This window comes from Scyliorhinus torazame, chromosome 4 (genome assembly GCF_047496885.1).
Source record: "Scyliorhinus torazame isolate Kashiwa2021f chromosome 4, sScyTor2.1, whole genome shotgun sequence".
In the NCBI taxonomy this organism is placed as follows: domain Eukaryota; kingdom Metazoa; phylum Chordata; class Chondrichthyes; order Carcharhiniformes; family Scyliorhinidae; genus Scyliorhinus; species Scyliorhinus torazame.
Window position 1 is genome coordinate 194171454 of NC_092710.1, and position 246609 is coordinate 194418062.

The following is a 246609-nucleotide window of genomic DNA, read 5'->3' on the forward strand; positions in this document are numbered from 1 at the left end:
GCCCCAGGGGGTTGAGCTCCCGAGGGCAATGGCGGTACGAGTGCATTGGTTCCTGGACAAGGAATGCATTATGAGGTGGGCCAGGCAGACAAGACGATGTACGTGGGAGGATGCTGAGATCCGGGGGTACCAGGACCTGGAGCAGAATTCGCAAAGAGGAGGGTGAGTTTTAACAAGATCAAGGCAGTACTGTATGAAAAGGGAATAAAGTTTGGACTGCTGTACCCGGCCCGCCGGTGGGTGACCTATGAGGGTCGGGAACTGTATTTTGCCTCGGCGGAGAACACGGTGGACTTTATGAAAGATAATAAACTGATGAGAGAAGGAAGACCTTGAATCTTGACTGTGGGGAGCTGAGCCATGTTTTGTAAAACTTTTAACCTTTGACTTGCCACGTTAGGACTGATTTTGGAGGTTCTGTATATATTTTTTCCGTTTTTCTTTCGGTTCTGTTTGGGATTAGGTTAACAGATAGTACTTTGTTAAGGGAGGAGGAGTGGCCTTTGTGCTCGGACCGTGGGAGGGACTGTTTGTTTGTTTTTGCTTCTTGCTATTGTTTTGATTGTTTGCACTAAGAGCTGGGGGGGGGGGGTAAGATGCTAGGCGCCGGGGTGGGGGCTGCCAGGCTAGCTGGGAGGGCTAGTTCATGGAAGCAAAGTGGGGAGTGAGCTGAAGACCAATGTGGGGGGGAGGGGGGGGGGCTGGGTGGGGGAGGGGTTAGACTTCTGACAGGGAGGGAACTTTTAAGTTGGTGGAGGAGGAAAGTTGATGGCAGTAGCTGCCTGGGGGCGGGCCAGGTGAGGTGCGGGGCATGGGCCAAGGACTGGCCTAGGAGAGGTTATGGCTGACCAGCAGGGGAGGGGAGTGATGTGCCCTGACGAGGCTAGTCACGTGGAACGTTCGCGGGCTTAATGGGCCGGTCAAAAGGACCCGCGTGTTCACACATTTGAGGCAACTGAAGGCGGATGTGGTCATGTTGCAGGAGACACATTTGAGGTTAGGTTGAGGAAGGGATGGGTCGGACAGGTGTTCCATTCGGGATTGGACTTTAAAATGAGGGGGGTGGCAATCCTGGTCAATAAAAGGGTGGCATTCGAGGTGGGGAAGGTAGAGGCAGACCCGGGGGGGCGGGGGGGGGGGGGGGGGGTGGGTAGATTCATCATGGTTAGTGGGAAGCTGGAGGGAATGGCCGTGGTATTGGAGAATATATATGCCCCAAACTGGGACGATGTTGAGTTTGTTAGGAGGGTGCTAGGGAAGCTAGGGATGCTAGGACCTGGATTCACATCGACTGATTATGGGGGGAGACTTTAACACATTCCTGGATCTGAGACTGGACCGGTCGAGTCCCAGGTCCGGAAAGGTGTCAGCTATGGTGGGTTATGGATTACATGCGAGGGGTGGACCCGTGGAGATTTGAGAGTCCAAGGAGTACAGAGTTTTCATTCTACTGTGCATAAGGTGTACTCCCGGATAGATTTTGTTGAGCAGTATTCCAAGATGGCGCCGGAGCATGGTGACTTTCTGCGAGCTCTCTCCCTCTGTCCCTTTTCTTTTATTTCCTATCAGCGTTCTGACCTACTAAAACTATTTTCCTCTTATATAATTACTAACAATGTTCTTCTATGTTTTCTTACAGATCTGAGGATCCTTTGAACCTCGAGGCTGCTCTTGCTCATGTATTTGCTTGGTTTGGCCCCTTGTTCCACACTGTAACCAATCACTGTTTGTCGATGTACCATTTGTCAATGTACTCTGTTGATTATTCTTTTGTCTACTATGTACGTACTGTGTGCGTTCCCTCGGCTACAGAAAAATACTTTTCACTATACTTCGGTAATGTGACAATAAATCAAATCAAATCAAATGACCAAAACGCTGCTGGATGAGGTGGTGGATACTGAATATTTGGCAATTGTGGTGTCAGACCACGCCCCACACTGGGTAGACCTGCAAGTGAGCAAAGGAAAGGCCTGGCGGCCGCAATGGAGGTTAGATGTAGGGCTGCTAGCGGAGGACGAGGTGTGTGAGTGGGTGAGGGAGGCCATTCGGGGATACGTAAGGATCAATGATACGGGTGGGATCTCGGCAGGGGTGGTGTGGGAGGCACTGAAGGAGGTTATCGGGGGGAACTCATTTCGATTTGGGCCCATAAGGAGAAAGCTGAACGGGTGGAGTTGTACAGGCTGGTAGGCAAACTTTTACAGGTGGACAGAAGGTATGTAGAGTCTCCGGATGAGGGGCTTCTGAAGACCATAAGACATAGGAGCAGAATTAGGCCACTTGGCCCATCGAGTCTGCTCCGCAGGCGAGTCAGAAACTGCAAATGGAATGTGGGCTCCTGTCCACAGTGAATGATGTGTTTCGGGAAGTTTATAGTAGACTATACAAATCGGAACCCCCCAGACGGAGAGGAGGGTATGAAGCGATTTTTGTGGGGGGCTGGAGTTCCTGAGGGTAGATGAGGAGTTGGTGGAAGGCTTGGGAGGCCTAATCGGGCTTGGGGAGATTGTAGACAAATAGGGGACGATGCAATCGGGTAAGGCTCCGGGACCTGATGGATACCCGGTCGCATTTCACAAAACGTTTTCCGGGCTGTTGGGGCCGCTCCTGGTAAAGGCTTTTAATGAGTCCAAGGAGCTGGGAGTGCCCCCCCCCCCCAAAATAAAAAGTTATTGCAGGCATCGATTTCCCTTATTCTGAAGCGGAATAAGGATCCAGAGAACTGTGGATCGTGTAGGCCGATCTCTCTTTTAAATGCGGCTGCAAAATTGCTGGCAATGATCTTGGCCACGCGCATAGAGGATTGTGTCCCGGAGGTGATAGGGAAGGACCAGACGGGGTTTGGGAAGGGACATCACCTGACGTCCAACATTAGACGGCTCTTAAATGTGATAATGATGCCAGCGGAGGAGCGCGAGGTTGAGGTGGTGGTGGCCATGGATGCAGAAAAGGCCTTTGATCGGGTAGCATGGAAGTACCTGTGGGATGTCCTGGGAAGGTTTGGGTTCGGGCAGGTAATCATTGACTGGGTCTGGCTCCGGTTACACCAGGCCCCAGTGGCGAATATAAGGACCAACCGGGTCCAGTCAGAATATTTTAGTTTGTGTAGGGGAACGAGACAGGGGTGTCCACTCTCCCCACTACTGTTTGCCCTGGCCATAGAGCCCTTGACAATGGCGCTTAGGTTATCGAATATTTGGCGGGGGATAGTGAGAGGGGGGGTGGAGCACAGGGTTTCACTCTATGCTGATGACTTGCTCCTTAACAGTTGCGTTGGGGGGGATGGCAGGGATCATGGAGATACTGGAGGAATTTGGTCAGTTCTCGGGCTACAAATTAAACATGGGTAAGAGTGAGGTGTTCACGATCCAGGCACGGGGCAGGAGAGGAGACTGAGGGAGTTACCGTTTAAAGTGGTGGGAAGGAGTTTTAGGTACCTGGGGATTCAGGTGGCAAGGAACTGGGGTCAGCTCCATAGTTAAATTTGGGCAGGGCGGTGGAGCAAATGAAAGGGGATTTCCGCAGGTGGGACATGCTCCCGCTGTCATTGGCGGGGGGGGGGTACAGACTGTGAAGGTGACAGTTTTCCTGTTTTGCTATTCGTGTTTCAATGTCTTCCAATTTTTATCCCTAAGGCATATTCAGGAAGATGAACGCGGTGATCTCGAGTTTTGTATGGGCTGGTAAGGCCCCGAGGGTGAGGAAGGTCCTTCTTTAACGGGGGTGCAGAATGGGGGCTTGGCCCTTCCGAATTTTGTTAATTATTACTGGGTGGCGAATATATCGATGGTTAGGAAATGGATAGTGGGGGAGGGGTCAGTGTGGGAGCGAGTGGAGGCGACGCCCTGTAAGGGTACGACTTTGGAGGCTTTATTAACGGCTCCTCTGCCATTTTTGCTGGCTCGGAACGCCACAAGCCCAGTGGTGGCAGCGGGCAGGGATTGAGAGATTTAGTGATCTATTCATTGAGGAGGATTTTCTGAGCTGGGAGAGATTAGAGGAGGTGTTTGAGTTACTGGATGGGAACGGATTTCGGTAGCTACAGGTATGGGACTTTGTCCAGAGGCAGGTTCCAAGCTTCCCTCGCCTCCCTCTAAGGGGACTGCAGGATAAGGTGATGTCAAAACGGATTGGGGAGGGGAGGGTCTCGGAAATATATAAGGAATTGATGGAGTGGGAAGGGGTCTCAATCGGGGAGATGAAGAGGAAGTGGGAGGAAGAGTTGGGAGGGGAGTTGGAAATTGGACTATGGGAAAAGGCCTTGAGGAGAGTCAATTCATCCTCGTTGTGTGCCAGGCTGAACCTGATCCAGTTCAAGGTGGCTGTGTGGATGATCCATTTCAGATGCCAGGGCATCTGAGCAGCCAATGGCAGTAGATGCATGGGACCACCGCCACCTGCAAGTTCCCCTCCAAACCACACACCATCCTAACTTGGAAATAAATCACCGTTCCTTCCCTGTCACCGGATCAAAATCCCTTTCAAACGGCCCTCTGGGTGTACCTTCGGCACATGGACTGCACTGTTGAATATGTTCAAGGCAGAAATTGTCTGATTTTTTGAGTACTAAGAGAAGATGGAGTTGAGGTAGAAGGTGAATCATAGGTTTATTAAATTGCAGAGCAGGCTTGAGGGGCATTGTTATCTGCTCTTACTTTTATTTCTTAAATCCTTACCTTTAATACCCTTAGCGAACTTAACCTGCCCACATCTCTTTGTGACTTCCTGTTTTAATCTATATAGTTACTGTGTCTCCTAACAGAGGTGTCATGATATGCAGACATGCAGATAATCATATACAGACAGGCACAGACAGGAAGCTAATGTACACAGAGAACAGGACATGACCAATGAGCCGGCAGGATACTCAGGGATGGTATCTCACTGTAAAAGGCACGAGGCACTCACACTCCGCCTCTTTCCACTGATGAACATCTACAGAGTGAGTCACGGTGTATGTACAGTATCACACCTCCAGCACATGGCTAAGAACTAGTCTGGTTCAGTCAGACAGAGTAACCACACTTAGGTTAGCAGAGAGTCAAACTCACAGAGAACTGTGCTAACTGTGCCACTGGTTCAATAAATCAGATTGAATAAACTTCAAGGTCTGGAGTTTCATTTGGTTAAAGCTGCATCCAGTTGCAACCTGTGTTATCCCAGAGTACATAACACGACAAGAGGATCTTCTTCAAACTTGCATGGACAACTCAGCTATTCCGTCGTCTAATTTATTGATGTATATATAGTGAAACACTAAGGTACAGATTGCTGAGGTACACCACTGAACAAATCCCAAGCAATTTCAGTTTTATTGAAATCCAAAGTGATTAACTTTTTAAATGTTCAACTATTGCTGAGTTATTGGGCGTGGTCATATTACTTGCACTTTAGATTTAAAAAACATCTAATTAAAGGTAGACGGGGTCGTAACATGGATGCTGGGATGATGTGGGTACAAAAGGGATCATGGGTGGGATTCTCCGACCCCCTGCCGGGTTGGAGAATCGCTGGGGGGGTGGCGTGAATCCAGCCCCCGCTGGCTGCAGTATTCTCCGGCGCCGGGGTTTTGGCGGGGGCCGGAATCGCGCCGCGCTGGTCAGCGGCCGCTGACAGTGGTCCCCTCGGCGATTCTCTGGCCCGTGATAGGCTGGGTGGCTGCCCGTTTTCGGCAGGTCCCGCCGGCGTAAATCACAACAGGTCCTTACCAACGGGACCTGGCTCCACGGGCGGCCTGCAGAGTCCTCGGGGGGGGGGGGGGGGGGGCATGGGGGGATCTGGCCAAGGGGGTGCCCCCACGGTGGCCTGGCCCACGATCAGGGCCAACTGATCCGCGGGCGGGCCTGTGCCGTGGCGGCACTCTTTCCCTCCACACCGGCTGCTGTCAACCTCCGCCATGCGCGGAGAAGAACCCCCCTGCGCATGCGCTGGAATGACGCCAGCACACGCTGGCACTGCCGCGCATGCGCCAACTTGCGCTGGCCGGCGGAGGCCCTTCGGCGCCCATTGGCATGGCGCCAAGCCAAACACTCCAGCGCCGGCCTAGCCCCTGAAGGTGCGGAGGATTCCACACCTTCGGGGTGGCCCGACCCGGAGTGGTTCACGCCACTCCTCGGTCCTGGAGTGGCCCGCCTCGTCGGTTCGCGGAGAATCCCGCCCCATGTGTCAGGAGCACGGGGGTTCTCCCCCATGTGCGAGCAGGCACACAGCATGTAAGAGCTGCTCAATATTATCAATAAACCTCTATTGTTATTAGTTCCTGGTCGGGTTCCAGTGGGTATATAGGTGACCACTAAGGCCAATCTGTGCCAGAAAAGTTCTGCTCCAATAGGGCAGGATACTGCTGGCAATTGAGTTTTGGGTGAGTTGCTAGCTCAGAGTTTCCCCTCCTTGCATTTTCTCTCTGGCTGTGATATGTCCTTGCTTTCAAAGGAGGTCATACCATTTTTTTTGATTGCATCAGGTGCAATGATCTTGGGGTTGCTTCTCCCAGGACTTGGGGTCAATATCTTCTTTAAAATAAATTTAGAGTACCCAATTAATTTTTTCCAATTAAGGGGCAATTTAGCATGCCGTGGTGGCGTGTACTTTGAGAAATGTACCCCTAATGATGAAGCAGAAGGTAGTCTAGCTGGACCGGTTGATAACACTGGGTGTTATAGCCCCCATAGACGAGACCATAGAGTGGGTTTCAGCAATGTGGCAGCAGTAAAGAAAGATGGCATGGTCAGGATGTGCGTTGACCCAGTTTACCTAAACAAGGCATTGCTCAGACCTCATCACCCCATTGAATGATTGAACAGGCTATAACTATCATGCCCAAAACCAAGATTTTCAACATCTTGGATGCAAAATACAGGGTCTGGCAAATCCTGTTGGATGAAGAATCCTCGAAATTCACTACTTTCATATCTCTGGTAGGCAGATACCATTTTCTCTGCATGCCCTATGGGGTGTACACGACAATTAGGCCTTGAAATGGTGGTGCATGGAGCAACTCTTTGCAGGACAACCCTGCAAAATTATCGTTGGTGACATCCTGGTCTTGGGTCGTGCAAGAAGATGTTGCACGTCTTTGTTAGTTCTCGACAAAATTAGGACCATACAATTAAAGTTCTACAATCCTAAATGCAGATTCAGGGTCAACCAGCTTCCTTACATGGGTCACTTGCTCACAGTTGATGTTGTGAAGTCCGATCCAGACGAGACAATGGCTATATGACATACGTCCATTCTCGAGGACCAGCATGGTAGCCTTGTGGATAGCACAATTGTTTCACAGCTCCAGGGTCCCAGGTTCGATTCCAGCTTGGGTCACTGTCTGTGCAGAGTCTGCACATCCTCCCCGTGTGTGCGTGGGTTTCCTCCGGGTGCTCCGGTTTCCTCCCACAGTCCAAAGATGTGCAGGTTAGGTGGATTGGCCATGATAAATTGTCCTTAGTGTCCAAAATTGCCCTTAGTGTTGGGTGGGGTTACTGGGTTATGGGGATAGGGTGGCGGTGTTGACCTTGGGTAGGGTGCTCTTTCCAAGAGCCGGTGCAGACTCGATGGGCCGAATGGCCTCCTTCTGCACTGTAAATTCTATGATAATCTATGACACCTTGCAGCCCTTTCTTGCCATGATGAATTATCTTTCCAAGTACATTTCTTGCTACAGTTTCTCTTTATTAAGGGGCAATTTAGTGTGGCCAATCCACCTTCCCTGCACATCTTTGTGTTGTGGGGGTGGTGACCCATACAGACACGGGGACAATATGCAAACTCCACACGGACAGTGACGCGGGGCTGGGATCAAACCCGGGTCCATTCCTTGCTACAGTGAGGTCACCAGACCCCTCTGTCAGCTCCTCCATCAAGATGTCGAATGGTTTTGGCAGGCGCACCATACTGTTGTGTTCAGCAAGCTCAAGCATTCACTCTCAGCCCCTCCAGGGCTACAATATCTTTATGTTAAACACCTGTACTCCTATCAGCAGATGGCTCCCAGCATAGACTTGGCACAGTCTGCATCCAGAATGGCAGACCAGTAGCAACTCCTTGGTGGAGTTGTTGAGTATAATACCACTGCACAGAGATAGGGATAACAAATCGCTAGCCACTCAGTGTCTGTCTGTCTTGTACAGTTAGCTCCTCTCTCATAGAGAAGAATGTGTGGAGCTCGTGGGGAAGCTCCCTTGAGGATGTAAGCCAACCTTTTAGAATGATTTTGTGGAGATGCCTGCAAGTGAGATCCACCTGTAGGTCATCTTTAAGTTCCTTGATTTGGCAAGATGATAGTACCTGTATGATCATGTCAATGTCCTCCATTAAAGGGCTAGCACCGGCGTCACATGGAACACAATTGATTCCAATGAGAAACCGTGCAGAATTCGCCGGATTCGAGATTGACACTAAGGAAGCTGACAAGCTGCAGCTCTTCACTCTTCACTCCTCACATACCATCCCAGCCAACAAGATGGCAGCGAAGAGAAAGGTACCCCCTTTCACAGCCGCCAGGCCCGAGACGCTGATAGACATCTTGGAGGAGAGGCGGGCAACCCTGTACCCTGGACGTTCGTCATGAGCAGCACTGCCTGGACCAGCCAACAGTGTCGGAAGAAACTGCGCAACCTCCTCAGGACGGCCAGGGTGAATAGACAACTCTGTGTCCTGCACCATGCCCTTCCCACACACCTGTCACCTTACCCTCCCCACACCCGGAAGGCGGCTGAACCCTCACCCTGCACCATATGCCGGCACTCATACCGGTTGCCATGGCTGGGTGCCCTGGTCACTGAAGCCACCAACTACCCATCTCCTGGGCTGCATATGTCAGACTGTCCAACACTGTGCGTTTTCTGTCCCCCCCAGCTTCTCCCCCCCCCACCAAGGAGAAGGCTGCCCAGAACCGCCAGGAGCGGGAGAAGACTGGAGGGAGACCGCCGGACCTACGGCCCCTCACAGCAGCAGAGCAGAGGGCCCTGGACGTGGTCGGCAGGCCTGAGGAAAGGGCAGTCGCTGGGGTGGAGGTCGGCTTCGGGTGAGGAAGTGAAACCCCGTTATGTTGCCCGTGACGTGTGAGTCACCCCACACGCCCCAACCCCAACCTCACATCCACCCCACCCCCACCCCCAACCCCACTACCACTCTGTGGTAGGCTATATTAGGGGTATCGCGGTACCTAGGTGGGATGTATCTTATACTGTAGTCTGAGTGGTGGAACCTGCCTGCTGGTTCCGCCCAGCAGGCGGAGCATAAGAGTCTGTGTTTCACCCACAGCAGTCATTCTGTACCGGAGCTGCTGGGGTAACTACTTGTTCATTAAAGCCTTCAATTGGACTACAATCTCGCTTCAGCCTCCCGTACCAGCCTCCCGAACAGGCGCCGGAATGTGGCGACTAGGGGCTTTTCACAGTAACTTCATTTGAAGCCTACTGGTGACAATAAGCGATTTTCATTTCATTTTCATTTCATTTTCAGTAGTGATTGATCGTGTATCAATTTAATTAACAAGAATTGAAGAATAGCTGCTCTCCGCATCAAGCCAGAGTGTCTACAAATCAACCCCCACGCTGCAAATGCAGCAGCAACTTTTAAACATTGGCTGGCATGTTTCAACGGGTACATCAGGACGGCCCCGACTATCCCCACGGAGGAACAGAAAATGCAAGTCCTCCGCTCAAGGATGAGCCCAGAAATCTACACGCTTATCGAAGACGCGGACGGTTTCAAGGACGCAATGACTTTGTTAAAAGAGCACTCCGTCCGCACTGTGAATCAGGTATACGCTCGGCATCTTTTAGCTACCAGATGGCAGATCCCAGGGGAATCACTGGACGATTTTTACCGCGCATTGTTAGTGTTAGGTAGAAACAGTAACTGTCCACAAGTCTCAGCCAATGACCACACCAAACTCTTAATACGGGATGTTTTTGTTGCGGGCATGCTGTCCTCTAAAATCCGCCAACGACTGCTGGAAAATGACACGATGGACTTAAAGAGGCACGGAAACTTGCGCACTCCTTAGATGTAGCCTCCCGCAACGCCCAGTCCTACGTTCCCGACCGCGCGGTACCCGCATGGACCCCAGCCGCGGCTGATTCCAAAGCACCCCTAAATTTCCCACAAGCTTGTGCAATGCGGCAGCCAGGAAACCCCCGGGGGGGGGGGATGATATTTTTGCGGGCAAAACAAACACCCCCGGCAATGCTGCCCGGTTCGGTCCGCTATCTGCAAGGGCTGCGGGAAGAAGGGGCACCTCGTGGCAGCATGCCAGGCTCAGTCGGCCGCCGTTGTCTCCACAGGCGAACCGCCCGCTGCCATTCCTCTCCTCACAGGCCATGTGCCATTCATGGGGGCAGCCATCTTGGATGACATCTCAGGACCCGGACTTAGCTGGCCATGTATCGCCTGATGAGACCTCCCAGCCGGCCATGTGCGATTCATGAGGGTAGCCATTTTGAATGACGTCTCAGGACCCCGACTTGGGTGGCCGTGTATCACCAGACGAGATCTCTCAGCTTCTGCCACAACTTGCCTCAGTGACACTGGACCAGTCTCGGCCCCGAACGCTTTCAACCACTACGACGTCGGTACTCATCAACGGGCACAAGACACCCTGCTTGATCGACTCTGGGAGCTGCTCTCTGGGAGCACGTAAAGCTTCATCCATCCCAATACGGTAAGACACTGCTACGACACTGTACACCCGATTAAACAAAAGATCTCCCTGGCCTCTGGGTCCCACTCTGTGGAGATCCGGGGGTACTGCATAGCCAACCTCACGGTCCAGGGCATGGAGTTCAATAACCTCCACCACTATGTCCTCCCCCATCTCTGCGCTGCCACACTCCTGGGACTGGACTTCCAGTGTAACCTGCAAAGTTTAACGTTCAAATTCGGCGGCCCCATACCCCTCCCGCCCCCTCACTGTCTGCAGCCTCGCAACCCTCAAGGTCGACCCGCCTTCCCTGTTTGCAAAACTTACCCCCGATTGCAAACCCATCGCCACCAGGAGCAGACGGTACAGTGCCCAGGACCGGACCTTCATTAGGTCGGAAGTCCAACGGTTACTAAAGGAAGGTATTATTGAGGCCAGGAACAGCCCCTGGAGAGCTCAAGTGGTGGTTGTAAAGACCGGGGAGAAACATAGGATGGTCATAGACTACAGTCAGACCATCAACAGATATACGCAGCTCGACGCGTACCCTCGCCCTCGCATATCTGAAATGCGCAATACAAGGTTTCCTCCATAGTAGACCTTAAATCAGCCTACCACCAGCTCCCCATTCACCCGGATGACCGCAAGTACTCTGCATTCGAAGCAGATGGGCGGCACTACCACTTTCTAAGGGTTCCCTTTGGTGTCACAAATGGGGTCTCGGTCTTCCAACAGGAGATGGACCGAATGGTTGACGGGTACGGCCTGCGGGCCACGTTCCCGTACCTCGACAATGTCACCATCTGCGGCCACGACCAGCAGGATCACGACACCAACCTCCGCAAATTTCTCCATACCACAAAAATCTTTAACTTAACCAATAACAAGGACAAATGCGCCTTTAGCACCGATCGCCTCGCCATCCTCGGCTATATAGTGCATGATGGAGTCATAGGCCCTGATCCCGAACGCATGCGCCCCCCTCATGGAGTTTCCCCTCCATTGCCCCAAGGCCCTGAAACGTTGCCTGGGCTTCTTGTCTTATTACGCCCAGTGGGTCCCCAATTATGCAGACAAGACCCGCCCACTAATCCAGTCCACGGTTTTTCCCCTATCGGCAGAGGCCCGCCAGGCTTTCAGTCGCATCAAAGCAGACATCGCCAGGGCGACGATGCACACAATCGATGAGTCCCTCCCCTTCCAGGTCGAGAGCGACGCATCAGATGTAGCTCTGGCTGCCACCCTCATTCAGGCAGGCAGACCCGTGGCCTTCTTTTCACGCACCCTCCATGCCTCAGAAATCCGCCATTCCTCTGTCGAGAAGGAGGTCCAAGCCATCGTTTAAGTTGTGCGGCATTGGAGGCATTACCTGGCCGGCAGGAGATTCACTCTCCTCACTGACCAACGGTCGGTAGCCTTCATGTCTGACAATGCACAGCGGGGCAAAATTAAGAATGATAAGATCGTACGGTGGAGGATCGAGCTCTCCACCTGTAATTACGAGATCTTGTATCGTCCCGGGAAGCTCAACGAACCTCCTGATGCCCTGTCCCGGGGCACTTGTGCCAGTGTACAAGTGGACCGACTCCGGACCCTCCATGACAACCTCTGCCACCCGGGGGTCACCCAGTTCTTACACTTTGTTTAAACTCGCAATCTGCCCTACTCCATCGAGGAGGTCAGGGCCGTAACCAGTAACTGCCAAATCTGCGCGGAGTGCCAGCCGCACTTCTACAAACCAGAGAATGCGAACCTGGTGAAGGCTTCCCGCCCCTTTGAACGCCTCAGTGTGGATTTCAAAGGGCCCTTCCCTCCACCGACAGCAAAACGTATTTCTTAAACGTGATTGATGAGTACTCCAGGTTCCCTTTCGCCATCCCCTGTCCTGACATGACGGCTCCCACCGTCATTAAAGCCTTCCACAGCATCTTTACCCTGTTTGGTTTCCTCGCCTACATCCATAGCGATAGGGGGTCCTCCTTTATGAGTGACGAGCTGCGTCAATTCCTGCTCAGCAAGTGCATTGCCTTGAGCAGGACGACCAGTTACAACCCCCGGGGAAACGGGCAGATAGAGAGGGAGAACGGGACGGTCTGGAAGGCCGTCCTACTGGCCCTACAGTCCAAGAATCTCCCAGTGTCCCGATGGCAGGAGGTCCTCCCTGATGCACTTCACTCCATCCTATCACTACTGTGCACTACTACCAACGAAACACCTCATGAACGTCTCCTTGCCTTCCCTAGGAAGTCCTCCTCGGGGACCTTAATCCTAACATGGCTGGCAGCCCCCGGACTCGTCCTACTCTGCAAACACGTACGGGCCCACACGTTGGACCCACTGGTCGAGAGGGTACATCTCCTCCATGCTAAGCCCCAGTACGCCTGTGTGGCGCACCCCGACGGCCAACAAGACACGGTCTCCCTCCGGGATCTGGCCCCCGCTGGATCCCCACCCTCACCTTCCCCATCAACCCCAACCATTTCTTCACCGGCGCACACCACCGCAGCCCCCTTCCCAGGAAGATCCGTCCTCCCACTGGCCCCATCCGGATGCGATGAAGCTGAAGACAACACGCTCCCAGAGCCACGGATGCCCGAGCCGATGCCAGTATCACCGCCTGGACTGCGACGATCGCAGAGGACGACCAGGGCTCCCGACCGGCTGATAGTTTCATTGTAAAATGAACTTGTAAATAATTGTCTGTAAATATGTGTATTTTATGTAAAGGCACCGAAGGGTACCGCTATAACCTCTACCCCTGTAAAAGCAAGGTCACCACCCCCGCCGGACATTTTTAAACAGGGGGTGAATGTGGTAGGCTATATTAGGGGTATCGCGGTACCTAGGTGGGATGTACCTTATACTGTAGTCTGAGTGGTGGAACCTGCCTGCTGGTTCCGCCCAGCAGGCGGAGCATAAGAGTCTGTGTTTCACCCACAGCAGTCATTCTGTACCGGAGCTGCTGGGTAACTACTTGTTCATTAAAGCCTTCAATTATACTACAATCTCGCTTCAGTAGTGATTGAGCCTGCATCATACCCCACCACCCACCCCAGCCTCACACTGTCCTCACACCAATACCACCCCCACACCACTGCTTCACCATCACCAGCACCCGTACTCCCCCTCTCAAACACAGCCCCCTCCCCTTCCCCAACACACTATCACCAAACCCCCTCCCCCACCTCCCGCCCCCGCCAGCCCACCACAGCCAGAGCCCCAGGTGCCGACCAGCAACAAGGAGCACACCAACATGACGGGAGCCATCGACCCGGATTCCCAGAGCTGGAGTCTGAGGACCACACAGACTCCCCATCACAGCTGTATCTTAAACTCTCCACCAGCCCAGACACACACCTCGGTTGGCATTTTAGTAAAGGTGCTCCTATAGGGCACTATCTGGTGCACACCACACACATGATCTGGTACAGCATGTGGAGGTAGAAACTCTCGAGGGGGCGGAGAGTCGGAGGGTATGGTAACCACAGGGACTAGCTGCCATCCAGTTGGGTTTCAGACCTCTGGAACGGATAGTCCCATTGATCGTAGAGATGCAGTCGCAGAGCCAGGGACTGTATGAGGGGTTGTCGGCGAGCATTAGCAGGTGCAGTTGGAGGAGTCCAACCGCGTACAGGAGCAGGAGGTAGTGCTTGCCATGCGTGCCACCCAGGCACGGGTGGCATCTACGGTAGAGCTCTTGGGGGCGAGTCTTTCAGCCATGGATCAGCAGGATGTGGCCGAGGCCCAGGACAGGGGTGCCTTATTACAGACGGCCATGTGCCAGGGCCACCTGGACATTGCAGCGGTGCTCCTGAGCTTGGCCCAGTCACAGCGGGCCATGGCTGAGAACATCGGCGACATTGCCCAGGCACTAGCTGACGTAGCACAGACCCAGAGGGAGGTGGCCCAGTCCTAGAAGGCGAAGGCGCCATCACTGGCTGATGTGGCACAGGCCCAGAAGGTGGTGACACAGTCGCAGCGTGGTGTGGTGCAGTCCCAGACGGAGCTGGTCCACACGCTGTGCTTTGTGGCCACGAGCATGCAGATCCAGGCCGAGACCAGAGTGGGCCTCCAGGTGGTGGCGGAGCCTCAGGGAATAGCACCGTTCACAACCCCATCCCATGGAGTAGCCCAGGGGCCATTGGGCACCCCGAGGGAAGAGGAAATGATGGGGCCTGTGCCAGTGATTCCCGCAGGTGACGTGTCGGAACACTGCAGCACCCCAGACTCCCCCCGTCCTATCCCTGGCACATCACATGGGCAGCGGGCAGAACAGGGCGGCACAATGCCACCCTGGGCTACCCATGCAGCAGCCAGGGCCTGTCATCCAAGAAGACAGCTGCCAAAGGGGTCCCAGGTTGCAGGGCAGAAAGCACAGCAGGCAGCCTCCACTCCTGATGGACCATCTGGGGATCCATCTAGACACAGTGCTCGGGCCTGTAAGAACAGAAAAGTAGACATCAGTTAAGTTGGCACAGGTGCTGGGCTCAGTTTAGTGATAGGGGCTAGGGCACGAATCTGTATATATGATTTCACATTAATCAGCTGTACACAATGTTACAACCTGTCTCGGTGCTCTGTCAGAAGGGTGTGAGGGGTGGGCTGGTCTGGCCTGGCCGCAGAGGAGGTGCGGGTGAGGGGGGAAATGAGCAGACGTTGGGGGTGGTTGGTGTGATGGAATGGCTCACATGCAGGATCACCCAGGTGGACAGTGTAAATTGCTACCATGGGCAGGAGTAGGAAGTTGTCAAACGATGCGGGGCACCAGAGCTCATTGCAGGGCGGGTTTTCATCATCTTCCATCCCCTGGGCCGTTGTTACTGCAACCCAGGGCCCGCACCCCGTACTGCACCAGGGTATGTATCATGGAGGGGGTTTCAGGCAGGGCTGGGGGGTGAGCGTGGGGGTGGGGAGGGGTGGAATGTGCTGTTTGGCCAGCACCCCATCAACCCCAAGCTGGTGAACCTGGAAGCGATCAGAGTCCCCTGCGGTGCCCCTGGTGCGCACTTTGTGCAGCCTCCAGAACATGCCCGGGGCCCATGTCCTGTCCATCCTCGCACCCCTGCATCCTCTTCGAGGACTGATGTTCATTCTCCTCCTCTAGCATGTCCCTCCAGCAGGCCACCACGATGCAGGCGACCCTCCCAGCGCTATACTAGAGGGCCCCTCCAGAGGAGTCCGGGCACCTGAACCGCATCTTCAGGATGCCGAAGCACCGCTCTATCATGGCCCTGGGCGTGGCAGGACTTCCGAATAGGCGTTATCAGCCACAAACTCAGCGGATAACCCTTATCGCCCAGGAGCCAACACCTCAGCTGAGGGTGCGCCTCAAGAGGCCGGAAACCAGCGCCTGTGCCAGGATGAAGGCATCATGCACACTGTCCGGGTATTAGACAGGTTCCACTTGGCGCCTTGTGTTGCTCTGTTTCTCTGGTTCTAAATATGGCGGTCAATAAGGTCGCCTTCCTTAATCCTAATTACGTTTGCTTTAGAGTCGCCAGGTATCTTTCAATACCGCCACACGGTTCAAACCCGAATACTGATCAAAGAGCCGATACACCAGTTAGTTAGTTCAAATTCAATACTATTTATTTACACACACAGTAATAGCTACTCATGCACCAAATACTACAAACTAAACTATCTCTAACGCTAACGCCTATACTTAGCTTCGGGTGCCCACTCAGTCAGAGGACCAATGGCCGTTGTTCGGATCTGAGGCTGTTGGGTTTGGAGTGGTACAGGAGAACAGCTAAGGTCATCCGTCTGGTAGCGAGTGTTAACCTTGGACTTACTTGCTTCTGGAGTAGCTGGTGGAAGGGTCTCTCCGCTTTGAGAGCCAATTCCAAGAGAGTGATTCTCTCTCGGGGCCTTCTTCTTATACCCGAAGGGGTTTCGCGCACTTTTGGGCGGGTCTTGAACTTGGCCCCAATTAATTGGGCAGTATCTTGATCACTTGTATTGATCTTGGCCAATAAAGGGGTGGGTGCCCTGATGGCTGGGCGGGTCCTATGTGGCCGTTGGCCTTGCTTTCAACAAAGAACAAAGAAATGCACAGCACAGGAACAGGCCCTTCGGCCCTCCAAGCCCATGCCGACCATGCTGCCCGACTAAACTACAATCTTCTACACTTCCTGGGTCCGTATCCCTCTATTCCCATCCTATTCATGTATTTGTCAAGATGCCTCTTAAATGTCACTATCGTCCCTGCTTCCACCACCTCCTCCGGTAGCGGGTTCCAGGCACCCACTAACCTCTGTGTAAAAAATTGCCTCGTACATCTACTCTAAACCTTGCCCCTCTCACCTTAAACCTATGCCCCCTAGTAATTGACCCCTCTATCCCGGGCAATGCCCTCCATACCAGGCAAATTCTAGTAAATCTCTTCTGCACCCTCTCTAAAGCCTCCACATCCTTCTGGTAGTGTGGCGACCAGAATTGAACACTATACTCCAAGTGTGGCCTAACTAAGGTTCTATACAGCTGCAACATGACTTGCCAATTCTTATACTCAATGCCCCAGCCAATGAAGGCAAGCATGCCGTATGCATTCTTGACTACCTTCTCCACCTGTGTTGCCCCTTTCAGTGACCTGTGGACCTGTACTCCTAGATCTCTCTGACTTTCATTACTCTTGAGGGTTCTACCATTCACTGTATATTCCCTACCTGCATTAGACCTTCCAAAATGCATTACCTCACATTTGTCCGGATTAAACTCCATCTGCCATCTCTCCACCCAAGTCTCCAAACAATCTAAATCCTGCTGTATCCTCTGACAGTCCTCATCGCTATCCGAAATTCCACCAGCCTTTGTGTCGTCTGCAAACGTACTAATCAGACCAGTTACATTTTCCTCCAAATCATTTATATATACTACAAACAGCAAATGTCCCAGCACTGATCCCTGTGGAACACCACTGGTCATAGCCCTCCAATTAGAAAAGCATCCTTCCATTGCTACTCTCTGCCTTCTATGACCTAGCCAGTTCTGTATCCACCTTGCCAGCTCACCCCTGATCCCGTGTGACTTCACCTTTTGTACTAGTCTACCATGAGGGACCTTGTCAAAGGCCTTACTGAAGTCCATATCGACAACATCCACTGCCCTACCTGCATCAATCATCTTTGTGACCTCCTCGAAAAACTCTATCAAGTTAGTGAGACACGGCCTCCCCTTCACAAAACCATGCTGCCTCTCACTAATACGTCCATTTACTTCCAAATGGGAGTAGATCCTGTCTCGAAGAATTCTCTCCAGTAATTTCCCTACCACTGAAGTAAGGCTCACCGGCCTGTAGTTCCCTGGATTATCCTTGCTACCCTTCTTAAACAGAGGAACAACATTGGCTATTCTCCAGTCCTCCGGGACATCACCTGAAGACAGGGAGGATCCAAAGATTTCTGTCAAGACCTCAGCAATTTCCTCTCCAGCCTCCTTCAGTATTCTGGGGTAGATCCCATCAGGCCCTGGGGACTTATCTACCTTAATATTTTTTAAGACACCCAACACCTCGTCTTTTTGGATCTCAATGTGACCCAGGCTATTTACACACCCTACTCCAGACTCAACATCTACCAATTTCTTCTCTTTGGTGAATACTGATGCAAAGTATTCATTTAGTACCTCGCCCATTTCCTCTGGCTCCACACATAGATTCCCTTGCCTATCCTTCAGTGGGCCAACCCTTTCCCTGGCTACCCTCTTGCTTTTTATGTACGTGTAAAAAGCCTTGGGATTTTCCTTAACCCTATTTGCCAATGACTAAACCCTATTTGCCAATTTCTTTATGCTTTCGGTTTGGGGCACTGGCGCTGCGATGTCTGGAGCTAGATCGGTAGCTTGAGTGTCTTTCCTTTGTTCCCGGAGATGGGCCATCAATATGTTAATTGTCTTACAGTTTTAATCCCGTCTGGGAGCTGTTTCTTCAATATGCATACAGGCTCTGTGCCTGCTTGCTTTCTTAACATTGTCCACAGTTCCCTACATTCTTTGTGACCGTCCATTTTGTATTCTGGAAGTGGCCGTCCCAGATGGCTACACACCCTCCTTGTGATCCTCAACGCGAAGTGTGAAGGATCAAATTACTGCATCTTCTTCGTTCTCCTCCTAAGCTGGGCACCCATATGCAAGGACAGGCACTACAGTACTATGTCCTATGAACTGAAACTTTTACCTAATTTACTTTATGTACACACATCATTATAAAATTCTATGGGGCGCTATGACATTCAGGCCTGCATTACAAAATAAAAAAACTGGAACCTCTAACTGTCCTTAATCTAAACTATCCTTAATCAACCAAAATAATTTACAACATTTTAAACTGTACAATAGCTGTAACACAGGTTTCTCTGGCTTGGCAGTCAAGCACAGAGTTTTACATTTCTTTTATTAGAACAACAAACACACAAGAAAACGGATGTACTTTAATTCACTTAAAGGGGTTGGGGGGTTTGTTGAAGTCCGAAAATAGGGGATCTGAATGTGTATACCGGAGTGCGGGAGACTTTCCTCCACCATTTCCTGAGTCTTAGTGTCTGAACGACACTGCAGAGTATCGCAATTACTAGCAGTGCTTCCACAACGTAGGACAGGGAATACCAGGTTATGAACTTGTCACACCAGGTCGGTGCATCGGTAACTATCTCGGGGTACAGTGTATGGCAGATATGGGAAACATTCACGGCCTGTGTGGTAGGGGTCAGGGGGTAGCGTCCGCGCGCAACTGGAGGGATCCCGCTAAGATCCAACTGTAGAGCATGATGGTTGTCTTCATCTTTTCTCCTTCCTTTTGTCTTCTTGATGCTTCTGTGGTTCCGAGGTTCTATGGACACAAGCATAATTTCTGTTATTATCTTGTTTAAGATCTCGTATGTCTGTCTGTCCTTTATTGCCAATTACCCGTTATAATTGGTCACCATCTGTGACTCCCTCTTTTTTTTTTAACCAAATATTTGGGACAAGACATCCGAGAAAAATACTGACACAGCGCGCGCCATCTCGCAGCCTGTGCGATCTACCATCGCAGTGTTTGAGGATGTAAATAGCATTTGGAAGCAACCTAAGGGTCGCCGTAAACAAACAGAAGAGTTTTGAACTAAAAGTGCCAAATGGGGTGCGTATGGGCCGCGGCGGGTAAGAATGGGTGGAATCCCCGAGTAGGACGGTGACCAGTGCCGTATGTGCTCCACCCGAGCTGACCAAATGGGGGCCCTCAGGCAGGGCGGGGACCAGTGTCGTTTCTCCACCGCCTGAGCGACCGGCAAGAACGGTAAGAATTTGTGGTCGTCGTGGGGGTTGCATTTGTTGCTAACTTCTACCTTCAAAGCAGAAGAGTAGCTATGATCGCTTGTCTATGGACAAACTTGTTTCTCTAAAAGCCATTTGGTGTCAGAAGGGTAGTTCTGACTGCATCAAGATGTGGCGTGGGGCCATTAAAACCTGAAGTGGACCAACAACATTTAACATTCACAGTAACAAACAAACATACAGAACAAACATGGTGCAGGTTCCATCAGAAAGGACAACGTAAATCTCCATCGGTTCCTTTTTACCATCATCTGGACACCTCATTGCTCTAAAGCGAACAGAGTCGCAAAGGGATTCGTTTGGTGGGAGTCAGACTCTATGTCATCATCTTCTCCCGGCTGCCATACTCTTGACTGGAGTAGTCGTGCTAAAGCTGCTTGGGGCGAATTGGGGTCCATCTCATCATTCCGGATGAGCCTGAATGAATTGTCTCGGTGCCAGTATTTTGGTATCGAGGTTGAGCTGCTAGGGGTTAATCCATAATCGCCTGGCGGTGGGTCTGGATCAGGGGCTTTAAATTACGATATCTGGAAGGGGTCGCTGGAATCATGTTCGGTGTCGCTGGGAGTGGGACCTGGTGCAGGGGTGTAATCGTAGCGTGGTGTGCTGGGGCTGTCGCTATCGCCGTCGCTGTCGGTTGGAGGAAGGGAGAGGCGGAGTTGTTCCTCTGGGGGTGGAGTCGAAGTTGTGTCTGAGGACGGGCTGGACAGGTTGGGGGAGGGTATGAATACGTCGTTCATGGGTGGGGTGTGCTCATCTGCTGCTGCAAGCGAGATGCGGTGTGAATGGTTGTTCTGCGAGCCATAAGACTTAAACTGGTTTATGTGGAACCACGCATTCGGATAGGTGATTTTGTATACAGAGGGGCTGACTTTATCAGAACTGGAGTACGGTCCGGCAAATTTGAGAGAAAGGAAGGAACTGGGGTTGTATAGGGATAACATAACTTGCTGTCCTACTACAAACTCGGTGGCGTGTACTGTCTTATCAAAACAAGCTTTGCTTTGTTTCTTGCGGGTTCCAAGACTAACGGCTGCTGCAAGCTGGGCTGTTTTTACATTCTCTAAAATCTGTTGTACTGCTTTCTCATGCGTGAGGGCGGTGACTGTGGGGCTGGCCAAATCCAGTCCTAATAAATACTCTGTCCCATTCATGGGGCGTCCGGTCATGAGGGTGTGGGGGGTGTATCCTGTGGACGCGGATACTGTGTTTCGAATGAACATTAATGCAAATGGGAGAACTGTGTCCCAGGTGCTGTTGTGTTGTTGCACCATTTTCCTGAGGGTCGCTTTTAATGTTCTGTTCATTCTTTCTACTATGCCGCTTGATTGGGGGTGGGATGCAATATGGAATTTTTGTTTGATGCCGAAAATTGTAAGGAAGTTTTTCATCACTCGTCCTGTAAAATGGGGCCTTGGTCGGACTCAATACTGTGTGGGAGTCCCCATCTTATAAAGATGTGCCTGAGTGAGGATTTTAACTGTCGTTTTGGCAGTGTTTGTTCTGGACGGAAACGCTTCCACCCATTTTGTGAAGGTGTCGATGAGCACCAACACATTCTTAAAACCATTTCTGCAGGGGGGAAGAGGTCCTCTATAGGCGATTTGCAAATTCGTCCAGGGGCTGAGCTGACCTTTCTTTGCATAACTGTTCAGATTGTTCTGGGCACAGATTAAGCAATTCTCAATGCAATGTGTAACATTAGTCTTTAAATCAGGCCACCAGCAGAGAGGTCTGAGGTGGGCTAGGTAGCTTTGATGCCTTGATGTCCATGGTTGTCATGGAAGTGACAAATAATTTGATTCCTGTACTGGCTGGAGACTACATAAATTCCATCTTTGGTAGCATTGTGGATAGCACAATTGCTTCACAACTCCAGGGTCCCAGGTTCGATTCCGGCTTGGGTCACTGTCTGTGCGGAGTCTGCACATCCTCCCCTTGTGTGCGTGGGTTTCCTGCGGGTCCTCTGGTTTCCTCCCACAGTCCAAAGATGTGCAGGTTAGGTAGATTGGCCATGATAAATTGCCCTTAGTGTCCAAAATTGCCCTGAGTGTTGGGTGAGGTTACTGGTTTATGGGGATAGGGTAGAGGCATTGACCTTGGGTAGGGTGCTCTTTCCAAGAGCCGATGCAGACTTTATGGGCCGAATGGCCTCCTTCTGCACTGTAGATTCTATGATATATTTGATCTCCATGATATACTTAAAATCACACCGTCATTGGTTAATGCGTTTTTGTACTTATCATCAGGGGCTGGGAAGTTGCCTTTTAAAACTTCCCTGAGCTGTGTGTCTTCTTTTTGGGCCTTTGCTAAATCCTGAATGTTGGTCTGTGAGACCTGAACCACGTGTACTGAGGCGCTTTCGGGGGGTTCCAAAAGTGACCATGTCTGGAACCTGCCTTTGCGAGGGCATCTGCCTTAACGTTACGGGAGGGGGAAGAATGATGGTGGCTACGGACTTTGATGATTCCATATTTACGGTCTTTGGCCATCTTCAGAATATGCTGGAGCAATTGGGCTGAGGGTAGGGGCTTTCCGTCTGCGGAAACAAATCCTCTAGATTCCCACAGGCGTAGGAATTCTGTCAAACTGTTGCAGGCATATAAACTGTCCGAATATATGTCAGCTGTGGTCGGAAACAAGTCGGGGTGGTCTACTATGTACGCTATGGCTGCCAGTTCTGCTGCCTGCGAGCCTAGATGTCCTGGCAATTTTAACAAAATCTCTTCTAGGGCACGTCCCTGCGCGTCCTCTACATAAATACCGCAACCGGTGTTCCTTTTGCCGTTTAAAACTGTGGAGGAGCCATCAACAGCCTCCCCGAACAGGTGCCGGAATTTGGCGACTAGGGGCTTTTCACAGTAACTTCATTTGAAGCCTACTTGTGACAATAAGCAATTTTCATTTTTCACATTGATTCTAATGGGTGCACATGTGTCTGTGGGCTGGGGTCTCTGGGGTGTAGTACCTGCTTTCAGGGGAGCTGACTTAGGTATAAAGGGTCTTGTATTGTGTTTAGTGGAGATGATTTCACACTCATGTGGGGTGCCTGCATATTGTAAATTGTCGGCTAGGAAAGTGTGGGTCTTTGTCCTCGAAACTGTGATGTCCCGTCCCTGTAAGAGAAGGGTCCAACGGGCTGCGCGGATCTGGCTGACTGTGCCATCCTTAAGTCTACCATCAAGTAGGAGCTGTGTTGGGGTGTGTTCAGTGAGAATGGCGATAGGGTTGAGTCCTGTAATGTAGGCGAAGTATTGTACTGCCCAAAAGACTGCGAGCAGGTGCCGTTCGCAGGCAGAAAATCCTTGCTCGACTGGATCTAATACGCGTGAGGCCTAATCGGACATGTTGTTCCTGGAGGAGCACGGCCGAAAGGGTTCGGTCGGTAGTTGGAACCTTAATTGCGTACGGGGAGAGTGGATCTGGGACCTGTAATGCGGGGGCTGTGCTGAGGGCTCGTTTTAAAGCATCCACGACATCCGTGTGCTGTGGAAGCCATTCCCAAGGCGCCTGCTTCTTGAGAAGTTCGGATAAGGGTGCTGCTTTTGTGGCAAAACCGTCGATATGGTTTCTACAGTAGCCAACCAGTCCTAGAAATGACCAGAGGGCTGTGACGTTATGGGACAGGGGTAATTTGATGATCGAGTCGATTCTTTTCTGCTCGATCTCGCGTTTGTCATGTGTGATTACTGTTCCGAAGTAAATCACTTTTTCCTGTAAAATCTGGGCCTTCTTGGGGTTTACTTTACAGCCAATTTGTCTTAAGAGTCCTAAAAGTTCGGTGAGAAGCGAAATGTGCTCTCCCTTTGTGTCCGTCTGTAGTAGCAGATCGTCTACATATTGGACCAGACAATTGGGTCGGGAAAATTTGCTAATCCATTTGCCAGCTGTCGGTGGAAAATGGAGGGGGAGTTGTGGAAGCCTTGTGGCAGGCACGTCCACATATATTGCAGTCCCTGGAAGGTGAAAGCAAATTTATATTGGCACGCTTTATCCAATGGAACCGATGAAAAGTCGTTGCTAATGTCCAAAATCGAAAAACATTTTGACTGTAGTCCCTGTTTGAGCATGGTCTCTGGACTCGTGGCTATGGTGGGGCTGCTACGAGGGTTACTTTGTTCAGTTCCAGGTAATCAATGGTCAGTCGCCATGATCCATCGGGTTTCCTACGATGTGGTGGCCATCACGGAAACTTGGATAGAAGAGGGGCAGAAATGGTTGTTGGAGGTCCCTGGTTATAGATGTTTCAATAAGATTAGGGAGGGTGGTAAATGAGGTGGGTGGTGGCATTGTTAATTAGAGATAGTATAACAGCTGCAGAAAGGCAGTTCGAGGAGTATCTGCCTACTGAGGTAGTATGGGTTGAAGTCAGAAATAGGAAAGGAGCAGTCACCTTGTTAGGAGTTTTCTATAGGCCCCCCAATAGTAACAGAGATGTGGAGGAACAGATTGGGAAACAGATTTTGGAAAGGTGCAGAAGTCACATGGTAGGAGTCATGGGTGACTTCAATTTCCCAAACATTGAGTGGAAACTCTTTAGATCAAATAGTTTGGATGGGGTGGTGTTTGTGCAGTGTGTCCAGGAAGCTTTTCGAACACAGTATGTTGATTGTCCGACCAGAGGGGAGGCCATATTGGATTTGGTACTTGGTAGATTTGTTAGTGGGGGAGCATTTTGGAGATAGTGACCACAATTCTGTGACTTTCACTTTAGTAATGGAGAGGGATAGGTGCGTGCAACAGTCAAGGTTTACAATTGGGGGAAGGGTAAATACGATGTTGTCAAACAAGAATTGAAGTGCATAAGTTGGGAACATAGGCTGTCAGGGAAGGACACAAGTGAAATGTGGAACTTGTTCAAGGAACAGGTACTACGTGTTCTTGATATGTATGTCCCTGTCAGGCAGGGAAGAGATGGTCGAGTTTAGGAACCATGGTTGACAAAAGAGGTTGAATGTCTTGTTAAGATGAAAAAGGAGACTTATGTAAGGCTGAGGAAACAAGGTTAAGACAGGGCGCTGGAGAGGTACAAGATAGCCAGGATGGAACTGAAGAAAGGGATTAGGAGAGCTAAGAGAGGGCATGAACAATCTTTGGCGGGTAGGATCAAGGAAAACCCCAAGGCCTTTTACACATATGTGAGAAATATGAGAATGACTAGAGCGAGGGTAGGCCCGATCAAGGACAGTAGCGGGAGATTGTGTATTGAGTCTGAAGAGATAGGAGAGGTCTTGAACGAGTACTTTTCTTCTGTATTTACAAATGAGAGGTGCCATATTGTTGGAGAGGACAGTGTGTAACAGATTGGTAAGCTTGAGGAAATACTTGTTAGGAAGGAAGATGTGTTGGGCATTTTGAAAAACTTGAGGATAGACACGTCCCCCGGGCCTGACGGGATATATCCAAGGATTCTATGGGAAGCAAGAGATGAAATTGCAGAGCCGTTGGCAATGATCTTTTCGTCCTCATTGTCAACAGGGGTGGTACCAGGGGATTGGAGAGTGGCGAATGTCGTGCCCCTGTTCAAAAAAGGGACTAGGGATAACCCTGGGAATTACAGGCCAGTTAGTCTTACTTCGGTGGTAGGCAAAGTTATGGAAAGGCTACTGAAGGATAGGATTTCTGAGCATCTGGAAAGACACTGCTTGATTAGGGATAGTCAGCACGGATTTGTGAGGGGTAGGTCTTGCCTTACAAGTCTTATTGAATTCTTTGAGGAGGTGACCAAGCATGTGGATGAAGGTAAAGTAGTGGATGTAGTGTACATGGATTTTAGTAAGGCATTTGATAAGGTCCCCCATGGTAGGCTTATGCAGAAAGTAAGGAGGCATGGGATAGTGGGAAATTTGGCCAGTTGGATAACGAACTGGCTAACCGATAGAAGTCAGAGAGTGGTGGTGGATGGCAAACATTCAGCCTGGATGCCAGTTACCAGTGGCGTACCGCAGGGATCAGTTCTGAGTCCTCTGCTGTTTGTGATTTTCATTGATGACTTGGATGAGGGAGTTGAAGGGTGGGTCAGTAAATTTGCAGACGATACGAAGATTGGTGGAGTTGTGGATAGTGAGGAGGGCTGTTGTCGGCTGCAAAGAGACATAGATAGGATGCAGAGCTGGGCTGAGAAGTGGCAGATGGAGTTTAACCCTGAAAAGTGTGAGGTTGTCCATTTTGGAAGGACAAATATGAATGCGGAATACAGGGTTAATGGTAGAGTTCTTGGCAATGTGGAGGAGCAGAGAGATCTTGGGGTCTATGTTCATACACTTTGAAAGTTGCCACTCAAGTGGATGAGCTGTGAAGAAGGCCTATGGTGTGCTAGCGTTCATTAACAGAGGGATTGAATTTAAGAGCTGTGAGGTGACGATGCAGCTGTACAAAACTTTGGTAAGGCCACATTTGGAGTACTGTGTACAGTTCTGGTCGCCTCATTTTAGGAAGGATGTGGAAGCTTTGGAAAAGGTGCAAAGGAGATTTACCAGGATGTTGCCTGGAATGTATAGTAGGTCTTACGAGGAAAAGTTGAGGGTGCTAGGCAGAGAAGGATGAGAGGCGACTTAATAGAGGTTTATAAGATGATCAGGGGAATAGATAGAGTAGACAGTCAGAGACTTTTTCCCTGGGTGGAACAAACCATTACAAGGGGACATAAATTTAAGGTGAATGGTGGAAGATATAGGGGGGATGTCAGAGGTAGGTTCTTTACCCAGAGAGTAGTGGGGGCATGGAATGCACTGTCTGTGGAAGTAGTTGAGTTGGAAACATTCGGGACCTTCAAGCAGCTATTGGATAGGTACATGGATTACGGTAGAATGATATAGTGTAGATTAATTTGTTCTTAAGGGCAGCGCGGTAGCATTGTGGATAACACAATTGCTTCACAGCTCCAGGGTCCCAGGTTCGATTCCGGCTTGGGTCACTGTCTGTGCGGAGTCTGCACATCCTCCCCGTGTGTGCATGGGTTTCCTCCGACTGCTCCGGTTTCCTCCCACAGTCCAAAAATGTGCAGGTTAGGTGGATTGGCCATGATAAATTGCCCTTAGTGTCCATAATTGCCCTCAATGTTGGGTGGAGGTGTTGACCTTGGGTAGGGTGCTCTTTCTAAGAGCCGGTGCAGACTCGGTGGGCCGAATGGCCTCCTTCTGCACTGTAAATTCTATGATTAATCTAGGACAAAGGTTCGGCACAACATCGTGGGCCGAAGGGCCTGTTCTGTGCTGTATTTTTCTATGTTCTATTTTCGGACGGGCCAAATTGGTGCATTATTCGTGGAGGCTACTGATCGGAGTAGGCCTTGATCAAGCAAACTGTATCACTTTTAAGATTTCTCCCTCTACTTCTTGGATAAAACCGTACTGCTTTTGGGGTCTGGGGTCGGGAGCTGTAATATTCACCAAGCCCGCTATCTTGCCACAGTTGTGTTTGTGCTGTGCAAATGCTGCTTTGTGTCGCTGCAGGACTTCACTAACTTGTTTGTCCTGACTAATGGCTCGAGGGTCGAACCAGAAGTCCCCTACTGCGCTGATCCTATTTTCATACTCTCCAAATGTGAGCGTGGCAGGGCTCGTGCTGCCTTTGCCATTCTCCACACACATTTATTCACTGGATCGAATGAGAGGTTGTGGGAGCTCATAAAGTCAATGCCTAAAATGTGTTCGGCTGTCTGGGGTAGATCGACCAGAACTACGGGGTGTTTTGTTTTAGTGTTCCCCATCTGGATTACGACAGGGGCTGTGATGTGTCCCTGCTGTAAATGCTCTGTGAAACCGCTGAGTGTACAAAGAACAAAGAACAAAGAAATGTACAGCACAGGAACAGGCCCTTCGGCCCTCCAAGCCCGTGCCGACCATGCTGCCCGACTAAACTACAATCTTCTACACTTCCTGGGTCCGTATCCCTCTATTCCCTATTTATGTATTTGTCAAGATGCCCCTTAAATGTTACTATCGTCCCTGCTTCCACCACATCCTCCGGTAGTGAGTTCCAGGCACCCACTACCCTCTGTGTAAAAAACTTGCCTCGTACATCTACTCTAAACCTTGCCCCTCTCACCTTAAACCTATGCCCCCTAGTAATTGACCCCTCTACCCCGGGGAAAAGCCTCTGACTATCCACTCTGTCTATGCCCCTCATAATTTTGTAGACCTCTATCAGGTCACCCCTCAACCTCCTTTGTTCCAGTGAGAACAAACCGAGTTTATTCAACCGCTCCTCATAGCTAATGCCCTCCATACTAGGCAACATTCTGGTAAATCTCTTCCGCACCCTCTCTAAAGCCTCCACATCCTTCTGGTAGTGTGGTGACCAGAATTGAACACTATACTCCGAGTGTGGCCTAACTAAGGTTCTATACAGCTGCAACATGACTTGCCAATTCTTATACTCAATGCCCCAGCGAATGAAGGCAAGCATGCGTATGCCTTCTTGACTACCCTCTCCACCTGTGTTGCCCCTTTCGGTGATCTGTGGACCTGTACTCGTAGATCTCTCTGACTTTCAATACTCTTGAGTGTTCTACCATTCACTGTATATTCCCTACCTGCATTAGACCTTCCAAAATGCATTACCTCACATTTGTCCAGATTAAACTCCATCTGCCATCTCGCCACCCAAGTCTCCAAACAATCTAAATCCTGCTGTATCCTCTGACAGTCCTCATCGCTATCCGCAATTCCACCAACCTTTGTGTTGTCTGCAAACTTACTAATCAGACCAGTTACATTTTCCTCCAAATCATTTATATATACTACTAACAGCAAAGGTCCCAGCACTGATCCCTGTGGAACACCACTGGTCGCAGCCCTCCAATTAGAAAAGCATCCTTCCATTGCTACTCTCTGCCTTCTATGACCTAGCCAGTTCTGTATCCACCTTGCCAGCTCACCCCTGAGCCCGTGTGACTTCACCTTTTGTACTAATCTACCATGAGGGACCTTGTCAAAGGCCTTACTGAAGTCCATATCGACAACATCCACTGCCCTACCTGCATCAATCATCTTTGTGACCTCCTCGAAAAACTCTATCAAGTTAGTGAGGCACGACCTCCCCTTCACAAAACCATGCTGCCTCTCACTAATACGTCCATTTGCTTCCAAATGGGAGTAGATCCTGTCTCGAAGAATTCTCTCCAGTAATTTCCCTACCACTGAAGTAAGGCTCACCGGCCTGTAGTTCCCTGGATTATCCTTGCTACCCTTCTTAAACAGAGGAACAACATTGGCTATTCTCCAGTCCTCCGGGACATCACCTGAAGACAGGGAGGATCCAAAGATTTTTGTCAAGGCCTCAGCAATTTCCTCTCCAGTCTCCTTCAGTATTCTGGGGTAGATCCCATCAGGCCCTGGGGTTTTATCTACCTTAATATTTTTAAAGACGCCCAACACCTCGTCTTTTTGGATCTCAATGTGACCCAGGCTATCTACACACCCTTCTCCAGACTCAACATCTACCAATTCCTTCTCTTTGGTGAATGCTGATGTAAAGTATTCATTTAGTACCTCGCCCATTTTCTCTGGCTCCACACATAGATTCCCTTGCCTATCCTTCAGTGGGCCAACCCTTTCCCTGGCTACCCTCTTGCTTGGTGTCTGTCGTGGGCCACGTGTCTTGCTGAAACATCGTGGAGGAATTGAGCGTGGTGCGGAACCCTCCTGTGTCCCAAAGGAATTCTACGGGGTGTCCCCGAACTGTGCCTCCCACTGCTGGTCAACCGGACTTGTCTTAAAGGGTGTCGCAGACCCAAGTTGGGGAGCCCGAACACCGTCAGTCGGTGCCGTTCATATCTGTGCTGTCCGCACGGATGCTAATACTGTGGATTGGCTTTGCCCTATTGTCATTTCGGGTGCCTGTCTGCAGGTTTCTCTGCTGCTTCTGGGGCGCATTGCATTCTCGTGCATAGTGTCCTAATTGGCCGCAATTATAACACTCCTGGGATTTGGTTTGCTGTGGGCTGTTGCTTCCCTCATTTACCCATGCGGGGTTCTGGTGCGACATAACTGGATGCATGTCTGCCTATTTTGCCTTGGATGGACTGTTCCCAAGCGCGGGCCAATCTCTTTAAAACCCATTTTTTGTTGTGGGCCTCGTCTGAGGGGTCATAATTTGTGCAAGCTCTCTGTCCTGCCTCTGTTGCATGTGAGACTAGAATGCGGGTCCATTTAGCCATATTATCTGGGGACAAATGGGCGTTGGCTAACTCTCCAAACACTGCAGTAAAATGTATCCACAAGCGTCCAACAAACGCTGTGGGGTTGGAGTGGATTGGATTGGATTTGTTTATTGTCACGTGTACCGAGGTACAGTGAGAAGTATTTTTCTGCGAGCAGCTCAACAGATCATTAAGCACATGAGAAGAAAAGGGAATAAAATAAAATACATAATAGGGTGCTCTGTCTTCTTTTGCCTACACTTGTTTAGGCCTTCTATGGGGTCTCCTTTGTTGTAGCCGATCGCATCTAGGATCGCTGCATGCATTTCTTGGAGGGTGCCTCCTCCTACATTTTGTGGGTCGGGAAGGGCTGCCACAATTGAAGGGTCGAGGCTGAAAACTGTGAGCTTCAGTTGCTTTTTTTCATCCAGGCCGTACCTGGTCGCCTGCTGTTTTACTCTTACAAAGAACTGGTGCGGGTCCGATGTGGGTAGGAACGGTGTAATCTTATCGCACGCGTCCCGTAATTGAGTGATGGTTAATGGGTGGTGTATAGGAAATCTTGGTCTCCTTCTGTTGTAGCCCTGCGCTGTGTGGTGACAGGGTTCATAGGATTGTGTTCTGCCTGTGCAGTCGGGGGTGGGGGTGCTTTTCGATTTTGTGGTTTATATATGTACCATGTACATATCTGTGGGCAGTCTCATTTAACTCCTGCCAATCGGGGCCATTTTCTTGGTCTAACTGGGATCCAAACGTGCTCTGGAACCCATTCTGAACAGAAGGCAGAGATTGCAATTCTGCAATTTGCTTCTGGCACTTTGCGTGATCTACCGAGCTCTGCCTTTGTTCCGTTGTGGAAGTGTGGAGTGCTCGTAGGGCTGCTTTTAAGTTGTTACACTGTTTCTGTAACTGCTCAACCTGTTGTTCGGTTTCCTGTCTTACCAACACCGCGAGTTGCGTGTCTTGGCAGGCTTTGTCATATTGGGACTGAAAGCTGTTCAAATGGGTGAGACAAGATTGGTGTGCCCGCTTGGCAACAGCCATCTCCTTGTCCCTCGTCGCTAACTGCTCTCCGAGTTCCCTGTTCTCCCTCTCATATCCACTCACATCTCCTTCGCTACTCTTGTCTCTCTCCTCAATCTCTCTACGGAGTGTCCTAACAACCTCCTCTGTGCCTCGCAATTGTGCCAAGCAGGACATGATTGCCATCGGCTTGCCAGCTTTCCCTAAGCTCTCCCTATAGATCTCTGTCAGGTTCTCCCACCAAGTATGCCCTATACTTCCAGGACCTGTTTCATCGTTCGCGCAGAATTCACTCCAAAGGGGCCATCCTTTCCCTTTGAAATATTTCCTGATCTCCGCTTCACATATGGGACACTGTCCTACTCTACTGGTCGCTGCGACTTCGAATTCTTGGGGATTCATAAGGCGTTCCATTGCCTTCATTGCCATTTTTCTCGCTATCTCTGGGGTCTCTACCGAATTTGGAACAGGGGGTGATAAAGTGCTGATGTAAACACGGGTACGGCTTACGCTAATTTCCGGCCTACAAAACTCCCAACAGTTTTCCGCAACAAAATCTCTAAGGTTTACCTTATATCCCTGTTAGTACGCATGCAAATAACACACTTCCGAATCTTGGAGGTTTGATCAGTATTGTTCTTACACGTGTGGTTTTTCTGTTTCCAATTGGACTCTAATTTAAATTTGGGTTCTCTCGGAGTGACTAGGCCACTTCTAGGTCGAGTCCCACCAGAATCACCAGTAATGTTGCTCTGTTTCTCTGGTTATAAGTATGGCGGTCAATATGGTCACCATCCTTAATCCTAATTACGTTTGCTTTAGAGTCGCCAGGTACCTTTCGATACCGTCACAAGGTTCAATCCCGAATACTGATCAAAGAGCCGATACACCAGTTAGTTAGTTCAAAGTCAATACTATTTATTTTCACACACAGTAATATCTACTCATGCACCAAATACTACAAACTAAACTATCTCTAACGCTAATGCCTATATTCCCTACATCCCTACATTCTTTGCGAGCGTCCATTTTGTATTCTGGAAGTGGCCATCCCAGATGGCTATACTTGAAGGACGCAGTTGCGTAGAGGTCACGTTGACAGCCACTGGTAGCGGATGTCCACCCCCATTCCCCCGTGGTGCCAGGTGCACCATGATCTGGCAGATATGCCGTAAGGTCCCCGTGATCAGCCGGAGTCTTCGGCAGCATGCCTGGTCCTCGAATGACAGGCGCTGCCTGTAAACATGAGGCCTCATGCGGCGCCTCCTTTGCACCTCCTCATCCTCGGCCTGTTGCGTACCCGATTCTCCATCCTAAGTAGCTGCCTCCTGTTCCTCTGGGGCAGGTTCTGCTGCTGCACGCTTCGCTGCTGCAACTTCCTCCTCCTCGAGCAACTCCAGCTCGTACAGCCTCATTGCCTCCCCCAGGGCTGTGGCGTCTAGCAGGAAGGCCACCATTGCTGTTGAATTCCAATATCCATTGTCTGCCGGGGGTGAAAAGCCGACTTGTTAGCACGGGTTACTCAGTGGCTCCAGTTGGCACTGTGGCCCTGCCCCCATATTGCCCCCTTCCACTCCCCCATTCCCGCATCCCTGGCCTCGTCAGTACCCAGCACCATTGGGGCCTCTGACCATAAATTTAAAGAGAGATGATTGGAATAGGATGTTGTTGAAGTGAAGTAAAAATACAGTTAAATAGGAATTGACAGGGAAATAGAGATAATGGAGGGATGGGGGTAGATAGGCGAGCAGGAGTTTAAAAAAAACTATTTTCACTTTCATTTAAAGTTGTTATATCAATGGAACTCAAATTTGATTAGATTTATCACTGGTAGAATAATTATGCCAGCATTGCCCTTGAAACTGAAAACCATGTCGCCATCCAATAGAACCAGGGATTTTCCATGGAAGTGCTGTTAGTCTAGGGATTCAACTTGTACTTTTGTTCAGAAAAATGGAGCCTGGTTATTTTGGTAAACACAGGAGTATCTTCATTCTGGCAATGTTCCCAGTTCAGGAATGGAAAATAGACAAGGTGAAAAAAAAATTCTGTGCTGCCACAGGTCATCTTCCAGGTCAGATGAAAGGGTTCTATTTTACAGCTAACATCAGCCCACAAATAAACCCCGAGCATCTTTCCTCCAGCCAGTCAGCAGTTGTGAGGCAATGGGAGAGGTTAGGTTAGATCTCGAGAACTTCACAGAATTGTCCCAGCTGGAGATGGAGGTCTGCACTGGCTCCTCAAATGAGCCATTTACTCAGTGACACTCTCCTGCCCGATCCCCTAACCCTGCACATTCTTCCTTCTCAGATAAGTTCCTTTTTGAATGCATCTATCACATTCTCAGGCAGTGCATTCCACACTAAAACTTGCTGCAACCCCCAGTGTGTGCTGGCAACAGCGACGTGCGGGGGAGATGGCGACCAATTGGTGAGCAGCTGGGACAATCCAAGGAGACCAAAGCCTGTGATCAAAGGGGAAGGTCCTGTAGGTGTGGATCAGTATGTGAACATCCTGCGCACTCAGCGCTGCCTGTTCATCTGTGATGTTAGCACAGCCAGAAGGGAAAATAGGGTCGCTGTTGAGGAAACTGTAAGCTGTCGGTGCCGCCTGCCTGACCAGCACTGAACTCACATCATCATGTGTCAGTCTCTCACTTAACCGCCAGCATCCTCCCGTGCCAATGTCACCATGAGTGAAGGCTTTTACTCTCGGTGATATTTCCCAAGGAAAACCGGACGGTAAGTTGTGGCGATTTTATTGGGCGTTTGGTTCCGAGCGTTTCCGATCATTCTCAATATTCAATCCAAATACACAGCCAGGAAATAGGAAGCTTTCACCTCACACTCCAGTCAGAGTTCCCGCGCTCTCAAGCTCCTCTTGTGCAGGTTCGGTGGAAATTTAGAGAAACCGGCTCCCTTCAAATCGATTGACGCATTATGTAAAATGTTGAAACCAAGTCAACTGCCACCTCTGGTCTAGTTATACCCGGCAGCACTTTAACTCCAACCTTCGAATAAAGATGCACGATTGAAAAAACGTCCCCCCCCCCACCATAGCCAATGGAGAGAGACGCCGAGTTCCTGTAAAATAAAAACTGCATCTTTGTATCTTAACTATATTAACACAGAATTGCGGAGTTTGGAATTGGATGGAAACTTAGCCACTGTACAACTCTCCCAAATGTCTGCACTCCCCTCCGGCCTCGAGTTTCCTCGATTTTCGTTGCTTCATCACTGGTCTGTGATTCCTTCGCTTCTCTATTCGGTTGTCCTTCATAATATTCGGTTGTCCTTCATTATCGGTAATATATGGTCAGATTTTGCTGTGAAAATAAGAGCGAGGCTAGCGGCGCTTGCCGTTATTTATACACAAATTGAACAGCAACTTCGGGAAATTGCAGATGGGCAGTTAACCGTGAATATCTGGAGGTGGTTGTTTGAGATGCCCTGCCTCTCTAAGCTGCCTGAAAAAAAGCACCTTGTTGTCTGGCATTCTGGCAAATGCGTTGAACAGTGTAAAGTTCCTGTACTAAATATATACTATGCAAAAAAGATCGAGCCAAGTCATTCCAGTCTAAGTACATTTAATAAGCCCAAACTCCTGTCAAACAATCCCTCTACCATTGAAAAATTAACTTTCACAATTGTGCAGTCTCATTCCTTCAGATGTTAATTATTTTTGAAAATCTAAGAAAAGCATTTCTTTTTAACTTTTTCCTTTCCACCCCTTTTGATCTCCCTCCCTCTCTCTCGAATCAAATCTTTCATTTCCTCACTTTATTCTACTTTCTGTTCCTAAATTGTCATTGAATTCAATATTCCAACTTATAATTCTTTATTAAGACTGTGCTGTTTATTAATTAATCTTCAATTTGATAGTTAAGAGACACCGAGTTGCTTGGCCTGTTTACACTGGTCCCATGTCCCCTCTGGAGGGGGCTGCACTGTTTGGATATTTGATTGACAGCAACACACCTTGCAAAATCCTATAGAAAGTCTATGGACATGTTCAAGTCTAACAAACATCCATTTGACGCTCACAGCAAAATCTGGCCTGTGTGTTTTTAGCTGTTATTATAACAGGAAAAGTGAGTAACCTAGATATTTAAACAACAGAAAAACATTTTAGAAACATAGAAAATAGGACCAGGAGTCGACCATTTGGCCCTTTGAGCCTGCTCCGCCATTCACTATGATCATGACTGACCATCCACCTCAGTAACCTGTTCCTATCTACCTCCCTTATCCTTTGATCCCTTTAGTCCCAAGAGCTATATCTCACTCCTTCATCAAAACATACAGTGTTTTGGCCTCAACTGCTTGCTGTGGTAGCGAATTCTTCAGGCTCAGTCTCAGTCCTAAATAGTGTACCGCTTTTCCTCAGACTGTGACTCCTGGTTCTGGATACCGCACGATTGCAACATCCTTATTGCATCTACCTTGTCTAGTGCTGTTAGAATTTTATAGGTTTCAATGAGATCCCTCCGCAATCTTCTAAATGCCAGTGAATACATTACTAACCATCTCAATCTCTCCCGCCAACCCAGGAATCAGCCTGGTAAACCTTCGCTGCACTCCCTCTATAGCAAGAACATCTTTCCTTAGATAAGGAGACCAAAACTGCACACAATATTTCAGGTGTGGTGTCATCAGGCCCCACTATGATTGTAGCAATACATCCCTACTCCTGTACTCAAATCCTCTTGCTATGAAGACCAAAATACCATTTGCCTTCTTTACTGCCTGCTGCACCTGCATGTTTACTTTCAGCGACTGGTGTACAAAGACACTCCAGTCTCATTGCATATTTCTCTCTCTTAATCTATAACTGTTCAGATAATAATCTGCCTTCCTGTTTTTGCTACCAAAATGGATAACCTCATATTTATCCACATAACACTGCATCTGCCATGCATTTGCCCGCTCACTTAACTTGTTCAAATCATTTTGAAGCATCTCAGCATCCCTTCCACAGCTCACCCTCCCACCCAGCTTTGTGTCATCTGCTAATTGGGAGGGATTACATTTAGTTCCCTCATCTGAATCATTGATATATATTGTGAATAGTTGGGGTCCCAGCACTGATCCCTGCGGTACCCCACTTCCTGCCATTTGGAAAAAGACCTGTTGATTCTACTCTTTGTTTCCTGACTGCCAAACACATTTTCTATCCATCTCAATACACTATCCCCAATCCCATACGTTTTAATTTTTAATCTCTTATTGTGGGATTTTGTTGAAAGCCTTCCAAAAGTCCGACTGCACCACATCCACTGGCTTCCCTTCATCAACCCTATTAGTTACATCCTTGAAGAATTCCAGTAGATTTGTTAAGCATGATTTCCTTTTCATTGATCCATGCTGATTCTGTCCGATCCAACCAATGTTTTCCAAGTGTTCTGCTATTAAAACTTTTAGAAATGGACCCTAACATTTTCCCTACTTCCGATGTCAGGCTCACTGGTCTATAATTCCCTGTTTTTTCCTCTACCTCTCTTTTTAAATAGTGGGTTACATGAGCAGCTTGTAGGAATTGATTCAAGATGACCACCAATGCTTCCACTATTTCTAGGACCACTTCCTTCAGTATTTTAAATGATCATTAGAATTTTAATTCCAGATTTTTATTGAATTCATATTTCACCATCCGCCATGGGATTCGAACCATGATCCCCAGAGTATTACCCTGGGTTGCTGGATTACTAGTCCTGTGGCAACAGCACTCTGCCACTTCTTCCCCTAATTTATTTTATTAATATCAAAAACAAAATATATGGAATATGCAATTTGGCAGCATATGTAACTTGCACTGTACCCACATCAAACTGTGATCCTATTTTTCTCTACTGTCACATACCCCAAGAAGGAAATGGATAACTACTTGAAGGCAGAAAATTGGTAAAGTCACCATAGTCCCAGATGACCTTAGGCTACTTTCCCCTTTGACAGGGAGACCTGACTGGTGGCGATTTAACCTCAGGATCGCCACATCTCGGGCGAGAGGAAAGGTTGAGAAGGCAGGCCCTCCATGAATAACCTCAGTTGGTACGGGAATTAAACCCGCCTGTTGGCCTTGCTCTGCAGCACAAACTAGCTGTCCAGCCAACTGAGCTAAATCAGTCCCCAGAAAATTGGTAGCAATATGGGGAAAGGATACGGGGATCGACTGAATTGGATTACTCTTTCAAAGAACCGGTAGTCACATTGGACTGAATAGCTTTCTGATGTTTTGTATTATTCTGTGACTCTACAATATGAGTGCCTCTTTTGGTAGCTTACTTGCACGCAGCTTTCCTCATTACTTAAACCTGCTGTCGAACCAATGTCAGGAGTCTCTCGCATTCAAAGTTATATCCTCAGATAGAACCAGAAACAAAATGCAGGTGATTGTTATACAAACAAAAGCACTGATTGAAGTCTTTTGAGGCTTTTTAAAAAGGAAAGAAATCCAGGCAATTGTTGTATTCATATAGTTTTATGTCCTAACCTCCCTAATGCCTGTAGTTGCATATTGGTTCTAAGAAACTAAGATGTAGAAGTTTGCATAAAGACAGGAAATAACTTAGGTGCCTAATTGTTTAAAACTGTTAAAGTGATGGTCACTTCATAATTTGAAAATTGTCAAGGTAGCCTTCTTAATGGCTTTTTAAAAATACATTTGTAAATGGTAGTTTAACAAAAATTATAGTCATCTGAGATTTCTGGAGGTTAAGATATAATCTAGAAACATGAAGTATAAATGACGAATATAGCAGTATTCCAAGGTGAAAAGAAACCCCCATTAGAAAACGCAGAATTCAAAAGAATTGAATGTGTACGGCTGTTACAATTGGATTATAAGACCTGGCCTCTTTATCAATGTTTTAGAATATTTGCTCTAAATCAATAATGTGTATTATTAATCATTCTAATTTTATTGCTATAAAACCTTGTTAAAGTTACTAAATGAAATTCTTTTTGTGGCGTCTGGTTTGGACAATATTTTTTATATAAAAAGGCTGTAATTACACATCCAAGCTCAGAGAGTTCCTGTATAATGATTGTGGTCCTGGACTAAAAACCTTAGATGTTGTGTACTCAAATCCTACCACAACAGTAAGTTTTGAAATTGACTTCAGTAAATCGGGTAACTTGTGAGCTGATTTTTGCAACAGAAATAACCATGAAAGTTGTTGTATTGCAAAGACCCAAAGTCCTTTCAGGGAAGGAATCTGTCCACTTTTCCCAATCTCACCGAAAAGAGAATCCAGTTCCACATTACAGGTTGACTCTTACTGGCCTCAGGGCAACTAGAGGTGTGACCCACAAGACAAGCACAAACAAAAATCAATACCCATTAATATAAATTCACTCAAACACTAATTTGCTAACCATTTTCTGATATAAAATATTCCCGTTGCTCTTTAACATCCAGTGTAATAAAAGGGAGCCTAATAGGGAGCTCATAAAGACTTGCCAATTGGTCAATCAATTTGCAGGCTGAGTGACAGCTTAGTGGTTAAAATAATAGTCATTTAAGAAGTAGCTTTCTGTTAGCCCCCAGTCTTGAACTATTGTAGGTAAAACTTGTGGTTCATTTTTACGTGTAACCCTCTATCATCTCCCCCATTTAATTAATAGCCATGCTGATAATTTTGCTAAAAAAAATTATAATGTACACAACTTTTGCTAATCCCATACTTCTAGATAATTGCACAATTGCAATATATTTTTATTTAAAGGAAAACACGCTTTCATATGGACATAAAGTTAAAGTCCAAAATATTGAAAAACTCAAATAAAAACAGAAAACGTTGGAAATATACATCAGATTTAACAGCGGTTTAAAGAAAAATAGAATCCTAAAAAGGAGTAATTTATGACTGTGTGTGAAATAAGCAGAGTCAAATTTCTTCAGTGCTTACTTCTGAAAGCTAACCACTTAACATGTAACTTACAGATTTAATGAGAACTCCAAAATTAATCATGCCTTTTATATTGAATGCCAAGGTCATTTTTTCCAACCCTGAATGAGACAAGGATAACATTATGAAACAAAAACAGAAAATGCAGGAAAAATTCAGCAGGTCTGGCAGCATCTGGGGAGAGAGGAACAGAGTTAACTGTATGACTTCTTCAGAGCAAAGCTACTGCTAGTGGTTTGATGAAGAAAAAAACATATTTGCTTGGCCGCTGCTGCATGTTTAACGATTGTGGTTTATGAAAAACTAGAACATTCTCCAAAAGTGCAGGCATCTATTTTAAACATTGAATGCAGCCTGGCACAAGAGTACCAAGCAAGTAACTATTATAAGCAGGTAGTTGAGAACTAATGGTATTTTAGGCTATGAAAAGGTGCACAGAATTATTAAACGGCCAAAAATATAGCTTAAAGGATAAGAAAAATACTCATGACTAAATTCAATGAAAGCTTCTGATTGGCTATAGTCATTGCACAATGAAACATTTGTTCAGAATTTTGTCCATATCCTTGCATAACTAATAAAAATAATACTGGAATGTCTGAAATCATCTACAATACATTCTTGATGGGCTTGTTCATATTTCAATTTCAAAATTACAAGGGACGTTGGCATCGCTGGCTTGGCCAGCATTTATTGCCCATCCCTAACTGCTCTTGAGACAGTGTTGTTAAGCTGTCTCTTGAACCACTGCAGTCCATGAGGTGTAGGTACACCCACAGTGCTGTCAGGAAGGGAGTTCTAGGATTTTGACTGAGCAACAGTGAAGGAACGGCGATATATTTCCAAATCAGGATGGTGAATGGTTTGGAGGAGAACTTTCAGGTGATGGTGTACCCATGTGTCTGCTGCCCTCGTCTTTCTAGATGATAATGGTCGTGGGTTTGGAAGGTGCTGTCTATGGAGCCTTGGTGAGTTCCTGCTGTGCATCGTGTAGATGGTACACACTGCTGTCACTGTGTGTTAGTAGTGAAGGGAGTGAATATTTGTGGCAGGGTTAGCAATCAAGCGGGTTGTTTTGTACTCAATGATGTCAATCTTCTTGAGTGCTGTTGGAATTGCAATCACCCAGGCAAGTGGAGAGTATTCCATCACACTCCTAACTTGAGCCGTGTAGATTTTGGACAGGCTTTAGGGAGTCAGAAGATGAGTTGCTTTCAGCAGGACTCCGAGCCTCTGACTTGATCTTGTGGTCACAGTATTTATATGGCTAGTCCAGTTTAGTTTCTGATCAAAGGTAACCCTCAGGATGTTGATAGTGGGAGAATTCCATGATAGTAATATCATTGAATGTCAAATGGTTAACTTCTCTCATGCTGTACATTTGAACAAAATAATTATGAGCCCAATAATTTCTATTGTTGACACTGGGTACATTTGCATGGCAAGTTAATCCCTTCAATAAAAGTGCAGATAACGGAATGTCATGTGAGTGCATTAACCAGCCATATGATAATATCAGTAACGACAATTTTTAGGTCATAGAATACCAGAAACTGTGGAGTATATGATGAAGAGCTGTATATCATAAGGGTAGTGTACACTGCAGACATTTTCACAGTTACTTCATTGCAGTGTTAATGTAAGCCTACTTGTGACACTGGAGGCTGGACTTGCCTCCGTGTTCGTAGATCCCCCCCCCCCCCCCCTCCCCCCATGCCTGGCAGAGCTGGTGGACTGCCCTCCTTGTGGAGAGCAGATCTACTACCTAGAAGGATGAGGACAGCAGGCGAATGGGACTACCTCAAAGAACACCATCCTGATTTGGATCTATATTGTTGTTCTTCCACTTCTGCTGGGTCAAAATCATGGAACGTCCTCCCTAAACGCTATGTGGGAGTAATAACATCACAGGGATTGCAGGGGTTAAGAAGGCGGCTCCATGCCACCTTCTCAAAGGAAATTAGGGATGGGCAATAAATGCTGACCTTGCCAGCACACTTATCCCAAGAAAAATGTTTTTAAAAGTTCTGTAAAGACATGGGGCGTGATTCAGCAGACTTCAAACTGAGTCCAGTTTTGACCACAGTTGGCGGAGTGTATCTTAACGGCGGCAGCACTGAGATTCACTCAGCTATTCACTGGCACTTGCATGGTTTTTTGGGGTCTCGGGGAGTTACTCCCCACCGAGGCCACACGTTTGTCATTTTCAGAATGGCTCCTCACAGATCGGGGCACCATTTTGACTGGCAGCCCTGATCTTTGCACCCCCCTCTTTCAGGCCCCCCTCTCTGCTTTCTGACCCCTCTTTCACCCCACTAACCTTGAACCCCCTGGATCCTACCTCAACCCCACTTATAATGGGGAAACTACTCCTAACCCAGTGCCAATCTGGCAGCCAGGCACTTTGGCACCCTGTCAGTGCCGCTGGCACCCTGAAAGTGCCAACTGGGCCCCTTGGCAGTGCTAACCTGGCACCTGGGCAGTGCCCCTGGCATTCTGGCAGTGCCACCTGGGCACCTGGCCGTCGCAGGCCATCAGGCAGGTGGGTACTGTCAGGATGCCTGAGTGGCACTGTTAGGGTGCCAGGCTGGCAGTGCCAAGGTACCCAGGTGCCAGGGGGCATGTCAGAGTACTATCCTGCCCTGCCTCATCCACCTGGGGGTCTCTACTGGCCTAAGAGATGGCCCTAAAGTGCCATCACGCTTGGTCCACATTTGTGGAAACTGATGCTAAACGGCGCCCAGTTGAGGTCTCTTGGGCACGGCCGTTGACTCTCGGGTGCCGGGTGAAAGTGGCGACTTCGCATGTAAATGGCCTAATGGCTCATTTAAAAATCAGTACCTGGATCACGGCCAGTGAGGGCACGTTCCAGATCGTACTGGGCGGAGCGAGTTGAGTTACTTGCACAAGGTTTACCGCCAGGTTGGGGCTCTCGCGCTATGTGATGGCTGAATCGTGTCCCCGGTCATCCAAAACTCTGCTACTTACATCAGTGTTTGCAACAAAGTCTCTTCACTCATCATCCGTGTGCCTACTGACCTACAATTGCTTCTCAGTCAAACAATGTCCTACTGTAAAAATTTTCATCCTTGTTTTCAAATCCCTGCCTGTCCTTGCCCCTCCCTATTGCTGTAATCTCCTCCAGCCCCAGAACTTTCTGAAATAACTGAGTTGAGCCTCTTGAACAATCCCGATTTTAGTTGCTTCACCATTGGTAGCTGTGCTTTCAGTTGCCTAGGCCCCAAACTCTGGAATTTCCACCCTAAACCTTTCCATCTCTTTCACTCTTTCTTTCTTTAAGACACTTTATATCACCTACCTATTTGACGAAGCTTTTGACCATCGATCCTCATGTTGCCTAATTGGGCTTTGTCTAATTTTGCTATAAAACTTTCCCCTGCCTTGAGATGTTTCATTATGGTAAAGGTGCAATACAAATATAAATTGTTGTTGTATTGCTGGTTTAGGAGAGGTATTTGGTGGCATAGTGGTAATGGGCGAAATTCTCCGGTATCGGCACAAATCAGTCAGGCATAGCACCGCCCCAAAGGTGCGGAATCCTCCGCATCTTGGGGGGCCGAGCCCCAACCTTGAGGGGCTAGGCCCGCGCCGGACTGATTTCCGCCCCGCCAGCTGGTGGAATAGACCTTTGGTGCCCCGCCAGCTGGCGCGGAAATGACATCTCCGGGCGGCGCATGTGCGGGAGCGTTAGCGGCCGCTGACGGCATTCCCGCGCATGTGCAGTGGAGGGGGTCTCTTCCGCCTCCGCCATGGTGCAGACCGTGGCGAAGGCGGAAGGAAAAGAGTGCCTCCACGGCACAGGCCCGCCCGCGGGTCGGTGGGCCCCGATCGCGGGCCAGGCCACCGTGGGGGCACCCCCCCGGGGCCAGATCGCTCCGCACCCCCCCCCCCCCCCCCAGGACCCCGGAGCCCGCCCGCGCCGCCTTGTCCTGCCGGTAAGGTAGGTGGTTTAATCTATGCCGGTGGGACAGGGATTCTAGCAGCGGGACTTCGGCCCGCCCCCGCCGAATCTCCGGTGCCGGAGAATTCGGCAACCGGCGGGGGCGTGATTCACGCCAGCCCCCGGCGATTCTCCGACCCGGCGGGGGGTCGGAGAATCTCGCCCAATATCACTAGACTAGTAATCCAGAAACCCAGGCTGATGCTCTGGGAACATAGATTCAAATCCCAACATGGCAGCAGGTGGAATTTGAATTCAGTAAATAAATCTGGAATATAAAGCTGGTTTCTATAATGGTGGTGATGGAACTATAATCGATTCATGTGAAAACCTATTTGGTTCACTAATGCCCTTTAGGGAAGGAAACCAGTTGTCCTTACCTATCTGGACTGCATGTGACTCCAGACCCACAGCAATGTGGTTGACTCTTAACTGCCTTCTGAAGTGTCCTGTTCAAGGACAATTACGGACGGGCAACAAATTCAGGCCTTCCCAGTGGTGCCCACATCCCATGAATAAAGTAAATAAGGTTTTTGCGAGAAGGCTACTGGACCTGCACACAACCTTAATATTTTGGGTTTTTGAATAGTTCACTGTGATTATGATCACCAGGCTTTAAACAGCTGAGCGGCTCATGGACAATTTGTGGAGATGGAGCAGTAAACTGTTAAAAATGTCAAAGTGCTGCTTGCCTGTGCATTTTATTTTCCCTCAAGGAATAAAATATCTTCTGGTTTGCTTCTTCAAATAACTTGTGTATAAAATGAAGAATAAAATTACCTTAAAAAGTAGTTTTATTTCATTTTAACATAGACCGCACCAGCACCTCATGGACACAAGTTTGAACATTCAAATCGGAATTCTAAATTTAATTCTGGTTCCAAAACTCAGAGGTTGATTCCAGATGCAATGGAAAAAGTTACGTTCTATTGCCTCTAAATATAAAAGTCAATCTCCAGAAGTGGTACTTATGTCAGTCATATGTGGCTGTTATAGATTTGTTTCTCTGCTTTATTCAAGCTCACTCTTGGAAAACTGAAGCATTTCTACTGGGGAGATGGTGCAGTGGTAATGTCACTGGACAAATAATCTGGAGGCCCAGGCTAACACTCTGGGGACAAGGAATCAAATCCCACCTTGACAGCTGGTGGAATTTGATTTCAATTAATACACCTAAAATATAAAAAGCTAGTTTCAGTAATGGTGGCCTTGCAGCTATCATCAATTGTTGTAAAAACCCACTTGGTTCACTAATATGCTTTAGGGAAGGAAACCTATCATCCTTGCATGGTCTGGCCTACATGTGACTCCAGTCCCACAGTAATATTGTTGACTTTAACTGCCCTCTGAAGTGTTCATTTCAAGGGCAATTTGGGATGGGAGAGTAAAGGAAATTTGGAATTTCTATAAGTTATAAAATTAGAAAATGTGGTACATGGTGGACTTGTGTCATGCAGCATGAAGTAGGGGATTGAGATTTGGTCCCATAATTGTCTACAATAAGTTTAACATTTTTGTTAGCCATTTTTTAATGAAGGTTACGTTCACACAAGTTAACTATTGGTGCAGAGTGATTTTGGCTACACACCCATGCTCATTTTATATAAGACATGTTTAAGGTCTGACCTACATATGGAGGTGAAGGAAATGAAAATTCCTCCGTCAGGAAATTTTGCCCTGTTTCAATTTGTTAGGTCTGACCTTAAAAGGGAAATATCTTCAGCAACTTAGACCATGTCCATCAATGGTTGGAAATGTGAAATGCACAATTAGTCAGTCAGCATCTTGTAAGGAAATACAGGTTCATGAGTGGGAAGGACCATGCCTCTAAATGGTGATTATGACACAAATTTTCCTTTCAATTCTCGAGTAATTTTATTAAAAATATTGTCAAATTATCCTGCGAATTATGTAATTAGTATATAATTATTTTAAAATACCCTTGCAGTCTTAAATCTAATAGTTTAAAATAAATAATGAATGTATTGATGTTAGCAATAAACGATTAATTGTCACCTATTAAAATTTTACACTTCTGATGTGTCTCATCTTAGCTCTAGAATTTAGCCTGAAATGCCTCACAGGTTAAACAGAAAATTATTTCATTCACAAGAGCAAACTTATTTTCTTATGAAACAAGGAAGCCTTCAATGCTTGATAATGTGTATTGTCCATATTGTGGATGAGTAATATGCCGAGGCTTCCAGTTACAATGAATCACGGTGCAGATTAATGCTTTGAATATTTATGTCTATTTAAGTTGTGGCAGTTCGAATATTAACTGCTGTCCTTCTAAGTCCAGTGTCATATAACCTATGTGAAGATTTAATGCATGTTTTGAAAAATAGAATTAAATGTTTCTTTTCATTTTGCAACCCATGCCCAACACCATAGTTCAGGACGTGGCGGAAATCAAAAAGAGTAGGCCGTGAATAGGTGACACCAAAGATCTGATGATTGTAAGTCAAGGAGAAGACAGGGAGAGGGAAGTTTGGGATACTGAAATCAATAATGTACATTATAGTCTGATTAGATTGTTAAAAATTATCTTCGGAGATGTGGCTAGGCCGGCATTTATTGCCTGGGTTGTCCTTCAGAAGATGGTGGTTAGCTGGATTTCAATGCAGGGAGAACACAGAGAGGAGGAAGAGGGTGTAGATTGTTCCACACTTAACTATCTACTTAAGTAAAATGATATTCAACATAACATAGGTGGGTAGTTTTTTATTTTCTATTTAGGAAAAATGTCAACTGCTGTGGATTCATCAATCTATTTGAGATGTTTGAAGATAATAAAAACCTGACTACATTCCATGACTGGAATTTTAGTGCGTGATGTTTCATTAGAGGGCAATTGATAATTAATTGATATTATTAATATTGAACTGACCTGACTGATCTTCCAAATTTGATGAGTTTTGACATTCACGTTAAATGTGCGGCACCTTTTTTGTTGCAAAATATCTAACAGAGAACACATTTTTTTTTGTTTCCTCCAAATTCTCCTTTCCCTGAAGGCAGTAACGTTTGGGTACAGAACCTACCACAGGCTTTAAGCACTTTTGGTCCCTCATTCAATTGGCTATTCTTTATGCATGAACCTAGACATAGTGTGGGCAAGCTATTTAACTGTGGGGGCATCACAGCTGACTCTCATGTGACGTCTTCAGTTGCATACTTCCAACAGATAGCGAAGGAAAATTTTGGCTTGTTTATCCCACACTAGTTCATGGTCCTGAGATTAAATTTAATGCCACTGCTTGGCTGAAATCAATGCAGCACAAACAGATGAATTATTGAAATTGATATCGGGGATCATTTCCAGTTTTAGTGTAGGAGTCATCTGGCAAATTACTGGTGATGTTATTGTTAGAAATGCTTATAAAACTTGAATCAAATTCCCATCTCTGTTGCTATAAATAGATCAATGGATGAGCAATTTCATTAAAATGAGAGAAAGAGGAACTTGATAGGAAAACATGATCCAGATGTGCATAGCATTACTGATAGTTATTTAGTCCGTGTATCTTGTTTGATAATGGATTTAGTTGATGAACCCAAAACACTAGTACTTTTTGTTCGCATGAATATTTATATGTTAAATAAGCCAGTCTAACATACTGACAGATTTTAATTATTTTCTCATTTGTGGTTGTCTTCCACATACATTTTAGCTGTGGAAATGTAAATAAATTTGATAAAGGAAGAAACAATTTCATGAGTAGCTCACAGTAGTCCTGTAAGCTGTGATAACCAAATAACTTTCTTCATTATATGAATAAAGAGATTGGACAATGTTTTCCTGTCAAGTTCTTCTTTCTCTCATCTTAATGGGATTGTTCATCCATTGAGCTATTTAAAATAACAAAGATATGAAACAGAATAAGCATTCATAACAATAACATCATCAGAGATAACTATGGTCAGAAATGGTTAGCATTGCTGCCTCACAGCTCCAGGGATCCTGGTTCAATCCCAGCCTCGGGTGACTGTGTGGAGTTTGCACTTTCTCCCCGTGTCTGCGTAGGTTTCCTCCGGGTGCTCCGGTTTCCCCCCACAGTCCAAAGATGTACAGGTTAGGTGGATTGGCCATGCTAAATTGCCCCTTAGTATCCAAAAAGGATAGGTGGGGTTACTGGGTTATGGGGAAAGGGTGGAGGCTTGGGTTTAAGTTTAAGTAGGGTGCTCTTTCCAAGGGCTGGTACAGACCCAATGGGCCGAATAGCCTCCTTCTGCACTGTAGCGATTCTATGACTCTATAATCAAGTATATTGGAGGATCACCAGTTAGACTTTGTGCTGCTTTGCCATTCAGGCATGTGGCATAATCTCTTCACATTCTGTGCAAAGAAGATACTTTAAATAATTATCAGAAATAAAAACCTGAAGGAGCTAAGGAATGTGATTTAATTGTCTATCTGATTTCTTGGATCTCAGTAATTAGTTGCAGAGGAATCTTAATCGAAGCGAGCAATAATTATAGCTCAGATTTATAAATAATCAGGAAGTGCCAGAACTATACAGCGGGTCAGTCCATCTTTGGGAGAAAGACGGATTAATGTTTGGATGAGTCCCTTCATTAGAACCATCAGTTTTCAACAAACACCAACAACATTACGAAGTAAATTATGACACCGAGATACATAAGGCAATATTAGGGTGGATGACCAAAACCTGGTCAAAGAGGTAGGTTTTGAAGAATGTCTGAAAGGAAGGATGTTGAGGCAGAGTGGCGAAGAGGCATAGGGAGCGTATTCAAGAGCTTGGCCACTGAGTGAAAAAGCAAATTATTGCAGATGCTGGAATCTGAAACGAAAGAGAAAATGCTGGGAAATCTCAGCAGGTCTGGCAGCATCTGTAGGGAGAGAAAAGAGCTAATGTTTCGAGTCCGATGACTCGTTGTCAAAGCTAACAGACAGAGAAAGTGGCCACTGAGAGTATGGCCACCAATGGTGGAGCAATTAAAATCGGGGGGGGGGATGCATAAGAGGCCACAATTAGAGGAGCTCAGATGTCCCAGAGGGTTGTGGAGCTGGGTGAGAAAACATGGGTGAGAACTTTAAAATGAAGACGTTGCCTGACAGGGAACCGATGTTGGTTAATGAGCACAGGGGTGATCGGGGGATGGAACTTGCTGTGAGTTAGGACATGGGCAGCAGAGTTTTGGATGACCTCTAATTTACGGAGGAATGAATGTGGGAAACCAGCCAGTAGTGCACGGGAATAGTTGAGTATGGAGGTAACAGAGGTATGAATGAGGGTTTCAGCAGCAAATGAGCTGAGACAGGGGCAAAGTCAGGTGATGTTACGGAGGTGGAAATAGGTGGTTTTCATGAGTCAACGAATAAGAGGTTGGAAGTTTATCTCAGAGTCAAATGTGATATCAAGATTGCGAACAGACTATCTATATCACCGGTTGTTGCCAAGCAGAAAGAGAGATTTGGTAGCTGGCGAACGGAGTTTGGAGCGGAAACCAAATAATGGGCGGGACTTTCCAGCTCACCAGCAGCATGTTTACCGATGGCGGAGGCAGCTGACCGTTGACTGCCAGTGGGATCTTCTGGTCCGCAGAAGTCTATGCCGTTTTGTGTGGCTCGCCCACCCTGCTGCCAGGGAACTTGCCCCCCCCCCCCCCCTCCCCCGGATGGGGCATCGCCTTCAGTGAGACTAGAAAACCCCACCGGCAAGAAGTGCAGGAACATCCCACCCAATGGCTTCAGTTTTCCCAATATTTAATTCTCGTATTAATTCTCAGGTGATGTAGAAGTACCAAGGCTCTATTTCCAAAACTGACTTCATTGGTTGCAAAGTGCTTTGAGACATCTGTTGATCATAAAAAGCACTATCTTGCAAGACCTTTTTTAGATTAATGAAGATTTGAGCCTTTATCAAGGTGTGGTAAGCTCGCACTTATGGTACTCGACTAGGCAAGGTGTGAAATTGAATTTGTAGGCTGCAACGAGAAAAATTACTTTGAAGTTGCTGGGTTGTTCAAAAACCCAACTGGTTTATAATTATAATAATTGTAATAATCTTTGTTTTGACAAGTAGGCATACATTAATACTGCAATGAAGTTACTGTGAAAATCCCTCAGTTGTCACATTCCCCTAGGCACCTGTTCGGGTACACTGAGGGAGAATTCAGAATGTCCAAATTATCTAACAAGCACGTCTTTTGAGACTTGAGGAAACCGGAGCACCCGGAGGAAGCCTACGCAGACACAGGGAGAACGTGCAGACTCCACACAGACAGTGACACAAACTGGGAATCAAACCTAGGACCCCGGCGCTGTGAAGCAACTGTGCTAACCACTGTGCTAACATGTTTACCAATCTCTTCTCATATCTTTCAAGAAAGGGCTTATCACCTCGAAATGATTTGGTAAACATGCGGCTGATAATCGATGAGCTGATCAGTTTCCCCCCCCCCCCATTAGTGAGTGTAAGGTTATTGAAGAACGACCTTGTGCCCTAAGCAGAATATTAATGTTTGTAATTGTTCTGCTGCCACCTTCCTTCAGGACCCATGCTAGATGCTGGACAGTAGGAAACATGAACCTAGCCTTGTAATCTTTTCATATTTTCTTTAAATGCTATGGGGGCACCAGCCAGTTTATGATCAAATAGAGGTACCGACATGTCTGTAGTGGTATTACCAAGATGTGAGACAAAATGACTGCAGGCTCATGGTGTAAGAAGACTATAAAACTAGATCTCAATTGTTCAGCTTGTGGGTTGAGGAGCGAATGAACTTCCTATTCACATAATCTGAGAGATGCAAAACATGCAAAATTCTGACACAGACACGAGCTGAAGGTCATGTGGAAAGGTTATGCTTTACCAGGAAGGTCTTCCTGCTTATATCAAGTGCTTCAAAAGCTGGAAGAAATTAGGTACGTTGAAAGCTGATACTTTGATAAAGGGAAGGTGAATTCCCTGAGACTAATGAGATGGTAAATAAGTCTGGATAAATGTAGAACTTCTGCCATAATATCAAATGTACTGTTAAAGATGGCACTACTTTGTTAAATAGTAGCAACAAGAGTATGCTTCCTTCCTGCTGTCTCTGGATATTGGGGAAATTATTCAGGTATTGAGGTGTAGAAGATGGGCTCTTCTCATTGCATTTTAAATAAATTAAGTTGGGATCAATCCATTCTTCATTGAAAATTAATTGGATCTACTCCACTCTCTTTAACAGCATCGGCATCTAATATGGGTAGAATTGGCATAGTTTTTCTTGTCTGGCAGAGTGTCTATCATGTTAAACATGAAAACCTTATGAAACTGCTTTTGCAAAATAATTTCTCTGGTGCTTTCTGATGTAACAGATATTATACTTCATTGCCCAGTGCTGTACTGACACAGACACGCATGCAAAACAGATTGTGAGACACATATCCAGCGCTCAATAACATTTAAAGTCTGCTGGAAAAGGAAAACTGTTTCAACTAATTTAGCTATTCAGTTTTGTCTGTGCAATTGCTACCTACAGTACATTGTTGATTGCTCACAAATTGCCATCTAGCTGATCCCCTACTATTTGTGCCTAATACTGTTTTGATGCCGGGCACTGTTAAGATACAAAAAAACTTACCCGGCTTCTTTGGAAAGTTACAATGTACAGACTTTGAAAGCTAAGCATTAAATACTTACCCTTTTTCCATGTGAATTTGATATTTTACTTAAATTCCAATGTTTAGTCCTTAAACGTTTTATGTTGAGAGCTATCTCCTAAATATCTTTGAAGTATCCAAAGGAATATTTGGTCCTTTGGCTGTTGAATAGTGTCATCGCACAACTAACAAAGTATTCCCATGCTTTCCTTCATATGTCATCTGAAATAATTATATTTTACTTGATGATTCTTACAGCACAGAAAATATATCTCCGCCTCCCTCCTTTCTTAAAAACGATAAACATTACTTTGTTGTTTGAAATTCTCTTCCAGAACTTCAACCTATTCCAATACCACTGATCTTGCCCTCAGCTTGTGCGCTTACTGTATATTTCTGGAAACTATGATTCTGTCTCTGGTTTAATTTTTTAAATCGATACATGCTGTGTTGGGAGCACCTGCAAAGATTGAATCTTATTCATCTCTGTTGTGAATGAAGGTTTTTTTAGTTCACTTTCAAGATTGCTGCAAATTCACATAGATCTTGATGTCGAAGGTGTCATGTTGAGCCTCTTTGCATTTCCAGTTTTTTGAGATTCCATTTCAGTTTGGTGAACAAAAAATACTTTCTATATTAATTTTTTTTGAGAATGGAAGCATTCCTATTTATTCCAAGATTACAGTCAGAATTCTACACAACTAGGGCGGCATGTGGCGCAGTGGATAGCACTGGGACTGAGGCACTGAGGACCTGGGTTCGAATCCCGGCCCTGGGTCTCTGTCTGTGTGGAGTTTTCACATTCTCCCCATGTCTGCGTGGGTTTCACCCCCACAACTCAAAGATGTGCAGGTTAGGTGGATTGGCCACACTAAATTGCCCCTTAATTGGGGAAAACAAAAATTGGGTACACTAAATTTATTTAAAAAAAAGAAAGAATTCTACATAACTGCGTTCCTTTGTTCGTTTGGAGTAGCATAATTCCATTCAAGCAAATATTATCATCATGTTATTTGAGTAGTTTTAAATTCAAATTTTACCTTTACTAATAAAATAAGAACACTTAGATGTCAACTATTTTAATAGCAGGTTAGTTTATAAAATCCGTCTTTTTTTGCAATGAACCTATTTTGAATTTTGCGCTAATGGTTTTACATTCCAGTGTGGTTACTTTTCAAAAATTAATGAGCTCTTAAAATGATTGTTGGTGAAGGAAAGCTGTACTATTGGCCCTCTGTAAAATACCCTGAATGTCCCAGTCTTTGCTGCAGCCTTTTGCTGCACTGTTTATTTGGGTGAAGAGTTTGCCAATGATTTATTGATTATGTAAGTCATTCATTGCACTAGACAAGAGAGAGTGAGGAACTTCTCACATCTGGGCTGACATGGATGCATGCTAGATATTCTAGAGTTAATTTGCTACCCCAATGGGATTTACAGAGTAATTAAATAACACTCAACAAATGGTAATAAATAGATTGGATCAATGATGGGGTAAATTGTAAGTGATCTGTGGAAAGAGCAGGCTTGATCGGCTGAATGTGCACTTCTTGTCCCACAATGATCTGTTTCCATGAGACACTGCTTCCTTAAGAAGACGAGTTTGTAAGGACATTTTTTAAGAACAGCTTGCCTGCTGCATTGGTGACAACTCAAAGACATGGTGCACAGCCTGACATTACCGCAGTGAACTTTGGTTAGTCCAGATCTGGAAACAAACCTCAGGTCCCCTGGTCTTCTGATGAAAGGTTATGACTGAAGGTTAACCTGCCTTGCTCTTTTAGATATTAGTGGACTTTCAAAGCATTTCTAGTAATTTCAGCATATATTTTGGATGTCCTTCACTCACAACTCTTTTACTTCAAGTTTGCTTGCAACACTTTGCCTCTTGAATCGCTGCACAAAGACTGAAAATTCTTTCCCTAGTGCCCACACAAAGGGCTGATCCACAACACGGTAGCACAGTGGGGTTAGCACAGTTACTTCACATCTCCAGGGTCCCAGGTTCGATTCCCGGCTTGAGTGACTGGCTGTGTGGAGTTTACACTTTCTCCCCATGTCTGCGTGGGTTTCCTCCGGATGCTCCGGTTTTCTCCCACAGTCCAAAGATATGCGGGTTAGGTGGATTGGCCATGATAAATTTCCCTTAGTGTCCAAAACGGTTGGGTGGAGCTACTGGGTTACGGGGATAGGGTGGAGGTGTGGGCTTAAGTGGGGTGCCCTTTCCAAGGGCCGGTGCAGACTCGATTGGCCGAATGGCCTCCTTCTGCACTGTAAATTCTATGATCAGTTACAGATCTAATTTTAATAGACGAATGCGTGGGTCTTTTAATAATTGAAGTGTTAATTTTAAAACGGTGATGTGACTTTTCGCAAACATTTTTATTTTCTGGTATTTTAAAAAGTCAGTGAATTAAATGGAAAGTTTTTTTTCTGGCGAGGTTAGAAAGTTCAAATACCATAGCAAAGAGCAGAGTGAACCTTTTAAAGACATAATGCAGCATTCAGAACAAAACAGGAAACCAGCCTTTAATGTCAGTTTTCCAGCCAGTCTGTTTTATGATTGAAATTTGAAATAAATAATAATTTAATCAGACAGATGTCTTTGTAATGTGGCTCATTTAGATTTACAACTGCATGTGAGAAAGTCAGAACTTTTAATGATTTATTAAAGTTTAAGGCACATACTTGGGTTGCTTGCAGAAATTCAAAGGCCAGAATGTACTTTTATTTTCTTATTGACATCAATTCCGAAGAAATTAATCAAATCGAACTGTTATGTTTAAAGTTTGAGGATTTTAGGGTAATGACTGGATCTTTCCCACTTTAGAGGGAAGCTGCCTTAGTGGATTGCAGTGAGCATTTTGGGACAAGCAATGAGCCACACACTAAATGCAAATGAGTCTAAGTTGAACCAGCTCGAGTTAGTTATTGATTGCCAAGGACTTGGTACAGTTGTGAAGACGGTTCATGTTTTGATGTGCTGATCTGTTTTTAGAAAAATGTAAATAGCAGAACCCATTTAGAACGGGATGAGAGAATACTCTGTGCAGTTGCGGTGTCGCGTTAAATTTCCTGAGCAATTGGCAGTTGAATGGCTACTGTGTGACTAAAACCACAATGGCAAAGACAAGTTAAATAATCTAGGGGTCAGCAGGTAGCCAATTGGTTGATATGTGCTTGTCTGTACTTTTTAGTAACCCGTCGGGCCAATGCTGTATGATAGCCTCTAGAGACATATACATCTCATAATTCTGGATTTTCAGGATTGCGCGGACAACTGGGGTCTGCATCTCAAAATTAAGATTGCTCAAATTAACTGAACCAAATATGCAATTGTTCAACTGATGTGAAGTATTTTCTCTCGCTGTTTATTTTTCGAAATATATTTTTATTGGGGTTTTGGCATTTCACATCATACGTTACACAAAACAGAATCAAAATATGTATCTACAAGTATTTACAGCAACAGAAGTTTTAGCTAATTTACATAGGATGTATCTTGATACGGAGAGCTTGTCATACAGGGTGTGTTAGCTACGGCTATAAGGTAAGCGGGCAAGATATAGACAAAGGTAGTTTACTAAGAAAATGCTGCTGCGTGCTTGCTGTGTCAGACTGTGGACCATTGTATGCCCGCTTGGTCCTGTGGGGTTGGTAGCTGGCTATGCTCCCCTGAGAGGGAGCTTTTATATAGTTACGGGGAGGGGGTCCCTGTTTGGGTGCTCCCCAAGCAGTCGGCCGTTACTGCTGCGCGGCCTTTCCCCCACCCCGGTTGCCTCTGGCACTTAGCCATACTGGAGGGAGGGGGGAGGGAGTGCATTTCTGCTCGATGTGCTTTTTCTTTTGATGCCTTGTGTCACTTGCGGCTCACTCCTCTTCCACCCGCTCTGCATTTCCCTTTGTGCCTTTATTCCACCCAACTTCCTGCCCCCCCACTTCATGCCCACCGCCCCACTTCCTGCCATTCCCCTCCTTTTTCTCTTCCTTATTTTGTGGCCTGACCTGGGTCTCCCGCTTCCTCCCTCCCTCCCTACTTTACTGGACATTGGTTACAAACAGGTCTTGGAACAAGTTGGCGAACAGCCCTCACGTTTTGTGGAAGGCTTCCTCAGATCCTCTGATGTCACATTTTATTTTCTCTAGCTTGAGAAATCCTGCCAGGTCGGATAGCCAGTCTGCAGCCTTGAGTGGGGCTGTCCATCGCCAACCGAGCAGGAGTGTTTGGCGGGCAATCAGAGAGGCCCTTCGCCGCATGAAGAGATCTGGCTATTCTGATCGCCGAAGACGGGGCTCCACCCTCACCCCACAACCCTGGACATGGCCTCGAAGAAGGATATCCAGTACCCAACAAGTCTGGGGAAGACCAGCACATGTGGGGGTGGTTGGCCAGGATTCCCTGGCGCTGTTCACATTTGTCCTCCACCTCCAGGAAGAAAGTGTTCATTCACATCCTGGTTAGGTGTGCCCTGTGCACCACCTTTAGTTGCATTCGGCTCAGCCTGCGCACATGAAGGTGGAGTTTGCCCTGTGTAGTGCTTCGATCCAGAGTCCTCCCCCTATCTCCCTGCCTATCTCTTCCACCCATTTCTCCCTTGTCTCGTCAAGGGTGATCGTGTCTCTTCCAATAATCATCCTTACATGCCCGCACAGTTCCCACCTCGAAGCTCACCGCAGTCAGTACTCTGTCCAGTTGTGGGTGTCCTGGTATCTGGGGAATGTCTTTGTTTCTTTGCAGAGGAAGGTTTTCATAGAATTTACAGTGCAGAAGGAGGCCATTCGAGTCTGCACTGGCCCTTGGAAAGAGCACACTGTTATGTTACCTGTGTTGTAGGTAACATGTGCTACTCAATCCTTGGCTAATGATGAGGTATTCTGAATCTTGATGAAGAAGGTTCAAACTCGTCCAGTAGTAACAAAAGGTTTATTGAGTAACTACAACAATAATTGCATGAGTTCTTTACTTTAACTTTCATACTAGTGATAAGGTTAACAAGATCTATCTACGGTAACTATACGTAACTCCACTAGCCATCTGAACCAGTGTGCTATTGCCCTGGTCACAGTACACCCAAGAGAGACTGAGGGACCCAATGTGGTTGCCTTTTATACCTCTGTTGGTCTGGCCCTCTAATGATCATGTGGTGCTACTGATTACACATTAACCTCTTGTGTGCATGCACATATAGAGATCACTACATCCCCCTTTTTTTCGTGTTACATATTTTCTGTATGTTGTAAAGAAAATTGAACAAACAATGGATGCAGTTTGCAAATGCATTACATAAAATCAATGAGTTAGTCCGTCAAATGTTAATACATTTAGTCTCAGTTTTTTTCGCTTGCATGAAATAGGTAGACAAATTATGTTATGTACAAGTTCTGATGATCTTGATGATTATACAAAGCTAATTAATATTTATGAGTCAATCATTTTTATGCGTCCATACTTTATGAATTTGTTCGGTCGAGTTCCTTTCTTCTTCTGTTGTTGAAGTGGTGATGTTGACGTTGTTATTTCTTTGTGGACGTTGTCAGTGTTCCTGTGTTTAAGTAACCAAGAAGTCATCAATGAGGTGTTCGAATGGTCAAATCACTTTGTTGTCTTATTTATGCTTTTTTTTTCTATGCTTGCAGTCGCGATTCTGTGTTACATCTTTGTTGTCTGACCTGGACTTTATCCTGTGTTTGCGGTATTGATTCTGTATGTCATCTATGTTGTCTGACCTGGACTTTTTCTTGTGTTTGTGGTATTGATTCTGCATGTCATCTTTCTTGAAAGCTGGTTTGCTTGTTTGTTGTGGAGCAAATGTGAATTTGTGAGATTTGTTGCCATGCCATGGCATGTTTGTACTCTTCCCATTGTTTTGCAGTGTGCTGTGGCATTGTCCTTCATGTGCAGAGTTGTACCATGTTGTACAGGTTGTTGTTTCATTGTTGTTGTTTCTGTCTTGGTCGTTTTTGTTGTCGTTCTTGTTGTTTTTCTTGTTGTGCTTATTGTTTCTGTTATGCTTCTTGTAGTTTTTGTTGTTGTGCTTGTAGTTTTTGATGTTGCTGTCGTTGTTCTTGTTTCTGCAGCGCTTGTTGTTTTTGTTGCTCTTGTTGCGCTGCATGTTGTTTTCGTTGTTGCTGTTGTTGTTCTTGTTTCTGCTGTGCTTCTTGTGGTTTTTGTTGTTCTTGTTGCGCTCAATGAGTGTTCCGTGTGGATGATTTGAGTCATTGTCACAGTTATTGCTGTCAGTGTCCTTTGTGGTATCTGTTACATTGAGTGTTTCTTCTTGAGGATTGTGAGAATGATCTGATGTTGCATTGATGTTCGTGACATCAGTCATTTGTGATGGATTTAATTCCTCTTCTTTGCTTCCTTGGTACTCCTCTTTTAGAGTCATTTCAGGTTCACTTGAATCATCATTGATTTCTTTGTGCTCCTCTTCTGGAGTAATTTCTGGTTCATTTGAATCACCTTTGGTTTCTTGGTGCTCCTCTTCTGGAGTCAAAATCTTCAAGATTTCTATTGACGTGGTCTCTCTGGACTCTTGGTGCTCCTCTTGTGGAGTCAAAATCTTCAAGATTTCAATTGATGTGGTCTCTCTGGAGTCATGGTGCTCCCCTTCTGGAGTCATAATCTTCACAATTTCAATTGACGCGGTCTCTCTGGACTCATGAGTAGCCCTTCTCTGATTGTTGAGTGCTTCTGTGCAGACGAGCTGAGATCTGTCAGTCTCACTGTGATCCTGCACCTCATATATGGGAATTGTGATTTCTTCGTCACTTGTCTCACATACAGTGGGTAGACATTCAGTGTCTTCTTGTTGGTTAAATGAGCTGGGTAGACGTTCATAGTCTTCTTCTGGTGGCTCAAATAAGCTGGGTAGACTGTCATAGACTTTTGTTGTTCACGTGAGCTTGGTAGACTTTCATAGTCTTGTTCATGCATGGCGTTCGCTATGGAGTGTTTGCTTGCTTCCATTTTTGAGTCTGTCACCGAGCTGTCTGTGGAGGCTTGCGTCGCTCACTTTGTGGAGGCTTGCGTTGCTCTCTCTGTGGAGTTTTTCATCGCTCTCTCTGTGGAGTCTTTCATCGCTCTCTGTGGAGTCGTTCATCGCTCTCTCTCTGGAGTCTTTCATCGCTCTCTCTGTGGAGTCTGTCATCGCTCTCTCTGTGGAGTTGTGCAGTGCTCTCGCTGTAAAATCGATCTGTGCTCTCTCAACGGAGTCGTTCTGTGCTCTCTGTGTGGCGTTGTCTTCTTCTTGGGTATTTGACAGGTTGCTGTCATCCAATGTATCGACGATCTGCCATGGTATCATGGTATTGGAATCATCTACCATGAGTAGAGTCATGTTGAGCTTTGCAACTGTGTTGCTGATGCTCTGATCAGCATATCCGAATAACTCAGCCATGTCTGAGTAGTATTGTGCGTATTGTTCGATAGACAAATTATCTCTTTTTGTTTCGGAGTTGTTATCGTTCTCTTCATGTTCAATGAACAAATCACCTTCGTTGGTTTCGGATTTGTCATTGTGCTCTTCATTTTGGGTGGTGCAGACTGCATGTTCCAGGGTGTTGTGAAAGGTATTTTCAACTGCTGGTGTAAGTTTGGGCATTGTTCTGTCTTTTGAGGTGAGAAAATTGAGTTTTGCAGCTTTAAATGTCTTTTTGTTCATTTTCGTGCATTTCCCTTTTAAGTGGGCGTGGTCCGGGTCCTCTGATGTCATGATGCTCGTGACGTTGTGCGTAGGAATCGATTGCACACGCGCAATTCGAGTTTCCTTTACTGTGCGCTCTTTTCGCAACTGCTCATGCGCGGCTTCTCGAGTGTATTTTGCTGTTTTTCTTTCTTTTGAGAAGTGCACATGTGCGTACTGGCCGGAACGCTCTCGCTCAAGATGGCTGCCAATCAAAAAGTGCTGTTGCATCGGGTGAGATCCTGCCTCTGCCGCGTGGTGAGTGTTCGCGCCATTTTTACCGATTTTGTTTTCTAGATACTGGGGCGAAATTCCCCAGTATCGGCGCGATGTCCGCCGACCGGCGCTAAAACCGGCGCTAATCAGTCCGGCATCGCGCCGCCCCAAAGGTGCGGAATCCTCTGCACCTTGGGGGGCCGAGCCCTAACCTTGAGGGGCTAGGCCCCCGCCGGACTGATTTTCGCCCCGCCAGTTGGCGGAAAAGGCCTTTGGTGCCCCGCCAGCTGGCGCGGAAATGACATTGCCAGGTGGCGCATGCGTGGGAGCGTCAGCGGCCGCTCACGGCATCCCCGCGCATGCGCTGTGAAAGAAGTCTCTTCCGCCTCCGCCATGGTGGGGACCATGGCGAAGGCGGAAGGGAAAGAGTGCCCCCACGGCACAGGCCCGCCCGCGGATCGGTGGGCCCCGCCCGATCGCGGGCCAGGCCACCGTGGGGGCACCCCCCGGGGCCAGATCGCCCCGCGTCCCCCCCAGGACCCCGGAGCCCGCCCACGCTGCCTTGTCCCGCCAGTAAGAGAGGTGGTTTAATCCATGCCGGTGGGACAGGCATTCTAGCAGTGGGACCTCGGCGCGGCGCGATTCCCGCCCCCGCAAAATCTCCGGTGCCGGAGAATTCGGCAACCGGCGGGGGCGGGATTCACGCCAGCCCCCGGCGATTCTCCGACCCGGCGGGGGGTCGGAGAATCCCGCCCCTTATTCTGTGTTTGTAAAGACTCACAGTATTGATTTTGTTTTTGTTCAGAAGCAAGGCATTTTTGTATAGCAGTTTCTAGAGTTAGATACTTATCTTGTGAAAGTTCTTCCTTCAAATGTTTGTCAGATAGTCTATAAATTAATTGATCCATTATCCTTGTGTCTCTGAAATCAGCATAATCACAAGCTTGTGGTATTAACTTGAGATTTATAACAAAATCAGTGATGGGCCCTCCATTTCTCTGGCATTTATGACAAGAGTTAAATATTTCCAGCATCTCTCCAGACTGACTCTTAGAGTGTTTATCAATTTTTTTTTGGTATTACTTCTAATTTGGTGCTGTCTTCACCTCCTAAGTAATTAAAGCAATTATAGATTTCTCTAGCTTCATGCCCTCCTATTGAGAGTAGTAGTGCTATTTTCGTTGCATCAGAGACCGTGCTTAAATCATTAGCTGTGATAAATATTTGGAATATCTGTTCAAATCTTTTCCAGTTATAACTTAAATTATCGGTTGTTTCCAGCTGCCCTAGAGATCCAATGAGTCCCATAGTTAGTCGTCGAGGATAAATTCGCTGCGAAGTCTTGTACAGTCGAATATCTGGTCTGAATTTTCTTTCTTTTTGTCTAACCTAATCTAACTAGTTCTGTTAAAGCCAACATGCCTGGTACCATGTTTTGTTACCTGTGTGGTAGGTAACATGTGCTGCTCAATCCTTGTTAGTGATGAGGTATTCTGAATCTCGATGAAGAAGATTCAAACTCGTTCAGTAGTAACAATAGGTTTATTGAGTAACTACAACAATAATTGCATGAGTTCTTTACTTTAACTTTGATACTAGTGATAAGGTTAACAAGATCTAACTACGGTAACTATACGTAACTCCACTAGCCATCTGAACCAGTGTGCTATTGCCCTGGTCACAGTGCACCCCCGAGATAGCCAGAGACCCAATGTGGTTGCCTTTTATACCCCTGTTGGTCCGGTCCTCTAGTGATCATGTGGTGCTACTGATTACACATCAACCCCTTGTGTATATGCACATATAGAGATCACTACACACACTACCTAAACCTATACCTCCACCCTATCCCCACACCTCCACCCTATCCCCGTAACCCCACCTAACCTTTTTTTAGACACTAAGGGCAATTTAGCATAGCCGATCCACCTAACCTGCACATCTTTGGACTGTGGGAGGAAACCGGAGCACCCAGAGGAAACCCACGCAAGCACGGGGAGAACGTGGAGACTCCGCACATATAGTGACCCAAGGCGGGTATCGAACCTGGGACCCTGGAGCTGTCAAGCAACTGTGCTAACCACCATGCTAGCGCGCTGCCAAGTATTGACTTGGTTATACCTTAGTTCAGGCATTTTCAAAGTCGGGGTCTCAGTGGGTCGTGGGCATGGTGTCGGGAGGGTCGCGAAGCCGTCCGTCGCGGCGCTCCCGATTGCGCAAATTCACGCGCAACAGCCGCAGCAGCCGGCTTTTAACAATGCCGGCTGCGAGCGGCCTTCAAAAAGGCCGCGACCATATAAAAAAAATGCGGCCGCACTGCGCGTGCGTGCCCACTCATCGGTGCGCATGCGCAAAGTTTTGGTGACAGAGAGATAGCGACTAGCACCATCGGAACCACCCGCAGAGATCCAGCACCTTGGCCTCCACCTTGGAACTCGCCTGTATCTACAGCGCGCTCATCCTGTACGACAACGAGGTCACTGCCACCGACGACAAACTCAATGCCCTGATTAAAACAGCTGGTGTGACCATTGAGCCTTCCTGGCCTAGTCTGTTTGCCAAGGCATTGGCTAATATTGACGTCAATATTCTGATCTGCAACGTTGGTGCTGGTAGCAGTGCCCCAGCTGCTGCAGCAGTTGTTTCCACCGCTGTCCCTTTTGCTGCTGAAGATAAACAGGAAGAATCTGAAGAGTCTGACGATGACATGGGCTTTGGTCTCTTTTATTAAAAGTGCTGTGCAACAACATTGTTACAATTTACAAAAAAGTTTAAAAAATTGAATATAAAAGCCGCCAGCTGTGGCTGTTCCCGCGAATTTGTGCAATCGGAGATGCAGAAGATTAAAAAAAAAAATTCTATGTAATCTTCCTGCCTGAAGGGAGGCAGAGAGCAGGTCACGCCCTCTGAACATTGACATCACGTGTTTTGGGCGCGATTGCGATTCCTCCATTTTGTCAGCAGCAAACAAGATAAGAGAAAATGGTTGGTCGCGAAGGTCAGCCAGCGTGGGCCGCGAACGTCGGCCAGCGTGGGTCGCGCAGGTCAGTCAGCGTGGGTCGCGAAGGTCGGCCGGGTTGGATCCCAAAGGTTGGCCGGCTGGTAAAAATGGGACCCTGGGAAAAAAGTTTGAAAAACACTGCCTTAGTTTGCTACCTTTACGGAGCTGGAACTTGTCTGTTAGCTCCTCGAGGGTCGCTGCTCTGTCTTCTATGTCCATGTCTCTAACTGTCAGACTCCCGTCGTCCTGTCTGCACCTTTTGAAGAGGTGTCCATTGTCGCAGTGATTTTTGCAAATGGGGTCCATGGTGCACATCTCGGTCAGGCCAAACTGATGTCGAATTTGTTTCCAGGTTCCAGTATGGAGTCGATTAGCTGTTGCCTAGCTGCCCTCTCCTTCCTATCTTTGAGTGCCTTGTACACAATAATCTCCCCCCTTATCACTGCCTTCAGTACCTCCCAGAATGTGGATGTCATAATGTACACCAGTATATCATGGTGCAGACACACACTGATGGACTCACAATGGGACCAATCAACACACACAACACCGCAGCCAATCACCAGTGAGAGCACACGCACTATAAAGACAAGGGAATCAGAGTTCACGCTCATTCGAGTAGCAGCCAGCTAGGAGCACAGAGCTCACAGCCTGCAACACAGACATTCACCATGTGCTGAGTGCATCGACTGGTTAGGACAAGGCAAAGGTCTTTAGTTAAAGCCAGTATCGCATTAACCCACAGTTTGAATATGTTTAAATAGTTAACCATTCAATAAAATAGTGTTGCACTATTTCAAGTGTTGGTGACCTGTGTGTGATCCAGAACACCCAACACATCATGATACCAGGAGTTGAGGGATATTAGCACTTCTTAGACCTACCTGCAAGTGGTCTGCCTTCCGCCAGCAGTCCGTCATCCTGCAACATGGACACCATCAGCCCGTTGCCGCCGCTTCGCATCGCCGGCAAACTCGGGGCCAACTGGAAGATTTTCAAACAGCGCACCCAGCTCTTCCTCGAAGCCACGGACAGGGAGAACGCCTCGGACACCAGGAAGATTGCTCTTTTCCTCTCCACGGCCGGGGACCATGCCATCCACATTTCCAACTCCCTCATCTTTGCAGATGACGAAGATAAGACGAAGTTCAAGATGGTCATCCTCAAGTTTGACACTCACTGCAGCGTAGAGGTGAATGAAAGTTTTGAACGCTACGTGTTCCAGCAGCGTTTGCAGGGTAAGGATGAACCGTTCCAATCCTTTCTAATGCTCCTCCGCATCCTTGCGCAATCTTGCAGCTACGGGCCCACCCCCGACTCCATGATACGTGACCAGATCGTTTTCGGTGTTCAGTCGGACCCCCTACGTCAGCAGCTCCTCAAAGTAAAGCAACTCACCCTAGCGACCGCCATTGAGACCTGTGTCCGACATGAAAATGCCACCGGTCGGTACTCCCATATACAAGCGGCTGAAACGGCGCGGCAAGGTCCCCACGAGGCGGAAGGGTCCAAGTGATTGAGCACCTCCAGGGCCTCAGCCTGGATGAGGGCGGCCATTTCGCGCACTTTACGCGGACTCCCCGCTTGTACGCACCAAACGAGGGGATGGCAGCGTTGAGGAACTAATGCGCAGGCGCGCACCATGCACGAACGCACCACGCATGCGCGGTGGTGCAGCGAACGTGCTGACGTCATGATGTGCGGCAACTGTGGCTCCGCCCATTTAAAGCGGCAATGCCCAGCAAAATCTCGACAATGCCTACGCTGTGGAAGACTTGGCCACTATGCTGCCTGCTGTCGAGCAGCGCAGCCTTCTAACTCATACTGCTTCAGCCAGCCTCGCAGGAATGTTCGGGCAATTCAACCCACGGTCACCGAGTCCGATGCGGACCTCCCACACAGCAGTGATGCCGAGGACCCGAAGGCGCCTTTTCGAGTCGGTGTCGTTACTAAAAACAGGCTGTCCCTGAAGCAAAGACACCAGCCGCTGTCGGTATATAGCATCGATCCAGACGATGAGTGTTGTGCCACCCTGACGGTCAACCTGTCCCAAATACGATTCCGCCTGGACACTGGTGCCACCGCCAATCTCATTGCGTGGTCTGCTTTCCAAAGCCTTTGTGTCAAACCAGCCATCCTTCCATCGACCTGCCAGCTATTGGACTACAATGGCACATCATTCCTGCTACCGGCTCATGCCAACTCGAAGTGACGCACAAGTCACGAAAAGCCATCCTTCCTTTCGAGATCGTGGGCTCCTCGAAGGACTCCCTGCTTGGCGCACAGGCGTGCAAATTGCTAAACCTCGTTCAAAGAGGTCACTCTCTCTCTCCCGATGACACGTCTGCCTTCCAGGATGCTGACTTCAGGGCGCAACTCAACGCCATCATCGACCAGCACCGCGACGTCTTCGAAGGCATGGGCCTTCCCATACACTTACAAGATCCTACTCAAACAGAACGCCACGCCTGTGGTGCATGCACCTCGCAGAGTCCCAGCACCCTTCAAGGACCACCTCAAGCAGCAGCTGCAGGACCTTCAAGACCAAGGAGTGATCTCCAGAGTTACGGAACCAACCGACTGGGTCAGTTCCATGGTGTGCGTAAAAAAGCCTTCCGGCGAGCTCAGAATCTGCATTGATCCCAAGGATCTGAATCGCAATATCATGAGGGAGCATTATCCAATCCCCAAGCGTGAAGAGATCACATGCGAGATGGCTCGCGCCAAGCTCTTCATCAAACCTGATGCCTCGAAAGGATTCTGGCAAATCCAGCTCGACAGACCCAGCAGGAAACTGTGTACCTTTAACACCCCTTTTGGCAGATATTGTTACAACAGGATGCCATTTGGGATCATATTGGCGTCAGAAGTGTTCCACAGGATCATGGAACAAATGATGGAAGGCATTGAAAATGTTCGCGTCTATGTCGATGACATAATCATTTGGTCCACCACCCCGCAGGAGCATATCAGTCGCCTCCAGTGTGTGTTCAAACACATACGGGAGCAGGGCCTACGCCTAAACAGAGCCAAATGCTCCTTCGGTCAGGCGGAACTCAAGTTCCTAGGGGACCACATCTCCCAGTTGGGTGTGCGGCCGGATGCGGACAAGGTAGCTGCCATCACAGCCATGAAAACGCCAGAGGACAAGAAGGCGGTCCTCTGATTTCTGGGCATGGTCAACTTCCTAGGGAAGTTCATCCCGAACCTCGCCTCTCATACCACGGCTCTCAGGAACCTGGTCAGGGAGACGACAGACTTCCAATGGCTCCCTGCCCACAAGCGCGAATGGACAGAACTGAAAACCAAACTTACCACGGTCCCGGTATTGGCCTTTTTTGGTCCAGCGAAAGAGACAAAAAGTTCGGCCGATGCCAGCCAATCTGGCATTGGGGCAGTGCTCCTGCAACGCGATGAGGCCTCATCATTGGCCCCGTTGCACATGTGTCACGCGCCATGACCCTCACTGAACAGCGCTACGCGCAGATAGAAAAGGAGTGCCTGGGCCTTTTGACCGGTGTCGTCAAGTTTCATGATTATGTGTACGGCCTTCCCCAATTCACAGTCGAGACCGACCATCGCCCGCTGGTCAATATAATACAGAAAGACTTGAACGACATGACGCCTCGCCTCCAGCGCATTTTGCTCAAACTCTGGCGATATGACTTCCAGCTGGTACACACCCTGGGCAAAGACCTGATCATAGCCGACGCTCTGTCCAGGGCAGTCAACACTCCGTGTGACCCAGCGGGATTTGTCTGCCAGGTTGATGCCCATGTGGCCGTCCTGGCCTCCAATCTACCGGCCACGGATGAACATCTCATCCAAATACGCCGCGTGACAGCGGCTGACCCCATGCTACAGCGTGTCATGCGTCACCTAACAGACGGGTGGCTCAAGTGCCAATGCCTGCAGTTCTACAACATCAGAGACGATCTGGCGGTAGTTGATGGTGTTCTCCTGAAACTTGACCGCATTGTCATCCCGCACAGCATGCGCCAGCTCGTCTTGGAACAGCTACACGAGGGCCATCTTGGCGTGGAGAAGTGCCGCCGACGGGCCCGAGAGGCAGTGTACTGGCCCGGCATCAATGATGACATCGCCAACACAGTGCTCAACTGCCCCACCTGTCAGCGGTTCCAGCCGGCCCAACCACGTGAGACCCTACAGCCCCATGAGTTGGTCACGTCCCCTTGGTCCAAGGTCGGCATTGACCTGTTCCACGCGCTGGGCAGGGACTATGTTCTGATTGTAGACTATTTTTCAAACTACCCGGAGGTGGTAGGGTTACATGACATCACATCGTCTGCAGTCATCCGTGCCAGTAAGGACACCTTTGCTCGACACGGCATCCCACTCACTTTGATGTCAGACAATGGCCCCTGCTTCGCAAGCCAGGAATGGTCCAACTTTGCCAGGAGGTGCAACTTTGTGCATGTGACATCCAGTCCCCTGTACCCCCAATCCAATGGCAAAGCGGAGAAGGGCGTCCACATAGTCAAACGGTTCCTCTGCAAGGTTGCCGATGCGGGATCCTTCTTCTGCCTTGCCCTGCTGGCCTATCGCACGGCCCCATTGTCCACTGGCCTGTCGCCTGCCCAGCTGCTCATGGGTCGCACCCTGAGGACGACGGTGCCGTCCATTCACGTCCCAGACCTCGACCATGTTCCGGTCCTTCAGCGAATGCAGCTGTCTCGTGCGCAGCACAAGGCGGCTCATGACTACCGCGCAGCTGATCTCCCTGCTCTGGCTCCAGATGACAACGTCCGCATCCATCTTCCGGATGGTGGCTGGTCTGCAACCGCTGTGGTTCTTCGGTAGGTGGCTCCCCGCTCGTTCCTGGTTCGTCTACTGGATGGCTCCATTCTGCTCCATAATCGACGTGCCCTTCGTCTCGTTCCACGCTCGCTACGTGATCCTCCACCAGTGCCACGCCCTCCTGTTGTCCCTGACCTGGACTATGCAGAGATTCCGGTCACTCTGCATCCTCCTCACTCTGACGCAGTCCGGCCCGTTCCTCAGCCGGTGGCTCCCGACCCATCCTTGAGGTGGTCAACCAGAATTCATCGCCCACCTCAGAGACTTAATTTGTGAACTTTGTAGACTTATGGGCTTTCTGGTCTGTTCTGTTCTTCCGTTTAATTGTTCAAGTGGTTTGTATATAGTGTTCATCTCGTTATTATTGTGACACACAGTTTTTCTGCACCAGGCACCTTCCCATGTAAATAGCTTAGTTTTTATGGACATAGTCCTGTAAATATTTTGCACTCACGTAGTCAGGAACCCTCACCATACATTATTTATTGTCACGCAGGTACATTTTTTTTATATAAAAGGGGGGATGTCATAATATACACCAGTATATCATGGTGCAGACACATACTGATGGACACCCAGTGGGACCAATTAACACACACAACACCGCAGCCAATCACCAGTGAGAGCACACGCACTATAAAGACAGGGGGCATCAGAGTTCCCGCTCATTCGAGTAGCAGCCAGCTAGGAGCACAGAGCTCACAGCCTGCAACACAGACATTCACTATGTGCTGAGTGCATCGACTGGTTAGGACAAGGCAAAGGTCTTTAGTTAAAGCCAGTATCGCATTACCCCACAGTTTGAGTATGTTCAAATAGTTAACCATTCAATAAAATAGTGTTGCACTATTTCAAGTGTTGGTGACCTGTGTGTGATCCAGAACACCAAACACATCAGGTGAGACCTCCCCATTCTGGTTGCAGGTTACGTACCTGTCGATGGCCTGTGATATCTGCACACAGAAAGCCTTGTTTGCGAGGAGGGATGTGTCCATCCTCCATGGGAGGCGCTGGCCCCAGCCCATCTCCAACCCCACATCTACATTATGTGGAGCGTGGTCTGAGATTACTATTATAGTGTACTCCGTTCCTACTATCCCCGGGAGCACTGATTTTCCCACTACGACGAAGTCAATCCTTGTATAAACTCTGTGAACCTGGGAGAAAAAGGAGAACTCCTTCTCCCTTGCGTGTGCCAACCTCTGTGGCTTCTCTACCCCCACCTGCTCCGTAAAGTTGTTTAATTCTCTCACCATGTTTGACTGACTCCCTACCTTGGGGTTGGATCTGTCTGTCTGTGGGTCCTGTATGCAGTTAAACCCCCACCCCGCCCACTCATAATGAGTCAGTAGCTTTTATGTGGGGGATTTCTGTCATGGTTTTCTTTACAAAGTCAATGATGTCCCAGTTGTGAGCGTACACGTTTACAAATACCACTGGTGTCCCTTCCAGTTAACCATGTCATACCTTCCCCGGGTAAACATTTTTGTTGCCGTGAATTCTGTCCTCTTATTGAATAGTACGGCCACCCCCTCCCCCTCTTATTGAATAGTACGGCCACCCCCTCCTCTCCTCCCCCTCCCCCAGTCCTCTTCCCACAACACGATTGTTATATCTGTCCTACCCAGCTCTTATCTCTTGTGGGTCCTTCTCCCTCAGGTGCTTCTCTTGGAGGAAGATTATGTTGGCCCTCAAAAGTTTTAGGTGGGCAAAGATTCTTTTCACTGTTGAGTCCCCTGATGTTCCAGGTGACTATCCTGATGGGGGGTTTCTGTCTCCCCCGCAACACCCCCCCCTCTTGTGGGGTCAGCCATACTCATTGTGTGGATGCACCTCAGCACTCCGGGGTTTTCCTTTGTTTGGGGACCATCCAAGATAGCCGCTTTTGATGCCCTCTTTCTTGTTGTTGCCATGTGCGACCTGTTTTAATCAGTGTTCTGCCCTTCGTCCTTTGCACCCCAACTACTCCCAACCCCCCCCCCAGCACCTGTCTACCCCATTTATCTCCCCCTCCCTATACCCCTATGGTCACCCCACCCCCCCGAACCCCATCCTCTCCCCTGTCTAGAGTTTTACCCACCTCCTGCTGGACACTCCCTCCCGTCGGGAGCTGTGCCGCGCCCCCCCTCTCTCCATACATCCCTCTGCTAGCCTGCTCGCTAGTGTGGTGCCCCCACCCCCTTCTCCCAGGGAGCGATCTCTGCCTCCTGTGCCCATTGTGTTCCTCCACTCCCCCCTTCCGTTTTTACATTTTTCAGCCATCTTCCCCTCCTTCCAGGGACTTACATTTATTTGAAAGCGAAGCAGCTTTATCCCGCGCTGTTGTTCATTTGAGTCCATTCTCACTGCTGCTGTCGCTCCCAGTCCATGTTTCCGCACAAAATCATTCGCCTCACCAGGTGCTGTAAAATAATGTTTCTTCTCCTGTTAAATTTGGCCCTTGACCAGGTCTGCCCTGATACATGCGGATCGTGTGTCCTTCCCACTTGCAAGACCGTGTGTGTCTTGCCCATCGAGGGCAGCACGGTAGCACAGTGATTAGCACAATTGCTTCACAGCTCCAGGGTCCCAGGTTCGATTCCCGGCTTGGGTCACTGTCTGTGCGGAGTCTGTACGTTCTCCCCGTGTGTGCATGGGTTTCCTCCGGGTGCTCCGGTTTCCTCCCACTGTCCAAAGATGTGCAGGTTAGGTGGATTGGCCATGATAAATTGTCCTTCGTGTCCAAAATTGCCCTTAGTGTTGGGTGGGGTTACTGGGTTATGGGGATAGGGTGGAGGTGTGCGGTTGGGTAGGGTGCTCTTTCCAAGAGCCGGTGCAGACTCGATGGCCCGAATGGCCTCCTTCTGCACTGTAAATTCCATGAGTCTGAGGATCCATTCCTAATCCATTCCTAATCGTGGAAAGTGGAGTTTGGTGATGATGGCTCGTGGTTCTTCACTGTTTCTGGCCTCGGCCAGAGTGACCTGTGGACCCTGTATATTTCTGGTAGCACACCCCCCACCCCCCCCCCCCCCCCCCACCCCCCCACCCCCGGGCATTCCCTGGAATGCTGCCAACTTTGCCACCTCCGCTTCTAATGAGGCAATTCGGTCACCCTGGTCTATATCCGCTGTTTCAAGCCCCACACCATCGCTTACTGCACCTCCAGCTGCCGCTCTGTCTTCTCCAGCGCCTCCTCAAAGGGGCACCTGCGACCGCCATCTTCACCGTCATCCTCATTTAGTTTTTGATCACGTCCCTGTGTTCGGAGCTCCATCCATTGGTTTATTGGTGGGTCATCCTGCATGGGTGTCACTGATCCAGCTCGTCCAGCTATGTCCGGCTCCACCTCGCTCCACGAACCCACCACCTCGATTTTTCTCCCCTGGCTCTTGCTTACTTTGCCGTCCGTTCGGCTGCATGGTTGCTTTGGGGCAGCTTCTTTGTGTCTGTGATGTTTGTGGAGGGGGATGCGGGGGGGGGGGGGGGGGGGGGGAGGGGGGAGTTGCTGGCTTGGTGGCTGATTTTCGGGCTAAATGTGCTAAGATCTGAATTTCCAGGAGGAGAGCCTCCCTTCCTGTGTGTGATAAACAACTGTATTGTATTGTGTTGTTACATGCCTGTGCTTGTCCCTGCTGCCTCCGCCTGTGGCTCCTCCCCTCGGGCTCATGTATAAAGGTGGCTAGTCTCCGCCTCTGATCCAGTTCGGGATCAGAGGCCAGTAGGCTTTCTGTTTAGTGTATTAAAGCCTCAGTTACGTTCACCACTCGTTGTGTTTACATTGATGGCATATCAATTTAATACATGAAACAGAAAGCCTCCTGGCCTCTAAGATGCGTGGGAAGCCTGATCGCCTGGAGCTGGTCCCACAGCAGCCGACGCCACTGCAACTTTCGAGCACTGGCTAAGCTGCTTCGAAGCATACCTCGGATCCTCCACCGAAGACTTCACCGACCTCCAAAAGAAGCAGATCCTGAACGCACGGGTGAGTCCGCAAGTCTTTCTTCTAATCAGGGACGCCCCCTCGTATACGGAGGCGATAATGCTGCTGAAGAGACACTATGTTAAGTCTGTGAACGAGGTGTACGCTAGGCACATTCTTGCCATGAGACGACAACGCCCTGGGGAATCACTAGCAGAATTCCTGCGTGTCTTGCGGGTACACTGCCGGAGCTGTGACTGCCAGGCAGTATCGGCTACCCAACACGCAGAGCTGTTGTTCAGGGACGCTTATGTCACGGGCATGAAATCGAGCTACATCCGCCAGTGATTGCTAGAAGGGGGTACACTCGGTCTCCCAGAGACAGTGCAGCTCTCAAATTTGCTGGAGGTGGCCTAAGAGAACATGGAGGCCTATACCTCCAACCGTGCGGCACACTCGGGGACCTCGTGGGTGCCGCCATCATCCGACCCGGGTGCGGCACAAGCCTGTGCCGCACAGCAGCCCACCAACGCCGGAAGCCCCAAGCGCTACTTTTGCGGCCAAGGTAATCAACCCCGACAATGCTGCCCTGCACGGAACGCGACTTGCAACGGGTGTGGGAGGAAGGGCCACTTTGCGAAAGCCTGCCAGGCCCGATCTCTCCCTAAAGCTTCTTGGCCCAGCAGCGCTGCCTGCTGCCTTTCGGGGCCGCCCCCAGCTGCCGCGCCATCTGTCATGTGCGACCCGTGGGCGCCGCCATCTTCGCTGCCATCTTCGATCTCGGCCGCCACATGCGACCCATGGGGGTCGCCATCTTTAACGCCATTTTGTACTTCACCCGCCACACGCGACCCATGGGGGCCGCCATCTTTGACGCCATCTCCAATGCCACCCGCCACACGTGACCCATGGGTGCTGCCATCTTGGGACCCCTCCGCAGCCTCCCAGAAGCCCTGCTCACCCGATCGTACGCTGGCCGTCGCTACGTCCGGCCGGCCTACCCGCCACCTTCCGAAGCTCGCCTCCATCACGCTCGACCAGTCCTGGCCTCATCACCTCACAAAATCGACGATGACCGTCCAGATCAACGGGCACGAGACGGCCTGCCTTTTCGACTCCGGGAGCACAGTCAGCTTCATACACCCAGATACGGTAAGGCACTGCTCACTCCCAATCTTACCCACGACCCAGAAAATCTCCCTGGCTTCCGGATCACATGCAGTAGAAATCCAGGGGTACTGTGTCGCGACCCTTACTGTGCAAGGCGTAGAGTACGCTAACTTCAAACTCTATGTCCTTCCCCATCTCTACGTTGCCCTATTACTGGGGCTCGACTTCCAGTGCCACCTCCAGAGCCTTACTTTAAAGTTCTGCGGACCCCTGCCACCCCTCACCGTCTGTAGCCTCGCGACCCTTAAGGTCGCCCCACCCTCGCTCTTCGCTAACCTCACTGTAAGCCCGTCACTACTAGGAGCAGGCGATACAGTGCCCGGGATAGGACCTTTATCAGGTCGGAGGTCCAGCGACTCCTACGAGAGGAGATCATAGAGGCTAGTAACAGCCCCTGGAGAGCCAAAGTGGTGGTTGTCAAGACTGGGGAGAAGCACCAGATGGTCATCGACTACAGTCAGACCATCAACCGGTACACGCAGCTCGATGCGTACCCACTGCCCCGCATATCTGACATGGTCAATCAGATTGCGCAGTATCGAGTCTTCTCCACAGTTGACTTGAAGTCCACATATAACCAGCTCCCTAACCGCCCGGAGGACCGCCAATACACTGCCTTCAAGGCAGATGGCTGCCTCTACCACTTCCTCAGGGTTCCCTTCGGCGTCACCAATGGGGTCTCGGTCTTCCAACGGGAAATGGACCAAATGGTTGACCAGTACGGGCTGCGGGCCATGTTCCCGTACTTAAATAATGTCACTCTCTGCAGCCATGACCAGCAGGACCATGACGAAAACCTCCGGCACTTCCTCCACACCGCCAAATTCCTGAACCTCACCTACAATAAGGAAAAATGTGTTTTCCGCACAACCTGTCTAGCCATCCTTGGCTACGTTGTGGAAAACGGAGTCCTAGGGCCCGACCCCGACCGCATGCGCCCCCTCCTGGAACTCTCCCTCCCCACTGCCGCAAGGCCCTGAAGAGATGCCTGGGGTTCTTCTCCTACTATGCCCAGTGGGTCCCCAATTATGCGGACAAGGCCCGTCCGCTTATTAAATCCTACGCTTTTCTCCTGACGGCTGAGGCCCGCCTGGCCTTCAACCGCATCAAGGCAGATATTGCCAAGGCCGCGATGCACGCTGTGGACGAGTCCATTCCTTTCCAGGTGGAGAGCGATGCGTCGGACTTTGCCCTGGCCACTACCCTCAACCAGGCGGGCAGATCCGTGGCTTTTTCCTCCTGTACCCTCCAAGCCTCCGAAATTCGACACTCCTCCGTCGAAAAGGAAGCCCAAGCCATCGTTGAAGCTGTGCGACATTGGAGGCATTACCTGGCCGGCAGGCGATTCACTCTCCTCACTGACCAACGGTCGGTTGCCTTCACGTTCAATAACACTCAGCGGGGCAAGATCAAGAATGGCAAGATTCTGAAGTGAAGGATCGAGCTCTCCACCTACAACTACGATATCTTGTATCGCCCTGGGAAGCTCAATGAGCCCCAGATGCCCTATCTCGCGGTACATGTGCCAGCGCACAAGTTGACCGACTCCGGGCCCTCCACAATGCCCTCTGTCCCCTGGGAGTCACCCGTTTTTTTCACTTCATCAAGGCTCGCAACCTGCCTTACTCCATCGAGGAGGTCAGGACCGTGACCAGGGACTGCCTGGTCTGCGCGGAGTGCAAACTGCACTTCTATCAGCCAGACAGAGCGCACCTGGTAAAAGCCTCTCGCCGCTTTGAGCGCCTCAGCGTCGATTTCAAAGGGCCCCTCCCCTCCACTGACCGTAACGTGTACTTCCTCAACATTGTTGATGAGTACTCAAGATTCCCCTTTGCCATCCCATACCCTGGCATGACCTCTGCCACCGTCATCAAGGCCCTGCATAGTCTTTTCACTTTGTTCGGGCTCCCCACCTACATCCACAGTGATCGGGGTTCCTTCATGAGCGACGAGTTGCGTCAGTTCCTGCTCAGCAAGGGCATCGCCACCAGCAGGCTGACCAGCTACAACCCCCGGGACAACGGACAGGTGGAGAGGGAGAATGCGACGGTCTGGAGGGCCGTCCTCCTGGACCTACGGTCTAGAAGTCTCCCAGTCACCCGCTGGCAGGAGGTCCTCTCCGATGCGCTCCACTCCATCCGGTCGCTCCTGTGTACTGCCACCAACGAGACTCATCACGAGCGTATAAGAACAAAGAACAAAGAATAAAGAAATGTACAGCACAGGAACAGGCCCTTCGGCCCTCCAAGCCCGTGCCGACCATGCTGCCCGAATAAACTACAATCTTCTACACTTCCTGGGTCCATATCCCTCTATTCCCATCCTATTCATGTATTTGTCAAGATGCCCCTTAATTGTCACTATCGTCCCTGCCTCCCTCCCTGTGACTGCTCAGAGCCTCCCTCCCTGTGACTGCTCAGAGCCTCCCTCCCTGTGACTGCTCAGAGCCTCCCTGTGACTGCTCAGAGCCTCCCTCCCTGTGACTGCTCAAAGCCTCCCTGTGACTGCTCAGAGCCTCCCTGTGACTGCTCAGAGTCTCCCTCCCTGTGACTGCTCAGAGCCTCCCTGTGACTGCTCAGAGCCTCCCTCCCTGTGACTGCTCAGAGCCTCCCTGTGACTGCTCAGAGCCTCCCTGTGACTGCTCAGAGCCTCCCCCCCTGTGACTGCTCAGAGCCTCCCTCCCTGTGACTGCTCAGAGCCTCCCCCCCTGTGACTGCTCAGAGCCTCCCTCCCTGTGACTGCTCAGAGCCTCCCCCCCTGTGACTGCTCAGAGCCTCCCTCCCTGTGACTGCTCAGAGCCTCCCTCCCTGTGACTGCTCAGAGCCTCCCTGTGACTGCTCAAAGCCTCCCTGTGACTGCTCAGAGCCTCCCTGTGACTGCTCAGAGCCTCCCTCCCTGTGACTGCTCAGAGCCTCCCTGTGACTGCTCAGAGCCTCCCTGTGACTGCTCAGAGCCTCCCTGTGACTGCTCAGAGCCTCGCTCCCTGTGACTGCTCAGAGCCTCCCTCCCTGTGACTGCTCAGAGCCTCCCTGTGACTGCTCAGAGCCTCCCTGTGACTGCTCAGAGCCTCCCTCCCTGTGACTGCTCAAAGCCTCCCTGTGACTGCTCAGAGCCTCCCTGTGACTGCTCAGAGCCTCCCTCCCTGTGACTGCTCAGAGCCTCCCTGTGACTGCTCAGAGCCTCCCTCCCTGTGACTGCTCAGAGCCTCCCTCCCTGTGACTGCTCAGAGCCTCCCTGTGACTGCTCAGAGCCTCGCTGTGACTGCTCAGAGCCTCCCTCCCTGTGACTGCTCAGAGCCTCCCTGTGACTGCTCAGAGCCTCCCTGTGACTGCTCAGAGCCTCCCTCCCTGTGCCTGCTCAGCGCCTCCCTGTGACTGCTCAGAGCCTCCCTGTGACTGCTCAGCGCCTCCCTCCCTGTGACTGCTCAGAGCCTCCCTGTGACTGCTCAGAGCCTCCCTGTGACTGCTCAGAGCCTCGCTCCCTGTGACTGCTCAGAGCCTCTCTCCCTGGGACTGCTCAGAGCCTCCCTGTGACTGCTCAGAGCCTCCCTCCCTGTGACTGCTCAGAGCCTCCCTGTGACTGCTCAGAGCCTCCCTGTGACTGCTCAGAGCCTCCCTGTGACTGCTCTGAGCCTCCCTCCCTGTGACTGCTCAGAGCCTCCCTCCCTGTGACTGCTCAGAGCCTCCCTCCCTGTGACTGCTCAGAGCCTCCCTGTGACTGCTCAGCGCCTCCCTCCCTGTGACTGCTCAGAGCCTCCCTCCCTGTGACTGCTCAGAGCCTCCCTGTGACTGCTCAGAGCCTCGCTCCCTGTGACTGCTCAGAGCCTCTCTCCCTGGGACTGCTCAGAGCGTCCCTGTGACTGCTCAGAGCCTCCCTCCCTGTGACTGCTGAGCCTCCCTGTGACTGCTCAGAGCCTCCCTGTGACTGCTCAGAGCCTCCCTCCCTGTGACTGCTCAGAGCCTCCCTCCCTGTGACTGCTCAGAGCCTCCCTCCCTGTGACTGCTCAGAGCCTCCCTCCCTGTGACTGCTCAGAGCCTCCCTCCCTGTGACTGCTCAGAGCCTCCCTGTGACTGCTCAGAGCCTCCCTGTGACTGCTCTGAGCCTCCCTCCCTGTGACTGCTCAGAGCCTCCCTCCCTGTGACTGCTCAGAGCCTCCCTCCCTGTGACTGCTCAGAGCCTCCCTCCCTGTGACTGCTCAGAGCCTCCCTCCCTGTGACTGCTCAGAGCCTCCCTGTGACTGCTCAGAGCCTCCCTGTGACTGCTCAAAGCTTCCCTGTGACTGCTCAGAGCCTCCCTGTGACTGCTCAGAGCCTCCCTCCCTGTGACTGCTCAGAGCCTCTCTCCCTGTGCCTGCTCAGAGCCTCCCTCCCTGTGACTGCTCAGAGCCTCTCTCCCTGTGCCTGCTCAGAGCCTCCCTCCCTGTGACTGCTCAGAGCCTCCCTCCCTGTGCCTGATCAGAGCCTCCCTCCCTGTGACTGCTCAGAGCCTCCCTGTGACTGCTCAGAGCCTCCCTCCCTGTGACTGCTCAGAGCCTCCCTGTGACTGCTCAGAGCCTCCCTCCCTGTGACTGCTCAGAGCCTCTCTCCCTGTGCCTGCTCAGAGCCTCCCTCCCTGTGACTGCTCAGAGCCTCCCTCCCTGTGCCTGCTCAGCGCCTCCCTGTGACTGCCCTGAGCCTCCCTCCCTGTGACTGCTCAGAGCCTCCCTCCCTGTGCCTGCTCAGCGCCTCCCTGTGACTGCCCTGAGCCTCCCTCCCTGTGACTGCTCAGAGCCTCCCTCCCTGTGCCTGCTCAGCGCCTCCCTATGACTGCCCTGAGCCTCGCTCCCTGTGACTGCTCAGAGCCTCCCTCCCTGTGACTGCTCAGAGCCTCCCTGTGACTGCTCAGAGCCTCCCTGTGACTGCTCAGAGCCTCCCTCCCTGTGACTGCTCAGAGCCTCCCTGTGACTGCTCAGAGCCTCCCTCCCTGTGCCTGCTCAGAGCCTCCCTCCCTGTGCCTGCTCAGCGCCTCCCCGCTACCAGAGGTCTTCTCACGCAGTTTAAAGGTGTGCTGTACCAAACCTTGACACAGTTTGACACTACAAATAGCGCACTGGAGGTTTGTAAGAGGGAACCTGTGCATTTCACGCCCCCAGGGTGTCCCAAAGCATTTCAAAGCCTATGAACCACCTTTTGAAATGGAGTCAATGGTCTGGATTCTCTGCCGCCGGTAGCGGGGTCCCCCGATGTGACAGAGAATCAAGCATTCAGGACAAATTAGGATCAGCGCCCGGTAACGATGCTTCGGCCCCTCCCTGCTGGCGGCAGGGTCGGGCTTCGCGCCTGTGTGCCAGTGGGAGAATGTAAATGAATGCAAAGAGGCCTCAATGACCCGTTTGCATCCATTTGGCACCAAACTCCTCTGGACCTGGAATCACTTGGGCGGGATTCACTACAGATATCAGCAAACATGAACCTGATATGGTGGACCCAGCGGTGAGTGAAGGGTAACTGGTTTAGCACACTGGGCTAAATAGCTGGCTTCAAGGCAGGCCAGCAGCATGGGTTCAATTCCCGTACCAGCCTCCCCGAACAGGCGCCGGAATGTGGCGACGAGGGGCTTTTCATGGTAACTTCATTTGAAGCCCACTTGTGACAATAAGCAATTTTTATTTCATTTCAACTCCTAAAGCGAGTTGGTAAAGGTCCATTAGAGAGCCACCCTCCCCCTCCATAATGCACTGCATGCCCACCCGACCCGTCAGACCCCCCATCCCCACCCACGGAGATCCCCTAAAATGAGAGACTTCCAAGGGACCCCAACTAGAAGGACCGCCAGCGAGACCCCTCACCAGAGATCCCCTAAGTAAAGGGACCCCCACAGGGACTGTCTAAATAGGGAGACCCCCTACAGGGACCCCCTAAATTAATAAATCCCTCTAGTTAGGGGGTCCTTGTGAGGGTACCTGTAGTAATGTGATCCCTGTGGGAGAGTCATTTTAGTTAGGGAGTCTCTGCGGGGGTCACTTTAATTAGGGCAACATTGGAGGGTCCTTTTAGTTAGGGAGGTCCATGTGGAGGTCTCCCTATTTAGGTGGCCCCTGTGAGTGTCTCCTTTTTTGGGCGGTCCCTGGGAGGGTGTCCCTGGGAGGTGGAGGGAGTTTAGTCATCCCCCATACCTGGAGGATGGGGGTGGGGGGGGCACCCAGAAAATTCGGCGGTGCACTGCAATTTGGGTGTGCGGGTGTGGAGTGTGCCGGTGGGACTGATTTGCCATGCCAAGTGGGGGGGGGGGGGGTGGTCAGCCATGGGACTTCGTTATCGGGCTGCCTGCTCAAATTGGCAGCCCGACAGAGGGATTTCCTCGGGAATCTTTCGTATTCCTCGCCAGGCATGAATTTGCATGGTGAAGGATACTGAATTGCTAATCAGTATCAATTCTCCTCCGGCGGGAGAACATAGGATGCTAGCTGAGCTGAGCCAGTCACAGAGGTACCTGGCTCGGACCTTGAGCGATGTGGCGCCGGTGCGGGGGGAGGGGAGTGGGGGAGGGCCAGTGGGGGTGGTGGTTGGGGTGGAACGTGTGGGCTGCCAGTGATGTGGGGTCGCCATGTGGTAGGGCCTGCCCTATGAGTGACCCATCACCACTCATATCCCCATAACCTCCCCCCACCCCCTCGCCCTCCTGGACCTTATCCCCACCCCTACCTCTCCTGGAGGTCTGTGGGACCGTGTTATAGAATGGTCTGCACCCATGCAGGGATCAGACAGTGGAATGTGACACCGGAACGGAAGCCAGATTCTGTCAAACGTTGCGGAGCATCAGTGCTCATCGAGGAGCGGGTTGTCATCATCCTCCACCCCATGGGCCAGACCAGCTAATGCTGCCAGCCCAGGACCAATACCCTGTGGTGCAGCTGGTGAGAAGCTCGGAGGGGGGGTGGAGGTACTGGGATGGGAAGAATAGAGTGTTGGGATGGGTAACATTGGGGGGGAGAGGGTTATGTGGGGGTGGGACGGGATGGTTGAGCTGCCGGTGAACAGGTCCCAATCAGCGAACCTGGAGATGATCAGGTTTTCCCATGCGCGGCGGCCCTTGGACACTGGAGGGCCCCACCAGAATAGTCCAGGCACGTGCACCGCATCTTGAGGACGCCGAAATACCGCTCAATGACACTCCTGGTTGATTCATGGGTGTCGTTATAGCAGTTCTCCACAGTAGTCTGGGGCCTCCGGTTGGGTATCATTGGCCCCGACCGCAGTGGGTAACCACTGTCGCCCAAGAACCAACCCCTTACACGAGGGTGCGCCTCGAAAGTCTCGGGCACCGATGAGTGTGCCAAGCGAAAGCGGTGTGCACGCTACCTGGTTATCAGGTGCAGACCTGCACCATCTGCAGCCGGTGGTCGCACACCAACTGCACATTCATCGAGTAGAAGCCCTTCCGTTGATGAATGGCACCCCTTCCTGCACTGGTGCTCGTAGGGGGATGTGTGTCCAATTATCACCCCCAGGACCTAGGACATGCCTGTGATGGCGGTGAGCCCACTGTCCGGAAATCCTGGTCGGATTGGTCCAGACTGAAGTTGATGTACTGTGCCACCTGGGCAAATAGGGCATCCATGGCAGCGTGGATGCACCTGTGAACGGGCGCCTGCGAGATCCCCACTCGGCACCTGGAAGGACTCGGTCGCAGAAAGGTTCAGAGCCATTGTCACCGGGAGCGAGTGTCCTCCTCCATATCTCCACGGTTCCAGGTGTTTCATCTTCTGGCATAGATGTTGCACAGTCTCCCTCCTCACCCGCAGTCGCCGGCGACATGCTCAGTTTGGCTGGTCCTCGAAGTACAGGCGCTGCCAATGCACATGGAGTCTGGTGCAACGCCGTCTTCCCACCTCCTCCATGGCCCGCTGTTCAACTGCTCTCCAACCCCACCAGCTGTCCCCTGCTCCCCTAGGGTAGGTTCCTGTTCTGCAGGGTCCACCCCGAGCAGCTCCTGCTCGTGCAGCCTCATTGCGTCCGCAAGGGCCGCCAGGCCAGGCAGATGCCAACCATTCCTGGCTGGACTCCGAAATTCATTGCCTGCAGGGGGTAAAGGGCAGACATGTTAGCATGGTGCATACTCCCGTGCCCATCCAGGTCCGATGGGCTACACGGTCGCCATGGTCTGCACTGAAGCCCTCCCCTACATGTCCCCCTCCCCACTCCCATTCACACCCCTGGTCGTTCCCCATGATACTCTTCTGTCCGCACTGCCCCCCTGGCTCCATTGATGCCTGGCACCAGGAGGCCTCTAACCTCACCACCGATGGTTGGTGCTATCCATGTCAGCGCAACGCTCCGCGGCTCTTGTGAAGTCTACTGAGGATGTCCTCCTTGAGTGGACCATGTGCTACCCAGACAGCAGGGTGGCACTTGGTCGTGGGGTGGGGGTTGGGGGTCACCGTGTGTCACCTACCGGCGCCATGCTTGCTGGCATGCTTGTGGGCAGGGCCAAAGGATGGGGCTGGATGAGGGGGATGGGCACCTGTTGGGACTGTACCTGAGGTGTGCCGTGTGCCCTCTTTGCGATGCATGGGTTGTGCCTACCTGTCCAGGGGCAGGATGGATGGAAGCAGGGGCACAGACGGGGCTTGGTGATGGCTGGTTGTCCTGCGGAGTGGGCTAGCTGATAGTGCCACTGGTGGGGCATCTGTGTTGGGGGAAGGGCAGTGTGCCATGTTGGGTGGTAAAGTCCACGATGCATGCGTTTGCTAGTCTCCGTTCTTCCCCTGCTTCCATTGCAGTGGGGCAGTGCCTTGGATGGGTACAGTGAGGAGTTCCAGCACCTGGTGGGCTGCTGGCTGTGCTGGACTACACCCTCCCAATGATAGGTCATCTGCGGTCTGGGGGTTCCTAGAGGGGTGGCCTGGGTTGCGGGGGGGCACCCATATGGCCAATGGCGCTCTGCTCATTTACAGGTCACAGTGGGCAGTCAGCGGAGTGCGCAGCCAGATGGCTGCCTTGCAGGATGCCCAGACTCTCCAGCCCTGGGGAGACACCCCGGACACATGGCCCATCTCCTGGTTGGCCCTCGCTACTCCCCCCCGGCCCTGGCAGACACTCCCCAGCCACGGCACACCTGTCAGTCCATAAATAGAAATGTGATAAATGGTGAAGTGGCAATATTAATTACATATTGTATTCTTTGAACAATTCTGCATTATGTGGTTCGTGTTACTTTTATTCAGATACTCTGGATTCTCCCTTCTGGGGACTAAGCCCCCACGCCGGCGCATTCTCCGCATTTTCGGGGGCTAGGTGGACGCCGGAGGGGTTGGCGCTGCTCCAGCCGGCGACAAAGGGATGACGCAAGTTCGTGCATGCAGCGAAGGGCTAGCGTGATCACGCGCATGAGTGGAATGGCTGCCGTGATTCCGCGCATGCGCAGGACGGCCGGCATATCTTGGCGCCTGCACGGGGGGTTCTCTTCTCTGCGCCGACCCCTAGGCAGTATGGCGGAGCCCTACAGGGGCCCGGCACGGAAGAAAGAGGTGCCCCCACGGAACAAGCCCGCCCGCAGATCGGTGGGCCCCGATCGCGGGCCAGGCCACCGTGGGGGCCCTCCCTTCCTCCCGGGATCAGATCCCGTCGCGCCCCCCTGAGGACCGCCCACGCATACTCACCTGCCAGGTCCGCCGGTGCGTGAGTTGAGTGATTCACGTCGGTGGGACTGGCCAAAAATGGATGGCCAATCGGCCCATCGGGACCCAGAGAATCCTCGGGGGGGGCCACTGCCAACGGCCCCTGACCGACGTGGTGGGAATCCCGCTGCTGCCCGAAAAACTGCGCTGGAGAATATGCCACCCCTCCGGGGATTCTCCGACCTGGCAGGGCGTCGGAGAATCCCGCCCTCTGAGTCTCAGATGGCTGTCTTGCAGGTCGTTGCAATGAGTCGTGAACACAGCCTAGTCCATCATGCGAACCCACCTCGCATCCATTGACTCTGCCTTGGGAAAGCGGGCAGCATAATCAAAGACCCCTCCTCCCCCGGGTTATTCTCCCTTCCAATTTCTTCCATTGGGCAGGAGATACAAAAGTCTGAGAACACGCACTAACAGATTCAAAAACAGCATCTTCCACACTGTTACCAGACTCCTGAATGACCCTCTTATGGATTAAACTGATCTTTCTACGCATCTTCTGTACTGTTGTAGCACTATTTTTATTAAATTTAGAGTACCCAATTATTTTTTTTCAATTAAAGGGCAATTGGGTGCGGCCAATCCACCTAGCCTGCACATCTTTGTGTTATGGGGGTGAGACCTACGCAAGCACGGGGAGAATGTGCAAACTCCACACGAACAGTGACCCGGGGCTGAGATCGAACCCGGGTCCTTGGCGCCGTAAGGCAACAGTGCTAACCACTGCGCCACCTGTGTTGTAGCACTTCTACTCCGTATGCTTCACCCGATCTCTATGTCTATGTATTTACATTGTGTATTTATTATATGTCCTATGTTTTTCATGTGTGGAATGATGTGCCTGGACTGTACGCAGAACAAGACTTTTCACTGTACCTCAGTACACGTGACAAATCTAAATTTTATCTCAGTGAAGATTACGATTTAGTGAGGATCCATTGCAGCATTATATATTTTAACTCATTTGCCACCCAATGGTTGTGTTTATGTTCTAATTTTCAACTTTGAAAGGATCCAAGACTCTGACAAGACTGCCAATTCAAGTATATGGATGTGAAAATATCAAAATTTATTACTCGCAATAATAGGTTCAAGTTTAGTAGGTGGGCGGTGTCATGATATTCAAACATACATCATAACACATACATAATGATAGACAGACCAACGGACCAATTAGCACACATAACACGACAGCCAATCACAGACAAGAGCAGACACAGTATAAGACAAGAAACACAACACTTCCTGGGCAGTCCATCTGGAGACAGCACAGGGCCAGGACCTCATTAGCAAGTCACTCACACCGTCACAACGTGCTGAGTACCAAGTCAGATGTATAAATAGTTAGATGAAATAAAACTGCGTTGTACCAATCGCAACCGTGTTGGTTCGTCTGTACCTCAGAGCACCCAACACCTCATGATACCAGGAGTGAATCGATACCTACCGGCAAATCTGCCATCTTGAGCCATGGAACACCCACAACAAACCGCAGCCGTTGCAAGTCGCTGGGAACCTGGGCACAAATTGGAAGCTCTTCAAGCAGCAATTCGAACTCTTCATGCAAGCCAATGAAAAACAGGGCGCCTCGGACGAAACAAAGATTGCCATGCTCCTCACTACCGCAGGTCAGCACGCCATCCATGTATACCACTCCTTGGTGTTGGCGGAAGGCGAGAACAAAGCTAAGTATGACACGGTCCTCCTCAAGCTCGACCGGCACTTCAACGTTGAGGTCAACGAGAGCTTTGAGAGGTATGTCTTCCAGCAGCGCCTGCAAGGTAAGGATGAGCTCTTTCAGTCCTTCCTGACGCACCTCCGCATACTCGCGCAGTCCTGCGGTTACGACACCACCTCAGAGTCCATGATCCGGGACCAGATCGTTTTTGCCGTTGCCTCCAGTGGCCTAGGCCAGCAGCTTCTAAAAATTAAAGGCCTGACCTTAGCATCTGCAGTTGAAGCCTGTGTCCTGCATGAAAATGCGACCATCCGCTATGCCCAATTTCAGGTGACCGAATCGGCACGGAGGGGGTCCCACGCGATCGAATCGGCAAGCCAGGCCGCCCACGAGGCCGAACGCGTCCAGGCAATCGAGTTTCTCCCGGCCCGCGGCCCGGACGAGGGCGGCCGTTTCGCGCGCTTTTTAAGGCCTCCCGCGTTTGTGCGCGCCAAAACCTACAGCAACACTGAGGGACATGCTACGCAGGCGCGCCCGACGCAAGACCGAACTGCGCTTGCGCAGTGGCGTAACGAACGCCATGATGTCATGACGTGCGGCAACTGTGGAGCTGCACATTTAAAAGGGCAATGTCCTGCAAAAACCCGACAATGCCTACGCTATGCAGCCTACTGTCGAGCGGCTCAACCTGTTGATCTTCCACATCTCCGACAACCTCGCAGGAACGTGCGGACCATTCAGCCTCCACATCACGACATCCAAACCGATGACACAGATGACCAAGACGCCTTCCGGGTTGCGGTCATTGATGCGAACCGGGTCAACACCATCAATCCGGGCGATGAATGGAGTGCCACCCTAACGGTCAACCGATCGCCGATCAATTTCCACCTGGACACTGGCGCCTCCGCCAACCTCATAGCATGGTCAGCCTTCTATGCCATGAAGGTCAGACCACCAATCCAGCCATCCCGGTGCAAGATGGTCGACTACAACAGGAACGTTATCCTGGCCATGGGATCCTGCCAGCTCCAGGTGACACACAAAACACACACGGCCACACTCTCGTTCGAGATAGTTGGCTCATCAAAGGACTCCCTGCTGGACGCACAGGCATGTAAGGCTCTCCACCTTGTGCAACAAATTCTCTCTCTCTCTCCAGACGGCACGTCTGACTTCCCGGATGCAGAGTTCTACGCACAACTCCAATCGCTCCTCGCCCACAACCAGGAGGCATTCGAAGTCATGGGAACACTGCTATATACCTACCGAATTCGCCTCAAACCGGACGCCATCCCGGTCATTCACGCACCTCGCAGGGTTCCTGCGCCACTTAAAGACCGCCTCAAGCTGCAGCTGCAGGATCTCCAGGACCAAGGGGTCCTATCCAGGGTCACGGAGCCCACGCCATGGGTCAGCTCCATGGTGTGTGTCAAGAAGCCCTCTGGCGAGCTCCGCATCTGTATTGACCCCAAAGACCTCAATAATAATATTATGAGGGAACATTATCTCATACCCAAACGGGAGGAGGTCACCAGTGAAATGGCCCAGGTGAAGATATTCACGAAACTGGATGCTTCGAAAGGATTTTGGCAGATCCAACTTGACCCGTCCAGCCGAAAGCTATGTACCTTCAACACCCCTTTCGGCAGGTTCTGCTACAACCGGATGCCATTTGGCATCATCTCGGCATCTGAGGTCTTCCATAGAATCATGGAGCAGATGATGGAAGGCAACGAAGGGGTGCGCGTATATGTGGACGATGTCATCATGCAGGAGCGCATACATCGTCTCCAACGCGCTTTTGCCTGCATATGGGAAAATGGCCTGCGTCTCAACCGAGCCAAGGGCTCCTATGGCCAGACCGAGTTGAAGTTCCTGGGGGACCATATCTCCCGGTCAGGGGTCCGTCCGGATGCAGACAAGGTGAGCGCCATCACAGCCATGCCGCAGCCGGCCGACAAGAAGGCTGTCCTACGCTTCCTTGGCATGGTCAACTTCCTGGGGAAGTTCATTCCCAACCTTGCCTCCCACACGACGACTCTGCGCCACCTCGTCAGAAAATCCACAGAGTTCCAGTGGCAACACACACACCAGCTGGAATGGGAGGAGCTCAAACGCAAACTCACTACGGCACCAGTGTTGGCGTTTTTTGACACGTCTCGTGCCACCAAAATCTCAACTGATGCCAGCCAATCCGGCATTGGGGCAGTGCTCCTGCAGAGGGATGACACGGCATCATGGGCCCCAGTGGCCTATGCATCGCGGGCCATGACCCCCACAGAGCAGCGCTATGCGCAAATCGAAAAAGAATGCCTGGGCTTGCTAACCGGTTTAGACAAGTTCCACGATTACGTCTATGGTCTTCCACGGTTCACGGTCGAAACTGACCACCGCCCCCTGGTCAGCATAATAAACAAGGACCTGAACGAGATGACCCCTCGCCTCCAGCGCATCCTACTTAAACTCAGGAGGTACGACTTCCAACTAGTCTACACTCCAGGGAAGGACCTCATCGTGGCGGATGCCCTATCCAGAGCAGTGAGCACGCCGCCAGATGCGGAGGTGTTCGTATGTCAGGTCGAGGCACAGGTGGCTTTTACAGCGGCAAATCTGCCGGCTGACGACTCCAGTCTGGCCCGTATCTGCCGAGAGACTGCGGCCGACCCCTTTCTGCAGCGAGTGATGCGCCACATGACGGGAGGATGGCTCAAAGGGCAGTGCCCGCAGTTCTACAATGTACGAGACGACCGAGCCATCATTGATGGTGTCCTTCTGAAGCTGGACCGGATTGTGATTCCGCACAGCATGCGCCAGCTGGTTCTCGACCAACTACACAAAGGCCACTTGGGGGTCGAGAAGTGCAGACGGAGGGCTCGAGGGGCGGTATACTGGCCGGGCATCAGTGACGATATTGCCAACATGGTGCTCAACTGTACAACCTGCCAAAGGTTTCAGCCGGCGCAACCTCCTGAGACGCTTCTGTCCCATGAGCTGGTGACGTCCCCCTGGGCGAAGGTGGGTGTCGACCTATTTCACGCGCTCGGCATGGACTATGTCATCATAGTTGACTACTTCTCAAACTACCCAGAAGTCATACGCCTGCACGATTTGACTTCGTCTGCTGTCATCAGGGCCTGCAAAGACACCTTTGCTCGCCACGGCATTCCGATGACTGTCCTGTCGGATAATGGGCCCTGTTTTGCCAGCCATGAATGGTCATCCTTTGCTGCTTCGTATGGCTTCACACACGTGACGTCCAGCCCTCTGCATCCCCAGTCCAATGGAAAGGCGGAGAAGGACGTTCACATTGCCAAGCGGCTCCTCTGCAAGGCTGCTGCTGCCGGGTCGGACTTCTACCTCGCCCTGCTGGCCTATCGCTCGGCCCCACTAGCCACTGGTCTCTCACCAGCACAGCTGCTGATGGGTCGCGCCCTCAGAACCACTGTGCCTTCCATCCTGTCACCAACAATAGACCATGCTCCGGTACTGCATAGGATGCAACTGCAGCGCGATCGCCAGAAGAGATCGTACGACATACGGACAACTGATCTTCCCTCCCTGGCCCCTGGAGACAACGTCCGCATCCACCTACCAGACGGTGGCTGGTCAGCACCTGCCGAAGTTCTCCAACGCGTGGCTCCCCGCTCGTTCCTGGTACGCATGCCGGATGGATCCGTGCGTAGGCGCAATCGCCGAGCCCTTCGCCTGCTTCCACGCTCGCAACGGGACCCTACACAGACGCCGTGTCCTCCACTGGTTCCTGATAGCGACTTTGTGGAGCTGCCATATACCATGCCCCTTCTGTCGCCGCCCGTGGCCAGGCTCGCACCTCAGCCGGTGGTTCTCGACCCACCCTTGAGGCGGTCAACCCGAATTCGTCGCCCACCTACTAGATTGGACTTATGAGACTGTTCACATGTCAAACTTTAGCAACTACTGTTTTGTAACATGTCACTGTTTTATCGTTCCAGGCCTCGTTTGATCGGTCCAAATTTCAACGTTGTTCTTCTTTTGTTATGGTACAACCTCGTTAGCATGTCACACGTGACATCGCCCCTTGTATATAGTTAAGCCCCATGTACATGATGTAAATATTACGCACACACACACCTTTAGCTGCACCAAGGACACATTTATATTTATAACCACGTAGGCACATAATCTTGTAAAAAAGGGGGGGATGTCATGATATTCAAACATACATCATAACACATACATACTGATAGACAGACCAACGGACCAATTAGCACACATAACACGACAGCTAATCACAGACAGGAGCAGACACAGTATAAGACAAGAAACACGACACTTCCTGAGCAGTCCATCTGGAGACAGCACAGGGCCAGGACCTCATTAGCAAGACACTCACACAGTCACAACGTGCTGAGTACCAAGTCAGATGTATAAATAGTTAGATGAAATAAAACTACGTTGTACCAATCGCAACCGTGTTGGTTCGTCTGTACCTCAGAGCACCCAACACCTCAGGCGGGAGGGCATACTCACAAGTTTTGAATATGTATATATCAGCACAGTCCCAGAAGACCATAGGCTGCTCTCCCCTTTGCAAGAGAGCTGACTGGTGGTGATATAACCTGAGGGTCACCAAACTTCAGGCAAGTGGCAACGTTGAGAAGATGGAGCCTTCATGAACAACCCCAGCTGGGACAGGAATTGAACCCATGCTGCATGTGTTGTTCTGCATCACAAACCAGCCATCCAACCAACTGGGCTAACTGACCCACATAAAGCTGAGGCGAACTGCCTTTGAATTTGGTATGCTTACTAGATGTGGATTTGACTTACAAAAAATACAATGTTCCCTTTTAAAGTTTTTGACGAAATGGAAACTGAGTTTCGATAGATTGAATGGCAATAGACCTTTCAGACCGGTAGTGGAAATTTTAAACCTCAATGTTAAAAATGACGTGTGAGCACACTGACAGATATATCTGAGGTTGCTTATCTGCTCATCCACCTAGCTGTGTGCTAGTAGGTGGTTTTAGTAACGCTTTTCTATTGACCACTCAAAGAATGGTAGAAATATGGAATGCACTACCACACGGAGTAGCTAAGCCAAGTGACATAGATGCTTTAAGGAGAGACTAGAGGAACACATGAGAGAGAAAGAAACAGAAGAGTATGATAATACGGTTAGATATGGAGGAGTGGAAGAAGGCTTATGTGGAGTACAAATGCTGGCATAGACTTGTTAGGCGAATGGCCTTTTCTGTGTCAATGTAACTCAACCAACGTTGTAACATTTCACTCTCAAAGTTCGAAGGGGTATGTCCCAAATAGGTAATAATTTAACAACTCTTGGTCAACCTTTTAAAATGAAAAGGTTAATATATCTATATACAATGCTGAATAACAATGAAATTAGTAATTTGTGTGAGATGATTAGAAGTAATTGTAGTTAGAAGTCAGAAAGTGTGTTTGTGGTATTTTTGTTTCAAATGGCTATGGTTGTGTTTTTCTCCTCAACTTAATTAGGAAATGTATTGAAAGGACATTTTATTAATAAACACAACTTTATGTGTTTTCTTTGACAAAAGTGTGTCCATTTACAGAGATTTCCCATATTAGAACTGCTCAAGAAATATTTTGCAGATGTGAAGGTTTTACAGGCAAGTTTTCCTCATTTGCTGTTTACTGCATCTGATTTTGATGCAGTGTGCCTAGCCAGAGTCGGTTGTGCAGATGAGTGCCACCTGCAGGTGGCCAGGTTATATATGGCCCCGGTGAGGGCGGAGCCAGAGGCGGAGCCCACCGGGGGTTACAGCACAGTGTCTGGGAGCAGCTCGTATCACCACTTCCAGGCAAAGGTTACATTAGGTGGAATGTATTATTGTGGTGATTACATTATGGTGAATACATTCACCACAGCCAGCCAGCTGAGTAACTATTGTGGATGGGGGCTGGAGCAAGGGGGCTTCATAGCTGAATCACGCCTCTCTCTGTTCTCTATGTGTAACTTTCAGTACAGTTCACTGCACTGTTCAGCAGCAGAAAGCCTGGCTAAATATTTCCTCCCTAGCCTGGCCATTAATTATACCATCTCTAGCACTACCATGGCTGTGGTTAGCTAACTCAGTAGTATTCCGTGCAGATTGGGGACATTCTTGGTTCAATGAAAGAATATTTTTGTACCAATACACTTGTAAAATATCAGTCCATATGTTACATTTATAAAATTGTAATTTTTGAAAGTATGCCTCTATAATTGAGACTGCTAATGGCTAGCTCATGTGTTGGATTATAAAGGTAAATTTACCGATCCTGCACTTTAAGTGATTGTAGGCCTAACTCTGATCTTCATTTCTTTTGAGCACATCAATCGTTGAGAATGCGGGAATGGCCTGATGTCTAGATTATTAAAACATTGAAGTTGCCATTGAATTTGAGGCCAATTAAGGGCTCCCCTCATGCCTCAGTTCATTTATCCAAGGCATAAGTGCAGTTATGCAGCCTGGGGAGATCCCATTGTTAATCTGGGGCCTATGCTGAAGCTGTTTATTTCTGCCACCATTCTGCTATAATTGAACACAGCGCCTCTTGATGACAAGAACATTGGGCAGTGTTTCTGTCTCTAATTTCTAGCCAATGATCGTTGATGCAACTCTGGGTTTCAGATGAGAATAGTCTCAGCCCTGTTGGTCTAAATCAGGGTTTTCCAAACTTTTCCCGCTATAGAACTCTTTTGACCTCCCAAGAGTACTGACGGAACTCCTGAGAAACATTCTTATTGTGTTGAAGAGTTAAAGCAAAAAATACTGATTGTTTTTGCACAATAGGTAGAAACATACAAAAACCTAATTTATAAAAGTATTTTCTATTTCTTACATGTATACGTTTGTTGTAATTAAGTTCTCTTATTAATAGACGTACTTAAGTCTTGCCTTCTTGTCAATTTTAATGGGAGGAGTGATGCTGTTCCTTTGGTTCAATTGGTTATGAGAAGAGTGTTGCTGGAAAGCTGGATTCTCAAATTGGATACACACAGGCTCTCTCCCTCTCAGACACACACACACTCACACATACACTCACTTCTCTCTCTCTCGCGCTCACTTACTCACACACACATACTCACCTCTCTCTCTCACACACACACTCACCTCTATCACTCATACACACACATTCACTTCTCTGTCTCGCTTACACACACTCACCTCTCTCTCAATCACTCACTCACCTCTCTTTCTCACACACACACACATACTCACTTCTCTCTCTCACACACACACACACTCATTTCTCGCTCTCTCCCACACACTCACCTCTCTTTGTCTCTCTAATATACACAAACACTCACCTCTATCTCTCATACACACACACTCTCCTCTCTCTCACACACACCTCTCTCGCACACAGACATTCTTTGTCTCACACATCCATACACACAGCTCTCTCTCACACACACATACAGACTCACCTATCTCTATCTCACATGCACAGATAAATGCATGCAGCCAAACCCTCAACCCTCACTCTCACATGCCGTTGACCCTCGTTTGCTCTACACCCCAATCCTCACCCCTTTTTCCCCCTTGCCATGCCATCACTCCCACGCCGAGGTCCACTTCCCCACTGACATATGGACGATAAGGGAATAGTGTAGATGGGCTTTAAAGTGGTTTCACAGGTCGGCGCAACATCGAGGGCCGAAGGCCTGGTCTGCGCTGTAATGTTCTATGTTCCTGTTCCGAGACCCTCTTCCCCCACTCCCTCTTGGAGTCCTGCTTTCCCCACTCCATGGCCCACTTCACTGACTTCTGCCTGATGAACACTTCCTCTCCCAATATACTGTCCTCTCTCCCCATTGCTCTGCTGTCTGTGTTCGCCTTGATCTGGGAGTTACATGCTGTTTCCAGAATTCTAGATTCTGAAGAAGCCTGTCTCTGATTGGACAATCTACTTCATAGCGTTCAAACTTTTTTATATAGAACTTACAGTGCAGAAGGAGGCCATTCGGCCCATCGAGTCTGCACCGGCTCTTGGAAAGAGCACCCTACCAAGGTCCACACCTCCACCCTATCCCCATAACCCAGCAATCCCACCCAACACTAAGGGCAATTTTGGACACGAAGGGCAATTTAGCATGGCCAATCCACCTAACCTGCACATCTTTGGACTGTGGGAGGAAACCGGAGCACCCGGAGTAAACCCACGCAGACACGGGGAGGATGTGCAGACTCCGCACAGACAGTGACCCAAGCCGGGAATCGAACCTGGGACCCTGGAGCTGTGAAGCAATTGTGCTATCCACAAGGCTACCGTGCTGCCGTGTAGGTGGTCGCAGAACCTAGTTTGGAAAACCATGGTCTAAATGACCAAATAGCTACTGTTAAAGTTCATGTTTATTTATTATATTTTTTAAATTTCTCCAATTAAGTGGCAATTTAGCTTGTCCAATCCACCTACCCTGCACATCTTTTGGGTTGTGAGCGTGAGACCCACGCAGACATGGGGAGAATGTGCAAACTCCACTAGGACAGTGACCCGGGGGCCGGGATCAAACTTGGGTCTGGGATTGAACCTGGGTCCTCAGCGCCGTGAGGCAACAGTGCTAACCACTGTGTCACCATGTCGCCCACGTTCATTGTTGCTCTTTTTAGCCTTAGTTTATTAGCTCTGATTATGTCACCTTTGCTCACGAGTCGCCAGGTATCTTTCTGATACCGCCACGTGGTTCAAGCTCAAGTTATGATTAATAAGTCAGCACACCGCTTAGTAAGATTGAAATCAACGGTCATTTATTATATACAACAAGTAATGTTTACACAATAATCCTACTATCTATATAGAAACCTATCACTACTGGCCAATACTTAACTTTAGGAAGAGCCCACCAGGTCAGGGAAACGAATGGCTTATCGAATTGGATCTGGCCCGCGAGATTCAAAAGGCTGATACAGGTCGATGGCTAGGAGTCTTTATCGGATAGCGATCGCTGGATTCAAACTTACAGTTGCTGGTTGATGTTCTTGCGAAGGTCTCGAGCAGGCGAAGAAGGGAGAGAGAGAGAGATCTGAACTTGGCCCCTCACTTTATAGGGCCCAGGGGCTTCCCGCCTCCCGGGGCGGCCCTTGACCCTGAGTCCCAAGTGATTGGACTTGTTCCCAATCACTGGGTTTGATACGTCCAATTGCGAGGCGATTCCCCGATCGGGGGGTGGTCATTCACCTGCCTTTGTTTCGGCCACTGCAGGCGCCGACAGGTCTGGCCCGGTATTCAATTGCTAATATGTTGCAATTGTTCCCGGGGATAGCCGATTAAACTGCAGATGTCTGGGTTGATGGGCTGCTAATAGTCCTGAGTATAACTGCAGATGTCTGGGTTGATGGGCTGTTAATAGTCCTGAGTATCGATCTGGGCCGACTTCCCCAGAGCCGAATATGATATTCTGCCTTCAGCTGTCCGTTTGTGTCCTGTTGCCTGCTTTTCCCATCAGCCTTTTCGGTTAGCCATTTTAAATCGGGTTTTGGCCAGATTAATAGGGAAGCAGCCATTTTACGTGGCTACATCCTGCACTCATAATTGCCATTCGAGTGAAGGCCTTTTGGATGCTCGTTTCGGAGAGACTTCTAAACCAGTTGCAAAACCGATCTTTACATGAGGGGAGAAAATTGGTTTAAAAGAAATTGAGATAATGCTGATGTTATGTACCACTAAAAAAACACATACTAAGTGTCAGTATGTCACAGACCAGGGACGTCATTCTCCGACACCCCGCCGGGTCGGAGAATGGCCATTGGCCGCCGTGAATCCCGCCCCCGCCCCCGCCGAAGTCTCCGGTACCGGAGATTGGGCGGGGGCGGGAATCGGGCCGCGCCGGTTGGCGGGACCCCCCTCTCAAATCTCCGGCCCGAATGGGCCGAAGTCCCGCCCAGAAATTGCCTGTCCCGCCGGCGTAAATTAAACCTGGTATTTACCGGCGGGACCAGGCGGCGTGGGCGGGCTCCGGGGTCCTGGGGGGGGCGCGGGGCGATCTGACCCCGGGCGGTGCCCCCACGGTGGCCTGGCCCGCGATCGGGGCCCACCGATCCGCGGGCGGGCCTGTGCCGTGGGGGCACTCTTTCCCTTCCTCCTCCGCCACGGTCTCCACCATGGCGGAGGAGGAAGTGACTCTCCCCACTGCGCATGCGCGGGAAACTGTCGGCGGCCGCTGACGCTCCCGCGCATGCGCCGCATTTCCGCGCCAGCTGGCGGGGCAACAAACGCCATTTCCGCTAGCTGGCGGGGCAACAAACGCCATTTCCGCCAGCTGGCGGGGCGGAAATCCCTCCGGCGCCGGCCTAGCCCCTCAATGTTGGGGCTCGGCCCCCAAAGATGCGGAGCATTCCGCACCTTTGGGCCGGCGCGATGCCCGTCTGATTGGCGCCGTTTTTGGCGCCAGTCGGCGGACATCGCGCCGTTGGGGGAGAATTTCGCCCCAGAAGTTAGTTAGCACACATACATTGCCTGACCACAACTCAAGCTGCTCAGCATGTAAGGCCACTGACCTGGTTTAATTCAGTTGTCTACTGAATTCAGGGTATCCATTTGATGATTGTTCAAGTTTATGTGTTGGCAAAAGAAATGTTGCCGATGGTGTATTCACAGAAATGTGACCTTTGAAGTTAATTGAAACTAGCTGACCCATGGTTAGAGGCACAATGATGAGGTTTATCTGCCAGAAGTTCATTAAAGAATCAATTAGTTTCTGGGTGTTTTTTTTTTCAGAAAGGATGGGCTGTGCCACTAGCAGTGTAAAGAGAAAACATGGCTTTCCCCACCAGGGCAAGGCTAATCAGCTGCACTGTGAAACCATGTCACAGCACGTGAGTACAATCACAACAATACTTTACTTCATCCTTTAAGGTGAGTGTTTAAACAGTAACAGAAAACACTGTTAATGCACAGCGAGTCAGACAGCATCTGAAAAGAAAATCAGTTATGCTGTGCTGATGAAAGGGTTTCTCAAGCTCAAAACTGGTCTGTCGTTCCCTTTCAGATCGACCCACTGCATTGCTGGCATTTCCTGTTTCCTTTTCCCATTTTGATGTTCGCAATCTTTTTTTCCCAACTTTTTATCCTTACCACTTTAAATTAGCCATGCAACCCAGTGAATCACGTGATGATGACAATCTGTAGGTATTGATAAGGTGACAGGACATATTGATAGAAAATAATTAGCAATGCATATGCAATCTTGGGCTTCATAAACAGAGGCAATGAGTAGAAAATAGAGAAGTTATGTGGAATCTTTATAAATCTCTGGTTAGGTAACAACTAGAGTATTACATCCAGTTTTGGTTGCCACTATTTCGAAAGTATGTCAGTCCTTGGGATGGTGCAGAGAGGATTTACCAGAATAGTTTCAGGAATGAAGGAATGAGGAATTTTAACTAGAAAGGTAAGTTGGAGAAGTTTTCCTTCGAGCAAAGGAGACTGATGGGACATTTGATGGAGGTGTACAAGATTCTGGCAATTGAGATGAAGAAGATAAAGAAGCGCTCTCCCCATCAACTGATGGTGCAAGACCTGGGAAACACAGATTTGAGGCTTTGTGCAAGAGATGCAGGGCGGCTGTGCGGAGAACTTTTTTATGCAACGAGTTATTATGATCTGGAACTCATTGCCTGTGTGGGTGGTGAAAGCAGATGAATGGTTTCAAAAGGAACTTGGATGTGCAGTTGAGTGAATAACTTACAGGGCTATGGAGATAGAGGTCTGATTGAATCTCTGAAAAGAGAACTGGTTTGGGCTCTTGATGGGCTGAATGGCCTCCTTCTATGCTGTAATGCCTCTCTGACCCTCTGAATCTAATTCTTGGATTTTTGAGTGGGCTTGGGAAAATCCAACCTGTGCAATTTTGCACCTTCTGAACTGCACACTCACGACCCATGTGAAATTTTAACTGGGAATTTTGTCTTTTCGTACAGTGCATTCAGGATCTCAGTGCATTTTGCTCACTTCCCTCATAACCTCACACATCCGCAAGCCACCCTATCCCATGCCACCTCAGATCGCTCACGCCGCCCCATGGCACCTCAGACCCCAAAGCATCTCATTGCACCTCTATGCACCATGGAGTCACTCCGCAGTTACTCACCCAGTATCCACCATGTACAGCCTCATGGGGCCATGCAGTAGCAATGGAAATTATTTTGAACTAATTGGAAACAAGTGAAACCTCTTACAATCTAATAAAACCCTGAATTCAAACACACTAGCATTGATACTAGAAAAAATGATTCCATTGTTTGTAAGCAAGAAACCATATCAAAAGCATATTGTGTTATTGCAGTGTCTTAAAACTGTCAATCATGTTTAGATCAATAGGCCACATGTTGAGCTGAAACCAATTAATTGTTTCTGAATCCCAGCAAACTTTCATAATGGCTACAGCTATCATAACAAAAGCTTCCAGATATATTTCTTAAAACTGGAAGAACAGGTGGTGTCCCATTTCTATTTCAAAACATTTCAGAGTGCCTGTCAATCGATGGAAGGAAGCCGGGCCTGAGATCGGCGCAAAAATCGGCGCAAATCCCACTTGCGTCACGTCATAAAAATGGGCCGATAGTCTGCGGCCCGAAATGGGCTAGCAGCGACGTAACGGGATCCGCGCTTGCGCAGTGGTTCACGCCGTGCAGCGTCATACGCGCTGCACGGCGTGACGGCTCACAAGGCCGCGCTGCTCCCCCCCACCCGACAGGAACAGCCGACGTAACACCCGACTTGATGGCTGGCCGTCGCTCAGCCCCGAGGTTCGAGTCACGCGATGTGGAGGCGCTCCTGGACGCGGTGGAGCAGAGGAGGGACGCCATGTATCCCGGGCACGGCCGCAGAGTTGCCCCACGCCACAGCCGGCGTCTGTGGAGGGAGGTGGCAGAGGCCGTCACCGCTGTGGCCCTAACACCACGGACAGGCACCCAGTGCCACAAGAAGGTGAACGACCTCGTCAGAGCAGGCAGGGTGAGCATCCCCCATATCCCCCCCCTCCTCCATATCCCCCCTCCCCATATCCCCCCCTCCCCATATCCCCCCTCCCCCATATCCCCCCTCCCCCATATCCCCCCTCCCCATATCCCCCCTCCCCCATATCCCCCCTCCCCCATATCCCCCCTCCCCCATATCCCCCCTCCCCCATATCCCCCCCATATACCCCCCATATCCCCCCCCCCATATCCCCCCCCTCCCCCATATCCCCCCTCCCCCATATCCCCCTCCCCCATATCCCCCCTCCCCCATATCCCCCCTCCCCATATCCCCCCTCCCCATATCCCCCCTCCCCATATCCCCCTCCCCCATATCCCCCCTCCCCCATATCCCCCCTCCCCCATATCCCCCCTCCCCCATATCCCCCCTCCCCCATACCCCCATATACCCCCCATATCCCCCCTCCCCCATATCCCCCCTCCCCCATATCCCCCCTCCCCCATATCCCCCCTCCCCCATATCCCCCCTCCCCCATATCCCCCCTCCCCATATCCCCCCTCCCCCATATCCCCCCCTCCCCCATATCCCCCCCTCCCCCATATCCCCCCTCCCCCATATCCCCCCTCCCCCATATCCCCCCTCCCCCATATCCCCCCTCCCCCATATCCCCCCTCCCCATATCCCCCCCTCCCCCATATCCCCCCTCCCCCATATCCCCCCCTCCCCCATATCCCCCCTCCCCCATATCCCCCTCCCCCATATACCCCCTCCCCCATATCCCCAAGTGAATCCAGCCCTAACCTTAACCTCTGCAATGCACGCGCAACCGATGGCGTGCATTCATATACCAGCCTAACACTGTTGCCTTTTACCCCTGCCACCACCCCCCCCCCCACAGGAGAAGCGCGCACACAACAATAGGGAGCATGTGAGGACTGGAGGAGGGCCCGCTGATGAGAGGCCACTGACCGTACACGAGGAAAGGGCCCTGGAACTGGCTGGCGGACCTGAGGACCGGGAGGTTGCTGATGCAGAGGTCGGGGGCCCACCAGCAAGTGAGCCATCAACAGCCCGTCCCCATATCCCCCCTCCCCTATATCCCCCTCCCCCGTATCACCTGATCACTGCCTGATGTCTAACCATGCATGCTTCATTGTGTATCGCAGGACCAAACGTCCAGGCACCCATCCCCGCAGATGCACACCGCCCACAGGATGCCCCTCGGAGACCACAGGAGACGGAGAGACCCGCACCCTCCAGCATGCGACGCCCGCAGGATGCCCCTCGCACACCACGGGAGACGGAGAGACCCGGACCCTCCAGCATGCGACGCCCGCAGGATGCCCCTCGCACACCACGGGAGACGGAGAGACCCGGACCCTCCAGCATGCGACGCCCGCAGGATGCCCCTCGCACACCACGGGAGATGGAGAGACCCGGACCCTCCAGCATGCGACGCCCGCAGGATGCCCCTCGGAGACCACAGGAGACGGAGAGACCCGCACCCTCCAGCATGCAACGCCCGCAGGATGCCCCTCGCACACCACGGGAGACGGAGAGACCCGGACCCTCCAGCATGCGACGCCCGCAGGATGCCCCTCGGAGACCACAGGAGACGGAGAGACCTGCACCCTCCAGCATGCGACGCCCGCAGGATGCCCCTCGCACACCACGGGAGACGGAGAGACCTGGAGCAACAGGGAGACGACACCCCCGTCACGTGCGGGAGCGACCACCCAGCGATGAGGGGGGCAGCCACAGGCCCCCGTCACATCCGAGCCAGGACAACACTACCCAGGACACCACTATCCAGGACACCCCTACCCGGGACACCACTACCCAGGACACCCCTACCCGGGACACCACTACCCAGGACACCCCTACCCGGGAAGACGAAATACCGGACAGTGACTCAGAGTGGATGGGTGGAGACGAACCCCCACCCCAAAGTGCCATGGAGTCAGAGTGGGACGAAGAGCACGACACAACGCCACTGCTGTCACCAACACCCTCCACCATCGCAGAAACACTCACCACGGTTGGGCACTTTAGTGATGAGGCGTCTGGTACACTCACTGGTGCGCACAACACAGCCGTCCCGGTACAGCAGGTGGAGGTAGGAGCAGCAGAGGGACCGGGTGGTCGGAGGGCAGCCCAGGCCAAGCGAACATCTGCCGCCCAGATGGATCCCGGGTTCCTGCAGTTACCACACCCACACATAGATCCGATGCAACCACCGACACGGAGACAAGCGAATAGGGTGACGGGTGGCTTGCGGCGGCTGCGGTCGCAGGTGGAGGAGTCCACCCGCGTCCAGGAGCTGGGAGTGGTCCCGGTCATGCGTGCCACCCAGGCTGACACCGCACGGGTGGCGTCCGCGGTGGAGGCAATGGGTGCGACGGTGTCAGACATGGGGAACGGTTTGCGAGGCCTGGGGCCTTCCGTGCAGGCGGCGTCTGTGGCCCAGGAAATGACTGCCCTCTCACAGGAGGCCATGAGCCAGTGCCAGCGCCAGATGGCAGATGCGCTCAACGCCATAGCCCAGTCTCAGCAGGCCATGGCCCAGTCTCAGCAGGCCATCGCTGAGGGCATCGGCGCCAGTGGCCATGTGCGAGCCGGCGTCGCACTGTCACAGACAGGGTTTGACAACCCCCTGGGCTCCATGGCTGCAAACCTGCAGACCCCTGTCGCTACCAGCACGGGCCTCCAGGACTGGCAGCGCCAGATGTTGGGGGCGCGTCGGATGGCCAGTCCATTCGCATCCCCCACCCATGTAGAGGCCTGGGGGCCATCGGGCACCCCGAGGGAGGAGGAGGTGGTGTGGTCCGTCCCTGCTCCCTCTGTAGGGGAGGTCCCGGTACACCGCGACACCTCGGACTCCCCCCCTTCCGTCCCAGGTGCATCGGGTGGGCAACGGGCAGGACAGGCTGGCAGCTAGCCATCCCAGTCGCCTGGGCCGCAGCCTGGCCCATCTAGGCCAGGACGCCCCAGGAAACGGCCGCCAAAGGGATCCAGTGTCAGAGGGCAGGAATCACAGGAGTCCACCTCCAGTTCTGCTGTACCGTCTGGGGAACCACGTAGACGTAGTCAAAGGGCCCGTAAGGCCAAACAATTAGACACTGAGTAAGTTGGCACGGGTGCAGGGCACAGATGAGTTTTAGGGGCTAGGGCACGTGCATGAACTCCTTTGGTTATTAAAGTCAATGTTACACCTACCGAAGCTGCCTTTGTGCTCTGTCCAAAGTGTGCGATGCGTGTCATGTACGTTGAGCGCAAGTGTGTGTGTGACGGGTGGTCTTACCTCAGCCCCAGGTGAGTCTGCCCCCTTCCCCCTGGGCCGCCATCAACATCCCCCGGGCAGAGGACGGGACCGTGCGCTGCAGTGTCACAGCCGCATGCAGGGTCACAGCCGCATGCAGGGATGGTCCGGGTGGATGGTGGTACTGTGGCCATGGGTCAGGCATAGTCCAACGATGTAGAGCCAGGAGCTCATCGGAGGCGGGTTGTCATCATCCTCCATGGCCTGCGATAGACACGCGTCCACCCGCAACTGGGTGAGCCAGGCCCGTTGTGCCGCCGGTGGATCGGCAATTGGGGGTGGGGGGTGGTGTGCATGCGGGTGGGGTGTGTGGGGTTGGGGAGGGGGGTGAGGGTGCTGGGTGGGTGGATGGGTGGGGGGTGTGGGTGGTCGGCTGTTGCCATGGTGTGCGGTCTGTGGCCATACTACCCGATTCCCACGCCCATCTAGTCAGTGAAGCGGGCGTCTATCAGTCTGTCCCGTGCCCGCTGGGCCAGCCGGTAACGGTGGACAGCCACCCGCCCGTCTGCCCTGACCATTGCCCCCATCCCCCTCATCTGGGGAGGACTGCGCCTCTTCCTGCTGCTCCTCCACTCCGCCCTCCTCTGTCTGCGGCACATCGCCCCTCTGCTGGGCTATGTTGTGCAGGACGCAGCACACCACAATGATGCGGCCGACCCTATCTGACCGATACTGGAGGGCGCCCCCAGAGAGGTCCAGGCACCTGAAACGCATCTTCAGCACGCCAAAGCACCTCTCGATCACTCCCCTTGTCGCTACATGGGCATCTTTGTAGCGGTTCTCCGCCTCATTGCGTGGCCTCCGTATAGGCGTCATCAGCCACGATCGCAATGGGTAGCCCCTGTCGCCCAGCAACCAGCCCCTCAGCCGGGGATGGCGTCCCTCGTACATGCCGGGGATGGATGACCGCGACAATACGAATGAGTCATGTACACTGCCTGGGTGACGGGCGCAGACGTGCAGGATCATCATGCGGTGGTCGCAGACCACCTGTACGTTCATCGAATAGGTCCCCTTCCTATTAGTGAACACGGCCCTGTTCTCTGCAGGTGGCCGCACCGCGACGTGCATCCCATCGATCGCGCCATGGACCATGGGGAACCCCGCAACGGCAGAGAAGCCCACGGCCCGGGCATCTTGGCTGGCCCGGTCCACGGGGAAGCGGATGTAGCGGTGCGCCATGGCATAAAGGGCATCTGTCACTGCCCAGATGCACCGATGCACCGATGTCTGCGATATGCCGGACAGGTCCCCACTCGGTGCCTGGAATGACCCCGTTGCATAAAAGTTCAGGGCCACCGTAACCTTGACGGACACGGGGAGCGGGTGTCCCCCGCCAGTGCCACGCGGTGACAGGTGTGAAGCAGGTGGCAGATGTGTGCCACGGTTTCCCGGCTCATCCGGAGTCTCCTCCTGCATTCCCGGTCCGTGAGGTCCTGGTATGACTGCCGGGGCCGGTACACACGGGGCGCCCTCGGGTGCCTCCGTTGCCGTGGGGCCGCAACGTCCTCCTCCCCCTCCTCGTCCTGTCGGTCAGGTGTCCCTCCAGCCTGGGCGGCTGCCGCCTGCCCCTCTGCGGCAGCCTGCGCCGCCTCTCTGGCACGCTCCTCCTCCTCATCCAGGGCAACATAGACATGAGCGGCTGCCACCACGGCGGTCAACATCGCTGGATGGTCTGAAAACATGACGGCCTGGTGGGGGGGGAGGGGAACGACGACATGTCATCATTGCCCATATCCCCTCCTCCACCCAGCCAGGTGGCATGGACCGCATGGGTCCAACTGTTGGAGGCTGGCACCTGGCCAGGTGGACCAACTCATTTGCCCTCCCATCACCCACCCCGGCACGGACCCCCCCCCCCCCCAACCTCCACCCCAGCACGGACCCCCCCCTACTTCCACCCCAGCACGGACCCCCCCCCCAACCTCCACCCCGGCACGGACCCCCTCCCCAACCCCCAACCTCCACCCCAGCACGGACCCCCCCCCCCAACCTCCACCCCAGCACGGACCCCCCCCCCTACTTCCACCCCAGCACGGACCCCCCCCCCCAACCTCCACCCCGGCACGGACCCCCTCCCCAACCCCCAACCTCCACCCCAGCACGGACCCCCCCCACCCCCAACCTCCACCCCAGCACGGACCCCCCCCCCAACCTCCACCCCCCAACCTCCACCCCGGCACGGACCCCCTCCCCAACCCCCAACCTCCACCCCAGCACGGACCCCCCCCAACCTCCACCCCAGCACGGACCCCCCCCCAACCTCCACCCCAGCACGGACCCGCCCCAACCCCCAACCTCCACCCCAGCACGGACCCCCCCCCCCCAACCTCCACCCCAGCACGGACCCCCCCCCCCAACCTCCACCCCAGCACGGACCCCCCCAACCTCCTCCCCGGCACGGACCCCACCCCCAACCTCCACCCCAGCACGGACCCCCCCCCAACCTCCACCCCAGCACGGACCCCCCCCAACCTCCACCCCAGCATGGACCCCCCCAACCCCCAACCTCCACCCCAGCACGGACCCCCCCCCCAACCTCCACCCCAGCACGGACCCCCCCCCCCCCCAACCTCCACCCCAGCACGGACCCCCTCCCGGCACTCCCCCGGAGCCCAGCCTACTCTAACCACCCCCCCGCCGCACACACACACACAAGCCGAGACACACCTCTCCTCACGCAATCAGTCTGCGGCAACGCCATTTCCTGCCCAGAGCCAACCCCCCAGGCCGTCACTCACCTCCTCGCTGGTCGGCGTGAGCCTGGAGCACCGGGTCACGCCGATGAAAAGGAGGTTTAATTCACGTCGACGTGAACGGTCATCACGTCGACGGGACTTCGGCCCATCCGCAAGGGAGAATATCGGCAGGCCGAAAATCGGCTGCCTTGCGCAGACCCGTGACATTCTCCGTGGCAGCGGCGCCATTAGCGCCCCGCCGACTTTTCTCCCTTCGGAGACTTCGGCGGGGGCGGGGGCGGGATTCACGGCGGCCAACGGCCATTCTCCGACCCGGCGGGGGGTCGGAGAATGACGCCCAGAGTTTTTTAAACAGCCAGAGCTGCGATCCGATTTAAATCACAATATAAAACACGCCAGCAGAGACTGACAAGACTTTTCTTTGACATTTTTAACACATTGTGGCATTTTTGACAATTGGAAAAGTACTGAAATGCATGACAACAAGAACAACATGCTGCTTAGTGTAAGGGTCAACTAATAATAATAATAATCTTTATTGTCACAAGTAGGCTTACATTAACACGGCAATGAAGTTACTGAGAAAAGCCCCGAGTCGCCACACGGCGTCTGTTCGAGTACACAGAGGGAGAGTTCAGAATGTCCAAATTACCAAACAGCACGTCTTTCGAGACTTGTGGGAGGAAACCGGAGCACCCAGAGGAAACCCTCGCAGACACGGGGAGAATATGCAGACTCCACACAGACAGTGACCCAAGCCGGGAATCGAACTTGGGACCCTGGAGCTGTGAAGCAACAGGGCTAACCACTGTGCTACCCACTTACCTTTGCAGGACAGAATCCTATGATGAATCGCTGCTTTAACAATACATCTACATTGCAATACAGCATCCAAGTGTGACATATGAAGAAGGTGTCAAAAAAATTACACTTGCCTTTCGGAATGTTCTCAAAATCTTAGCAACCTTCCCTAGTAGTTACAACCTCTCTAAGGAGATGTATTTTTAAGGCTTCCGAAACCCCACATAATCACACAAAAATGGTGTGTGGGAGAAATTACAATTTTCCAGTTGTTCTCACAGTGGGAACTCCAACCTTGGCTAGGTCCTAAGTCCTTCTCAACCTGCCAAATGGTGTGAGATTGGGAAGAGAGAGATAAATTGTTTTTCTCTGAAAAACAAAAGAGTTCACAGTGTTTTGAGCCCTGACTTTCTTTGGCGATGACAAAAAAGGCCCTACATCCATTTTGTTGACTTAATGGGCATATTTGAGCAGCATGGAAAAGGGTTCCTCGCCTTATCATTCTCCATAACAAATATACATCTCGTAGAAATAACCTGAACACTTTTTGGATAGCATCAATTTTAAACATACTTTATTGATATTTTGACTTTTATTTTGTCTCTTCTGGGGCGAAATTCTCCGTTATCGGCGGAAACTCCGCCGATCGGCGCAAAAAACGGCGCAAATCCCACTTGCGTCACGTCATAAAAATGGGCCGATAGTCTGCGGCCCGAAATGGGCTAGCAGCGACGTAACGGGATCCGCGCTTGCGCAGTGGTTCACGCCGTGCAGCGTCATACGCGCTGCACGGCTTGACGGCTCATAAGGCCGCGCAGCTCCCCCCCACCCGACCGGAACAGCCGACCGCAACACCCGACTTGATGGCTGGCCGTCGCTCAGCCCCGAGGTTCGAGTCACGCGATGTGGAGGCGCTCCTGGATGCGGTGGAGCAGAGGAGGGACGCCCTGTATCCCGGGCACGGCCGCAGAGTTGCCCCACGCCACAGCCGGCGTCTGTGGAGGGAGGTGGCAGAGGCCGTCACCGCTGTGGCCCTAACACCACGGACAGGCACCCAGTGCCACAAGAAGGTGAACGACCTCGTCAGAGCAGGCAGGGTGAGCGTCCCCCATATCCCCCATATCCCCTCTCTCCCAAATCCCCCCCTCCCCCATATCCCCCCTCCCCCATATCCCCTCCTCCCCATATCCCCCATATCCCCCATATCCCCCCTCCCCCATATGCCCCCTCCCCCATATCCCCCCCTCCCCCATATCCCCCCTCCCCCATATCCCCCATATCCCCCCTCCCCCATATCCCCCCTCCCCCATATCCCCCCTCCCCCATATCCCCCATATTCCCCCCTCCCCCATATCCCCCTCCCCCATATCCCCCATATCCCCCCTCCCCCATATTCCCCATATCCCCCCTCCCCCATATCCCCCCTCCCACATATCCCCCCTCCCCCATATCCCCCATATCCCCCCTCCCCCATATCCCCCATATCCCCCCTCCCCCATATCCCCCATATTCCCCCCTCCCCCATATCCCCCCTCCCCCATATCCCCCATATTCCCCCCTCCCCCATATCCCCCCTCCCCCATATCCCCCCTCCACCATATCCCCCATATTCCCCCCTCCCCCATATCCCCCATATCCCCCCTCCCCCATATCCCCCATATCCCCCCTCCCCCATATCCCCCCTCCCCCATATCCCCCATATCCCCCATATCCCCAAGTGAATCCAGCCCTAACCTTAACCTCTGCAATGCACGCGCAACCGATGGCGTGCATTCATATACCTGCCTAACACTGTTGCCTTTTACCCCTGCCACCCCCCCCCCACCCCCCAGGAGAAGCGCGCACACAACAATAGGGAGCATGTGAGGACTGGAGGAGGGCCCGCTGATGAGAGGCCACTGACCGTACACGAGGAAAGGGCCCTGGAACTGGCTGGCGGACCTGAGGACCGGGAGGTTGCTGATGCAGAGGTCGGGGCCCCACGAGCAAGTGAGCCACCAACAGCCCGTCCCCATATCCCCCCTCCCCTATATCCCCCTCTCCCGTATCACCTGATCACTGCCTGATGTCTAACCATGCATGCTTCATTGTGTATCGCAGGACCAAACGTCCAGGCACCCATCCCCGCAGATGCAGACCGCCCGCAGGATGCCCCTCGGAGACCACGGGAGACGGAGAGACCCGCACCCTCCAGCATGCGACGCCCGCAGGATGCCCCTCGGAGACCACGGGAGACGGAGAGACCCGAACCCTCCAGCATGCGACGCCCGCAGGATGCCCCTCGGAGACCACGGGAGACGGAGAGACCCGAACCCTCCAGCATGCGACGCCCGCAGGATGCCCCTCGGAGACCACGGGAGACGGAGAGACCCGAACCCTCCAGCATGCGACGCCCGCAGGATGCCCCTCGGAGACCACGGGAGACGGAGAGACCCGAACCCTCCAGCATGCGACGCCCGCAGGATGCCCCTCGTAGACCACGGGAGACGGAGAGACCCGAACCCTCCAGCATGCGACGCCCGCAGGATGCCCCTCGGAGACCACGGGAGACGGAGAGACCTGGAGCAACAGGGAGACGACACCCCCGTCACGTGCGGGAGCGACCACCCAGCGATGAGGGGGGCAGCCACAGGCCCCCGTCACATCCGAGCCAGGACACCACTACCCAGGACACCACTATCCAGGACACCCCTACCCGGGACACCACTACCCAGGACACCCCTACCCGGGACACCACTACCCGGGACAGCACTACCCGGGACAGCACTACCCGGGACAGCACTACCCGGGACAGCACTACCCGGGAAGACGAAATACCGGACAGTGACTCAGAGTGGATGGGTGGAGACGAACCCCCACCCCAAAGTGCCATGGACTCAGAGTGGGACGAAGAGCACGACACAACGCCACTGCTGTCACCAACACCCTCCACCATCGCAGAAACACTCACCACGGTTGGGCACTTTAGTGATGAGGCGTCTGGTACACTCACTGGTGCGCACAACACAGCCGTCCCGGTACAGCAGGTGGAGGTAGGAGCAGCAGAGGGACCGGGCGGTCGGAGGGCAGCCCAGGCCAAGCGAACATCTGCCGCCCAGATGGATCCCGGGTTCCTGCAGTTACCACACCCACACATAGATCCGATGCAACCACCGACACGGAGACGAGCGAATAGGGTGACGGGTGGCTTGCGGCGGCTGCGGTCGCAGGTGGAGGAGTCCACCCGCGTCCAGGAGCTGGGAGTGGTCCCGGTCATGCGTGCCACCCAGGCTGACACCGCACGGGTGGCGTCCGCGGTGGAGGCAATGGATGCGACGGTGTCAGACATGGGGAACGGTTTGCGAGGCCTGGGGCCTTCCGTGCAGGCGGCGTCTGTGGCCCAGGAAATGGCTGCCCTCTCACAGGAGGCCATGAGCCAGTGCCAGCGCCAGATGGCAGAGGCGCTCAACGCCATAGCCCAGTCTCAGCACGCCATAGCCCAGTCTCAGCAGGCCATGGCCCAGTCTCAGCAGGCCATGGCCCAGTCTCAGCAGGCCATAGCCCAGTCTCTGCAGGCCATGGCCCAATCTCTGCAGGCCATGGCCCAGTCTCAGCAGGCCATCACTGAGGGCATCGGCGCCAGTGCCCATGTGCGAGCTGGCGTCGCACTGTCGCAGACAGGGTTCACAACCCCCTGGGCTCCATGGCTGCAAACCTGCAGACCCCTGTCGATACCAGCACAGGCCTCCAGGACTGGCAGCGCCAGATGTCGGGGGCGTGTCGGATGGCCAGTCCGTTCGCATCCCCCACCCATGTAGAGGCCTGGGGGCCATCGGGCACCCCGAGGGAGGAGGAGGTGGTGTGGTCCGTCCCGGCTCCCTCTGTAGGGGAGGTCCCGGTACACCGCGACACCTCGGACTCCCCCCCCTTCCGTCCCAGGTGCATCGGGTGGGCAACGGGCAGGACAGGCTGGCAGCTCGCCATCCCAGTCGCCCGGGCCGCAGCCTGGCCCATCTAGGCCAGGACGCCCCAGGAAACGGCCGCCAAAGGGATCCAGTGTCAGAGGGCAGGAATCACAGGAGTCCACCTCCAGTTCTGCTGTACCGTCTGGGGAACCACGTAGACGTAGTCAAAGGGCCCGTAAGGCCAAACAATTAGACACTGAGTAAGTTGGCACGGGTGCAGGGCACAGATGAGTTTTAGGCGCTAGGGCACGTGCATGAACTCCTTTGGTTATTAAAGTCAATGTTACACCTACCGAAGCTGCCTTTGTGCTCTGTCCAAAGTGTGCGGGGGTGTCATGTACGTTGAGCGCAAGTGTGTGTGTGAGGGGTGGTCTTACCTCAGCCCCAGGTGAGTCTGCCCCCTTCCCCCTGGGCCGCCATCAACATCCCCCGGGCAGAGGACGGGACCGTGCGCTGCAGTGTCACAGCCGCATGCAGGGATGGTCCGGGTGGATGGTGGTACTGTGGCCATGGGTCAGACATAGTCCAACGATGTAGAGCCAGGAGCTCATCGGAGGCGGGTTGTCATCATTCTCCATGGCCTGCGATAGACACGCGTCCACCCGCAACTGGGTGAGCCCGGCCCGTTGTGCCGCCGGTGGATCGGCAATTGGGAGTGGGGGGGTGGTGTGCATGCGGGTGGGGTGTGTGGGGTTGGGGAGGGGGGTGAGGGTGCTGGGTGGGTGGATGGGTGGGGGGTGTGGGTGGTCGGCTGTTGTCATGGTGTGCGGTCTGTGGCCATACTACCCGATTCCCACGCCCATCTAGTCAGTGAAGCGGGCGTCTATCAGTCTGTCCCGTGCCCGCTGGGCCAGCCGGTAACGGTGGACAGCCACCCGTCTGTGTCTACCCCGTCTGCCCTGACCATTGCCCCCATCCCCCTCATCTGGGGAGGACTGGGCCTCTTCCTGCTGCTCCTCCACTCCGCCCTCCTCTGCCTGCGGCACATCGCCCCTCTGCTGGGCTATGTTGTGCAGGACGCAGCACACCACAATGATGCGGCCGACCCTATCTGACCGATACTGGAGGGCGCCCCCAGAGAGGTCCAGGCACCTGAAACGCATCTTCAGCACGCCAAAGCACCTCTCGATCACTCCCCTTGTCGCTACATGGGCATCATTGTAGCGGTTCTCCGCCTCATTGCGTGGCCTCCGTATAGGCGTCATCAGCCACGATCGCAATGGGTAGCCCCTGTCGCCCAGCAACCAGCCCCTCAGCCGGGGATGGCGTCCCTCGTACATGCCGGGGATGGATGACCGCGACAACACGAATGAGTCGTGTACACTGCCTGGGTGACGGGCGCAGACGTGCAGGATCATCATGCGGTGGTCGCAGACCACCTGTACGTTCATCGAATAGGTCCCCTTCCTATTAGTGAACACGGCCCTGTTATCTGCAGGTGGCCGCACGGCGACGTGCATCCCATCGATCGCGCCCTGGACCATGGGGAACCCGGCAACGGCAGAGAAGCCCACGGCCCGGGCATCTTGGCTGGCCCGGTCCACGGGGAAGCGGATGTAGCGGTGCGCCATGGCATAAAGGGCATCTGTCACTGCCCGGATGCACCGATGCACCGATGTCTGCGATATGCCGGACAGGTCCCCACTCGGTGCCTGGAATGACCCCGTTGCATAAAAGTTCAGGGCCACCGTAACCTTGACGGACACGGGTAGAGGGTGTCCCCCGCCAGTGCCACGCGGTGACAGGTGTGCCAGCAGGTGGCAGATGTGTGCCACGGTTTCCCGGCTCATCCGGAGTCTCCTCCTGCATTCCCGGTCCGTGAGGTCCTGGTATGACTGCTGGGGCCGGTACACACGGGGCGCCCTCGGGTGCCTCCGTTGCCGTGGGGCCTCGACGTCCTCCTCCCCCTCCTCGTGCTGTCGGTCAGGTGTCCCTCCAGCCTGGGCGGCTGCCGCCTGCCCCTCTGCGGCAGCCTGCGCCGCCTCTCTGGCACGCTCCTCCTCCTCCTCCTCCTCCTCCTCCTCATCCAGGGCAACATAGACATGAGCGGCTGCCACCACGGCGGCCAACATCGCTGGATGGTCTGAAAACATGACGGCCTGGTGGGGGGGAGGGGAACGACGACATGTCATCATTGCCCATATCCCCTCCTCCCCCCAGCCAGGTGGCATGGACCGCATGGGTCCAACTGTTGGAGGCTGGCACCTGGCCAGGTGGACCAACTCATTTGCCCTCCCATCACCCACCCCGGCACGGACCCCCCCCCAACCTCCACCCCGGCACGGCCCCCCTCCCCAACCCCCAACCTCCACCCCGGCACGGACCCCCTCCCCAACCCCCAACCTCCACCCCGGCACGGACCCCCCCCCAACCTCCACCCCAGCACGGACCCCCCCCCAACCTCCACCCCGGCACGGACCCCCTCCCCAACCCCCAACCTCCACCCCAGCACGGACCCCCCCCAACCTCCACCCCGGCACGGACCCCCTCCACAACCCCCAACCTCCACCCCGGCACGGACCCCCTCCCGGCACTCCCCCGGAGCCCAGCCTACTCTAACCACCCCCCCCCCCCCCGCCCCCGCCGCACACACACACAAGCCGAGACACACCTCTCCTCAGGCAATCAGTCTGCGGCCACGCCATTTCATGCCCAGAGCCAACCCCCCAGGCCGTCACTCACCTCCTCGCTGGTCGGCGTGAGCCTGGAGCACCGGGTCACGCCGATGAAAAGGAGGTTTGATTCACGTCGACGTGAACGGTCATCACGTCGACGGGACTTCGGCCCATCCGGAAGGGAGAATATCGGCAGGCCGAAAATTGGCTGCCTTGCGCAGACCCGTGACATTCTCCGCGGCAGCGGCGCCATTAACGCCCCGCCGACTTTTCTCCCTTCGGAGACTTCGGCGGGGGCGGGGGCGGGATTCACGGCGGCCAACGGCCATTCTCCGACCCGGCGGGGGGTCGGAGAATGACGCCCCTGACTTGCATAAACTGTCACTTTAAAATGTCAACCATGGCTCCATGGCATTCTTATCTTTGAGTCCGAAGGTTGTAAGTTTAAGTGGCATTCTGTGTAATTTAAATACACAATCCAGGCTGGCACCTCAGTGTAGTAGCAACCCAAAACTGCTTTCTCTGTTAAAATATCCCACGGAACATTTTGAAAAAGAGCACAGCAGTTCCCACCAGTATTCTGCCCAAATCTATTATTCAACCAACAAAAGTAAAACAGGTTACCTGGTCATTATCCCAGTGCTGTTTGTGAAATCTTGCTGTGCAAATATTTCCTACAATAGTAAGTGCATTTTGAAAAATACTTCAGTATCTGTAAAATGTTTCAGTATATCCTGAGCTTGCGAAAAGCACTAAGAAAATGCAAGTTATTTTTCTTTCTTCGTGCTAAATTATTTTTGACCATCAATATTTCAGCACTAGATACAAGGGGCCGGATTCTCCGCTGGCGGGATTCTCCGTTTTGCCGGCAGCCCCTTGACCAGCCGGTGTCACGGAGCATCCCGCCGGCGGGGTGAAACAGAAATGTGGCGCAGTGGGACGGAGAATCCAGCCCAAGACCTCAACTATGAAAACTACCTCAAGATTATTTTGGGTTTCCATTTGTATTTGAAATACCAATTTTTGACATTTCAGTCACTTGAATGGATCATCCATTCGGCGGCACGATAGCACAGTGGTTAGCACTGTTGCTTCACAGCTCCAGGGACCTGGGTTCGATTCCCAGCTTGGGTCACTGTCTGTGTGGAGTCTGCACATTCTCCCTGTGTCTTTGTGGGTTTCCTCCGGGTGCTCCGGTTTCCTCCCACAAGTCCCGAAAGACGTACTTGTTAGGTAATTTGGACATTCACAATTCTCCCTCTGTGTACCCGAACAGGCGCCGGAATGTGGCGACTAGGGGATTTCCATGGTAACTTTATTGCAGTGTTTATGTTAGCCTATTTGTGACAATAAAGATTATTATCCATGTTCATTTAACTGTAAAATAATTTTACTGAGGAACTGCCTCCAAAAAAACTATTTACATCTTTTACAGGTTCACTTTGATAATCAGGTTTCATCATTTGAACACTCGCAGGGTAAGATTGTTTCTCTTCTTTGTGTACTGAGTGGCTTGTTATACCCTCCATGCCAACCCCTGCCCCCCTCCACCTCATGCCCTTTATAGTTTCTGTGCCAACTTTCTGCCAATTCATATTAACCCCATTAAAGAATATACTCTTGTTGCTAAGATTTAATCCTTCAAGTGTCTAATCCCTTATAATAACAAACATTTCCTTCAAGTATTTAATCCCCTATGAAATTCCCCTATATATTTGTATTCAGATCCCCACATCAAAGACAGCTAATCACTTTATAACCACTACCGATCACTAAATTGTGAATTTATCGGTCTGCCACTATGATAATGTCGCTTATGGAACTACTCAAGCAGCACTAATTCTTACGTCAATGAACAGTAAAATAGCAAGCACTGATTTTTTTCACCTACAGATTGGATTTTTTTGCCGAAAGATTTAAAGGGCCTGGGGATTTAAATGACTTAATAGCTCGACTGTTCCTCAAAGCTTATCCACTTTTAGTGCACATTCATGTCCATACTTAACAATCCCAAACGGGTACCAGACTTCTTCTGAAGGTCACCTGAAATCACCCAAAGGTTATTGTTCCTCTCCTAAAGAGTACCTTACCTCTCCCAAAGACACCTAACATCTGATAAGGAGTACTTTATCTCTCCTAAAGTGTACCTTACCTCTCCAAATAACTCTGGCAGCTTTAGATCTTTTCCTCAAAAGTCTAAAGCCCATGAGTTGTGTTTTGGAAATCCCAGTAATGAAAATTGGATCTGCTTGAAGGCAGCTGCACATTTACCTGCTGAATTCAGGGGCAAGGCATCTGGGACTGGGGTTGTGTTGCCATTTTGTCTAACTGCAGAGCCCTTCTGGCTCGTCATCCTTCGGCAGGCTTCAGTGTGGTGACTAATAAATCAGGGTTAGCACCAAAAAAGACCCTGCACGAGGTTGGTGACATGATTAGATTAATAGAACATAGAACATAGAACGATACAGCGCAGTACAGGCCCTTCGGCCCACGATGTTGCACCGAAACAAAAGCCATCTAACCTACACTATGCCATTATCATCCATATGTTTATCCAATAAACTTTTAAATGCCCTCAATGTTGGCGAGTTCACTACTGTAGCAGGTAGGGCATTCCACGGCCTCACTACTCTTTGCGTAAAGAACCTACCTCTGACCTCTGTCCTATATCTATTACCCCTCAGTTTAAAGCTATGTCTCCTCGTGCCAGCCATTTCCATCCGCGGGAGAAGGCTCTCACTGTCCACCCTATCTAACCCCCTGATCATTTTGTATGCCTCTATTAAGTCTCCTCTTAACCTTCTTCTCTCCAACGAAAGCAACCTCAAGTCCATCAGCCTTTCCTCATAAGATTTTCCCTCCATACCAGGCAACATCCTGGTAAATCTCCTCTGCACTCTCTCCAAAGCCTCCACGTCCTTCCTATAATACGGTGACCAGAACTGTACGCAATACTCCAAATGCGGCCATACCAGAGTTCTGTACAGCTGCAACATGACCTCCTGACTCCGGAACTCAATCCCTCAACCAATAAAGGCCAACACTCCATAGGCCTTCTTCACAACCCTATCAACCTGGGTGGCAACTTTCAGGGATCTATGTACATGGACACCTAGATCCCTCTGCTCATCCACACTTCCAAGAACTTTACCATTAGCCAAATATTCCGCATTCCTGTTATTCCTTCCAAAGTGAATCACCTCACACTTCTCTACATTAAACTCCATTTGCCACCTCTCAGCCCAGCTCTGCAGCTTATCTATATCCCTCTGTAACCTGCAACATCCTTCCACACTATCGACAACACCACCGACTTTAGTATCGTCGGCAAATTTACTCACCCACCCTTCTGCGCCTTCCTCTAGGTCATTGATAAAAATGACAAACAGCAACGGCCCCAGAACAGATCCTTGTGGTACTCCACTTGTAACTGAACTCCATTCTGAACATTTCCCATCAACCACCACCCTCTGTCTTCTTCCAGCTAGCCAATTTCTGATCCACATCTCTAAATCACCCTCAATCCCCAGCCTCCGTATTTTCTGCAATAGCCTACCGTGGGGAACCTTATCAAACGCTTTGCTGAAATCCATATACACCACATCAACTGCTCTACCCTCGTCTACCTGTTCAGTCACCTTCTCAAAGAACTCGATAAGGTTTGTGAGGCATGACCTACCCTTCACAAAGCCATGCTGACTATCCCTGATCATATTATTCCTATCTAGATGATTATAAATCTTGTCTCTTATAATCCCCTCCAAGACTTTACCCACTACAGACGTGAGGCTCACCGGTCTATAGTTGTCGGGGTTGTCTCTGCTCCCCTTTTTGAACAAAGGGACCACATTTGCTATCCTCCAGTCCTCTGGCACTATTCCTGTAGCCAATGATGACATAAAAATCAAAGCCAAAGGTCCAGCAATCTCTTCCCTGGCCTCCCAGAGAATCCTAGGATAAATCCCATCAGGACCCGGGGACTTATCTATTTTCAGCCTGTCCAGAATTGCCAACACCTCTTCCCTACGTACCTCAATGCCATCTATTCTATTAGCCTGGGTCTCAGCATTCTCCTCCACAACATTATCTTTTTCCTGAGTGAATACTGACGAAAAATATTCATTTAGTATCTCGCCTATCTCTTCAGACTCCACACACAACTTCCCATCCCTGTCCTTGACTGGTCCTACTCTTTCCCTAGTCATTCGCTTATTCCTGACATACCTATAGAAAGCTTTTGGGTTTTCCTTGATCCTACCTGCCAAATACTTCTCATGTCCCCTCCTTGCTCGTCTTAGCTCTCTCTTTAGATCCTTCCTCGCTACCTTGTAACTATCCATCGCCCCAACTGAAACTTCACACCTCATCTTCACATAGGCCTCCTTCTTCCTCTTAACAAGAGATTCCACTTCTTTGGTAAACCACGGTTCCCTCGCTCGACGCCTTCCTCCCTGCCTGACCGGTACATACTTATCAAGAACACGCAGTAGCTGATCCTTGAACAAGCTCCACTTATCCAGTGTGCCCAACACTTGCAGCCTACTTCTCCACCTTATCCCCCCCCAAGTCACGTCTAATGGCATCATAATTGCCCTTCCCCCAGCTATAACTCTTGCCCTTCGGTGTATACTTATCCCTTTCCATCATTAACGTAAACGTCACCGAATTGTGGTCACTGTCCCCAAAGTGCTCTCCTACCTCCAAATCCAACACCTGGCCTGGTTCATTACCCAAAACCAAATCCAACGTGGCCTCGCCTCTTGTTGGCCTGTCAACATATTGTGTCAGGAAACCCTCCTGCACACACTGTACAAAAAACGACCCATCTAATGTACTCGAACTATATCTTTTCCAGTCAATATTTGGAAAGTTAAAGTCTCCCATAATAACTACCCTGTTACTTTCGCTCTTATCCAGGATCATCCTCGCCATCCTTTCCTCTACATCCCTAGAACTATTTGGAGGCCTATAGAAGACTCCCAACAGTGTGACCTCTCCTTTCATGTTTCTAACCTCAGCCCATACTACCTCGGAAGATGAGTCCCCATCTAGCATCCTCTCCGCCACCGTAATACTGCTCTTGACGAGCAGCGCCACACCTCCCCCTCCTTCTCTGAGCTTACTAAAACACCTAAACCCCGGAACCTGCAACATCCATTCCTGTCCCTGCTCTATCCATGTCTCCAAAATGGCCACAACATCGAAGTCCCAGGTACCAACCCATGCTGCCAGTTCCCCTACCTTATTTCGTATACTCCTGGCATTGAAGTGGACACACTTCAAACACTGGCCCCCTCCTGCGACGTCAAATCTGAGCTCCTGACCTCTATACTCTCATTCTCCCTTACCCTAAAACTACAATCCAGGTTCCCATGCCCCTGCTGCATTAGTTTAAACCCCCCCAAAGAGCACTAAAAAATCTCCCCCCCAAGGATATTTGTGCCCCTCAGGTTCAGATGTAGACCATCCTGTCTGTAGAGGTCCCACCTTCCCCAGAAAGAGCCCCAGTTATCCAGAAATCTGAATCCCTCCCGCCTGTACTATCCCTGTAGCCACGTGTTTAATTGCTCTCTCTCCCTATTCCTCATCTCACTATCACGTGGCACGGGCAACAACCCAGAGATAACAACTCTGTTTGTTCTAGTTCTGAGCTTCCATCCTAGCTCCCTGAAAGCCTGCCTGACATCCTTGTCCCCTTTCCTACCTATGTCGTTAGTACCAATGTGGACCACGACTTGGGGCTGCTCCCCCTCCCCCCTAAGGACCCGGAAAACACGATCCGAGACATCACGTACCCTTGCACCTGGGAGGCAACATACCAAACGTGAGTCTCTCACGCTCCCACAAAATCTCCTATCTGTGCCCCTGACTATCGAGTCCCCAATTACTAATGCTCTGCTCCTCTCCCCCCTTCCCTTCTGAGCAACAGGGACAGACTCCGTGCCAGAGGCCCATACCCCATGGCTTACCCCTGGTAAGTCGTCCCCCCCACAAGTATCCAAAGCGGTATACTTGTTTCTCAGGGGAATGACCGCAGGGGATCCCTGCACTGACTGCTTCTTCCCAGTCCCTCTTACAGTTACCCATCTATCTCCAATCTTTGGTGTAACTAATTCCCTGAAGCTGCTATCTATGACCCCCTCTGCCTCCCGAATGATCCGAAGTTCTTCCAACTCCAGCTCCAGTTCCCTAACTCGGTCTTGGAGGAGCTGGAGATGGCAGCACTTCCTGCAGGTAAAATCAGCAGGGACACTAACGGCATCCTTCACCTCAAACATCCTGCAGGAGGAATATTGCACTCCCTTCCCTGCCATCCCTCTAACTTTCTACCAAGATCTGGCTAACAACTAAATTAAATTTAAAAAAAAAGATTCTACTGCTTTGATGGCAGGACGTGAAAATATGCCCTGATAATCTATCAGCAGTTCAAATGAAGAAAGGTACGCTGTGGCAGCTCAGTTATTGAGCGTGTTTAAAGCAGAGATTAACAGATTTCTAAGTACCAATGGCATAAAGCGATATGGGGATAGTGTGGGGAAAAAGGCATTGAAGTCGATGGTCAGCCATGATCATATTGAATGGCAGTGCAGGCTTGAAGGATTGAGTGGCCTACTCCTGCTCCTTTGCCTTTGTTCCTAAAGTCTTTCATCTTCTGGTGACATGGTGTAGAGTCAATGGGGAACCCCTTTAACAGTAGCTGGACCAGAAGACCTCACCAGCACCCAACGGTAGGCCGCCTCCCGCCACTAAGAAACGTGCTGCGGGGAGGCCAGAGAATCTTTCCCAGTATCCTAACAGGTAGTCATCCTTTCTAAACTGAATGCATACAAAATATTTATTTTCACATGTTTGGATGTTACAAGTGTTAATTGTGTTGTTGATTTTATTAACACCACAAAATGTCCATGCTGTCAATCCAGTGAATGTTTTGCAAGTAAAAGCATATTTGTAGCAACTGAGGGTTAAGACAGTAGTAATTAAAAATAAAGATGCAACCATTTTCTTACTAAACTGGATATTAGAGTGTTTATCAGACCATCAGCAAACCATTTCACAACTCAGCAAAATTCATTCCTTCGCAGGTCTGACAGCATCTGTGGAGAGAAAAGGGAGATAACGTTTTGACTCTGGATGACTCTGTCCTACAGTAAATGGAGTCTATTTTAACAGTATCCTACAGTAAACGGTCATCCAGACTCAAAACATTAGCTCCCTTTTCTATCCACAGATGCTGTCAGACCTGCTGAGATTGTCCAGTATTTTCTGTTTTTGTTTCCGATTCCAGCATACGCAGCAATTTTCTTTTCTATTAGAATTCATTTCTTGATTTCTTCCAGCTGAGAAGAGAGTTGTAGCATTGCACGACTATGAACCAACAAGTGAACGTGATCTGGGGTTTAAGAAAGGAGAACAACTGATTGTCCTAACAGAGTAAGTAAATGTAGTTACTTTCTTTTTTTGGTTAAATAAAAACAACAGCTTCCAAAGCCTTTGAAAAGTAATTCTTAACCTGTCGTGATAATGTAGAAGATGATGATAATGATGCCATTTGTTAACCACTTTAAGGTAGGCTACATCATATAATGTGAAAACCTGCCAGCATAATGCAGGAGTGGTACTTCGTTAATATTGCTCCATTAGCTCTGGGTGCAGTATTTATACAGTGCAATTGGTGAGAAATATTGGTCCAGATTTTGCAGTTGTAATGGTGGCAAAGCTGTTCCCATTGCCATCATTACAACTGTAAGACTGACCAAACGTGCGACTTAAAATACATAATAACTGAAGTTTCTGCTTATGATTCCCTATTCCTCCACATGGTGTGTTGTTGAAGACCCGTGAACCACAGAAGTAATTATTGCCGTATTTTTTAAGATAAGCGTGCAGACCATGAAGGTACAAAAAACAGAAGCTTTATTGGAAAGGTGTTTACTCAACAGGTTGTAAAGATAGACTGCCCGTTTTCCTGCCCAGAAGGCTGATGACATCATTAATACGTCACGTGATCGGACTCTTAAAGTGACTTTGTTCTAACTAAGAACAGCATGAATACATAACACTTTCCTCCCCCTTTACATTAGAGGTTCTTGCAATGAAACACAAGCCATTTCAAATGTGCCTGGGGCACGCTCCTCTGCGGCAGCCTCCGCCGCCTCCCTGGCATGCTCCTGCTCCAGCTCCCACAGGGCAACATGTAGAAGAGCGGCTCCTGGCAAGGCGGCCAACATCGCTGGGTGATGCCCAAAAATAATGGTCTGCAGCAGGTGGGGGTTGGGGATAGATGACATGTCATCGTTGCCCATACCCCTCTCCGCAACCAGGTGCCCCCCCCCCCATACCCCCCGGCACTTCCATCCCCGGCACTCCCAGTCCCCGGAACACCCCTGCCCCAGCACTCCCCATCCCCGGCCCCCTCTCTCCCCCACTCCCATCCCCGGCCCTCTCCCTCCCCGGCACTCCCCCTCCCAGCACTCCCATCCCCGGCACCTCTCCTCCCCAGCACTCCCATCCCCAGCCACTCCCCCCACCCCCCCGGCACTCCCATCCCCGGCACTCACCCTCCCCAGCCATCCCCCCTCCCTGCCCCCCCCTCCCCCCTCTCCCCGGCACTCCCATCCTCGGCACTCCCATCCCCAGCACCCCCCCTCCCCGGCACTCCCATCCCCAGCAACCCCCCTCCCCAACCACCCCCCCTCCCCGGCACTCCCCTCCCCAGCACCCCCCCTCCCCGGCACTCCCATCCTCGGCACTCCCATCCCCAGCACCCCCCCTCCCCGGCATTTCCATTCCCGGAATACCCCCTCCCCAACCACCCCCCCTTCCCGGCACTCCCATCCTCGGCACTCCCATCCCCAGCACCCCCCCCACCTCCCCGGCACTCCCATCCTCGGCACTCCCAAGCACCCCTCCTCCCCGGCACTCCCATCCCCAGAGCCCCACACCCCTGCAAACCCCCACCCCGGCACTCCCATCCTCGGCACACACATCCCTAGCACCCCCCCCCCCCCTCCCTGGCACTCCCATCCCCAGCACCCTCTCCCCACGCCCCCCCCCCCCCCCCCCCCGGCACCGACCACGATCACCGGCACGCACCCTCAGACCTGGGGAGCACCTTCCACCGGCACCCGCAGCCCCCCCCCCTACGGCCGTGCCATCTCCACTCCGGTGGCCGGCCCACGCCGACCCCTACCTCCGCGCTCGCCGGCGTAGGCCAGCATGACTGGTTGACGCTGTTCAAAGGGTTGTTTGATTTCTGCCACCGTGACCTGTGGTCACGTCGGCCTATCCGGGCCGGAGATTTGGAATAGCTCCGGGGCCCATTGCGTCGGCGCGATCTTTTTAATGCCAGAGAATATGGGAATATGGTGGCCGGTGTCGGAGCGGCGGGGCGGTATTTACGCCGCCCCCCCCCCCGGCGATTCTCCGACCTGGTGGGAGGTCGGAGAATCCCGGCCTATGGGTGTAATGGCTGCAAGTGCCTGCCTTCTCTTCGATTTTTGCTATCGAGCCCTGGCCACCAAAAATATGTTCTGGCTATCTCCTTCACTCTTCCTATCCCACAATAACCTTCATGAAGTGGGTTTCGGATGTTTCATAGAATCATAGAATTTACAGTGCAGAAGCCATTCGGCCCATCGAGTCTGCCCTGGCCTTTGGAAAGAGCACCCAACTTAAGCCCACATCTCCACCCCATCCACGTAACCCAGTAACCCCACCTAACTGTTTTGGACACTAAGGGGCAATTTAGTGTGGCCAATCCACCTAACCTTCCTTAACAATGGCGGATTTATGACCCGCATTCCCCAGCGGAGACAATCAGCGTGTACGGATAGTTCGAGTCTTTCAATAACATATGGCTTCAACTCTGGGTTTGCTCCCATGGTCTTGCAACGAAGCAGCAGGTCCATAACTTCTTAGCACTGCTGCCTCACAGAGCAAGGGACCCAAGTTCAATTCCGATCTCAGCTGACTGTTATGTGTCGAGTTTGCACGTTCTCCCCATGACTGCGTGGGTTTCCTCCGGGTGCTCCGGTTTCCTCCCACAGTCCAAAGATGTGCAGGTTAGGTGGATTGGCCATGATAAATTACCCCTAAGTGTCCAAACATCAGGTGGGGATAGGTCAGGGGATTGCGCCTAGGCAGGGTGCTCTTTCGGAGGGTCGGTGCAGACCCCATGGGCCAAGTGGCCTCCTTCTGCACTGTAGGGTTTCTGTGGATGGTAGTGGATTATTTGTGGCATACTTCTCAACTTCTCCTGTGGTTACAGGAGTGTTATCAACTTCTTCAAAATAGAAAATATTACCACTAGAATATTCATTAATGACTCCAGAGATAAAGGTAACCTAAAGAGTCCACCAGTGTTCCCAGGGCGATTTAATTTACAATATTTTATTGTGTTGACAACAGCAATGCCCATCTCTGCAGCTGGAACGCTGTTAGAGCTGGAATACCGTTGTGCGGCCAAAGTATTGTTGTCAGTGGTGAATAATCTCTTAGTAAAGTAAATTTCCTTCAAATAGGTATTGGTAAAAATGTTTGATTCCAAAAATGATGCCTCGATCTTCCTTCTCCATCTGTGCATAGTTGATTTCTGCTTTGTTCAAGGACCTTGATGCAAATGCTATTGGTTTCACTTCACCATTGGGTATTATATGAGAAACCACAGCTCCCACTCCATAAGGTGATGCGTCACAAGAAAGTTGCAATGGTAACTTCAGAGTAAAGTGTGTCAGGACTTCCGACTTTAGTAATGCCTCTTTAGCTTGTACCGAGGTCTTCTCGCACTGATCCACCCATTTCTATTTCTTGTTTTGACACAATAAATTGTACAAAAGCTTGAGAAAGTTTCTAGATTATGAACAAACCTTCCATAATAGCTTAATAAGTCTGAAAATTATAGCGTTTGATTTTGTTTTTGAGGTGCAGGTGCCTCAGTTATGGCTTTTACCTGCCAAGCCAATTTTTGCAGTCCTTCTTCATCTAAGACGCGCCCCAGGTATTCAATAGAAGATTTGAAGAATTCACATTTATCACTCCGCACTTGTCCATAATCATTTAGCCTCTGGTGTGTGGCATCTAAATTTTGAAAATGCTCTTCTTCATTCTTTCCTGGTTAAAGTCCAACAGGTCTGTTTCGATGTCACTAGCTTTCGGAGCGCTGCTCCTTCCTCAGGTGAATGAAGATGTGTGTTCCAGAAACACAGCGAAAAACCGGACCGACCTCCTCAGAAGACAAACATGGGACACAACCGACAGAATACCCTTCAAAGAACAAAGAACAAAGAACAAAGAAATGTACAGCACAGGAACAGGCCCTTCGGCCCTCCAAGCCCGTGCCGACCATACTGCCCGACAAAACTACAATCTTCTACACTTCCTGGGTCCGTATCCTTCTATTCCCATCCTATTCATATATTTGTCAAGATGCCCCTTAAATGTCCCTATCGTCCCTGCTTCCACTACCTCCTCCGGTAGTGAGTTCCAGGCACCCACTACCCTCTGCGTAAAAAACTTGCCTCGTACATCTACTCTAAACTTTGCCCCTCTCACCTTAAACCTATGCCCCCTAGTAATTGACCCCTCTACCCTGGGGAAAAGCCTCTGACTATCCACTCTGTCTATGCCCCTCATAATTTTGTATACCTCTATCAGGTCGCCCCTCAACCTCCTTCGTTCCAGTGAGAACAAACCGAGTTTATTCAATCGCTCCTCATAGTTTATGCCCTCCATACCAGGCAACATTCTGGTAAATCTCTTCTGCACCCTCTCTAAAGCCTCCACATCCTTCTGGTAGTGTGGCGACCAGAATTGAACACTATACTCCAAGTGTGGCCTAACTAAGGTTCTATACAGCTGCAACATGACTTGCCAATTCTTATACTCAATGCCCCGGCCAATGAAGGCAAGCATGCCGTATGCCTTCTTGACTACCTTCTCCACCTGTGTTGCCCCTTTCAATAACCTGTGGACCTGTACTCCTAGATCTCTTTGACTTTCAATACTCTTGAGGGTTCTACCATTCACTGTATATTCCCTACCTGCATTAGCCCTTCCAAAATGCATTACCTCACATTTGTCCGGATTAAACTCCATCTGCCATCTCTCCGCCCAAGTCTCCAGACAATCTAAATCCTGCTGTATCCTCAGACAGTCCTCATCGCTATCCGCAATTCCACCAACCTGTGTGTCGTCTGCAAACTTACTAATCAGACCAGTTACATTTTCCTCCAAATCATTTATATATATTACAAAGAGCAAAGGTCCCAGCACTGATCCCTGTGGAACACCACTGGTCACAGCCCTCCAATGAGAAAAGCATCCTTCCATTGCTACCCTCTGCCTTCTATGGCCTAGCCAGTTCTGTATCCACCTTGCCAGTTCACCCCTGATCCCGTGTGACTTCACCTTTTGTACTAGTCTACCATGAGGGACCTTGTCAAAGGCCTTACTGAAGTCCATATAGACAACATCTACTGCCCTACCTGCATCAATCATCTTAGTGACCTCCTCGAAAAACTCTATCAAGTTAGTGAGACACGACCTTCCCTTCACAAAACCGTGCTGCCTCTCACTAATACGTCCATTTGCTTCCAAATGGGAGTAGATCCTGTCTCGAAGAATTCTCTCCAGTAATTTCCCTACCACTGAAGTAAGGCTCACCGGCCTGTAGTTCCCGGGATTATCCTTGCTACCCTTCTTAAACAGAGGAACAACATTGGCTATTCTCCAGTCCTCCGGGACATCCCCTGAAGACAGCAAGGATCCAAAGATTTCTGTCAAGGCCTCAGCAATTTCCTCTCCAGCCTCCTTCAGTATTCTGGGGTAGATCCCATCCGGCCCTGGGGACTTATCTACCTTAATATTTTTTAAGACACCCAACACCTCGTCTTTTTGGATCACAATGTGACCCAGGCTATCTACACCCCCTTCTCCAGACTCAACATCTACCAATTCCTTCTCTTTGGTGAATACTGATGCAAAGTATTCATTTAGTACCTCGCCCATTTCCTCTGGCTCCACACATAGATTCCCTTGCCTATCCTTCAGTGGGCCAACCCTTTCCCTGGCTACCCTCTTGCTTTTTATGTACGTGTAAAAAGCCTTGGGATTTTCCTTAACCCTATTTGCCAATGACTTTTCGTGACCCCTTCTAGCCCTCCTGACTCCTTGCTTAAGCTCCTTCCTACTTTCCTTATATGCCACACAGGCTTCGTCTGTTCCCAGCCTTTTAGCCCTGACAAATGCCTCCTTTTTCTTTTTGACGAGGCCTACAATATCACTCGTCATCCAAGGTTCCCGAAAATTGCCGTATTTATCTTTCTTCCTCACAGGAACATGCCTGTCCTGTATTCCTTTCAACTGACACTTGAAAGCCTCCCACATGTCAGATGTTGATTTGCCCTCAAACATCCGCCCCCAATCTATGTTCTTCAGTTCCCGCCTAATATTGTTATAATTAGCCTTCCCCCAATTTAGCACATTCATCCTCGGACCACTCTTATCTTTGTCCACCAGTACTTTAAAACTTACTGAATTGTGGTCACTGTTACCGAAATGCTCCCCTACTGAAACATCTACCACCTGGCCGGGCTCATTCCCCAATACCAGGTCCAGTACCGCCCCTTTCCTAGTTGGACTGTTTACATATTGTTTTAAGAAGCCCTCCTGGATGCTCCTTACAAACTCCGCCCCGTCTAAGCCCCTGGCACTAAGTGAGTCCCAGTCAATATTGGGGAAGTTGAAGTCTCCCATCACCACAACCCTGTTGTTTTTACTCTTTTCCAAAATCTGTCTACCTATCTGCTCCTCCATCTCCCGCTGGCTGTTGGGAGGCCTGTAGTATACCCCCAACATTGTGACTGCACCCTTCTTATTCCTGATTTCTACCCATATAGCCTCACTGCCCTCGGAGGTGTCCTCTCGCAGTATAGCTGTGATATTCTCCCGAACAAGTAGCGCAACTCCGCCTCCCCTTTTACATCCCCCTCTATCCCGCCTGAAACATCTAAATCCTGGAACGTTTAGCTGCCAATCCTGCCCTTCCCTCAACCAGGTCTCTGTAATGGCAACAACATCATAGTTCCAAGTAGTAATCCAAGCTCTAAGTTCATCTGCCTTACCCGTAATGCTCCTTGCATTAAAACATATGCACTTCAGGCCACCAGACCCGCTGTGTTCAACAACTTCTCCCCGTCTGCTCTGCCTCAGAGCCACACTGTCCCTATTCCCTAGTTCTCCCTCAATGCCCTCACCTTCTGACCTATTGCTCCCGTGCCCACCCCCCTGCCATACTAGTTTAAACCCTCCCGTGTGACACTAGCAAACCTCGCGGCCAGGATATTTATGCCTCTCCGGTTTAGATGCAACCCGTCCATCTTATACAGGTCACACCTGCCCCGGAAGAGCTCCCAGTGGTCCAGATAACGGAAACCCTCCCTCCTACACCAGCTGTTTAGCCACGTGTTTGTCTGCTCTATCTTCCTATTTCTAGCCTCACTGGCACGTGGCACAGGGAGTAATCCCGAGATTACAACCCTCGAGGTCCTGTCTTTTAACTTTCTGCCTAGCTCCCTGAACTCCTGCTGCAGGACCTCATGCCCCTTCCTGCCTATGTCGTTAGTACCAATATGTACAACGACCTCTGCCTGTTTGCCCTCCCCCTTCAGGATTCCCTCTACCCATTCGGAGACATCCTGGACCCTGGCACCAGGGAGGCAACATACCATCCTGGAGTCTCTTTCACGTCCACAGAAGCGCCTATCTGTGCCCCTGACTATAGAGTCCCCTATTACTATTACTCTTCTGCGCTTTGACCCTCCCTTCTGAACATCAGAGCCAGCCGTGGTGCCACTGCTCTGGCTGCTTCGTCGTCCAGTACTTCCCCGGAGCGGAGAAACTTAAGTCATCTTCTTCACAGCCTTCAACACGTCATTGATGACGATGAACATCTTGCCAAGGTCATCCCCACCCCCCCACTACTTGCCTTCAAACAACCGCGCAACCTCAAACGAACCATTGTTTGCAGCAAACTACCCAGTCTTCAGAACAGTGACCACGACACCACACAACCCTGTCATGGCAATCTCTGCAAGACGTGCCAGATCATCGACATGGATACCACCATTACACGTGAGAACACCACCCACCAGGTACGCGGTACATACTCGTGCGACTCGGCCAACGTCGTCTACCTCATACGCTGCAGGAAAGGATGTCCCGAAGCGTGGTACATTGGCGAGACCATGCAGACGCTGCGACAACGAATGAACGGACATCGCGCAACAATCACCAGGCAGGAATGTTCCCTTCCAGTCGGGGAACACTTCAGCAGTCAAGGGCATTCACCTCTGATCTCCGGGTAAGCGTTCTCCAAGGCGGCCTTCAGGACCCGCGACAACGCAGAATCGACGAGCAGAAACTTATGGCCAAGTTCCGCACACATGAGTACGGCCTCAACCGGGACCTGGGATTCATGTCGCATTACATTCATCCCCCACCATCTGGCCTGCGAAATCCTACCAACTGTCCTGGCTTGACACAATTCACACCTCTTTAACCTGGGGTTACCCCATCTCTGGATCTGTAAAGATTTAATCACCTGCTAATGGTCGCATTCCTAGCATTGTTTGGCATCTTTGAATTTGTCTATATATGTGTTTCTGGAACATACCTCTTCATTCACCTGAGGAAGGAGCAGCGCTCCGAAAGCTAGTGACATCGAAACAAACCTGTTGGACTTTAACCTGGTGTTGTAAGACTTTGTACTGTGCTCACCCCAGTCCAACGCCGGCATCTCCACATCATTCTTTCCTGTAACTAATATATTATCTAAGTAGCACTGGACTCCTCCTGGCCTGCTTAGAATTTGATCCACGACAGGTTGAAATGATGCAGGTGTGGATGTGATGCTAAATGGAAGTCCTTTATATCTGAATCACCCTTTGTATCTCATGATTGTCAAATATTGTTGTGAATCTGGATTATTCATCTGGAGAGAAGTTTGATTAAGGACTAAACTTTACTAAAATGCTGGCCTCCAACCAACCCTGCAAATAAATCATCAGTTAAAGGCACATAGTATCGGATTGATAGTGACTTTAAAATTGTCACATGTGTTCCAAACCATTTTTCTTCATCACGGGTACTATGGGCATGGCCCAATCACTTACATTAACAGGTCCGAGGACCCCTGCCTTGACCAGTCTCTCTAATTCTGTCTCGACCTTAAACCTGATGGGGTACAGCATTGATATCGGCTTTAAGCAGCTTGCTTGGCTTTCATCCTTTATCCTTAGCCTGACTAAGATCTCTTTCATGCTTCCCAGCTCTCCATTAAAGACGATGGCATGTTTCTTTCAAATCACCGCTACTTCAGACTTGAACATGGGATTCACCTTGGCACAGTTTAGCTCGATTCTCTCCAGCCAGGTTCTCTTCAGTAGGGCTGGATAGTTACCTTCAATGACGTGCAGGGATAAGTCTGTTTAGCTGCTCATTTACATTGATATGGTCCGTCAATGGCACAATTTCCCCAGTATATGTTTGAGGGTTTTATGGTGATATGTTGTAGTTTCTCTTGGTGAACAGTTTTGGCACCAAACAGCTGCACCAGTGTCCACCTCCATTTTCACCAGTTGTCTGTCCGGTAAAGGAGTGACCCAGTAATGGTTCATTGCGCCCGCAATGACCAGTACATTCAGTGACAGTTCATCATCAGACTGTGATTTTACTGTGCCTTTTTGTACCATGTGGATATTCTTTCCTCTATTCGGTTTCCATTTGATGCACTTGGTTCTTGCTTTTTATAGTTTGGAACTTCTTTCTATCTCCAACAAGCAAGTTTGATTTGCCTCTTTCCACCACAATTCCTGCATTTTGCATCTGCTGCTGCGTAACCAGTTTTTCCACATCGGTGTCAGTTTTGAACCTGTCTCTGTGTTCGGGCCTCAGCCGATATTTTAGTTAGGTTTTAGTGCTCAAACTTAAATGTTGGGCTTCCTAAGCTGCTAATTCCAGAGAGATCTCGACTTCTAAAGGCTTCTTTAGGTTTATAGAACCTCTCGGCGATGACCATAGACTTAGGAGAAGTGGCCCTGCAATATCTCCACAATCTCATCAGAAGATTTGTAGCATGATGTTTTTTGGCTGCAGCAAACTTCGCAGGAGGTTGAAGGTTTACAACCTCATTGTACTGAGGAAAGTTGGGACTACAATATCTGCATCAATTTTATCCGCTTGGATCTTTCAGCAGTGCCAGGGTGCCACCCTGCCAAAAGGCCGACCACCTGGGGGCCTCCAATTGCCTGGGAGGGCCCAGGAGCCCCCCCCCCCCCCCCCCCCCCCAGTGGAGACCAGTGCTAAATGGAGCCTGGCTGGAGTATCCTTGGCAACACTGTTAGATCCCGGGTGCTGGTTAGCTCTGGCGGAGACATATTTAGGTCCTGCCCATTGTGGGCAGGATCGTGGCGTCTCACGGGATCCCGTTAGATCTCGGGAGGCATGGCATGCCGGGTAACTCTCGCAAAAGGTCTCTCATGAGACTCAACGACTGCATTGTGTCCCGAGTCGGGTGCGAAGCAGCCGTTAGATTGCGCCCATTGGTGCTTATATACGTTACTCTCAGAAGACAAAGGAAATTTGGCATGTCAGCTACGACTCTCACCAACTTTTACAGATGCATCATTGAAAGCATTCTTTCTGGTTGTATCACAGCTTGGTATGGTTCCTGTCCTGCCCAAGACCGCAGGAAACTACAAAAGGTCATGAATGTAGCCCAGTCCATCACGCAAACCAGCCTCCCATCCATTGACTCTGTCTATAATTCGCGCTGCCTCGGAAAGGCAACCAGCATAATTAAGGACCCACGCACCCCTGACATACTCTCTTTCACCTTCTTCCGTCAGGAAAAAGATACAAAAGTTTGAGGTCGCGTACCAACCGACTCAAGAACAGCTTCATACCTGCTGCCAGGACCATCGCTGAATGGACCTACCTCGTATTAAGTTGATCTTTTCTCTACATCCTAGTTATGACAGTAACATTACATTCTGTAGTCTCTCTTTCCTTCCCCATATGCGGTATGTGTTGTCTGTATCGCACGCAAAAAACAACACTTTTCGCTGTATACTAATAAATGTGACAATAATAAATCAAATCAAATCAAGTCAAATAGATGTTCTCATGATAGGTGGTGTGGGACTGGAGGGAAGTGAGCCTCTTTGGATCTGTAGGTCATTTGATCTATACACTTAACGCAAGTAAAGAGCCCGGGTGGAATTCTCCCACCCTGGGACTAAGTCCCGTGGCAGGGCAGGAACGTGGAGTGCTTCCCGCTGCAGAGGCCAGTTGGAAAATGCGCCAGATTTTCTGGTCCCGACCTAATTGATTATGCTGTGCTAAACATGGTGCCGTATTTGCAAGGCGGGGCAGGCCTGCTTACGCATAGTCTGCTGTCTTATCTGGGCATCATATTGACAAGGCGCCAATGTCACTGACCCACTATTGAAGAAAGGCCGTGGACCTTCTGAAAATGAACAAAGATTTCCGGGAGCACTCTGAGGCCAAAAGATAGAGCTCCTGAGAAAGGAAATGAAAATGAAATGTAATGAAATGAAAATGAAATGAAAATCGCTTATTGTCACAAGTAGGCTTCAAATGAAGTTACTGTGAAAAGCCCCTAGTCGCCACATTCCGGCACCTGTTCGGGAGGCTGGTACGGAATTGAACCTTGCTGTTGGCCTGCCTTGGTCTGCTTTAAAAGCCAGCGATTTAGCCCAGTGCTAATGGATCGCCAGGAACATTCTGAAACTGTAAAATGGACCCCTCCAAGACACCGAGTCTGTAAGCGCCACCTGCAGATTCCCCCCCCCCCCCCTCCCACTGCTGTGGTATTTTAGGGGGTTTGTACCACATGCCGTGGTGGGGCAAGTCTGATGGTGCGTAGTCCGTCATCGCATCCAGGCGACTTATTGAAAATGGGTTCAACATCACTGACCCATTATTAAAGAAAGCTAAATGGACCGCCTGAAAATGAAGGTGGACCTCCTGTGATAGCAGGTAGATATGCAGGAATATTTTGAGGCTGCAAGATGAACCTCTTCCAGGCCAAATCCCCCAACCTGGGGTCCAGGGTTGCCAGCAACCTTCATTCTGCACTCGAGAGGCAGCCCAGGTATTGTTCAGGTGGGTTCCGATACCTGCATGCCACATTGTTCCATCCATGTTTAGTACCAGTATGTTTTCCTGTTGGTGCTGCCTGGAGAATTGGGCATGGGTGATTGCTGGTGTGTTAATCAGTCTCACGCCGGCCTCCAGTAGGTTACTTGATCTGCTATGGCAGGCACCAGTGGAAGATCCCCGCGGGAAATTCATGCTGGTGTAAAATCAATTTATGAGTCACCTACCGACTTCACCGCTCCCCCCACCCACCTGCTCGCCATTCAACCCACCGGCAGCAACATGGGAGATTTCCACCCTTAGATCCTAACATAGAAATATTCATAGGAAAAACAGAAATAGGTATAATCCAACTTTCATTCACTATCTAATTATTACTTATTCATTCACTACAGTGTAATTGAGGTACTTCTAATAATCATCTGATGCTGATCGCTTTCTACTTTACAATACTGCTGTTTAGTATACTAAAATATTGCATAATTTGGCAGCAGGTGTTCAAATCACAAAATGGCTTCTATTATATCAGGCGTTAGTACAAAATGACAGTGTGACTTTGTTAACCTGCAGAATACAGACTCAAAAAAATATACAAGTTAAGCAAGCAAACTAAATCCTACTAAAATAGAATCCAAAACCCAGGCCACTTTTCAACAAAAAAAACAGCTTAAACTGTTGACTTGTTTTCCTTGTACAGCTAAGTGCCCAGAAGGCTTGACTGCTGAGGTACTATAGATAAAATGCTATAGTGTATTTAGAAAAAAATAAGTAAGGGAGGAAGGATGGTGATGTTCGGTGCTGTCTTCAAGAGGCCACCTGTTCAAGAATTGATATATCTTACATGATAAATTTCACATAGCAGCTCGTAACTGAGTCAAGTGGAATTGGAGCTTGCCTTATCTTGGGTGCTTTGAAGAACAGAGATAAAGATTTACGCCACAAATATACCCCAAATGTTTACTTTATTTTAGAAGATTTCCTGGAGGATAAGTTTCACAACAGTTGCAACAAGGTATCTGATACAATTTATTATAAGCCCAATGGAGGCCCCGGGATCAGGACCATACAATTTTCCATGACTTCCTCAGAATATAAACTGCACCTTTAAGGGGGCGAGGCTTCCCCTTAATAGGGAGAGCCCCAACATAGATAAAAAAACTGGCCTGGGTGCAGGTCAGGAAGAGACCCTTAGGGAAGTAGAGATGTTTGGATTTGTATTGCAATAAATATTACTCGTTAATCTCTACCTATCATCTATGTATCATGTGAGAGTACCGTTTAAGAAATGAGTGTTTAAGAAATGTACCTTTAAGAAATGGAGCGGCTCATGTTACTGGAGTGATGTCAGAGTGTGGGTGGAGCTGAGCTCCACTTCTGCTTTTTTAGTTTCAGTTTGAAAAAAGCTTGGGTGTGTCTGTGAGCTGCACTGCTGTTGATCTCTGCCATCCAAAGACTATCTATAGATCATTTGGTGAATTCAGAAGAAGTATAAATGTTTTCAGTCTTGAATGTAAACCCTGATGTGCTCCAGTTTGGAGGTTTGTTAAGCCTTTTGTTAAGCATACAGATTACTTAGTGTTTTATTCTTTGGGGGGTGTATTTGATTTACTGGTTGCTAAGATGTTCACTGTTTGTTTTACAAAGGTTAACTTAAGTTCATAGAATAAACATTGTTTTGTTTTAAAAACCACTGGTCCATTTTCTGCTGTATCATACCTGTAGAGTGAGCCGTGTGCTCCCCATACCACAATCTATTAAAAGTTGTGGGTCAGGTGAACTCCATGATACACTTTGGGATTCTCTAAACCCTGGCCCATAACATATGCGTCCTGCTTACTGCGGTTATTACACTGGCCACGAGGATTCAGTGGAGCTGCCATTGACAACGGTTGCTACATGCCTGATTCACCTTGTCTGGGCCTCAGGAAGCCCCTCTACTGACCACCGAAATACTTCACAAAGGAAAGCTGGAGCCATTCCAGTGACATGGTAGCGGCACGGTAGCACAGTGGTTAGCGCTGTTGGTTCACAGCTCCACAGCCCCAGGTTCGATTCCTGGCTTGGGTCACTGTCTGTGCGGAGTCTGCACATTCTCCCCGTGTCTGCGTGGGTTTCCTCCGGGTGCTCCGGTTTCCTCCCACAGTCCAAAGATGTGAAGGTTAGGTGGATTGGCCATGATAAATTGCCCTTAGTGTCCAAAAAAGGTGAGGTGGGGTTATGGGGATAGGATGGAGATGTGGGCTTAAGTAGGGTGCTCTTGCCAGGGGCTGGTGCTGACTTGATGGTCCGAATGGCCTCCTTCTGCACAGTACATTCTATGATTCAATGCAGGTACAGACAATTGGGGACAATAAGTTGAAAGTATGTAATATTTTGTTAAGACGAATGCTATTATCGGCGATGAGAGACAAACGGTGATAAAAAGCCTGACTCACCCGGTCTCCCAGATACCCGGTCGTTCGCTGCCCCAGTGGCTTTAGTGCGGGAGGATTTCGAGCCGAAACCACCGCTAATTGTAAGCTGAGTCGATGAGTGACTTCAAGGCCCACCTCCAAAACTGGAGCATATTTGGAGTAACATTAAATGGGATGCTCTGGGACCACTTGATATGTGCGGTGCAGCCACGCAGAACAAATAACTAGTTGAGGCTCACTTGGACCTGCAACCCGTGGTGGAGATAGCCATCTCCAGAGAAAGCGCCGGACAAGGGGTCTAGGAACTCTAGGCAATGAAGGTGCTCAGTCTGGGATGCCAAGGCGATTGCCAATCACGCTCGGCTAGAACTGAGGAAGCTGGCCCCCGGCAGTGGGGCACCTACATGAGGAATACGAGCCACCATAGCAGAGGCCAGGAGCTCCGTCGGCGTTAACTCCTGACCTTGAAGAGAAGGAATATGACCACTGACCATGTATTACAGGATGGATTGGGCATCATCAAAGGCAAAGTGGCCCGAATAAGCATGGACCAAACGGCTCAACTGCGTTACTTCCGAGCCGCGTCTGTTCCGTACACCCCTATGACCCAAGGTAGACACAGAATTGGACCAGATGGAGAGTTTGGACATCATATGCCTGGGGGCTGCAACAGGTCACAGGCACCAGGGGAACAGGGGCCCCATGAGGATCTACCCGTCCGCCAACCCACCAGGCCCAACCAATCCCTCCATGACAGGGCTTATTCCTAGAATCACTACAGTGAGAAGGAGACCATTCGGCCCATCGAGTCTGCACTGGCCCTTAGAAAAAGCACCCTACATAAGCCCACATCTCAACCCTATCCCCATAATCTATGTGGAAGACATTGACAGCAGCTACCAGCAGTTGCACTGCGTGGCTCGCCGAGAGTGGCGCCCATCCAGATCTCACTACAAGTTGATGGGCACCCCATCTGCATGGGGTAGCAGTGTCTGTAGTCTGTTGCCATACGTTTGACTGCATTCAGTCTGCCCTTCAATCACTGGCGCTGATGGACACTAATGTGCGGTTGGCCATTTGTACGGGGGGACCGCTAGCAATAGCGGGCACTTTAACTGTTCTGTTAGAGTATGGTCAATAATCTGCACGTCTTCCTCTAGTGGTGGTCCATGGGTGTGGTCCGAGCTTGCTGGGACATGACTGGTAAGGCCACCTACAACTGGATTGGCAGCAGGTGTGCCATAGGCTCTCACATGGCCCTGAAGGAGTTCTGACCAGATTCCGTCGGTATTCCAAGAGAGGTTCGGCACTATGAAAGGCGAGGTGGCCTGAATAAACATGGACCCAACGGTTCAACTGTGCTATTTCTGATCCGACCTGTTCCCTATGCCCTGTGACCCAAGGTCGATGCTGAATTGGAGCGGATGGAGAGTTTGGGCACCATTTGCCCGTTGTAGTTCTCCGACTGGGCAGCACCGGTTGTCCCAGTCATGAAGCCCGATGGATCAGAGTGCTTATGTGGGGACGAAAAGATGAAGTTCAACCATGTGTCTTGGCTGGACCGCTATCTGTTCCCTCGGATCAAGGATCTTTTTTTTTTGTAAACCATTTTATTAAGGTATTTATAATTTCATAATACTAACAATAAATAGTACAAAAAACAGAGGCTGGTTTAGCACACTGGGCTAAATCGCTGGCTTTTAAAGCAGACCAAGGCAGGCCAGCAGCATGGTTCAATTCCCATACCAGCCTCCCTGAACAAGCACTGGAATGTGGCGACTAGGGGCTTTTCACAGTAACTTCATTGAAGCCTACTTGTGACAATAAGCAATTTTCATTTTCTTTTTTCAAATACAAATGTAAACATAGTGCATAAAAACATTTCCATCCCTCGCTAATCCCACCTACCCTGAACAGAAAATAGCCTAACTCCCCCCCCCCACCCCCCCCCACCCCTTTTCTTGCCTCTGCTGACAGTTTAGTTTCCCCCGAAGAAGTCGACAAATGGCTGTCACCTCCGGACGAACCCTAGAATTGACCCTCTTAAGATTAACTTAATTTTCTCAAGTCTGAGAAACCCAGCCATGTCGTTAACCCAGATCTCTGATTTTGAAGGCTTCGAGTCCCTCCCGCTAGCAATATCTGTCATGGGCTACCAAGGAGGCAAAGGCCAAGACGTCAATCTCTCTCGCCCCTGGACTCACGGATCTTCCGATATTCCAAAAATCGGCAACTTTTGACTCAACACCACCATTGTTTTTAGCACCGTAAACATGACATCTGCAAAACCCTGCCAGAATCCCATAAGTTTCGGACATGCCCAAAACATATGGACATGGTTTGCTGCCCCCCCCACACACCTCGCACACCTGTCCTCTATCCCAAGGATCTTTACTCGAAGCTGAGAGGGGGTTGCACATTTACGAAACCTGACATGAGTTACGCTTACCTCCAGCTGGTCCTGGCCCCCTGAGTCCAGATGTTTCAGCACCATGAACACACACTGGGGGCTATATGAATACACCCACCTGCCCTTTGAGGTTTCCTCTGTGTGCATAATTTTCCAGCGCGTAATGGGCAATATCCTGCGAGGCCTACCTCGCATGATGGTCTATCTGGACGACGTCTTGATCAACAGCTCGTCCAATCAGCAGCATCTGCAAAACCTGGCCGAGGTACTGAGGCACTTTGAAGAGGGCGGCGTCTGCCTCTGGCAGGAGAAGTGTGTCTTCAACACCACCGAGGTATGGAACCTCGGCTACCATGTTGACTGCTATGATTTGCACCCGGTGGAAGAAAAGGTAGAGGCAACTCGGCAGGCCCACGTGCCAGGTGGCCTGACGGAACTCTGATCATTCCTAGGCCTCGCCAATTACTATGGCAATTTCCTCTCGAACCTGGCCACCATTTAGCCCCCCTCCACTGTCTGTTTAAAAAAGGGGCAATGCTGGGAGTGGGCCCAGGCACAGCTAACGGCTTCGACCTGACAAGACCACTCCTGTTGACCTGCGATGCTTCTCCGTATGGTTGGGGCCGTGCTGGCCCACACGCCTCCTTGGGCTCTTCAAGGAAGATTGGACGATTCCCCCCCATTGCTGCTGCCCGCTTCCAGCAATGAGCACTGCCGCTAACAGCAGATAATTATGTTCTGGAACACCACTCCCAGGTTTCCCACGCGGATGCGTGAAACCATCTGTCTCTGCCAATGAGGCTACCTACACCAGAGGTGGCCGGTGAGATCATAGCCACCCCCCATTTTATGGACTTCTTACCAGTTACGGCATCCTGCATTCGAGGGTGGACCTAGATGGACCCATAGCTATCACGCGTCCACCACATGGTGCAGTATGGGGCTCAGCACCGTGCTTTAATGCAGGACCTGAAGGCTTACACCACGAAGATGCAGGAGCTGAGCATAGAGGATAGAATACCCCTTTGGGGGACCTGCATGGTGGTCCCCGAACATGAGTGCGCTCTGCTCTTGATGGACCTCCACAATGGGCACCCAGGGGAGTCCAGGATGAAAACGTTAGCTCATAGCTACGTTTTATGGCCCGGCATCGACGCGGACATCGGCTAGAGGCCCAGCGCTGCGTCCAGTGTCAGACCCACCAGAGGTTGCCCCCTGTAGCCCGCTCCACCCATGGGATTGGCCAGATTGACTGGTGGTCTCATATCCATATATATTTTGCGGACCCCTTTCAGGGCTCTATGATACTCATCCTCGTCGATGCCTACTCCAAGTGGATGGAAGTTCTCAAGACACAGGCGACGACAGCCCGGGACACCATTGAGAAACTCCGGCACATTTTTAGCACGCATGGGATACCCAAGGTGCTGGTGTCAGACAATGGTACGGCTTTAATAAGTGCAGAATTTGCGGCATTCATATCCGCCAACGGAATCCGTCATGTGGGGACCACCTGTACCACTCGGCTTCAAATTGTTGGCTGAGCGGGCAGTGCAAACATTCGAGCTTGGAATGAAGAAGCAGATATTGGGTTCCTGAGAGACCTGCTTAGCCGGTTCTTATTCTGTTACTGCATAGTCCTGCATGACGCGACAGGCATCACGCCAGCCGAGATGTTGATGGGGTGTTGCCTCCGCACATGGTTAAGTCTCATCTTTTCTGATATTAATGGGAAAGTCTGCCATGCTCACCGAGGCAGGCACAGACTGCAGCAAGCCACTGCCCGTGTTCGCTCTAGAAGACGCGGTACACGTCCGGCACTTTGGCAACAGAGCCGTTTGGATCCTGGGCGTCGTGTTGGCGAAAACGTGACCCGTTTCCTACCGAATATGGGAACAGGGCTGCAAGTCTATTCGCCACGTGGACCACCTCCGAGGCGACGTACCAGATACTTTAGTCTTACCGGCTGTTAATTCAGATGTCCCAGCGCCGCTTCTTCGCGACTACCCCAGCTGCCCCTGATACTGCTGCCACCTCTGGCTCCACCGGCTGTCGAGGATCCAGAGGTTGTTTTTGAGGATACCGAGAAGCCGGATGAGGAACCACCTAGCTCCGACTCTGAACTGAGATGCATGTTTCACCACCACCAGGGGCACCTGTGCTGGCTCTGGTGGCCGTACCTGCAATGCCATCTCCGCCCAGACGCTCATCATGCAAACGCCGCTCTCCTGCAACGTCTGCGCCTGAACGTCGTCCGCGATCTAAGTGGTCAAAAGACCCGGCGCACATACTTATGGATGTGGACATTGTTGCGTACTTGGGGGGAGGAGTGTCATAACCCCAATGGAGGTCCTGGGACTAGGACCATATGGTTTCCCATGACCTCATTGGAATATGAACTGCCCCTCTAAGAGGGCGGAGCTTCCCCTTAACAAGGAGAACCCCATCTCACATTAAAAACCCTGACCTGGGTGCAGTTTGGGGAAGGAGACCTGAGGGGAGTGGAGGAGTTTTGATCTGTATGGTAATAAACCTTGTTCGTTAATTTCTACCCTCGTCTATGCGTCCTCCTTACTACGGATTAAACACAAATGGAGGAAAAGATTAACATCACCATATGATAATAGCTTTAACTCTATAGGTGAATATTCTAATATCCCTTACGAAAACATTTTCACAATCATCCCAAAAGTAATGTAATTTTTCTCACTTTTCTTTCCAGAGAGGGAGACTGGTGGAAGACAAGGTCATTGATTTCGGGAAAAGAAGGATTCGCGCCCAGTAACTTTCTGGCAAGCGTGGCTTCGTTAGAAGTGGAAAAGTAAATTTTAAATTTTTTTAAATCAATTCATGTTGTTGAGTGCGACTTCTTCATATTTCTATTCTGTATCATCATTTCCATTCTTGGTCGAAAACAGTTACAGCAGTAATCATGAGGAACATAGGAATTAGGAGCAGAATGAGGCAATTCAGCCCTTCGAGCCTGCTCCGCCATTCAATTAGATCATGGCTGATCTCTTCCTGGTCTCAAATCCAACTCCCTACCTGTTCCCCATATCCCTTTAACACATTTTAAAAATCAGCAATATATCTATCGCCTTCCTGAAACCATTTAATGACTCAGATTCCTCCGCACTATGGGGCAGCGGGTTCCACACATTCACCAGCCTCTGCGAGAAATAGTTCCTCCTCATCGCAGTTCTAAGTCAGCCGCCCCTCACCCTATATCTGTAACCTTTAGTTCTAGATTGCCCTACAAGGGGGAACATTTGGTCTACGTTTATTTTATCAATTACTTTTAGTATCTTATATACCTTGATCAGATCCCCTCCCATCCTCCAGCGAATATGAGCCCAAACTGTTTTAGTTCTCCCCATACGACAACCTTTCGTCCCCTTAATCAATCTGCTGAATCTCCTCTGTGTCGTGTTATGTATTCTGGGATAACACAGGCTGCAACTGGATGCAGCTTTAACCAAAAGATACACCAGACCTTGAAGTTAGTTCAATCTGATTTATTGAACCAGTGGCACAGTTAGCACAGTTCTCTATGAGTTCGACTCTCTGCTAACCTAAGTGGTTACTCTGTCTGACTGAACCAGACTAGCTCTTAGCCACGTGCTGGAGGTGTGATACTGTACACACACCCTGACTCACGCTGTAGATGTTCATCAGTGGAAAGAGGCGGAGTGTGAGTGCCTCGTGCCTTTTATAGTGAGATACCACCCGAGTGTCCTGCCTGCTCATTGGTCATGTCCTGTTCTCTGTGTTCATGAGCTGCCTGGCTGTGCCTGTCTGTATATCATTATCTGCATGTCTGCATATCATGCCAGCTCCCCTTTTTAAAAATGTTTTGTTGGCATATGTGAATGTAGTTACATGTGAAGACAGCTGTCTAATGTGAGAAAACAGAACATAGCAAACAAAACAAATGTTCATAAGTCCAGTCTCTGGGGCTTGCATCTGATCCTTGCCGACCGCCGGAGACGGCGCCTTGGCAGGTTCATAGTTCGAGGTATCAGTTGGTGGCAAAACAACAGACGGAAACGGGGAAGAAAGCGGTTGCGGGCAGGCAAGTTTGCGCAGTGCCCGTCTGTTTCGTCGCACAAGAGAACCATCAGCCATACGTACAACATAGGGGTGGGGCACAGCCTGTCGAACAACGACAGCTGGGGCAGACCAGCCACCATCCGGTATCTTGATCCTGACAGTGTCTGCCGGGGATAACACGGGCAAATTGGTGGCATGAGCATCATAGCCCTGCTTTTGCTGGTTTCAGAGCTGCTGCACCTTCTGCAGCACCAGAGGTGATCCAGGTTGGGCAAGTGTATGGCTGGAAGTGTCATTCGCAGGTCCCTGTTTATCAGGAATTGAGCCGGCGACATGCCAGTGGACAGTAGGGTCGCCCTGTACGCAAGCAGTGTGAGGTAGATGTCAGAAGCAGAATCCGCGGCCTTACAGATGAGCTGTTTCACAATGTGCACCCCTTTTTCAACCTTCCCATTGGACTGCGGATAGTGTGGGCTGGAAGTGACCTGTTTGAAATGGTATGACTTGGCAAACATAGACCATTCGTGGCTGTTAAAGTACGGGCCATTGTCACTCATGACAGTGAGTGGGATACCATGCCTGGAGAACGTCTCCTTACAGGCCTTGATGACGGTCCGAGTTGTGAGGTCTGAGAGCTTCACGACTTCAGGGTAATTGGAGAAATAGTCAATAATCAACATGTAGTCACGACCATTCGCACGAAAGAGGTCGATGCCAACCTTGGACCACGGGGAGGTCTCGATTTCATGCTGCTGGAGCGTCTCCTTGCTCTGCGCTGGCTGGAAGTGTTGACAGGTTGCACAGTTGAGGACCATGTTCGAGAAATCCTGGCTAATACCGGGCCAGTAGACAGCCTGCCTGGCTCTGCGTCTGCACTTCTCGACGCCCAGATGTCCCTCATGGATCTGGCGGAGCACCAAGCTCTGGAGACTGAGTGGAATGACAATCCGGTCCAGCTTGAGGAGGATACCATCAATCACTGTAAGGTCGTCCTTTACATTATAAAATTGAGGGCACTGCCCATTCTGCCAGCCATTGGCGAGGTGGTGCATGACACGCTGCAAGAGGGGATCTTTGGCTGTTTCCTCGTGGATACGAACCACTTTCTCATCAGATGCCGGGAGGGTGCTAGCACACAGCTGCACCTGTGATTCAATCTGCCGGATGATTTCCAGCGGTTCACTAGGCAACGTGATGGAGCGGGACAATGCATCAGCGATGATGAGCTCCTTGCCAGGCGTGTACACTAAGTCAAAGTCATACCTTCTGAGTTTGAGGAGGATGCGCTGCAACCGAAGTGTCATGTCGTTCAGGACCTTGTGGATAATGTGGACCAGAGGCCTATGATCCGTCTCGACAGTGAATGTCGGCAGGCCGTAGACATAGTCGTGAAAATTGAGAATGCCAGTGAGAAGACCCAGGCATTCCTTCTCTATTTGCGCATACCTTGTTTCAGTGGGCATCATAGTCCTTGATGCGTAGGCTACCGGTGCCCAGGATGAAGTGTCATCGCGTTGAAGCAGCACCGCACCGATGCCATCCTGGCTCGCATCTGTCGAGATCTTCGTCTCCCTGTCTGGGTCGAAAAATACCAAGACGGGTGCAGTGGTGAGCTTGGCTTTCAACTCTAACCACTCTGCCTGATGTGCTGCCTTCCACTCAAAGGCAATGGACGTTTTCACCAGGTTTCATAGGTCCGTGGTGTGTGAGGCCAGGCTTGCGATGAACTTGCCAGAAAATTGACCATGCCCAGGAAGCGCAACACCGCCCTCTTGTCTTCAAGGACCTTCATGGCTTTGATGGCCTTGACCTTGTCTGTGTCCGGGCGCACACCCTGCTGAGAGATCTGGTCACCTAGGTACTTGAGTGTCGACATGCCAAAGCAACATTTGGACCTGTTCAGCTTCAGGCCATTGGCATGGACACGGTGGAATACCTGCTGGAGATGGGAAACATGCTCTTCAGGGGTTGTGGACCATATGATGATGTCGTCCACATACACACGAACCCCTTAAATGCCCTCCATCACCTTCTCCATGCTGCAATGGAAGATCTCCGATGCTGGGACAATGCCAAACAGCATGCGATTATAGCAGTATCTGCCAAACAGTGTGTGGAAGGTGCAAAGCCTTCTGCTGGACTCATCCCGCTGGATTTGCCAAAATCCATGTGACGTATCTAACTTGGTGAAAAAACGTGCGTGTGCCATCTCACTGGTGAGTTCCTCCCGCTTCGGGATGAGGTAGTGTTCATGCATTATATTCTTATTGAGATCCTTGAGATCAATGCAGGTGCGCAGGTCTCCCGAAGGCTTTTTAACACATACCATCGAGCTGACCCAGTCAGTTGGTTCGGTTCCCTTGGAAATGATGCCCTGTTGCTGAAGATCCATGAGCTGTGCTTTCAGGCGCTCCCTCAGCGGAGCCGGGACTCGGCGTGGTGCGTGGACCACTGGCTTGGCATCAGGTCCTAGCAGAATCTTGTATCGATATGGCAGCGTGCCCATCCCGTCGAACACATCTGGATACTGAGCGAGGATGTCGTCAATGCCGGCCTGAAGATCCACATTGGAGGATGTTGTTGTGTAAACTCGCTGCACGAGGTTCAGCTGCTTGCAGGTCTGCGTGCCAAGTAGGGATGCCCTGTCTGGCTTGACAATTTCAAAACGTTACCGTGCATTGGTGCTCCGGTTGGAGACGAGTAGATGGCAGGATCCCAGTGCCATGATGGCATTTCCGTTGTAGTCCAGGAGCCTGCAGGCTGCTGGAAGGACCTTGCGGGGCTTCTTGATGCGTTTGAAATCTGCCTGTGAGAGGAGGTTGGCAGAAGCACCTGTGTCCAGCTTAAACTGGATGGAGCAGTGGTTGACCTGCATCACCGCACGCCATTCGTCCGCAGAATCCACAGCGAGGATGGATTGATTTTGTGATGAGTTGGATGTGGCATATTCACATTTGGTAATGATGCCCACACAGTAGGCAGTCCAGGCATTCTTCCTCTGGACCTGTTGTGTTGCCAGGATCAGAATCCTGTAATCGTTGTTGCACACTCTGAACTCGCCGTCGTCGGAATTGGGAGCGCTGGCCCCTGACTGGTGGTGCAGACCTGCACAAGGCTGCATAGTGTCCAGGCTTCCCGCAGTTTAAACATCGCCTGCCTCTTGCAGGGCAGTGTTTCCTTAAGTGGTCGTTGCCGCAGTTCGAGCATGTCATGACGTCGGCTTCCTGACGCTCCGCGCGTCGTCGCACATGCGCAGTGCGGATGTCGGCCGCTTCTTTATCCCATTCGCATCGCACATGCGTGGGGCCCCGGGAAAAGCGCGCAAAATGGCCGCTTTCATCAATGCTGAGGCGCTGCATCCGGGAGATGGCCTGCACACTCTCTGCCTCGTGGGAGGCAAGTTTCTCATTTTCAGCCGATTTGTACATGGCATAGCGATTATTGGCGTGCTCATGCACTCTGCATGTTTCAATCGCAATTGGCAGGGTCATATGCTTGAATTTCAGTAGCTGCTCTCACAGAGGATCAGAGTGAACTCCAAAAACGATTTGGTCTCTGATCATGGAGTCAGCAATATCACCAAAGTTGCAGGACAGCGCTAGCAGGCGGAAGCTTTGATGTACAGCAGAAACTTTTGCTTGAATGTCCACCAGTTGGCACTGAGATTGCCGGATTGCCTATGGTGGTGAGGAGCCTGAATCTTCTCCATGGTTCTGGGATACATTTGCTGGTCGTCATGGAACGGACTGAGGTAAACCACCTAGAGTAAGCAGTCTCCTGGTAGCATGTCGTGTTATGTACTCTGGGATAACACAGACTGCAACTGCATGCAGCTTTAACCAAGAGATACTCCAGACCTTGAAGTTAGTTCAGTCTGATTTATTGAACCAGTAGCACAGTTAGCACAGTTCTCTACGAGTTCAACTCTCTGCCAACCTAAGTGTGGTTACTCTGTCTGACTGAACCAGACTAGCTCTTAGCCACGTGCTGGAGGTGTGTTACTGTACCCTGACTCACTCTATAGATGTTCATCAGTGGAAAGAGGTGGAGTGTGAGTGCCTCGTGCCTTTTATAGTGAGATACCACCCCTGAGTGTCCTGCCTGCTCATTGGTCATGTCCTGTTCTCTGTGTTCATGAGCTGCCTGTCTGTATATCATTATCTGCATGTCTGCGTATCATGACACTCTGAACTGCCTCCAATGCTGCCAAAAATAAGGAGACCGATACTAGACAGAATACTCCAAATGTGCTCTCACCAACACCTGTACAATTGCAACAACACTTCTCTACTTTTATATTCCAGTCTTTTTGCAATACACACAACATCCCATTTGCCTTTTTAATTACATGCTGTACCTGCAAACTGACTTTCTGCGATTCATGAACAAAGACACCCAGATCCCTCCGCCCAGATGCATTTTGAATCTGCTTTCCAATTAGATAAAAATTTGCCTTTCTAGTTTTTTGGCCAAAGTGGATAATCTCACAATTATCTACATTAAACTCTTATCTGCCAAGTTTTGACCCAATCTCCTCGCCTATCTATATCCGTCTGTAAAATCTGTATCTCCTCTTCACTGCCTGGTTTCCCGCCTATTTTAGTATCATCCTCAAATTTTGCTATATTACTCTTTGTCCCTGCTTGTAGATCATTTATAAAAATTGTGAACAGTTGAGGTCTGAGGATTGAGCCCTGTGGAACCCCACTATTAACAGTTCACCAGCCCAGACAAGGACCCATTTATCCCGACCCTCTGCTGTCTGTCAGTCAGCCAATCCTCAATCCAATCTAGTCCTCCACCCCAATCTCCTGCAATCACACCTCCTGGATCAGTCTTTAATGCGGGAGGTATTGAAAATGTCCTGAAAAGACCTATGAAGCTGTGAAATTTGAATATTTACATTTGTAAAGCAATCACAACCTGTTTTGTTGTTTTTGAGTTCCCTGTCCAGTCTCATTATTCACATTTTACCTCTGATGTCCCACAGGTGTTTTTCTTCAATTTATGTGCAGTCGAACAGGAATAGAAGTTGACCAAAATAAAAATAGAAAATACTAGGAAGCCACAGCAGGTCCACGAGAAATGATAAGTTAGTTGCTTTGGGAAAATATTCTTTGTCAGAATTGTAGTCATGGCTGAATTGTAAACTTACGCACGTTTGACTATGTGGAAGTTTGCCATAGGGACATGTGTGTTGCACAATGTGCAATACCACAGAGTGGTTAGATAATTGAAGTCACTACTGCAGGGAATAGTTGAGATGATCAGCATGGATGCCTAAGAGGAAGTTGGATAAGCACATGAAGGAGAAATGGATGGGGGGGTATGTTGATAGGGTTAGATGAGGTAGGTGAGTGGAGGCTCCTCTCGAGCATAAACACCTGGTTGTGATCTGTTTCTGTGTTGCAAATACTTTGCAATTCTTTGTAATGATGTAATGGTGAACCTTTGGTTTGTACAATGCAAAGCAGAAACCAGGGGCGAAATTCTCCCCCAACGGCGCGATGTCCGCCGACTGGCGCCAAAAACGGCGCCAATCAGACGGGCATCGCGCCGGCCCAAAGGTGCGGAATGCTCCGCATCTTTGGGGGCCGAGCCCCAACATTGAGGGGCTAGGCCGGCACCGGAGGGATTTCCGCCCCGCCAGCTGGCGGAAATGGCGTTTGTTGCCCCGCCAGCTGGCGGAAATGTCGTTTGTTGCCCCGCCAGCTGGTGCGGAAATGCGCGGGAGCGTCAGCGGCCGCCGACAGTTTCCCGCGCATGCGCAGTGGGGAGAGTCTCTTCCGCCTCCGCCATGGTGGAGGCCGTGGCGGAGGCGGAAGGGAAAGAGTGCCCCCACGGCACAGGCCCGCCCGCGGATCGGTGGGCCCGATCGCGGGCCAGGCCACCGTGGGGGCACCCCCCGGGGTCAGATCACCGCGCGCCCCCCCCAGAACCCCTGGTCCCGCCGGTAAATACCAGCTTTGATTTACGCCGGCGGGACAGGCAATTTCTGGGCGGGACTTCGGCCCATCCGGGCCGGAGAATTGAGCGGGGGGTCCCGCCAACCGGCGCGGCCTGATTCCCGCCCCTGCCCAATCTCCGGTATCGGAGACTTCGGCGGGGGCGGAATTCACGGCGGCCAACGGCCATTCTCCGACCCGGCGGGGGGTCGGAGAATGACACCCCAGGTTCCCTGGCATCATCTCATCAACATCGGGAATTACTCTGCATAAATATCTTTCTTGGAATCAACCTCAGTATAAATACAAGGTGTAGCATTTGCAAGTTGCCTCCTATTGTATAAATCAAACCTAAAACGGTTGCAAATTGTAGAAAAGATTTAGGTATTTAAATGTGCCTTCATTAGAATACCGAGATAAATGTGCCATTGACATGTTAATTATTTGTTAATGTTAGTAGGCATATTCTTTTATTGCCCTTTTTAATCATGCTAGCAGCAATCTAGTCAGGGAGCTTTGTTCAGTATAATTGTATAAAACAATAGATTTTAAATAAATTGTAATACTTGAAATAGAAAGCCTGAATGGTTTTCGGTGAACGGTTATACTATACCCTGAAATCTAAGCTGGTAGACTTTAGATTACAAAGTATCTATTTGTGTCCCTCAGAAATATCCAAAAATAGCTAAATTCATTTTGATATGCAGTCACTGGAGGAAATGGGACAGCAATTTTGCACACAGCAATAATGTTAGCAAAGATATTTGCAAACTGCTGATCAGCATACTCTTCTAAAATAGTGACATGTGATCTTTAATATACATCTAAACAGGCAGAGAGGGCCCCCCTGGCGACGGATGCCCCCGCGCCCCCACCAGGGCGGCCGCGGACTGAGTCCGCAGCTGCCAGTCCAAGATCCCGCCAGGTGGAACCATGAGTGAACAACGCCGGCGGGTACTCGGCCAGTTGTCAGCCGAGAATCGCCGCGGGGGCCTCTTTCAATGGCCCCTGACCAGAGTCGCGTCGATCATGCACGCGCGATTGGCGGCAATTTTCCGATCCCCGGAGAATCGTGGGAGCGACGTCGGACCCGATCGTGGGTCTGACACCCATTCTCCGGCCCCGCATCAAGCGCGATTGTGGTGCTGAGGCTCGGAGAATCCAGGCCCATGTGCACATCGTATTCAGTGAGTCAGCACAATATGCAATTGAAAAAAATGGCACTGAAGGCATATTTGGGGACAGTGGGGGGATTCAGTCCTATCAAAGAGGATTGCCATCGTGCAAACGGACAAACAAAGCTTACACATTTGGTCGGAAGCAAATACAATACGAGATGAAGATAAAGTAAATGTTTTCCTCACCATGATCGGAGCAGATGTGTTTGAGGTGGTGTTTAACCAATGTTACCCTCAGTACTATGGACTATTCTGGAACTAATGAGATTCTGGACTCATATTATAGCATGACTAAGAATGAGTTTGCACTGGGAGTTGAATTAGCTTCAGATACAGTTAAACTGAGCAGAGTTATTTGCAGTAAGGATCAGTAAGAGCACGTCTGTCATTGAGGAAGTAATAAGAGAGCGTGGTGTGATCTTTGAGCAAGGAAGACCAAAAGATAAAATTCGGCATCACAAGGCTGAAGTCAAGATAAAGGACAATGTACAGTTGACATTTTGTAAGCCTTCGCCAGTTCCTTACAAACAGAAGCAGTAATATCTAGCTGAATAGATTAAAAGAACAGGGAAAATTAAGGCGAAGAGCATTGAATGGGCTGCACCTATTGGGGTAATTCAAAATGCAGATGGGTCAATTTGGATTTATGGAGATTAAAACAAATAGTAAATAAGGGGATAGAAAATAATACTCACTGCCTATCCATAAAGATTTGTTTTCTAATGTAGCCAATTGAAAGGTGTTCAGTAAGATAGATTTGTCAAATGCATATTTGCTATTAGCATTAGCTGACAAGAGTATTGAAGTGCTTATCATTATTTCATACAAAGGGCTGCACCAGTATGCAATGTTATCATTTGGGGTGTCTACTGCTCTCACAATGTTCAAGAGCATTATGGATCAGGTACTAAGTGGGTGAAGGAAGTATGCTGCTCCTCAATTGACATTTGGATTAGCAGTAAGATAAATAAAGAATACATTTTAAAGTTAAATAAAGTTCTAAATCGTGAGTGTGGCATCAAAGTTAAAAAGCACAAGTATTGCTTCATGGTGGTAAACACTGATTTGTTTTTAGCTACTGAGTTACCTGCAAATTACATCAGTTAAAAACGAATATTTGCCAGGGAAATTAGTGAAGAGACTTGCTGTGGTGTGGTGCTCAGTGAAGTGCTCAATTCTATCATGAATAGCTGACTATGATGACAAGAAATTCCAGGAGTGTTTCACATGTCAAAATTAACTGAGTGTAGATCAAAATTGGCTTCTATGTGATTTAAGACTCATTATTCCACCAGGGTTTAGAGAGGTATTGTTAGAGGAACTTCATAACATGCACAAAGGGATAGCCATAATGAAGGCAGTAGCGAGAAACTAATGCTTGGTCCCAAAGTTTGATAGAGATATTTGAAGAGTTGGTGAAAGTTGTGAAGTGTGTCTCAGATTGAAGATTGGGCAGGGATTCTCTATCATGAGTCCGCCCTGCTGCTGCTGCTAGTGTAGACGGAAAAATTGGCGCACTGTTCGCTGGCGGGAGAATTCTCTATTCCCGACTTATGTTAATCAGATTTCCCAATGAAATCATCCCACGCTGCTGGGAAACCCAAGGGCAGGGTGCTCTGCTGGCCACCAGAGAATCCCGCCACCAGCGGACAGCCGGAGACTCCCGCCCAGGATCTAACCAAGGTTCCTTTTGTTCCATAGTCAAACACAAGAAAACAATGGGAACATGTGCATGTTGATTTATTTGAAGTTGAAGGGAAAGAATACTTTATTTTGGATGATAGCTATAAAAAGTGGATAAATATTGAATCTACATCCAATACCACAAGCACCAAAAGTGTTGAGCTTTTGAGATGTGGTTTTGCAACTGATGATATTGGTGTCAGATTATGGTCCACAGTTTATCTCAGAGATATTTTTGAGTATGGAGTCAAAGGCCTGAATTTTTGCACAAATGGAGAGGCTTGCCGTCATGGTGAAAATGGCACTGGAGGCTCAAATTCGGAATTTCTGCCCTGAACCCACACACCATTTTCATGAGGGATGGGGGTTATGGTTCGTACATCTGTAGTTTATGGAGGCAGCTTCAAAGGTTAAAGGGCAACCTTTAGCTAGATCTGCTATTCATTACTGGGACGATGATGAAGTTTCTGTTTGTTTTTCAGAGTCTCCCAATTTTTTTGCCGAAGTGTTTTTTTGGGGGGGATAGACAGAAGGGCGGTACCTCGGGTTCGGAGGGAGTTTTTGGAGAGGGACAGGTGGAGGGGACGGTTGGCTTTGTTGAATTTGCTGAATTATTATTGGGCAGCGAATGTTGAGAAGGTTTGGAAGTGGGTCATGGGGGGAACAATTGGTGTGGGGACGGATGGAGGAGGCTTTGTGCAGGGGAACGGGCTTGAGGGCACTGGTGTTGGTGCCTCTTCTGTTCTCACTGGCCAAGTACTCCGTGAGCCCTGAGGTGTTTGCATTGCCCAGAGTCTGCAATCAGTAAGGGCAACATTTTAGGTTTGAAGACATATCGCTGAGGGAGCCGCTTTGTGATAGAATATAGAACATACAGTGCAGAAGGAGGCCATTCAGCCCATCGAATCTGCACCGCCCACTTAAGCCCTCACTTCCACCCTATCCCCGTAACCCAATAACCCCTCCTAACCTTTTGGTCACTAAGGGCAATTTATCATGGCCAATCCACCTAACCTGCATATCTTTGGACTGTGGGAGGAAACCGGAGCACCCGGAGGAAACCCACACAGACACGGAGAGAACGTGCAGACTCCGCACAGACAGTGATCCAAGCTGGGAATCGAACCTGGGACTCTGGTGCTGTGAAGCCACAGTGCTATCCACTTGTGCTACTGTGCTGATAATCATAGATTTATTCCAGCAGGGTTGGACTCAACATTCAGGGCATGGGAGCGGGAGGGAATAGAGAGATTGAGGAATTTGTTCGTGGAGGGCAGGTTTGCAGTGTTGGCAGAGTTGTGGAGAGATTTGAGTTGCTGAGGAATAATGAGTTTTGGTATTTGCAAATTAGGGACTTTGTGAGGAAGGAGCTGGCCATTTTTCCGAAGTTGCCACCCCCGTTGTTGCTTGAAAAGATTGAGTCTTAGGGTGAGATACGCGAAGGTAGGGTTTCCGATATCTATGGGGAGCTAATGGAGAGGGAGAGGGCCTCGGTGGAGGAGGTAAAATGTGTCATGATATTCAGATAAACATCATGATGCAAACACACATACACACTGATGGACAGATCAATGGACCAATCAATACACACGCAACATCACAGCCAATCACAAGCAAGAGCAGACACACTATAAAACGGGGAACACGACACTTCTGATTTATTCCAGCAGGAGACAGCTCAGGGCACAGAGCTCACAGCAAGCCACTCAGACATTCACCATGTGCTGAGTGCCTCTCCAAGATAGTGTTAGGGCTGGGTCCACAGGTTAGAGGGTAATCAACGAACCACAGTAACCAGTTTACAAATGTTAATACTGTTGGTAATAAAACTGAGTTGTACCTTCCGCAACCGTGTTGGTTCGTCTGTGTAGCAGAGCACCCACACGACATAGTACCAGGATTGGAACCCAGTACCTGTGAGACCTACCTACGCATCCTCAAGAATCCGCTATCCTGCGCCATGGACACCATCAGCCTGCCGCAGCCGCTCCAAATCGCTGGAAACCTCGGGGTTAACTGGAAGTTTTTCAAACAGCGCTTCCAGTTCTTCCTAGAAGCCACAGAAAGGGAGAATGCTTCGGACACCAGGAAAATCGCCCTCCTCCTCTCCACGGCAGGGCAACACGCCATCATCCACATCTACAACTCCCTGGTGTTCGCGGAAGGTGAGGACAAGACGAAGGACAAGACGGTCCTTCTCAAACTCGAGCAACACTTCAGCGTCGAAGTGAACGAGAGTTTCGAGAGATACCTCTTCCAGCAGCGCCTGCAGGGTAAGGATGAGCCTTTTCAATCCTTCCTTACATGTAAGGCAGAGAAGCCATAGTCAAAAATCAAAAAGGGCGATAGTACAAGGTACAGTGACTGAGGGGAGCTCAGTGAATAGGACCAGGAATACTGAAAGGAATAAAACGGGAAGTGAAAACATTAATGGTAAGCGACGCGGCAGGTTGTTACATGAAGATATGGGTTCAACGACAAGGAAAATGAGGAGAAAGGTTAAGAGGAAATATAACTTAGGAGAGGTTACTGATCGAGGTGTTAAGGTTCAGAACAAGAGGTAAAAAAGCCAACATAAGTGTACTTTACCTGAATGCTCGTAGTATTCGGAATAAGGTAAATGAGTTGATGGCGCAAATCATCGTGAATGACTATGATTTAGTGGCCATTACTGAAACATGGTTAAAGGATGGTCACGACTGGGAGTTAAATATCCGAGGGTATCAAACTATTCGGAAGGACAGAATGGATGGTAAGGGAGGTGGTGTAGCTCTGTTATTTAAGGATGACATCCGGGCAACAGTAAGGGATGACATCGGTGCTACGGAGGATAAAGTTGAATCCATTTGGGTGGAAATCAGGAATAGTAAGGCGAAAAAGTCACTGATAGGAGTAGTCTATAGGCCACCAAATAGTAACATTATGGTGAAGCAGGCAATCAACAAAGAAATAACTGATGCATGTAGAAATGGTACAGCAGTTATCATGGGGGATTTTAATCTACATGTTGATTGGTTTAACCAGGTCGGTCAAGGCAGCCTTGAGGAGGAGCTTATCGAATGTATCCGCGATAGTTTCCTAGAACAGTATGTAATGGAACCTACGAGGGAACAAGCGGTCCAAGATCTGGTCCTGTGTAATGAGACAGGATTGATTCAGGATCTCATAGTTAGGGATTCTCTCGGAAGGAGCGATCACAATATGGTGGAATTTAAAATACAGATGGAGGGTGAGAAGGTGAAATCAAGCACTAGTGTTTTGTGCTTAAACAAAGGAGATTATAATGGGATGAGAGAAGAACTAACTAAGGTAGACTGGGAGCAAAGACTTTATGGTGAAACAGTTGAGGAACAGTGGAGAACCTTCCAAGCGATTTTTCACAGTGCTTAGCAAAGGTTTATACCAACAAAAAGGAAGGACGGTAGAAAGAGGGAAAATCGCCCGTGGATATCTAAGGAAATAAGGGAGAGTATCAAATTGAAGGAAAAAGCATACAAAGTAGCAAAGATTAGTGGGAGACTAGAGGACTGGGAAATCTTTAGGGGGCAACAGAAAGCTACTAAAAAAGCTATAAAGAAGAGTAAGATAGATTATGAGAGTAAACTTGCTCAGAATATAAAAACAGATAGTAAACGTTTCTACAAATATATAAAACAAGAAAGAGTGGCTAAGGTAAATATTGGTCCTTTAGAGGATGAGGAGGGAGATTTAATAATGGGAGATGAGGAAATGGCTGAGGAACTGAACAGGTATTTTGGGTCGGTCTTCACAGTGGAAGACACAAATAACATGCCAGTGACTGATGGAAATGAGGCTATGACAGGTGAGGACCTTGAGAGGATTGTTATCACCAAGGAGGAAGTGATGGGCAAGCTAATGGGGCGAAAGGTAGACAAATCTCCTGGCCCTGATGGAATGCATCCCAGAGTGCTAAAAGAGATGGCTAGGGAAATTGCAAATGCACTAATGATAATTTACCAAAATTCACTAGACTCTGGGGTGCTCCCGGCGGATTGGAAATGAGCAAACGTGACACCACTGTTTAAAAAAGGAGGTAGGCAGAAAGCGGGTAATTATAGGCCAGTGAGCTTAACTTCGGTAGTAGGGAAGATGCTGGAATCTATCATCAAGGAAGAAATAGCGAGGCATCTGAATGGAAATTGTCCCATTGGGCAGACGCAGCATGGGTTCATAAAGGGCAGGTCGTGCCTAACTAATTTAGTCGAATTTTTTGAGGACATTACCAGTGCGGTAGATAATGGGGAGCCAATGGATGTGGTATATCTGGATTTCCAGAAAGCCTTTGACAAGGTGCCACACAAAAGGTTGCTGCATAAGATAAGATGCATGGCATTTAGGGTTAAGTAGTAGCATGGATAGAGGATTGGTTAATTAATAGAAAGCAAAGAGTGGGGTTTAATGGGTGTTTCTCTGGTTGGCAATCAGTAGCTAGTGGTGTCCCTCAGGGAACAGTGTTGGGCCCACAACTGTTCACAATTTACATAGATGATTTGGAGTTGGGGACCAAGGGCAATGTGTCCAAGTTTGCAGACGACACTAAGATAAGTGGTAAAGCAAAAAGTGCAGAGGATACGGGAAGTCTGCAGAGGGATTTGGATAGGCTAAGTGAATGGGCTAGGGTCTGGCAGATGGAATACAATGTTGACAAATGTGAGGTTATCCATTTTGGTAGGAATAACAGCAAAAGGGATTATTATTTAAATGATAAAATATTAAAACATGCTGCTGTGCAGAGAGACCTGGGTGTGCTAGTGCATGAGTCGCAAAAAGTTGGTTTACAGGTGCAACAGGTGATTAAGAAGGCAAATGGAATTTTGTCTTTCATTGCTAGAGGGATGGAGTTTAAGACTAGGGAGGCTATGCTGCAATTGTATAAGGTGTTAGTGAGACCACACCTGGAGTAGTGTGTTCAGTTTTGGTCTCCTTACTTGAGAAAGGACGTACTGGCACTGGAGGGTGTGCAGAGGAGATTCACTCGGTTAATCCCAGAGCCGAAGGGGTTGGATTACGAGGAGAGGTTGAGTAGACTGGGACTGTACTCATTGGAATTTAGAAGGATGAGGGGGGATCTTATAGAAAGATATAAAATTATGAAGGGAATAGATAGAATAGATGCGGGCAGGTTGTTTCCACTGGCGGGTGAAAGCAGAACTAGGGGGCATAGCCTCAAAATAAGGGGAAGTAGATTTAGGACTGAGTTTAGGAGGAACTTCTTCACCCAAAGGGTTGTGAATCTATGGAATTCTTTGCCCAGTGAAGCAATAGAGGCTCCTTCATTAAATGTTTTCAAGATAAAGATAGATAATTTTTTGAAGAATAAAGGGATTAAGGGTTATGGTGTTTGGGCTGGAAAGTGGAGCTGAGTCCACAAAAGATCAGCCATGATCTCATTGAATGGCGGAGCAGGCTCGAGGGGCCAGATGGCCTACTCCTGCTTCTAGTTCTTATGTTCTTACTCACCTCCGTATCCTTGCGCAGTCCTGCGGTTACACGGCCACCTCCGATTCCATGATTCAAGACCAGATAGTTTTTGGGGTCACCTCGGGCGTCCTACGCCAGCAGCTCCTCAAGATAAAAAGTCTCACCCTAGCCACCACCATCGAAGCCTGCGTCCTCCATGAAAACGTGACCAGCCACTACTCCCAATTCCAAGCGGCCGATTCGGCACGGCAGGGGTCCTACGCGGCCGAATTGGCAGGGCAGGGGTCCTACGAGGCCAAGCGGGTCCAGTCTATCGAGTTCCTCCCGGCCCTTGGCCCAGACGGGGGCGGACATTTCGCTCGCTTTTCGCGGCCTCCCGCGCTTGTACGGGCTAAAAGAGACGTCGACGCAGAGGGACGTGACGCGCAGGCGCGCTCTACGCAGGACCGAACTGCGCATGCACGATGGCGCAACGAACGCCATGACGTCACGACGTGCGGCAACTGTGGATCCGCACATTTAAAGCGGCGATGTCCAGCAAAGAACCGACAATGCCTCCGCTGTGGCAAGATGGGCCACTTCGCTGCCTGCTGCCGAGCAGCTCAACCTGCCAACGCTCCCCAATTCCGACAGCCTCGCAGGGACGTCCGGACCATTCAGCCTCCATACTCCGAATCATACCCGGACGATGTACAGACCGGCGATACAAGCCTTCCGCGTTGCGGTCATCGACAGGAACCGGATGTCTCCAAGCAGGACCCACCAGCCGATGCCAGTGAACAGTGTCAATCCGGGTGATGAATGGTGTCCCACCCGAACGGTCAACCGATCACCAATCACATTCCATCTGGACATTGTTGCCTCCGCCAACCTGATAGCATGGTCAGCCTTCTACGCCTTGAAGGTCAGACCACCAATTCTGCCATCCCGTTGTAAGACGGTCGACTATAACGGAAATGTTATCCCGGCCATGTGATCCTGCCAGCTCCAGGTGACGCACAATGCGTATAAGGCCACACTGTCCTTTGAGATTGTTGGTTCATCAAAGGACTCACTGCTAGGCGCAAAGGCGTGCAAGGTTCTCCACCTCGTTCAGCGGGTACACGCTCTGTCTCCAGAAGGCACATCAGACTTCCCGGATGCTGAATTTAGGGCGCAGCTCCACTCGCTCCTCGCCCACAACCAGGAGACATTTGAAGGCATGGGCACACTGCCCTATACCTACAGAATACGGCTCAAACCGGATGCCACCCCGGTCATTCACGCACCTCGTAGAGTCCCAGCGCCACTCAAAGACCTCCTCAAGCAGCAGCTGCAGGATCTCCACGACCAAGGAGTGCTTTCCCGGGTCACGGAACCCACGCCATGGGTCAGCTTCATGGTGTGCTTTAAAAAGCCCTCTGGCGAACTCCGGATCTGCATCGACCCGAAAGACCTGAACAACAACATCATGAGGGAACACTACCCCATACCCAAACGGGAGGAGATCACGAGCGAAATGGCCCGGGCTAAAATTTTCACAAAGCTTCATGCCTCGAAGGGTTTTTGGCAGATCCAACTGGATCAGTCCAGCCGAAAGCTGGGCACCATCAACATTCCTTTCGGCAGGTTCTGCTATGACAGAATGCCGTTTGGCATCATCTCGGCATCCGAGGTCTTCCATAGAATCATGGAACAGATGATGGAGGGCATCGAAGGGGTGTGCGTCTATGTTGACGACGTCATCATCTGGTCCACCACACCACAGGAGCACATCAGTCGTCTCCAGCGTGTCTTCGCGCGGATATGGGAACACGGCCTGCTCCTCAACCGAGCAAAGTGCTCCTTTTGCCAAACTGAGCTAAAGTTTCTGGGGGACCACATATCCCGGTCTGGAATGCGTCCAGATGCAGACAAAGTGAGCGCCATTACAGCCATGCCGCAGCCGGCAGACAAGAAAGCAGTGCTACGATTTCTAGGCATGGTCAACTTCCTGGGGAAGTTCATTCCCAACCTTGCCTCCCACACAACGGCTCTTCGCCACCTCGTCAAGAAGTCCACGGAGTTCCAGTGGCTGCCCGCACACCAGTAGGAATGGGAGGAGCTCAAAATTAAGCTCACCACAGCCCCGGTCTTGGCGTTCTTCGACACCTCTCGGGATATGAAGTTCTCGACTGATGCCAGCCAGTCCGGCATTGGGGCGGTACTCCTGCAACGGGACGACACTGCATCATGGGCCCCGGTCGCCTATGCCTCGCGGGCCTCGCCTATGACCCCCACAGAACAGCGCTATGCGCAGATTGAGAAGGAGTGCCTGGGCTTGTTGACCGGAATAGACAAGTTCCACGATTACGTGTATGGTCTCCCCCAGTTTTTACAGTGGAAACCGACCATTGTCCCCTGGTCAGCATCATACATAAAGACCTGAATGAGATGACCCCTCGCCTCCAGCGCATCCTACTCAAGCTCCGGAGGTACGACTTCCAACTGGTCTACACCCCGGGTAAGGACCTCATCATTGCGGATGCCCTATCCAGAGCAGTAAGCATACCGCCCGATTCGGAGGGGTTCGTCTGTCAGGTCGAAGCGCATGTGGCCTTCACATCGGCCAATCTGCCAGCTGACGATTGAAGTCTGGCCCGTATTCGCTGGGAGACTGCGGCTGACCCCCTTCTTCAACGTGTGATGCGCCACATGACGGGAGGGTGGCTTAAAGGACAGTGCCCACAATTCTACAATGTCCGAGACGACTTGGCCGTCATTGACGGTGTCCTCCTAAAGCTGGACCGGATTATAATTCCACACAGCATGCACAAGCTGGTCCTCGACCAACTGCACGAGGCCATCTCGGGGTTGAGAAGTGCAGACGGAGGGCCCGAGATGCTGTGTACTGGCCGGGCATCGGCGACGACATCGCCAACATGGTGCTCCACTGCCCCACCTGCCAAAGGTTTCAGCCGGCGCAACCCCCCAAAACGCTTCAGCCCCATGAGTTGGTGACGTACCCCTGGTCGAAGGTGGGTGTGGACCTCTTTCATGCGCTTGGCAGGGACTACGTAATCATCATAGATTACTTTTCAAATTATCCAGAGGTCATACGCCTGCACGATTTAACATCGTCCGATGTCATAAGGGCCTGCAAAGACACCTTCGCTCGACATGGCATTCCGATTACTGTCATGTCGGACAATGGGACCTGTTTTGCAAGCCAAGAATGGTCTTCTTTTGCTGTTTCGTATGGCTTCACACACGTGATGTCCAGCCCTCTGCATCCCCAGTCAAATGGCAAGGCGGAAAAGGGCGTTCATATCGTCAAGCGGCTCCTCTGCAAGGCTGCTGCTGCCGGATCGGATTTCTGCTTAGCCCTGCTCGCCTATCGCTTGGCCCCACTAGCCACTGGCCTCTCACCAGCCCAGCTGTTGATGGGTCGCGCCCTCAGGACCACTGTGCCATCCATTCTTGTCCCTACACTCGACCACATTCCAGTACTGCCAAGGATGCGACAGCAGCGTGCACAGCAGAAGGTGGCACATGACATTCGGGCAACTGATCTTCCTGCCTTGGCACCTGGAGACAACGTCTGCATCCACCTGCTGGAAGGTGGCTGGTCACCAACTGCCGAAGTTCTCCAACGCGTGGCTCCCCGCTCGTTCCTGGTTCGCATGCCTGATGGCTCCATTCGCCGGCGCAATCGGCGGGCTCTTCGCCTGCTTCCGCGCTCGCTACGTGATCATACGCCGGTGCCACACCCTCCTGTTGTTCCTGATGTCGAATTTGTGGAGCTTCCTGCCACCATGCCCATTCCTCTGCTGCCTGTGTCCAGGCCCTTTCCTCAGCCGGTGGTTCCTGACCCATCCTTGAGGCGGTCAACCCGAATTCGTCGCCCATCTACTAGGCTGGACTTATGAGCCTGTTTGAACATTGGTCTCACTAAAAGTTTTATGCCACTAGGTTAATATGTTTCTCTTTTGTCATTACAGGAGTTCGTTTTTGATGCCTGATGTTTACACTTGTTTTGTTAATGGTACAACCTCATTGCTATGTTGCACCTGACACCTTCCTATGTATATAGTTTAGCCTCATGTACATGTTGTAGATATTGCACACACAAACATTTAGCTGCACTCAGTACACATCCATATTTATTACCACATAGGCACATATTCTTGTAAAAAAAGGGGGGATGTCAGATATTCAGATAAACATCATGGTGCAAACACACATACACACTGATGGACAGATCAACGGACCAATCGATACACACGCAACATCACAGCCAATCACAAGCAAGAGCAGACACACTATACAACGAGGAACATGACACTTCCGATTCATTCCAGCAGGAGACAGCTCAGGGCACAGAGCTCACAGCAAGCCACTCAGACATTCACCATGTGCTGAGTACCTCGCCAAGATAGTGTTAGGGCTGGGTCCACAGGTTAGAGGGTAATCAACGAACCACAGTAACCAGTTTACAAATGTTAATACTGTTAGTAATAAAACTGAGTTGTACCTTCCGCAACCGTGTTGTTCGTCTGTGTAGCAGAGCACCCAACACGACAAAATGGAAGTGTGAGGAGGAGCTGGGGGGACGGGGACGGGGGTTGTATTTGAAGTGGGGGTATAGAGCGAGGCCCTCCTCTTGTGCAAGGTTGAACCTATCTCAATTTAAAGTGGCGCATAGAGTGCACATGACAATATCGTGGATGAGTCGTTTTAATTCTGGAGATGCAGGATAAATGTGGGCGGTGTTCAAGGGGGCCGGCAAACCATACTCACATGTTCTGGCCTTGCCCGAATTTAGTGTCGTTTTCGGAGGCTTTTTCAGGGGTTATGTCAGAGATTTTGGGAGTGAAGGTGGCCCCGAGCCCGTGTGTGGTGATATTCGGGATGTCGTACGAACTGGGAGTGCAGATGGGGAGAGAGGCTAATATATTATTGGCCTTTGCCTCCCTGATAGCCCGGAGAGGAATCTTGTTAAGGTGGTGGGCTCTGCAGCCACCCAAAGCAGCTGGGTGGGTGAGTGATTTGGCGGAATTCTTACATTTGGAAAAGATAAAAGACAGAATTTTCAAAAGTCAGATGGATTAAATGAAAGTATGTACGAAGGAGTGAAGAAGGAAATTGTTCTTTTCATTATTTCTTGTCAAATGATGATATTTTTGTTAAATACATGCTGATGTTAAGGAAAAATATTTTTACATGTAAACTACTCTGGCAGTATTGGTCATGTATGTTTTAGCTTTGATTAAAGTAGCAAGAAATATGCAATTCAACCTGTTCAATTCCAGGGATGTTGATATTGTTTTAGTCATATTGTATTCTGTGAAATTATGTACATGGAAGATTCAGCGTATTTAGCATATTGCAAGAACTGGGCATTTTGTTACATTGCTCTCTCTGCTGCCCTCTCTGTTGGGGAGGTGCAAATAAAGTTAGTTCAATATGGCTGACTGTTGTGGATAGACAGGATAAGGTTTTCTCAGTGCTATGCACAACAAGAGAGGGACTGTTATCAACTGAGTCAAGCTAAACATGCATTAACGGTTTCCTGTTTACCAATTTTCAGATGGTTCTTCAGAGAAATAACCCGCAAAGATGCTGAGAGGCAATTGTTATCACCAGGCAATAAGTTAGGAACTTTTCTAATCCGAGAGAGTGAAACTAATAAAGGTTGGTAATTTATCAATGTGCTTTATACAGATTAGCGTCAGAAACTTTAATGTGACATTAATGTGACAGCGAGTGACTCACAATGGAAAACTATGTCAGCGATTCTCCGAGCCCGCGCCGGGTCAGAGAATCGCTGGGGGGGCATGAGAATCCCGCCACGCCGCTCCAACGCCGGGCCACCAATTCTCCGGTGACTGGGGAATCGGCGCCAATTGAGCCCGTGCGGTTGCCATTGCGCCCGTCGGGGGCCACTCCTCGCGCGACGGGCCAAACTCCCACTGAGTTCCTCCGAGTCCCTCCGGCATGGTTCAGACCTGGTACCACCCGGCGGGAACCCGAACCCACGGCTGATGTGGACGTCCCGACGGGGGGGTCTGACTCCGGGAGGGACCTCCACAGGGTCCAGGCCCGCGATCGGGCCCGCTGTTTGGTCGCCGACATGTTGCTCTGCGCCAGCGCAGAGACGGCAACCACGCGCATACGCCGGTGAGGAGACAGCCATGGTGCACATGCACGGATCTACGCCGGCTGTGGCGCACATGCGCTGACCCACGCCGGCCGTGTTGGGCTGGCTTTCAGCGGCGGAGCAGCGCACAGCACTCCGGCGCCATTCTAGCCCCCGAAGAAGAGGAGAATTACTGGGCCTGGAGGCCCGGTAACACCGGCGTCGCTCGTGCCGGTTTTGACACTGGCGTCAACACTTGGCCGCGATATTGGTGAATCCCGGCCTATATATCCTTGGATATAGCTGCAGGATACACGTAATAAACTTATTAAATTGCCCCTGAATTGCCCCCTAAATGCAACCCTGCAGAAACTGGAAGTTATGGGCCGTGTTTCTATTTTGGATGTTTGCTAAAATAAATACCTTTTCACATCTTTAGATTAGAATAGTTAGTTGGACCTTCAAACATATCTGGTTGAGAACTAAACATTTCATAGGTTTTCTCTAATAATCAGAAAAGTGAGTTTTTAAGGTTCTGTAAATTGAAATACTATTATTTAGATTTTCTTTTGTGCCTGAGAATCTGCAAGAATGTTAACTCTCACAATATTGTTATTTCAAGCAGGCAGCTTTGATTTAGTTGTAGTGGTCTCACCTTTGAGTCAACAACTTGTGGATTTTTGTATCACTCCCCTGGAGTGAGAACATAACCCACATTGTTGTGAGACCTTGCTGTGTGCAAAATTAGTTGAGCAACAGTGATTACGGGCTAGAATTTTACTCCCGAGGCTGATAGATCAAGTCAGGAAATCGGCCGGCCTAGCACACCCACCTCACGAGAAAGTGCCCTTCATGGCACAAGTTTCACCCAGGGGTCCAGGTGTGGGATGGGGTTGGGTTAGCTCGCATCGACCTACATTGGCGGCAGCCACAGGGGCTGCCAGGTGCTGAGACAGTTTAAGAGACCCACCTCGGTTTACTGAGTAATTGCCCCATTTGTTTTCTTGCACACTAGGCCCTCTAGCCATCACTTCTATTAAGGTCACAGACCAGGCCCCAACAGTGGCTTGGATACTGGACCGAAACTCCAATATTTTAGTTCATTTTGTAAGACTGTGCGGAAAGAATGATTTGCTCCAGGAGTGATTGCATGAAACAATAGGTATTTGGTATTTTAAAAGAAAACTTTATTATGAATACAATATTAAACTAACTTTACACCTGAAAAGAACGACTTACAATTACTCCTTTAGCACTACTGCACAATTCCCCATTAAACGACAAGAAAAGAAACATACCAGCTCTTAATGCAGCTTAAAACCAGCATGGCATAAAGTAATACTTGCTGTATGAACAGATTCTTGGCCCCAGTTAAAACCCCTGAAGACTCTTTCTGAACATCTTCAAATAACTGCTTCAACTGAGTTGTTTCAGCCTCTTCCTTGTCTTCAGACAAGACTGCTCCGCTTCAAATATTATTACTCTTTTTTTTAAACCATCCTATTGGGAAAGACAACTGTCTTTACTTGTGGTTTAAAAAATAACAAGAGTTGCCAGTGTTGTGCTTTCTTTCCTATACTCTTTTCTCTGTGCTTTCTGTGGCTCTGTTCCAATTATGGCAATCAGTGAATTTGCCTTCTTTCTATATTGTCTATGTAGAAATGCTTAGAGTTGCCAGGTATCAAATGATACCACCACAAGTTTCAACCGGCTATCGATCAAAGAGCCAAACACCAGTTAGTTAGTTCAAGGTCAAGGGTACTTTATTTATACAATTAGTCATGCACCATAAACACTACTAGTTAACTACACCTATCAACCAAGACAACCTGTACTTAGCTTCAGGCACCCGGCTTAGGTCAGAAAACAGTGGCCGCTGTTCAATTGTGGATCTCTCGGGTTCGAAGTGGTAACTGCTGCTCAGCTGGGCTCATCCATCTGGTAGTGGGCGTTGAACTCGAACTTTCTTCTGGTGTTGCTGCGATTGGCAATGGCCGTGACCGGGGTACCAAGGCCAAAAGAGAGCGAGCATATGGCGAACTCTTCCTTTATACTTGGGGGTTTTCGTGCTCTTTTGGGCGGTCCTTCGATTTGGGCCTTACTAATTGGGTGATCCCTGATCACTCCGTTCGATTCCTTAACCAATAAGTGGGCGGGGATCTGGATGGCTGGACGTGTCCCAAGCGTTCACTGACCCCGTTTGCGTTTCCCTTGGACAGGGAGTGGCGCCGAAGTGTCCAGGACTGTCCCGGTTGCTGGAATACAAGTCCTTTGTTTTCATGAAGATGGGCCATCTAATGCTAATCGGCCCTGTTACAATGCTAATTTGACGGAATTTCTGGCAAATATGCATTTCAGGCTCTGAGCCTGCCTGAATCTTGGCTTGTCATTTTACCCGCCAGTCTTTGCAAGTTACTCTGCACCTAGTTGGAAGTGGCCGTCCCAGATGGCTACACCAGATCAGACTTTTTTTCCCAATTAAGGGGCAATTTAGCGTGGCCAATCCACCCACTCTGCACATCTTTGGGTTCTGGGAGTGAAATCCACGCAGACATGGGGAGAATGTGCAATCTCCACATGGACAGTGACCCAGGGCCTTTATTTGAACCCAGGTCTTTGGTGCCATGAGGCAGCAGAGATAACCACTGCGCCACCATGCCATCCCGCCAGATCAGAATTAAACTCTTCTCTCCCAAAAATATTTTCAAAATCTCGCTGTCTCGGAGCTCCATCCACCACTGACATCATCTCCCCAAGCTAAAAATCAAATAAACTTTCCAGGGACAGAAAGCAAATTAACTCCCCAGGGACTATTTTCAGTCAATCAACAGTGCATTAGCCCAGACTGAAAAACATAATCCTCTGTTAATTTCACTTACTGTGTGCTAAAAGCTTCCAGAACCTGCAAAATAGAATAATTTAAAAAAAACAGCAGTCGACCACACTCTAATCCAAGGTTTTCAACCTTAAATTGCGCAATGCATAAATTCCTTCATTCGTCACATTTCTCACATCCCCTCATCTCTGCAACAAATCCACATTCCTCATATATGCTAAGACATGCTAACCCATGCCCCCACCCACCAATGGCCCCTCATACTCTCCACATCAACTCATATCCCCCATTTACACCCATGGTGCCCTACACCCTCAATGTCAATTCATCCTGTTTCTACCATGGGACACCTCAGGAGCCATGCTGAAATGAAATTAAATAAAATCTAAATACAGAGTTCACCACATTAAAGACAGCCCCATTCATAATAGCCCATTGAATATTTTTAAACCCTATCAAGCACTTAATCCTTTATAAAACATCTGTATTCATAAGCACACACCAAAGACATCGATACTCCAATAACCTCTTTGTCGGGCAGCACGGTGGTGCAGTGGTTAGCACTGTTGCTGACGGGGCTGAAGACCCGGGTTCGATCTGGGCCCCCGGTCACTGTGTGGAGTTTGCAAATTCTCCCCGTCTCTGTGTGGATTTCACCCCCACAACCCAAAGATGTGCAAGTTAGGTGGATTGGCCACGCTAAATTGCCCCTTAATTGGAAAAAAAATAATTGGGTACTCTAAATTTATTTAAAAAAACAATAACCTCTTTTAAATGTTAATCAAACTGTGAATTTTCAATAGCACCCCATCTTCCCACGCTGTCAAAACCCCACTGTGAAAATGATACATTTTGGAAAGCAGCCAGCTCTTAACAATGCTATAATGATAGCCCTTAAGGGGATGTCAGTCATTGAAACTGCTAGAAAATGTTTTTTCCAAACTTGTTGACACACGCAAGGAGCTTTATTTCAATTAGGACTTGCCACCTGAATAACTGGACACCTTGGAACTTCTATGTACCTTTTCCGCCCTTCAAGAGACAAGGGGCGTGATCTAATGCAGATGTTTCTAAGTGTCATTTGTGGCAGGTTTTCTGGGAGTTTCACACTTAGTCACTTTTTTGGGCTCTGGGGAGATTCTCCACAGTCAAGCCAACACTTAGAATTATTTTCATCACAGGGGAACTCGTGGCCAGGCTGGCTCCTCAGAGATTGGGGCACATTTTAAAAAGGTGTCCCGATCTCAAAGGGACTTGTGGGTCCCCCTCACCCCCTACACATGGGCAATATCAACCAACACACATGGGCATTACCCCCCCCCCCCCCTCAAGTGGGCAGCACGGTAGCATTGTGGATAGCACAATTGCTTCACAGCTCCAGGGTCCCAGGTTCGATTCCGGCTTGGGTCACTGTCTGTGCGGAGTCTGCACATCCTCTCCGTGTATGCGTGGGTTTCCTCCGGGTGCTCCGGTTTCCTCCCACAGTCCAACGATGTGCAGGTTAGGTGGATTGGCCATGATAAATTGCCCTTAGTGTCCAAAATTGCCCTTAGTGTTGGGTGGGGTTACTGGGTTGTGGGGATGGGGTGGAGGTGTTGGCCTTGGGTGGGGTGCTCTTTCCAGGAGCCAGTCAGGCTCGATGGGCTGAGTGGCCTCCTTCTGCGCTGTAAATTCTATGAAAGTGATGACACCCTGCTATGGAGTCGCTGAGGGCCTCTCTTTTCAGGCCTTCCCACACCCCCTTTTGGGCCTCCCCTTCCGTAGGCCCTCTCATACCAGCCCTGCACCCCACAGCCTTCATACCCTTCCTCCACTCTCCTTTCACGGGCATGGCCCACCTCAGGCCCTGACCCATGGCAGTGGCACCCTGGCACCTGGGCACCCTGGCACCTTGGCAGTGTTGCTTCTGACTTTGCAGTGCCACCCAGCACCTTGGCAGTGTCAGTGTGGCAGTTCAAAGGTGCCAGCCTGACAGTGCCAGCATTCCAGGGGGAGGGCCGGGGGCCACCCTGCACTGTCCCTGATTGCCCAGGGGCTTCCGATGGCTTGGGAGACCCCTTGGGTGCTGTTCCGCGTGGTCCACATTTGTGTGAACAAAGAAAAGTACAGCACAGGAACAGGCCCTTCTGCCCTCCAACCCTGTGCCGACCATGCTGCCCGTATAAATTAAAATCTTCTACACTTCCGGGGTCTGTATCCCTCCATTCACATCGTATTCATGTATTTGTCAAGATGCCCCTTAAACGTCACTATCGTCCCTGCTTCCACCACCTCCTCTGGTAGCGAGTTCCAGGTACCCACTACCCTCTGTGTAAAAAACTTACCTCGCACATCTCCTCTAAACCTTGCCCCTCGCACTTTAAACCTATGCCCCCTAGTAATTGACCCCTCTACCCTGGGGAAAAAGTCTCTGACTATCCACTCTGTCTATGCCCCTCATAATTTTGTAGACCTCTATCAGGTCGCCCCTCAACCTCCGTCGTTCCAGTGAGAACAAACCGAGTTTATTCAACTTCATAGCTAATGCCCTCCATACAAGGCAACATCCTGGTAAATCTCTTCTGCACCCTCTCTAAAGCCTCCACATCCTTCTGGTAGTGTGGTGACCAGAATTGAACACTATACTCCAAGTGTAATGGACCAGCACTGAGTTCTCACCCGGCTGAGAGCTCCCTGGGTAGGCTGGTTGATGCCGGGTGCCCGAGTCAGCATGCTTAAGCGGGTTTTAAACTTACTTAGGTGTACGCGGCTTGGTCCCACTCATTGTGGGTGGGACCCTGATTGTGATGCCTCACAAGGTCTGGGTAGATCTCGTGAGGCTTACTGGCTGTTGGGAAGCCTGCAGGAGGACTCTCCCAGCATTTACCAGCCGCATCACGCACTTGTTTGGGCGCAACCGAACAGGAGCGCGATAAGCTGGTAGATGTCCCGAGAGGCCTCACCGGGCTTCCCAATCCCGTTCAAATTGCCCTGCTGAGTTTGAGTTTCCAGCATGTGTGTGCGTCACATCCCACCCCTTTTCACATACAAGCAAAAATTATATCTGTCGGAAATGTTGGTGACACTTCCAGATGCAGGTCCCACCTGCCAGTTTTAATGCACCCTGGAGTCTACACAACTCCTCAAAAATCTGACCCTACATTTCAGAAGTACCTAATTAAATTTAAGCACTGTGGGGAATTCTAAGGCCATGAGAGTAGCTATATAAATGCATTTGTAATAATTCACTCATCGGATGTGGTTGTTGCTGCCTTGGCCAGCATTTAATTCCCATTCCTAATTGCCCCTAAGAAGGTGGTGTTGTGCTGCCTTCTTAAACTGCTGCAGTCCATGTGGTGTAGGGCACACACAGTGCTATTATGGAGGGAGTTCCATGATTTTGAGCCAGCGACAGTGAAGGAATGGCAATATATTTCCAAGTTAGTGCGGTGAGTGGCTTGGGGGGTGGTGGGACCTCCAGGTGGTAGGCCTCCCATGAGTCTGCTTCCCTTGTCCTTCTAGAAGGTAATTGTCATGAGTTTGACGGATGCTGACGAAGGAACCTTGGCCGGGATTCTCCCCCAACCGGCGGGCGGGCTGTACCGGCGCCAAAGAGTGGCATGAACCACTCCGGCGTCGGGCCGCCCAGAAGTTGCGGAATCCTCCGCACTTCCAGGGGCTAGGCTGGTGCTGGAGTGGTTGGCGCCACTCCAACTGGCGCCGAGCGAGTTGGCGCATGCACAGGAGCGCCAGCGTGTTCTGGCGCATGTGCAGAACCGCTGATGTGATCCCCGCGCATGGGGTTTCTTCTCCGCGCCGGACATGGCGAAGCTTTGCAGAGGCCGGCGCGGAGGGAAAGAGTGCCCCCACGGCACAGGCCCGCCGGCAGATCGGTGGGCCCCGATTGTGGGCCAGGCCACCGTGGGGGGCCCTCCCGGGGGCCGGATCCCCCCGCACCCCCGAGGACTCCACAGGCCACCCACAGAGCCAGGTCCAACCGGTATGGACCTTGTTTATTTCATGCCGGCGGGACTGGCCAAAAACTGGCGGCCGCTCGGCCATACGGGGCCCGGAGAATCGCCGGGGGGGGGCATTGCCAACGGCCCCCACCGGCGCAACGTGATCCCTGCCCCCGCCAAAAAACGGCGCCGGAGAATTCGGTAGCCGGCGTTCAGTTTGTGGCCAACCTCCAGGGTGTTGATTGTGTGGGTGTCAGTGAGGCAATGCCATTGAATGTCACAGGGTGATGGTTAGATTATTCCTTGCTGGAGATAATCATTGCCTGGCACTTGTATGGCACGAATGTTACTGTCATTTGTTTGCCCAAGCCTCGACATTGTCCAGGTTGTGCTGTAATTGGACATGGATTGCTTCATTACCTGAAAAGTCACAAATGGTGCTGAATATTGTGCAATCATTAGTGAACATCCCCACTTCTGACCTTCATTAATGAAGTAGCTGAAGATGTTTGGGCCTAAGACACCCTGATGAACTTCTGCAGTGATGTCCTGAACTGAAATGATTGACCTCCAACAACCATAACCATGATCCTTTGTGCCAGGTATAATTCCAAACAGCGGAGGGTATCCCCACGATTACCATTAACTCCAGTTTTTCTAGGGCTTCTTGATACCATACTCAGTCAAATGCAACCTTGATGTCAAGTACAGTCACTCTCATCTCACCTCTGGCATTCAGCTCTTTTGTCCATGTTTGAACCAACGTTGCTATAAGTGACCTTGGCGGAACCCAAACTGAGCATCAGCAAGCAGGTTATTGCTGAGTAAGTGCTGCTTGACAGCACTGTTGATGACCCCCTTCATTTTACTGATGAACAAGAGTAGACTGATGGAGCAGGAAATTCCTGGGTTGGATTTGTCCTGATTTTTGTGTACAGGATATACCTGTGCAATTTTCCACATTGCCGGGTAGATGCCAGTGCTGTAGCAGTACTGGAATAGTTTGGTAGGGGTGCAGCAAGTTCTGGAGAACAAGTCTTCAGGACTTATTGCTGAAATATTGGAAGGGCCCATAGCATTTGGAGTATCCAATGTCTTCAGCCACTTCTTGATGTCACGTTGAGAGAATCAAATTGGCTGAAGACTGGCATCTGCGATTCTGGTGCCCTCTGGAGGAGGCCCAGATGGGTCATACACTCATCACTTTTGGATGGAGATTGTTGCAAATGCTTGTATTTTGTACATATGTGCTGGGCTTCTGCATCATTGAGGATGAGGGCATTTGCGAAGCCTAGTCCTCCAGTGAGTTGTTTAATTTTCCACCATCATTCACAACTGGATGTGGCAGGACTGCAGATCTTCGATCTGATCCGTTGGTTGTGGTATCACTTAGCTCTGTCTATTACTTGCTGCTTATGCTGTTTACACACAAGTAGTCCTACATTGTAGCTTCACCAGGTTGCCAGCTCATTTTTTGGTATGCCTGGTGCTGCTCCTGGCATGCTCTCCTGCACTCTTCATTGAACCAGAGTTAATCCCCTGGTTTGGTGGTAATGGTAGAGTGGCCGTAAGTTACAGATTGTGGTTGAATACAATTCTGCTGCTGCCTCATGGTTGCCCAGTCTTGAGTTGTTAGATCTGTTCAAAATCTATCCCATTTATCTTGGTGGTAGTGCCACTGAATGTGAAGACGGGTCTTCGTTATGGTAAAATTCTATTGTTTATTTGATCGCATTTGACTCATTAAAGGTTTAACCATCTCTTTTGCTGTCTTGTGTAGGTTCCTTTTCACTTTCTGTGAGGGACTATGACTCGAAACATGGAGAAATAGTGAAGCACTACAAGATTAGAACCCTTGACAATGGTGGTTATTATATCACTCCTAGAGCCACATTTACCACTTTACAAAAACTTGTTTTGTATTATGCAAGTAAGTATATGCAGCCAATAAAACACAAACCTCACTCTAATCATACAGGAATGTCTTAGGTGACTGACCACCGATATTATTTCTTCAGAAAATTCCGATGGATTGTGCCAACGTCTGATTAAACCATGTCCAATGCTGATTCCCCGGAAGCCATGGTGGCCTGATGAGTGGGAAATCCCAAGAGAATCCTTGAAGATGTTAAATAAACTGGGCGCTGGACAGTTTGGAGAGGTTTGGCTGGGTAAGTAATGAAATCAATAGGATTTATTGATAAGCAAATCTGTTATTTCGGTATCAGTTTCTGATGGGGAAAAACTTTGTAGTTGAACTTCTATTGTTTTGCCGTGGCAGCAATTTTCTTGGAGCACCTCCTACTCCACTGCAGTAACTTTGCCAGGAAAGAGAGATGGTGGAGATATGTTGGTGTTATTCCTTCCTCATCAGCACAATACATATTCTGGGCACAAGCAATGTATGCATTGTAGAAACCACTGGTAATATCCGGGCAGTACGAATGTGGCAGAGACTTGCCACACGTGTTCTGCAGCCACAAAGCAGATAGAAATTAGTTCCAATTATTCTACTCGCTGTTTATCTTGCCAATGCTTTCAGTAAGGAAAATAATAGCACTTGTTTGTTTTTAGCAATGGAATGCTAATCAATGGAATGTAACAAAGCTAAAACTGGTTCTGATGGGTGACTGGGATAGAGAACAAATTCTGAGTTAGAACCATAGAAAAGTTACAGCACAGAAGGAGGCCATTCAGCCCATCTTGTCCATGCCAGCCTGAAGGCACCCAGGTGCCCTTTCTGATTCCACTTTGCTGCACCCGGCCCATAGCCCTGTAGCTTGGAGCACCTTAGGTGCAGGTCCAGGTATTTTTATAAAGAGTTTAGGGTCTCTGCTTCCACACCAACCTGGGCAGTGAATTGCAGGCTCCCGCTACCCGCTGCGTAAAAAGGTTCTTCCTCATGTCACCTCTACACCTTTTGCCAATTATCTCGAATCTATGTCCCCTGGTTCTAGAATTCCCTGCCAAGGGAAACTATTTTATCCTGTCCACCCGACTTCTTCCCCTCATAATTTTGTACACCTCAACTAAGTCACCCCAGCCTATAAATCTCTCCTCATAGCTACACTTTTCTAGCCCTAGCAACATTCTTGTAAACCTCCTTTGCACTCTCTCCAGAGCAATTGTGTCCTTTCTGTAATGTGGTGACTAGAATTGCACACACTAGTGAAGTTGTGGCCTCACCAGTGATTGAATTACTCAACCTTTAAACTCAGATTAACACAAGTGTGAAGCACTACCTTTTTCATACTTCTGGTGCGATTTCGGCATCAGCGTGCGGAGAATTCAGCCCATGATTTTAATTGCCGAAATTTGGGAAATGCTGGGCGCGGTCGAATCTAAAGGTTTCTAAGTGTGGTAGCGAGCGGGAAAAACCAGGTGTTTTGGGATGGCTGTCCCAGCGAGGCCGTCACCTACATGTAATTAGGTCACTTAATGATGACCCACGGGCTTCTAGCCGGAAGAGACTGTCCCGCCAGCTGATTCACTGGGACTGTGCTCGGCAGCTCCCCGCGAGCGAGGGGGAACAGGTCGTAAACTGATCGCAGCCATGCCACCGGGCAGACACGCGCCACGATTTGGAGATGCCGACCTGGTCAGACTGATGGACACGATGCAGTCCAGAAGGAACACCCTGTTCCCCCAAGGGTCTCGGATGGTCAGCCACAGAGCAGCCAGTGCCACCTGGGATGCAGTTGCAGAGGCCGTCAGCTCGGGGCGTAGGAGGACCGCCGCCCAATGCCACAAGAAGTTAAACGATCTCCACCGGACCGTACGAGTGAGTTGGCAGCGTCCCGTCATCCCAGGCCGCCCCTACCCCGATGACCCTGCACTTAGCACTTCCCCAACCCCCCCAGCACAATACCCCATCTGTGCCACAGCATACCATGGTACCCACCGGCACCCCCCCCATCCATGTCCAGCATCGGTGTCCATGCTGCCCCCCACCCACTGCGAAGCTTGCAGTGTGTGGCTCATGATGCCTCCTCTGAGACCCCGCAGGAGACGTTGGCCCACAACAGGCTGGATGCAAGAGAACACCTCCGAGGACAGCTCCGAGGATGCCATCATCAAAACGTCATACCTGTCATCCCCACCTTCCACCAGCGCAGAGACAGACACCTCATTGGGTGAACATAGTGGGCAGGCTTCTGGGGCACTGGGGCATCTGCTGAGTACCATGCAGTTGCTGATGCATATCACGTGGAGGCAGAAACATCCAGGGGAGACAGCAGTCGGAGATCTGCTGGATCCCAGGACCCAACTGGGTCCCAGTCAGATGTCGAGTCTCTGGACCAGGCGATCCCGGAGCTGATGCAGTCGCTAGGGTGAGGCTGAGTTCAGTGAGGACGTCAGCGACACTCCAGTGGTCCATACCCAATTGGAAGAGTCCCAAAGACTACGGGCGGTGATGTCCAATGCGTTGCTCAGTCAGTGACGGCCATGGCTGAGGATCTAGACAACATGTCCAAGTCGTTGGGGAACGTGTCCCTGATGCAGGTGGTCTTTGCCGAGGTGCTGCAGAGCATGTCTCAGTCTCAGGTGGGCTTTGCCGAAGAGTTCCAGAGCATGTCCCGGTTGCTGAGGACTGTGTTCCAGAGACAGGTGGATATTGGCGGGGTCACAGAGAGGCTTCGCTGAGGGCATCGACACCATGGTGCAGGCAATGTGAAATCACCAGGGCTGGCAGAGCCAGATGATGCAAGGGCACCCGGAGCTCAATCCAGCTGCCCCTCCATCACAACCTCACCCCAGGGCCCTACGAGCACTAACCGGGAGGAGGGAGCGCTGGAGGCCAACACGTGCCTCCCTACAGGGTGAAAACGGCGGTCACCTGCCTATCAAGTCCAGTCGCCCCCCCCCCCCCCCCACCTTGCCAGTGGCGCGTATTGGAGTCGGAGAAGCCAGTGCCACCGGCACGTCGGGCGAGCACCTCCGGCCCCAGACCGACATCAAAGGTCACAGGACATGGTAAACAGCAGGCTACTTCAACCTCTGATGTGCATCCTGGGGACACACGTAAACATAGCGAAAGCGCACGGACGACTAAGTAGATCAAGGATCACTGAGATGGCATTGGGGGAGAGTGGGGATGGCACCATCGCGGGCTCGGGACAGTCGGGGTCATGATTGTCCAACTTAAACACGTTAAGCCCTTGAAGTCTCCGTCACATTATTCCACACTGTGGGCCAGCTGCATGCCCAACCCTCCGGGCTCACTATCCTAGACATAGGCCTCCCCCCAAGGCATACCACACGCAGGTGATGGGTGTGAGTGTACCCTGTCAGCAGACACTGGAGTTAGACTATGGCATAGATTAAGGAGCTTCAGAGCTCAGCTCACAGCAGATTATCATCGCCCTCCTGCTTTGTATATTGACCCGCTGACTGTGCCGACATAGGCCCATCACCCTGGAGTGATGTATAAGACCTTGGGAGGGTGGAAAAGGGGGAGAGTCGACAGACGATGCCATGTCCAATGAATAGCAGGCGAGGATGATGGCCTCACTGGTTTTCCGGGCATGCCAGACCGTCATCGCTGCCGCCTGTCCTCCATTCTCTGGCTGGTCCCACGGGTGGTCCCCGGGCTGTTCCTGCTGCCCCTCCTAGTCCGGCTGGTTAAGTCTTCAAAGGACTAAAGCACATTTGACAAGCATGACTTACCTTTCCTAAAACTATGCTGACAATGCTGGATTCAGCTTTGTTTTTCCAAATGTTCGGTCATCTCCTCCTTAATTTTAAAAATAAATAAATTTAGAGTGCCCAAATCATTTTTTCCAATTAAGGGGCAATTTAGCGTGGCCAATCCACCTACTCTGCACATCTTTGGGTGGTGGGGGTGAAACCCACGCATACACGGGGAGAATGTGCAAACTCCACATGAACAGTGACCCAGAGCTGGGATCGACCCTGGGACCTCGGCGCCCTGAGACAGCAGTGCTAACCACTGTGCCACCGTACTGCCCATCTCCTCCTTAATGATTGATTTCAGCAACTTCCCCACCACAGAGGTCAAGTTATCTGTCTATGGTTTCCTACTTTTTGCCTTTCTCCCTTTTAGAATAGGGGCGTCACGTTAATGTGTTTCCAATCTACTAGGACCTTTCCAGAATCCAAGGAATTCTGAAATATCATAGCCAATGCATCCCCTATCTCTGCTGCCACCTCCCTTAATACCTTAGGGTGCAGGCCAACAGGTCCTGGAGACTTATCTGCCCTTAATCCCATCAGCTTATTCAATACTATCTCCCTAGTGATGGTTATTGCACCAAGTTTCTCTGCATTAAATGTAGTTTTTGGAAATTTTTTATCTTCCACCAAGAAGACAGAGGTAAAATATTGGTTCAGTGCCTCCGTCATTATTACCTCACCAGTAAAGGGCCAACATTTACTTCAGCCATTCTCTTCCTCTTTATATACTTAGCACTGTTGCTTCACAGCACCAGGGTCCCAGGTTTGATTCCCACTTGGGTCACTGGCTGTGCGGAGTCTGCACATTCTCCCTGTGTCTGCGTGGGTTTCCTCCGGGTGCTCCGGTTTTCTCTCACAAGTCCCGAAACTCGTGCTGTTAGGTGAATTGGACATTCTGAATTCTCCCTCTGTGTGCCCGAACAGGCGCCGGAATGTGGCGACTAGGGGCTTTTCACAGTAACTTCATTGCAGTGTTAATGTAAGCCTACTTGTGACAATAAAGATTATTATTATTAGAAGCTTTTGGTTTGTTTTCTGCTAGTTTCCTTTCATAGTTCATCTTAGCGCTTTAGATTTTACTTAAAGTAGCCTTTTGCTGAACCTTTTACAATTGCACTTCCTCTCCGGGAATGTACTTCATTGAGAGCTGTTTAACATCTGCCATTGTTCCTCAACTGGCCTACCCTCAATTATTTGTGCCCAGTCTACTTGGGCCAACTCTTTCCTCAGGACTGTATGATTACCTCTGCCCAACGCTAAAACTCCAGTATGGCACTTTATCTTCTCTCGCTCAATCTGAATTTGAAATTCTAGCATGCTGTGGTGCGGGTGTCCTTTGGTTGGGGTGAGGTCTGCTTCCTCTGCAATGGAGCAGCGCTTCTGAGGAGTGTCAACACCTGGTCAGCTCCTGATTGAGCTTGGCTCTTGATGATACAGCTGGGGTATGAGGGTGTCCAGAGGGGTGGCCTGGATGGGTTCCCAGATGACCAGAGGTTTTGTGAGCATTTAAAGGACACAGGCAGTACTCATTAGTGTTAATAGCTAGGAACCTGTGAGTAGCACCAAAGGGGCATTTAAAGGATAGACTGCAGCACTGGTGGTCTGAGCCAAGCCACCACATTCCTGAGGGGTATACCCCAAGTCCACAGACTTGGCGCCAAGTCACTACCCGCTACTGTCCCCAGCCTGGGCAGCCAGCATGCCCGACAGTTTTCAATGGTTTTTCAGTGTTTTTTTAGCCCCTCCGCAGCCATGGCACACAGTTCACATTTGTAAATACTTGTAGTAATTCACACCCACAAGACCTCCACCTGATTGGCATGGACCATCGCGGAAGAAGGGAGCATAATGGGCAGGATTCTCTGATCCTGAGGCTAAGTGTTGACGCCGTCGTAAACGCCGTCGCGTTTTACGACGGCATCAACAGGCCCCCAGGAGCAGCAATTCTGAGCCCTACAAGGGGCCAGCACGGCACTGGAGAAACCCACGCCGCTCCAGCTGCCGATACCGGCCTCAAATGAGAGCGGCCCCCGGCCAGCGCCGTGCCGATCACGCTGGTGCCAATGGCGCCGATTCTCCACTCACCGGAGAATCGGCGGACCGGCGTCGTCGAGTGATTCGCACCCAGCCCAGCGATTCACCGACCCAGCGTGGGCTGAGATAATCCCGGCCAATGTGTCCAGCCCGCTAATCACATTTAAATGCATGCAAATTCTGGGCTCACAGTATGGCGCAAGCTTCGTTATCGTAACCAAGAGGGACTGGAGCAAGTCGCCTGAATCGGTGCCGGGCCTGGACCTTGATTTTGGTTGTACTCCTGATTCTCCACCCAATCGTGGTTCGTGTCTGCAGCGTCGTGAGGTGGAGAATTTTCATATTTTATTACTTGGATAGAATTCTCCCAAGCCCCCTGCCGACCTATTTGATGGCAGGCATGGTGGGAGAATGTGGCAGGAATGCCAGAAATGGGTTTCACGTCGGAGTGAATTTACAGTGTGATAAAACGCTGATAGGCCATCGCAGGTCAGAAAACCTGCCAGAGGCTGGTGTGAACCTCATTTGCATCCCATCATTGGTTTGCAGATGAAGGCCTGACGCCCCCACGTCAGATTCTTCGTGATGCTGGCAAGAAAACATGTTGATCTGAAAGACATTCAGAACAACCTGCCGTGTAGTTGTTGAGGCTCATCTGAACAATGCCTGGGGCTGCCTCTGGAGTTCAGGATGGTGACCGCCTGGAACCCTGTGCCCCAGAATGCCACAGCAGTGGGTCAGGGAAGGTTCTGCAGGTGGATCTTTCAGCTAAGGTGTCCATGAGAAGGCCTGTCTTCAAGCCTTGGCATGTTCCAGGAGATCCATCTTCATTCTAAGGAGGTAATTTTTCGCTCTCAGAGTGCTCTTGGAGATGTATTTTCACATTCAGAAGGTTCACCTTCTTTCTTCAATGGTGGGTCAGTGATTTGGGGTGTCTTTTCAGCATGGCACACAGACACAATGGCAGACTATGCATCATCCAGGCTTGCCCTGCCACTGAAGAAGGTGAAACACCCAGGTGCATAATTAATGAGGTTGCGGCTGGAAGATTTGGCATGTTTTCCCACTGACCGGCATTCCTGCCCCCATAGCACTTAGTCACAAATTGGGAGAATTCTATTCCTTTTTTCCAATCGTTCCATGACCTGGTCCCTCCCAATCTCTCTAACCTCCTGCAATCTCACAACCCTCTGAAATTGTTGTGTTTTTCCACTATTGGCTTCTATTGCTTTCCAATGTCCTTTGCCACACCATTGGCAGCCCTGCCTACGGCTCTTATGCCTAAGCTCTGGAATTCCCATCCTAAACTCCTCTGCTACTTGCTCTTCCCATAAAACTCTGTTTACAATCTTTCACTTTAATCAGTCAACTGGTTATGACCCATAATTCTTTGATTCAATGTGTATTTTTTGTCTGATTACCCTCGTAGGTAGTACCTTGGGACATTTTACTACCCCAAAGGCAATACACAATTTAAGTTTTTATTGTCTCATAAAACACCCGGATGGCGGCCTTCTTTCCAATTCAGGCCTTGGGGTCAGCGGGTGAGGAATATAGAATCATAGAATTTACAGTGCAGAAGCAGACCATTTGACCCATCGAGTCTGCACCGGCTCTTGGAAAGAGCACCCTACTCAAGCCCACCTATCTACCCTATCCCCATAACCCAGTAACTCCCACTTAACCTTTCTTTTGTTTGGACACTAAGGACAATTTAGCATGGCCAATCCACCTAACCCGCACGTCTTTGGGCTGTGGGAGGAAACCGGAGCACCCGGAGGAAACCCACACAGACACGGGGAAAATGTGCAGACTCCGCACAGACAGTGACCCAGCCGGGAATCGAACCTGGGACGCTGGAGCTGTGAAGCAATTGTGCTAACCACTGTGCTACCGTGCTCTTGGTCTCTGGTCATGCAGTAAGTTCCTGTTCTTCCACTGAGATGGTTTCCAAGGGTTTCCTGGGCATTCCATAAATGTGCTTCAATCACTGCTGCTGCATATCCCACCATGCCCCACTATGAGTCACCTCACTGTTCCAGACCAAATCCAAGTTGGAATGTAACCTTACAGCTTCAGCAAGCAGGACTGAAATGTTTATCTAAATAACATGTTTTTTCTCTAAAAGGTTGTCAATTTGTGGAACACCTTGGCAGTTAATGCAGCAGATAATGGCTTAGATAAAATTTTTAGATTACTGATGGATCAATACACTTTTCAGCAAACAGCGAAGACAATTTTACATTCCTGGTTTTTAAGCCTTAGCCAGTGGGAATACTTATTGACAGTCCATGCAGGCTCTTTCCATGATTTTTTTCCATTTTGATTTCCCTGGTGAATGGGCATCCTGCCAGGAGTATCATTCTGTAAAATGATGATTCAGGTAGGGAAGCTGAAAAATTGTAACATTAGGATCTCAAAAGTAAGGATGTAAGTAAGCACACAAATCTGAAAAGATTGATTCTATCCGTTACTGAGAGCGTAAATGCACCAAGCCATTACTCATTCAAAACCTCCGATCCTGCTGATTAATGAAGTTTTGACACTCGCGTAACATTTCAGTCATAAATAGTCACTGGTGTGATCTGTAGATTGATAAATGTATTATTTTGAATAGTATAATGTCAATAATTTGTACACCCAGAGTGATCTGAATTAGATAATTTTTTGTTTAATGAGAATTATCCAAATACAGGATAATTAGTATTATTTGGAAAATTTCTTTGGATTATTTGTTGACTCCCTTTTCAAAATTACATTGAGTAATATTTTGGGGAGTGATTCTAAAGGAAGTGAATTACTTTAAACTTCAAACTTATTTAGGGCATCAAAAATGATCATTTTCGATTTGACAAAACCGTTGATAAACGTAACGCATTTAGTTGGGAAACTGAGTGACTGATAGGTTCCTCCCACCTACAATAAGGTCACTTCCTGTAACTGGTTTTGACTCACTTTCTTTTTGTATCATAAATAGGCTTTTTGATGACAATAATTAATAATCTACTTTTTCTATTTGACCCTGAACTTCTGAACCCGTATCTTCCCCATCACCAAAATTGACTCCTTCCACTCCTGCGGTGTTGCCCACTTCCCAGGTCCCTCCAATCAGTTCATCTGCTACTAAAATGCTCATCATGCCTCTGTTATCTTTTAATGACTCTGGGCCGCAGCCTCCCACTTGCACTCTCTATAAACTTGAACACATCCAAAACCCTGCTGCCCATATCAGGGTTTGCACCAAATTCTGTACACTCGACATCACCAGCATGCTTGATGGTCTACATTGCCTTCTGGTTAAGCATCATCACAGTTTTAATTGTTCCCCTTTGTTTTCAAATCTCTCCATGCCCTGTCTAGCTCTAGAATCTTCCTCCAGCTGTACAAGACTGTAGGTTCCTCCAATTCCGGCCTCTTGCACATCCCTGATTTTCTCAGCTTTACCTTTGGATGCCATACCTTCTTCAGATGTCAAGGTACCATGGCCTGGAATTCCCTCGATAAACCTCTCTGGCCTTCCACCTTTCTTTCTTCCTTTAGGATTCTCGTTAAAACCTATCCTTTTAACCAAGAATTTGTTAGTATTTCCCATTGTGGCCAAGTGTCAAATGGTGTCTAATATTCCTGCTTTGACATGTTTTGGAATATTTAATTATGTTAAAGATGGACGTACGGCACTCTTGTTGTATGGGTGTACCATGAAAACTAGAGTTGGAATACTCTGACGATTGATTTTGCATCAGAAATCTATTCTATACTGCCCTTCTGGGCATGGAAGACTTTCTGTGCTTTTCAGGTTTTGGATTTCTCAGATTTTTTTTAAACAGATGTCTCAACAAAAATCTCAGGATCTGCACACTGCGAAGGCCTCAGCAGATGAGTTCAAATACACTGTACTTCGATCAAACAGAGGGTGGTGAATGTTTGGAATGTATTGCCCAGAGAGGCCATTAACGCTGAGAGATTTTTCTCAGAGGGAATTGGACATACCTTAGTTGAAACTATCATCTAAGCTTAGGCTATTAGTATATGTTCTATCTTTGAACTATGAACTTGGCCAGTTGGATCCTGTGGTAATCACCACTGTTGTACATATTAGAAGATGTGTGGTAAGACCCTGTACTACAGGTACAGGGGTAGTCCCTGCCTGCTGGCTCCGCCCAGTAGGCGGAGTATAAATATCTGTGCTCCCTATACAGCAGCCATTTCGCCAGCTGCTGTAGGAGGCCACACATCTTAGAGTAATAAAGCCTCAGTTGTATTCAACTCTTGCCTCTGTGCAATTGATCGTGCATCAATTTATTGCTCTAAGATTTTCAGAAGATGGACCTCCGCATCAAGCCGGATCGCCTGCAGCTGGATTCGCAATCAAGCGACGCCAAAAAGGACTTTCAACACTGGCCATCTTGTTTCGAAGCTTACAGCAGGTCTGCACCAGACCCAATCCCGGAAGATCAGAAGATCCAGATACTCTACTCGCAGCTGAGCTCCAACGTCTTTCCTCTTATCCAGGACATGCCGAACTACGACAAAGCCATGGCGCTACTGAAAGAGAATTACGCCCAGCAGACGACCACGCTCTTCGCCATCACATGCCCCGATATGACATCTGCCACCGTCATCAAAGCCCTCAACAAAATCTTCGCGCTGTTCGGCATCCCCGCCTACATCCACAGTGACAGGGGATCCTCATTCATGAGTGATGAGCTACATCAGTTCCTGCAGAAATGAAAAAAAAAATCAAATGAAAATCGCTTATTGTCACAAGTAGGCTTCAAATTAAGTTACTGTGAAAAGCCCCTAGTCGCCGCATGCCGGCGCCTGTTCGGGGAGGCTGGTACGGGAATTGAACCGCGCTGCTGGCCTGGCTTGGTCTTTAAAAGCCAGCTCTTTAGCCCTGTGCTAAACCAGCCCAGGGGTCATCGGGGTGCTCAGGGGTATCGCCTCCAGCAGGACGACCAGCTATAACCCCCGGGGAAATGGGCAGGTAGAGAGGGAGAACGGGATGGTCTGGAGGGCCACCAACTGGCCCTACGGTCCAGAAATCTCCCGGCCTCCTGCTGGCAGGAGGTCCTCCCAGATGCACTGCACTCCATTCGGTCGCTACTATGCACCGCCATTAACGACACATCCCATGAACGTCTCTTTGCCTCCCCCAGGAAGTCCACATCCGGGGTGTCGCTCCCGACTTGGCTCGCAGCTCCAGGACCCGTACTCCTCCGTAGGCACGTCCGACTCCACAAGGCGGACCCGTTGGTTGAAAGGGTGCAGTTACTCCACACTAACCCCCAGTATGCCTACGTAGCATACCCCGACGGCCGCCAGGATACTGTCTCCCTCAGGGACCTGGCACCAGCAGGTTCCACACACACACCCCTCCGGACCGGCTCCATCCCTCCTCCCCCGGCGCACCCTCCAGGACCATCGGTCCTCCCCCTGCCCACGCCCGAGGATGAAGAGGATTTTGTCATGCTCCCGGAGTCACCGAGGACCAGACCAACACCGGAATCGCCACCACCAATGCGTCGCCCCCAACGCCACATCAAGGCCCCGGACCGGCTAAATCTATAATTGGTTCGGGACTATCAAACCACCTTGTACTGGACTTCAGAAAGAAATATTTTTTATTTGCTTCTGTATATTAAACTTCCTCTGTATATAGTTCTTCACCAGCCCCGCCGGACTCAATTTTAACAGGGGGTGAATGTGGTAATCACCACTGTTGTACATAATTGAAAATGTGTGGTAAGACCCTGTACTACAGGTACGGGGGTAGTCCCTGCCTGCTGGCTCCGCCCAGTAGGCGGAGTATAAATATGTGTGCTCCCTATACAGCAGCCATTTCACCAGCTGCTGTAGGAGGCCACACATAGAACATAGAACATAGAGCAATACAGCGCAGTACAGGCCCTTCGGCCCACGATGTTGCACCGAAACAAAAGCCATCTAACCTACACTATGCCATTATCATCCATATGTTTATCCAATAAACTTTTAAATGCCCTCAATGTTGGCGAGTTCACTACTGTAGCAGGTAGGGCATTCCACGGCCTCACTACTCTTTGCGTAAAGAACCTACCTCTGACCTCTGTCCTATATCTATTACCCCTCAGTTTAAAGCTATGTCCCCTCGTGCCAGCCATTTCCATCCGCGGGAGAAGGCTCTTACTGTCCACCCTATCCAACCCTCTGATCATTTTGTATGCCTCTATTAAGTCTCCTCTTAACCTTCTTCTCTCCAACGAAAACAACCTCAAGTCCATTAGCCTTTCCTCATAAGATTTTCCCTCCATACCAGGCAACATCCTGGTAAATCTCCTCTGCACCCGCTCCAAAGTCTCCACGTCCTTCCTATAATGCGGTGACCAGAACTGTATGCAATACTCCAAATGCGGCCGTACCAGAGTTCTGTACAGCTGCAACATGACCTCCTGACTCCGGAACTCAATCCCTCTACCAATAAAGGCCATCTTAGAGTAATAAAGCCTCAGTTGTATTCAACTCTCGTCTCTGTGCAATTGATCGTGCATCAGATCAAAGTGGTCTTTTCCAGACCTATACATTACTGCTTCTGTGTTGCATTGTTGGAAAGATGCAGAAGTCGCTGCCTCAATATACAGCTCCCACCTGTCTACTTTCTCGAACACATGAGATGGGAATGTCTCCAGCAATTCTTAACATATTCCTATCAAATTCTTATTGCTGACATTTTACAGGAGCAGGTATCCTATTTATTTTAAGTGGATTAAGGCCTCCAAAGAAATGGTGGAGAAGACATTTAATCAAAATGAGTTTGAATGATATGATCACTCACAGGAATTCCAACCTTACATAAATCTTGCAGAATATTACCTTCCACATGAAACCTGTTTTTTGAGTTCAAAACCAATTTAATTGATGCTGCAAATAATTTTCATTTGCATTTATAATATTATTTTGTAGAATTCAACAAAGTACTATATGCAGACCAGAATAATTTATTATTCCTTATGATAAAATAATTTATTTTCTTCATTGGCACATTTAAAAACCAAAGAGGAAATCCGCTTAAAACTAGGAAACAGCGATATACAAAACATTCTTCAATGATCGAAAACAGCAGTGGATTATTTAGCCTGATCAATCCTTACTTGTGCATTCTAAGTCAAGGTGCATCAGCCTCAAGTGTGATTTCGCAATGAGATATTGGGAAATAGAAAAGAAAGGACGAGGGGCAAAGAAAGAGTAGGGACTGACGACTAATATAAAAGAGAATCCAAAAGTCTCCTGCAAATAAATAGTAAAGAGCTCGTAAAATCAAGGCCTGGGAAGATTAGGGATCCATAGAGGAGTTCTTCTTATGGAGGCAGACAGCATGGCTGAGGTATTAAATGAGTACTTTGCATCTGTCTTTAACAAAGAATAAAATGCTGCCAAATTCCTAGCGAAGAAGAGGTAGCTGAGATTCTTGATGGTTAAAAGTTCGTAAAGAGAATGTGCTGGGAGGTCTGGCTTTAATATTATACTGGCCATAATCTCCCAATCCTCCTTAGATACAGTGGTGGTACCGGAAGACTGAAAATATTGCATTCTTGTTCAAAAAAGGGTGTCAGCATAAACCTAAAAAACTACAGGCCAGTCAGTTTGACAACAGTGACAGGAAAAGATTCTTAGAGATAGTCCATGGACTTATTAATGATGGACATCATGGTTTTGTGAAGGGGAGGTCGTGCCTCACTAATTTGATTGGGTTTTTCGAGGAAGTGACAAAGATGATAGATGAGGGAAAGTCAGTAGATGTTGTATACATGGACTTCAGTAAAGCCTTTGACAAGGTACCTCATGGTAGACTGGTGCAAAAGGTGAAGTCACATGGGATCAGAGGAGAGCTGGCAAGTTGGAAACAGAACTGGCTTGGGCACGAAAGACAGAGGGTAGCAGTAGAAGGGTGCTTTTCTGAATGGAAGGCTGTGACTAGTGGCGTTCCACAGGGATCAGTTCTGGGGCCTTTGTTGTACGTGGTGTATATAAATGATTTGGAAGAAAATGTAGTTGGTCTGATTAGTAAGTTGGCAGATGACACAAAATTGGTGGAGTTGCGGATAGTGAAGAGGATTGGCGGAAGATACAGCAGGATATAAACTGATTTGAGTCTTGGGTGGAGAAATAGATGGAGTTTAATCTGGACAAGTGTGAGGTAATACATTTTGGAAGGCCTGATGGATGTAGGAATTACACAATAAATTATAGAACACTTGCGAGTATTGACAGGCAGAGAGATCTGGACATGCATGTCCACCGATCACTGAAAGTGGCAACGCATGTGGATAAGGTGGTCAAGAAGGCATTCGGATGTGCAAGCTAGGTGGATTGAACACGCTAAATTGCCCCTTAATTGGAAAAAATGAATTGGGTACTCTAAATTTTTTCATAAAAATAAACTTAAAATTTTTTTTTTAAAGAAAAAAAGAAGGCATTCGGCATACTGAAGAGATAGATTAGGGGCTCATTTAGCACAGTGGGCTAAACAGCTGGCTTGTAATACAGAACAAGGCAGCAGCGTAGGTTCAATTCCCGTACCGGCCTTCCCGAAAAGGTGCCGGAATGTGGCAACTAGGGGCTTTTCACAGTAACTTTATTGAAGCCTACTTGTGACAATAAGCGATTATTATAAAAATTTCTATATTCAGCCCAGTTCTTATATTATCTGTCTGACATCTGTGTGTTTCTACTTCATCTTATTTTCTATCACTTTCATCACCCAGTGAGCTCTGTATTTGGTTGACCGAACTTTCCTTGTGGCTATGTACCTTACCTGTACGCAAACCATCTCTGCTTTAAAGGTTCCAGTTAACCAGGTCCAGATTGGTTCTCATCCCACTGATATTGGCATTCCTACAAATAAAGATGGGGTTTTCAGTGTCCACCCCTCTCCCCATCAATGGGTTCAGCCGGTCCCACAGAAAGGCAATGAACTTTTGGCTGGACCGCCACATCCCCTGCAATGGGTTCCACCCACAACAGGCCTGGAAAACCTTGGCCAAAGTTACTTTTACTCTGGATTGCTCTGTCCTTTTCCATAGCTAATCTAAATCTTATTATGTAATGATCACTGTTCCCTAAATGTTCCCCAATTGACACTTGATTTACTTAATACTCCTCATTGTCCAGAAGCACACCCAGCAATATCTCATTCCTCAGTGGCTGGAAACATACTGATCAAGAAATACCTCCTTAACACATTTCCGAAACTCCTCCCTATCTCTACCCTTTACACTATTATTTTCCCTGTCTTTGTTAGAATAGAAGTCCCCAATTATTACTATGCTATAATTTTTTCACCTCTGAATTTTCCCTGCAAATCTGCTTCCTATTATCCTTCTCACTAGTTGGTGGCCTATGAAACACAGCAAGTAGTGTGATGGTTTCTCAATTGTTTCTCCGTTATGGCAGCTGCTCAAAATAACCCATCATTGAAATTCCCAACTGTAGCAGCAGCAGTGAACCTGAGTCCACAGAAGATCTAAATGAATTTGATAGTCTCATTAAGAGACCATTATGACAGGCAGTGCTTGAAATGGAAATGCTAGATTGATGTGCATGTGGGTAAGGGTGGATACATGTATGTCATGCTTTTACAACACCTCAGACCGCATGATGCATTTCAGGTGTAATTGCTTCTGGTTTTCTGATTGATTACTGTAACTTTGGCAGTAACCATGGAAAAACACTGTAAATGTTAAATAAAAAAACAAAAGGAGCAAGAGCTGTGATCAGTCACTACGTGGTAGTTTACTTGACCATTTAAAAAAAATATTGTTTGTCTCTTATTGATTTTATTTCCTGTGTATAACAGTACGGTAGGGTTTCTTAAGCATATACCTAGAAATAGAAGAATGCAAAAGCCACAAGCTCTGCTTATAAATCATGATATTCAGCTTATATGGTTAGTGGTTGATTCACATATTTCCATGATACAAACAAAGTGGCACTACCACTTGAAGGGTGAAGGGAATCCACAATTCTTATCAACAGTAATTGCACAAGGAATGAAATATTTAACAGTGAATAATTGCTTATATTTATAGTTCAGTGCAAGATTTTAAATGATGCCGTAAGGTATGTGAGTCTGGAGTTTAAAATCCTGCTGCAGGATTCTCCGTCGGTGGGATCATCCGTTTCGCCGGTAGTGCACCCAAGCCCGCGGTTTTCCCGACGGCGTGGGATGGCCACAATGGCAAACCGCATTGGCCGGCTGCGGGAATGGAGAATCCCGCTGCCGGCGGGGGCGCGCCGTGCTGCAAAACGGGACTGGCGGGATGGAAATTATGCCCCTCATCTCATTTATTCTCCTATTGTGATTTTTTAATGTAAATATTTTCAAAAAATGTTTGGACTTTATGTTTATAACGATGATCTAACTATCTTTAGCCTTTGACAAAAATCTAAATCAAGAAAAGCTTAAAATAAACATGTTTGTCACCTCTGTTAAAATAGTGGGATTATCACCCAAACACATTTGAACACTAATATCAGACATGCTTTTGTACACTAATCAGTCCTTTGCAGGTATTGGGACATTTTCTGGTCAGATGTGATATAGAGAGCTTATTTCCTTCATTGTGAAATAGTGACAGAAAAGTCATGTTTATTGATATTGCCTCAAAGGGAATTGTTACAATCAAATGAGAAGGAGTCATAGGATTCCTTCCTTATTCCTCTTCGCTTGTGACTGTAACAGGGTGTTTTTTAAGTAAAGGATATCTTTGACAATTTAGCGTGGATTTATCGTTTACATACTGTGATCAGAAAACTAGTCTGACAGATTTTCTTGAGTTTAGCAAAGAAGGAAATTAGTTTTATTACGCTAAAATTGACCGGGGTAAAAAATATATAAATAATCTCCAACTTCCCACACACATTGGAAGTTCATACATAAAAATACAGGTTACAGGGTAAGGGATGATTGATTTAGCCAAATCATACTTCGTAAGAAATAAAATAATTTCACGGTTCGTAGTTTGGATTATCTGTGAGCTGCAGGCGATATCTGGTTGTCTTGTTTTCAGTGCTGAGGAGATTTAAAGCGGCAGCTGTTTTTTACTGTTCTCTGGGAGTTGCTGCTGTGAAGTTGAGTCCACTGCAGAATGGAGACGTGGACAGAGTCCAAGCTTGTTAGAGATAGAGAGGCAGGAACTCCACTTAGCCCAACTGCTAATTTTGTTCTACTGAGAAACCCAAGTGCTTAAAACCACACAAAAGATTTTGTCTGGTCATGTGATCTCTCTCCAACTGCCAATAATGCAATCATAATTTTATATTCTAACTATAACTCAATTATAAGTTCATAAGATATAGGAGCAGGATTAGGCCACTTCGCCCATCAAGTCTCTTCCACCATCTGATGATGGCTGGCCTTAACTCCACCATCCTGCCAATTCTCCATAACTCTTCAACCCATTACCAATTAAAAAGCTGTTAGCTCCTCTTTAAATTTAATCATTATCCCAGCATCCACCGCATTGGGGGTAGCGAATTCCACAGATTTACAACCCTTTGGAAGAAGTTGTTTCTCCTCAACTCTGTTTTAAATTTGCTACCCCATATCCTAATACTATGACCTCTCGTTCTAGAATGCCCCACAAGAGGAAGCAAGCACTCCATGTCTACGTGTCCATACCTTTTATCATCTTGTGTACCTCAATTTAAACTTCCCTCATCCTTCTAAACTCGAGAGCATATTGGCCTAAACTGTTCAATCTCTCCTCATATGACAAACCCCTCATCTCTCGAATCAACCTAATGAGCCTCCTCTGAACTACCTTCAATGCCACCACATCTTTCCTCAAATAAGCGGACCGAAAACTGCACAGTATTCCAGGTGCGGTCTCACCAATGCCTTGTATGGTTCAAACACTTCCTTACTTTCATACTCAATTCCTTTAGCTTCGATGCCAACATTCCTTTCGCTTTCCTTCTTACCTGCTGCAGTTGCATGCCAGTTTTCTGTGACTCGTGTACGAGGACACCCAGATCCCTCTGCAACAGAGCACCCCGAAGTCTCTCCTCATTTAGATAATAAGTTGCTGTCCCATTTTTCTGACCAAAATGCATGACCTCACACTTACCCACGTTAAACTCCATCTGCCAAGGGGGAAATGTTTAGATACATGCAGGTTCGAGATTTTTCCAGAAAGGAGATACAGGACTTCCCGGAGGAGCCGGCCTCCACATTGCTGGAGGAGGTGCTGACGACAGTGGGAACTGGAGAAGGGGGTAGTGTCAGCGGTTTGCGGAGCTATTTTGGAAGAGGAGAAGGCACCACTGGAAGGGATCAAAGCAAAGTGGGAGGAAGAGTTGGGAGAGGATATGGAGGAGGAGTTCTGGTGTGAGGTGCTCCGGAGAGTGAGTGCCTCCACCTCATGCATGAGGTTGGGGCTCATACAGCTCAAGGTGGTATACAGAGCACACCTCACGAGGGCGAGGATGAGCTGATTCTTTGAAGGAGTAGAAGATGTTTGTGAACGTTGCGGGGGGGGGGGGGGGGGGGGGGGGGGGGCGCTAATCATGTTCATATGTTTTGGTCCTGTCCAAAGCTAGAGGTTTACTGGACGGAGGTTTTTAGGGTAATTTCTAAAGTGGTGCACGTGAAACTGGACCCAGGCCCCCGGGAGGCCATATTCGGGGTGTCGGACAAACTAGGGTTAGAAACGGGCGCGGAGGCAGATGTTGTAGCCTTCTTCTCGTTGATCGCCCGAAGGCGGATCCTGATAGGTTGGAGAGCAACCTCTCCACCCTGTGCCCTGGTGTGGCAGGGGGACCTGTTGGAATTCTTGACTCTTGAGAAGGTTACGTTTGAACTGAGGGGAAGGATGGAGGGGTTCTACAATTCATGGGCATTATTCATTATGCACTTTCAAGAACCGGATAACATCGAACATTAGTTGGGGGGGTGGGTGGGAGGGTTGGGGGGAGGGGGGGCGGTGTGTGTTGATGGTGACTGTGGGTGATTCCTGACTCCTTTTCGTTATTTGTTTATGTGAACATGCGGATTACTGTTTGGGGTTTGGTGGAAGGATGGGATCGTTGTTATTGACATGTGGATTGACATATTTGTTACGGATTATTGTTTATTGTTGGTGGGTGTAAATTTGGGAGAAAATGTGAAAAAGGAGGAGAATAAAGAAATATTTAAACTCCACCTGCCACATTTTGGCCCACACGCCTAACCTATCTATGACCAATTGTTAGATTCTTGTTTCCTCATTGCAACTTACTGTCCCACCTATATTTGTGTTGTCTGCAAATTTGGATATAGAATCTTCTATCCCTGTATCCAAGTCGTTGATATAGATTGTAACTAGCTGGGGCCCCAAGGACTGAACCCTGTGTCACTTCACCAGTTACATCTTGCCGTCCAGAAAAGACCCATTTATCCCAATTCTCTGTCTCCTGTCCATCGGCCAGGATTGGCTCACCTGGAGAGCTATCTTTAAAATCAAGGACTTTTGTCCAAACGATTATCATTTGAATGGTTCATTTTGAGCTGTTGAATACTGCAGGTCATTTCCATAAATATCTTGTCAATTGGGGCAAGAAGGAAGATCTTTCACATCCCCCTGTGGGGCTGGGGGTTCGTCATTGCTTTTGGTGAATTTTGCAGATTTGCTGTCTCCTCTCCATAGGGCTGAAATGTGGAATATATATATAGTAATGTAAATTATTGTCCAGAAGGTGTAAATGTATGTAATTCTGTTGAGTTTCCAAAGCTATTATGGCATAATAATGATATATTTGTTACATTTAATTCCAATGCCTTAGTCACACTACAATCATTTTCATGGCACAAAGGTAAGGTAAAATTCTTGGAGAGAATTGCCACTGCCAAGACATTCCTGTTTTGATTCTTCATCTAGCCTGCAGTATAACTCACAAGAGCATTAGCAGCTCTGTTGTTTTTAAGGAAATAATTCCGTCCAACTTTCCTACCCGTTCTGCGAACATATCTCTCACTAGGATTTGGTTCCATAGGCAATATATTTTGCCTGATTGGTCAGTGTTACACCAGAGTTCTGACAGTCATTGCCTGTTTGGTTCCCTGACACTTGAAGCAGACTCTGCTTTCACACAGTATCCATCCATGTACTTTCCCAGTGGGGAGTCACCACATAGCGATGAGAAGCAGGAACCATGCTGATTTCCCACTGTCCAATTCAGGAATGCTGCACCATTTGTCATATCCCTCCTGCTTTTCCAATTGAGTTTGGCTTTGGCAGGACAGGCCAGGAATATCTTCGGGGCTGCTCCCACTTCATCAGCAATACCATGATCTCAACCTTGAGCCAGTTTCAACAAGGGGCAATTGGTAAGCAGTCAATCCAAGACAATTTTGACAATTAAAGGGATGTGGACTTCGCTGGCTTCGCTGGACATTTATTGCCCATCCCCAGTTGTCCTTAAGAAGGTGGTGGTGAGTTGCCTTCCTGAAACACTGCAACCCCTGAGGGAGAGGTACACCCTCACTGCTATTAGGGAGGGAGTTCCTGGATTTTGACCAAGCGACAGTGAAGGAACGGCGATATATTTCCAAGTCAGGATGGTGAGTAACTTGGAGGGGACCTTCTTGGTGTTGTGGTTCCCAGGTATCTGCTGCTCTTGTCCTTCTAGATGGTAGTGGCCGTGGATTTGGAAGGTGCTCTCTATGAAACCTTGGTGAGTTCCTGCAGTTCATCTTGTAGATGGCACACACGGCTGCCACTATTCATCGATAATGGAGGGGTTGAATGTTTGTGGAAGGGTAGTAATCAAGTGGCTGCTTTCTCCTGGATAATGTCGAGCTTCTTGAGTGTTGTTGGCGCTGCTCTCATCCAGCCAAGTGGAGAATATTCCATGTGACTCCTGACTTGTGCCTTGTTGAGAGTGGACAGGCTTTGGGGGGGTCAGGAGGTGAGTTACTCACCGCAGGGTTCCTCGCCTTTAACCTGCTCTGGTAGCCACAGTATTCATCTGGCTAGTCCAGTTCAGTTTCTGATCAATGTAAACCCAGGATGTTGATCGTGGGGGATTCAGCGATGGTGATACCATTGAATGTCAAGGGTGGTTAGATCTCCTCTTGTTGGAGATGCTTATTGCCTGGCACTTGTGTGGCATGAATGTAACCTGCCACTTGTCAGCCCAAGCCTGGATATTGTCCAGCTCTTGCTGCATTTGCACATGGACTGCTTCATTATCTGATGAGTCGCAAATGGTGCTGAACATTGTGCAGTCAGCTGCAAACATCCCTACTTCTGACCTTTTGGTGGAAGGGAGGTAATTGATGAAGCAGCTAAAGATGGTTGGGCCTAGGAAAGTGTCCTGAGGAACTCCTGCGGTCATGTCCTGGAGCTGAGATTATTGATCTCCAACCACCACAACAAACTTCCTTTGTGCCAGATATGACTCCAACTTGGGGAGGGTTCCTGCCAATTACCATTGACCCCAATTTTGCCATGGCCCCTTGATGCCACACTTGGTCAAATACTGCCTTTATGCCAAGGATTGTCACACTCAACTCACCTCTGGCACTCTGCTCTTTTGTCCATGTTTGAATGAGTGTAGAGTAGACTGACGGGGTGGTATTTGGCTCATGGGGCTCATAGTAAGACCCCCGTCTCTGTGCTGATTGAAATTTTCCCTCTGGACCACATTCAGGCCAATGTGGTGGGCTTGGCACGGGAATTCTGAAAGTGAAGTGGGTCGTGGAAGGTTTCCCCTAACCCACAATGACAGCCAGGCAGCTGCATTCCTTAGCCATCCCATGATCATAGTCAGACAGACCATTTGAAGTTTGAAAAAAACTGAACTCTTTCTGCGCTATCAATCCGCAGCTCCCCCTTGCTTGTGGCGTTGTCTATGTGTCAGTGATGAAGGGCCATCCATTGACCTTCCTCCCAACCATCCCCCGCAGCATCCGGAGCTGGCCCACTTTCTCCCATTAATTAGCCTGGCTCTTTAAAACTCAGGATGGCCTGAATGTACTTTGCAGTCGTGGATTCAAAACTAAACCAGCAGCTGGTTTCCCAAGCCAGAACTGAATGTTCCGGCCTATAATCCTGCAGTCCCAGATCTCTTTACTTGCCTTTCCCAGAGGGAATAACTTCATACTTTGTGATATTGAACCCCATTCTCATGGTAGGTTCATTCGAAACGTTAAGGCATACAGAGGCAAGGGACAAATACTTGAATAGATAACTAGTTGATTTTAAAATGTACAATGGAGAGTGTTGGCAAAGGGTAGTTATTCAGTAAGGTAGAAACCAATGTTTCACAAAGATCAGCGCTGGGACCACTTATTCATCAATTACATTAAATATTTGGGCTTTGGAATAAGTAACTCAAAATAAAAATTTACAGATGACACAAAACTAGGGGGTGGAGCGTGTTGGCATAGCTAACACAGGGAATAAATAAAGTGTAATAGAGTTAAAAAACTTGCAAAGTAAGCAGTTAAGTATTTGAAATGAATTTTCACATAAACTTTTTAAAAATAAATTTAGAGTACCCAATTATTTATTTTTTCCAATGAAGGGCCAATTTAGCGTGGCCAATCCACCTAACCTGCGCATCTTTGGTTGTGGGGGTGAAACCCACGCAGTCATGGGGAGAATATATAAACTCCACTCGGACAGTGACTCAGAGCCGGGACTCGAACCCGGGTCCTCAGTGCCGCAGTCCCAGTGCTAACCACTGCGCCGCATTTCGCCCCAATTTTAACATAAACAGACACAAAGTGGTTCACTTTGGTAGTAAAAACAGAAAAATCACCAAATCTTAGAAAATAAGAAACTGAAAGGGGTAAAGGAGCAAAGCGATCTCGGGATACAGTTGAACAAATCATTAAAAGCGACATTGCAAGTCAGCAAAGCATCTCGAGTTGCACACTGGCCAGGCTACGCTTTGAATACTGTGTACAGTTCCGTTCTCTAGTTAAAAAGGACATTGAAGCACAGGGAGGTCTCAAAAAGATACTGGGTGCGTTTTAACAAAAAAAAGAGTTCAGTTTCAAGTGCGTTTAGAGGGGTATTTCTCAGCACTAACGACCCGGACTCTGTTTCTTTTTAGGACCTCAGAACTCTGTCCCCACCGGGGCTGTACTTAGCTTAGTTTCTTGCAGGAAGAGGTACTCCAGCACAGACATATTCAAGTGATCCTAACTGCTCAGTGAATGTGCAAATCAGGATCCCAGTGAGGTTGCAGTCCAGATCGCGACGTCTTGCGAGATTTCATTAGATCTTGCGAGGCGTCCCGAGCATTGTAAATCTCACAAGACGCCTCTTGCGGGATTTACCGACCTCATTGCGTCGCCGAGTCAGGTGTGAAGAGTCCGTATTATCGTGCCCACTAATAAATCCAAGAAGAAAACTCGGTTAAATTTCCTTAATCGCCACTGGTTAGTGTGTGGAACTCACGACCACAGGATGTGGGTGCGGCAGATAGCTAAGAAGCTTTCAGAAAGAAACTAGATGAATGATTGAGAGAAAATGGAATAGAAAGATATGGTGAAATGCTGAGATGTGGTAAATGGAATAGGAGATTTGTGTTGTGTATGAACGTTAGCACAGACCAATTGGGTTGAATGTCTTGTTCTCTGCTGCCTATTTTGTGTAATTCTATTTATTTTATTTATTATTTATTTACCCACTCTGCAAGCCAGTTTATGTCTTCCTGGAATTAGTGGCGTCCTCTATATTTTAGTTATACCCCTCAATTTAATTGCCCCTTTGTGTCAGTATTATGCAGTTCTGGGTCACATTTATTATAGATCTGTTGAAGTACTCTGTCCAAACTTCTGCTTACAGAGGTCTGACAATGCCCTACCCCATCTATGACCACCCTGACTGAAGTTCTCATTTTGAGCTTAATTACTCTGTATGGATAATTTAATATTCTGGACCAGCTACCAATTGGAGCTGGATTGACTACCACACAATTTGGTTAGGACCCTCGTGGCAACAGAGAATACAAACATCCATCTAGTTTGGTCTGGTTTCAAACCCTGGATGCAGAGGTGAATGGGTATTGCTCTAGCACAGTCACAAATTTAGACTTTCTGATTACACTTTTGACAAGGTCTTTGTTTGGTTACGTTGATGAAACAGAATGGCTGTTGTGTTAATGAGATATGCCTGTTCGAAAGTCTGGATTTAGTGCTGCACTGAGGTGTTCCAGTGAGCAGAGCTCCTCAGTGCAGAAAACGGGGCAAAATGCAGCCTCATCGGGGAGTTCCCCGCTGAGACCCCTGATCTACCCAGATGGGTGTTAGATAGCGGGGTGTTTCTCGGTGCTCCGAGCGCTGGGAAACATCTGGTTAATCTCATGCACTATGGGACTCTGTCCCCATTCTTGTACATTGCACCCGATGTCTCGTGCTAAACAAGGGCCAAACCAGTGTTTTAGATTAAGACCTCATTGCTGCATCACTTACTGCCTAATGTATTAAATCAAACTTTTCCCATGATGTTTAAGGGCCCTGATCTTAAAACCTTTTGAAAAGTGTGTAACTCCCTTAGTCTGGGAAAAAGTAGCCATACAAGAAATAATTAAATTGTGACCTTTAGGACTATTTATTTTTGTTATAATCACAGGTTACTACAAGGACAATGTGAAGGTTGCTGTTAAAATGCTGAAGGAGGGTAGCATGTCTCCTGAAGCATTCCTGGCAGAAGCCAACCTAATGAAAGAACTTCGACATGGCAAGTTGGTCGAGCTGTACGCCGTTGTGACAAAAGAACCCATATACATAGTAACAGAATATATGGCAAAAGGTACAGTAATGACACTGCTTTCTAATATCTATCCAGTGCAAATACACTTGTGTGATTATGTGTACATTGGTACAGAATTTTGGAGTAAACTGTTTTGTTTTGACAGTGTAATATTTGTAACTGGAAAGTGAAAGCTTGGTTTTTGATTCTTGTTTTTTTTAAAAGCGGCTGTTGCTCACATGTACAATTGCGTTCATCCATGCATCCACACATGTGCCAACATGTCTGCCAGGCCTGCTTGTCCCATGCTTCACTGTACTTTTTACTGACCAAACAAATGTTTCAGCCTTACATGGGTGTGTGTCTTCCTTCCCCCCCCTGCATGGGGATGTCTAAAATTAGGATCAACTGGATGTAATATTTATCCAAAGGGCAGATCCAATTAATTACAATCAGAAAATCCTGGAAAAACTCAGTAGCTCGGAGCATCTGTGGAGAGAGAAACAGAGTTAACCGTTTCAAACCTGTATGACCACTTCAGAGCTAAAGAGAGACAAAAATGTAATGGCTTTAATACTGTCGACCAATATTTATCACAAGCCCACCTACTCCCACAACTACACCTCTTCACATCCTGCTTCCTGTAAGTGCTCCATTCCATTCTCCCAACATCTCTCCCTTCGTCGCATCTATTCTGATGATGCTACCTTCCAAAACAGCATTTCTGACATGTCTTCTTTGTTCTGAGCAATGGTCCCCACACTGTAGTTGCTCGGGCCCTCAAGCTTGTCCAACCCACTTCCCACAGCTCTGCCCTCAGCCCTTTCCCTCACTCCAAGAACAATGGTAGAATCCCCCTTGTCCTCACTTTTCACCCCACCAGCCTCCGCATTCAAAGAATAAATCTTCAATATTTCTGCCAACTCCAGCATGATGCCATCACCAATCACATGTAAAATCTTCTACACTTCCAGGGCCCGTATCCCTCTAGGATGGGAATAGAGGGATACGGACCCCGGAAGTATAGAAGATTTTAGTTTAGACGGGCAGCATGGTTGGCACAGGCTTGGAGGGCCGAAGGGTCTGTTCCTGTGCTGTACTTTTCTTTGTTCTTTGTTCTTTATGTTCCCCTCACCTCCAAGTTAATATTCCAGCGGAGCTGTTCCCTCCTTGACACCCTGGTCTGCTCCTCTATCACTCGCAACACCTCACCCCTTCCCATGGCACTATCCCACACAATCACAGAAAGTGCAACATCTGCCTCTTTAACTCCTCCCTCCTCACCGTCCAAGGCTCCAAACACTCCTTTCAGGTGAAGCAGCGATTCAGTTGCACTTCCTTAGTCTGCTGTATTTGCTGCTCACACTGCAGTCTCCTCTTCATTGGGGAAACTAAGTGCAGCCTGGGTGACCGTTTTGCGGAACACCTTTGCTCAGTCCACAAATGTGATCCCGACCTTCCTGTCGCTTGACATTTCAATTCACCATCTTGCTCCCATGTCCACATTTTGTCCCCCAGCCTGTGACAGTGTTCCAGTGGAGCCCAACGCAAACTGGAGGAACAGCACCTCATCTTCTGATTAGGGACTTTACAACCTTTTGGACCTAACATTGTGTTCAACACCTTCAGGCCATGAACTCTGTCCTCCATTTTGGTATTAACTTTTCCCAACCCACTCCCCCCCCCACAGGGCAAGTCTGTAACGTGTTCTTATGTTTTGCTTTCAGAGAACGACAACCCTTATTCTGCAACCAACACATTCTGCTGTCAGACCCTTTGGTCACTATTAGATCCAGCTTTAATCTTTAACACTGTTATTAACACTCACTTTGTCTTGTGTCCACGACATCTTTGTCAAATCTCTCTTGAGCGCCCACCTATCCTTGACCTATTTTTCTCACCTACTCCACCCCCTGTCTTCACAGATGTACTGAGTTTTTCCAGCATTTTCTATTTTTATTTCAGATTTCCAGCATTTGCAGTATTTTACTTTTTTTTAGTGCTTCCAATTAAGATGGGTTGGATTCCCGATCCCATCCATGGCGGGACCCGTTGTGAGTGAGAACGGAAAATTTGTCGTTTCAGGCAAATCTCCACTCACTTCCAGCGGCGCCTGGAAATCCCAGCCACAAACGAGGACGGAGAATTTTGGCCATAATTTTTGGAAATTAACTTCTCAGCACGTTTTAATGACATCGGGCCTCAAATAAAAACAAAACTGCTGGAAATATTCAGCCGGTTAGGCACAACCTATGGTAAGAGAAACAGAATTAATGCTTCAGATCAATGACCTTTTGTCAGAGCTGGAAAGTGTTAGAGCTGTCACAGGTTTTAAGCAGGGAGAGGAGAGGAAAGAATAACAGGGACGATCAATGGGATGGAACGTAGAACCGATTAAGAAACAGAAGGGATGATGGTGTTGCAAGGGAAAAGGAGGGGAAAGTGGGACAAGTGAAGAAATTAAAGACCAGTTTAGAGGAAGTGCAAATGACTACATCAGAATCATTACCAATGTTTAATGTCTGAAGAAGTGGGAGCAATGACCATGGTCTGAAATTTTTGAACTTGATGTTGAACCCAGAAGGCCGTAACATCCCCAATAAAAGGATGAGTTGCTGTTCCTTGAGCTTCATTAAACTTAATTGAAACAGCGTAGGAGGACAAGTGCACAGTGATCAGGGGCGTCATTCTCCGACCCCCCGCCGGGTCGGAGAATGGCCGTTGGCCGCCGTGAATCCCGCCCCCGCCCCCGCCGAAGTCTCCGAAGGGAGAAAAGTCGGCGGGGCGTTAATGGCGCCGCTGCCGCGGAGAATGTCACGGGTCTGCGCAAGGCAGCCGATTTTCGGCCTGCTGATATTCTCCCTTCCGGATGGGCCGAAGTCCCGTCGACGTGATGACCGTTTACGTCGACGTGAATCAAACCTCCTTTTCATCGGCGTGACCCGGTGCTCCAAGCTCACGCCGACCAGCGAGGAGGTGAGTGACGGCCTGGGGGGTTGGCTCTGGGCAGGAAATGGCGTGGCCGCAGACTGATTGCGTGAGGAGAGGTGTGTCTCGGCTTGTGTGTGTGTGCGGCGGGGGGGGGGGGGGGGCGGTGGTTAGAGTAGGCTGGGCTCCGGGGGAGTGCCGGGAGGGGGTCCGTGCCGGGGTGGAGGTTGGGGGTTGGGGTCCGTGCCGGGGTGGGTGATGGGGGGGGGGGTCCGTGCCGGGGTGGAGGTTGGGGGGGGGGGTCCGTGCCGGGGTGGAGGTTGGGGGTTGGGGGGGGGTCCGTGCCGGGGTGGAGGTTGGGGGGGGGGTCCGTGCCGGGGTGGAGGTTGGGGGGGGGGGGTTCCGTGCCGGGGTGGAGGTTGGGGAGGGGGTCCGTGCCGGGGTGGGTGATGGGGGGTGGGGGTCCGTGCCGGGGTGGAGGTTGGGGGGGGGGTCCGTGCCGGGGTGGAGGTTGGGGGGGGGTCCGTGCCGGGGTGGAGGTTGGGGAGGGGGGTCCGTGCCGGGGTGGAGGTTGGGGGTTGGGGGGGGGTCCGTGCCGGGGTGGAGGTTGGGGGGGGGGGTTCCGTGCCGGGGTGGAGGTTGGGGAGGGGGTCCGTGCCGGGGTGGAGGTTGGGGGGGGGGGTCCGTGCCGGGGTGGAGGTTGGGGGAGGGGGTCCGTGCCGGGGTGGAGGTTGGGGAGGGGGTCCGTGCCGGGGTGGAGGTTGGGGGGGGGGGTCCGTGCCGTGGTGGAGGTTGGGGAGGGGGTCCGTGCCGGGGTGGAGGTTGGGGGGGGGTCCGTGCCGGGGTGGAGGTTGGGGGGGGGGTCCGTGCCGGGGTGGAGGTTGGGGGGGGGTCCGTGCCGGGGTGCAGGTTGGGGTTGGGGGGGGTCCGTGCCGGGGTGGAGGTTGGGGGGGGGGGTCCGTGCCGGGGTGGAGGTTGTCCATTATCGGCGGAAAGTCCGCCGATGTCTATGTTGCCCTGGATGAGGAGGAGGAGGAGGAGGAGCGTGCCAGAGAGGCGGCGCATGCTGCCGCAGAGGGGCAGGCGGCAGCCGCCCAGGCTGGAGGGACACCTGACCGACAGGACGAGGAGGGGGAGGAGGACGTCGCGGCCCCACGGCAACGGAGGCACCCGAGGGCGCCTCGTGTGTACCGGCCCCGGCAGTCATACCAGGACCTCACGGACCGGGAATGCAGGAGGAGACTCCGGATGAGCCGGGAAACCGTGGCACACATCTGCCACCTGCTGGCACACCTGTCACCGCGTGGCACTGGCGGGGGACACCCTCTCCCCGTGTCCGTCAAGGTTACGGTGGCCCTGAACTTTTATGCAACGGGGTCATTCCAGGCACCGAGTGGGGACCTGTCCGGCATATCGCAGACATCGGTGCATCGGTGCATCCGGGCAGTGACAGATGCCCTTTATGCCATGGCGCACCGCTACATCCGCTTCCCCGTGGACCGGGCCAGCCATGATGCCCGGGCCGTGGGCTTCTCTGCCGTTGCCGGGTTCCCCATGGTCCAGGGCGCGATCGATGGGATGCACGTCGCCGTGCGGCCACCTGCAGAGAACAGGGCCGTGTTCACTAATAGGAAGGGGACCTATTCAATGAACGTACAGGTGGTCTGCGACCACCGCATGATGATCCTGCACGTCTGCGCCCGTCACCCAGGCAGTGTACACGACTCATTCGTGTTGTCGCGGTCATCCATCCCCGGCATGTACGAGGGACGCCATCCCCGGCTGAGGGGCTGGTTGCTGGGCGACAGGGGCTACCCATTGCGATCGTGGCTGATGACGCCTATACGGAGGCCACGCAATGAGGCGGAGAACCGCTACAATGATGCCCATGTAGCGACAAGGGGAGTGATCGAGAGGTGCTTTGGCGTGCTGAAGATGCGTTTCAGGTGCCTGGACCTCTCTGGGGGCGCCCTCCAGTATCGGTCAGATAGGGTCGGCCGCATCATTGTGGTGTGCTGCGTCCTGCACAACATAGCCCAGCAGAGGGGCGATGTGCCGCAGGCAGAGGAGGGCGGAGTGGAGGAGCAGCAGGAAGAGGCCCAGTCCTCCCCAGATGAGGGGGATGGGGGCAATGGTCAGGGCAGACGGGGTAGACACAGGCGGGTGGCTGTCCACCGTTACCGGCTGGCCCAGCGGGCACGGGACAGACTGATAGACGCCCGCTTCACTGACTAGATGGGCGTGGGAATCGGGTAGTATAGCCACAGACCGCACACCATGACAACGGCGGCCCAGGGGGAAGGGGGCAGACTCACCTGGGGCTGAGGTAAGACCACCCCTCACACACACACTTGCGCTCAACGTACATGACACCCCCGCACACTTTGGACAGAGCACAAAGGCAGCTTCGGTAGGTGTAACATTGACTTTAATAACCAAAGGAGTTCATGCACGTGCCCTAGCCCCTAAAACTCATCTGTGCCCTGCACCCGTGCCAACTTACTCAGTGTCTAATTGTTTGGCCTTACGGGCCCTTTGACTACGTCTACGTGGTTCCCCAGACGGTACAGCAGAACTGGAGGTGGACTCCTGTGATTCCTGCCCTCTGACACTGGATCCCTTTGGCGGCCGTTTCCTGGGGCGTCCTGGCCTAGATGGGCCAGGCTGCGGCCCGGGCGACTGGGATGGCGAGCTGCCAGCCTGTCCTGCCCGTTGCCCACCCGATGCACCTGGGACGGAAGGGGGGGAGTCCGAGGTGTCGCGGTGTACCGGGACCTCCCCTACAGAGGGAGCCGGGATGGACCACACCACCTCCTCCTCCCTCGGGGTGCCCGATGGCCCCCAGGCCTCTACATGGGTGGGGGATGCGAACGGACTGGCCATCCGACGCGCCCCCGACATCTGGCGCTGCCAGTCCTGGAGGCCCGTGCTGGTATCGACAGGGTTCTGCAGGTTTGCAGCCATGGAGCCCAGGGGGTTGTCGAACCCTGTCTGCGACAGTGCGACGCCAGCTCGCACATGGCCACTGGCGCCGATGCCCTCAGCGATGGCCTGCTGAGACTGGGCCATGGCCTGCAGAGACTGGGCCATGGCCTGCAGAGACTGGGCTATGGCCTGCTGAGACTGGGCCATGGCCTGCTGAGACTGGGCCATGGCCTGCTGAGACTGGGCTATGGCGTTGAGCGCCTCTGCCATCTGGCGCTGGCACTGGCTCATGGCCTCCTGTGAGAGGGCAGCCATTTCCTGGGCCACAGACGCCGCCTGCACGGAAGGCCCCAGGCCTCGCAAACCGTTCCCCATGTCTGACACCGTCGCACCCATTGCCTCCACCGCGGACGCCACCCGTGCGGTGTCAGCCTGGGTGGCACGCATGACCGGGACCACTCCCAGCTCCTGGACGCGGGTGGACTCCTCCACCTGCGACCGCAGCCGCCGCAAGCCACCCGTCACCCTATTCGCTCGTCTCCGTGTCGGTGGTTGCATCGGATCTATGTGTGGGTGTGGTAACTGCAGGAACCCGGGATCCATCTGGGCGGCAGATGTTCGCTTGGCCTGGGCTGCCCTCCGACCGCCCGGTCCCTCTGCTGCTCCTACCTCCACCTGCTGTACCGGGACGGCTGTGTTGTGCGCACCAGTGAGTGTACCAGACGCCTCATCACTAAAGTGCCCAACCGTGGTGAGTGTTTCTGCGATGGTGGAGGGTGTTGGTGACAGCAGTGGCGTTGTGTCGTGCTCTTCGTCCCACTCTGAGTCCATGGCACTTTGGGGTGGGGGTTCGTCTCCACCCATCCACTCTGAGTCACTGTCCGGTATTTCGTCTTCCCGGGTAGGGGTGTCCTGGGTAGTGCTGTCCCGGGTAGTGCTGTCCCGGGTAGTGCTGTCCCGGGTAGTGGTGTCCCGGGTAGGGGTGTCCTGGGTAGTGGTGTCCCGGGTAGGGGTGTCCTGGATAGTGGTGTCCTGGGTAGTGGTGTCCTGGCTCGGATGTGACGGGGGCCTGTGGCTGCCCCCCTCATCGCTGGGTGGTCGCTCCCGCACGTGACGGGGGTGTCGTCTCCCTGTTGCTCCAGGTCTCTCCGTCTCCCGTGGTGTGCGAGGGGCATCCTGCGGGCGTCGCATGCTGGAGGGTCCGGGTCTCTCCGTCTCCCGTGGTCTCCGAGGGGCATCCTGCGGGCGTCGCATGCTGGAGGGTTCGGGTCTCTCCGTCTCCCGTGGTCTCCGAGGGGCATCCTGCGGGCGTCGCATGCTGGAGGGTTCGGGTCTCCCCGTCTCCCGTGGTCTCCGAGGGGCATCCTGCGGGCGTCGCATGCTGGAGGGTGCGGGTCTCTCCGTCTCCTGTGGTCTCCGAGGGGCATCCTGCGGGCGGTCTGCATCTGCGGGGATGGGTGCCTGGACGTTTGGTCCTGCGATACACAATGAAGCATGCATGGTTAGACATCAGGCAGTGATCAGGTGATACGGGGGAGGGGGATTTCGGGGAGGGGGGATATGGGGACGGGCTGTTGGTGGCTCACTTGCTCGTGGGGCCCCGACCTCTGCATCAGCAACCTCCCGGTCCTCAGGTCCGCCAGCCAGTTCCAGGGCCCTTTCCTCGTGTACGGTCAGTGGCCTCTCATCAGCGGGCCCTCCTCCAGTCCTCACATGCTCCCTATTGTTGTGTGCACGCTTCTCCTGGGGGGGGGGGGGTGGTGGCAGGGGTAAAAGGCAACAGTGTTAGGCAGGTATATGAATGCACGCCATCGGCTGCGCGTGCATTGCAGAGGTTAAGGTTAGGGCTGGATTCACTTGGGGATATGGGGGAGGGGGGATATGGGGGATATGGGGAGGGGGGATATGGGGGAGGGGGGAATATGGGGGATATGGGGGAGGGGGGATATGGGGGAGGGGGGATATGGGGGAGGGGGGATATGGGGGAGGGGGGATATGGGGGAGGGGGGAATATGGGGGATATGGGGGAGGGGGGATATGGGGGAGGGGGGATATGGGGGATATGGGGAGGGGGGATATGGGGGAGGGGGGATATGGGGGAGGGAGGATATGGGGGATATGGGGGAGGGGGATATGGGGGAGGGGGGATATGGGGGATATGGGGGAGGGGGGATATGGGGGATATGGGGGAGGGGGATATGGGGGAGGGGGGATATGGGGGAGGGGGGATATGGGGGATATGAGGGAGGGGGGATATGGGGGAGGGGGGAATATGGGGGATATGGGGGAGGGGGGATATGGGGGATATGGGGGAGGGGGGATATGGGGGAGGGGGGATATGGGGGAGGGGGGATATGGGGGATATGGGGGAGGGGGGATATGGGGGCTATGGGGGAGGGGGATATGGGGGAGGGGGGATATGGGGGATATGGGGGAGGGGGGATATGGGGGAGGGGGATATGGGGGATATGGGGGAGGGGGAATATGGGGGAGGGGGGAATATGGGGGATATGGGGGATATGGGGGAGGGGGACATGGGGGAGGGGGGATATGGGGGAGGGGGGGATATGGGGGAGGGGGGATATGGGGGAGGGGGGAATATGGGGGATATGGGGGAGGGGGGGATATGGGGAGGGGGGATATGGGGGAGGGGGGATATGGGGGAGGGGGGGATATGGGTGATACGGGGGAGGGGGGATATGGGGGATACGGGGGAGGCTCACACTGCCTGCTCTGACGAGGTCGTTCACCTTCTTGTGGCACTGGGTGCCTGTCCGTGGTGTTAGGGCCACAGCGGTGGCGGCCTCTGCCACCTCCCTCCACAGACGCCGGCTGTGGCGTGGGGCAACTCTGCGGCCGTGCCCGGGATACAGGGCGTCCCTCCTCTGCTCCACCGCGTCCAGGAGCACCTCCACATCGCGTGACTCGAACCTCGGGGCTGAGCGATGGCCAGCCATCAAGTCGGGTGTTGTGGTCGGCTGTTCCGGTCGGGTGGGGGGGTACTGCGCGGCCTTATGAGCCGTCACACCACTGCGCAAGCTCGGATCCCGTTACGTCGCTGCTAGCCCATTTCGGGCCGCAGACTATCGGCCCATTTTTATGACGTGACGCAAGTGGGATTTGCGCCGTTTTTTGCGCCGATCGGCGGACTTTCCGCCGATAATGGACAATTTCGCCCCAGATGTAGGGTGAGGAATTAAAATTGCAAGCAGGCAGAAGCTCAAGGTGATCATAAAGGGTTACTAAAGTGTTTTTTAATTTATGCCAATTGTGGTGTACACAAAACCAAATAATACTTTCAAAGTATTGGCCCAAAAAAATAAAATCAAGGCTCCAGATGTAAATATGTAGCAATGTCATACATAAAATTTTCCACAAAACAGTTTCATGCTGGAGGGTTCCCTTTATATCATAAGAACTAGGAGCAGGAGTAGGCCATCTGGCCCCTCGAGCCTGCTCCACCATTCAATGAGATCATGGCTGATCTTTTGTGGACTCAGCTCCACTTTCCGGCCCGAACACCATAACCCTTAATCCCTTTATTCTTCAAAAAACTATCTATCTTTATCTTAAAAACATTTAATGAAGGAGCCTCTACTGCTCATGGGGCGGGATTCTCTAATATTGGGGCTATGTCCCCACGCCAGCATGAAAACCGGCGCCAACCACTCCAGCGTCAACGGTTCCCGAAAGTGACAAATTCTCCCCTTCCTAGAGGGCAAAGTTGGCGCCTGAGTGGTCTCCGCAGCTCCAGCCGGTGCGGAACAGCCCGCGCGAGTTCGCGCATGCGCAGAACGGCCAGCGTATTTACGCGCATGCGCGGGGGTTCCCTTCTCCGCGCTGGCACCCGGGCAATATGGCGGAGCCCTAAAGGGGCCCGGCGCGGAGTAAAATAGGCCCCCACGGAACCAACCTGCCCACCGATCAGTAGGCCCCGATCGCGGGCCAGGCCACTGTGGGGGGGCCCCCAGGGCCGGATCCCCCCACCCCCCCTCCAGAAGGCATACTCAACGTCCAGGTCCCGCTGTGTGGGACCTGAGTAACCCACGACGGCGGGACTCGGCCAAACTCGTCAGCCATTCGGCCCATCAGGGCCCGGAGAATCGCCGGGGGGGGGCCGTTGTCAACGGCCTCCGACCGGCGCGGCGGGAATCCTGCGGGCACCCGAGAATCGGCGCCGGAGAATGCGGAAGCCAGCGTCGGAGCGAGATTCTCACATCCCCCCGGGGATTCTCCGACCCGACGCAGGGTCGGAGAATCCCGGTCCATGTCTGATTTTAATTCCAGTCATGTTACTTCTAGTCTTCAATATCTCACACTGAAAAACATGATATAATCTCTGCAATGTTTACAAGGAGATCAAGGCACCTGACTGCATATTCAATGCAATCTCCTGCCATACATTTGTAAATTAAAATTTTACTATCTATAAAAATTAGTTTGACAAATGAACATGTTTTTTTTATGAATAGGTATATACATGTATTTCATTTTCAAATGAAATTGAATAGGGTATCTATTATTTCTCCATAATCTTGCACAACATTTTAGATAATGGGATGGAAATTCCTGTAGGCCCATTTATAAGCCCAAAATTGGCTTTGGGCACAGAGCATGCGTCCTAACTGTGAGGCACAAAATTAGACCATTAACATTATTTGGTTTATCTGTCGGCACCTGTCACATCTCCACAGCCATAGAATCCCGTTCGGCCCATCGAGTTTGTATTCATCCTCCAAAAGAGGACTCGCCCAGGGTCCACTTCCCCCGTCCACCCTGCCCTATCGCCGTAACGCAACCTGCACATTCCTGGACTCCAAGGGGCAATTTAGCACCCACACATCTTTAACTGTGGGGGGAAAACCGGAGCTCCCGGAGGAAACCCACACAGACATGTGGAGAAAGTGCAAACTCCACACAGACTATCTCCCAAGGTCGAAATTGAACTTGGGTCCCTGACGCTGTGAGGTAGCTGGTTTAGCACAGTGGACTAAACAGCTGGCTTGTAATGCAGAACAATGCCAGCAGCGCGGGTTCAATTCCCGTACCAACGTCCCCGAACAGGCGCCGGAATGTGGCTATGCGGGAATGCGACTCGGGGCTTTTCACAGTAACTTCATTGAAGCCTACTTGTGACAATAAGCGATTATTATTATTAACCACTGTGCCACCGTGCTGCAGGTGTTAGGCTCTTCATTTACAAATGCAAGGGGATTGGCATCTGCTGTAGGTGACTGACAAGAAGAGCAGAGAAATGGCTTCACCCAATATCTGCTGGGACATCTTTCAGGCGTCCTATTGGGTGCAGTGGTTCTCAGAATTGGCCTTTGTTGTGCATGTTTTCTGCTGTGACTGTTACTATTATCGTATGCACTGATGAACAGCTAGCTGTCAAATTTGAATATCTTCAGTCTGTTGGCCGGCTCCTCATCAGCCTGGTGTAGGGCAGTGAGACCACCTCTGAAGCACAGGTCAGGGCACTTGACGATTATCATAGATTATCATAGAATTTACAGTGCAGAAGGAGGCCATTCAGCCCGTTGAGTCTGCACCGGCTCTTGGAAAGAGCACCCTACCCAAGGTCAACACCTCCACCCTATCCCCGTAACTCAGTAACCCCACCCAACACTAAGGGCAATTTTGGACACTAAGAGCAATTTATCATGGCCAATCCACCTAACCTGCACATCTTTGGACTGTGGGAGGAAACCCGAGCACCCGGAGGAAACCCACGCACAAACGGGAAGGATGTGCAGACTCCGCACAGACAGTGACCCAAGCCGGAATCGAACCTGGGACCCTGGAGCTGTGAAGCAATTGAGCTATCCACAATACTACCATGCTGCCCCGATTATATGCACCATGATTTGCACTTTGCCACTGTTGCATAGGGGTGAGTCACGGTGTCCTCAATGGAAGAGGTTGTTGCGGCAGGGTCCGACTCCAGTGTGGAACCTGTTCAGTTTGACCCATTTGCTGTGCGGGAGGAGGTTGTTGCGGCAGGGTCCGACTCCTATTCAGTTTGACCCACTTGCCGTGCGGGAGGTCGAAGCCTGGAATTTCCAATGTGGGATCATCAACCAAGAGCTGATTCCAGCCTATGTTGGTGGTGGTGCTGTGCCACAGTTCCTTCTACAAGTCCGCAGTGGAACTCCTATCTCGAGTAGGTTGGTCCAGATTGACCACCCTGACATGAGGTGTTTGATAGGTGGGTGGGCGATGTCTTCTACCAATGGCAGGTCCGGATGTTTGTGCACTTTTTCCAGCAACCGTGCTGTGCGAACGACATGATGGATTTGTACTGCAATGACCACAGGTAGCCAATTTATGTTTGTTGACTGGATTACTCCTGAGATGATCCTTATGGGTTCAATGAAGTCCAATTTTTTTGCCACAATTCATTTTGCAATGAATTTGGGTTTGACAATATCCTCTTTTTGATTACTTTCTAAAATTGCACTTCACACTTTCTACCTGGCTGAAGTAAATTGAAGGTTTAGTGAATGGAGTGTGTGTTCTCTTCCTCTTTTATCAATGATGATGGCTTTCATGTGATTTGACCATGTGTCCTATACTGCTGCAGGTAGTTTGCTGGACTTCTTAAAGACAGCCGAAGGAAGTAAGATGCAGCTAACAAAGTTAATTGACATGTCTGCACAGGTAAGTCTGCTGAGATTATTTTATATTTCTTACTTCTGTTTTACTTTGCTCCATCACCATGACTGGCACTTGTGAACACTCACTGGCTCACACTGTAGCTACCTGACCTGACTATTTTCTGTGCTTAATTGACATACAGGGCAGGATTTACCGGCCTCATTGCCTCGACTTGGTAACAGGATGAGACTGTTGAATCTCGCGAGACGTTGCTGGACGTGAACTAGATCAGCATATTTCAATGATCCATTGAGCTCATTTATATATGTCTACGCTGTATTCTCCCAGCATGGATTAAACCACCTTTTGAACGGCGGGACAAGGCGGCGCGGGCGGGCTCCGGGGTCCTGGGGGGGGGGCGCGGGGCGATCTGGCCCCGGGGGGAGCCTCCACGGTGGCCTGGCCCGCGATCGGGGCCCACCGATCCACGGGCGGGCCTGTGCCGTGGGGGCACTCTTTTTATTCCGCCTTCGCCATTGTCTTCACTATGGCGGAGGCGGAAGAGACCTCCTCCCCTGCGCATATGCGGGGATGACGTCAGTAGCCGCTGACGCTCCTGCGCATGCGCGGACCCGAGTCGCCCGTCGAAGACCTTTCGGCCCCGGCTGGCGTGGCGCCAAAGGCCTTTCCCGCCAGCCGGTGGAGCGGAAACCGCTCCGGGCCTAGCCCCTCAAGTTGAGGACTTGGCCCCAAAAGGTGCGGAGACTTCCGCACCTTTGGAGCGGCCCGACGCCGGTGTGGTTCCCGCCACTCCATTAGGCCGGAACCTCCCGCCCCGCCGGGTAGGGAAGAATCCCGCCCCAGGTCTCGACAAGGCGCCATTTAGGACTGGGCCACACAAACATGGACCAGTTGTATTGGCACCTAGGGAGTTCCCCCAGCCATTGGAGACTCCAATGGTCTCTGGGCACACTGATACCCTGGCACCCCTGCTGACACCTGGGCACCTTGGCACTGCCAGTCTGGCACCTTGGCAGTGCCCATGCCAGCCGAGCAATGCCACTCAGTCACGCTGTGGGTGTCTGAGGTACAAAGTATGTGGTCCGGTGAGCAGGGAGCCCCACTGCAGCCGGAGGTGTGTGGGCAGGGTGTTTTGGATGACAGGGAGTGTGGGGGGAGGGGGGCGAACAATGGGGGAACGGAGGGTCCCGGGGTGGAAGACCCGGAGTTGCCAGTCTTACACCCTCTCCAATTCCTTCCAGATATTACACAGAATGGATGATATCTTGAACCCGACAGAAGCTGCCCTTGTGGGGCTGCTGGCAAGCCAGTTAGCCAGACGCCGGAGAAGGCGGTGGCAGCAGTGTCGACAGAGGCTCAAGGCGGCGGCCCATGTGCAAGGCCCCGCCTCACACCTTGAGGACATGGCCCACATCAGGCTAGGGAGGGACCCAGAGGAGGAGGCCCAAGGTGTACAGGGTCACTGGTCTTTCAAACAGATGACAGACAGCGTGTGCCGCAGGATCTCTGCCTCAACAAAAGAGACGGTGCAGCACTTGTGCCATGTCCTCGTGGACTTGACATCATGTGGAGGAGGAGGATACCCGCTCCCGGTCGACATCAAGGTAATCGCAGCCCTGAACCTCTATGCCTCAGGATCATTCCAGGGTTTGAGCGGGGACTTGTGTGGTATCTCGCCAGCTATAGACCAAAAGTACATCGGTGAGATCACGGATGCCCTGTTTGCCCGGGCAGCGAACTGTATAAACTTTGACATGGACCAGACCCAATAGGATGCCTGGGCAACAGGATTCTCCACCATCGGCGAGATCCCCCAGGTCCAGGGAGTAGTGGATGGCACGCAAGTCCTCTTGTGCTCACCGGGCCATCAGGGAATTCCCTACATCAGCAGGAAGGGGTTCCACTCCCTGAACTGACTGCATCAGGATGTAGCTGTCGTGCACGCTCCCTGGGAAGTGACCACCGCATGAAGATCATGCATGGGTGTGCACACTTCCCAGGGAGCGTGCACGACAGCTACATCCTGATGCAGTCGGTTTTGGGGGATAAGGTGCACCCGCTGAGACCCAATACAATGAAGCCCATGTGGCTATGATTGAGCGGCGCATCGGGCTCCTCAAAATGTGGTTCTGATGCTTGGATTCACTGATGGTGCACTACAGCAGATCCCCCAGAGGGCCGCCTGCTTTGTTGTGGTCTGCCCTCCACAATCTGGCACAGCAGCAGGGCGACGTGTTGGAGGCGGAGTGTGAGGAATATGTGACCATCTCCAAGGAGGTGGATGAGAATGAGGAGGCACCAGACCAAGAGGGGCTGAAGGAAGAGCCTGGGAAGGACCCGCAGGACCAGCTGGAGGATGGAGGACAGGGGGCAGCGGCGAGGGTCCAGCAAACCCAGAGGACCAGGGAGACCCTCATCCTCGCCTGCTTCACATAGGACGTGGCCTGGTCAGTCATTCCCCCCACCCTGTCATCCCTCAGCCCTGGCAATGTCCACCCGCGATTGGTACACCTCCCCCAGTGACCGCAATGTGCTTCAGAGAGCCTTGGCAATGCCTTCCAATGAGACTGGGACATGCTCTACAGTGCCTTGGCTGTGCCCACCTGAGACTGGGACACCTCCCCCAGTGATCTGGACGTGCTTCGGAGGGCCTTCCAATGAGACTGGGACCACCTCGGCTGGACCGGCACCGTTAGATGAGGGTCCTATGGAGAATGTACATGTGGTCAGTTGGGCGGATGGGTCAATCTGTACGGCATTAACAACACGTGTGACAGGTCATCTGGGTGGGGGCTGGTGGAACCTCACCTTTGCGCCGTACGCCAACTTCTACGTCGCTAACAGATCTGTCCTCGGCCAGCCTGCGAATCCCAGAGACCATTTCTTGTAGGGAGTGAGGACTCTGATATCTGGCACCCCGCCACCCATATGGACCCTATCCTACCTGTTGTGGGCACTTCTCCTGCGGGCACACAGAGGGGGTGAGGGGGTGTTTCAGTGGGGGGGGACGATGGGGAGTATGGAGGGAATGGGGAGTGTGGGGGTGGATGGGGACTAGGGGTGGGTGGCGTCGGCGGCACTGCTGGACCTGGGTGGGTCGGGGTACGGAATGGTGCTGGGCATGGGTGGGGCATGTCTGATTTCGACTGCATCTAACAGTCTGGCCAGGTCAGCATCCCTGAATCTTGGGGCTTGTCTCCTCGGTGGCATGGCTGCCAGCTGTGTGGGGTTAGCTGTGCAGGAGCGGCGTAAGTGCTGCTCTCCCTTGTTAGCAAGGGGTTGGCAAGCGCGGTCCCAGTGAATCAGCCGACGGGACAGTTATTTGTGGCATGAAGCCCGTGGCGACTCAATAATTGGACCAATTAACGTTTTATAGCGGTGATGGCCTCGCCAGCCCAAGTGTCAGGAAGCCCACGGCACGTCCCACTCGCTACCACACTTAGTACCTTTCCGTTAAATCGCTGACCACTGTCACTTAAAGAAGTCTTTGTATTCTTCAGTAGATTAACAACAAAACTTTATTGACTACCTGTAATTATATATGTATATGCAGTAAAGGGTACAGACAAGGAGTCTCTCTATGGCAAGGTCTTCATATGTCGCTGTTGAACGCCACACAGGTCTAGGTCATGTGCCTTGCTATATCACTGTGTGGATGGTCCTGTACTCAGTCCCACATTAACTTGATATGTGCCAGACCCTTATACTAAACATCCCCCAAAGCCTCTATCCAATGTATGTGAAGTGACACAAGTTTACTTCATGTCTTACATTGTTATCAGTCTCATGCATTTACATTGTTGTTACTACACTATTGCTATTACAGCATTATCTCTACTGCACTATTATACCCTTTTCCCCACTTCAATTCCTTGAATTTACAGGTTCAGGTAGTCTGAAAGTCTTATAACCCTTCCATATCTAATTTGCTGTTCTGTTGACTTGGAGGTTAGACTGGCATTTGAGTGTGCTTTCATTGCTTCATGTTGAACAGTAGCTGGGTTGGTTAAGCAGTTGCGTTGATCAGTGTTTGCTACTGTAAATCATTTCTTGTGGGCTGGACGAACATTGTATACATCTCCACTGTGCTTTCACTGTGTGGGCCATCGTGATGCCCTCTGTGGCTGAGGAAGAGCGTTCCCACTGCAAGAGAAGTGGTATTCTCACCTCGTGTTAGTTGTTGCTGATGGTGGGACACTTCCACCAGGTTCTGACAGCTCTTGTGGTCATGACATGTTGGCTGTAGCTGCAGTATGTGCATGGTGGTTGCTGAGTTGAGCAACTGTACCACCTTTGTAGCTAGAGGTTGAGGCATTTTGGACTGCTGATCATTCTCTGTTACCGCTTCCACTGGAGGCATTGTGGTTATCACATGGTTGGTAGGCTGGTCTGACCACTGGGAGTTTTCTGAGATCTGTAATGAGAATGGGACAACTTGCTCTGCAGAGAGAGAAGAGAGGTCAAACCTGAAGTCCTAGTTTGAAAACTCTTTAGCTTTTGGCTACTCAGGACTGTGCAGGTGTGGTTGGCTAATGACAGTAGTAGTTTTGACATCTTCTGCTGTTTGGAGGAGATCCAAAACTATGCAGCTGTCCCTGCTCAAGAGAGAGAAAAGCTGGTTACAGGTGATGTACATCAGCTCAAAGGTCTGTTTGCAGCCATTGCAGTGGTTACAGGATCATGCCAATGACTGGAAGTCGGATTTCTCCTGAATTGTAAAGTGGTTTGTCCGTTGTTCAAAGCCTTCTTGGCACCATGGTCCCTTGTCTGACAGGATTTTTATGCTGGCACCTGAATCTAATTTAAAATTTGTTAGGCGACCATTTGCAAGGATGTCAGCATTCCAAAATGAAGAACCACAATCCTTGGCATCACCCAAGAACCATCGGCGGGATTCTCCATTTTGCCGACACCCGGGGGTTTCCCGACGGCGTGGGGCTGCCCCACAATGGGAAACCGCATTGACCTGCCGGCGTAACGGGGAATCCCGCCGGCCGGTCGGGGCAGAAATGTGGCGCGGCGGGGCGGAGAATCCAGCCCCATGTTTTCTGTCTTTTGGGTTTTCGGTCTTGACATTGTGGATTAGTGCATTTTGGGCCTTCTGTGTGTTTCTGGAGTTTTGACCTGCCCAGTTTTCCCATGTGTGAAATTCCGTTACAATAAAAGGGCTGTACTCACAGGACACGCTGATCTCTCCAGTGAGCGCACTTTGCACTGCAGAGTTGGCAAGGTTGCTCTGCTGGACGGTTCAGGGATTGCTGTCATGATGTGGATTATCTCTGAATAACCTGATAAACTCTGCTGAGGGTTGGCTTATGTTCCATATTTTACTCTTCCCCTCCTTACGTTTCTCCTGTATTGCTTGCATAGTTCAGGCATTCAAACTTTCTGGATTGCCTTGTCTAAGGTTAGATCATCTTTAGCTCGTAGGTGGTCAAAGAGCGAATCGCCTTTGGCACCCACTGCTACACTCTGCCATCCTGTAGAGATCATTTATGAAGGAATCAACAGATTCTCATATTTTTTTGAAATAAATGTCAAAACGTTTTAAAACCTCTTCAGATTTGGTGAATGACTCATTAATGCTCTGTCTTGCAATGATGTTGTCTGCAATTGGCCCTGTAGAGTAAAGAAGTATGTTCACTTGCCCTTCTTCGGACTTTTTATTTAGGCCTGAAGCGATGTATCTTCAAACTCTATTCCTCCAAAGATACCCATTTTGTGCCTTGGGTTCGTCCAAATTGTGTTGGAAGTGTTTTTTAAAAATCTTTTTATTGGCATTTTCAAAATTTATAAACAGTTATGTACATTGTTGGCGGTGTTTATTTACTGTATTATACAGTATTATGTATTATGTCCTGCCCTTAATTTCCCCTATTTACATTCTGCCGCCCTCTGGCTCGCGTGAGGTCCCTCCCACCCCACCCCCCTTGTGTGCCCCATGGTCAGTTTTATTTGGGGCGGGTTTCCCCCCTTCCTCTCCCCTTCGTCCCCCCCCTTTCTTTTCTTCCCCTGTCAACTTCGGCTGTATTTCCCCTGTGTTTGGTGGGGGGTGGGGGTTGCTCCCTCCCTCCCGCGTTGTCCCTTTCATGCCCCTCCAGCCTTATCTCCTCTACCCCCCCCCGGTCTTTATTATTTTTTTTCCTCTCTCTTTTCTTTCTAACTTTCCCGTTTCCCCATCCTATTCGTTGTTGCTGGCCTCGAACAGGTTCTGGAACAGGTTGACAAACTGCCCCCATGCATTTAGGAAGCCTTCCTCCGACGCTCGGATGGCATATTTAATCTTCTCCAGGTGGAGAAATTCCGAGAGGTCAGCGAGCCAGTCTGCAGATGTGGGTGGAGCTGCCGATCGCCAGCCGAGCAGGATTCTCCGGCGTGCGATTAGGGAAGCGAAAGGTAGGCTGTCGGCCCTCTTCCCCATGTGTAGCTCTGGCTGCTCTGATACCCAAAAAAAAGATCCATGGTAACTACTTGTAAGTATATATTTTAAAGAAGCTTAACATCCCTGCTTGACACCACACTGACCCAAGGTCTGGGCCATGTACCCTCTTACATCACTATAGAAGATGGACCATAGAACAGTACAGCACAGTACAGGCCCTTCAGCCCACGATGTTGTGCCGACCATTTATCCTAATCTAAGATCAACCTAACCTACACACCTTCAATTTATTGCTGTCCATGTGCTTGTCTAAGAGTCGCTTAAATGTCCCAAATGACCCTGACTCCACCACCTCTGCTGGCAGTGCATTCCACACACCCACCACTCTCTGTGTAAAGAACCTACCTCTGACATCTCCCCTATACCTTCCTCCAATCACCTTAAAATTATGTCCCCTCGTGACAGCCATTTCCACCCTGGGGAAAAGTCTCTGGTTATCCACTCTAGCCATGCCTCGCATCACCTTGTACACCTTTATCAAGTCACCTCTCTGCCTTCTTCGTCTAGTGAGAAAAGCCCTAGTTCCCTCAACCTTTCTTCATAAGACATGCCCTCCAGTCCAGGCAGCATCCTGGTAAATCTCCTCTGTATCCTCTCCAAATCATCCACATCCTTCCCTATAATGAGGCGACCAGAACTGGACACAATATTCCAAGTGGTGTCTAACTAGGGTTTTATAAAGCTGCAGCAAAACCTCGCGGCTGTTAAACTCAATCCCCCTGTTAATGAACGCCAACACACCATATGCCTTTTTAACAATCCTATCAACATGGGTGGCAACTTTGAGGGATCTATGTACGTGGACCCCAAGATCCCTCTGTTCCTCCACACTTCCAAGAATCTTGCCTTTAACCCTGTATTCAGCATTCAAATGCAACCTTCCAAAATGAAACACCATATTTATCAAGGTTGAACTCCATCTGCCACTTCTCAGCCCAGCTCTGCATCCTGTCAATGTCCTGTTGTGGGCTCAGTCCCACATTAACTCAACATTTGCCAGACCCTTATACTAGAAGACCTGGGGTATATAAGTGGGCTACTTATTGAAACTACGCCAACGATGTGAGGTGGCTGTGGAAAAAGCAAATAGCATTTTACTGCTGGATGTAACATCTCATCAATCGCAGTGTAAATGCAACTTAAAATGAGGGTGAATGGATTGCCGGATATAGTCAGAAGTGATAAGGTGAGGTTGATGTAACAAAATAGCCAGGCTTGGTGGTCCAAATAGTTTCTATAAGGAACAATCTTCATTTTCCTCTTGGCTGTTGGTGATTTCCTGCTTTACAGATAAGATTTTCAAAGTTCTGACTTCAACTATGCTTGCAGTCAGATCTCTTTGCACTTCGAACATGACATTTTCCATTAGCCCAACATATTTAGTGTAATTCACGTATGTATCATGCTCCAGCTGTTGTCGGTTTCTGGGGGTGGAGAGTGGGGGCGAGAGTTAGTTCATGTCAATTAACTATTACAGCTGTTGATAGTCAGGGGTGCAGGGTAGGAGTGGGAGACAGACAGACACCCACAATTGTGGTCAATGAGTGATTTAAACAGGTTAACATTGTGAGAAATAGGAATTAAAGAATATTTTTTATAATTCTTGAATCCACTGAAAGTTTACTTTCAATCGAGTACTAAAATTGCCCTATATATGAAAAAAAGGGTTAATCTATCTATAGTTTGCAATGTTGCTAAAATTAGATGTATACTGCCAGTGAGATAAGGTGCAGATTTAGGAAGATGTGGTCAGTCAGAGAATGCTGTTACTGCTTTACTGCTTCCTATCAATTGTGAGATCAGCAGAGGAAATGAATTAATTGCTTCTATTTTCCACTGTGATAAACACATTTTTTTTAAGGTAAAGAAGTAAAATACTCCAGACATCTGTCCATTTAATATTTTGAAACGCGTTGTCGATGGTTTGCAGAGTGGCAGAGTTCTCAGTGCTGATGGTCCAAAACATGGAACTCCATTGTATTTACCAAATTGGTTGATGTGGCAACAGAAAAGCTCTTGAACTCTGGATGAAATTTGACCATCTGTCATAAAGTATTGTAATGCTTGGATTTAAGTAATGAATGATTCTCCTTTTGAAGAAAACAACAGCACATTCATAGAAAAGCTACAGGATGAGGTTTTAAGGCAGTGACTTCTTTAGTGAACTCTAAGGAAAGGCAAGAATGAGGCTTGAGTGGCAACAAAATGATGTAAATGTTTTTGTTCATTCATGGGTTGTGAGCATCATTGACAAGGCCAACATTTATTGCCCTTGAGAAGATGAGTTGCCTACCAAATACTGTACTACGTTATATATTTCAGACAGTCCCCAAAGATTTCCTTTGGCTAAAAGTAAATTCTTTTATCAGCATTAAGCAGCAAGTTTTCAAAAGACAGGATGCCACAAACAGCAATGAAATGAATGACCAATTAATTTGTTTTTTGTGGTATTAAATTATGCTCAACTAGAAAAATAAGCTGTTGATGCCAGTGCAAAGTGACGTCTGCCAGATAGTCAAGACCTAGCTCTGGCAGAAAAACTAAAAGTAGAGTACCAATTGAGGGGCAATTTAGCGTTGCATATAAACTTACCCTGTACATCTTTGGGTTGTGGGGGTGAGATCCACGCAGACACGGGGAGAATGTGCAAACTCCACACGGACAGTGACCTGGGGCCGGAATTGAAACCGGGTCCTCGGCGCCATGAGGCAGCAGTGCTAACCACTGCGCCATCGTGCCGCCCGAACCAAACTATTTGTAACATGAGTTTCTTATTCAACCTCCAAGTTGAATTTCAATCGCATATCCACTTCACCGCATTAACTGCCGACTTTGGCCTTGATCGTGTTGCCTGGCTCTGCCTCTACCATGGCATATTTTCCACTGAAATTTCATCTGTGCCTTTGTCAGTCCAGACTGGACAGGATGTTCGTTAACAGGGAATTTCCAGACTCGGCAGACCCCTCTCTGTGGAAATGGCCGCTGCATGTACTCTTTTTGCTTTAGGAAGATGGGGGCAGGACTGATTCGGATCCACCAAAACCGGAAGCAGTTCGGATGTGGCCGTGGAGGCATGCAAATGCCGAGGTGTGGGCTGGTTAAGACCATAAGAAATAGGAACAGGAGTAGGCCGTTCAGCCCCTCGAGCCTGCTTCGCCATTCTATAGGATCATGGCTAATCCGACATTCCTCATAACGACTTGCCTGCCATATCCCGTAACCCTTGATTCCCTTACTGATCAAGAATCTATCTATCTCAACCACAAATATCCTCTTCCTCCAGATCTCTCGATGGAAGAGAGTTCCATAGATTCATAACCCTCTGAGAGAAGAAATTCCTCCTCATCTTGGTCTTAAATTAGCATCTTTATTCTGAAACGATGCCCTCTGGCTCTAGACTGTCCCATGAGAGAAAACATCCTCTCAGCATTTACCCTGTCAAGCCTCTTAAGAATCCTGTGCGTTTCAATGAGATCACGTCTCATTCTTCTAGAGTTGCAACCTGTTTAACGTTTGCTCATAAGACAATCCCTCCATACCAGGGATCATCCTAGTGAACCTTCTCTGAACCGCCTCCAATGAAATAATATATTTCCTTAAATAAGGGAACCAAAGCTGTTCGCAGTACTCCAGACCTGGTATCACCAGTACCTTTTACAGTTGCAGCAAGACCTCCCTACACTTAAACTCCAACACCCTTGAAATAAGGACCAACATTCCATTAGCCTTCCTGATTACCTGCTGTACCGGTGTGCTAGCTGTCTGTGTTTTGTACACAAGTACCCCCAAGTCCCTTGTGTTTCAGCTTTTTGCAGTTTTTATCCATTTAAATAGCACTCTTTGTTTGTTCTGAACTTCACAGTTCCCACATTATACTCCGTTGGCTAACTTTTTTGCCCACTTACTTAACCTATCAATATCTCATTTCACACTGTTTTTATCCCTCTTGCAACTTGCTTTTAAGCTACAATTTGGTTAGAAGCCTCGTCTTGCTTCCCTGGTACTTTGGCCTAGTTGTTTTAGAGGCCCTCTAGCTTCCAACCTTTACAATCTCTCACCTTTCCACCCATTTCCCATGCCCTTTCAATGACTTGCTGTTATACATGTGGGCAGCACGGAACCATAGTGGATAGCACTATGGCGTCACAGCGCCAGGGTCCCAGGTTCGACTCCCAACTTGGGTCACTGTCTGTGCGGAGTCTACACATTCTCCCCAAGTCTGCTTGGGTTTCCTCCGGGTGCTCCGGTTTCCTCACACAAGTCCCAAAAGACGTGCTGTTAGGTAATTTGGACATTCTGACTTCTCCCCCTGTGTACCCAAACAGGTGCCGGAATGTGGCGACTAGAGGCTTTTCACAGTAACTTCATTGCAGTGTTAATGTAAGCCTGCTTGTGACAACAAAGATTATTATTATACTCACCTTTCTGTCCTCGGCACACAACAATGTTCCAGTGAAGCAAGCTGGAGAAAAAGCACCTCAACTTCTGAATATACCTTCTGGATTCAACATTGAGGTCAACAACTTCAGACCATAACCTTTTTACTATCCTTGTACCAGTCTGTAGCCTGTACTCATGTATTGTTTGCAGGTCAACACTGACCTTTATTCTGCTATTAACACAGTCTGCCACTTTACTTTCAGACCTCGCAGACCTTTATTCTGCTATTAACACCGACTTCGGACCAATGCTTTGTTCATTTATTACTACATTCCCACTTTCTTTTTCCTTTTGTTCCATTACACCATTGTAGTTTAATCTTCCCTGCCTTTTAAGCTATCCCTAACATTCCCTTTTTCTCTACCTGGCCCTCTCCCTTTTTCAAAACCCAGCGCATTTCTGCCTCTTCAGTTCCAAAGAAAAGTCATATCAAACCTGAAATGTTAACTCAGCTTCTCTCTCCATATATGATGCCAGACCTACTGGGTTTTTTCAGCACTTTCTGGCTTTATTACCCCTTCCAAGCCTGCTATCTCCCACATGCCATAATATCCCTCATTCCCCCTCTGATCCACCATGTTTCTTCTATGCCCCTGGCAATCCCCATACCCGTTCACACAGTATGTATAAAACCAATGAAACATATAATGACAATGGCAAGACTTGAAATGGTGGATCTGAGATAACTACCCCTACAATGGAACCAGCATGTCTAGAATGCAGGGTGCAGTGTTGCTGTCTGCATGTTTATCCCTCACCATCAAAATTGCAAGCGGTGAGAATGGAGGTGGGAACCCTGGAATCACGTCCCATCTGCCATTTTGAAAAGCTTCTGGAGTCGGCCCAACTCGATGAACATCCAGGCCTATAACTCGTGTTCTCCAAGCTGGCATTCCTCAAGGATCTCGCCCCTCCCTGCCTCTGTAATCTTTTAGAACCTTCTCCCTATACTCTCTGTCTTATGCTTTCTCACATCTTTCTCCTCACTAACCAATCGTTAGTAGCTTTGCCTTCAGCTGCCTCAGATGCACAGTCTGGCAATCTCTCCTTAAACTCTATTTGTCTCTATGGACCCCTCCTGTGCTTTAAGACCTCCTGCAAAATTCACCTGTTTTTGGGCACTTCTATATGATATCCTTCTTTAGCTCATTGACTTTACAAATGCGAGACCCTTTCTGATTGAGGAGTGGAGGTTAAGCTCTTGAACCATAAGAAAAAAAAATGCTTTAAACAATGCCAGAGGACCGATTGTTCTATTAAAACTATTCCACAGGGACTTTGGGTGGTGACATGTAGGTGGAGGTCGCACGTTAGGTGGCTCTTGCTAGAGTCTCTGGTTTTTGGACTTTTATGCTAGTTCTCAGGCACTGTTTTTGGATGAGGTGATGTGGGAAATATTAAGGAGGTTGGGGAATATCGAAGTCCCAGAAGAAGGTTTCTGGAAAGAAGGGGGCGAGTGAAATTCTGCCGGTAAGTGTTGCTGTGAGTCCCGCAGGAAGAAAGATGGCGGGGGCTGGATCGTCGGGAGGGGCTGCTCCCCTCACAGCGGTGATGTCGGTGGAGTTCGAGTGGCTGTTTGCCAAACATTTGGAGGTACTTCGGAGGGAGATGATGAATTAGCTTAAAGAGTCGGTGGCAGAGGCACCCAGTAAAGGTGGCAGTGACAAAAACGTCAGTCGGGTGGAGAAGGCACTGTCGCAGCACAGCAACCAGTTTGCCTCAAAGGGTGAGGAGCTTCAGAAGGTGGTGAGACCAACAAAGGTCTCAGAGCCAAGGTGGAGAACCTGAAGAACAGGTCGAGGAGGCAAAATCTAAGAATCGTGGATCTGCCCAAGTGTGTGGTGGGCCCGAGGCCGACTGAGTACTTTGCAAAGATGTTTGTGGAGTTAATGGGGAGGGAAGAACCCTCCTGTTACGAGTTGGACAGAACACAGCGGTTTCTCAGGCCGAAGCCTGAAGCGAATGAGCCACCAAGGACGGTCATCGTCTGCTTCCACAGCTTCCACGTGAAGGAGGTTTTGAGCTGGGCGAAGCAGAGCCGGGAGGTGAAGTGGGAAGGCGTTGGTATACGAATACACCAAGAGCTGACGGCGGAGCTGCCGAGAAGGTGGGCGGCCTGTGGACCAGTGAAGGCGGCATCGTACGGCAGCAGAGTGAGATTTGGAGTGGTCCACCCAGCGAAGTTGGGAGGGACTCACATCTCGAAGGACTTTTATTTTGCCGGCTCTGGAGACAGCAGAGGTGTTCATTAAGGCTGAAGGACTGGGACTGAGATGAAAATTGGGAATTGGACTTGGTTGGTGGGACGGGGATTGTCTTATTGAGGGTTTTCTACTTGGATTGGGGTTTTGTTTCTGTCTCTTAAATGGGGGGGGGGTTTATTTACATGTGTACTTGTTTTTCCTAATGGGTGGTGGTTCTATATTGTTTCTTGGTTTAAGGGAGGTGGGGAGGTGGATTTTGGACATGTGGGGCAGGGTGAGAGACCGCCAGTCAGATTGGTGACTTGGAATGTGACGGGGGAGAGCGAGAGCTTTTACCCATTTGAAGAATTTAAAAGCTGATGTGGCAATGGTGCGAGAGACCCGCCTGAGGGGGAATGATCAGATGAGGCTTAGGAAAGGGTGAGTCAGCCATTTTTCATTCTGGGTTTGATAGTAGGACTCGGGGGTGGCGATTTTGTGGGCACGCAGGTGAGGTTCCAGATGGAGACGGTGATGGGGAAATAGGGGGACAAGTATGTGATCGTTACGGGTGCAATTGGAGGGGAGGTTGGTGGCACTCGTAAGCGTATATGGACCCAATTGGGATGATGCGGGGTTCGCAAAGAGAATGTTGGGAACCATTCTGAATCTGGATACCCATGAGTTGATAGTGGGTAATGGGTTTGGAACATAATGTTGGAGCCGAGGGTGGACAGATCCCAGCCGCGCTTGCTGACACCATTGGGGGGCCTGAAGGCATTGGCCAAGCTCGTGAGGGGGGTGAGGGGAGTGGTGTGGACCTGTGGAGAATTTTACACCCGAGGGACCAGGAATATTCGTTTTTATCCCCGGTGCACAGTTGGATGAGCCGACTGTTGGAGGATGTCTGTGAGCAATATTGGAGGGGCCCTGTGAACCATGTACATATGTTTTGGGCCTGCCTGAAGTTGGAAAGGTTTAGGAGGACGGTTTTCAGCACCATTTTGGTGGTTCTGCATGTGGATGTGGAGCCTGGTGAATGTAGGGTCCGGTCCCCTAGAAACCATATTCAGGATGTTGGATCGACCGGAGCTGCAGGCCGATACGGGGCAGATGTTTCAGCCTTCGCCTTGCTGATTGCTCGTGGGTGGGTCTTGTTGGGATGGAGGTCAGCTTCTCCACCCTGTGCCTTGGCGGCGGGGGGACCCACTGGAGGTTTTGGCCCTGGAAAAAGTGAAATTTGCTCTTGGTGGGGGGGGCGTAGTAACGGGTTCTACAGTAGTTGGGGTTTGTTTATTTTGCATGTTGGGGAGTTGGTTACAGTTGACTGCTGATGAAGGAGTGGGGGAGATGGGGGCTTAATGGGTAGGGGAGTTTTGGGGTTTGGTGCAAATTGTCAAAATGTTGAAAGTTTATGGAGTAAAAATACTTTAAAAAAACTATTCCACATGCCTGTGGATACTGGAATAATTGCAATATGTGCTTGCCTTCTCTCACTGGAAAGTGGGAGTAGAGGGTACACTGTTGAATCCCAGCTCTCGGAATGTCCTATATCTGAATAAGCCTGGGTGAAGTCCTGGAGATACATTAAGCAACAAATCAATTGGGAGCCGTGTGTGAAAAGGAAATACACTGCTTTAGCCAAGGCCATAGTATGATGTTTGATATTTATTCGCTCACGGGATGTACCCATGTCATTGCTAAATTTATTGCTCATCCCCCATTTCCCTTGAGAAGGTCATGATGACCTGTCTTCTTGAACCACTGCAGTCGAGGTAATGCTGTGTGCTCCTCCAGCACTGTGAGGGCGAGGGGTCCAGGATTTTGATCAGGAATACAGTTTCATAGAATTTACAGTGCAGAAGGAGGCCATTCGGCCCATCGAGCCTGCACCGGCTCTTGGAAAGAGCACTCCACCCAAGGTCAATACCTCCACCCTAATCCCCATAACCCAGTAATCCCACCCAACACTAAGGGCATTTTTGGACACTAAGGGCAATTTACCGTGGCCAATCCACCTAACCTGCACATCTTTGGATTGGATAGTTCAGGAAAAAAAATAAACTTGCCTCTGCAAGACAGATTATTATCAATGGTTTAATTACAAGACCTGGTAAAACACTGCATTTGAGACTAGTAACCTTTAGTGCACTTGCTTAAGAACAATATATCGAGTTGATCAGAGGAAATGGTTACACCAATTGAGTAGGAATTGAGAGGCACGGTGGGGACCGCAAAAATTAAAAGAAGGTGCGTAAAAATCTCTGAAGATGCTGAGCACGATTCGTCGTGAGTCAGAGCAAGAATTTTCATATGATATGGAATAAGACAACGCAGCACGATACATAAGGAGAAGTGATCGGACTAGCAGATATGTGAGTGCACCAGCATTTACACAAATCAATACAGGTTGTTTGCAGGAAAATCACCCACATCATATTTACCATGAGCTGACATAGTTGCAAGTGAAATAGTCTCCAACCAATGTTAAGGGGGTGAGAGACGATTTGTGCTGTCCTTTGATCTGGCATCTCCAGCAAGGGATGTCCAGGGGTTTGCAGACCTGGAGTGTGATTTGTGGGGTTTAATTCATAGGTTTAATCTCTCAGCAGCAAGGAATTTGATGGGGAATTGGCCTGACAAGCATTGTGTCAATGGGAGGAGATTATCCCAAGTCTGACAATATATCAAGAAATGCATTGAAGACTAATGATTGTAAGAATTATTCTTTCAGACACTGGAATGTTTTTTTTTCAGATTGCAGAAGGAATGGCATATATTGAACAGAAAAACTACATCCACAGGGACCTGCGAGCTGCCAATATTCTAGTGGCAGATACATTGGTCTGCAAAATTGCAGACTTTGGCCTTGCCAGGCTTATAGATAGTGAATACACAGCACGTGAAGGTGAGTCATTGCTATGGATTTACACATTCTCAATGAGATGTGTGTTTTTAAGGCCTTTGAATGAATAGTGTACATAATGCATTTAGCATCCTTTTTCTTTTCAGAGGTTCTGAAGCTCATCTGTCCCATTAACTCCACTCCCCATATTCCCATTAACTCCATTTCCCATAGTCCCTTCAACTCCATTGCCCCATTATCCTTCACTTCCACTTCCCACATTGTCTCATTAACTCCACTTCCTCCGTCTCAAAAACGCCACGTCCTCATGTTCCTATTAATTTGATTTCCCCCGTTCTCAATAACTCAGTTTCCCCATTGTCCATTAACTCCATTTCCCCATATTCCCATTAGCCCCACTCCACCTATATTCCCGCTAACTCCACTTCCCCAATTCCATTAACTCCACTTCCCCATTGTCCATTAAGTCATTGTTCTAATTTATTCATGGAATGTGGACACCACTGGCTAGGCCAGCATTTATTGCTCATCCCTAATTTCTCTTGAGAAGGTGCTGGTGAGCTGCCTTTTTTAAATGCTACAGTCCATGTGGTATAGGTACACCCACTGGGCTGTTATGGAGAGTGTTCCAGGATTTTGAACCAGCGACAGTGAAGAACGATGCTCTATTTCCAAGTCAGGATGGTGAGTGGTTTGGAGGAGAACTTCCAGGTGGTGGTGTTTCCATGACTCTGCTGTACATTACGTATGAACGTTACTGAAAGGTATTTTGATCAAGTGTAGTAGCACATCATCTTGTGCCAACCACTGGCAGGGAGAAAGTCTTTCTGCCATATGGAGAATGTATCACAGATGGTCCACTGTTTGAGATGCTTGACGGATGGTTTTATTTTTCAGCAAATTGACTGACTGCTAATACCCCACCTGATCTTTCTTTCCATCAACTTCATGGAGCCAATTGCTACAGCATGTTTTCTGCTCCAGTTAAAGCCACACTCTATGAACTTAATGAACTCTATTTTTAATTCTTCAACTCATGTTTCTGTCAAAGAAGACTTCACATTGAAAGGACAGCTTCCCAAAATGTATCTTTGTGAAGTGGAGACCTGAGGGCTAGAGATTAACGGGGTCTTAATCCAATTCTCTTCCCATACCTAGTGGCAGACTTCAGTTTATTTCCAGAGCTAGTTATTCTTGGAACAGGTTGGGCAGCACGGTGGCGCAGTTGTTAGCACTGCTGTCTCACGGCGCCGAGGTCTCAGGTTCAATCCCGGCTGTGGGTCACTGCCCATGTGGAGTTTGGACATTCTCCCCGTGTTTGCGTGGGTTTCGCCCCCACAACCCAAAAGATGTGCAGGCTCGGTGGATTGGCCACGCTAAATGCCTCTTAGTTAGAAAAAATGAATTGGGTACTCTAAATTTATATTTTTAAAAAAATTCTTGGAACAGTGGCCTGTCGTCAATGGAGTCTTATGCTTCCTATACATGATTATTCTAAGTAAGGATTGTTCTCCATACCAAACCTGAGTGGATTAATTGTGGAGTATTTTAAAATGTAAAACACTGGTTTGATACATGGGTGAATATTGCACCAGTGGATGTCTGATGACCTAAAGTATATCAGATGTTCCTCTCTGAAGGCTTGAGACCTGCAACATATTTGAGGCGCTTCAATGTGGCCTGCTGACAAGTTGTGTGCGAGTCTCTTTACAGCCTCACATTCTATTTAAATGAGCTAGCCATCCAATTATGTGGCTCCTACAACTCACAAGTTCCTCAGCAACTCACTATCTATTTAGAACAGTATATTGCCGTTCTCCCCCGCCCCGTGCTGTGCTCAATGATCCTTCTCTGCCAGCAGGAAACTGGCTGATGCTGCCAGATAATCCTGTCCTGGTCTCCCGTACATCATGAGAGATGAGCTGGTGCACAAATAAATTATGCAAATCAATTGATGTTCACTTATGCAATGAAGACAGCTGATGTGGACTGCAGACAGCAACTATGTGCGCCAGCGATTGAACGACAGTATCAGCACCACAAGGTCCAAACCCACCTTTTAACAACGGTCCTGAACAAGGCCACAGGAAGCATGGTGCAGCATGTTTGACCGAACTGTTAGCAAAAGAAAAGCTGTGTCAGGAAAGGAAACTGCTGTGTGAGAAGACTCAAAGGAAGACATAAAGATGCAGTGAGTGGGAAAGCACGCTTGTGAATCAGTCTGCAAACTGAGAGATGAATGGGAAGACCTGAAGAGTGTTTAGAGATAATAGAAATGGAAAAGTGAGCTTAGGAAAGGAGGGCAAATGGGTTTATTCTCCTAAAAATAGACTCTGAATGTTAATGTTGTTATGGGCCAGGGTTTAGAGAACCCCAAAGTGTATCATGGAGTTCACCTGTCCCACAACTTTTAATAGATTGTGGTATGGGGAGCACACAGCCCACTCTACAGGTGTGATACAGCAGAAAAGGACAAGTATTTTTTAAAACAAAACAATGTTTATTCTATAAACTCATGTTAACCTCTTTGAAACATACAGTGAACATCTTAGCAACCATTAATTCAAATACAACCCCCAAAGAATACAACACTAAGTAATCCTTTAAGCTTTCCTTTTAACATCGATAAGACTTAAAACACCTTTCAACAGAAGGACATTAGGTTTACATTCACTACTGAGAACATTTATAATTCTGAATTCATCATAAATAGACTTTTGATGGCTGAGAGAACAGCAGTACACCTGCTTGGTCTGGCTTCAGCTCCAACACTGAAAACGAAACTAAAACACACCCTGCAGCCTGCTCAAAAACGAAAGTAAAAAGCTGACAGACAGCCCAGCTCCACCCACTCTCTGACATCACTGCAGTAAGAAACACCCATTTCTTAAAGGTACTCTCACTACAGATATTTATATACACACCCATTTATAAACACCCATTTCTTAAAGGTACTCTCACATGATAATGTCCAATTTGAAATTGGATAGTGACGTTAATCCACTATAGCTAACCTTTCATACGTATTTCAGATAGGTTTGTTAGCAGCTGGTAGCGTGTATCAAATGATCGCAGGCAACATACCCACAATTTTCTAGCGTGCTGTGGTGACAGGTAGTATATCTGCTACTGGCATTGTTTTGGAAAATTATGCTCTTTTTAATATACACAAAATTTTAATTAAAAAACACACCTCAAATGTTTCAGTTTATCAGATACACACTATCCGGTTGCTGAGTCTTCCTGTTGAAACACCTCTCAAGGAGAAGATAATTGTCATTCTGCTTATTAAAATATAAGCTCATCTGTGTTTCAGTGGGTCAGTTCATTTTTTGGTGTGTAACTGAGCTATACAGGCCAGGGACACCTCCGACTGGACATTGATTTGTTCTGTATTAATGTCCTCAGCTGCATTGGCACAATATACGTACTGTGGAGGTGATAGATTCACCCAGGCTCTCACTCCAGTTTGATACCCAGCTACCTTCACTGGTAGTGGGAAAGAAAAGCTTTAGCTTAGCTGGCTTAATAGGCATCTTGCACTTGCTCACAAGTCCTACACATAATGCAGGTCTAATGAGGCAAATCCTTCAGAGAATGCAGTGCGAACTGTGTTGGGGGGGGGGGGGGGGGGGGGGGCGCAGAATTTGGTTTCATTGTAATTTTTCTTTCTTCACAGGTGCTAAATTCCCGATCAAATGGACAGCACCAGAGGCTATTAATTATGGCACATTCACAATCAAGTCCGATGTCTGGTCCTTTGGAATACTTTTAACAGAAATTGTAACATTTGGAAGAGTACCATATCCAGGTAGTGTGGGATTTCACTAGAATATTAGCATTTTATGGCCTTAATGTAGCATTTTTTTACATTGAACTGAAAGCAGTGACAGTGTGCAGTCAATCTGAAAACCCTACTAAAGTAAAGTCATCATAGTCCCAGAAAACCATAGCTGCTTTTCCCTTTGAGGGAGGGAGCCAACTGGTGGTGATTTAACCTGAGGATCACCACAGCTCAGGCAAGGGGCAAGGTTGAAGAGGTGAGGCCTTCATGAATAACCTCAGCCGGTACAGGAATTGAACCCGTACTGTTGGACTTGTTCTACATCACAAACCAGCTATCCAACTAACTGAGCTAAACCAGTCCCCCAAAACCTGACGATTGAGCGGTTGAATAGCATTCCAAGTGCGACTCATTAAATGACTGATTTAATGCTGCATTAGTGACATGTCCACTTCAGCTGGAGCTGAAACAGCACCTTAAAACAGGTTCAGGTTTTGATATCAAAGCCTGCAATATAGATACTATTCTCGGCTCCGTTAGACCACAGATTGAAGTGTGTGTCTGGATATCTAAGACTTTTTGTGCAGGATATTCTGGAATATAGAATGCCGGGCGGCATGGTGGCACAGTAGTTAGCACTGCTGTATCACGGCACTAAGGACCCGGGTTCGATCTCGGCTCCAAGTCACTGTCCGTGTGGAGTTTGCATATTCTCCCCGTGTCTGCGTGGGTTTCGCCCGCACAACCCAAAGATGTGCAGGGTAGGTGGATTGGCCTCGCTAAATTGTCCCTTAATTGGAGAAAAAAAAAATTAGATACATTACATTTGTAAAAATAAACAAATGAAGAACTCCATTGTCCATGTGCAGTCATACAATACACGATACAGCAAATATCTGCCTACAGGTTGGATTTTGCAGCACAAATGAAGCAATTTAATCCAATGTGCCTGTGGCATCTCTGTCTAACCTTATTCTCCACTTAGTTTCATTTCACAGGAAAACAAACATTAGCTGCAGGAGTAGGTATTTTGGCCCCTTGAACCAGCTCTGCCATTCAATAAGACCATGGCTGATCTGATCTTAGCCTCAACACTACCTTCCTGTCCACTCCCCATACCCCTTTCCCTCTTGCTAATCAAAAACTTGTCTAACACAGCAGCCTTGAATATATTCAATGACCCAGCCTTCACTTTTCTCTGTGGTAGTGAACTCCACAGGCTAATGATATTCTGAGAGAAAAAAGTTCTTCGAGCATCTTAAATGGGAGACCTTTTTTTTAAACTGTGCCTCCCAACTTTAGATTCCCCTCAAAGGAGACATGCTCCCAACATTCTCTGTCAAGTCTCTTCAGGATCTTTTAAGCTTGAATAAGCTCACCTCTCCTTCTGAATTCCAATGGCTGGAGGCAAAACCTGACCAACCTTTCCTGTTAAGATAACCCCTCATCCCAGGAATCAGTCAAGTGAACCTTCTCTGAACTGCTTTAAATGCAATGATATTCTTCCTTAAATAAGGAGACAAAGGACGATTTTTATCGGCCTTGTTGCCCCCAACCTGATGATGCGACGAGACCGTTGAATCATGTGGAATGTCGCGATCTGGATCCCTCCCTCATCTGGCGAGATGTCCGCCGGATTCTCCTGGTACCCGGGACCTAATGGCGCCCCTGTGAGACCTCACCAGTGCGCCGTTTAGCACTCGTTTCCACAGGTGCGTACCTGGCGTAACGGCACCTGGGGTGGTTTCCCACGCAATTAGAGACCCCCCCCCCAGGTAGTGGGGCATTGGGAAGGTGGTACCCCCCAATTCCCGCTGGCACCCGGGAAACTTGGCACTGCCACCCAGGCACCATGGCAATGCCACCCGGGCACTGTCAGGTGTCCAGCTGGCAGGGATGCTGCCAGAGTGTCAAGGTGCCAGGTTGCTTGTGCCAGGGGTCAGGCCTGGGGTGCCTTGCCCATAAGAGATGGGATGAGGGGGTGGGCTTGATGACCCCGGAAGAGGTACATTGGGTGCGGGGGGGGGGGGGTCCAGTAGCGGTGAGGTAGCTGAGGAGAGGTCAATAAGATCGGGGCTGCCTTTAAAAATGGTGCACCTATCGATGAGTCATCTTCCTGTACTGGCGAGCTGAGCTTGTCAGTGTAGGAAATGATGTAAGTGCAGCCTCGATGGGTAGTTCCTTGCCGAGGCCAAAAGAAATGGCAAAGTGCCACCGAATAGCGGGAGCGCTCAATGCTCCTGAAACCAGTCTCTGTTTTCCTGCAGTTGAATCTGGCCCAAAAGCTGTATAAAACTGTACTTCCCTACACTTTTCCATGGGCGGGATTCTCCCAGCCCGGGGCCGGGCCGGAGAATCCCAGCAACCGGACCACGCCGCCCCAATGCCAGCACACGATTCTCCGCATTTGGCGCGGCGCCGGTCGCGGGCCGCTGTACGCGGCCAGGCTGGCCGAGCGGCTGCTCTAAAAAGGCAGAGTCCTGCCGGCGCCGTCCAGACCTGCTCGCAGCCGGCGGGTCAGGGGCAGACTGTGGAGTGGGGGGCTCCGAACCCAGGGGGGGGGTGGGGGGGCTCCGAACCTGGGGGGGCCTCCGATGTGGCCTGGTCCACGATCGGGGCCCACCGATCGGCGGGCTGGCCTCTCGCTCCCCGGGCCTATTTTCTTTCGCGCCGGCCCCTGAACTCCCACGCCATGTTCCGTCGGGGCCAGCGCATTGAGGGAGGCCACCGTGCATGCGCGGGTTGGTGTCGGTGCCACTGCGCATGTGCGGATTCCATGGCACACAGTTCGTGCCAGGAAGGGAGGCTGGAGTGGCGTGAACCGCTCCAGCGCCGTGCTGGCCCCCTGTAGGGGCCAGAATCGGTACTCCCAGCGGCCCGTTCATGCCGTCGTGAAACACGATGCCGTTTCCGACGGCGTGGACACTCTGCCGCCGAATGGGAGAATCCCACCCCATATCTCTTTATTTTTCCTTCTCAACTATTTGTCCATTCTCTTTATGGAAATGGATTTGTCTTTCACGACTGCTTTTGTCAGTACTAATATGCCACCGCGCTTTTATAAAACTCTCTCCTACCTGCTCCCTTTGTTTTGGCAGTGATTAATACATCTTAGCCCTCCAGTTGCCAGCTCACTGACCAGTGCTGCAACCCCTGTGATGCATTATGAAAACCCTTCATAATTGTGAATACCTCCAACAAATCTCTTTTTAACCTTTGATACAAAGAAAGTTTTGCTTGAGCACAAAAATCAAGGCTGATACGCCATCTAGTGCAGCACTCTGTGTCGTCTTTTGGATGAGACATGAAACTGAGGCATCATTTGCTCGCTTGGGTGAATGTAAAATACTCCATGAAGCTATTTCGATCAACACTAGGGAAATTATCTCCCGTGTCCTGCCCAATATTTGCCTCTGGATGAACATCGCGTAAACAAATTATCTGGTCATTTGTCACATTACTGTTTGCGAGAGTTTGCTGGGCCCTGCTGCATTTTCTACATTACCACAGTGATTACGTTTCAAAAGTACTCCTTTAGCTGTAAGTGCTTTGAGACATCCTGTGGTCATGAAAGTGCTATATAAATACACATCTGCCTAATTCTTTCAAATGAAACCCTACTCTCTGCAGGCAATATAATGTGGCTGGTGTGATTTAGGCATTTTCTGTTTAGTTTACCTCACTCATTTCATCCCCCTCAGATTACAAAGGTTAAACGGCACAGCAATAGGCGCAACCAGTCCATGCCGGTGTTTATGATGCAATGGAACATTAGACTTTCTATTCAAAGATGTACTGAAAATTACTATTGGACATCAATCAATTCAAAGTGTTGATATTGGGAAAATAAACTCGCTCCGGAATTGAATAGCTCCCCTCCTGCTGCAAGGTCCTGCTTGATGAAAATGCGAATCAGTGAGTTCCATGAACATTGAGGGACCAAAAGATTGTTCCCTATTTCACATTTCACTGTGTTCTTCAGAAAAGAAAGATACCCCAAACTGAGCATTGAAACCAAATTCTTCTCAGTAATATCCAGAATGCAGTCCATTTATTCACCATTACAAACTGAATGATTGGTGAATAATTTTCCCTGGCTGTAGTAAGTGTAACAGATGTGATCCCTCAACCCACCTCATCCTGATGTAATACATTATACATTGAAAAAATATTGCATTGAGTTTCACATGTGTATTTTCTTCATACTTAGCATCAAGTGCAATATAGTGAAAACATATTTGTGTGAAGCTAAGAAAAATGAAAACATGACAGTGTTAAACACATGACAGTTCACTGCAGTCAATTTGTATAAATATTTCATGCAAAATAACTTGGAGAGAAGTTAGTTACTATTTTTAAAAATAGTAACTATCAAAAATACTGTTAACACTGATGCTCATGTCCTCAAACACTCATTTTTCATAATTGGACTACCTGAAGAGGTGATAGTCCTGAAACTCTTGGTTTTTGAGGCAGGGGTTTTGACCAGTTTGCCATTTGCCACCATTGCCCCTTCGCCCACTCTCATTTAAACACAATGAATTTGCAATGCACTGAAATCTATTGGGATTTGAGTCAGGGTTGAGATAAGGGCGGATAGCGAGCTCACCTTGTGGTGATATGCATAAATGTATATTTGTATATAACTGTACAAATGTATAAAGCGGTTCATCAATGTATGTAATCACAGGTATGACCTCCTGCCAGTGGGTGGCACCAGACATACATCGTGTGACTAGCGTGACTGGGCCGCTGATAGTATGATGGGTAGTAGGACAGTCGCACTTATAGTAGCTCCCTAGGAACTTGAATAACTTTGTTTGTATATAGACCTATTAGTTATCTTCCCATGCGTTTAACAAGACATCATTGTTCTGGTTTAACACATATATGTTCTGTGTGGCTTCATCATCGGGGAAACCACGGAACATAACAACTCCCATCTCGGGCCACCTTTTCTGGGCTGACTTTTCAGCATCCATTCAGTGATGACATTTATGAAATCTGATTGATTGGAGACATTCGGAGCCTGAATTCAGATGTCATTTTGTTTTGCTCATGTGAGATGCTGGAGCAGTTGTTCTACAAGGTATTTATTGGCTGTCCTGTTTCTGCAGGGATGAGCAATCCTGAAGTGATTCGGAATTTAGACCGTGACTATCGAATGCCATGTCCTGACCATTGCCCGGATGAACTCTACGATATCATGGTTAAATGCTGGAAAAAGGTTCCAGAAGAGAGACCCACATTTGAATATTTACAGAGTATTCTGGAGGACTTCTATACAGCCACAGAAGGACAGTACCAATGTACTTAGCTACAAGCACCGCCTTGGGCTAGTGAACAGAATAGTTGATTTATCAGGGAGCTCAAATAATGCACCACTTTTTCCTTCATATTTAGCTGAGAATATTTGTAATTTAGAGTGAATCACTGGGTCTTAAAACATTTCTCTGTCACATCCAATTTTCTATGGTTAAGACTGCATCAAAAATCCAGAAGACTTGTGCTTGACCCGAGCTGAGCTATCATTGAGGCTGAATTTCGGAAAACTGTATTCTCGTGCTAACAGGATCGCGCGATCAGAAGGAATCCCTGGGAAAATGTAAATAAAAGTGCCTTTCACAAATTATGATGGACATTCCCTGCTCCAGTAAAACCCCCCCCCCAGCAGTTCTGATTGGTGCATCTTCGCCGGACCTCTTGTTCATTTGGTCGAAACATGTTCATTATGATGGAGATGCATTTGGAAACTTATCTTGAACTTGCCATCTTGAAACTTACCACGCTATGTGCCTGAACTGTTGTGTCTTGGTTTCCAAAAGCAACATTGAGAGCATGTGCATTGTATTTTCATTATGTTTCACGTTATATCACATATTGCAGTGCCTGACCAGTTCTAAACAAAAACTATAATTGCTTATGCTGATTTTTTTTTTTTGCTTCAGCTAATTATTTTGAGTGGTAATTTATTCTAAATAGAGGACACATCAGCAGACAGTTCCTAAAAGTGACAGTATGTTTGTGGCGATTTATGCACTATTTTGAAATTTCAAATTAAAACGATGTTGCTCTTTATTTGCATTTATACACTGATTCACATCCAAACACAAATTGCTCTAGGTTGCACAGTGATTTCCCACTAAATGTTCATGAACTTTAAAACCTTTTAGTGGCATAGATTGTCCAAGCTTACATTGACAGCGGCGGGCGCAGAGAATCCCGCTGCCAGCGAACGTTGTGCTGCCGAGAAACACGTGGCTGGAAGGTGGGGAATACTGTCCATTATTTGATGCCAGCGTGGCCCTTGAGGTTTATCCATTGTGGACAGTAGGTGAGTTATAACGGAGGGGTTAAGGGAAAAGGGTAAATGATGGTGGCCATGAGTTGGCATTAAATTGGTATAGGGGCTATACAGTGCGATGGGGATGAATGGAGAGCATAAAGGGACATGGAGGATATGAGGTTCAAGGGGGTGGCCACAGGCAAAAGGTGGTATAAGGGATATGAAGGCCAATGGGGAGTGGGTAGAGGAGAATATGGAGGGTATGAGAGGCAATGATGGTGGGAATGAGTTGGCATTGGATGGCTTGAATGGGGCACAGGAAGTATGTGGGCGGTGTGGGTGGGCGACGGCTGGAGGGTTGCTCTTTTTGTTTATTTTTTCAATAATTTCAACAAAGTGCACCCGGTGCACAGTGTCAGGGTTTCGGCTCAACCTGCCTCCTCGCCCAGCAGTCCTTGCACTCGCTCTGGGGGCGGCGGGCCCAACCTCTAATCCAGCCAGTGCTCCCAGAATGAAAATGCAACCTTTTGGGTCTCATTCGCCCAGGCTGCATTGGCAGAGCCTGGAAATGTCCCATTTCGGAGCTCCCAACCTGGGAGCAAAATTCCATGCCTGAGTGTTAAAATGAACTCTCTATATAGTTTATGGCGGCTCTATTCAAAAATCTTTACAGGAAATTAGGTATTCATGAAACATTTTAGTGGTAACAATGTGAATCACTGGAGAAAGGGAGACAAGGCATAGAAAAAAGTATTAAGTATTTTTTGAAATGTCTCTTTGACAGTGGGGTTTGGTTAGTACTTCCCAAGAAAGGAATTTTCAGAATGTTTCATTACGATTTCGATCTGTATTGTGTGTGGTGTACTCTTAAAATATATTTTGCCAGTACACACCTAGAAACAGCATGCTGCATTAGTACTGCGGATGTTCTGATGATTGCCCCATTTAGACTTCACCTCCAGTTTGCTGAAAGCTTCCATTTGAATAAACGATGTCTATTCTCACAATGCAAACCATCACATCAGTTCTATAACCATAATCATGAACTTGTTAAGTTATGAAGCGCCATTTCAGGAAAAGCTTTTAACTAAACCTTTTTTGTTTGTGTGGCAATGACAATGTGAATGTCCTTTGAGGGAAGGAAATACCTGGTCAGGCCAACGTGTGACTCCAGGGGCGGGATTCACCGACCCCCCGCCGGGTCGGAGAATCGCCGGGGGCTGGCGTGAAACCCCCCCCCCCGCCGGTTGCCGAATTCTCCGGCACCTAATATTCGGCGGGGTGGGGATCGCGCCGCGCCGGTTGGCGGGCCCTCCCCCGGCGATTCTCTGGCCCGCGATGGGCCGAAGTCCCGCTGCTGGAATGCCTGTCCCAGCCGGCGAGAATCAAACCACCTCTCTTACCGGCGGGACAAGGTGGCGCGGGCGGGCTCCGGGGTCCTGGTGGGGGGTGCGGGGCCATCTGGCCCCTGGGTGTGCCCCCACGGCACAGGCCCGCCCGCGGATCGGTGGGCCCCGATCGCGAGCCAGGCCACCGTGGGGGCACACCCAGGGGCCAGATGGCCCCGCACCCCCCACCAGGACCCCGGAGCCCGCCCGCGCCACCTTGTCCCCGCGCGGGCGGGCTCCGGGGTCCTGGTGGGGGGTGCGGGGCCATCTGGCCCCAGGGTGTGCCCCCACGGTGGCCTGGCTCGCGATCGGGGCCCACCGATCCGCGGGCGGGCCTGTGCCGTGGGGGCACTCTTTTCCTTCCGCCTTCGCCATGGTCTCCACTATAGCGGAGGCGGAAGTGACCCCCTCCACTGCGCATGCGCGGGGATGCCGTGAGCGGTTGCTGATGCTCCCGCGCATGCGCCGCCCGGCAATGTCATTTCCGCGCCAGCTGGCGGGGCACCAAAGGCCTTTCCCGCCAGCTGGCGGGGCGGAAATCAGTCCGGCTCGGGCCTAGCCCCTCAAGGTTAGGGCTCGGCCCCTCAAGATGCGGAGGCTTCTGCATCTTTGGGGCGGCGCGATGCCGGACTGATTGGCGCCATTTTTGGCGCCGGTCGGCGGACATCGCGCCGATTGCGGAGAATTCCGCCCCAGATCTACAGCAATGTGGTTGACTCATAAATGACCTCGGGGATGGGCAATAAATGCTGGCCCAGCCAGTGATGGCCACAACCCATGAACAAATTTTTAAAAAATTGTACAGGATTATGGGCAGGATTCTCCGTCGGTCGATGCCGGAATCGGGAAAAGTGATGCGGCGGAGAATCCATTTTGACGCTGAAATCAAGTTGGGTGGCGGTTTCATGCCAAATCGCAATTCTCCAGTGCCTTGACAGTAGTGTCAATGCGTTCCACTCCGCACGTACAGTAAACACTGTTGGCATATTATTAGCGGACCTGACCCAGTACTCTCAGGGGCCTCCAGGATTCTCCGCCCCAAGGAGGGGAATTCCCAACGGCGCGGTTCATTTGTGCTTTTAAAAATCAAGAAACAGTGGCTGATGAGGGAGAGGAGGTAGGACACGGAGAGGCACACCATGGCTGACGGTCCTGACATGGCCTGGCTGGCTGGTTGTGAGAGGGGAGGGAGGGAGGGGGTGGTGGTGGTGATGGGGGGAAGGGGCCGTGGGGCCAGGGTGACCCCCCCCCCAATGGAACTGGGTCCGTGTCCAGGCATGGACCGTCTTTGTCGTGGTTGTAAGGCAGCTATCTTGCTGCGCAGTCCCGGGCTACCCAACTTGGCCAATGGTTCTGCAGGGTGATACCAGCTGTATGGGTTCTCCCACCACAGCCCCTACCCCACTCTCTGTCATACCGTCCCCCTCCAACTGGCCGCCACCCGCCGGCAGGGCATCACGCAGTCCACCCATGGGCAACGCAAACAATAGCCCCTTCAGGGGGTGCAACAGACGGGGGCCTGGGAGGGTACCGCTACTGCTAGTAAGGGCAGTGGCAGCTGATGGTACCCCTGGCAGCAGGGATAAGCACCAGGGCCAGAGGTGCAGGGATAATGGAATGGGGCCATGTGGTGGCAGGGTCCGCAGTGTCAACATGGGCCATCGTGTAAGCCGCTGGACCTCATTGGGCAGGGGTGCTAACATGTCGGCCTTTCGACCCCTGCACACAGTGAATATTGGAATCCAACCGGCAATGGTGGCCTTGCTCCTAGTCGCCACAGCCCTGGGGGATACACTGCAGCTGTACGAGCTGGGGTGTGCTCCAGAGAAACAGGAAGCAGGTGCTGAGCAAAGAGATAGTGCGCATCTGCCAGACCATGGCTCACCTGGCACCATGGGAGAATGGGGGAGGACACCCGCTGTCAAGGTGATGGTCGCCCTGAACCTTTACGCCATGAGGACCTTCCAGGTGCCAAGTTAGGATCTGTCCGGGATCTCACAGAACCTGTTACACAGATGCATCTGCACCCTCACGGAGGCCCTATATGCCCGGTCGACACAATACATCCATTTAAACGTGGACAGAGCAAACCAGGAGGCCCGGGCACTGAGGTTCGCCAGCATCACTGAGATGCCCCAGATCTGGGGGGTGATCAATGGGATGCATGTTGCCCTACGAGCACCTGCAGATGATAGGTCACTCATCACAAGGCAGCAGGGTAGCACAGTGGTTAGCACTTCACAACACCAGGGTCCCAGGTTCCATTCCCGCTTGGGTCACTGTGCGGAGACTGCACTTTCTCCCCGTGTCTGTGTGGGTTTCCTCCAGACGCTCCGGTTTCCTCCCACAAGTCCCGAAAGATGTGCTTGTTAGGTGAATTGGACATTCTGAATTCTCCCTCTGTGTACCTGAACAGGCGCCCGAGTGCAGAGACTAGAGTATTTTCACAGTAACTTCATTGCAGCATGGTAGCATAGTGGTTAGCAATGTTGCTTCACAGCTCCAGGGTCCCAGGTTTGATTCCCTGCTGGGACACTGTCTGTGTGGAGTCTGTACGTTCTCCTCATGTCTGCGTGGTTTTCCTCCGGGTGCTCCGGTTTCCTCTCACTGTCCAAAGTGCAGATTAGGTGGATTGGCCATGCTAAATTGCCCTTAGTGTCCAAAAAATGTTAAGTGGGGGTTACTGGGCTACGGGGATAGGGTAGATACGTGGGCTTCAGTAGGGTGTTGTTTGTCGGCCCGGTGCAGACTCGATGGGCCGAATGGCCTCCTTCTGCACTGTAAATTCTATGATTCTATGAATGTAAGCCAACTTGTGACAATAATAAAGATTATTATTATTATAAAGCGGTTCCACTCGATGAATGTGCAACTGGTGTGTGACCTCCAGATGCGCATCATGCACGTCTGCACCCGATACCCGGGCAGTGTGCATGATGCCCTTCATCATGGCACACTCGGCGATCCCTGACATGTTCGAGACGACCAGGCTGCTGCTTGGCTCCTGGGCGATACGGGTTATCTGCTGCGGCCGTGGCTGATGGCGCCTATCTGGAGGCCACAGGCCGAGGTGGAGGTCCGCTACAATGACGCCCATGCCACAACCAGGTGTGTGATTGAGGTACTTCAGTGTCAGGTGCCTGGACTGCAATGGGGGGGGGCTCTCCAGTATGATGCTGAGAGTGTCGTCCGCATTGTGGCAGCCTGCTGCGTCCTCCACCACATCGCTTAGCAGAGTAGCGACATGCTAGAGCAGGAGGATGAATGCAAGGCCTCGTTTGATGAGGAGGATGTGGGGGAGGGTGAGGATGAAGACGTGTGACCCAGGCAGGCACGGGAGGGTGGGGATCCCAGGCCACCCACAACACCTGCACACCCCCCCGCCCCGCTCACTCTGGCCAGCCCAGACCACCGCACTCCTCACACCCATCTGACAGAGCACCGAGGAAGGTTGTAACAGTGTGAGCAGGTGTTTGATGTGGCAATGTATATCCAGATTTGTGCCCTAGCCCCTATAATTAAACTGTGCCCTGCACCCGTGGCAAATTAGCCGGTGTCTAACTTTCTGGCCTTACAGGCCCTAATACTATGTGTAGGTGGATCCTCAGATGGTACAGCAGGAGTGGAGGCAGCCTGCTGTGATTACCGCCCTGCGACCTGGGTCCCTGTTGGCGGGTGTGCAGCTCGGGCGTCCCAGGTGGCGTAGTGTCACTCTGTTCTGCCCACTGCCCACCAGATGCACCAGGCTTGGGGGGGAGGGGTTGGGGGTGGAGAGTTTGAAGTGCTGGGGTGGGAGTCACCGGCATGGGCCCCATCATCTCCTTCTCCCTTGGAGTGCCCATTGACCCCCGGGCTATTCCATGGGACGGTGGTGCAAGCGGAGCTATCCCCTGAGGCTCCCTACCACTGGCACGGGCAGTCCTGGAGGCCCGCTGTGGTCTCGACCAGGGTCTGCATGCTCACGGTCATGGAGCACAGGGAATAGACTACCACCGTCTGGGACTGCGCCACATCACGTTGTGACTGTGCCACCATCTTCTGGGTTTGTGTCACATGAAATGAAATGAAAATCGCTTATTGTCACAAGTAGGCTTCAAATGAAGTTACTGTGAAAAACCCCTAGTCGCCACATTCCGGCCCCTGTTCGGGGATGCTGGTACGGGAATTGAACCGTGCTGCTGGCCTGCCTTGGTCTGCTTTAAAAGCCAGCTCTTTAGCCCTCAGCTACACCAGCCCCAGTGACTGCCAACATCAGCCAGTGACTGCACCATCTCCGTCTGGGACTGGGCCACCTCCCTCTGTCTCTGCGCCATGTCGGCCAGTGCCTGGGCAGTGCCGCTGATGTTCTCAGCCTGGCCTTCTGTGACTGGGTCATGCTCAGAAATGCTGCTGCAATGTCTAGGTGGCTCTGGCGCACCAACCCTATCCTGGGCCTCGGCCAGTGCCTGCATAAAATGCCCCAGGCCTTGGACATGCTGATTCATAGCCAAAGCCTCGCCCCCAAGGCCTCCACTGCGGATGCCACCCATGCGGTGTTGGGCTGGGTGGCACAAATGTTTAGCACCACCTCCTGCTCCTGTATGCGGTTGGACTCCTCCAACTGCACCTGGATGTGCTGAATTCTCTCCGGCAATCCCTCATGTAGGTCCTGGCTCTACGACTGCAACTCCACGATCGATGGGACTGTCCGTTCCAGAAGCCTGAAACCCGTCCGGATGGCAGCCAGTCCCTGGGGTCGGCCTATCCTCCGACTATCCGCCTCCTTGGAATGCTTATGTCTACCTGCTGTACCGGAGCAACTGTGTGGTACACAGCAGAGTGAGTCCCAGGAGCCTCTTCACCAACATACCCAACTGAGGTGAGTGTCTCTGGGATGGTGGAGGATGTTGGAGACAGCTGTGACGGGAAATCACTGTCATCCCCGGACTTGAGCTCTGGGGTGTATGCAGTCACAGGTATAAAATGGCTCGCATCCGTGTCTGTGCCCTTGTCGTTGGTCAGCACATGGGGGGGGGGGAACTCAGGTTGTGACACTGGCAATGGGGAGAGGACACCAGAAGGAACCCTCCCCATCACCATCTGGTCCTGCAAGACACAAGACAAGACACATGATCAGACCACGGACTGGAGAGGGTGGGGATGAGGGAGGAGGTGAGGTTGGTGTGGGGGTGAGTGTAGGGGTGAAGGTGTTGTGGGGCTGAGGGCGGTGTGGAGGTGAGGGTGAGGGTGGGGGTGAGGTTGGTGTGGGGGTGAGTGTCGGGGTGAAGGTGCGGTGGGGGTGAGGGTGAGGGTGGGGGTGAGGACTGTGTGGAGGTGGTGGGGGGGGGGTGACACACGTGTCATAGGGAATCGCAACTCAGCAGGGTCTCACTTCCTCGCCGGTGGCCGACCACCACCCCGGTTGTAATGATATGTATATATGTAGATAACTAAAGGGTTAATTATACCAGCTAACTGTAACACTACCACTAGAGGGCACCACTGGATCCCACTATAAGTATCAGCTCCCAGAGGATCTTGGTCTCTTTCAACCCAGGAGTGACTAGACAGCAGTAGTGTATGATAGATAGATCACAGCATAGTTAGCACGTGTAGTTTTGAATCAGTTAATACATTAATATTTAGTTACTTGATTACTAGTGATAGTTCTGTAGAGTGTCAAACTCAATTATAATTAATTGTTACTTAATAAATTAGTTTGCTTTAAGTTGAAGACTCGTGGTTTCTTCAGGATCACACCGTCAGACTATCTGGATATACAGCAACTAGTAATGATACATATTATTGAACCCAGTAATATAACATCGGCGACTTCTCTTTCTTCTTGCCCGCTGACAATGTCCAGGGCCCACTGCCCTGTCACGGTGAGGGGCCACAGGTCCGGCAGTCCTTCTCCAGTTTTCTCCCGCTCCCAGCAGTTAAGTGGCCTTCTGCTGGGGGGAGGAGGGGGTGCGCGATAAACAGAAAACAACAGTGTTAGACAGTCCAAGGCATATAACCAAGGTGGTGTGTAGCTGGTGGCTTCAATGGCCAGGGCGCTCGGACATAGCAGCTGGTATGGGTGCCGGCATGTGGTGCAGGGCAGGGGTTTGGCCACTATTCCTGGTGGGGGTGGAGGGGTGTCACGAGCATGTGGAACGGGAGTTGGTGCCAGGGGCAGAGTGCTGCCTACTCACCCTGGCCGTGCTGAGGAGACTGTGCAGTTTTTTCTGGGCCTGCAGGCTGCTCCGGACGGTGATACTCATGGCGTTGACCGCCTCTGCCGCCTGTGCCCAACGGCGGCTGGCAGCCTCCTTCCCGGGCCAGGGTAGAGGGTGGCCTACCTCTCCTCCACCGCGTCCAGGAGTGCCTCGGGCTCAGCGTCGGCGAAGTGTGGTGCCACGCGTCTTGCTGCCATCTTGTTGGCTGGGATGGTGTGTGTGGGGACTGCAGTGGGCATACGCAGCTGCAGCTTGTCAGCCTCCTGAGTGTCAATCGCGAACCTGGTGAATCTGGCGCCGTTTCTTACTGGAATGGATTGTGTTCCAAGTGGTGCTGGTGCTAGCCCCTCAACAGTCACAGAATCGGTCCAGGTGCGGCGTCAGTTTTGCTGTCACAGAAGTCCACGAATCCTGCCCCGGCATCAACACTTGGGGCTAATTCTCCCCCCCAAATGTCTGTTAATTTGTGGTGAGTTTTTCAGGGAGTTTCCTGCCGGATCTGCCGGTGAGTTCCCCACCAGTTTTCAATGGCACTTTTTTGGGTCCTGGGGAGTTTCTCACCGGTTAATGCCACATTTAGAATTCTTTTTAGCACTGGGGAGCTAAACTCAGAGATCGGGCCGCCATTTTGAAAGGGTGCCGATCACTGATGCACGATCAATGACCACTAAAGCGAGGTTGTAGTCCAACTGAAGGCTTTAATAAGCTAGATGTTTCCCCCAGCAGCTCAGGTACAGAATGAAGGCTGCTGGGGCGGCACGGACTCTTATACCCCGCCTAGCAGGGCGGAGCTGCCATACAGCTTGACCAATAGGAAGCATACAATTTCTACCAATGGTGTTCCAGCATTACCAGGTACCGTAATACCTCCACTACCACATTCACCCCCTGTTAAAAAAGAGACTGGTGGGGGTGGTGGCCTGATACTACAAACATGGCAACGTGGTAGAATTAGTTATGGAGGTACCGTAATACCTCCGTAGAGCGTTTTGTAACTACTTACAATTCTCGTAACAATTTACAATTTATGCTTTAAATTTACAATTTAAAATGAAGCAATCAGTCGATCGGGGGCCCTGGTCGTCCTCTGTGATCGTCGGAGCTTCGGTGGTGACTCCGGAGGAGGCTCGGGCATCTGTGACTCCGGGAGCGTGACCTCGATCTCTGTGGCAGCTTCAACACCCCGAGACGGCGCTGATGGGGAAAACGGTTGACCTGGGAAGGGAGCGCCTGCGGGGTGCGTCGGTGGGTGGGGGGGCCTAGACGGGGACGGCGGAAGGACCGATCCTCCTGTAAGGTGCCCTGCTGGAGGCGAGGGTGGGACTGGTGGCTGGGGTGTGCGTGGGGCTCCAGCGGGCGCCAGGTCTCGTAGGGAGACTGTATCTTGACAGCTATTGGGGTACGCTACGTAGGCGTACTGGGGGTTAGCATGGAGCAGATGAACCCTCTCGACCAACGGGTCCGACTTGTGCGCCCGCACGTGTTTTCGGTGCAGGATGGCTCCGGGAGCTGCCAGCCAGGTCAGGAGCGAGATCCCAAAGGAGGACTTCCTGGGGAAGACAAGGAGATGTTCATGAGGTGTCTGGTTGGTTGTGGTACAAAGCAGTGACCGGATGGAGTGAAGGGCATCCGGGAGGACTTCCTGCCAGCGGGAGACTGGGAGATTCCTGGACCGTAGGGCCAGTAGGACGGTCTTCCAGACCGTTCCGTTCTCCCTCTCTACCGGTCCGTTATCCCGGGGGTTGTAACTGGTTGTCCTGCTCCAGGCGATGCCCTTGCTGAGCAGGAATTGGCGCAGTTCGTCGCTCATAAAGGAGGACCCAATATCACTGTGTATGTTGGCGGGGAACCCGAACAGTGCAAAGATGCTATGGAGGGCCTTGATGACGGTGGTTGCGGTCATGTTGGGGCAGGGGATGGCGAATGGGAACCGGGAGTACTCGTCAATCACGTTCAGGAAGTATGTGTTGCGGTCGGTGGAGGGGAGGGGGCCTTTGAAGTCCATGCTGAGGCGTTCAAAGGGACGGGAAGCCTTTATCAGGTGCGCTTTCTCTGGCCGGTAGAAATGCGGTTTGCACTCCGCGCAGATTTGGCAGTCCTTGGTGGCTGTCCTGACCTCCTCGATGGAGTAGGGCAGGTTGCGGGTCTTGATGAAGTGGAAAAAGCGAGTGACCCCCAGGTGGCAGAGGTCCTCGTGGAGGGCTCGGAGGCGGTCCACTTGTGCGGTGGCACATGTGCCGCGGGACAGGGCGTCAGGAGGCTCGTTTAGCTTCCCGGGACGATACAAGATCTCGTAGTTGTAGGTGGAGAGTTCGATCCTCCACCGCAAGATCTTATCGTTTTTTATTTTGCCCCGCTGTGCATTATCGAACATGAAAGCAACCGACCGTTGGTCAGTGAGGAGAGTGAATCTCCTGTCAGCCAGGTAATGCCTCCAATGTTGCACAGCTTCTACTATGGCCTGGGCCTCTTTTTCGACTGAGGAGTGGCGGATTTCGGAAGCATGGAGGGTACGTGAGAAGAAGGCCACGGGCCTGCCCGCTTGGTTGAGGGTGGCCGCCAGAGCTACGTCAGACGCGTCACTCTCGACCTGGAAGGGGAGGGACTCGTCGATGGCGTGCATCGTGGCCTTTGCAATGTCCGCTTTGATGCGGCTGAAGGCCTGGCGGGCCTCTATCGACAGGGGAAAAGCTGTGGATTGGATCAGGGGACGGGCCTTATCAGCATAGTTGGGGACCCACTCGGCGTAGTAACTGAAAAACTCGAGGCAGCGCTTCAGGGCCTTGGAGCAGTGAGGGAGGGGGAACACCATAACAGGGCGCATGCGCTCAGGGTGGGGGCTTATAACTCCATTTCGCACTACGTAGCCGAGGCTGGCTAGACGGTCGGTGCTAAACACGCATTTATCCTTGTTGTCTGTAAGGTTAAGGGTCTTTGCGGTCTGGAAGAATTTTCGGAGGTTGGTGTCGTGGTCCTGCTGGTCGTGGCCGCAGATGGTGCCATTATCGAGATACGGGAATGTTGCCCGTATACCTTACCGGTCAACCATTCGGTCCATCTCACGCTGGAAGCCCGAGACCCCGTTAGTGACGCCAAAGGGAGCCCTTAAGAAGCGATAGAGCCGCCCGTCTGCTTCGAAGGCAATGTATTTGCGGTCACTAGTGCGGATGGAGAGCTGGTGGTAGGCAGACTTGAGATCCACGGTGGAGAAGACCTTACAGTGCGCGATCCTGTTTACCAGGTCAGATATGCAGGGGAGAGGGTCCGCGTCCAGCTGCGTAAACTTGTTGATGGTCTGACTGTAGTCGATGACCATCCTATGTTTCTCCCCGGTCTTTACCACCACTACTTGAGCTCTCCAGGGGCTGTTGCTAGCTTCAATGACTCCTTCCCTCAGTAGCCTTTGGACCTCTGACCTAATAAAGATCCGGTCCTGGGCACTGTAGCGTCTGCTCCTGGTGGCGACGGGTTTGCAATCCGGGGTGAGGTTTGCAAACAGGGAAGGCGGGTCGACCTTAAGGGTCGCGAGGCCGCAGACAGTGAGGAGGGGTATAGGGCCGCCGAATTTGAAAGTTAGACTTTGGAGATTACACTGGAAGTCTAAACCTAGGAGTGTGGCTGCGCAGAGGTGGGGCAGGACGTAGAGCCGGTAATTTTTAAACTCCCGTCCCTGGACTGTGAGGTTTGCTACACAAAACCCCTTTATCTCTACTGAGTGTGAACCGGAGGCCAGTGAGATTTTTTGATTAATGGGGTGGATGAGGAGAGAACAGCGCCTTACCGTGTCAGGGTGTATGAAGCTCTCCGTGCTCCCAGAGTCGATTAGGCAGGACGTCTCGTGCCCGTTGATAAATACAGTCGGTTGTAGCAGTTGAGAGTGTTCGAGTCCGGGACTGATCCAGAGTCACCGAGGCTAATCGCAGCAGTTGAGTGTTCTCTTTGGGCAGTGTATGGTCAGCCGAGCTGGGGTCCTGAGGGTCCATCCAAGATGGCGGCTCCCATTGGTCGCACATGGCTGGGGGTGCACAAAATGGCAGCACCCGTCCATCTAATGTGGCGTCCGCGGGACAAGATGACGGCGCCCGGGGGCCGCAAGTGGCCCTGGAGTAGGAAGGTGGCGGCGCCCGCTGGCCGCATGGGGACCGTGGAGAGGTTTGTGGTGGTGGTCCGCATTCACCGCCGGAGACCACGGCAACCGCACGGGCCTGGCATACCCCCACGAAATGGCCCTTTTTACCGCATCCCTTGCAGGTGGATGCGCGGGCTGGGCAGCGCTGGCGGGGGTGCTTGGCACTCCCGCATAAGTAGCAGCGGGGCTCTCTGGGGTTGCCAGGCCGCCTTGCAGCACAAGCTTGTGGGAGGATGGGGGATGTCTCGGGGTCGGCTGCGGAGGGGTTCCACGCTGCCCAGGGGGCTGCCCCACGATTGGGAACGTAAGCGTGGGCGTTTCTGGAGGCCACATCCAGGGAGCCTGAAAGGGCCCGTGCCTCCTTGAGACCTAGAGTGTCCTTTTCCAGCAATCGCTGGCGGATTTGGGAGGACAGCATACCTGCCACGAAAGCGTCCCGGACCAAGAGTTCAGTGTGTTCGCTCGCCCAAACGTGCGGGCAGCTGCAGTTTCTCCTCAACACCAGGAGTGCACGGTAGAATTCTTCCAGCGATTCCCCAGGGATTTGTCGCCTCGTTGCTAGCAGGTGTCGGGCGTAGACCTGGTTTACCGGGTGAATATAATGTCCTTTTAGCAGCTCTATTGCTGCATCGAAGTCTTCCCTTCCTCGATGAGGGTGTAAATCTCCGGGCTCACCCTCGAGTGCAGGACTTGCATTTTCTGTTCTCCCGTGGGTGTGTTTTCGGCCGTCCCGAGATATTCTTTAAAACACGCCAGCCAGTGCTTGAAGATTGCCGCTGAGTTTGCCACGTGGGGGCTGAGTTGCAGACACTCCGGCTTGATTCGGAGCTCCATCCTTTTAAATCTAGCTTATTAAATTGATGCACGATCAATGACCACTAAAGCGAGGTTGTAGTCCAACTGAAGGCTTTAATAAGCTAAATGTTTCACCCAGCAGCTCAGGTTCAGAATGAAGACTGCTGGGGCGGCACGGGCTCTTATGCCCCGCCTAGCAGGGTGGAGCTACCATACAGCTTGACCAATAGGAAGCATACAATTTCTACCAATGGTATTCCAGCATTACCAGGTACCGTAATAACTCTGCTACCACAATCACGAAGTGAGTTTGTGGGTCCCTAAAAAACCCCACCCATGGGCAATGTCACCCCCCCCACACATGGGCATTACCCCATACCCCCCAAGTGAGGGTACCCCACTGTGGGGTTCATGGGGGTCCCTCCTCTTTAGGCCGCCCCAAGTCCCTTACAGCTCCCCCTCCCTTCCAGGACCCCCACCCATAAACCCCCCCCCCCACCAACTTCCTGGAGGCACCTACTTACCTGCCCTGCACTCTCCCACCCTTCAACCCCCCTCCCTCCGCCCTCATTTCAATGGCATGGACCCCATTTCCCTCTGGCCCTTGGCAGTGCCAACGTGGCACTCGAGCACCCTTCAAGTGCAACCCTGGCACCCAGGCAGTGCTCCTGCAGGCTTGGCAGCATCATCTGGGCACCTAGGCAGTGCCAAGGTGCCAGCTGGGCAGTGCCAATGTGCCCACATTCCAGGGGGAGGGCCAGGGAGCCACCCTACACTTACCCTGACCACCCAGGTGTGTCTGATGCCAGGGAGACTCCCCGGGTGCCATTCCGCCTGGTCCACGTTTGTTTGGACCAGCACTGATTGGCGCCTGGCTGCATCCTCCCTGGGGAGGCCAGTGAATCGAAGGAGGCCGTTGGATCTCGCCCATTTGGGGTGGGTTTCTGAATCCGATGTCTGCAGAGGCGTCGGAGAATTCCAGGAGGCACGGAGGATATCGGGAGGCTCGCTGGAGGGCTTTCCTGGATTTCTCTGGTCACATTCCACTCAAGTGAGAGCCCAAAACGGCCGGGTATTCACGAACGGACAAACCAGCCGCATGTTCTCCACCAGAACTAAATTGCGGAAATTGGCACTACAACGAGGAGCACCGTGCAGTTAAAATTCAGATCATGCAAATGCGCCAGCACCCTGCCCACATGCCATCCAAGCGATTCCTGACCCCCCGGCGCCTGATGCGCTGGGGCTGGGATTCTCGTTAAAGAGCCTCACAAGCGTGAGCTGCTTATAAGTGCTCCACTTACCGCAGACTGTCATTCCAGTCAAGAATCATAGAATTTACAGTGCAGAAGGGGGCCATTCGGCCCATCGAGTCTGCACCGGCCCTTGGAAAGAGCACCCTACCCAAGTCCACACCTCCACCCTATCCCCGTAACCCAGTAACCCCACCTATCCTTTTTTGGACACTAAGGACAATTTATCATGGCCAATCCACCTAACCTGCACATCTTTGGACTGTGGGAGGAAACCGGAGCACCCGGAGGAAACCCACGCACACACGGGGAGGATGTGCAGACTCCGCACAGACAGTGACCCAAGCCGGGAATCGAACCTGGGACCCTGGAGCTGTGAAGCAATTGTGCTATCCACAATGCTACCGTGCTGTATGAAGAACTGCCCCGAATTTTGAGAATCTGAGATTGATGGTATTACATTGAGGAGAGGAGGGGCATCCTCTTCCCCAGGGTGGTGGGGAGACTCAAGCCCACCCTCCTCAACAGCACCTGGGATGAGGTGGCAGAGGCTATCAGTCTCACCAGGAGGACTGGCACGCAATGCAGGGAGAAGATGAACTAACTTGGGGCAACTCAGGTGAGTTACCACATCTGTGCCCCTGGCATCACTCCCGTCCCTCACTCCTCACATCTGCCCCCAATGCCCTTGAGGCCAACAACATCCCACCTGCCTGTATCTCTCTTACAACCCACCCTCAACCAAACCCCAACACGTGTATTGTCCTCTTTTGTCAAAAGCCTTGTACACACATGCCATAAGCTACAGACCCTCCAGTACGTCCTTTCTGTGACTCCAAGGATAAGCCGACCCATGAACAACACGACCGTCAGAAAATGCGGGGGGAAATCTCAGACATTTGGGTCCACACCCCCCTTTAGGGGAAGGAAAGGGCCCTGCATCTCGCAGGGGAGGCTGAGGAGAGGCAGTGACTGCAAATGAGTTCAACATGCGGTAAACATGTGGCGGTCAATGCAACACAGATGTCCCTAAAGCAGGTGAATCACCCCTCTCCCACAGACCAGTCCTTCCCAGGATCACATATGTCTTTTATCTTGCAGGATCAGCATCACACCAGGCCGAGCTTCATCCAGACCCTCAGAACACCCCGGAGCACCACTCAGGGAAGACACCAATGTTTCGACACTACTTTAATCTCCACCATCCACCATCTCACAGACGATAATTTTGGTGGGTAATGTTAGCGGTCAGGCTCCTTGGCCACCCTCTGATGAGCTCCACACACATGCAGCACATCAGGTGGAGGCAGGAACTCCCCAGGGAGCGAATGGTCAGGGAGCTGCCCGATCCCAGGGATCAGCTGTCATCCAGCTGGGTGGCAATGGATGAGATAGGTGAATCCTGTAGTTGATCTTAGCCAAAATGCCAAGATATGATGTTCAGGGTGAGCTAACATTGTTAACCCAGCTGCCTCTGGTAGCTCACCCAATCAGCCAAGGCTGCTGCCATTTAATGGTAGACTGTACCACTTTGTGGGAGGGCTGGGGGGGTGGGATTCATCTTTTGAATGGTGAATAATCCAATTCTTTTTTTCCTGGTCTGCAGAGATGACAGTTGGAACTTTGTTCCAGATGGAAGTGAATGTTAAGTGGAAAGAAGGAGATCCTCTTTTCCTGTGATGGGTGATGGCTTCGGCAAATTGCACCAGTGGAGAGACATGGCTGAGAGAATAATTACCACAATCGTTGGGCAGAATCCCCCTGTGGCCCCGCTGGTCGGTTCAATGGTGATGTGGGGGAGGGGGGTGGGGAGAATTTGGCAGGAGTTCAAAAGTTGGTTTTATTCCCATGTGAATTTCCCACACGATCCTCTGCTGGTCACCTCTGTGACCCGCTAATGGATGCAAATGAAGGCCCGACCGGAATCATCCATTCACGCCTGATTCTCTGTGACGGCAGTGGGAAAATGCGTCGGTGCATAACACATCTGGAACAACGTGCCGTGCAGAAATTGGGAATCACCTGAGCAATGCCTGGGGCTGCCTCTATAGTTCGGAATGGAGGCTGCCAGCAACCCTGGACCGTGGGAATACACCGTGATAGGTGGGGGGAGAGAAGTATCTACAGGTGGATCTTCCAGATTCAGTTCCATTGAGGAGATACATCTTTTTCATAAGGTCCATCTCCTTTCTTCAACAGTGGGTCATAGTTGTTGGATGCCTTTTCAATACACCATCCAGATATGATAAGGGACGTGTACCATTATACCAGCCCTACTACACAATATTGCATTAAAGCCCTGGGTGCATAATGAATGAAGTCGGGGCCGGAAGATATGTTGTGATTGTCCCCCACACCCGGCCTCTTCAGCGAGTATCACTTCAACATTCCTGCCCCCAGCATGAGACCTAGTCGCAAATGGCAAATTCCGCCTGTTGTTTCTAGCAAAAAATTTAATCTCACCAGTAATGCGTTTGTAAAATTCCCTTTCATATCTCCCTTACTCTATACACAAATCTATACCAGGAAACACCAGTGCTGGCCATCTTCCGCTCTATTCCTCCAAACAAAACAGGACAACACTTCACAGCACCTCCTTCTACTTGCACTTGCACGATCAGGACTTTCCAGTGACACCTTCTCCCTCTTCCCCATACCTGCTGCTGTTTCCTCCCAGCAAATACTCTGTGTAAAGTTGCTCAAGGCCGGAATTCTCTGGCAGTGGGATTCTCTGTTCCCGCTGACAGCGCACCCTGCCTGTGGGTTTCCTGGTGGAACAGAGAATCCCGCCACCAGCCAACAGCGTGCCGCTGAGAAACAGACGACTGGGGTACTGGAGACTTTAGCCCCAGATCTTCACAACCCTTCAACAGGTCACAACCCTAACCCATTTCCACACATCTTCAAGGACAAGTTAATCTTTTATTTCTCTCACTGCCGAATGTGAAAACAGTTCCTCCTATGAAATTCTTGTCTGCATTGAGTGTTCTAGGTCCATCTGAAGATCTTTGAATGCTAGTTGCCATTATTACAAATGTCAATCTTTAGATAGGTGTAATTTATTTGAGGATGGAAGGTCTGAGAGTGGTGCTGCACATGTCTATTTATGTACATTGACAGTGAATGTTTAGCCACAGAGCTCTTTAAACATATGCTGTTCCCATTGTAGTCTTCCTCTGCTGAAACCTTCCCTTCTTTGGCAGCTTCATGTGCTATCCCAGTGACAAATAGAGTTTAATGCAGAAAACTGTGAGGTGACTCATTTTGGAAGGAATAACAGGAAGACTGAGTACTGGGCTAATGGTAAGATTCTTGGCAGTGTGGATGAGCAGAGAGATCTCGGTGTCAATGTACATAGATCCCTGAAAGTTGCCACCGAGGTTGAGAGGGTTGTTAAGAAGGCGAACGGTGTGTTAGCTTTTATTGGTAGAGGGATTGAGTTTCGGAGCCATGAGGTCATGTTGCAGCTGTACAAAACTCTGGTGCAGCCGCATTTGGAGTATTGCGTGCAGTTCTGGTCGCCGCATTATAGGAAGGATGTGGAAGCATTGGAAATGGTGCAGAGGAGATTTACCAGAATGTTGCCTGGTATGGAGGGAAGATCTTGTGAGGAAAGGCTGAGTGACTTGAGGCTGTTTTCGTTAGTGAGAAGAAGGTTAAGAGGTGACTTAATTGAGGCATATGAGATGATCAGAGGATTGGATAGGGTGGA

General features: G+C 50.2%; 1 protein-coding gene across 1 annotated transcript; it reads left to right on the top strand.

The window, feature by feature from the left end:
* The first annotated feature begins 33641 nt into the window (after positions 1–33641).
* On the top strand, positions 33642–228924 carry blk (BLK proto-oncogene, Src family tyrosine kinase). Its single transcript, XM_072499052.1, has 13 exons — positions 33642–33862; positions 93462–93559; positions 110477–110519; positions 116379–116472; positions 135764–135862; positions 156888–156991; positions 165991–166140; positions 166229–166381; positions 190541–190720; positions 203097–203173; positions 218954–219104; positions 222742–222873; positions 227964–228924. Exons 2-13 carry the CDS (start codon positions 93467–93469, stop codon positions 228161–228163), a joined length of 1476 nt encoding a protein of 491 aa, XP_072355153.1. The 5' UTR covers positions 33642–33862; positions 93462–93466; the 3' UTR covers positions 228164–228924.
* The last annotated feature ends 17685 nt before the right edge of the window (positions 228925–246609 follow it).

Bases quoted from the DNA above. Each gene is read 5' to 3' on its own strand.
- blk (XM_072499052.1), top strand. From the start codon at position 93,467: ATGGGCTGTGCCACTAGCAGTGTAAAGAGAAAACATGGCTTTCCCCAC. The intron at 135,863-156,887 runs GTAAATTTTAAA...ACCAATTTTCAG, and splicing joins GCTTCGTTAGAAGTGGAAAA to ATGGTTCTTCAGAGAAATAA. The intron at 190,721-203,096 runs GTACAGTAATGA...ATACTGCTGCAG, and splicing joins AACAGAATATATGGCAAAAG to GTAGTTTGCTGGACTTCTTA.